The 288358-nt window shown below is 41.5% G+C and overlaps 5 protein-coding genes, 1 non-coding gene and 2 pseudogenes across 7 annotated transcripts; 2 read left to right on the plus strand and 6 right to left on the minus strand.

The window, feature by feature from the left end:
- The first annotated feature begins 221 nt into the window (after positions 1-221).
- On the plus strand, positions 222-303 carry TRNAL-UAG (transfer RNA leucine (anticodon UAG)). Its single transcript has one exon. It is a non-coding gene; the product is annotated as a tRNA-Leu (tRNA).
- Positions 304-4330: 4027 nt separating this feature from the next.
- Positions 4331-22418, minus strand: SDR42E2 (short chain dehydrogenase/reductase family 42E, member 2). The gene is made up of 14 exons (XM_054580935.1): positions 22379-22418; positions 20576-20763; positions 19886-20239; positions 19236-19561; positions 18662-18757; positions 17357-17414; positions 16630-16748; positions 15861-15936; positions 13091-13173; positions 11496-11633; positions 10880-10945; positions 8978-9041; positions 7374-7447; positions 4331-4570 (listed from the first exon to the last, which is right to left on the minus strand). Exons 2-14 carry the CDS (start codon positions 20733-20735, stop codon positions 4331-4333), a joined length of 1854 nt encoding a protein of 617 aa, XP_054436910.1. The 5' UTR covers positions 20736-20763; positions 22379-22418.
- A 3933-nt stretch (positions 22419-26351) lies between these two features.
- On the minus strand, positions 26352-85130 carry VWA3A (von Willebrand factor A domain containing 3A). The gene is given in 35 exon segments (XM_054580960.1): positions 26352-26382; positions 26545-26642; positions 28076-28200; positions 29029-29194; positions 29604-29748; positions 30491-30638; positions 32233-32337; position 33041; positions 33297-33434; positions 34495-34592; positions 35106-35232; positions 35725-35799; positions 37307-37450; positions 39935-40005; positions 41031-41226; positions 43430-43574; positions 43766-43840; positions 45456-45575; positions 47034-47128; positions 47579-47659; positions 49040-49143; positions 49253-49388; positions 51201-51326; positions 53329-53394; positions 53632-53740; positions 54053-54178; positions 56665-56771; positions 58387-58485; positions 74125-74179; positions 75793-75885; positions 75965-76089; positions 80660-80783; positions 81087-81174; positions 85074-85089; positions 85092-85130. Coding segments are annotated over 35 exon segments (3597 nt in total).
- Positions 85131-94525: 9395 nt separating this feature from the next.
- MOSMO (modulator of smoothened) lies at positions 94526-181336 on the minus strand. Its single transcript, XM_054580913.1, has 3 exons — positions 181229-181336; positions 105698-105910; positions 94526-98376 (listed from the first exon to the last, which is right to left on the minus strand). The coding sequence occupies exons 1-3, from the start codon at positions 181332-181334 to the stop codon at positions 98192-98194; spliced, it is 504 nt and encodes a 167-aa protein (XP_054436888.1). The 5' UTR covers positions 181335-181336; the 3' UTR covers positions 94526-98191.
- On the minus strand, positions 170943-172704 carry LOC129076749 (RNA-binding protein FUS-like; annotated as a pseudogene).
- A 6251-nt stretch (positions 181337-187587) lies between the features above and the next one.
- PDZD9 (PDZ domain containing 9) lies at positions 187588-201286 on the plus strand. Of its 2 annotated transcripts, XM_054580961.1 has the most exons (4): positions 187588-187618; positions 189762-189941; positions 196684-196873; positions 200878-201286. In XM_054580961.1, the coding sequence occupies exons 1-4, from the start codon at positions 187588-187590 to the stop codon at positions 201263-201265; spliced, it is 789 nt and encodes a 262-aa protein (XP_054436936.1). In that variant the 3' UTR covers positions 201266-201286. The 2 variants fall into 2 exon arrangements, with proteins under 2 accessions (XP_054436936.1, XP_054436937.1); XM_054580962.1 differs by lacking the exon at positions 189762-189941.
- A 3440-nt stretch (positions 201287-204726) lies between these two features.
- Positions 204727-231708, minus strand: LOC129076751 (cytochrome b-c1 complex subunit 2, mitochondrial). The gene is made up of 14 exons (XM_054580914.1): positions 231581-231708; positions 228892-228975; positions 228647-228796; positions 227433-227497; positions 225920-225976; positions 225369-225493; positions 218741-218838; positions 216605-216662; positions 214442-214537; positions 213925-214124; positions 210539-210619; positions 208659-208735; positions 206322-206475; positions 204727-204993 (listed from the first exon to the last, which is right to left on the minus strand). The coding sequence occupies exons 1-14, from the start codon at positions 231611-231613 to the stop codon at positions 204910-204912; spliced, it is 1362 nt and encodes a 453-aa protein (XP_054436889.1). The 5' UTR covers positions 231614-231708; the 3' UTR covers positions 204727-204909.
- Positions 231709-247851: 16143 nt separating this feature from the next.
- Positions 247852-248878, minus strand: LOC129076780 (galactose-1-phosphate uridylyltransferase-like; annotated as a pseudogene).
- Positions 248879-288358: the final 39480 nt, after the last annotated feature.

A 288358-nucleotide genomic window follows, 5' to 3' on the forward strand; every position in this document is an offset into this window, starting at 1 on the left:
ACTCCCCTTTCTTTTGTAACGCTGTGTTCCGATAGTATTTACTGTTGTGGACCTAGAAAGCACTATGACTCCGAGACCCAGAAGGAAGCGAAGGCTGTAGGAGGTATGGGAAAGGCCGGCTGATTACAGACATGCGCACATCCACAGGGGCGGGTCTGTAGAGCGCATACTGCCACGTCAGTAGACTAATATAGTCTCAATGAAAGCAGTGGTAAGCGGGAGGTAGCGTGGCCGAGTGGTCTAAGGCGCTGGATTTAGGCTCCAGTCATTTCGATGGCGTGGGTTCGAATCCCACCGCTGCCATACCATTCTGGGTTTCCGTTTTTGGCACCCTTCGACTCATACATATCCTGATTTCTCTTCCCCTACTTTCTAATGCTAATTTTGTTGTTGTTCTTGTTCCTTAATGGAATTGGGAGCTGGGAACGGGGAATGAAGAAACTGTAGCACAAGCCAAACGCCCTCTCACTCCCTAGCCAAGTACAACAAACCCACCAACCCATGCTACCTGAAAAACTGGAAAGAAAACACTATTTCCAGGAGAAAGCATCTGAGATACTTTGAAAATTTCCAAACAGTTATTTAATCCTTCAAGTCCTAAAGCCACAGGGAGTGGGGCTCTTAACCCAATAAGTACAAAAGTTAGGTGGGGGTGATTTTAATCATGACCTGAGTTAAGGTGGGTTCCTTTCTAGCCAGCTCTGTGTACTCTGAAGAGCTACCGCTGACTCCAGAAACTTCCTTGGCAGAAACCTGTCAGGTGTCCATGGGGAGGGGCTAAGGTATCAGGGGGTCTGTCCCACGTGGGAGTAATCAACCTTAAGGTCCCAGCTTCACAGATCCACCTCCGACTTGGTCTTCAGTGTTGGTTTAGGGCCCCTCATTTATTTATTCATTCAAAACCAAGTTCTTCATGAGGCTATAGAACAAACAAGGCAGATGTAGCTTCCCACTCATAGAGTTTACAGACATTGTAATCTCATTAATTATACCTCTGAGAAGTGTTATGCAGTGCATTCTGCTAATCTTGCCCAGGGTCAATGGAAGAAGTGACACTTAGTTGGGACTTGAAACTGAAAAATTAGCCAATTGAAGGGGGGAGAGAGGGGTTCCTGGTGAGTCTGAGATGCTGTGAAAAGCAACTCGTGGAACTGGACAGAGCAGCAGTGGACAAAGAGCAAAACATGAGGTGGACGTGTTAGGCAAGGAGGGCCATGAATGCCAAGGTAAGGCTTTGAACTTGATCCTGAACTCATTGAAAGGTTTTAAGCCAGAGGCTGGCATGTTCCAGTTTTGGATTTAGAAAGTTCCCTTTGGCAGCAATAGCAAGAGGCTCCCTTCAAAACCCACAGCAGTTGTCTAGGAAAAAGGAGAGCAGCTTGTACCATGGTTGTGGCAGTGTGTGGGACTGAAGGCGTGGGACAGAGAGACATTTTGGAGGTGGATCTGACAGAACTCACTGATGAAAGACATGAAGAAGAGGAACGTGTTAAAAGTGAAACCAGGTTTTGAGTTTGGCCCACTGGGTGGCTGGTGGTGCCTACTCTCTCCACAAGTGGGAACACAGGATGAAGAGGCAGTTTGTAAGGTAGATGATTTGTTTGATTGATACTGATTTTGAGATGCCTGTGGAACATGGAGTTGAGTATGAGGTTGGACATAGAAGTCTGGAGGTCTAGAGAACACTTCACACAAATGATACAGATTTAGGAGGCATTGGATACAGAAGCCATGGAAATGGATGGACTCGCTCAGAAAGAGTGCATACAGGAAGTAGGGTGGCCAAGACAGAGTCCTGAGGAACATAATCTTAAAGGGAGGATAATGGAAGAGAAGCCAGTGAAGAAGATGGAAGGCTGGCCAGAGACATAGGTGGGAAACGTATGTATTGTCATATAGACTAAGAAGACTATTTCAGGAAGGAAGGAGTAGCCAACTATTTTCAATTCTCCTAAGAGACTTGGCAAAATACAGACTAAAAAATATCTATTGGATTTGTGATTTATGGATAAGGTCATCCTTATTAAAGGATTGATGCTCCTATCCTTATCAAGGATATTAACCTTGATTAAAACCATTTTGGAATGGGTTTAAGAGAAAAAATGAAAACGTTAGTGTAATTGATTGATCACAAAATTTGGTTTTGGGAAGGGGTGGAGTGATAGCAGTTGTGGAAGGAGGAATGAGGAGCCCAGGGATGAGATGGAAGGATGTTAAAACAGTAGAGAAGAGCTTCAGCACATACAGTGATAGGCTATGTCACCTTGGGCTGTCCATGGTGACAACTCTGTTTCTGTATTCATGATGTTTCTGCTTAGTGTCTACAAGTAAGTTTGGACCTCCTATTTGCCCTCTTACAACCTCATGGAAGGCTAGTTATCTGGGCAGCCTCTAAAATGCTAATGGGGACTCAGTTTTTGGGGTGGAGGTGTTGCCTCCTTTTCTGCTGGGTAAAGATACTCGAGAAAGGAAGCTTTCTTGGCAGTGACCCATACTGCTCCCATGACCAGGTTTTAGACATCATACCTTCAGAGTATTAGGGAAGAGGTGATTTAGAGAAACCCAAAAAACAAAGAAATTGATTTTGCTTTTGGGTTTCAAAAGCTGAGGTTTGCCAGTAGACAAAAAACCTAGAAGGTTAAGTGCACAGGAAAAGCCTGTTTTCTCTGTCCTAAGAACATATTTCTCATGGTTAACAGAGAGAGGAAGGTGAGAGCAGGAGAGTTTAGATGCAAGTGTGTTATCGAGAAGGGAGCCCAAGGACTTCCAGCCCCAGCTGGAGCTGAGAATGAGGTGGATTCGAGAGCTCTACCGAAGACTGGCATGGCCCAGGTGTGGAACGGCCAGAGTGACCATGTATCTTGTTTAGGCCAGTGGGTTTGGGGCAGCTCCTCCAAATTACAGCAACTGCAGAGATGTAATCCCTACCCCCTTTTTGACGTTAGACACAACCCCAGTTTCCTCACCTGCAAAATGAGAATAATAGACTCCACTGTAAGGGCGGCCCTAGGAATTAAATAAAAGCATATAGATGAAAGACCTTTCAAACTGTCAAGCATTAAACAGATATAACAGATTATTACTGAGCTTTTAAAAATTATATGCACACATACAGTGCAACCTAGCAAAGAAGAGCATACACTTTGTAACTACTTCACAAACTTTCTTCATTGTTCAGCAGAGAGGGACACACAAGCTGTGGATATCCAGCCCCCACGATGTCAACGTTGGCTCTAACACTTTCCCTCCCCTCTACCACAGGTTTTTTAGGTTCATGATGGTTTTTGTCTTTACCAGGATCCTTAGTTTGACGGGCCAGTTCCATGTGCATGTTTTATGATATATGCATGAATGTATTTACACACTGATCTTGGTAGCCATAATCACCAAAATGATAGGGAGGCATTGCTTCTGTGGAAAGCAGGGCGGGTTAAGAAATTTTGTGGGTTTAAACATCAAAGATTATGGTGATCACCACTGCCCCCTCATTAACAAATAGAAGCAATACTAAATTATAAAATATGACCAACTAAGTTCTAGTTCTTTTTATCATAACTACACTGGTACTTTTTTGAGACATTTAATTCTTTTAAAAAGTTTTTGTTGGTGATGGTATTGTTGTTGTTGTTGTTTTACGTCGCTGCTGGTACGGTGCTTACTATGCTGAGTGACCTCTAGACTCATAAACCAAAACCCGAAACAGCCAGGTTGGGCTGGGCAGAAGCGTGGGTTTCCAATCCTAGCCACCAACACACAGGGAGACCTGCGTAGTGAGCGAACCCAGAACAGGGCAGGAGCAATCAAACGCAACGCTCCTAGAATGGTTCTAATCCAAGATTCTGAGAGGATCTCAGGATAAGCCTAGAGATGCTCGGGCAGCGAGGAGGGTCCAGTGTCCGTATGGAGGCTACAGCACACAAGAAAATTCTGCAAACGCCCCAGCTTGCACTAGCCACTAGACGGAACAAAGGGCCAGGCCCCAGCAGCTCCCCTAGGCAGCTTGGCTGGAGGGGTGGAGACAGCGGAAGGGGCGGGGCCAGGATATGCCACGCGAGGGGGAGGGGACCGAACCTAAAGGCAGGAGCAATCGAGGTGTGCGCTCGCTCGCACGCACCGGTAGGTCCCGTAAAAGGAGGAACCAGAGCAGGGACAATCCGGGGGCGGCCCAGAACTGGACGGAGGTGGAGAGAAGGCCTGTTGGACGGAGCAGGCCTAAGGCTAGGACCTCATCGCTAACTGGACCAGGCCAGAGGGAGAAGCAGGACCAAGACCCAGAGGGCCGGAAGGCGGAAGGGGCGGCTCCGCGGCCGGACCCCCTGGGGGCGGACTGTCAGACCCCGGACGACCGCCCGCCAAGGAACCACAGGACCAGGGCGAGCAGGCCAAGGAGCAGCAGCAGCCCGAGCAGCAGCCGCAGGAGCGTCCGCGCCGTGGAGCCGCGGGCCCTCCGGGTCGTAGACTGTACGTATCGCTCCACAGCGTCCGCGAAGTTGAACTTGTCCGGCGCGTAGCCGAGCTGCGCGCGGGCCTTTGCGATCTGGAAGGTGTGCGTCACGGCCACGCTGTGCACCTGCGAAGAGAGGCCAGGCAGCTGAGGGGCGGGGCTAGTGGGGGTGGGAATCAACTTATGTGGCAATTTAAAAGGACCGGTGTGCTGGTTCTTGCTCCTGCGAAGCCCTCCTCAGGAAGGATTTCCTTTCTTCCATTTCCCTTTCCCTCCGGGGCTCCACCTTCAGGAAGGCTTTTCTGCATTTCTCCACCGTACTACTGAATACACTCGCCAGAAAGCAGAAGTACCGTCTCTGCACTTCCCCTTCCGAGGCCTAGCACGGTACTGTTACACAGGAGGCCCTTGAAACTTCACTGCCTGGGTGTGATTATTCGGAAAAATGCCTCCGGGAAACGCTCTTGGCTTCCGGGCCCTCAGCCCTAGACTGAGGCGGAGCCCAGGGTGCAGCCTTCAGCCCTCATTGATTGATTAAGCTTCCCCAAAAGAGGAATTCAATTCTGCAGAGGTGATTTTCCGTGACGGTTCGAGCTGCGTTTCTCTGCGGCCAGGTGAGCCACCTGGAGCCCACAAGCTTCAAGGACAATAGTGCAGTTATCAGTTTCAGAACTCACACTGTGTATTTGACCTAACTCTCATTTAATCCTCTGAGGTAGTACAGTGATACTACCCCCACCTCAACATATTTGAAAAATTGAAGATCAGGGAGATTAAGTGGCTTGCCCAGAGTCACACACACCAGATTCCAGCTCCTGCGTTTCTGTACTATACTGGAACTGAGAGGATGCCAGCCCGTGTGGACCCGTGTGGAAGGATCCACTGGCTGTTTGATTCTCCCATGGCTCTGAAACAGCCGCAGTGGTCAAGCCCCCGGTCTCAGAAGCTTGTGGGAAGAGTGGGAGAAATCAGATGTTGTCCCTTTTTGCCCCAGCTACTTCAATTCAGGGCTTTGGGGCGATGGATACAGCTATGAACTGGATGAACAGGGTTCTGGAACACAGTATTCTTAGATCTCAGGCTTAGATGTCACTTCCAATGGGAAGCCTCCCTAACTTCCTCAGAACTGGCTTAGGTGGCCTGTGTGTGACCTGAAGTTCTTCCTAACTTCCCCCTTATCACAGTGTGTTGAATTGCCTGTTTATTGGGCTCTCTTCCTCTCGATCATGACACCATTTGCCATGCAGGCCTTTGACCCTGTTAAACATGACTGCCATTTTACTCTCCTGAGTTTAGGTCCCCAAGACTGGAAAACCACTAGAAAAGCAAGAACAGAATGTGAGTAACGCCCCTCACAGATGCAGGCAAAAGATAACATTGAAGCAAACTGCAGCTTATGCAAAACCAACTGAAACCTCCTGTGTAGCAACACCCCTAAAGGCCCAGCTGCCACACAATAGCAAGCCATCCCCCTCCACCCTTTTATAATCCAATAAAAATTCAAAGCCCCTCATTGCTAGTGTATGCTCCACACTTAAGCCCCTTTCCTCTCTTAGAAAGTGAATAAATCTTTGCTCTCTGCATTTTCTTCTTTTTGTGAATTCTTTTACAACCTGCACCACCGGCCACCTTAACACGTCCTGCCTCCATTGCTCAGCACAGTGCCTGGCACACAGTACATGTTAAATGAATGAAAGGCTATCAAGTCAAACTAGAGGGCTGGTTGTTGTGTCACAGACTGACAAGCAGAGGGTGCCAGAGCCACATTGCCCAGAAACTTGCCTTTGAGCTGCCAACAAGTGAAAGGAGAGGGAGGGGAGCCAGGTCCCTGCCTAACCACAAAGCAGCATCTTCACAGCTATTTTACATGGATGTGATCCCTAATTTCACAAGCTAGTGGCTAAGCTTGAAATCATTTAGGTCTGGTCCTGGTTCAAATATCAGCTCTGCTACTTTAGTGAGTCATCATAGGCAGGTTATTTCACCAATGTGTCTCATTTCCTTCCCTGTAAATGGAGATGATAATATAATACATTGTATACATCTAGAGTAGAAGTGATTAAATGAGATAAACACAGCCTGGTATATCACTGACACTCAAAAGATGGTCACTAATTTCATTTTTCTCTTTCCTCTAATAGTGTGGATGGTTCAAAGGAGAAACAGTAGGAAATTGCTTATTTCTGTGGTCCAGTCTCCATTCCCCTAGTCAGAGAGGACTAAACAGTGTGAAGCCAATTCCAGAATGGTATGGTCTTGGACAAGTCACTATATTTTCTAGCCCTCAGTTTATCATCAGAAAAGATAATTTTTTGGCAGGGGGAGGGGGGGTCCTTCCTAATTTACCAGGATATCAGAGAAAATCAAAGGAGAGAGTGGACTGGACAGATTTCGCAAATAACATCAAACACCTGTAAAGTTTACAATCTATAATAAGACATCCTCTTTTAAACTATAAATGCAAATAGAAACTACATCATCATTATTTGAAAACAATATTCTGTACAGAGTGAGTACTTAATATATACTTATTATTCAGTAAGCATGGATAGTAAGGCTAGAACCACAAGGCTGTATGTGTGTGCACTGAGTGGGAAGTGGTGGCATTCTGAAAAGTAAATGTCCTGGAGCCTGGTTTTTGGAGCCTCCAGTTTGGCTGGGAAGATAAGCCTCACGAAATGGTAGTGATGAGGGTTGGGCTTGGAGCTGTGACGTTTCAGATCAAGAGAGCACAACTGAAGCAGAAGCCCAGAGGCTAGATGATTATGAAGGAACTAGCACTAGATTTGGGCCCACATGAAAGGTTCTGAGACCTCAGACAAGCATCCAGCTATGGTGTCAAAGGGGTAAGTGGAGAGTGGAGAAGGGGCAGGAAGGCAAGTGAGGATTCCCAGGGACACAGCGGCTCCCCCAGCAGCGGCTGGCTTACCTCACTCCGGGTGAGCAGTGGTGGGATGCTACAGATGGGCCTCATGGCCAGGTGCAGGTACTCCATCACTGTGGCTGTGTGGGGAGAGAGGGGCCAATGACCAGGATGCTTTAGGCCAGCTCCAGGGGGACCCTCAGGAACCCATCAGTTGAGGCATTATTTTCCTTGCTACGGGGAGTCTTCACTTTGCAAAAATGTTGTGTCCTTGGATTCCTTTAAATCAGCAGTTCTCAGCACCTGCTGGGGTGCCTTGTTTGCTGAGAAATGTGTTGCAAGTAAGTTGTTATTACATTTTAAGGGCAGACTGAGCAGATTCAAAGCTACCTCACAGTAATGTCTGCCTCGCTCACTTCTGTTCCAATCTGCTTTCTTGAGTAGGAGAAGGAAGCTGGGACAGTAGTTCTCCACTGGACTGCACTCTGGACCACTTTAAAAAATGCTGACGTTTCCTCTGCCCCCTTGTTTCCTGCTGATTCTGATGTCATTGTTCTGGGGTGTGGCTAAGGCATTTTTATATTTTAAAAGCTCCCAAGTGATTCTAATGTGCAGCCAGGGCTAAGAACCTCTCAGTTATAGTTAGCTCCTCAGGAACTATGGATTTCTATACAGCCTCTAGAACTGCCAGAACACATGACTCATGGGTCAAGAAGTGTCAATCACTTCGGCGATGCTGTGCTTGAGAAGCTACTCCACCTGTGTGCCCTGGTGGGAAAATAGTGGGCAAGCATCCAGTGCAATTAGAATACAAGTCCAGTCAATGTTTTTCAGGAATACATCCATGTGTGTCTTGACGGCCACCCATCCCCTGGGCAGAATACTGCATGTCTGGTACTGGCTCTGCACTCCAGCCAGAGGAAGGCCAGTGGAGGGATGCTGGGAGTATGAGTACAGACTGATCTTCAGGGTGAGAAGAATCTAGAGTCAAAATAGGGCCTCCACATGTCCAAAAACAGCCTGACCTTGGGGGACAGGACAGTTGCAGGGCTCCCTTTCCTCCTAACTTGCAATGCCTCCCAGCACAGGCCACAGGGCTGTGGAGTCAGCCACCTAGGTGTGAATTCTGCCTCTCGTGCTTCTCACTGTGGCAGGCCACTAATATAGTTGCCTCACCTTTACAGTGGACCCAACATTACCCTCTTTGCAGTGGAATAGGTTTTGATTTTGTTTTTGTTTTTTTTTAAAGGTTTTATTTATTTTTAGAGAGGCTAAGGGAGGGAGAAAAACATCAGTGTGTGGTTGCCTCTTGCAGACCACACCCCCCACTGCAGACCTGGCCTGCAACCCAGGCATGTGCCCTGACTGGGAGTCAAACCAGTGACCCTTCAGTTCGCAGGCTGACACTTGATCCACTGAGCCATACCAGCCAGGGCATGGAATAGGGTTTAAACACGGCCAGAACTAGGGTGAGGGGAATGACATGTTGGGGCCAGGCAAGTGCAGATCAGGCTTGGAGCACTTGGACCCTGGGAATGAGGGTCTCCTTAAACTTTGTGCCTTCAGTGACTCATTCACCTCCACCTAGTCCTGGCCCTGGGTTTAAAATGTGGTAATGCATGTTTACCTGGCAAATGGAGGTCTTTTAATACACATATTCTTTTCTTTACCTGTCAGGTAAACCCAGGAAGTAGGCACCTGGATCCATGGCTGGCTGTACCCCAGCTTCTCAAACTGCAAGGAAACATGGCCTGAGATTAAAACAGTCTTGCAGGTGCTAGTGTGGAAAGGCCACATGTTCCCTTTACCCCAGGCCAACAGAGTACCTCCTGGTCCTTTGCCCACCCACCCCATGCCAGTCCCAAGACTATCTTGAAATGATATCCATACCTTGACTTGGAAAACTCAAGTAGGAATTGAATGCATGAGGGAAGAGGTTAATTTGGGATCATTCAAATCATTTTTTAAAAATCCTCACCTGAGGACATGTTCATTGATTTTAGAGTTAGAGGAAGGGAGGGAGGAAGAGAGGGAGGGAAGAAGAGAAACATCGATGTGAGAGAAACATCTGTTGGCTGCCTCCCACCCCAATTGGGGACTAAACCCTCAACCTAGGTATTCTGCAATGTGCACTGACCAGGAATTAAACCCATAACCTTGGATGCATAGGATGACACTCCAACTGACTGAGTCACCCAGCCAGGGCTCATAATGTTTTTATTTACATCTGCTACGCCCAAAGACACTCCAAGGCACTTGCATAGAACCTGATTTTTCTAAAATTGCTATTAAAGGGAAAAAAACAGTATATGTCTGGAGGGTGGTAGAAGATGCATGAAGAAATGGGCTGGCACAGCATAAATTGAGGTCTTCACTATAAAACTAATAGTAACAAATGTTGCCAAGGATGTGGAGAAAGTGGAAACTCTTACTCTGCTGGTGGGAATGTAAAATGGTACAGCCACTAGGAAAAACAGCCTAGCTATCAGTTCCTCAAAAGGTTAAATGTATAGATACTATATGACACAGCAATTCCACTCCTATATATCCTATGGGGGTGTAACCAAGAAAAATGAAAACATATTTTCACACAAAAACTTCCACATGAATGTTTATAGGAGCATCACTGATAATAGCCCCAAAATGGAACAACCCAAAATTCTACCAACTGATGAAGACAAACAAAAGGTATACTATCTATAAAATGGAATATTTTGGGCAATAAAAAATGATTACTGATATGATCCATGCTATAATATGGATGAGCCTTGAAGACATTATGCTAAATAAAAGAAGCCAGTCACAAAAAAACCACATATTGAATGATTCTGTTTATACAAAATGCCCAGAACGGGCAAATCTATAGAGACAGAAACTAGATTAGCAGTAGTCTAGGGCTGGGGGGAAAAAGTGACCATTAAAGGGTACAGTTTTTTACTGTACCCATGAAATGTTCTAAAATGTACTATGGAGATGGTTGCACAATTCTGAGTGTACTAAAAACCATTGAATTGTATGTTTTAAGCAGGTGAATCATACGGTATATGAGTTATATCTCAATAAAGCTGTTAAGAGTTGCCATGCAAGGGCCTGAATGCCCTGAGGGTGTGTCCTTCAGCACAAGGTTCTGTGGCCCCTTCATCTGGGCCCGAGGAGGGGTCTGTGGGCTGCCAGGAAAGGTGGCCAGGGTTCTGGGAGGGGCTGCCGTCCATAGACCCCAGGGCCAACACTTCCCTTCATGTGTTGGGCCACCTTCCACTTACCTCTTTGAGAGTCTCACCACACAGTAGGATGGATCACAAGCAAAATTCCACAGGGTGAGCAGTCAACATAAATCAGGAAGCAGGTGGGAGGGACTACTACAAACTGGTGGAGCACAAGGCCCCCCCAAAGGGGAAGCTACAACCCAGGTCCAGTCCTTTCCAATGTCATCCAGTGGACACTGTTTCCAGAACTGGTTTTGAATGTGAAATCTTCTGATTTTTTAGAAGTAGGAAAGGATGACAGCATGAGAAGAGGTGGGGATCTCTGAATTATCACTCAAAGTGGGGGTGGGGCATATGAGCACCTACCAGCGGGGCCATCCACTCAAAGAGGTTGACGCTCTCCCCGTCGTTGATGTAGTACGCCTGCCCGCTCTGGGTTGGGGGAGACGCCAGGAAAGGGGAATAGTCAGGCATCTGCTTGCCACCTGACTCTACCTCTCAGATGGCTCAGAAGCTGCCCAACCCCTGAGTTCTGCTAAGCAGCCACTAAGGAGTCAAAGCCAGTCCCCAGCCCTGGAGAGACCTACGCAATCAATTCCCTTTCAGTTCTGGAACTGACTAGTGATATGTCCCCAATGGAATCACTTAACCTCTCTGTACCTTAGTTTCTTTATCTGAGAAATGCAAGGACGGTAATGGGATCTCTTGGGCTATTATAAAGATTAAAGGCGACAATGTATATTAAATGCTTAGCATTTGATGACCGACATCTGGGATCAACAACACCTACTTCACAAGGTCACTGCTATAAACTAATGATGCTCTATGAAGACCCCCTTCCCCTCTGCCCCCCACCCCAAGCTTCCCTGGCCAACAGTCCTACCAGCCATCTTGGGTTGGGGAGAAAGGTATGTCAGCCAGGAATCCCTTAGGACTGGTGGGGGGTGGGGAGTAGGAGTAGGGAGCATTGCAGGGAACTCACAGCTATGTAGCCCTTGGCTGCGGTGAGGGCCTCAGCCGCCAGCAAGTGTGCCTGCACCAGATTGTGCACGTGCACCCAGTTCATCCTCGTCCTGCGGTCCCCAAATCGGAACATGAACAGTCTCTTCTTGATGTGGCTCTGGCAGGGGCAGGGGGTGGGGAGGAGCAGTGAACACAGATGCAAGCCTGGGTGGCTTTAAATTTCATCTCTTTGCTGATGGGTCCCAAATTTCTAGCGCCAGACCAGAGCCCTCTGCCCCAACCCCATGTACCAGGAGCTTTCGGTTGTCCAGCAGGCAATGCAAACTTGGCCAGTTCCAGAGTGAGCACCTGATCTTTCCTCTCCCTTAACATGCTTCTCTCTCCCATCTGAATTGACAGCACTCCAGGTTCAGGTTAAAGTCCTGGGGACACATTGCTCGCTCTTCTCTCACACCCCCATCCAACTCACCTGCAAGTCCTGCTGGCTCAACTGTTAGAATCTGTCCAGAATTGACTGCTTCTCATCACCCTGCTTGTCACCCTCTTCTCTCACTTGGATCCCCAAAAAGCCTTCTAACAAGTGCCCTGCGGCTGGTCTCCACAAGGCCAGGGGATCCTTTTAAACCCTAAATCAGTGTACTTGTCTTCCCTGCTCAGAACCTTCTGGCATGCCCATCTCGCCAGACTGAAGGCCTTGGTTCTGACAAGGGCAATTCCGATTTGGCCCCAGCTTCTCTCTGACTACAAACCCCCTTTGCTGGTCAGGCTCCAGCCCAGCCTCCTCCCGGGAACATGCTGGCAGGTTCCCATCTCAGGGCTTTGGACTTGCTGTTCCCTCTGCCTGGAGGGCTCTTCCTCCAGATCCCTGTGTGATGCACTCTCATCCCCTTAAACTGATGTTCAGATGTCCCTGTTTAACAATACTCCTGACTGCCAGCCCTCCCAGTTTCCTCATCCTTTAACATCGTTCATTTTTCTCCGTAGTACCTGGTACCTTTGAACATTCCTTGTCATTTATCATGTTTATTATATATCACCTTGTGTGAGATTATAAGCCCCACAAGGGAAGGAACTGTGGTCTGTTTTGTTTACTGATCTGTCCCCAAACCTAAAACACTAATCTTTCTCACGTCCAGGTTTGTGCCCAAGCTTTGTCCGCTGCTTGGACCACCTTCTCTCTACTACCCCATTTCCTTGGTTAGTTCCTGTTTCTTTCCAAACAGCTCAGATATCTCTTCCTCCAGGAAGTCCTCCTGGGCTTTCTCTCTCTAGTGCACTCCCATCTTCTTGTTCTTCCCTCTATACAGTCCTTACCACACTGAATCTGTGACCATGGCATCTGTCTCCTGACCAGGCTGTGAGAAATCTAAGGACAGGGCCTACCAAAGCCCCCTTGTACCCAGCTTTGGAGCCATCCTCCGTGTCTGTCCACCCATGCCCAGACCTGACTGGCAGACACTGAGAGCTGTTCCTGGTGGGTCTGATGGGGCTCAGGGCCCCAGGCTAGGGACACTGTCCCACAACTGATGTAGTGACCATGGGCTGGGGCGACCCTATCCATGAGAATGAGCCAGGCTCCTCTTGTGTCTCAAACCCAAGGTTGGAAGGACATACCGCCACACGGGGAAGGTGCCTCTGCTCTTCAGGGCCATAGATCCCTGGGGGTCGGAGCACACATGTGCGCAGAGTGCCTCCTCCTAGGACACAGGGGAGGGCAGTCAGGGGAGGGACAGACCAGCAGGGAGAGGGACAGAATGGCTGTACTCATCTCCTGATCCTTACCTGGACAGCTTAACAGGGAAGACAGGCCCTTAGGATTTCCTCATTCAATTAATTATTCTCTCAATCAGTTAGTCATTCAACCAACACTATTCAGAGATTTCCCATTCTCCCCCTGCTTTCTGCACTGGGCCTTGGGTTGGATGCTCTGGAGAATCTAAAGGTGACCAAGAATGGTTCCTGCCCTCACGATGTTCACAGGCCAGTAATGGATAAGACCTAGAGCAGGTGTGTGCATGGCCCTTGAGAGATGTGATCTCCTTTGACTCCCTACTGTGCCCATTTACAGATGCACACAGACCCACACTCCCTCATGCCAAGAGCTGTAGTTTTTTCATTTTTCTGATCATCAGTTAAATAAGGACTATGATGACCCTTAGGGAGGCCCTACTTTGTGCCTAGTGCTCTGGTAAGCCACAATTTTCCTGTCAAGTGTCTTTATGAGACTCAGAGAGAAGAGACAGATGGAGAAGGGAAGGCCGTGTGAAAACAGAGGCAGAGACGGGAGTGATGCACCCACATACCAAGGAATGAACAGGGGAGACAAGGAAGGACCCTCCCCTAGAGTCTCAGAGGGAGTGCAGCCCAACTGACACTTTGATTTCAGATATTTGGCTGTGACCTGTGAGAGCAGTGAAAGCAGAAATTACAGTTGTTTTAAGCCACCAGGCGTGTGGCAATTGGTCCTGGTAGCCCCAGGACACTAACGTACCCAGAGGCAGGAGGACACAGCCAGGTTCACACTGAGCTGGGGTCTGCACATCTCAGGACTCTGCCTCAGGGACCACGGCCCTCCATGCCAGGTTAATGGCAGAACCTCAGAGATCAGCTTGGGCAGTAAAGACTGGAAATCACCCAGAGTGACGGTAGCTAGACTCCTGGAAGGTAGGTATCAGGTGAGCTTTTCTGTAAACAGCCCGCAGCTAATTTTAAACTCTGGGTCACCTGGACATGGAGGAAGGAGGTCAGGTTGCAGCGACATTGGCTGATAGGGCACTGGGCAGCCACATCACAGAGGGGCCGGGCCCAGGGTATCCATGACTCTCTTGACCATGGAAAGCTGGGGATGCTATTATAAATACTTCTTGGCCAGAGGATTAGGTGTCTGGCTTATATGCTGCTGGTCCAGTAGGGGATGCCCTAAATAGAGAAGAGAATTCAACCTCACAGGGTCAAACCTCTGAGGGAACACAGCTGGAAGTTCCTGTCGGCCCAGGGTGATAGGGTGAGGTGGAAAGGATGTTAGGGGAAAGGGCTCATTCTTGGAGAGACTACCTCAACTGTGGCTATAGTGTACCATGACAGTTAGTCCCTAGGCTCTGGAGTTAGATCCCTTAAATAGAAAAGGGGTTCATTTCCCATCTCTGCCATCTAATTGCTGTGACTGTAGTTAAGCCAGGTAACTTCTAAGCCTGTTTTCTTCTCTGTAAATTTCAGAGGTTTATAATTGCAAGCATACTTCACTTTCCAAATCCAACTGGCCCCTGAGTTTAGGTAGTGGGGGTAGCCGAGTCTTTTTTTCTTTTTCTTTTTTTTTAGTTTCTGAATTGTGGAAAGCAAATAATGAATACATTTGGTTCCTGAGTTTGGAAAGCAAGAGAAACCTAGAGGTTCTATGAAGAGTTATTATGACTTTTGCCCTGGCTGGTATGGATCAGTGGATTGAGCCTTCAAACCAAAGTGTGGCAGGTTCAATTCCCAGTCAGGGCACACGCCTGGGTTGTGGGCCAGGTCCCCAGTAGGGGGAGTATGAGAGGCAAACACATATTGATCTTTCTCTTTATCTCTCCCTTCAGCTCTCTCTAAAAATAAATAAATAAAATCTTTTTAAAAAAGTTATTACGACTTTTGCCTATAGAATTAGCATGTAAAATAGGGCCTGGCATGTAGAAGCACTTGATAAATGCGGACTGTCTATATTCTACTTTTTAATAATGCCCATCATTATTTTACCCTCATATAAGAATCTTTGAGGTAGATTTCACTATCATCCACGTTTTTTATAGATGAGGAAACTGAGGCAGAGGGTAAGTACACTGCCAAGACCGTGTAGCTAAGAATTGGTGGAGCTTGGATCTGAACTTGGTTCAACCTGATGTCAGTTTGTGGGTGCATAGCGACAGTGCCATACTGCCACTTGTCTATGTCCTATTATCACTTCTCTATAGCCAGAAAAGGTGATGCTGGGAGGCACAAGGCCGGTTTTTGGGGGAGTTATCAAGAGTTAAGCTTTAGGGCCCCTCACTTGCACCACCCTTCCAAAGTGTTATACCTCATTCCATATTTATAATTGTGTGCTCTTTTATCTAAATTGGTCCTTAAACTGGATCCATTCCGATTTGGACTTTTCCCCATCAGATCATGGGCAATGTAAGGGCAGAGATTGGGCCTGACTTTTTCTGGGGTGTATCCCTGGTCGGGGGTGGCCACATAGCAGGTGCTCAGATCTCTTGAATGATGAATGACCGAGGCCTGGGGAAGTGTCTTTTGGAAAGAAGGCGGACCTCAGAAACATGTCGGCTAAAAGCTAGAACCACCCATATCTTTCAGGGAAAGCAGCAGGGGGCACACACATTTGCTGTAAGCAGGGCCCCACAGTACTTACCTGGGAGAGGCGTTCCATTGGCCATGAGGGTCAACTGGTCAGCGATGGCTTTGGTTCGGGAGTAGTGGTCCATGTGCTGTCAGAGGACGGGGAGAACAGAGCCCCCAAAGAGGCCAGTGACATTGCTGACAAGGTCTGCACAGTCCAGCTGGGCCCAGCCCAACCCCAGGGCTGACCTTGGCTTCAGACCACATGAGGGTTGGATTCTGGGGACTCTCAGTGGGAAATGGCCAATTCCTGAGCCCCACTGCCTCTCTTCTCCCTCTGGGTGGAAGCCACAGGAGCAATTCAGGAGAGAGGAGTCGAGTTCAGGGCAATAACACGACCAAGGGCTCCTTGACTCGGGGAGGTCCTGCCAGCCCCGGACACCTGCTCTGGAATACTGATGCTGGATGTGCCACACGGAGCACTTGAGGGTTCACAGGGTATTTTTGAATACACCACCTCACTTCCTGCTCTCCATAACCTCACAAACCTCCTGAATGTATCACGCCAAAAAGAAGAAAAGAGAGGCTCAGAATAAAGTGACTTGCTCAGGGTCAAAAAGATGGAAAGTGGCCTGGGTGGCTTAAGGCCAGGCCTGTCTGATTTTAAAGTTCCTTTAGCATGACCAGCTGAAATAGAAGAGGGCTTGTGCCACAGTGTTGGGACCCCTTCTTCCTAGGACTCACCCCACATCGTGGAATGACTCTGGCTCCACCCATCCCTTCCCTGTGGGTTGTGGTCCCAAGCACATTGGCCCAGCCCACTTCTCCTGGAAGCCAGGTACCTTCTCCAGAGGGAAATACGGCACGGAGTCCTCATCGCCCTGTTCTATGGGCTTCCCGCCGAAAGCTACATTGACGGTGCTGGTGTAGACAAGCCTTGGAACCCGCCGGCGGACACAAACTACGGTGACAGGTGCACAAAGTCATACACACACACACACACACACACACACACACACACACACGTACAATGTGTGCAGGCAGTTGACTGAGGAGGTGCTGGGCCCTGGAGCCCTCCCTCAATGTACAGCTGCTCAAGAGGGAAGGATGTCCTTTGCTTAACTTGGGATGTAGGTCTAGTCCCTGTTCTGTGGGCCCCTGGATGCCATGCCAGCTCACTCCTCCTCCTCATTGTGGCTGTGGTCCCTGATCTACCTTGCTAGGGACAGGTCAGAAGAAAGTCTCACTCAATGGGGTCACAGAAAAAAACACACTCTAGAATCAGGGAGAAAAGCAAGATGCAGGACGTGCCCAGAAAGCCCAGATGAGGATCTTCTATTTTGGTACTTTAGTGACTTTTCTCACTCCCGATCCTTAAGCCCTGAGTGCAAACTCTGCTCCCGTGTTCCCAGACATGTAAGGCCTTGCTGACCCACCCCCCTGCAGCAGTCTGGGCAAGTCTGCAGCACAGAAAGGATGTGCTGCCCACAGGCCCTCTGCTGGGGCCTGTGGCAGGAGGGGGAGAAGCAGCAAACAAATGGCAGGCCACACTCGGCTCCAAGCGCCTACCATCGATCACCAGTTTGGTGCCACCGACATTTATAGACTCAATCTGCTCTTTTTGAAGCTAAAAGACAAGATGAGGTGGGAAAGTCGCAGAGCTGCCTCCCACCTTGCTTCCAAGGCTGTGAGGGTGGAGAACTGTAGAATGTCCAGCTCAGAGGAAGGGCTCTCAGGAGGCCCAAGAGCAGACCCCTGGGCTCCGGCCCAGCCCTGCCACTGTCTCCCTGATCAGGGAGGCTCTGTCCCTGCCTGGTCCTCAGCTCCTTCATCTGGAAAATGAGGGCAAACCTCTTTCCATGGCTGATAGCAGGAAATAAGTCCCATGGGAGGAATTGGTACAGTGCTTGGCACAGAAAAGGGACTCAAAATGTGTTGGATTGTTTCCTCACCCCAGAAGTCTGTTTCCTTATCTGTACAATGGACACAGTGATACTGTTCATGCCTTAGCGAGGGGGCTGAAATGTAAGACATAAAAACAGCTGGTTTTCAGTGAGACCTCCTTGTGTGCCAGGGACAAGGCGAAGCTTTACATGTCATTTAATCCTTACAACCACACTAGGAGCTGGGTTCTACATTGCCTTTTAAACTATATTTATTTTTGCTGCAGTTGTCTTAAACAGGTAATTCGATCACAAGGTTAAAAATCATTCAAATAGTTAAAAGGGTTTACAGTGAAAAGGAAACTAACTTCCCTCCCACTCCTGATTCCACCTCCTTTTGCCCTCCCCAGAGGCAACCATGCTTCCAGTCTTGTATAGTTCTGGAGATAATCTACACTTATTAACGTTGGCACATATGGATGCGTGAATATATAAATACTGATCCTAGCTGGGTTTTTTTTTTTTTTTGAGCAAACAGTAGGATATCGAGCACTTTCTGCAACTTGGAAATTGTTCAGTTATCAGCACATGTTGAGTTACCTCATTCTTTTGAATTTCACAATTTACATAAATAGTCCCCCACTGATGGGCATTTTTTATTTCCTTGTTTTGTTATCAAAAACAGTGCTGCAAATATGCAAATAAGTGTGCTTTCTGAGTCAGAGAGTATGAGTATGTTTTGATAGACACTGCTAATGTAATGAAGAAAGGGAGGCTCAGAGACATTACATTAACTTGCTCTAGGTCACACACATAACTAGAAGTGGCAGAACCAGCATTTGGTCCCATGACACAAAATGCAGGCTGGGTGTAGCCCAAACCCTTCGTGGTGAAGAGCATTAATGAACACACAGGCCCAAAGGGTAAGGAGGGCAGAGCCAGGATCTGACCCCGGTCTGTTAAATCCACGTACTGCATGTGAGGTACTCACCTTCTCAGCACCAGACATTCCATGGGAGGCCACGTGGAAGACACAGTCCACTCCTTCGAAGGCATGAAGCAGGGCTTCCTCATCTCGGACGTCAGCCTGAAACAGAAAAAGAAGAAATGAGGTAGGAGGTCTGAGTCCAAGGCAGAAATATCAACTGTGCTCCTTACTGGGTCCTAGACCTGACCCTCTGACCCCACTCAGGCCGAGCATCTGTAGGGCCAGGAAGGCTGTGGGGCAGGATTTATATGATACCACAGGATATCATCACCATCCTTGGCCCCGTTTATCAAGCTGAGTCACAGGGGTTGTGCTCGGTGTTTCCTGTGCACTCTCTCATCAAGTTCCCGTGAGACCCTTGTGAGGCAAATATTGTAGTGTCCCCTTTCTTAGGATAATGACATGAGATTCAGAGACGTGGAACCTTGTGGTCATGGCTGTCCATCTGGACTGGCTAGAGCTGGAGCCTAACAACCTGTGTTCTTCTTCAAAATGCCACTGGTTTCATATCAGATACTGTCTCTGGACCTCTAGAGCCAGGGTCCCTACCAGTCCCCAAAGACCCTCATTACTGTACCTGGATGAACTCAGTCCCTGGGGACAGCTCCCACTGAGGTCTGCGGAGGTCAAGCAGGATGACAGAAGTGCCACTCTTGGCCAGGCTGGAACCCAGGCTAAAACCCAGGTAGCCTCCGCCTCCAGTTACCAGAACTTTCTGCCTAGGGGTCTGCACAGGTGTGGCTTGAGTCTTCTCCTGTGGTGCTGGTGGTGAGGCTGTCATTGGCTCACTGGGTTTGGGACCAGTCCCAGACCCATATCTGAGCCCAGACCCTCCCCTTGGTCCAGGTAATGATGCAGCTCCTAGCCCAGGTGCTGACCCAGCTCCTGGCCCAGGGCCCAGACCTGAAGCAGCAGCAGGTCCGGGCCCAGGCCCAGGCCCCAGAATAGCACCAGGTCCCAGCCCAGGTCCTGAAGTAATACCAGGCCCTGGCTCAGGTCCTGAAGCAGCACCAGGTCCTGGCCTGGGTCCCAAAGCAGCATGAGGTCCCGAAGCAGCACCAGGTCCTGGCTTGAGTCCCGAAGCAGCACCAGGTCCAGGCCCAGGTCCTGAAGCAGCACCGGGTCCCAGCTTTGGTCCCGAAGCAGCACCAGGTCCCGGCCCAGGTACCGAGGCAGCACCAGGTCCCGAAGCAGCACCCGGGACTGGCCTAGGTCCCGAGGCAGCACCAGATCCTGGCCCAGGTCCTGAGGCAGCACCAGGTCCCGGCCCGGGTCCCGAAGCAGCACCAGGTCCCGGCCCGGGTCCCGAAGCAGCACCAGGTCCCGAAGCAGCACCAGGTCCCGGCCCGGGTCCCGAAGCAGCACCAGGTCCCGAAGCAGCACCAGGTCCCGGCCCGGGTCCCGAAGCAGCACCAGGTCCCGAAGCAGCACCAGGTCCCGGCCCGGGTCCCGAAGCAGCACCAGGTCCCGAAGCAGCACCAGGTCCCGGCCCGGGTCCCGAAGCAGCACCAGGTCCCGAAGCAGCACCAGGTCCCGGCCCGGGTCCCGAAGCAGCACCAGGTCCTGAAGCAGCAGCAGGTCCTGGCCCAGGTCCCGAAGCAGCACCAGGTCCCGAAGCAGCGCCAGGTCCCGAAGAAGCACCAGGTCCTGAAGCAGCAGCAGGTCCCGGCCCGGGTCCCGAAGCAGCACCAGGTCCCGAAGCAGCACCAGGTCCTGAAGCAGCAGCAGGTCCTGGCACAGGTCCCGGCCCAGGTCCCGAAGCAGCACCAGGTCCCGAAGCAGCGCCGGGTCCCGAAGCAGCACCAGGTCCTGAAGCAGCAGCAGGTCCTGGCCCAGGTCCCGAAGCAGCACCAGGTCCTGAAGCAGCACCAGGTCCTGAAGCAGCACCAGGTCCTGGCCCAGGTCCCGAAGCAGCACCAGGTCCAGGCCCTGAAAATGTACCAGGCCCCCGCCCAGGCTCCGACTCAGGCCCTGAGCCTGAGACCCCTCCCCAGGCCTGGCAGACAGGGCAGCTCTTCTCCCTTTGGCTTGTAGCTTTGCAGGCCTCTGGGGAGGAGCCTGCCATGTTGGGCTTCATTCTTTACTGAGCCATGTGGACCCAGGACCTGCAGGGAAAAATAGAAGAAGGTATGCTCTAGAGTCACATGGATGATCAGACGCCTAGGGTTCCAGGGAACTCTTGGGTTCACGGTGAACTTGTCCCTTCCAGAATCTTGAGAACTTCCTAGGTGGTTGTTACCTTACTCAGAGAGAGTCAGAGACAAGGCAGTCAGGTCTTGGATTTTATGGCTGGGGAAACTAAGGCCCAAAGTCGCACTGCATGGCTGAGATTTACACCGAGTATTTGTGACTTCTCTACCAGTTCCTTAAAATCCTAGTGCTCATATAGTACCAGAGAAAGACAGATCACATCATGTCAAACCTGACGAGACTGGGGGGTGACTGTTTTCTGACTGCGGAGCTATAGAGGGCTTCCTGGAGGAGTCGGGGAGGAGAGGGGGAGGAATCTACATGGGATCCAAAAGGGCTCTCTGTCTAGAAAAGTACACATGCTTCCGAATGCTGCAGCCACCTCCATTCTGATAACAGTTGCCTCTGGTTCTCCCAGGTTCTCTGGCAGTACCAGTGACTGGCACTGTACTGAAGCCCACCACAGGCTTCAGGGTTAGGTCTGTGGACCTCAGGGGCCAGCACTTGAGGAGCCTGTCCTCCCCACTCTAGCTAGGCTGTCAGTCACTGTCACCATCATTGTCCCTCCCTTCCCCACCTCCTGCTGCAGCTGAGGATGAGGCTGGACCTGGGGCCAGACACCATCATCCTCATTAATAACAGCAGGAACCATGTACTGTGGGCCTACTGTGTGCCAGGCCCAATGGATACAGAGATAGGTAGGTCCCCGCTCCGAATGGCACACAGTGGCTATAAAAAGGAACAGGTGCGACTGAATGAATGATGAGCCCCACGGTCGTTGCTGGTGGTTGGTGGCCATGGGGCAGGGGCCCTGACAGCTGTAGGGACTGGATCTTTCTGTTTCCTCTGTCACTACCCTATTCTCCAAAGCTCTGAGTGAGGACAAAAGTCATGCCCTGTACAAGCCCTGGCAGTCATGGTTTTCACAGGGGGAAGACACCCCCAAATCTATCTTTTGGGTGCACCCTTGGGCAAGATCCTTAAAACCTAACAGCACATCAGTATCCACAGCTGTAAATGGACACAAATAACCCTGGCCAGTCCATGAACCGCACAGGGAGGTCATGAGAGGGCCGATGTCAGTGCCCTGCGCACACCACTAGACACACCATCCAGGAGGACCCTGATGGGTGGTGTTCCCAGCACCTAGAACTGCAGCAGGCACCAAGCCAACTTTCAGTAACAGCTTTGGAGAAGGGGAAGCCCCTCAGGGCTGCATCTGGGAGAGAGTGCTGTGGCCCCTGAAGGCAGACACAGCTGCATTTTTAGTTCAGGGGAGTAGAGGTTACTGTTCCCAGGCTGCAGAGATGGAAACAGGCTCAGAGAACATTCGCAAACTTTGATGGAGTCACAGATGGTGACTCCAAAGAAGGGTTTGGTGAAAGGGGTTTGGGACCGACCACTGGCAGGTAGGTCTCTTGGGGAGGCAAAAGCGGGCGCCCCCCACGCCGAAACTGGCCTGGTGCCCAAAGCTCAAGGCCAGTCCTCCCTCCCGCCTCCCCCAGCCCCCTGCTCGCCAGCAGCGCTCACCTAGCCCTGCTCCCCACGATTGGGCTCCCGGCGCTTGTGCTAGCAAGCTGCAACCGCCGCGTCTCCCGCCAGCCGAGCCGGCAGCTTCAGGGCCTCCGCCTCCTCCCGGCGGCGGGCGCAGGGGGATGGAGGGCGGGGCCGGGCTCCCGGACTGCCCAGCGCCTCCTCCCAGTAGGCTCTCTACAGCAGAGACCCGCAGGCTCTCACCGAGGGAAAACTGAAGCCAGTCGAGGGGCGAAAGGGTCGTGGTGCTGGCGAGAAAACAGCAAAGTCACTGCATGCGCGGCCCTGTCCTGCCCACAGTCGTCCATCTAGTCTCCAAAATGTTCCTCTGTTCAGCCTGCTGGCACTGACTCCTCAGCTAGCCATCATCCCACACATTGTTCTGTCCATCTCTGTCTATTCATTCATGCTTCTCCCATTAAAAAAAAAAATTCTTTTGTTCATTCATGCATTCATGTATTTGTCTGTCTTTCCGCCTATCAATCGAACAGTCCATCTACAATTCACTCCATGTGTCTTCCATTGCTCCCTCCCACCTGTCTACCCTTCCTTTCTTGCTTTCTTCCATCCATCTCTGGGTTCACCCATTCTCCACTGTCTTCATTTCATGGTTAAGGAATGCTTTTTTCAGCGCTGCCTTTCTTTCCCTTGCAGGAGGACTCAGATGGATAACACCATCCCTGGAAAACTCTTTTGTAAGTGGCAGTAAACGGGGCCAGGGCAGGCACATGCCGGACCACTGGCATGGCCACTCTGATAGCACCGAGGGAGCTGTGCACCAAAGGCCAACTCAGCATGAGGGCTCATTATTTTGGTCTGAAGAGGGCCACTGGAAAGGTTTCACCTGTAAGAACACCCTGTGGGCACAGCTGAGTGTGGGGGAGAAAAAACTAAATCTTAGCCAGCACGTGCTATGTGCAGGGGGTAAGGTATCTTGCTTGGTCTTCATAACTCTGTTTCAGCTCAATTATAGAGACAGGGAAGCAGATTCAGAGAGATGAAAGGGGCTCAGAGTGTAGTGGGCAAGGCATGGGGACAGCCCTGGGTTCAAATCTGCCACTTTCTTCCTGTGTGTCTTTGGTCAGCTACAAGACTCAGTTTCCTCATCTGTAACGTAGAACTGGTGTGTACTTTACAGTTGTGACATTGTGAGGCTTGTGCCTAACAAGGTATATGCAGAATGCTGAGTATGGTGCCTGCCCAGTTGGTGCTCAACCAGTGGTAGCTGTTATTACTACGTGAGAGATTAAGATTCAAACCCTGGTCCTGTGCTTCACCACTTCACAAACCATATCTCTGGTCCATCCTTCCATTCACAAAGATCAGCCTCTCCTCTTCCACCAGCAGAGCCACAGAACTCATGTTCCCTCACCCAGCTAGCTGGCGCTGTCCTGCTAGAAAGCGTAGTTTATAACACAGCATCTATGGGTTGTCTTGTGCCCTGTCCCCAATTCATACGTTGAATTCCTAACTCCCAGTAACTCACCATGAGACCTTACTTAGAAAAGTGCCATTACCGATGTAACTATAGATGAGCTCATACTAGAGTAGGGCCCTAATCAGTATGAGTGGTGTGCTCATAAGGGGAAATTTGGACACAGACATGCACACAGGGAGTCCACCACATGAAGACTGCAGTGAGGCAGCCACAAGCCAAGGAACTACCAGAAGCTAGGAGAGAGCCCAGAACAGACCCTTTCTCAGCTACTTCAGAGGGAGTACAGCCCTGCTTGTCCCCTGACCTTGAACTTTCAGCCTCCAGAATGGGAGGCACTAGATTTCTGTGGTTTCAGTCACTTGGTTTGTGGTATTTTGTTATATACTCTAGCAAAGTATATACAACCACTACTAGCCATTTTCTCTGGGTGGAAATGACTCAGAAGGGCAGCTATCCAAGATAGTGACCAGACAAATCCACTGGGTCGGGGACTGTGGTCACCACTGTCACCCTTAGTCCCCAGTGGAGCTTGGCTAAAGCCAAGCCTTGTTAAGGATTAGTCAACTGTGTTTTTAAACAACTCGATGAAATTTTACCTACATATACATCAGTGTAACCTTGATCTCATTGACCATGCAGATCAAGACAGAGAACACTTCCAGCATACCAGATGCCCCGTGTGTAACCCCGGCGTGCCCTCCCCACACACTGGGTAACAGCTATTCTGACTTGGATTGCCAACAATAGTTTTGCCTGTTCTTGACTTCATGTAAGTGGAATTACACAGTATGTACTCCTTCATGTTCTTTTGTCCAATATTGTTCATTAAGATTGATCCATCTTGCTGAATACAGATGCCAATTCATTTTTTTTCAATTGACCAGTAGTATAGTATTCTGTTGTACAAATGTGTCACATGGATGAACATTTATACTGTTTACAATATTTGCCTTCTATGAGTAAAGTTGCTATAAAACATTCTTGAATATGCCTTTTGTCAAACATATGCACTCATTTCTCTTGGAGTAGAATTGCTGGAGTAGAGTATGCATATTTTTTTTTACCTTAGTGGAAACTGCTACACAGTTTTCAAAGTGGTTAAACCAATTTACATGCCCCTTCCCCCTGCCCCAGCTGTGTATGAGTTCCCATAGCCCTGCGTCTTAACCTTGTCAGTCTTTTTATTTTTAGCTACACTGGTAGGTGTGTAGTAGTACCTCACTGTGGTTTAAATTTGCATTTCACTGATGGGTAAGGTGTTGAGCACCTTTTCATATACCTATTGTCCATTTGAGTCTTTTGTCCATTAAAAAAAACTGAGATGTTTATCTTTTTCTTATTGATTTGGAGTTCCTCATATATTCTGAATTAGTCTTTTAATAAAATTTTATCTCACCAAAAATTTATGCACACACATGTATAAATGATCACTTCATTTTAAAAGTAATTTTGATCCTATTAAATAAAAGCAATTTTTCCTGTCTTAGAAAATGACCCCAGATCATATAATACATGACACATTTATTTCATATGTACATGGTGGAACTGGGCCAGCAGACCCTGCCCGATTTCCACATGCTTGAGTAGAGCACTCTCTCTGGACTGGGTTCTAGAGCTGACTCATTCAGTTTGTTTGAGGCGAAGTGGGGGGAGGAGGGGGAGTGACAATGACGCTCACATGTTTCTTCTTCCTCCAGGATGGGCTGACAGTGAATCTGCATACCCCCTTGGACCAGGGTGGTGGGAAGCACAGAATGAGAGGACCAGGATCTGTTCTCTGATTTCCGCAGCTGGGCTCCCACAACTAAGCTGCATGCTTAGTGTCTACTACGTGTCTACCACATGGCAGGCTCTGGGTACCCAGAAATGCTTAGGACACCAGCCTCTTGCTGAGAGAACTCATGGTCAAGAAGAAGAGTTGACAAAGGCAGCAAGGAAGCATGATATGGAATGCTAAGTGGAGCAAGTGGTGGCACCGCTATAAAGATGGATGTTTGGTCAGGATGCTTTGGGAGGAAGGCTGGAGGCTCCCAGCTCTGGATGGGTCCCAGGGACATCTTCAGAGTAGAGCTGATGCCATTTGACCTGTGCCTTGATAGATGAGCAAGAGTCACCAGGCAGAGGATGGCAAGACAGACATTCCTGGCAAGGATCTTGGTGCAGGGCTTCCCAGCAAGTGACAATCTTGTGACTGGAGTGCAGGTCATTTTGGGGAGACATGGCAGGAATGTTAGGGTAGATCCTGGGATGGCAGAGCCTTTCCTCCCTTAGCTTCCAGGGAGCCCTGGTGTTGGAACAGTATTTCCTGGGGTGTGGGCCACAGCTTGCCAGGGCACCTCGCCTCAGGGTCAATATGTGCTTAGGGGTGGTTCTTTGTAGGGTGGCCTTTCTGTTTAGAGCAGTCATTATTTTTGATCCTTTCCCACAAAACTGTCCACAAAACAGAGCATGCTTCCTGGTCCTTAGTGGTCAAAAGGTGGGAAGTCCATCCCCTTACCTGAAATGACTTATCTACAAAAGAATGACCTTTTGTTATGTATTGTTTTCCTTCTGCAACTGGGACCTAGTGGACAGGAATGAAAGAAGATGGTCCCCCCGGTGCTCAGATTTCTGGGCCCAGGGGAGAAAAGCATGGCAGGAGGAACTCTTGAAACAAGGGTGCCATGACCAGGGGGGAAGGACTGGAGCCATGTGGCAGGTGGGAGGGGCTGCTTGAAGGGCATACCTGAATGACTGGGCCTGCCAAAGGAAGCCTCTGGCCTTGGAGATCTCCTGGGCCAATCTCCTTAAATCATCTCCTTCAAATAATGGCAACACTGAGTCCTTGAGAAAGAGAAATAAGTGTTATGTTAGACCCATTAAGTGACTAGATGGGACCTGAAAATCCAAACTCTTAGAGGAATATTGTAGCTAATTAAGTGCAGCCTCCCACCCAACGCAGGAGATCTTGTAGGCCTCAGCTTGCATGTTTTCAGGGATAGGGAGCTCACTACCTGCTAAAGGAGTCATTCTTCAAACAGGACACTTTGAAAGATGTCTAAAAGTCAGTGTAGGAAGGGGATAATAAAAAAGCAAGATGGCCTCTGGCCTTCACTGAAGTCAGTAGGGCAAGTGGTATATGCTCCTTATCTCACTGTTACTCAGTAAAATCTATTCAGCCTTTTCTCTATTTCTTTTAGTAAAACAGAGCTTTTCAGACATGCTTTCTTCTTCTGTCACCCAATGAAATTCCAGAGCCTGACCTTAAAAGGAAAATTCTCACAGTTTTCAAGAGAAACTAAGAGAGATGTGAACTGTCCCTTCTCCCTGGCAGCATAGTGGGGATGATCCCATTCTGCCTCCAGAAACTATTCAGAGTCTGATTTTATAAGGCACTAATCTGAGAACCTTCACAATAGGGTTAATTTCTTTACCTGTGTAATAAGGACATGTATTACTTTTACTGGTTCTGTACTCTGTATTATTTGTAATATTTGGCCCTAATTAGTTACTTGAACAAAGAAACCATGCAAAGTACTTGACTTAAAAAATTAAGCCATGTCCTGGGACATAATATTTAGCCTCCAAAAAGAAATCTGGAATTCCTGTTAGTTCTGTTACTTGATAATTTGTGCTGAAAATGTTATATTGACAACAGAACACTCTGAAATGTGTTCTGTGAAATATGAAAAAGGTAGAAATATGTATGTAATTTTTCTAGTAGGTTGGAAGAAGATCACTGATGCCTTCCTCTTGTCCTACATGTGTGATAGAACACACGATTTATTACTTACTTACTTACTGTGATAGAAGCAGATTTATTACTTAACAGTTCATTTGAATATCTGTTTCAATGGATTTAACACAGGGAAACAGAAATATGTAGAAATTAAAGCAGAGAGCTTAGCAGTATGGGTTTCTGAGCTCTGGCTTTACCGTTTACCCTGACTTCAGGTATATTCCCAAGCCTGGCTAAACCTGTTTCTTCATCTGCTGGATGGGTAGAAGAATGGCTGGGAGGATTAACAGAGGTCATCTATATAAAGCAACAAACCTGTACATAGTAAGTGCTCAAAAATGCAAACCATCCTATCATTAAATAACACTCGAACTTCATCTTCTTTCCCAACCTTGCGGAGAGTTGGCCTAAGAGGTGAGCAGCAGGGAAGCACAGGCCTTTTAGTCAATACTTTGACAAGAGGACAGGGATCTTTTAGGAAGGAAAAAATCATGTCTGTTGACATTTTATTGAGCCATTTCACTGGCTCCACAACTACCATTTCAACCATGAGGCTCTTGGTCAGCAGGCGGAGAATTTGGAAGAGCAGGTTGTCACCAACAAGACAGTGATAGCGCCCCGCAGTGAGGGAGGCCAGATTTCTCAGAAGTTATAATCTCCACCCTGCAGCAAGGGACGGAGAGGGCTGGGGCCGGGATGACTGACCTGCCAGGCCAGTTCCCTGGGATCCCAGCCCATGGGGACCTCCTGGGGAAGTCTGTGGGGCAATGGGCCTAAGGGACCTCCTGGGGAAGTCTCTGGGGCTCTGCGCCATTGAGGCCCTGTCAGCATCACCAAGCCTACTCTCCCAGCCATTCTATGGGCAGTGGCAACTGCTGCCACCTCATGAGGCAGATTCTCCCTGCTGGTGTCACCACTTAGACTGGACTCCTCAAAGCACATGGCAAGCATACTCCAGCCCCTTCCCTAATTGGAAATCCATCCAGTGCCTACTATGGGTTAGGCCTACTAGTGACACAGTGTGATCTTTATAGAGTTCATGATTTAGACACAAATATGCACCTAAGTGATCATATATTAGATAATTACATTATTTGCCAATAACTATATTATTTGCCAATAATGTTAACTTTTTTCTGAAGCACTTAAATCTTTCTTGCCTTACACATATTCTTCTTTGGTGATTATTTATAAAAATAACTATAACAATGCTGCTTTAAACCTTTTCTCCTAAATATTCATAACTGTGCTCCCAGGGAAGATGGAGGGAAAGCATGACACGTGACTGTGGGAATAGGTTCAAATCTGTTTCCGTGCTGCAGAGTCAGGGGAACAGGCCCTACTGCTGGATAAGTTAAAGGTACGCCGAGTGGGGCTTTCACTCTGGTGTGTTCCTGCCAGGCCCTCCCAATTCCTGACTCACAGGGCTGGAGCCAGGAAGGACCAGTGTCTGATCGGAGTCCCTGGATTAGGTGAGCTGCTCAGGCTGACTCCCTGTGGCCCATCTGCCCATGTAGCTCAGGGAAATGGTGTGTATTTTCACATCCTGCTCCTCCTTGAGTCTTTGCACTTCACTTAGAATAAGGCTGCAGCTTGTGTCTGGCTTGCCATCGGTCAGGAGGTACAATCCTTCCACATCATGAAAACTGAAAGCGTTCTGAAGAAGCATGCAGTTTGTCTGATTCAGTGTGGGAGCTTACCAGGAAGAGAAAAAACAAATGGCCTGCTGTTCCCAAGGAAAAAGTGTTGGATTGGATCCTAGTGTCTTAGTCCATTAAGACTGAGAGGCTCCCCTTTCAGCCCACCACTGACAAGAAAGCTGCTGAGGTTTAGGAGAAAGAGTACAGTTCACTTCCAGGCTGGTTAACCCCACACAAGTCACTTAACCTCTCTGAGCCCTGTGTCTTCTATAAAGTGAGAACAATGAGCATCCCTTTTTCACTGGGTTGTTGGGAAAATACAATGATTTTACACTGAGGACATTCCAAAGCATTGTGCAATATCCATATATGGGGTGATGCTATTTCTTTTTTTGCTACAAGGTCAGGCTCCAGGCTGGAACTTACCAATAATGCTTGCAAGGCTGTGGTGCTGCCCTGAGCAGGGAGGTGGGTCACCCACTGCATGGCCTCATGACATGCTGTGTCTGAGGTCTCCACCAGAGAGTCCTGCCACAGTTGTAGGTCCTCAGAAGAGGTGATCAGGTTAAAGCTGGGGTGGGGGTGGGAGGGGGAAGAGACTGGTTAGAACATGTCAGTCTATATGGAATTCTGGTGAAGTAACCTCCGTGAGCACTGTTCATGCCTGCCAATGGAGACCCTCACAAGGAGCCCCAGGGACCCTCAGGGAGAGGGCTGTGGACTACAGGAGAATAAGTAGGTACACAGTCAAGATTCTGGATGCAGACAGAAGTAAATTTAAATACCACTTGCAGGTTATGTGATCTCCAACAAATTATGTAACCCAAAACTTAGTTTCTTTTTCTGAAAAATAGGGATGATAATAACAATAACTCTTGGGGTCTTTGTGAGAATTGAGTTAAACCATGCATGTAGGTGCACAATAAATGTTTGCTCTTTTTAATATTAAGGCAAGAATGAGTCCCAGCCTAGGACCAGTCTGTTGCTGTCCCCTTAGGATCAAACCTTCTCAGGAGAGAGAACAAACAACCTACTGCCTCCAATCCTTAAAAATCAAGTACAGCTGAAATCACAATTCAAAATGGTTTATTTCCTCTGTCTGCAATTGATTGTGGGCCTGAACAGGATTTCTAAAATCCACTCTACTTCTACAGGAGAATTCAGTGTTCTTTTGTGCTCAAGTAAGCTGATCATCAGAGCATTTCAGAAATGGCCTGGCCCTTTGGAACAGTGAGGAGGGAGTGGCCTTGGCCAGAGAAGCCCCAGGGACAACCCCTTTGATCTTCTTCCACCCCTACACCCCTGCCTCTTACCCGTCACAGTGTTTCCTCAGCTGCTCCCAAATCAGCAGAATCAGCTCTGTCTTCACCTGCTGCAGGTAGGGGCCCATGGACCCTGAGGTGTCCAGCAGGATGCACACTCTTTTCTCCAAAATGGCACCAAACAGTTGGTGGCTCCCTGCTCCAGGTGAGTTGGGGCAAAGGCAGGGAAGGAGTGAGGGGTCACCCCTCCTGGCTGTTTCTCCTCACTGTAGCTATCAAATACATAGTCTTGCAACAACAGTTGCTTGACTGATCATTGATCAGCTGTCAACCCACTTGGGGATGGCCTTTGCAGTGTTGTCAGAGGGGTTGATGGTCCTAGGGTAGATCTGGTTAGGGGTCTGGGCTTTGGGAGATGAAGATTTCAGCTGTGGCTTCACCTGTGATTACTTGTACAAGTGGCTATACCTACCCTGGGCTTAAGCTTCCTCATTCCTCAAGTTAAGTGATTGAACTAAGTAGCATCTCAGTATTGTCTGGGGCTAGAAAGATATAATAGAGCACAAAGCCTGTTGACTGACCAACAGGAATCAACTGAGCATCCACTATGTGGATGCCTGGTACTGTGCGAAGTGCAGTGGTGATCAACAGAGCTTGCGTTTGGGCAAGGAAGACAGAAGTTACAGCTGTGCCATGGGCTCTGACAACATTAATGAGGCACATAATGGAGAGAATCTGAGTTGGAAAGATGTGGGTGGGGAGCAGATAAACAATGACTGCAGGAGGCATAACAGTTAGCTGAAGGAAGAGGTGGGGTGTGGAAAGAACAGCTTGTGAAAAGCTGGTGGAGGGACAGAAGAGCATGGCCTGTTTGAGGGACAGTGAGAAGGTCAATGTGTGGAATAACAAAGGCTGAGAAGAGAGACCCAAGGGGAAGGGACAAGAAAGAAAGCTCGAGAGGTTGTTAATAGATTGGGAATTTATCTCAAGGTGAAACAGAGAGGGCCAGTGACTTGCCCAGGGTCACCCAGACTGGCAGTGACAGCCGAGATTCATACCCAGGTCCTTTGATCTATACTTAAAGCAACCGCCAACCACTGCCCTTCCAGAGGCTTTGACAAGTGGCAGTCATCACTATAACCCACTGCCCATGGACTGTGACTACCAGAGGAGTAGACCAGATGAATTTACACAGGACCCTGAGTGGCCCACACAGGCTCTCTATAAAAGGCTCCTGTTCTCTTTCCTCCTATTGTTCCAAGAACCCACCCAGCCCCAGAGCCTAAACTCCCTCCCATCTAGATATAGCTGTCTGCCTGGTCTCTTGGGTTTGATGCTCAGCCCACCTCCTACTCTCCAGCACACCCTCCTCTGCAATATGAGCTGGGCTCCACCCAGCCAGCATGTCCATTCACCTCTCCCAGAGGGGCCTTGATGCTCTTTGTAAAGAAGAATGGAGAACTTCTCTGTCAAGATACCCCCATCTCTACCTTCAGGGCAGTTCTGTGGGACCCAATCAAGACTAAATTGAGCTTCTCTAGGGCCAGTCCCTCTGTCATACCCAGAGAGGCAAGGTGGGGAAGTTGGCTCTGCAGAATATACCTGGACGACCTGGGTCCCCTCTGGTGCTCTTTGGCCCATGCTCAACCTCCCTGTCATCCAGCACCTTGCCTGACCTCCAAACCCAGAAGGCATGCTGTATCTGGATGACCTTCCTGGCCCAGTCCCAGACCTGACAGTTTGTGAGTGCCTGGCCTGGGGAGGACTGACCCTGGCATCCCTAAGCTCACCACACAGCAGCCTCTGCAGCCTCGGGACATAGTGTCTCATCACCTTCTTGAGGCACATGATGTATGTTTCAATTTCCCTGGGTGTCCACTGAATGCATCTCACCATCCCTTGTATTAACACAAATAAAGGCAAATTGCCCCATCACTATTTCTTCATGTCTCCATACCCCTTAAAAGAGTTTAGTCCACTGTGGCTCATAATTTCCCAAACATTATTAAACATACATTTTTGTTTGTTTGTTTTAAAGCTTTTCTTTTATTATGTTACTAGGCGTATGGTTCTAGGATGGAATCAGGAATTGGAATGATGGTTTTGTGGCAAATGTGGTCACTGTCTTAATGAAAAATGTAGTATCTCTAAATTTTAAAGCAGAAAAGCCTTTATGGTAGGATGGGAGACCCATACATTTCAAAGCAAAGGGTGACCTTGGGTGGAGAGGGGACAGTATGATTGAACTCTCTTAAAAATTTTCTGGTGGGTAATTTTGAACTTGGTGGCTATATTTTAGCTTTATAGTTTCCCGTCATCTTGATAATGTCATGAAAAAAAAGGGGGGGGCAAGGAAATAAAATGAAACTTTTAAAAAAGCATGGCTAGATGTTCATTTTGTACTAAATATACCTGGTCCAGTGTCAAAGCAATGAGAAAACAGGAGTCCAAAAGTAGAAAATAGAGAAGAGAACCCCCTTACCTCCTGTGATAAGCCCTGTTCTCGCCATCCTACCAGGAGCATCATCAGTGTTCAGGGACAGAGTCCTTGTTGGTGAGTATGTCAGCCGTTGCCCTGTGTTCTCAGCTACTGTCTTTGACCCTGCATCCAGTGAGCCTGTCTAACCTGAGTATGGCCCCAGGCTCCCTGAGGGGCTCACTTTTCTTCCAGAAGGATTCTGCATTACCTGTTCCCCAAGAGCAACCCCACTTTGAGGGGAGGGGTTTGGCAGGAAGAACAGAAGCCACTGTGCATACATTCACTGGAAATTCTCCGCAACACACACTGCCACTTGGGGCTGAGAAGAGGTGGGAGTTGGGAGAGAAGAACACCACCAACAATAGAATCCTGACGTACAGTGACCCCTGCACCGGGGGAGATGCTGCAGTATGTGGCTGCCGCCAGCCTCTGTGCTGACTTCTGATGAGTGCAATTGGGACCAATGCATCTGGAGATCTCCATCTTCAGTTTTTTTAGCCCGTAATTTGCCACCCACTTTAGAATAAAGAAAAGAACTATTATCTTGGGTGATTCGGGCTGAAGTTAATTATTGTCTGACTCATATGTTAAAATGTCCTCTTTGAAAACTGTCTCATGTTTGAAATGTGGGGTTCCTTGGTCCTCACTGAGAGAATCCATTGTATGTAGATTCCCCAGTTGGGAAGAGCTGCACAAAGAATAGGGACAACAGGGAACAAAATTTATTGAGTACCTGCCTCTTCCTAGTCTGGTGGACGTTGTTGCTTCCCCAACATCATTTCAACCTTCCCCCCAAAAATTTGGATGGAATCCCTGACTGGTCTAAAGTTCACACTGTAAGCTACTGAGCATAATTTCAGTCTCGTTGTCACAAGAAGAGTCACAAGAATGAGCAGGTTCCACGCAGTCAGAGCACAGCATCCAGTATTGACCAGTCAGAACCAAGCTCAGATTTCATTGAATGGTTGAGGGAAGAAAGGTGTTCTATCTTCTGGATGAACAAGAAAAGGTATTTCTGTTACTTGCAACAGAAAGGATCTGACACCACTAAGAACTTTATGCAAAATATACTTCAATTAGTCATTGATCTTATGTGATAGGTACAATTGTCTTCATCTTACAAATGAGGACATTGAGCCCCAGCCAGTATGGCTCAGTTGGGCAGCATCCCGCGGACCAAGGGGTCATTGGTTCAATTTCCTGTCAGGGCGCATGCCTGGGTTGCAGATTTAGTCCTTGGCTGGGGCATGTAGGAAGGTCAGCCCATCACTGTTTCTCTCTTACAATGATGCTTCTCTCCCTCTTCGTCTCCCTCCCCTCCCCTCTCTCTAAAATCAAAAATAAAAGTAAAATAAAATGAGGACATTGAGATTGAATGTAGCTAAGGGACTTGCCCACGGTCACCCAACCAGGAGATGGCAGACTCAGGTTTCAAACCTTGTAGTATTTAATCCCTAGCAAGTCATTTTAAGCAAGTTTCTTCTCACTTCCATGTATGCCCACCCTTGTAGAGGTAATGACTTGTAGGAGGAATTATTGCCTAGGGAAACATGTGCTGGTGCAGACAATTGTATACTTCTTGGCTTGAGCAGATTATATCCTCTCTGGGCAATTCAATAGAAGAGCTAATCCTTCTTATGCTTCTTCCTCAAGAGTACTTCCTGTTCACTGAGCCTGGGAGAAACAGAGTAAGGTTACCCTTTGCACCTCTTCCCTTTCCTTCCCTCCCTACACCACTCCTTTTTACATAAATTTCTCTGTCAATGGAGTCAGATGTAAAATCTTAGGTGCAATTTGCTGGGGTCGAAAAGGAGGATGTAAAGTGGATCAGGGCAAGCCTGCTGGGCTCTCTCTTCTTCACACCTCAGTGAGTGGTTCCTGGGACCTGTGCCATTTCACAGCAATGAAGCTAGCCTAGAGACTTCCTCCCCTGTCAGCCTAGGAGCCGAGGACACTGTCCCTCGTAGACGGAGTGGGAGCACTGCACCTGGGGACCTCTGGAGACCTTCAGTATTGACTTACCTCGTTTTCTGCTAGTGTCAAGACTGCATGTCCATTTTCCTGGTCTCAGAGATCTGAGTGGTGTGAGGATAGGCCTGGTCCAGAGGCAGTGTTGCCCATGTCCTGGGACTGTGGAGAGTCTCCTCCCTACGGGGCCTGCTGGGCTTACAGTATCCTCCAACTTACCCGTGTTATTCCTAGTTGCTGTATAAAACAGTAAGAGAGACATCTCTGCTTCCCTCGCCTGGGTCTTCCTCTTCCATTCTGCAGTGTCCTTTCTGCCTGACTGGGCTGCAGCCGGAGGGCATGTGGCCTGTGGGCTAGAGTGAGTGTTTTCCATACCCCATCTCACTTCATCCTCTCTGTTCCCCAGTTTACAAGTGAGACAAGTGGAACTCCACATCAATAAGACATAGAGCAAAGATTCCACACAGGTTCTATGGATTCCAGGGCTCTGCTTTGAGCACTGTGCTGTCTCTGATGTTGGAAGTAAGATACATGGTCTTAGATTTTAGGAGCTGAGTCTTCTCATGAAACTACCTATGCCTGTCACAAACAGCTGGCACTGGTCATTATTCTTAGCCCCTCAGCCTGAATTTCTTCATCAGTAAAATGGGGAGATAATAGATTACCTGCCACATAGAATTGCTTGTTAGAAGCTTTAAATGGGACAGTCTTAGCAGAAGGGCTGATGCATGGTCAAGACTTGTGATCTTCAATCATTTTGGTTACTATCATCATTAGCACATCTCAGCCATGCCCGTGCCCCCACCCCAAGGCCAGCCTCACCTAGTGGGGTGCCCACTTTACCACTGAGTGGCCACCACACCATAGCTTTCAATAAGGGACTTCTCTCTCCATCAGGGTCATCTTTAATACTCTAGAAAACAGGCAGTCTTCTCCATCAGTGGCCTATTTTCTGTGTCAGGCACAGCCCACTCATCCTAGCCTCAATCTGTCAATTACAAACCTTTGCAGGGAGGGACCTAAGTGACTAGATTCCTGAGACATTTTTCCTCATCTCCTGCTGCAGATTCAGAGGAGACTCTGGCTTTTTTTTTAAAGTACAGTGCACTTTATTATTTTTTATAGTTTTTAAAATGTTTCTTTCCATTATCATATTCTCCTTATACTCTCTTCCACTTCCTCCTACACCCTCCCCACCAAGCCTCTGGCTTTTGAAGTAAAAAAAAAAAAAAAAGAGTATGTATGTGATGTATGTGTGTGTGTGTATGTGCCAGCACTTTCTTCACTAATCACCCACTCCTCTTCCCACTGGACTAGGACTTCTGGGCCTCCAGCATGACAGGAAGCCATTCAGGTAGCTGTGCCCTATTGAGTACTTCCATTTTAAGGGAAGGGTCCCTTGGTCACTGGGCACAGCTGGAACGTGGTGACAGTTAAACAAAGTCACCCAGGGCCCTAGACCATCTGAGGTCTTCTGGGTGAGATGCTGTGAAAGAGGCTTGGAGATGCCACTCTGGGGGCCCCCCTCCCTGGTTTCAGGAGGCCCATTAAAGGCTTTGGCATGGCCTAAGCCCCTCACACTGAGTCAGCTCAGGCAATACTGAAGGCTCAAGAGGCAGACCCTGGAATTACAGGGTTTCACCTCAGAATTTGGGGAGGCTCCTGAAACCTGGTGGAGTTCCCTGAAGGAGGACAGTGCCTGTGTGGACAGCATCTTCCATAAACAAAGTTCCCCTGGGACGGAAGTGGGTCACACACTGTCTGGGATGCGTGTTCTCACTCTGAAATGTGCTGGTTCATGAGGTCTATGAGTTAGTGAAATGCTGAAGAGCTGAGGGATTTCTTTGCTCCTTCTGCTCACAAGTACCAGGGAGTGTGGAATCTCCCCCAGTCATAGCTCTAGAGGCCCCTTCTGGTTGCTGAAGTGGCTATTTTATGCTGGGCCTATCTGACAGGCTGTGACTGGAGATAAATACCCCAGGGCTCAGGATCCTCTCAGGCCCCTGCTAAGCCTCGGGAAGCTGCAGCAAGAGCCCATTAGATACTCTAACATCCTCATTTCTTTGCCCCTGGGAGACCCTCCAGGATGAGCCCTTCTGCCGTATAGCCATGGTGGGTTTAAATTCTATGGGGTCCTTTGGACATAGATAGGGGTCAAACCTGGCAGAGCCAAAGGTGGTGGTGGTTGTGGGGAGGCAATAGGTGATCCCACAGCTGAGAAGCAGGTCCCCCAGTGAAGGTCCTCCCTCTAGAGGCCAGGGCTGGAGGCAGCCACAGGACCCTCACCACTGAGGACCCTGCCCTGATCCCGCTGGCCCTGGGGTCAGAATGTCTGGTCCAGGTCACTTCAGGATCTAGGAAAGACTAGGAGACGTGGTGGAAACAAAATCCTGTGTGTTATTAGGGAGGGAGAGTCAAACCATTTTGACCACCGAGGGAACTGTGGTTTTGCAAAATTTCTTGGGCTGACTTCTTTGCTTGAGCATCTTTGGCTGTTCTGGGCGGGCTGCACTTTCAAGGACTTTCCTGGACTCGTTCTTCAGGGAGGACACTAATAAGGCACACTGAAACAAGGGTTGGGAGGGTTAGCTGCACCGCAGCCACAGTGCACAGTCTTCAAGTGGGACACAAACACACACACACACGCACACACACACACACACGAGAAAGAGAGAGAGAGAGAGAAAGAGAGAGAGAGAGAGAGAGAGACTAGGTCTACTAGGATCCTTGGATTCCTCTTTCCATCTCTACCTGGGTAAGAGAGCCCTGTGCATCAATCCTATCAGTAATAAGTACCATGTATGCAGGGCCTGGGATGCACCAGTCACTGGACCAGTTAAAGCCTAGGCATCTCAAACCCTCAAACCCAGATGGACAAGTACTATCTTATCCCTACTTCACAGATGACAAAATCCAAGCTCCATGAGTGTAAGGGACTTTTCCAAAGCCACTCTACTAGTACATAGAGGACCTTCAATTCAAACCCAGGTGCGAATGACTCCAAAGCCAGTGCTCTTTCTACATGTGGACCCAGCATCCACATATGCTGGTCAGCTCACTGCGTGCCTGGAGCTAACTCCAGATGTTGGCAAGAATAGTGTGCAATACTTGGTTCCTTTGCCCACCCATTTCTCAGCTGTTGAAATATTCTCTAGTAATTATTCTCAACCAAAGTACTAGGAGGCATCATTAGAATGTAAAAAACATTATTGCCATGAATATCTTGTGAATGAGTTTTTCAGATGAGTGAACTGGACAGATGTGCACCTGAGGAGAAGGGGTTTAAAAAACCAGCAACAAAGAGGGTCCCTTTCAGGGAGGACAGTTAAGCACATTTAGGAGAGCCAATCCAATGGACAGGGAGGAAAAGAATGAAGAGGTGGCCCTGCCCTCCCAGGAGCTCACAGTGTGTTATTCTGCAAATGGCAGTCATTAAAGTATAAGTCAGGCTGAGTCTCCTCCTCAGGTTCCTCTGCCTCCCCACCTTGACCTTAGTCACCAACCTGCTCTTTGTCCACCCCCATGGCTTGAACTGCTCCAGCCCTCATCTCTTCTCACCTGTCTGAAGGATGCCCCCATTTGTTACCTCACAGGCCTCACAAACTCATCTTTGTCCCAGGCCCACCCTCCCAGCATCTATCACAATTCCTCTTTTGTTCTCTGTCTCTTGGTCAGTCATGTGTACCAGTGAGGAACTTGAGAGTACTCTTGGGTTTCTTCTTCTCCCTCACCCCGTACAGTCAGTCAACCACAAGTTCGGTCAATTTGTCCCTAAATATCCTCATGTCCATTCCCTTAGTTCCATTCTCATTGCTGCTGACATGATCTGACCCCTTTCTACCTCTCTAATCTTGCCTTCAACTGCTCAACCCCCTTCTCTGAAAAAGTTATATTTTAGTACGTCTTGAATAACAAGGAGAAATCCATGGACAATCTGGGAGGGGAATGGCAGGCTGAGAATATAGCAGGTGCAAAAGCCCTGAGTTTAAGAATGAGCTCAATGTATTCAAAGAACTCAAAAGAAGCCAGAATGTATAACTCACAGACCTAAAACCAATGACTTATAGGAATCCCTCGTGTTTCATCTGAAGCTTTGAGGGTCAGTTGATCAGGACACAAGGAGGAAAGCTGATGTGGGATGAGTTGTGTCACCCGAAAGATATGTTCAGGTCTGAACCCCTGGTACCTGTGACTATGACTTTACTTGGAAATAAGGTCTTTGTAGATGTAATTAAGATGTTAGTTAATGAGGTCATACTGGTGAAGGGTGGGCCCTTAATCTAGTGTGACTGGTATCACTACTAGAGGAGAAGGGACACAGACATACACAGAGGGAGGAGAGCCATGTGAAAACAGAGGTAGAGATGGAGTTGTGCTGCCATAAGCCAAGGACACAACTCTCCTTATGCCGCCAGTGACAAGGACACCCTCCTTGACAAAACTTCAGTCAGGCTCTTCTGAGCCCTTTTCTCAACTAGGCTTCAACTCTGGCTGCTAAATCCAGTTTTGGCAAAGAATCTTGCTAAGTAAATTTAGTGGGAATCTCCCACCCTTGATGTTTGATCACGTTCTTCATCCCCTGTCCTCATATCTAAGTCCTTGACCTGCCTTCAGCAAGAATCCTGCTAAGTCCATTTAGCAAGAATCCCCCTATCCTTGAAATCTAACCAAGTTTCTCTTAGTAATTTTCCATCCATGACCCTGTCACTCTGCTCCTTGGCTATAAATCTCCAGCTGTCTGCTGTGTTTGGAATTGAGTTCAATCTCTTTTGTTGCAATAATCTTGCATAAAGTCTTCCTAGCCATGTTTAACAAGCACCTAATGCAATATTTTTTCTCTAATACCAGCTGCCACTGAGGGATTGTAAACAGAGTTTTCAGAGGGAACATGGCCCTTCTGACACCATGATTTCAGACTTTTAGCCTCTGAAACTGTGAGAGAATACATGCCTGATGTTTTGACCCTCCTAGTTCTTGGTACTTTGTATGGCAGTCCCAGAAATAATATAAAAGCTGGTGCAGTCATTTGCCCCACCCCTAAAGCCTACCTTTTGGGAGTAGTTGAGAGCTTTTTCCATCTCAGACATGATGGCGTTGATGTCATCACTTTCGTAAATGCCTGGAAACAAAGCACATCGTGAGTGTGGGAAACAATGTAGATACCACAAGTATCTGTATCTGTACACAGAAGGGCTGTGTGGAGACAACCTGAGCTGAAGGGGCAAGGTGGGATCTTAATAGGTTGAGCTGACCAGCCCCCACCCCAACACAGTCTAGAGGTGGTCACAGTGAGGTTACCAGCAGTGGGGCTGGCCTTGGGACACAGTACCCTGGTACCCAGTCAAGAGCTTGCATCCATAGGGAAAGCAGGTTAGGAACAAAGATCCTGCTATTCCAGTGAATAAAATCACCCAATTTGGGATTATTTAAAGTGGCTAATGTCTGTAGTGAATATCGATGACAAGGTCGAGAGGAACTATAGAATAAAGGACTAAGAAGACAGACTCTGAAGTTGGCCTGCGTGGGTTCAGCTCCTGGTTCCACCACTTACTACCTGTGTCCTACTTTTAGTCCATGTAAGAGGGGATGGTGGGGAAGAGAGCTTCTTTGGCATCTGCTTTTTTTCAAATGTCTTCAGCTCAGAACAATTCTTATGCCCAAGTGGCATATTTTGGGATGGCATATTTTGACCCCCTATAACTATCACAAAAAATTCATTGCTCTGTGCTCCGTGTACAACTGTCTTGTCACCCACCTGTTATGAACATTCTTCCTTTGGGAAACACTTAACTAAGGAACCTTTAGGGCCACTTCCAGCTCTGACATTCTAAAGTATTTAAAATATAGTTTTAACTTTCTTTTTTTACTTAAATAATTGTGGTAAAATATGCACAACAAAATTTATCATTTTAACTATTTTTAAGTGCACAGGTCAGTGGCATTAGGTACATTCCCATTGCTGTGCGGCTGTTACTACCCTCCATCTCTAGTGAGTATGTATTGACTATGTGAAACACAGTTTTCCATTTTTTAATATGATTTTCACATGCTGCTTTTCTGGAATACATCTATGGCACAGGGAGTGATGCTGGCACTGAGATACCAGAAAGAAAGAGGTGGAAGAGCCAGCCAACACTTACGGACCTGTGTCTCCAAACCAGTGGAAGCGGCCACCAGCAGCCTGGGTGAGCTCTCTGTAGGCAGCGGCCGTGTCAGTGCAGCTGGCATAGCAGGCAGGGGGCATGGTGTTCATCTGTGGCTCACCCACGTAGAAGAGACACACATTCAGCTGGAGGTCGCAGCCCCCACAGGCCTCAGCCATGTAGGCACTGAGCACGGGCTGTGGGGGAAAGACGGCAGTGGGCTCTTGCAGCTGCTAGCCCTAGCCTGATCATCTTTCTTGAGGGCCTACTATGTGCCAGATTTAGCACTTGGCACTGAAGATAAAGAGCCAAATGAGCTGGGTGATAAGTTCTTTATCTTACTAGGGTAAAGCAGGGGAGCTGGATCAGAGAGCCTGCCGACACTAAGTGTTGCAACCTGGTTACAACCTGGGAACTTGTTAGAAATGCAGCTGCTCAGGCCCTGGGCCAGATCTTTGGAACAAGGATCTGCATTTTGACTTCTGGCCAAGATGAAGGCATAGGTAGATACATTTTGCCTCCTCACACAACCAAAAGGACAACAAGAAATTTAAAAATAAAAAATAACCAGGAATGCCAGAAAATTGAACTGTATGGAAGTCTGACAACCAAGGAACTAAAGAAGAAACATTCATCCAGACTGGTAGGAGGGGCAGAGATGGTACTTGGAGTAGAGAAGATTCGTGGCAATGCAGCAGCTGGTGGACCAGGCAGTTCCACATTTCCATGAGGATAAACTGGGAGGAACAGCTGGGAAGCAAGAGAGATCGCGCAATCCAGGGTTCCAGTGCGAGAAAAGACAGCCTCAAAACCTTTGGAGGTAAAAACCCGTGGGGGTTGCGGCAGCAGGAGAAACTCCCAGCCTCACAGGAGAGTCCACTGGAGAGACCCACAGGGTCCTAGAACATACACATACACAAACACACACACCTGGGCATCAGCACCAGAAGGGGTCAATTTGCTTGTGGGCAGTGGGGGAAGTGATTGAAAGCCGGCAGAGAGTCCAGCAAGCAGCATTGTTTCCTCTCAATAGCCCTCCTCCACAGACAGTGTTAGAATGCAGTGACCTGGGTTGCCCCACATTGGTGAATACCTAAGGATCCACCCCTTCCAATGATTTCCAAGGCCCAGCGAGACAAAGAAATATGGCCCAAATGAAAGAACAGATCAAAACTCCAAAAATAGAACTGAGCGACGAACAGAGAGCCAACCTATCAGATGCACAGTTCAAAACACTGGTAATCTGGATGCTCACAGAAGTGGTAGAGTATGGTCACAAAATGGAGGAAAAAGCAAAGGCTATGCAAAATGAAATAAAGAAAAATATACAGGGAACCAACAGTAAAGGGAAGGAAACCGGGACTCAGATCAACAATTGGAGCAGAAGGGAGATAAACATTCAACCTGAACAGAGTGAAGAAACAGGAATTCGAAAAATGAGGAGAGGCTTAAGAACCTCTGAGACAACTTTAAACGATCCGACACCTGAAACATAGGGATGCCAGAAGGAAAAGAGGAAGAGCAAGAAATTGTAAACTTATTTTAAAAGATAATGAAGGGGAACTTCCCCAGTCTGGCCAAGGAAATATACTTCCAGGAGACCCAGGAAGCTCGGAGAGTCCCAAAGAAATGGGTCCCAAGGAAGCACACACCAAGGCACATCATAATTAAGATACCCAAGATTAAAGATAAGGAGAGAATCTCAAAAGCAGCAAGAGAGAAGGGGACAGTTACCTACAAAGGAGTTCCCGTAAAACTATCAGCTGATTTTTCAGAAGAAACCTTGCAGGCAAGAAGGGGCTGGCAAGAAGTTTTCAAAGTCATGAAAAGCAAGGACCTACATCCAAGATTACTCTGTCCAGCACAGCTATCATTTAGAATGGAAAGGCAGAAAAAGTGCTTCCCGATAAGGTCAAGTTAAAGGAACTCATCATCACCAAGCCCTTATTATACGAAATGTTAAAGGGGCTTATCTAAGAAAAAGAAGATCAAAAATTCTGAACAGTAAGACAGAGGGAAGGGGTTGGGAGATGAATGGGGGAAAAGGTACAGGGAATAAGCTGCATAAATAGTAGGTACAAAATAGGCAGGGGGAAGTTAAGAATAGTATAGGAAATGGAGAAGCCAAAGAACTTATATGTACAACCCATGGACATGAACTAAGGCGGGGTGGAATGCTGGAGGGCGGAGTGATACAGGGTGGAGAGGAACAGAGAGGAGAAAAAAAAATGGGACAACTGTAATAGCATAATCAATAAAAAAAGAATCTGCGTTTGAACAACATCCCCACGTGATACTCCTGCACACTAAAGTCGAGTCTGGAAACATTTGCTAGGCATCCACCTAGAGGAAGATGTAGAGTCATGAAGAATGGGGATGCCCAACACAGGGAGCACCCACCATGTCCTGGTCAGGAATGCCCCCTGTGAAGAGGTAGATGCCCTGTGATTGCTGTTTGTCTCTGTCCTTGAAGTCCACTTCCACAGCTTTCCGCAGGGCACTGAGGATATTCCTGCTGCCCCAACACTGTAGGGTCAGGGCCCACCTAGAGGCAAGAAAGGCCATGCTGAGGGAGGTCAGGAGCGAGACCAGGAGCAGAAGGCAGACATTTTCAGATTCATGCCCATGTGTGTTGGAGGGCAGGGATTCTATTCCCAGTGGAGAGGGGGACAGAAAAAATAGCACCACCCAGGCTGCCCTCAGACACAGTAGGTGCAGGCCCTGCCCATCACCTACTGCCAAGCGCTTTGTAAATTGTCATGGCTCACGGAAACCATCTCGGGCCTCCAGCTTTCGATTGAGCTTCCAAACCTTGGAGGAAAGGAAAGAGGGCTTGTTCTTAGGCAGAAGATTGCTCCACTCCGTACCTCAGCTCTTTGAGCTCCCTAGGTTCTAAGGAGGCCAAAATCCTAATTACACGCCCAAAATGTTAGGATGCCGTTGGCCTGGGCCAGCCACGAGATTTCCTCACTGGTCATGACCTATCCCGGTACACTCAGGTGAGGCAGCGCTGGGGCTCTCACTGGAGACATAGAGACAGGCTCAGCTTTGGCCATCTGGCCAGACTTCCCTCCTGACGTGTTTTGGCAACTTGTGTTGTCAGTGTGAATTTCCTCATCCCCTAAGAAGGGAGACCTTTCTCCCTTTTTAATCTCCCCTAGCACACTGATTCATGCTTACAACATATTTTCATTCTCTATCTATACCATAGTTTTTAAAAAATATGCATCATTTCATCTTTCCCATGAGACACATTTAAATCCTTGGGAAGAAAATTTATCCCCTTCATCCAAGAAAAAGTGACTCCTCTCTGGTTCAAGACTGGTTCCTCTTTTTGGACTCTTGACTTGTCATGGCCAATCTCTTCGGAGACCTTGCACATGCCTGTCTCAACATGTCTGTCTCCCACTCCAAGGCCTTATGTTCCTTGGGGACTGGTTTTGTGTTTTAGACTAATGCCCAGCACAGTGACTGGTGCATGGCAGGCTTTCAAGAGAAGTCTGTTGAACAAATGAATGAATAGATGAATTAATGAATGAAAACATTGTCTAACATGTTTCCACAAGCACCTTTTCTATAGAATTTATTAGGAAAAGATTAGGCCCTGATACGGAATAATATACAATATAACTGCTGACTTACTAGGTTTAGAACACTCCCTATTACATGTGAAGTTGTGTAAAAATGTATACTTCAAGTGGGTTCCTTTTCTCTTCCTCTCCTAGTTAAAGTGGTATGCAATTAAAAATTTATATAAAACTATGTATATATTGAAATTTATGTAACTGTAGATATTTAAACTATATATAAATTTTATGTAATTTTAATACTAACATGTGATATATAGTTATGTATAATTTAAATATATAGTTATATATAATTAAAAATATATATTCAAATATATATAAAATATTTAAAATTTATTTTGTATTTTAAATTTAGATATACAGTTTTATATGTAAAAATATATATTTTAAATATACATTATATTGATATAACTTAATGTATATAACTTAATTATATAGAGCTACACATAAAATTAAAACTTAGAATTGAAATCCTAAATGAAATATTATGCCTTACTAGACCCAAGCTGGGAACTCAGACTGGAGCATACCTGGGGGCCTTTCTCTTTCTCTCTTGTGTTTATCAGCTTAGAAGCCAAATGGGGCAAGGGGTGGAGTTACTTTATCCTGGCTGATCAAGCAGTGTTTTGGGGCTGCTTTTTACCTTCGCCCCAATGGGACTGTTCTGCAACCATTTAATTATTCAATGCCCCAAACAAGATCATTCAAATCAGATAAACTGACGGCTGTCCCAGGATGCTGTGTGCTCAGAACGTCTGTCGTCCACTCCCTTCCAGAAGCCTCAGTCCAGCAGTGAAACCACGCAAACCGACCTCCCCCATCAAGAACTGGGAACTTACGCGATGACATTGAAGGCGTCCTTGTTGGACAGTTGCTCCTCCAGCAGAAGTCGCAGGGAATGCTGGATATGAATAATGTACATGGAATTGGTCGCAGAGATATCGAGCAGTATAACCACCCTAAACAGAAACACAAGCTTTAAGAGGAGAACTGAATCTCTCAGATAGTGTTCATTTTGTTCCATTTTACTATTTAAAGTGTTTTCCAGGGGAACTTTACTTGCCAGATTCACAGCTGGCCAAAATCTTTGTGGTTTGAGGTCAACAGATGTGGGTTTACAACAACAGACTTAGGGGGTCATGGAACCTTCTCTCTCAGGAGGTCCTAGCACAGAATAAAATCTCATGGTAGAGATGGTTTAAGGGGCAGAGACTACATATAATGATTTGTATGCTTTTCCTTGTTTAAAGTGCTAGGATTCAATATTAGAGGTTGGGGTTTCTGAAGGAAAAAACAGAAACAAGGTAAGCAAGTTAGATGTAGAATTCTGTGTATCTAGGCCTGTAGGGAAATGTTTGTATCTTCTCATTTCCTTTTTCTGTTTTAAGATCTCTAGCCCCATTCAGCCTTCTCCTTTTACTATTTCTAATCTTATATTCCCACCTCTTCCCTCTGTTCTCATTTTGAGACACGTATGCATAGCAAAAGAAAATCCACTGGATTTAGAATCAGAAGACCTTGGTTCAAGTTTCACTTTCTGTCCCACTTTAGGTAAGTCACAAAACCTCTCTGATTCTTGGTATGTTTCCCATAAACTATTTATAATAAGACTCCTCATAGGATTGTGTTAAGAATTAAAGGATATAATAGATATTACTACAAAGGTTACTATTTTGTAAGAGTAACACATCAAATAAGGTATGGATAATAACGATAATAATGGTCATAATGAACACCCATTGTTTCTCCTTACTCAGTATCCATTACCTCTTCTGGCAACAGCATCCTGATTTTCCTTTGGGAAACACCTCTGCCTCTGTCAGTCCATTTGTTGTGGGTAGGGGTGATCCTCCCCCAAGCTTTGAGAGTGGGTGTTTGACCCCAGGCAATATTTTATCATGCCACTCTGGCCAGGGTGAAGAGCTCACAGATGGGCCCATGCCCCAAGCTCTGGGAGTATTAAAACTGGTAGAAAGTAAGTTGGATGCTTAAGGTGGCTACCTTGCCACCTGGAGGGGAGAGTTGCCTGAAAACAAAGCCATCAGAGAAGAAAGCAGAGCTGAGAGATAGATTCCTGACATGCATGAACCTCTGGATCAAGCCATGCCTGAAGGTAGCTATCAAATCTATTCTGGAATTTTCAGCTACCTTAACAAGATTTCACTGTGTTGTTTCAGCCAATTTTCACTCAGTTTCTATTGCTTTTTAACTGAAAGAATCCTGAGCAACACAATGATATTATTGATGTTGATGATAACGGTGGCGACTTATCCTCCAGGGGTTCTATTGAGTGATTTGCTGATCCTTAATGTAAGCAATGGTTTCTGGTGCTACTAGTAGGGAACCCATGAGTTGGATAAGTGCTGTGTTACACACAAAACCCATGATGGATAAGAATAGTACTTGGGGGAAAGTACCTTTTTTCACAGACGGTGCCCCAGATTCTTCTGCTGGCCAGTGAGAGCCATTCAATCCGCCTCTCGTATATCCGCATAGCTCTGCTGAGCTGTTTCTGCAAACCCATGGACCACACAGAGTGAGCAATTGCACGAGGAGTGGCTTATTAAAGGGTCTGAGGGGAAAAGGGTATATCCCAGTTGGCTTCTGGGAATGGTGTGTCAAGGCCATGGGTACCCAGGGAGTAAAACATTCCACTAAATTATGGGCAAGTCTGCTGTAAGACCATGAAGAGAAAAATCAAAGTTTTTTATTGCTCCTCATGGGGGAGGAGGTAGATCTTGTCCCAAAGGATCAGAGCCTTTTTTTTTTCTTTTGTTAGATGCATCCAGGTCTCTGCCTGAGGATGGGGTGGAGAAAGCTCCAGAGGTGCCTGTTTAGGGAACACAGTCTCTGTTTATAAAAGAATTCAGTCAATGGCTTGGTGTCTCCACATTACTTGGCACCTTCCTCCCATTCCCCCTTCCCATACCCCATATCCTGACTGATTGAACCCATCACTCACCTGGTACTCATAGAGGAAGGGCAGGTCCACATGAACATTCCTGACTGTCCCATCATGCCATTGAAATTGTACCATTGCCTTCTGCACTCAGGTGTAGCCAGGAGGGGGTGCAGGTGAGTGGAAGCACACCGTGAGGAAGAATTTTAAGTTTAATTTGGGCACTGGGACTCTGACCACATGTGGGGTCAGATTATGATGCCCACCCCTGCCCCACAGATCACTGCCTTGTCTGGAGCTGGAGCAGAGGGCTGTCAGGACAGTGGCCCTTGAACGAACCATGCTGACAGCAGGCAGGCTGTCACCTTGGGAGGCTCTTCTGAACACTGGAGTCTTGATTACAAAATATGGCTGGACATTTTGGTAATAATGGAGTGAGAGACCTTAAAAACACACTGGCCATGGGTTCTTAGGTTTGGGAAGCCAGACAGGCCTTCACAGACACTTTGAAAATCAAATTTGTTCATCTTGTTCTCTCATCTTCCACCAAGTTGTCATATACATATCTTGAAGTATCACTACATCCACCTAGTCCTTCAGCCATCCATCCCCTTGACTTGTCCATCTCTCTTCCCTTTCATTCTTCCATCTTTTTTAAAAAATATTTTTATTTATTCATTATTTTTATAGAGAGTGAAGGGAGGGAGAAAGAGAAGGAGAGAAACATCGATGTGTGGTTGCCTCTCATGTGCCCCCCACCAGGGACCTGGCTCGCCACCGAGGCATGTGCCCTTGTGCCCTGACTGGGAATTGAACAGGCAACACTTTGATTTGCAGTCCGGTGCTCAGACCACTGAGCCACACCAGCCAGGGCCATTCTTCCATCTTTATATTCATCTTTCCACTCATTATTCCTTCCATCTCTCTACCTTTCCATCCTTACTTTAATTTTTACTTTCATCCTTTTATCTCTTTTATTCTTTCTTGTCATTCATCCTTCCATCTTTCCCCTCCATCTGTTCACATTTCCACACATACATATGTCTGCCTACGTTTCCATGTATTCATCAACACTTTCATGCATCTACCCATTCATCCTTTTGTTTCCTTCTTCTTTCCACCCACTCAGTCATCCAGTAAACATTCATTTACTGCTTTACTTGTACTACATATCGGGGACAGAGAGTTTTTTCTTTTAAAGGGATCATATTCTGGTGAGATTTAGACATGTAACAAATGCATGTATTAACACAGTATAGGAGCTAAAGTAGAAGTCTGTACAAGGTAAAGTGGGGTGTTCTGAGTGGGATAGAGGAAAACTTTCATACTGGAGGTAACTAAGGTACCCAATTCACTCCCCTGTGCCCATCTCCCAAGCATCATTTTCAGACAGGTGGAAAGCCTGAATTCCACTCTGGGCCCTCAGGCCCATGATCCTAAGGCTCTGCCTTATGACTGTATTTTCTGAACTCTTAAGAAGGAGCTGCCCTGCAGAGGACGGAGAGAACTCTGGATTTGAGTCACCTCATGGATAGTTGATGATACCGTTTTCTGGAGAATAGGCACAAATTCCTCAATGGGAGAGAATGCGTTGGGTGCCAGAACCTGATAAAGGCTGAGCTTCTTGGCTGTAAAAATAAACGGTGGGGTTTGAAGTGCCATTCATGGAGACCCAGAGGGTTCATGGTTTTTAGTCAGTGATGTGAGTCCTCAGTTCTGCCCTCTTCGGGGATTTACCTTTTAGGCCATTGTCCTTTAGCCATTCTGCAGAAGTCTTGTCCAAATTTGGGAACTCAATTGTGAGGGGAGCTTCATGCTTTGGGGGTTTAGGCAAGAGACTTCTGAGTGGCCCTTTTGCAATCTCCGTGGAAATCTAAATTAAAATTAAAAATCTTCATTACACAACCATAATTTAGAGCTGCAAAGTCCTCAGCCTCCCCTACCTACCCAGTTCACCCAAGGGAGAATCTTAAGACATTACCTGGTAAATTAAAGGCAGTTTGCTGCCCCATCTAACCATCCCCATCCCCTTTTCTGGAATTTCCAGGGGAAGAGGGAGATGTTTCCAGCAACTCTCTTTCTTTTCATTTGCTCATCCTCCTGGCCCCTTCCACACCCTTAGCATTAAGATCAGCATCTTGGCCTCCTGATGAGAGGTGACCCCTCAGCAGGCCCAGAACACAAGACTTCAGGGAACTGGAAAGTAACTCTATGCCAATATCACCTAGGGAGCTCTGATCTAGCCCAGCTTCCCTCGCCCACATTTATAAACTGAAAACCTGAGGTTCTGAGAGGTTAAATCAAGCAGCTCATGTAGGAGTAAAACACAGAACAGCAGTTCCCAAACTTTACATATCTGAGCACTGTTTTCATGAATTTTGCTGTATCTGAATACCATTGTACTGCTATGTACTCAGTTTATTTTTAATCAAACATGTGACATTAAAGTTTTTTAATATTCAATTTGATTTACTTTAAAAAACAGACCCCTTTTTTGTACTTAAGTAATTTTAGAAAGATGTATTACTGCCATAATGAGTTAGTTTTAAATATATAAGGTCAAAAAATATTAATCCACATTGGCTGGTGTGGCTCAGTGGACGGAGCACTGGCCTGCAAGCCAAAGGGTCACTGCTGCGGCTCTTGCTCAGGGCACAGGCCTGGGTTGCGGGCCAGCTCCCCAGTTGGGGGCACAACAAGAGGCAACCAGTCCATGTATCTCTTGCATATTGATGTTACTCTCCCTTTCTTTCTCTCTCCTTTCCCATTTTTCTAAAACTAAATAAATAAATAAATAAATAAATAAATAAATAAATCTTTTAAAAATATTAATCTATATATCACATTACAATCTTGCAAACCACATGTAGTACATGCATTTCATTTTGGGAAATTCCTAACAACCGTTTGACCATCTGACAGACCTAGGTTCAATTAAATTCAATCATTTTCTACCTCAATGATCCCAAGCACATTATCTAACCTCTTAACTTCAGTTTGTTAATTTGTAAGGTGGGGGTAATAATCACCTACAGCAGACTGTTGTTGCAAAGATAAAATAAAGCATTTAGAGAATTAAGCACTGTGCCCATTTTATATTGAGTGCTCAGCAAATGAGAACTATAATTAAAATACTAATGTCATCATGATTATGTATAATGAATAGAAGGGCTGGGACTACAGTTCAAGACCCCAGTGTAGGTGCTATGTTTTTCTCACTGTAACCAGCAAGTATAAATGGATCACATTGCTCTTCTGTCCACAGCTAAGTTTGCCGTGCCCATCTAAACAGCATAAAGCTTTTATGGTGCTTGTGCTACTGTGCTCATGTTAAATCTGTCACAGAGCAGGGACACTGGCCCTTTATAAAGGGCTGGAGGAAAAGGCCATCTTCTAGACAGCCTATACCATGTGGTTGAAGTTTTCCTTACCCTCCAGACTGGAAGACGGGGAAGGTGGAAAGGGTGTCAGGAGCCTGCTTACTTTTCCTTGAAATACAGTTTTTAATTAGGAGATCCACCAGGAACCTTTCTGGAATACTGAAAGGCCTGCTTGGCCTGCCAGCTCAGAGCTCTGAGGCTTTGCCTTGTTTCACTTTCAGGACACAGTGGGGCAACACAGGTGTAGAAGGAAAATGGAGTGAGGCCAGCTGTGAGAAGGTTCCAGAATCTTCACTCACACCTACCTCCTTCATGATGCCTGACAGCTCCTCACTGGGGGCACTGTGGCGCAGAACCTGGATGTGGCCCAGGAGGTGCTGGGCCTTCTGGATTTCTACCAGCAGCTGGTCAATGTCCGGGTTGGTGCAGATCTGAGGGTGGTAGGAGCAAGCAGCCATCCAGAAGTCACTTAGCTACTGGTTGTAGCCAAGGCAAGAGAGGGCAAGGAGTGATGCCAGTTCCTAAAGCTGAGTGGCAGACTGTTTAAACCTTACTTTATAAACTGGGGTCCCCCATGTAAGGGACAGAACTTGCAAACACATTGTGCAACTGAAGGGTTGTCTAACCTTAAAAATATGAAGAAACACTTTATACCATCTAGTAGGCTGCAACAATAGTAATAATTTTAAAAGGACTATAACACTGCTGGTGGGAATGTAAAGGGTACAGCTGTTGTGGAAAACAGTTAGGTGGCTCCTCAAAAAATTAAACAGGATTACTCTATGACCAAGCATTGACATTCCTAGGTATATACCCCAAAACTTGAAAACAGGGGCTCAGATACTTGTACACCAATAGTCACAGCAGTTCTCAATCACCAAGAGGTGAATACAACCCAAATGTCCAGCTACTGATGAATGGATAAACAAAATGTTAGAATATCCAGAAAATAGAATATTATCACCATAAAGCAGAATGAAGTACTGATACTTGCTACAACATAAATGAACCTTGAATACATTATACTAACTGAAAGAAGCTAGACACAAAAGGTATATGATTCCATTTACATGAAATATCCAAACTTAGTAAATCCATAGAGATAGAAAGCAGATTATTGGATGCCTGGAGCTGTGGGGAGGGGCAGCAGGGAGTGACTGCTTAATGATACAGGATTTCCATTTCGGAAGATGAAAATATTTTGAAAGTAGACAGAGGTGATGATTGTGTGACATTGCGACAGTATAAAATACCACCGATTGTACACTTTAAAGTGGTTAACTTTATGTTAGATGAATTTCATCTCATTTTTTGAAAAAAATGTAAAGCAATCACACACATAAAATAATCCAGATTTCTGGTTCTTTTTGAAAACTTGGAGGACCTGGCAACACACTGCGGTCACACTCCTGCAGACTTGGCTGGCAGGGGCTGGGCAGGGACACCTCGTCAGGAGGGGCAGGTGCTGTCTAGTTCACCGCAGTGCTCCCCACTCTTTGCTGCCTCCCACCAGAGTCAGTTGTCATCCTTGCACTCCTCTTTTGCTCATATTAAAGAAGACAATAAAATTTGTTGTACCCATATCTCCAACAATATTGGAAAAACAACAGATAAGACAAGAGGGCAACAGGTTTTAAGACAAAATACTTCTTAAACCAGCCAGTTTCATTTATTTACTGGACCTTTTGAGCCTCTGTGGTCCGTGACCCTTATCAACAGAATCTGGACAATGAGGTAACAAGAGGGTGTGTTGCTGAGAAAGGCATTTCCTGTCTCAGGTTCATGTGAAATGCTATGCCTTGTGACATCTAGAACATACTTGTGAGATGCAACTATTCATTTGCCTATGGTTATCAACAGTTAGCAGGCAAGAAACAACCTGTTGGCTGAACAGATGGTTGGATTCTCAATCTGCCAAACGGATTTACATACACATTTTCTAGCTGTTCCCTCCATGGTGAACATGTGGTATGTGATGTCATTATTAACTGGGATAAGGACACTAATGGAAGATTGGTACAGAATCGATTGCTCATTCAGAATTGACTGCTGTGAGTCCCTCGCAAGAGCAGAGGTCTACCTGGGAGAAAGAACTGAGGCAGCCGATTCAGATTCAGAGCTTTGACAGGAGCAGAGATGGGGTGGAGCCCATGTTGATGGCTACTGGAGAGATTCAGGATTCTACCCACCAGGCTTTAAAAGGCCTCTAGCCTCACAGGTGTGTAATCAGCTCATCAAAGATGTTGACCAAAGGATCTCTTGTGACTTCCTGTCCCAGTTCTTTCCACATATCCACTTTAACCTGATTATACCTGTAAAGCACACTGAGCTTGGGAGAGGGAGGGGAAGCAGTCACACAGCATGGTCTGTCCTGGCCCAGGTCCCTGGACACAGTGGGGCAGGCAGGGAGGAAAGCAGGGGTAGCAAGTGTACCTCTGTCCCTGGGGTGTAGCAGTGACAGTGGCCCCCAGCAGCTTCTGCAATGTTCTTCAGGACAGCCTGCGGGATGGCAGCAGGGTCAGCCCTTACTAGGGCAATGCCAACACTCCAAAACACTTTCTCCTTGACTGAACCTCCCAACTCTCCAGACTTCCCATTTACCAAAGGGAGAACTAGGTATGAGAGAGTTGTGCTCTGGTCCACAGCTTGGGGCCCGTCCATGCATAGAGCCTCACAGGCTGGCCCTGCTCACTATGGACAATCCAAAGGAAAACATGGAAAGTCTCGGGAACTTACCGGGGGCACCTGGTCGTTGCATTTGTAGGTGACAATGTGGACGTGGAGGTCTGTGCCCATGGTGGACTGTTGGATATAGTCAGACAGGATTTCAGCAGGCTGATCTGGGCTGAGGAGAACACAGAACAAGAGAAGGGGGCACCCCAGCATGAGGACATACCAGAGAAAAATGGTAATTTCTAGGGAACATCTACAGAGTCTAACCTACCACTTGTGTCCCAGGTTGCTCATATAAGATGTAGGGCAGAGTAAAGCACAGGCCTGGTCTGCTCTGGTGGCCCTGTGGAAGGATGACCCATGAACACAATCCTTCCATCAAGTGTGTGTCAGGAGTCATGTTTGATGATCTTTCTCCAAACACTGGTTTGGTTCTGTAGCCCCCTTCACATACTCTGTTACCTGCTTAGGAAAAGAGACCTACCAGCTTCCTAATATGGTCACCAGGGAATCCAGCCCCTTTAGAGAAAAGGTTTTCTTCAGGGCTTGCAGCAGATTGCTGCCTCCTTCGGGCTGCAGGTGCTTTACCCAAAGCTTGAATTCCTGCAGACTGGGAAGACAAGAATGGAGACAATAGCAGCCTAATCACAGCATTCTGCAGGGCTCCAGGCCCAGGACAATTTGATCTCATTTCAGCCTAACAATAGCTCTTTGAGGTGGACATGTTTGTTTCCATCTTACAGATGAGAAGACTGAGGTTCAGAGTTAGGAATTGCCAAAATGATACTGTAAGCAACTGGCAACACTGAGAATTCAAACCAGGTCTAGCTCTAGGACCTGAGCTTCTAGTGACTACTGTCAGAGGATCTGTAGCTAAGACCCTTCTTGCACCCACCCTGAACCCCCCAACTCTGCTGGGAGGCAGACTTCGGCCTGAAGCATGGAGTCAATGCTCCAGCACTCAGAAGGGTCGAAGAGAAGGCTGTAGCTGTGTAGCTACATCTCATGTGGATTGGGGTACACACTACTAGTAAAAGGGAAAATGACTTACCAGTGCTTTCTTGGCTAAATATTGAATACCTCACAGGGTACTAGTGAGAGAGTTCTGCTCCTCCCATTTCTTTTTCAGTCTAACCAAAAAACCCCCCAAATCCCAGCTTGCTGCTAGAAGTCTGTCTCTTGTTATTATAACTATTGAGTCTCCCTTTTAAATAGAGAGAACAAATTCAGGTATAGAGCCTTCTCAAGCCAGTAGGTTTCAAGGTGAAATTTAATATCATCGTTTTGTTTGCTATCTTTGTATTTATTTTTTGGCCACTCCCTAATTATGGCAAGGATTCTTGGCTTCTCAATTATGGTACTGATAGAGAGTTTCCTTCAACAATAAATAGGGTTGATATAAATAAAATCGGTAACAGTGCAAGTGGTACAGAGTAAATAACAGTACACAAAGCAGAGATATGATGAGAATCACTTAAGTCCAGGAGTGACCGAAGTTGAGAAACTCCTGGCTAGATGATCTCAAGGTCATTTCCAGGTCGGACAATGGAGATCAGGGGTCTAACTAAGGTGGGAATCACAGTAAAAAGAATGCTCTCATTCACTGAGTATCTGCCACATGCCAGGTATTTATTTTTCATTTCATCCTCACAGCAGCTCAGTGAAGAGCAGGTATCCTTGGCCTTATTCTGTTTATGAGAGAGGTGAAAGACTGGTCATGGTTACACAGTAACTATCAGAGCTGGGATTCAAAGCCAGAACTGCTGAAACTGAGCACTTCACTGCCTGGACAGGTTCCTCTTTACAGCCAGTACTGGGCAAGAGGATCTCCATTCCAGAAATCAAAGCTTGTAGATTTTCCTTGACTCTGCTCTGGAATCTAATCCTGGCTCAGCTGCTTTGGGCGTGTTCCTTAACCTGAGACCCAGTCTCCTCATCTACAAAATGGGGATAATAATCCTATTCCATGTATTGGCTACAAATATTAAATAGGTTAGTATATGCAAAGTGGCTACAATGGTACTTAACATATGGTGGGTGATCAAGGATATTCCCTTCATGGTACAAGTAGAGACTCTTACATACCTTCCCTCTCTCTGCTCCCCTAAACTAGAAACTTCCCAATAAAGGACTAGCTAAACTATAGTGTGTATGTCTGTGTGTGTATGTGTGTGTGTGTGTGTGTGTGTGTGTATACATATAAATGCAGTGGAATACTATACAGCCATTAAAAAGAATGAGGAGTTCCTGTATGCACAGAGAGTGATATTCAAGTTTCGGTGCAAAGCCAGTTGCAGGTCTGTGTGACATGCTCTCGCTTATGTCTATTTTTTAAAGGTTTTACTCATTTTAGAGAAACTGGAAGGGAAGGAAGGAGAGAGAAAAAGAAATATTTATGTGCAAGAGATGCATGGATTGGTTGCTGCTCACATGCCCCCCAGCTGGGGACCTGGCCCTCAACTCAGGCATTGTACCAGCTCAGTGGGTCGAGTGATGGTCTGCGAAACAAAAGGTTACCGGTTTGATCCCCGGTTGAGGCACAATACCTGGGTTGTGGGCCGGGTCCCCAGTTAGGGGCATGCAAGAGGCGACCACACATTGATGTTTCTCTTCCTCTCTTTCTCCCTCCCTTCCCTTCTCTCTAAAAAATAAATAAATAAATCTTAAAGAAAAAAAGAGAGGATGAACACATAGGTGCATGTGTGTGACAGACTATCTGTGGAAATAAACAGAAGAAACTGTTACTGGGAGGAGAGAGGAGGACTCGGGTGAGGGAGGCTCCTTTGCTATTATTTATCCTCTCATACTGTTTGAGTTTTTGAAGATGAGCATGTATTATTTTCACAATAATAAAACTACCTGCTAGTTTACTGGATACGAATGGTGTCTTGTCTTTTCATTTGATGGATTACTTGCGAGGGTAGCCTTTTTTCCCGAAAGTTACTGGCTCCTGGTGTTTCTGCTTTTGTGAATTGTCCCTTTGCATTTATCTGATGAGGTCTTGGGTTTGCACTTCAATCATGCAATAACGACACTAACTCTTGGGGAAGAAAATGACCATGTAAACATCCTAGGCAGGGCTGGATGGCTACTTACATGGAGGTGCTGACATCCACCAGGTCTGGCCAGAGGGTGCTGGTGGTGGCGCCAAAGGACAGGACGTACAGCTTCTCCTTGCCACTCAGCTGCTCATCGATGAGGCTCTGGTGGACAGAAATGTCAGGTAGGAAGTTAGTTATTTATTCACGAAAGAGAAGTGGGCCAGACATCTCGTTTGGCCTGATTAAGTCAGGGAACAGAAATTTCATAGTCACACCAAGGAGTAATGGCACCATTTGGACAGCATCCTACCTAATCAACTAGTCGGGAAAGGCAGACTTATAACCTCCCCAGAGGTAATGGGCATCATTCCTCTGGGCTAACAGGGGAGGAAGAAAATGGTGAGGGGAAATTCCTTTTACTGAGGCTATACAATAGAATCCAGATGAGAAAGCAGGACTTGAGACACATGCAGTAGGAGACAAAAATGGCGACCATACACAGGCAGGATCTAGCCTGGGAAAGTCTGGGAAAAGGATCAGATTGGAGGAGGGCATGGAACCAGAAGATACAGGAAAGTGATTGGAGAGGGGGAGGCACCAGCACAGGCCACAAAGAACCCAGCATGTGCCCTCCTTGGAGCATGCCCACTCGAGTCTCCTTTTTGAGAATACTTTTGCATCCTTTTTTCCTAAACTCTAAGGGTCTGCACAAGACTTGCAAACAGGGGAGCAGCAAGTGGCAGCAGAGGGCTCTCCTTTTGCCTCTGTAACGTCCTTTGCCTCTGAGTCCACACAGCTGCTACTATAGCCTGCTTGCTCCCTCGCTCTCTGAGAATATGCTCTCTTTTTGCTCTAATAAATCTTGCCTCTCTCACAACTCTTCCTAAGCAAGTGAAATTCTTTTCCCATGACACTGCAGAAGAGCCCATTTCCGGACTGCAGGGCATATCTGCCTAGGTCCTCATGCTTCCAGTAATGAAAGGACACCACTGACTCCCAGAGCAAGGGACCATGTAAAGCCTGGCTTTACCTCTCATGCTGTGGTTGGTCCCCTGGGCTGAAGTATGAGCTGTGCTAAAGCAGGGTCACTGGAGGTTCAGCTTAGTGGACTCATGCTGACATTTGCTTTCCACCCACTGGGGATGTGGGATGGAAGCTATAGCTGCCTATCCCAGCCTGTCCCATGGTCCTATGTGGTGGAGGCAGGACATGGGCCTTCAGCCTGTGGATTAATTGTGTGCTCTTGCCACCCTCCCACCCACACCCCACCAATGCAGGCTGCTGTTCTCTTCCGCAGCAGCTCTTTAGGGTTGCCATACACCAGGGTCAGAAGTGAGGGTGGGATGTGTGTCTTGGCTACACACCTCAGGCGTGTGCTATGGTTGAACTCTTAACTGTGGCACACAGGAAGGAGAACAGAGGAGGGGGACAGTAGCCTCTTTCCAAGACATGTGAGTCAGGGATGGAGCAAAGGACACAACCAGCCTATTTAATTGATGTTCTTAAGCTGGAGCTGGTGAATATCCAACAGGGGAGTCTTGAGACATAGTCAAGTTAATAGGGACTGCTGTGAAGAGCATACTAGAAGCTCACACTCTAAGGGAAAATTACTCTGAGGTTGGGTTTCTTCAACTGCAGATGCTAATTAAGCGTGGGCTGTTCCTTGTAAAGCACATCATTTTGCATTTGCTATAAACAAAGCCAGCTAGCCAGGCACAAACAAGAGGAAGGGGTGGGGGGAGCAGTTCTAGGTCCTTCTCTGTACCCAGAGACTTACCATGAGGTCATTTTGAAATTCTTCTTTCCGAGGGCCACTGCTGATGGCTGACACATCAATGAGAATGCCAACTCTGGCCCCCTCGATGAGGCCAAATGCCTAAAATCAAAAAGGGCGCCCAGAAATAACCAGCACAGCTCTGTGTTGCTCTGAAGCCTTTCACTGAGCAGCTCCATGGAGAGAACTTCTAACCCTTCCAGATCTCAACAAGCGGCAGCCAAGGAAGGACCATTTTACAGAGAAAGAAGCAAAACCTAGGTCTGGGCTGCTGCTCCTATTTTATGGCAACATGTTCTTTAAGTTTTTGTCATTGATATTTACTGTCTACTATTCTGAAGTAATACATGTTTACTATAGAAAATTTGGATCCTGTAGAAAAGCATCCTTTGTAAGAGATAAAATTTGATACCTCACTACTGTGGATGAAAAAATGGCTACACACTAAATCTGACAAGGTCAAGGGAGGCCTGGATGGTGGGACTTACAAACTCAGAGACCAAGTTAACCACATGGAATGGTCTGAAATTAAAACTTTCTAACTAAAGGTAGTTAATGGCTATAGTCTTGTCCTAGTGCAATGGGGTGCAAAGTAGAGGTTGCCAGAAAATAGGAGAAAAAACCCCCACAAACCTCAACTGGAGGATGGGGGAAGTGGACGATATGGCTTAAGATACATTGCATAGCAAAAAGGCAGGATAATAGCTGTGTTACTGTCCCAGGCAAAAGGTGTCTAGTAACCCAGAGAGCATTCAGGGACAAATGACATAGCCATGGGAGGTGAATGCCCTGCCCAGAAGCCCCTGTGTCATGGGAGCTCTTGGCCTAACTAATGTTGGCAGCTGAGAAAATGTAAATACGGGGAGATGGGAAATGTAGCACATTGTAGGAGGAGCCAGAGAGGTGGTCATGTAGGAAGCTCTGGGTCAGGATTTAAACTAAGGGTGGGCAGAGAGAGGGAGCCTAGGTTGGCCACAAGGGCTGAGAGAGTAGGTGGCAGCCATGCTTGTCTGTAGTGAAGAGGGCAGTCGTGTGCAAAAGATTCAGCCATGCTGCCTATCGTGAGGGGGGAGCTATGTCTGTTCCTCTGAGGATTTGGCCATGCAGTCTGGGCTAGTAAGAAAGGGGAGTAACCATGAAGAAGGAGCCATGAGCCAGGAGGGATTTGGCAGCAGCAGCCAAGAGGGAGAGAATGGCATGCTGCTGCTCTAATCGTGCCCACTCTAGCTGACTCCAAAGCCACCAAATACTCTGCCTTGCAAGACGCTGACCTGCTGCCTTGCAGACGTGGACTCTATCTGTACCCTTGGGACTTGGGACATACAGAGAAGTTGCTTTCTTGGGATTTGTGCCTTTCCTAGACTTCACCATAAGCCAGTGCAATGTGGCACATGTTCTCCAGGACTGTCACATGGAGGCTGAGGACAACATACCCCAGATCCTGAAGGAGAGAGCTGTTGTGAGAGGATGGTGACTCTGAAACCCACAAGTGCACAGTCCAGAGGGGCTGGAGACCTGTTTGTGCAGCTGGCTTAAGAACAGATAAGAATATGAGGAACTATTGGGCTTGGTTTTGGCTTATACCCTGGAGAGCAAAGAAATTGCTGGGTCTCCTGGAAGAACAGGGCTCTGAGCAGAAGTGCTCTCAGTCCCACCAAGGTTTCACCCCTCTAAATAAAAACCCGTTTCTTCCAACACTAATCGTTGGGTCATGCATCAAGTTGCCACATGCATGGGCCCCACTTTGCTCCGTTATACTGGGTAGTATATTTTTCTAACGAAGGTCAATCTTTACCTTAAGTGAGCCTGTCATTTTTTTTGCATCAATGATAACATACATGATAATATGTCTTTGGAATATTAAAGTAATTTCCTTTTGTCCAGGCCCCTCAAAGCACAACCACCAAACCAGAGCAGAGACCACAAATCCTCTCATTGTTATTATTATGATACTAATTGTTGAATGTTAACTATTCTACATCCACCAATGTAAAAGAAGTACAAGGGGGGACCCCCCAAAGCCCCCAGAATTATCTTCTGGAGGGTGGGCCCCTTGTAGCACAGGCTTCCCCTGCTAGGTGAGTGTTCTAGGAACCCCTCTGTATCAGTGCACCAGCTGGCATTGTTGTGAGAGGTGTGTTCAGCTTCAGTGAATTTCTTTCTGAAGACTCTTTCAGTGCGTTAGCCCATTTCATGATGGGTGATTTATGAGCACACCTGCCCACACTGCATTGAGTGTTCAGCAGTTTTTGACCAAAAAATGGCATGACCTCCATGCCCCATACCCTCTATTCACCCGATCTCGCCCTGAGCGACTTTCTTTTGTTCCCCAAATGAAAAAAGTCCTCAAAGGGAAATGTTATGCCAATGTGGAAGAGGTGAAACAAAAAACAGCAGTTTCACTAAAAGGTATCAAAATTGATGAGTTCAAAAACTGTTTTGAGCAGTGGAAAAAACATTTTGATAAATGTACAGCATCAAATGGAGAGTACTTTGAAGGTGACTGAAATTTAAACATGCAAGAATAAATATACAATTTTTTATAAATAAATTCCAGGATTCTTTTTTCGGGGGGTCTCCCCCTTATGCATCTATTTCTTTTACTTTTTATCTAACCCCAGAGATTTTCCTGCTTTGCTTTCTCCCACCTCCCTAATCTACAACCGATGAATTTCATGTAACCCCCTTATGCCTCCTCCCTTCGATTGTAATGTATAAAACAAAATTGCCATTCTCCGAGCATTTTCTCAATCCGTGGAGATTTTGCTTCCCAGGATTTGCCATCAGTTTGGCTCAAATAAACTCATACAAATTCTTTCAGGTTTAGAGGTTTCTTATGTTAACATTTCCTTGGCATAGTGCAGCAGGATTCCAAAGAAGCCCACCCAGGACCACCCTGCAGACCCAGACCTGTGCTTGGTACCAGCAGGGGCCCACTGTGCCTCACCAGCTCTTTGTTTTGCATAGGGTCAACTTAGATGAGTTTCCCTTGGGATTCCAGACCTCCCTGTTTTAAGGAAGGAGGCCCTGATTTTATTTGAGCTGATTTTTAAAATCCTCAAGGTTAAGGGTTGAGACAACCCAGGCTAAGGTGGGATAGCAGGAAAAGTGGGTTGCTGGGTTTTACCTTTGACTTTTCAAATGAATTTGCTTTCTGAGAGTCCGAACAAAAACAACAACAACAACAAAAAACCTTTGCTGGATAAATGGGAGCCTGAACTCACAGGGCTCCAAAAGGGGCACTTCCTCCTTTCAGCCTGAATATCAGGTATTCTTAGGAGACTACAAATCTTTGTGTAGGTGTCAAAAGCCATGCTTTATGGTATGCAGGAGCCCCATAGAGAGTTCTAACTCTATTGTAATTAAACAACTGACTCATCTGGGGACACACACACATAAAGTCTGGTTACGTAGTTCTCTGAGCCCTCACAGCTGCATTAGACAACCAGAGAGAGAAACCAAGACACATAAGATAAATGAATGCAACCCAGGATGTGACAGTGCCTTGGAACTCAATCCATAAGCAGCATATTTCAATCCACCACATACTATCCCTAGAAATTTGTTCAGACTCTGAAGAAAGTGGAAGAAAATTAAAACTTAAATGGGAAATTGTGCCTCCAGGACAGAAACTCCCAGCTCCCAGCCCCAATTAATACTCCTGCAGATACACAATAAATGGGAAGCCTGTACTTGTATGTACTTTACAGAAATGGGAAGATTTAACTAGAAATGATATCAGCTTAAGATGGCCACAATGCACTTTTCTTTGGATGCCTAAATTAATTTCTGCATGCAAAATTAGAAAATGCTGGCTCTAAAATTAAACTTAATGAATGAGAAGTGTATCTTGAAGTGGAAATTAGAAACTTCTATGAGGAGCACAGATAAATTCTTTTCAAAAAAATGTTAATAAGAAATTTTAGGACTTCTGTAAGTAGATACACTCTGCCTCCTTGCACGACCAAAAGAAGGACAACAACAAATTTAAAAACAAAAACCAAGCAGAACTGCCAGAAAATCTAACTGTATGGAAGTCCAACAACCAAGGAGTTAAAGAAGAAACATTCATCCAGACCAGTAGGGGAAGTGGAAATGAACAACCAGGGCAGAGAGGAGGAGAGGCAAGGCTGCAGCTGCAGCAGAGAGGGCAGGCGAGGTGAAAGCTGGCAGTACCACATTTGTGTGCAGATAAACAGGGAGGTACACCTGGGGAGTGAGACAGACCATGCAACCCAGGGTTCCAATGCAGGAAAAGAAAGCCTCAAAACCTCTGGCTATAAAAATCTGTGGAGGTTGCAGTGGCAGGAGAAACTCCCAGTCTCACAGGAAAGTTCACTGAAGAGACCCACAGGGTCCTAGAATATACACAAACCCACCAACCCAGGAACCAGCAATAGAAGGGCTCAATTTGCTTGTGGGTAGCAGGGAAAGTGGCTGAAAGCTAGCCAAGAGCCAAGCAAGCAGCATTGCTCCCTCTCTGACCCATTCCCCACATACAATGTCACAACACAGCAAAGTGGGTTGCCCCCACCTGTCAAATACCTAAGGCTCGACCCCTTACAATGTAACAGCTGCACTGAGACAAAGAAATATGGCTCAAATGAAAGAACAGATCAGAACTCCAGAAGAAATAAGCAATGAAGAGATAGCCAACCTATCAGATGAGGAGTTCGAAACACTGGTAATCAGGATGCTCACAGAATTGGTTGAGAATGGTTGCAAAATAGAGGAAAAAGTGAAGGCAATGCAAAGTGAAATAAAGAAAAATATACAGGGAACCAACAGTACAAGGAAGGAAACCAGGACTCAAATCAATGATTTGAGGCAGAAGGAAGAAATAAACATTCAGCCAGAACAGAATGAAGAAACAAGAATTTTTAAAAAAAGGTAAGAGGCTTAGGAACCTCTGGAACAACTTGAAACGTTTCAACATCTGAATCATAGGGGTGCCAGAGGAGAAGAGGAGGAGCAAGAAATTGAAAACTTATTTGAGAAAATAATAATGAAGGAGAACTTCCCTAATCTAGCAAAGGAAATAGACTTCGAGGAAGTCCAGGGAGCTCAGAGAGCCCCAGAGAAGTTGGACCCAAGAAACACACACTAAGGCACATCATTATTATATTACCCAAAATTAAAGACATGGAGAGAATCTTAAGAGCAGCAAAAGAAAAGGAGACAGTTACCTACAAATGCGTTCCCATAAGTCTGTCAGCTGATTTCTAAAAGAAGCCTTGCAGGCAAGAAGGGGCTGGCAAGAAGTATTCAAGGTCATGAAAAGCAAGAACCTACATCCAAGATTACTCTCTCCAGCACAGCTATCATTTATAATGGAAGGGCAGAAAAAGCGCTTCCCGATAAGGTCAAGTTAAAGGAGTTCATCATCACCAAGCCCTTATTATATACAATGTTAAAGGGACTTATTTAAGAAAAAGAAGACCCAAACTATGAACAGTAAAATGAGAAAAAACTCAGAACTATCAGTAACTGAAACTAAAAACAAAAATAAAAACAAACTAAGCAAACAACTAGAACAGGAACAGAATCACAGAAATGGAGATCACATAGAGGGTTATCAGTGGGGAAGGGGAGGGGAAGAAGGAGGAAAAGGTACAGGGAATAAGAAGCATAAATAAATAGTAGGTACAAAATAGACAGGGGGAGGTTAAGAACAGTGTAGGATATGGAGAAGCCTAAGAACTTATATGTATGACTCATGGACAAGAACTAAGAGGCCGGGGGCAGGGGGCGGTGGTGCAAGGCAGAGGGAAATAAAGGGGAGAAAAAAACGGAACAACTGTAATAGCATAACCAATAAAATATACTTTAAAAATGTTTTTTCATTTTTTTTAAAAAAGAAATTTTAGTAACTTTCTCTGAACTAAAGAAGGCTTCTGAAGCTAACAAATGCCATCACCCCATTCCTCTCCCTGGCTGTCAAATACAGACATGAGCTCCTCCACTATATTCTTTGCATTCTGAGCTCCCTTTGTCTAGATTTGCCTTCCCTCTCCCTTCTTCCTTCCCCTTCTATCTTCTCTGTGTCTCCTCCACTACCACTCTGTACTGACCTAGGGGCAAATGAGGATAGGAATTCAGACAAGGATAATCCCAGAATTCCAGTAGCTGCATTTGGAGAAAGGTTGGTCTCAGGCAAAGAGGAACAAGCAATTGTATAAACTCCTTGGACTGGAACAGAATTAAGTCATCTGCTTAAAGATTTCCCCAATTTTTGCCCTGGCCGGGTAGCTCAATAGGTTAGAGCCTCATCCCAATCACCAAGGTTGTGGGTTTGATGCCCTGTCAGGGCTATATAAGAATTAGCCAATGAATACCTAAATAAGTGGGATAAGAAATTGATGTTCCTTCTGTGTGTGTCAAATAAGTAAAAAAAGAAATTTAATTTATCTGTCACAACATGTGATGCTGGTTAGTCTGACCTATTCCAATAAATATAGTAATGGTTTCTGGGAGCAAAACAACAGAATTACTAAATAGGGTTTGCTGGGAAATTCTTGTAGAGGAGTCTGTTTTTATTGTAGAAAGCCAGGTTACCTTAAGAAGGATTATTGGAAACTGAAATGAGATTTAAAAAAAGAAAAGAAACAGAGCAAGCATAGGGCTGCTGTAAGGACTATGAAAGGGCATTTCCTCTTCTCCTTACTAATAGTTTAGAATAAATTAAAATTACCATTAAAAAGTTGGGGGGGATTACTAAGGCCCTTGTAAATACTGGGGCTACTCTCTCAGGGTAAAGCTTCTGTGCAAATGGTAAGGATATCTAATCAACCAATGTCTGTTTTAAAATCAGAAACTGTCCCCTTCCAACTAGGGAATGTTAAGGAAAATATATATATTTTGGTAAACAAATCTGCCCAACTCACCAGATAGGGTGAGATTTTCTTGAAACTAATGATGCCTACATAACCTTTTCCCAGAAGGGTAAAATGTATTTAGAAATGAGTAAGTCAGATATTGAACTAACTGGGAAAATAATGATTTGAAAGGAACCTTCACAAGAGGAAAATAATCTTGAGACTCGACATTTGTTGCAGGGTGGTCCACTGCAACCTTAGGCCTTTTCCAGTACAGATATTGGCAAGATCAAGTCAGACACTCCTATTAAAATAACTATTTATAATACTTTGCCTTTACCTGTTATTCACCAATATCTTTTAAGACTTGGTGTACTAGTTGGAATGAAGTGCATTATTCAAGGGTATTTAAAAAGGGAATTTATCATTCCTTGTACAAGCCCCTGTAATTCTCCTATCCTTCCAGTAAAGAAAGTCCATGCTAAAGAATAGATTTACACAGAATCTCACAGTATAAATAAAATAGTTATTCCCAAATATCCTGTGATTCCAAATACACATAATCTATTATCAGCTATTCCTGTGGACAGCCAGAATTTTTCAGTGATAGAGTTATGTAGTGTCTTTTTCAGCATTTCTGTGAAGAGAGAGAGAGAGAGCGAGAAAGAAAAAGAAATTTTTTAAAAAGAAAGAAATATCCCTTTGTTTTCACCTGGGGAGATTACAAGTTTACTCGGACAGTAATGCCCCAGGGGTACACTAAGAGTTTTACATATTTCTCTTATATACTAAATGCTGATTTAAATGATGTTAAATTTCCTAGGGACTCCACTCTAATTCACTACGTGGATGATTTACTTTTATGATCTAGACAGAAGTCTCCCGTCCCCTGGAACCAGGCCACGAGGGAAGGTCAGCAGAGCTCTGCCTCTTAACCCCCACCCAAGCCTCAGTTCTGCCTCTAGCTCCCTAACCACCCCCCACCCCCACCTCCATGGAACAAACAATCCCTGGTGCCAAAAAGGTTGGGGACAGCTGTCCTAGAACATTACTAGACTCCCAAAGGACACAATTTGTCTATTACAACAGTTAGCTAGCTATAAAATGACATAAGGTCTCAAAGGATAAGCTTCAATTTTGCTTACCTCAAGTAAAATACCGTGGCTGTTTTATATCTAAAATGGGCTACTGATTAACCCTGAAAGACTCAGAGGAATGATATCCTTTCCTCTTCTAAAAACAAACAAGGGCCTGGCTGGGCACCTCATTTGGTTAGAACATTATCCCAATACACCAACCCTGTGGGTTTGATCCCCAGTCACAGCATATATAAGAAGCAACTGATGAATATTTGAACAAGTGAAACAACAAATCAATGTTTCTCTCTATCTCTCTCTCTCTCTCTCAAATCAATAAAAATGTTTTTAAAAATAAAAATAAAAACAGCTTAGAGGGTCCCTGGGTTGGACTGAATACTGTCACAATTGGATTCTAAATTTTTTTTTAAACTAGTGGCTCAGCCTCTATAGGTCCTATTAAAATCAAAATGACCTAATCCAATTCAGTAGAACCTAAAAGGGAAACAAGCTGTAAAATCTCTAAAGAATTACCAAATCTCCTGCTCTGGACATCTTAATTATACACTTCCCTTCTTCCTTTTCACACATGAAAATAAATGAGATGGCTTCAGAGTTCTTACTCAGAAACATAGAGATCATCATAGACCTAAGGATATTATAGTCTCAGTAGCAAAGGAGCTCCTTCCCTGTATGAGGGCCTCCCTGCCCCAGCCATGCTATATAAACAGACAAGAAGAGATAGTTATGGGCTCTCTTTCAGCTACTTATGTTCCTCATTCTGTTGAACCTCCACTGAATTCTCATCACACTTAACACTTCTGTCAGTAGCCTGGCCCTTGCCTTCTGCACCTACTATTAGTTGAATTTAATGTTAACAATCTTAACCTAGCAGCTTTGCTACTTTCTTTGTGAAATGAAGACATCCAGGATCTGGGGTTTTTTCCCCCTTACTACCTTCCTGTTCCTGGGGATAGTTTACAGGAAATTCCTATTGATAATGCTGACTTAATTAGGCTTACAGATAGATCTTTGAAAGATAAACAGAAATATTACCGTGCTGGGTATGCAATAAGTTCCATGGTGGACATAATTAAAGGTTCCTATTTACCTGAATAGGATCTGCCCAAGAAGCCTAATTAATTGTTCTTACTTGGGTTTGTCAATTGGTCAAAGATCAAAGAGCCAATATTTACACTGATAGAAGCTATGCCCTGGGTGTAGCTCACAGCTCTAGAACATTAGTGAAGCAGCGAGGCCTTCTTAATTTTTTCAGGGAAGCCCATAAAGAATGGAAGGTAGGTTGCAGAATTATTAGATGTCATACAAAATTAAAACAATTGGCAGTTATTAAAATTCCAGGACATCCTAAAGCTGCCACCATGGAAGCAAAAGAAAGTCATTTAGCTGATGCTACAGCTTGACAGGTAACAATAAACAGCTAAATTATCCAGACCTGAGAATGCTCCTTGCTTCCTGTTAAATCAATAAAAGACTTTTTTATGGTACCAATGGACAGCTGCAGAAGAAAAGTTATGACAACAAATGGGGGAAACTTTGTCCCAGGCAAAGAGATATGACTTGGACCCAATCAGAAACCAATCTTACCTATATAGGGGCTTAATTACCTATACTTTAAAACGTCCTTGAGCTAAAACATTAGAGTCCTAAAAGATGTTTTCATGGAGTAAACAATCTTACTGCTACTATAGTTCACAAAGTGTGTAGCAGATGTTCTATCTGTCCAAATATAACCCTGGAAAATCATTCTACAGGTATCAAGGACATTTCCCACTCTCTTTAGATTCTTTGACATACGGTAATTGGATTTTATCAAAATGTTACCATCTCAAGAATACAAATGTGTATGTATTTGTATGGGTTGAGGTATTCCCTTGCAGGAGAGCAACAGTCTTAATGGTAGGTAAATGATTATTGGAAAAAATTAACTCCCAAATGAGGAATTCCCTTTAAGTTTCAGGGACTGAGGGACTCATTTCACTGGGCAAATAAAGCAATCCAGTTGTAATATTTTGGCTTATTCTATGGCATTTTTTTTGAGCTTATCACCCCAGTCCTCTGAATTGGTAGAACACACAAATGGTACAATTAAAAGTCAACTAGGTAAATTTTCAGCTTTTAATTTCCCTTGGCCAAAAGCTCTTCCTGTACTGCTCCTCAACCTGAAACTTACTTTTGGTAAACATAAACTTTCTCCTTATAAAATAGTCACCAGCCATTCTGTGAATCTGGATAAAGGGACCTATGAATCAACTTTACTGAAAGGAGATATTCATCATTATGATCAAGGGCTCATTAACCAGATTATAGGGACAGATAAATTAGTCACATTAATTTCACAGTACACTCCCAGAAACAAAGACTTCAATGACCATGACTTACAACCAGATTTTTGCCCATTGGATAAGACATTAATTAAAGACTCTTTCCACATTGTTGGAAGGAACTTATCAGGTGTGTAACTGTGAATGGACATCTGCCCCTGTCTCTGACATTTGCCTCCACTGATAGCAGAGATCAAAGCCTTCTCAAGGATGAGAAGCAGCAGACATCAGAGACAGACAGCCCAAAATGCTGACAAGCCTGTATACCTACAAACGGATGCTGAACTTTTTTTGATTGTCTTTACCTGTCTGCTAATATTAATAACAATGATAATTATACTTGTTCTTTGAGCTTTTCAAACCTTGTACACATAGCCCAACTCTTAATAATGGCTGACAGTGTATAAGATAACTTTGGCATTATCAATAATACTCTTTTTATGGTTTCTTTTCTGAAATTTAAAAGAACTGCTATTGCAAAAGGAAGAAAGGAAATATCGGGTCCGGCACAAATAATGTTCCTTTTTTATTACAAAATCATAAGCATGTAATTCTGTAACATAACAATATCACACTCGTGCACACCATATGACATTTTAGGTGAAATGTTTAAATGAAAACTGTAAATTATTACACCCATATTATTGCCCTACCAACCACATACAAGCAGGCGTTACTTCTGCTGGTGTCTGTGTCTGTGTATATACACACACATACACACACACATATGTAGGCGTGGACACATATATATGTCTATCCAGAAAGTATGCAGCCATGTAATATAAAAAATAGAGACATTTATTGAAGAAGATACAAGAAACATTGTACATAGGACAATGACGCCTCAGTCCCCTTCAAAGTAGGCAGCTTGCAATCTCACACAGTTCTCGTAATCACCATCAGCTGCCCCATCATTGTATTTTCAGAATCTCATTGATGGTCTGAAATCTCTTCCCCTTCAAAGGTGATTTTAGTTTTGGGAAAAGCCAGAAGTCACAGGCCACCAAATCTGGCCTGTAGGGAGGCTGAGTCACCTGGGTGATTTGATGTTTCACCAAATACTCTGCACGAGACATGATGCATTGCTGTGATGAAACTGCCATTTACCAGTTGCTCTGAGCTGCGGCCGTTTTTGTCATATTGCATCTCTCAACCAGTGAAGAATACTGAGGTAGTGCTCCTTATTAACGTTTGGCCTGGAGGGGTGTACTTGTGATGGACAACATCTTCCCAATCAAAAAACACAGTTAATATGGTCTTGATCTTGCTGTGACTTTGCTGTGCTTTCTTTGGGCACGGAGAACCAGGTGACTTCCATGAGGACGACTGGGCCTTCATTTCCAGATCACAGCCATAGACCCACAATTCATCTCTGGTTATGATCTTCTTGAGGAAATCTGGTTCATTGGTAGCAGTTTGAATCAAGTCATTAGCAACTGCAACATGATATTCCTTTGCTCTGGTAGCAAAAGCCGTGGAATGAATTTTGCCACAACACGTTTCATGCCATGATCCTACATCAAAATTTTGGACACGGTAGTTTTTGGAATCCCCAGATCAACTTCTAGCTCTCACACTGTCAGTTGCCAATCTTTGTTGATTGCAGACTATACAGGTTCAACATTCTCAGATGTTCTGCTTATTGCAGGCCTTCCAGAATGTGGATCACTTTCAACAGATTCTTGACCATCTTTGAAGCATTTGTGCCACACTTTTATTTGCACTGCACTCATTGCATTGTCCTCAGAAGCCTTCTAAATCATCTGAATAGTTTCCTCGGACGAATGTTCAAGCTTAACACGAAGTTTGATGTGGATTTGTTGCTCTGCTCGCTCAGTCATTTTGAACATGATGGCCACACGGTACACATGCTCACTCAATGATATCTACCACCCCCACTGACTTGTACAGTGAAGTTGTTGTTCACGCATGTGCATTCCAGTCCACTCTCCTTGGCTGCCAGCTTACAATGATATTGTGCAAACTGTCCTCGTTATATTAACAATGGCTAGAGTTTTTCCAGACAGATTACACACACACACATACACACACACACACATAAACATATATATTTATTCTCACCTGGGGACATGCTTATTGATTTTAGAGAGAAGGAGAGAAACATCAGTCAGTTGCATCTCCTATGACTGAACCCACAACCCAGGCATGTGTCGTGACTGGGAACTGAACACCCAACTTCTTTTTATTGTTGTTCAATTGCTGTTGTCCCACAGAACCCGCAAATTTTCAGTTTACGAGATGATGCTCCAACTAACTGAGCCACACTGGCCAGCATGGGATGTGTACATTTTTAAGAGAAGTTAAAAAGATGTAGTTTGTCTTAATAAGTTGGTTATTTCTGAGTGAGTAGAGACCCACTAAGAACAAGGGAAGTTGTAGAAAGTTAGTGGAAAAGGAATATTGAAAAAGGAATTTTATGCATAAATACTAGGACCCAATTATGAGAACATGCTTACTCCCTAACCCAGCAAGCACAACTAATTACATTAATTCAGATGGCAACTGAAATGTCTGCAAAAACCTGACCCTCTGTAACTGCTGCTAAGGCACAGGAAATTTGCAATCTTCACCTTAACTGAGCCTATCTATTGTCTTTTTGCATCTGTTGTAACATATCTGATAACATACCTTTGGAATATCAAAGTAATTTCCTTCTGTCTAGACCCTCAAAGAACAACCACCAAAATCAGAGCAGAGACCACAAATCCCCTCATTGTTATTATTATCATGTTAATTGTTAAATGTTAACTCTCCTCTATCCACTAATGTATGTGTCTATTCCTTTTACTTTTTATCCAATCCCAGAGATTTGCCTGCTTTGCTTTCTCTTGCCTCCCTAATCTACCACCAGTGGATTTCATGTAACCCCCTTATGTCTTGTCCTTTGATTCAGATTATAAAATAAGGTGCAAAACTGCCATTCTCTATTTCCTCAATCCGTTGAGATTTTGCTTCCCAGAAAGTGTCATCAATTTGGCTCAAATAAACTCATAAAAATTCCTACAGAGCTGGACATTTCTTATGTTGACATTACACCAGCGTATTTAATTTCATTTTTCTGGATCCTCATTTATTTTCTCCTTCTCTGCCATCACAAGCAGATGTGTGAAGCCCATTGGCTGCCCTGTTATTTCTGTGAGTTTCTAACACTATTGCCGTCTACCTGTTGATGCTGCTGGATGCTGCATGTAGCTACTCATCCTGTTATAGCTGCACTGTGAATTAGTATTTTCATTCACATGAAACTGATAGTTTTCCAGGGGCCATGGGTTCTATTTCATGCTTTTTGCCTTAAATCCTATGTTACTGTACACCCAGTTTTCCTGTTTATTCTTTTTCCTGCTTGCAGAGGTGTTTTATTCCTATCACACCTCCAACACTTCCTTTCTGCATTCTCTTGGCAAGTGATTTTGCCTCCAGTTTCACTGAGAAAACAGAAATGAACTAAAGAGTTGGGTTTTTAAAAATCTTTCCAGAAGAATCTATAAACCTCCTGGCCCTGTGCCCACATATTTTTGCCTTTTTCCTGTTCCTACAGATCTAAAGCTAACTCCCCAAGCCCTACAACCAACCCTCTGGCTTGTCGAATAGGTACTTTGCTCCTGTAATCACCCTTCTCCTGGGCTACCTTCTCCTCCCTCTCTACTGCCCATCTTACAAGGAAACACACATTTCAGGGCCCCATCTCTCCTGCTACTATTCCATTTTTCTGCTTCCCATTTCAGCAATGCTCCCTTACTTCCACTGCTGTGACTGCTCATTAGGCTCGCCCTTCTTCATTCCTCTACAGCTACACTTATCAAAGGGACCAATGACCTTGCTCTTGACAAATCTAAGCTGACCAGTGACCTTGCTCAAGGTGACCAATGACCTTGCTCTTGCCAAATCCAAGTTCTGGACTCTCAGGAACTCTGAGTAACTAGCATAGGACACAATTTGAAACAAGTTGAAACACTTCAATAGTACACTGGTCTTTCAGGATACCACATTTTCCTGCTCTTCCTTTCACTCACTGGTCAGTCCTTTCTCCTTTGCCAAACTTTCCTCTTCTTCCTGAAGACTAGATATTGGGACACCCCTGGGAATGTGTTCCTGCAGGTGTTGGCCATGGGCTGACAGTATTACCCTCACCTGAGAGCTTGTGAGATGCGGCATCTTAGGTCCTGCCCCAAACTTACCTAATTAGAGTCTGTATTTTAATAAGATTCCTCCCAACTCCAGGGAATTTGGCTGCACAATAACATTTGAGAAGCCCTGACTGGTGTGGCTCAGTTGATTGGGCATCATCTCACAAAGTGAAGGGTTGCCAGTTCAATTCTTGGTCAGGGCACATGCCTGGGGTGCAGGTTCAGTCTCTGGTCAGGGTGTGTACAACAGGCAACTGATTGATGTTTCTCTCTCACTTCGATGTTTCTCTCCCTCTCTTCCTCCCTTCCCCTCTCTCTAAAAATGAATAAAACCCTTAAAAGTAACATTTCAGAAGCATGGGTGACTGCTCAGCTCTTTCTCTACTGTGCCTACACCAGGGTTTCTAGACCCCATACTGTTGGCAGTTTGTGCCAGATAATTCCCCTTCACAAGAAGCCAGCTTGTGCACCACGGGGTATTTAGACATTTCCGTGTCACTGTCCCTTCCCAGTTGTGACAACCAAAAATTCTCCAGAAAATGCCTAAGGTGAAAGCAAATGGTGAACCAGAAATGCATCCATTGGAGGAAAACAGGCTAAAACAAATAAAAGAACAAATCAAAGGTTAATTGGCCCATAATCACTCTTCTACCCTACAGGGCTGAGAAAGACATTTAATCAAAGGTTCAGGAGAAGTTAGGTGCAGATGATCAATCTTAGTTCTTATAAACGGTCCATGCCACATCTATTCTCACCTACCCAGGATCTGCTCCCTCTTCTGATAACAGCACTCTGGCTTTCTACATGCAACCATCCACCTCCCTTTGAGGTTTGGTGGGTGGGGGGAGTCACCCACACTCCCACACTCCCCCACTCCCCCTCCCACTCCCTGGTTTGCCCCAGGAATAAGCACTAGCTCCAGTCCTAGCCAGTTAGCATATCTCATCCCCTTGGTGATGGTGATTGGTCTAAATGGGCCCAGCAGGAGTCAATCCCAGGACTTGGGAAGGCATACAGAGAAAGGCAGGTGAGGTCCCTATCAGCATGTCACTCTAGCTGGTGAAATGTGAGCTTAGAGCTGTTGATGACCATCTTCCCAAGCCTGGGAACAACCTTCCTGAGAATAAAACCAAGCCAAGGAAAGCAGAGCTCAGGGACAAAGAGGTGACATCATTCAAGCCCCTGGATACAGCTGTGTCTGGGTTTCTCATTTATGTAGGTCAAGAAATTTCTTTTTTATCTGAAGCCAAATCCACTGGGGGCGGGGGGCTCTATAATTTGCACCTGAAAGGGTTCTAACTAATACAGAAGGAATGAGTAAAGAATGCAGGCAAAGAATGAAATCCATATTTGTTACCTTTTTGCTGTTTTCTGTGAGCCACTGAATTCTCTGTTGATAAAGTTCAATAGCTCTGTCGAAACACCAGAAAGACTCATTACTCAAGGTCAGCTTCATCACTGAGCAACAGCCACTAACATAAAAGGAAAGTGTGGGTGGAATTATTTTTTTAATTATGTCTTAAGTTTTGGGGAGAGTATAAGGCAGATTTAGCAGAGAAAAATGAAGGTACTTGTTTGCTAGGGGTATGGGATGGAGGAGCTGTGAGAAGAGCACCGTTGGGTGCTGCTCCTTGGTGGTGCCCTGTACACTGCAGGGGGCTGTGGTTTGGTGGGACAAGAGTGAGGGACGAGAGTGAGCGCTGAGTGTGGCAGGGTGGTGGAGGGTGGGTATGTTCTCATGAGGAAGGTGGAAGAACACTCTTGCTCTTCACAAATCTGTCCTGTCAGGGGAGACTTTCAAGTCACCTGGATACGATCATCAAGGCACATGTGAGGCAGTTCAGCAGCACTCTTTCAGTGTATTGATGAACAAATGGAACTTAGTTTCCAAAAAATAAGTCCCAAACAATTCCAATGGCTGTTTGGAGACAAGCATGTAACAGATGCTCAACCTAAGGACTCGGTCACTGGAATATAACTGACTTGCCCTCATAGAAGGCTGTTGAGATTTGGGGGCCTAGGGAAAGGCAAGGAAGGCTTATGGAGTAATCATGGGGCAGGGGGTGGTGTATAGTTTTCAGGCATACAGGGGTATGTAAGGGCTAAGAGTATGAGCTTCATAATGAGATAAGCTTGTCCTGGAGTCCCAGCTCTGCCATTTACTAGCCCTTGGACAGGTGTGAGCCCCAGTTTCATCAACTCCAACATAAAGATAATACTGGGACTTTATCTGAGTCAATTTGCCAAAAGTCAATTTACTGAAAGCCAGTCCCTTGAAAATCAATTTGCCAAATGACCAGTTAACTGAATGGACTTGAACATTCCTTAAAATGCTGGATTCACGATTAAAACCAATCAACCAAAATATTGCAGAATTCTTTAAAACCTCTTTAAACCTTCCAACCCAATAAAAATTACCATAAAATTTACAGTCAATATGTTTTGATAAATTTGGCAAGTTGGTCATTTAGCAATTGAGATTTAGTTAACTTTAGAATACTGTATTTCAAGTTGTTCTGAGGATTGAATAAGATAATGCATGCAGCCCTTAGTAGAATTCTTGACATATTAACAAATGTTAGCTATTCATTATTATTATGTCTTTGTAGGAAAACTCAGGCACACAGTAATCGTGGGTCATAGACTGCATAGCCAGGATGGAATGTAGACATGTGCTACCAAAATCTGGTTTGGGGGTGGAAGCCTCCATTTTTTGACATTTACAAAAGTGTGAACCCAATCCATTGGTCGCTGAAAGTGGTCACTCTTAACAACTACACATCAAATGAGACTGGGAGGTTTTATGTGTTTATCCAAAGAAATCATTGATTTTAGAAAGCTGAGAAAAACTGATATGGTCCAACTTCTTTATGTGAGAAAAACAGAAATTGGGTCTATGAGTAGAAAAAGACCGGCTCAAAGTCCCACAGAAATTGCCACCTGAACAAAGTGACTTTCAAGCTGCTGAAAGGCAGTAATTCTTGAGTTCTGGGGTTGCTGGAAGGATCCTGAGAAACATACTTACTCAGAAAGCTTTGCTTCAAACTGGTGGATGATCTGGGGTGAGAAGTGCATTTTCTTCATGGCACTGCTGCCCTCCTCCCTGAAGAAGCAAAGCCTAAGAAGGGGTCTCTCAGGCCCATGGGGCTGGATGCGCCACTGCAGGCTTAAGGGTGAGAGGGTGGCTTCAGACTTACAGTACAGCTGTACCCTGGCAGATCAGGTCAGCCAAGGTGAGCTTCTTAAACTTTAAACTGTGAGTTGAAAGCCAGTCGTGTGAGTCATCCCACTCTGAGGGCTGGGTATCCTGTCCTCGCAGCCTCTGTGAGAGGAAGCCAGAGTCACACAAACAGCCATGGGAAGGGAGGGAGAGGCTGAGGATGCTCTAGGTTCCAGGCTCTCTTCAAACAGATGCTCAAGGGCTGCCAACTCTGATGATCAGACCCGAAAGCAGTCTGGTTAAGATCTCGCCTTGCTGAAGGAGCAGAGGAAGAACATGGGGCCCTGTGCTCTGGACCAGCTGCCCTGAAGTCCAGTTCCTGTCTCCCACCTTGTATCTAACAAGCAGCTGGACAATTCAAGGGCCATTCAGCATGGCCTGCCTGTGAGAGACTGAGTCTGCACACATACAGCAGTCAGACCATATGCGACAATGGAACGCCAACCTGCAACCTCCGCAGCAACTGGCCTGCAAGGGTCAGGACTCAGTCAAAGAAGCCCGCTTTCCCATTTTTACGCCTCTGCTTCCAGCTCAGGACCAACCAAAGAAAGTCATATATGCCCACAAACCAATCACAAGATGCCTGGCTTCTAGTGAGGTGCCTCCAGCTTGCCCCTGCCAACAGCTTCCTCCAGGGCACACCTGGAGCTTCCTTTTCTTCACTACAAAGCTTCCTCACTCCCCTGCGAGCCTTTGAGTCTCTGCCAAACACAAGTGATGATGGCTGACTCTTGCTAGAGCAAACTCTGAATAAATTCTCTGTTTGTTTTCATTTCGGTTGTCTCTGATTATTTCCACCTTTCCTTCTCTGTGTTATTTCAGGTAAGTAAGTTCTGCCTCCCTATCAGTCTGAGGGTCCCCAATAAACAGCTGCTAACTAACGGAGGAGAGAATAGGTTTATCCGGTCCATTCCAGAGGCTGGAGGCAGTAGCAGCAGATGACAGTTTCAGAGAAAGAATTTTTTAGCCACCACAGAAGTCTACCCACAAAATGGACCAGGCCCCCTTTCCTGTACCAAGTGACACCTGTGCCACTTACATAGTGCTAAGCTTGGAATGTGGGTGAAGCTGAAGTCACTCATGGTGAGCATTCAACATCGGTGATGCTTTCTGGGTGCCAGAGGTAGAGAAGGCTGACCTGGGGCTCCAAGTCCACTTTGGCTGTTCACCTCTTCTGGAGGCTGGCACTTCTTCCTCTCTCCAGTGAGCATTTCTGAGCCTTACTATGACCTACGCACTGCTCCGGGTGCTAGAGCTACAATGGAACAAGATGCTAGAACAAGGTGGAAATGTTCTTGCCTTCTTGGAGCTTACATTCTAGTGTTGGTGAATGGATAGTGAGGAAAAAAATGAAATCAATGTCCATAATTCCAGGAAAGAACAGTTCTATTAAGAACATGGAACAGGGAAATGTGATAGAAAATGACTAGGGCGGTGATGGGGAGGTCACTTTAGCCTCAAGACCTAGAGGTTATGAAGGAGACAGGCCTGTGCAGAGCTTGGAACACACATTCCAGTCAGAAGAATATGGGGTGTGTGTACCAGGGGGTTTGAAGAACAGAAAGGTGCCCACTGGGATTGGAGTGTAGAAAATATAGAATAATATGACATGAGAAGAGACTACAAAGGTGTGCAAGGCCTGGATTGGACAGGGATTTTACAAGAGCTTCCAGAACAGCCACTGCCTATGTGATACAAACGGACTTTAAATGTTGCCAAAGTTGGCCATGACTCAGGGTACAGAATGGCATCGTAACAGGAGGCCGGCCTGGGCCCATGGTGAGAGAAACTCCTTCCCAGGATCTGATAACTGTGGAATGGGCCTGGAGCACCATTTAACCCACTGGGACCCCAGTCTAGATTCAAAGATGGCTTCACCTGCTCCTGGGCACCTGCTTGAACCCTAAGTGGGTTCCGCTTGGGCTTGCATCCATCAGGACTTTTGTTGCAGTGGGTGAAGTAGTGGACAAGAGGCTGGACCTATCTGCTGTAGCTGACTGAGCTACACAGGATAGGACAGAGGATACAGGGAGAGGAAGAGGAAAAGGATGGAGGAAGAATAGGAGAGAAAAAAGGAGTGTGGTATTGTTTGGTGATTTTAAGTCCACTTCTTTATGACTCATATGAAGTTGTTTTTATCTAAGAGTGAAGCTGTTTACATTGCAGAACCTGCATCAAGATGTTGTCATGGCACTTGCTGTCCTCGATCAACAGTAGCTTAGCGGATGACAGGCACTACTGGGGGTTTAGCAATAAGAACATGTGGAGAAGTAGCTACAGCAATGGAACATTTAGCCTTTAAATTAAAGAGATTGTGAAGACTCACTGAGAGTGCACAGTCTGGGCAAGGGCACTCTGCTGACCTACCCAGCCCTCTGAAGACCTTGGGCATTAGCTCTTGCCTTGGTGAGATGACTTTTTACCAGGGGCGGTGAAAACCATGGAGCAGCTCCAGGAAGGAGATTATCTTGCCACCCACATATTGTCCTCATTCCCTAGCAACGTGCTTTAACAACAAGAAACTTTCCCTTTGTCCTGGCAGTGGACAGAAGCTCTTGGTTAGAAAAGCCGACTCTTCAGAGAACCAACTCACCAACTCGTAGAAAAGCATGCCTCCACTGAATTTGAACTCTATTGCCCTTAAATTCCATTTGCCTGAAATAACTGCAATTTCATTTGAAGTATGTTATTTCTTTATTGGCTTATTAAGAGACATTATCCTGTTGCTACTGGCTTGTGAAACTAGTATAATTCCCACAGTGAATCCATGTTAAATAAATTACTGGCAAAGACAACCTGTTTTTGAGCATAAATTTGCTGCTCAAACCAATGGGGTTCTAGCTTTCTGATGCTGAGCAATTCTTCCTTCACCTGTAAGATGGCATCTGAAGCTTTGGTACAGAACACAGCACTGAGTGTTTCCATATAAATAGTTCTCAACAATAGTGGAAGTTAACCACAAAACAAAGACAACAACAATTAAATACTGTTATTATGTTCCAGCAAGAGAGTATTGTGCCTTAAGTTTTGTGCCTGAGGCCTGCTTTCTCTGTTACAAAAGGAAATTGCAGGTGTTAAAAAAAATGTGAAAAATACTAGTAATTAAAGCAAACATTTAAATAGCACTTATTATGTATGAAGCACTTTCCATAAATTAACTCATTTAATTCTAAAATGCAGGATCTATCATTAACCCCATTTTACTGACAAGGAAGCTGAGGCATAGAGAATTTAAGTAGTTTGCCCGAAGTTACAAAGCTAGTAAGTGGTAATGCTGGGATTCAAACCCAAACAGAATAGCCCAAGTCATGCTTGTGATCACAACAATATATACTGCCTTTAAATTAGCACCAAACTGTGACTATCTTGATTAGGAATTGTGAGAGAAGGGACTGAAAACATCACTTTCTCATTATGGGATTCTCTGCTAATCAGTGTCCTGCCCTTGAACCTCCTAAAGCCATCATTCTGTCTCACACTTAGGGAAACACATTAAACACTGTCAACATATGAACGCTAGATGTCACCCTTCTCATCTTTCAGGATTCGCCCTGGTCGCTGGTACACTGAAGCAAAGCAGACATAACCCATCTTTCTCCCAGTTTACTTGCATTTGAAATGATCCATCATGTTTTGGAAAATTGATTTTGTGTTTTAAATATTTGAAGATTCACTACTAAATTCATTTTGGATTTTGAGTGTAGAGCATAGTGATTGCATTGCAAAGGATGAGCTTTTCAAAGAGAATATTAAGATCTTTGTGCTGGGGTGCTCCCTTCCTTCTTTCTCACTGCCACTACCCACTTGTGAGGCAAAGGAGGCCCTGACTGTGGCTGATGAATGTAGGACTGGTCCTTGTACACTTGGGAAGTCATGTATTTATATGAAATTATATGAAATAAAGATATATCGTCAATACCTGAGGTCACTGAAAGAATCCCCCAGAATCTCAACTCTATAGATGTTCCTCATTTTCTTTTAATTAAACTTGCTTTCCCATAAGTGCCAATACTCAAAAAAAGTAAGACATGACTATTTTCCTGGTTGTTTAATTGTCAGCATTAAAACTGTATTTTTTTTTGCATTAATATCATTTTACAGGTGTGATATTTAAACTCCAACATAGATTAGATGGTTATGGGTTACATGGGAAACATAGACAATCATTTCTGTGGTATAAAGAATTCTGAGTTTTAGAAAATCCACACATCATTTTGGGAAGATGGCCCACACATTGAGAGTCAGCCTGAAACACAGCCCTGGTTATTCTAGAGCTTAACTCTTCTTCCATAACTCTCTTGCTCCCACAGCAATTAGTGAAACAAATATTTTTATATCTAGATTTTAGGGAATCCTAAAAGAAAAACAAATCTCAGGAAAGGAAATTTTAGAATTCAATTTCTTAGACTTCAGGCTTTGGTAGCATGGACAGTCTTCTTCATATGCTCCTGAATATTTCATGATATGCCCAAGAGAACTACAAAATTTCTATGAACAGCATAGACATTCTTCAGTCATTTCTAAAGGCAGGGAATTAGCTATAAATGCTTAACTAATCTTTTTTGGTCCTCGGATCCTATGTGAGGAGAACACCCAGAGTTGGACACATTCTGTATTCCCTCACTATGATTTGCGAACACTGTGAGTAAGTTAAAGCACAAAGATTTTTTACCAGTAAATCTTGCGTCTGGTTAACATGTGTAACCAGTAATCCATCATCTGGATTTTGGCCACGTCCACTGACATCCTTCTGGCTCAACTGCTTCTTTGGGTCTCTGTCAGTGTTTCTCTTTGTGCTACAAAACAAAGTGATCTGATCAATGCCCCAGCACTGGACACGCTGACAGTGCCTCTAAAAACATTTTTATTTCTGTGCAGTAAGTGGGCAGGGTTCCTGTAGGATCCTAATAAAATGTGATCTCCAGATTCATGAGAAATTTTATTCTACTGTTCTGGTAGATAACTGAAGCCCTCAGGTATGAGATAATGCAATGACCACTTACCTGTCTCACCACAACACAGGTTTTTTCCCTCTCAGCTCCCCAGAGCAAAATATTATTGTCATTGTTTTTATTTGCAAAGTCAGAGAAGATGCTTACCAGTGATTTTCTACGTACTTATTATCTTGATCGTGGGAGACATGGCTAGTTTGTGTAGCCATTATAAAGACACTCAATGCTTGTTCTCCTAAGGAGGAAAAGAATTCCAGAGAAGGGTAAGTGCAGCACTGAGACAACAGCCTTGGGGGGGGGTCTCTATATTCAGCTCAACTCTCCTTTAATTCATCCAATAAGTACTTATCAAACACCTATGAGGTATCCGGCTTTGTGTTAGATGTTGAGGATATAATCCTTGGCGAACAAGATAACAACGGTTAATCATTCTTGGTCCTTTTGACACTCTTGGTTGTGAGGCTGTCCTATGAATTGTAAGACTCTTAGCAGCATCCCTGGACTCTGCCTATTAGATGCCAGTAGTACTCCTGCCCCCAAGTTGTGACAACCCAAAATGTCTCTAAACATGGCTTGACGTCTCCTGGGAGCACAATCATTCCCCAGTTGACAACCACTAAGCTAGACATTGCTCTTGTCCTTTGCAGATCTTGATTCTTGAGGGGGAGACTGATGTTCAAAAAATTAAATATAGTAATTACAAATTTGTGGAATGTGCTATAAAGGAAGTAAATAGGATGGCATAATAGTGATCAGGGAAGGGCTCTACTTTGCATAGGTGAGGTGGTCAGTGAAGGTGTCTTGAGCTTAGACCTTTTTGAAAGATGAAAAGGAGGTGGCTGAGTTAATAGTATGGTGAAGGCTGCATGAGGCACAGAGGACAGCAAGTGACTGTAGCAATTTTGAGGAGGGGAGAGGAAAAATACTGATTTTTTTTCCTCTGAGAACTATATCTGCACTTAAAGGGCTGAGTCCTACAGCCGCCCCTCATAGCGTGTTGCATCAGTGGTAGACACTTATCTAAGATGGATCAATGAAATTCTTTGGGAATTGGAATTGAGATGTGGGGCCACCATGTTCATTCAGAAGCAGGAAGAGACAGTCTTCAGAGAACAGTAGACTCAAGTGGTCATTGCCAGCTTTGGTTCCCGGGGCCACTCTCTCAGGCTTCCTTCTCACTCTATGCCTGCACCTTCTCAGTCTCTTACACAGGCTCCTCCTCATCTCCTGAGCATTTTAAGTCAGTGCTCCTCAAGGCTAAATTGTGAACATTTTCCTCTTTTCCTAGGGAATCTTATTCTTGTCCATGTCTTGAACTACCACCTATTTGCAACAATAACTCTCAATTATGTGTCAAAAGCCCAGACCTCTGACTCCAGAAGTGGGTGTTCATTGACACTGGACATTTCCATCTGGAGTGCCTCAAATTCAACATGACAACACTGAATTCATATTCTCTACAAATGTATTGTCTTTTTAGTCTCTAGCTGAGAAGAGTCACCACCATCCATATATGAATCAGAAGCCTAGGAATTATTCTTGACACCTGATTCCCCATATCAATCCATCTCTTGATCTTGTCTGTCTTTCCACTTATCTGTCTCCATTAACATTTCTCTTTTTCAGACCAGTCATTTCTGCCATAGATGTCACTAGACCCTAACTCGTCTCCCTATATGCGCCAGGTTCTCTCATTCAATCTGGTCTCCTTACTAAAGCCCCAATGATCTTGTAAAGACAGAAATCCGATGTCATGTCTCTTCTCCCTCCTACTTAACACTGTTCAGAGACTTCCCTTCACTTCTAGGATGAACAGTAAGATCCTTGTGATGGCATCTGAGGCCTTGTGTGGTCTAGCTGCTGCCAACCGACCCCTTCAGTTCCCCCCTTTCACCACTGTGCCTCTTTCTGCATCCACAACACCCTCCCCCTCACAGGAATGCTACACTTCCCTCAACCACAGGCCTTTTCATTTGCTACCTTTGCTCTGGAACATTCTTCTCCGAACCCACTGCTCCTTGAAACTGCAGCCCAAATGTCATTTCTTTGGGACATCTTCTCCAGCATCCCACTTTATTCAGGTTCCTTTGTGCTATATAAACTTTCAGAGAACTATGTTCCTTTCCTTCAGCACACTTTAGAATGATACATTCATTAACATGATTTTTAAAAATTGGTGTCTCTCTCCCATTAGGTTGTAATTGACATGAGAGGAGGGACTGGCAGATGATAAATATTTCGAGGTGGGAGGTGAAGGGAGAGAAGGAGGTTGAGAAATTGCCTTGTGTCTTGAATTTCTAATTTCTGATCCCAGGCACTTGTGAGAACTGAGTGCTGTCACTCAGTGCTGCTTCACTTTCTGCTGTCAAGCTAGCTCATTGAAGTTTTTGTTCTTTGCAACCAAAAAAAAAATATATATATACTGGCAAGATACAGCAGGCGAGAAACTCGAAACAGAGATACAGCTTGAACATGAGTGTGTATTCCTATGAAATCATGAAATAGCCTAATGATGGGGTAACTTGCTTTTCTCTTTTGGGCCTTCAATCCTTTATTCAGAGGAAGCTTTGATTTTGGGGAAGCACCAAGATAATGTGGCCATGTCTTAAAAAACAAACTGGCTTTACTTCAGTCAGTTTTGCTGGGAGACTCCAGTGGCAGAGACTGTTGAGAGAAACACCTCATAAACAGTGAACGCCCCACAGTGTCTCAGTTCCCTTTTCAGTGAGGGGTTAACACTTAGGGATGTCAGAGGCCTGTGGCCCATGTGGAGGAGCATTACAGAACAATGTGGTGTGCTTAGAAAGGGCACTGGACCTTTGGTTTATTTCTTCATCTACAGATATATAGCATACTGGTATTCTATCAGTGCTGTCTCTTCAAGCACGCTAGATAATGCTTAAGCAATCCTTCATCCCATGAACATTTACGGAGTGCCTACTGGGTGCTAGAGAGCACTGGGGGAGGCTGAGGTGAAGGGAATAAAGCTCTTATGCTCAAGCCTTTGTGTAGATAAAACCTCATCAGGCAGGTCTTCTTTGAGGACCCCATCTCCGTAGCCCCTCCCCTCTGCTTTCTTTTCTCCTCCTTGCCATGTTTCATCATCTGATGTTATTTATTTACTTATTATCTCTCTCCCTGCTCCTGCCCCCATAAACCCACTAGAAATAAGATCCACAAGGGAAGGAACTTAGTTATGTTTGCTACAAAAATGCTTTTGCATAAAACAGTGCCTAGAACATAGCAGCTCCCCTGAAAATATTTGTTGAATAAATGTACTCAGGACAGGTTCAGAGTTTTGACAAAGGTGGGTCAACTTACCCTGGGGAAGTGGTCACAGGAAGGGAACATACAAAATTGTCTTTGGTCAAGGGGAGAGAGGTAGCCCTGATTAGTGGATACAAGAAAATCTTCAGCTAACTTCCTGTTTTGCTAACAGCTGGATTTCAGATTCTCCTAAATATTGATCCAGAATAAAGCCGTCCTAGGGTTTGTATGTTTCAATTGCCAAATAACCTCCAGTCTTGATCCCATCCAATCCATTTCACCTTCTGCTGCTATAATGACTTTTCCAATATGTAGAACTTGTTCATCTTGCTACCTGTTTAGACCAGCCATGGATCCTCAGGGCCAAGGATAATCACATGGGACCTTCTTCGCAAGGCTTAGCATTGCTTCAGTATCTGTTCCCTGTTACCTTTCTATCTCATCTCTAATCCTTCTACAGTTCCTGGCAACACTTACACATATCTTGTTATTTCATGCCTTTCTTTGCTCAAGTTGGACCTACTTCTAGAAATGTCATTTCCATTTTGTGTTTGACAAGAAAACTCAGGAAGTCTCTCCTGAACCCAATTTGCTGACCCCCAAGTCCCAGAGAGAAAACAGTATTCTCCAATTGCCACCTCACTACGCCCTCTTCCCCCATTTCACATCAAGTTTTCACAGTCCTCCGCCAGACTGGCTCTATCCATAACTTGTCTACTGTTTAACTGTCAAAACCTGGCACAGTGCCTGGCATGGAGGGAACAGATGCTTAAGACCACAGCCTCCCTACATTTTTTCTTTCCATCCAGAGCTTAGCGTCTCCCATACCCTTTCTCTTACCACCTCTGTAAACCCTGTGATACTTACCCTCACCTGCATTTCTCCATTTATTTCTCCATCTTTGGGAGAAGGGATCCTGGTCATCCCAGGGACTCTGCTTTTCCTGGTTCCCACTTCCAGTCCTAAGCAACTAAACGGTGAAGCGGACCCTGCTAGGAAATGTTAGCTGGTCTCCAAGGCAACAGACTGCACCATTGCAGCTGTGAGGCAGGGACAGGCGGAAACCTTCCTCCCCCGCGGGGAAGAAATGGCCACTTTGTTAACACACCGCCTCCCGCCACCCCGCCCCGCACTCTGCTTTTCTCCACACCCACAAAAGCCTGGAAGCAGGCTTGGGACCTCTTTCCCATTTTTAGAACTCCTGGGACAGCGGAGAACTATGGTTTAGACCAGTAGAGCACTGCCACCTGCTACCTTCCTGTGGCAGGAACTGAAGAGACAGCAGAGAACCTGCTATGTGTTGCAGGCGGTAACTTTCTCTAGCTCCTCAGATTTCCCTGGGGACCCTGGGAGGGGTAACACAGTCCCCCATCCCCACCCAAACCTGGTTAATACAACAGCAGGCTTACTGACCTCTTAGCATCAGAAGAGAGCATCTACTGCAATGGTTCCCAAACCCAGGTGTCCTTCAGAGCGACCTGGGTTGCTGGTGAGAAAACACACACACAGCCCCATCTGGGAGACTGACACAGAACTGTGGTAAATTGTGGGAACATGAATCTTTGACAGTGGTCTCAGGTGATTATGATGTAACCAACCCTGGTCCCATAGTTGGGGATTTCTTCAACTCCTTTTATGGACATCAAGGGGAATGTGCCCATGTCAACTGGCCTGTGTGGCCTATAGATGACTGAGGGATCTGCACTTAGTTTTTCTTATCTGGGTCATTTCTCAAGTCATTGTCTTCACTTTCTGAACCTTGGGTTTTGTAATTTAGAACATATGCAACTGGTGATGGTCATCATATGGTAGAGACTCCCTCAGATGCTGACCCCAGCAGTGGCTTCCATAGTCCAGGTCAGAAACAAAGTCCTCACAACAGCAACTGCTGACCTCCCACTGCAATGGTTCCCAAACCCAGTCATCCTGGGCAGAAGTCAGGAGTAGAGAGCAGCATGTGTAAATCCAAGGCATTTGGTCAATACCACCAAGGCAGGAGAAGAGGGAGATCAGAGAGGTAAGGAATTCAGGAGAGGTAAGAATCACAAAAGGCTGAGAGCAACCAATCATCAATGGCTACTCTGTGAACAAGAAGTGAGGTCCGTGGGAGGGGCAGGGGAGGTGCGGATAGGTTGAAAGAAGGTGAAGGGATTAGACAAAACATATATGTAATACTCATGATCACAAACAACAGTTTGGGGACTGACTATAGGAATGAGGGGTGGCCTGCGGGGGGGGGATTGTGACAACTGTAAAGCATTAAAAAAAAACAGGTGAGGTCTTTGTGCCCACCTTCCTGGAAATCCTGTGTAGAAGGAGCTGGCCAGTTTTGAGACCATTTTTGGAGATGCAGAGGCCCAAAACACATAGTTTACCACCCTCACAAGTTCCTTTGCTCCTGGATACATAGGTTTTTAACATTTTACAAAAAGTAAAACCCAGCTTTGCAAAGGCACTGTTACTGTGTTTTTTCTGCTTGAGTTTACATGACACATATTCTGGAAATGAGCCAGATGGATGATAAAGCAGGGTAAGTTTTTCAAGCTGTATGACCAGCCAAGAAGAAAGCTATGTGCAGGTACTGTCTTGTTCAGCAATCCTCAGACCACATGTAGTTCATAATGGACCCCATGTAAGGGATTGAAGCACAGTAGGAATTTCTCTTATCTTGATCAGGTTCTTGGTATATGATCAAGGTCAAATCATCTCTGGTCTTTATTTAAGAGCTCTAATCTGGCCCTATTACACAAAATATAATTGCTGTGGTCTGAATGTTTGTGTCCCAACAAAATTCCTATGTTGGAAAACTAACCCCTAAGGTAATGGAATTAGGAGCTGGGGATTCATGATGCGGTCCTCATGATTAATCCTTCGTGAGTGGGATTAGTGCCTTCACAAAAACAAACAAACAAACAAACAAAATATGCAGGCAGAGCTCTGTAGCCCCCTTCTACCAGGTAAGGATACGAGATGTCTGCAACCCAGAAAAGAGAGGGCCCTTACCCAACCATGCTGGCAACTTGATCTCGGACTTCCAGCTTCCAGAACTGTGAGGAATAAACTTTTAAAAACGATGTTGCAATGAACATCGTAGTTTTACCTGTGTACTGAGGTTTATTTTTTGTAAGATTAAGACACAAAAGTAAAATGTATGACTAGAGACTATATTTTAAAAGTAAAAGACCCTAAAATTGAAAGTTTTAAGTTCACAGTAGGCTCACTTTTGGTGGCAAAATGAGTTGAACTGGAATGAGGTTAGTCAGTCTATTCTATTTAATGTGAATGTTTAGACATTTTGTGGTAAGGGAATGCTGCCTCAATCTCTGATGGGGATGTTACATAATGCATAGTACAAGCACCTCACTGATTTTTTTTTAATGTGAAATATTCCAAAACAATTAACCTTTTGATAAATACAGTAATGTGCAGCATTGAGTCCCTATAATCCTCATGTGTTGGAATGAGCAGATAGCGATGACTTTGATGATTTTATTTTTAGCAATCTAAAATTCCCTTTTGTTTTTAAAAAATTGATATAATTGACATATAACATTTTATTAGTTTCAGGTGTACAATGATTTGAAGTCTGTATATACTGTAAAATGATTACAATTTAGTTAACATGTAAAATGTTTTTCATAAGCCACCTAACCTGTGGTATTTTGTTACAGTAGCCCAAGCAGACTAAGACGTCATTATGTTGTAATGGGGGACACACCCCCAGAAGTAGGGGAGGGGTTTGAGCTGTGCATGTGTGACTGGAGACTGCCCCTTGCTAAACATGTGGCTGGAAGAGGGGCAATGGCAAACATGGCCGACACTGGCCCTCATTAGTTGGAAAGCTGGACACTCCCACTGGCTTCCAGCACACATGGGATTCTGGGAGAGGACTTTTGAAATGCAGCGTGCCAGAAAGGGAAAAGTTGGTTGGTTCTTTCCCCACCCCAGTGAGGGGGGTGCATGTCAATGGTCTCCGCAGGTCTGCCAATGATGGCCAGCGTGGGCCTGTGAGCAGAGGCCTGGCGCACAGACTCTGAAAGATGCCCCAAGCTTGGCAGTGACTGGAGACCAACCAATGCCACCTGTGGTTATGATACTTTTGGGTAGGAGAAGAGGTTCCTGGTGCAACCTTGAACTGAGCTGGCAGAGGGTGACAGGGTGATTTTCTTTGGGTACCTTAGAAGGAACAGGTTTTGAGGCAGACACTTGCCATTATTTCCAGAGACCTTGGTGATAAGTCAACACTGTGAATAGATTTTTGTTCTTGTGTTATTTTCAGTTCTTGAACCTATGCAGTAGTTGTAATGACAAATATTTAAATAGCTATTTTTGATGTCATACTGACTTTTCCTTTTCACTTACTTTCATTACCCAGATATTTTAGGTGGAAACTTGCCATTAAATAAAAGATTCTTTTCTTTTCCACCAAACTCCATCTTTGGAGATTTGCCTGGTATGCGGTGAGCAGTGGGACCCTCCCCTCCCCCCCACTACTGGTTGGGTTTGGTAACAATGTGGTATGTATTTTTGGACATTAATTTGTATTTTACTTTATTTCTTAACCTCTATTTCAAGCCAGTAGCAGGTGCTTTTTGTTGCGTTGAGAAGTACTAGCCTTAAGTGAACACTTTTCTTGGTCTTTTGAAAGAGCCTAACAAACTGAAATACTAAAGTAACATGTCAAAGCACAGGAAGTGAGGGGTGTGTATGCCAAGAGGAAAGTGGAAGTGCATCAAGAGTCCCTCCATCAGAAGAGACAGACGCCCAACTCAAACTGTCTTGAGGAAAAAAGGGAGTTTGCTCAAATGACAGAAAAACCCAGGAATAGTTCTGACCCAAAAGCTAACATAATGTTAACAGAAACCAGCCTCCACTTCTTATTTCCTTTCTTCTTCTTTTTAAGAGATTTTACTTACTTATTTTTAGAGGGGAAGGGAGGGAGAAAGAGGAGAGAAACATCAATGTGTGGTTGCCTCTTGAGCACCTCTGCTGGGGACCTGGCCTGCAACCCAGACATGTGACCTAACTGGGAATTGAACCAGTGACTCTTTGGTTCATAGGCTGGCAGTCAATCTGCTGAGCCACATCAGCCAGGGCTCAATCTTCCTTTTTTCTGTGATGGCTTTATTCTCAGGAAAGCTCTTTGTGAGTCGTTGACTTGGACCCCAGCAGCACTGCTCTTTTCCCCACATATCTTAGAAACACTGAAGGAAGAACACCTCTTTCCCAGAAGTTTCAGCGAAGTCCCAGTGTTGGATTTGGTTACATGACATGCTTGTTCCTGAACTTGACCAGGCTGGTCTCCGTGTCCAGTCCTGGAGCCAGAGAAGCCACACAGCCTGAGGGTAGGAAAGGGGCTGTTTTCCAAACAAAAGAGTTGAGTTTTGTTTGTATCTTTTTACTAAAGAAGGAGACACAGGTACCAGGTGAACATACCTGAGGGAAGCCAAAGGTAGGTAGGGTAATTCCCAAGACAGAGGTCAAGAAATTGAAGATCTGAAAATCGGAGGGAGTAGAGACCTGCTCAGTGTTTGGTAGCAACATTTCAGTGAGATGACAAAACCTAAGAGGAAACAGATCCTTGGTGTACTCAAAGGGAAAGTCCACAGGCATAGGGGTTTGAGCTCACCAAATGTGACCATGGCAGGTGTGGGCTGGACACAGAACTACTGCACCATTCAGCCTGGGACAGTTAATATCTCAGCAGTAATCAGTGCAGACAGACGAGAAACTACTCAAGGGACCTTCCTAATGTTTGAATTATGGACTTTTGAATAACCCCAGCGTAACCCAATAACCAAGAGATTTCCCATCAACAAGGTAGAAGGACCTAGTTGATAGCCTCTTTGGAAAAACTTCCCTGGGTGCTCAATCCTGAAAGGATCCCAATAAAATCAATGGATGACACCATGTAGTTCATCAACCAAGGAAGTTGGCACTGCAAAATGCCACTTAGCAACAACTGCAGAGACACAGTTTGGCAGAGAGGGAAATGATGAAAGATTAAACACAAACAACTTACATACTGTTTTTTCTCCTAATAAAATGTTACATTCACAGAATATTTCTAAGTAGGACTACCTTTTATGGTTGGTTGCATTCCATAGCCAAAAGAGGCAAACAATTGATTTAGCTGCTCATGCCTGAGCCAAGGAAATATAACTGGGACAAGCTATTTTTATTCCTTTCAACAAGCCAAACTGGCAATGTGGGAAAGCAGAAATTGTCCTAGATATGGAATCAGAGAATGTAGGTGTGAAACCCAATTCACCTTTAATGGGGATAAAAATTTGGGTAAATTATTTACCCTTATTTTAATTGTTAGAAATTTATTAAATATTGGTAAGCAAACAGGAGTGGTACACACTTTTGTTGAAGAGTCCAACTGTTCACCCTTCTGATCCTTAATTTTTGTAGTCTATAAAATATTTCCTTACTCCACAGGCAGGGAGGATACATTAAGATCGCATGAAAAAGCATGTAACATGAATTTAATGTTCATTTCTTTCTCCAAACTTTTATTGAATGCCATTATTTCTTAACCAGAGTGCTTAAAAAACATGAATTGCCTTAATGAGTAGTTGATATACTTCAGTTAGCATGTTGGTTACTATGATATTTGGAAAGTTTCTGTTATTTAAGGTCTAAGTTTACAGCAGCATTATTTTCAGTAACAAAAACTTGGAAAAAACCTAAATATACATCATGGAAAAAATTAGTATATATACAAACACACATACACATACATACTTACACTATACATCCATTTAAAGTGAGGAAGTCCTATATTTACTGACACAGAAAAATATAAATTAATACGAAAGTATTGGCAGATATGTATAATGATCTTGTTTTTATTAAAACTGTATGGGATATATACACCTAATAACAACAGTAAAGTCTGAAAAGTGGATTGAGGAGGAAGAAACTTTAATTTCCTATATTCACTAAAAATAATTACAGATGTGTTAACTGTTTAAAAAAAATCCTTTTGTCCTGTTTAGGGTCATGGTAATGTCCTTCTCCATAACAGCACTCAGGACAATAAACAGTTTTGATGACCCTGAAGGCAGAAATGAGGTATGTGAGTTGGGGTGAGGCTGCAATGCAAGTCCATCTTGCTGTACACTAATTTCACTAGTAAAATACATAAAGACGAGGCTTTCTTAGATAAGTGGGTTATTTTTTCCCCTAGAGCAATGTATTATGGATAACAGAAAGGATGATTCTTCAGCTGCATTTGTATTTTGCCATTGAGAACAAACCAATGTAAAGGAATGACTTTTTACTTTTCAATTTAGGAAAATACTAGAATTGCCTTAGACAACTAAATTATTTAGACAACACAAAAACTGCCAGAGTCAGGACACAGCATTAATTTTACTGACTTATCCTGACAAATAATAAATGGGGATTGACTTATTAGTGACGAAATACATTGTCAATATTTACTAGAGTGCCAAAAATGGCCAGTTGGGGATAACCACATCTAAAATGAGATCAAATTTTTTAGTCTATTCCTTTTAGGAGAAATAATTAAGACCATTTTGGCAGGACCAAGTCTTTATGTAATACTAACTGTATGGCTTCAAGAAAATGGGGAAGCCACAAGTTCTGAAGCCTCCAGAGTTCTCTCAGGATCAACAGAGCGCTTGCATCATTCTGGTCCTCTGTGTATCAGTATTAGAACACTGTGAGTTCAGTAGAAGTGTCTCCAGTCTACAGAAATAGCACAAGAAGTTTAATGAAACTGGCATATTATGCTCAAATACTTAACAAAATGTTCACACTTGCTTATCTAGGCAAGCTTCTGTTTTCAGGGAGAAGTTCGCTGAAGCAACCCTGGAAGATAGGTGACTGGGTCTTTCAACCTTCTAGAAAGTAGTTTCATAATTTTCCTTTATACCCAGCCCCAAATTTAGTTATGATAATTCAAGTGATGAGTAAAGCATTGGGCCAGGTCTCTAGAGAACACATGAAAGTCACATTCCTTGCATTTAAGAGTTTATAATCTAGTTAGAGAGAAATATTTAATAACAGCACTGACATTTGAATGCTTACTATGTACCAGACCCCTTTCATGCACTACCTCATTTAAACCAACAATAACCCCATGATGTAGGTACTACTAGCCCCATTCTATAGCTGAGCAAACCAAGGCTCATGGAGGCTAAGTGATTTATTAAGGGTCACAAAGTTAGAATAGTGGAACTGAGATTTGAATCCAGGCAGTTTACCCCCCTCTAGCAAGTTCTGTTACAGAGGTATAAGTGAAAGAAAAGCATAGCTCAAAGAGTTAAATATATTTCAAATACAGGGGCAGGGAGGCGTGGATTAAGGGACAATGCAAGGACGAAATGTATAGACACAACAAAGGCAGACAGCAGGTGCAGTGAAAAAATGAATAGGCTGGTTTGTCAGTGAGAGAGTGGTGGGAAATAAGACTGAAGAGACAACTTCAAACCATGCCGGGTTTTCCATGCTATGCTAAGAGCATGGGTTTCATCCTGTAGACAGTGGAAATCACAGGAACTTGAATAAGGAAATATGTTTTTACTTGTGAAGATTATTTTGGCAGAAATGATTTGGAAGGATTGAAGTAGATGATTAAAGACTGGTTCTGTCCTGTGCTGGTGCTCTGCTGAGACCTAGCTGTGTGACTTTGAGAAAGTCAATAAGCCTGAATACCTGATTTCTGCACCTGGACAGCAGACACAGGCCCTTGCAAATTTCATCCAGCTCTGAAATTTTTATGTCTTATGAAAAAATATCTTCTTGAAATTTAATCTTGGGTGGTTTTAGACTGTGGAACTGGGGCTGATTTGTAGAAACCTTGAATGTGCTTGAAATTATCTCAGTATTTTCTTTTGCTGGGAAAATAATCTAAATTCTAAAAATTAATACAGCATCATGCTTTCTTTCATACCATTTATAAATAACTGCTTTTATTTTGTTGCTGGGTAACTGTGACTTTGCATAAAACCCACAATCCTCTAGTCTTGGTGTTTTTTATATAATCTTCTCATATAGTGGCTGGAACAGAATTGATGGAAGACTAAGTCACGATAAGGTATTTCTGAATCCATGTTACTGTTTTTAGAGATGGTCTGTTGCTTTTTTATATAGTATTAGCAAAGAAAAAAAGTGCCCCCTGATTTAGTTCAGTATAAGTCTACCATTACAATTTCCAATTGATCTATTCTTTAATAGGTTCATAAAAAAGAATTCTTCAAATGTCTCTAATCCATGTTATAAATCAGGGTAAGGTTTGGATGGTGCAAAGATATGGTCAACAAATCATCCCTATTTACTTGGAACTTTCTGTTATAGCACAGAAAGTCTCATGTCCCATGTAACCATTCAGCCTTAGGCAAATCAGGACAGTTGGTTTTCCTAAGAAAATGCCCCTAAGCTCCGAAACTCAAGAATGTCCAAATCCACCATGGCTAGTGTGGCTCAGTGGATTAAGTGCCTGCCTACGAAGCAAGGGGTCACTGGTTTGATTCCCAGCGAGGGTACATGCCTGGGTTGTGGGCCAGGTCCCCACTAGGGGGTGCACGAGGGGCAACCACACACTGATGTTTCCCTCTTCCTCTCTTCCTTTCCCTCTAAAAATAAACAAAATCTTAAAAAAAAAAAAAAAAAAAAAAAGAATGTCCAAATCTTACCTTGTCTTAATCTAGTTCCCCATGAGGCTCCCAAAGAGGCCATACATACAAAGAAACAGCAGCAAAGGGTAAGTAAAATGTTTTATTTGATTCTCAATTATTATTAGACTGGGCTCATCTCAATACCTCCAGAGCTGCAAGAGAGCTGAGATGGAGCACATGGACAAGTCTAGACACCAAGGGTCTCCATTACTACTTTAACCCAAATTTTAAGTCTTAGAAGCTAAGATCCTTGGGTCCACAGTGAAACAGAAGACTGAAGCAAAGATGAATGGGCTTAGGCCTTTGTGCAAGGAAGAAAGAAAAGAAAGATGGCTGACTTTGAGCCTTGGCTCAATTTATTTCTCCTACTTCAGGAAACATGATAACAGAAGAGAGAGCCACATGTGTCTGGTCTCTCGCTAAGTGACTCTTCTAATTGATAAGCATGGCTTAGACCATATTCTGGACTATTTATAGCATCTCTTCCCTAGCAGGAGAGGTAGGAGTGGGAATGGAAGGAGAGGGGAGACCTTTTCCCCACACGATGTTAAAAACAAAACCAAACTAAGAGGCAAGGAAGTATCATTGTGTGAATATGTGAAACCTCTTTAAGGAATCAATTTTGAATTAATTTTTAAAATCAAAGCTTATTTAAAAGTAATAGAAGCCTTTTTAGTTTCTTTAGTAGACAATTTATTTTGATAAATTTGCTCAATAACAAAAATACAAGTGAAGAAAATTATGTTCATTTTATACAGTTGATATTAACAATTTGTTTTGAAACTATTAATTGAAAAATGTTAAAACCAATTAGAAAACAATTCTTAATAAAGTTTAGGGCAATATACAGACCTTGATCACAAACTTCAAAATAATAAACCCTGTGTAGGGAATTCAACCTACACAGGACACTTTCTTCCTTCATATCTTTTTATCCTTCAAAAATCAGCTCTAAAAGACAGCTTACTGTTTTGTATTGTGAATATAATTTCAATTTTTAGAAGATTAAAGTGGGTTGATAAACAGTTACTACAACCAGAGTAACTGTGGCTACTAGTCTTTTAATAAAGACAAAATAAATATAACATGTTCTTCCCATGAATCCCACAATGCAAAATAATAGCTGAGTATATCCAAAGTTAGTTTCCAATATTTTCTCAGGGCCTTTCCTCTAAATCAATAGATTGTATGTCACCAGGACTACTTATTATTATACTATAGAGACTAAACAGTGAATTCACAGAACATTAAGTGGGTATACCAAAGCTTTAGGCAGAGGGTAAAAATCAATGAAGTGTTTTGGTCATCTAGAACATTAAAAAAAAACACACAAATGGAACAGAAAATAAGTTTATAAGAAGAGTCAGAAAAATTACATACACACATCAACAACATAGAACATGGATTACCTTTGGAAAGGATCATACTGAAATGTTTGCTTTTAATGAACTGAAGATATTCCACGTTTACAGATGTTTAGGCATATGTAATAGGAGCTTCCAAAATTTTCAAACTAAGTCCTGTGCAAATAAAACCTATAACTAGTTTTCAGCAGATTTTACAGTGATGTTCTTAGGTATGAGAATAATGCACACTCTAAAAACAATTTAACAGATAAAAGTTTGACAAACTTTTTTGATTGCACCGTTAAACAGTGTTTTATATACAGTTTACAAGCTATGATTTCCTGCTATAAATTAATACTGTACTATATAGTACTTACTATAGTAACTTTTTAAAATCAACTGCTGACAGTTGTCTCTTTTCACTTACAGGATGTATAGAATTTTAAATGAACATGTCCATTTCAATGTTTGGTCTGGAAGAGTACAAAGATTTGACTTCACACATTACTTGATGGGATGGTTTTAACCCTGTGCTGACTGGTTAGAGAGAGTTTCCCCCATCAGTCCTTTATGCACTGGACCTCTAAGATGACAATGAAATTAAAGAAAATTTAATGGTTTGGGTAATAGATACAAATAAAACCTTAAGTTTTGTCATCTTGCAATACCACTGTAAGTGAAAGAAGTAAACAGTGGGGAAATTCTTAGCAGCTGAGAAACTCTCTCTCCCCATGCTCATGATCCAGTTAAAAATATTCTGAGAAACTATTTACAATAAAATTCATCTTTTGGAAGAGAAAAAGCTCCTGGTTATATAAATTAACTTGAAGCATACTTTGCTAACACTTTATGTCAGTGGTATAATGATGACAACGATAGCTTTCCTTCAAAGTGACCCATGTGACTGAGGACCAATCAAATCCCCCTGGGAACGGCAATCCCAAATGTCCAACTGACCAGACAACACTTGGGGAAAAAGAGTCTACTTTAAGCATCTTCTAAGGTGTTTCTTTGACCCAGGAAGAAAACGTGTGACATTCACTGGTAACACTCAAGGAATGCAATGCACTGGTGGCCCACCTCTTATCCCCACTCCTGAGTAAGCTGCAACACTGGGGTTTTCTTCCACAATAAAATACTGATGAATTAACAGTGAGATATATAAATGTTAAACAAGCCAGCATGGAAAGAAAATGTCGGGTTCCTCCATTTCATATTCTGAATATTTGAGGAGGCAGCCCCTTCTCTGAAGCAATCATTCTCTAATTTATAATCTAGGTTTTCAAAAAACAATGCATTCATTTGTTGGTGTGAAGCTGTACTATATAGTAGATGACTACCCAGGACTCTACTGAAGGACATTTGGGGTGCCGTTTCACTACAGGGGAAGAAACTTAGCTCCATTGCCATGAAAACTTACTTTCATTGCCATGAAAGACCCTTCCTGCCCCACATTTGAAACAGAAGATTATCTATAGTGTTCACCTGGAAAAACTAAGCACTGAGACACGAAGGCATGGAAACATGGAGAAAAGAAATACTGTATTTTAAAACTATCTGTGGGTTCAAGGGTTAGCTGCAGTGCTTCTTTTAGGAAAAAAAGATAAAGCTGTGGGTAGAGTATGGTCCTTTAAAATAAACGCAAAAATGTCAGCTTTTAGCAAACAAAGGTATATGGCATATAAAGAAAATAGTGTATCACTCAGGTTTTTGGTAAAGGAGATGTATAATAATGCTTATGAATAAAAAACATTAATTTTTATAGCAGAGTAATATTAGTAAATAGACAAAATATTGTAAATTGATATTATTAGTGGACTTTGTATTTATGTAAAGTTGTGTGCTTGAATACAAAAAATGCATTATTAATGTAACAGACAGACTCAGCTGGTAGAAAAAGAACCTCTGTACAACAGACAGTTGCCAATAATTTAAATAGTGTCAAATTCCCCAAATTACATGATCTTACCTTCTACTATCATATACAAATAAATTAACCCTACAAAAAATTTTAGCTTAACTTAAAATTGCACCTATAAAGATATGGAATTATTTGTACCTATTACAAAAACCTGTTAAAATCAAGGGCTGTTACAAAGAATGAGGTAAACTGAAGACTCTCTCCACTATGCAGCCTTCAGATAAATGGCTTTTTTTTATTGAGTTCTAGGTTTGCACACCACAGTGTTTTGCTAGCAAAGCATTCAGAGTTCTCTTCCAGAAACTGATTGCATGTGTGTATACAAATTTACACACACATACACACATATATACACATTGTATACTGCATCACAAAATATATATTATATATATTTATATAAATATAACGAACATTTCCTCCACCCAACCACCCCCAGCAACATGTTTCTTAGTGTTTGATTCCTTTTTTTTTTTGACACAGAAATAGGGAATTTCAGAATTTTTACATACATTTTAGCAAACAAGTTTTGATCTATTGGCTTCTTGTTGCAGTAACACAACAGCAATCCCTTCTGGTGCCAAAGGCTCATACTACTTACAAGGAAGCTGTGAACACTAATTTCTTAGAAGGTGAGGCCAGCCCCACAGAAATTTCTCTTGCATCCCTCCGGTCCACTTTGATTAATAAGTACTTAGAATTTTTCCCCCTCAAATCATTAGATGTTAACAACAGAACAAGAGTCACAAGGGCCCATGCTTTTCAGTAGAAAGTATTCTCCTTCACTAGGCTGCTATCACAGTGCAGATCTGACTGCCTGAATATGTGCTCAGGAGACTTAGTCAACATTGTATTTGGTTATGAAAAAGGCTCTCAATTTTTTTTTTAATCCAAAGTGCATAGTGAGAACTAATCAAAGCATTTTCTTTTCTTTTCAGCATCAGTTTCATCTAAGCATCTGCCTAAGCGAGGACTACTCAGATGCCTTGCCTTTGTCCTCCCCACCCTCCAAAAATAAAAAAATAAAATAAAATTTAAAATAATTAAAAAATCAAGCAATTTAGACATTCATCAGCCTGGTAAACAAACTTTGCCAGCAAATAGAAGTCCTACTATTGTAAAGAAAATTGATAAGACAAAAAGTACATATGATGACCCAACTACTGTGTTGTTGGGTAATTTATAAGGTTGACCTCCGACTTCATTGATGTAAAATCCTATTGGAAATATTAGGGCAGCCATACAGAAAAGGATCACTGTAAAACAAACCAAAACACAACATTAGTAACATGGTTTGGTGATTAGAGAAACAATGAAAATTGGTACAAAGGAAGTTCATAAGAAGGGTCATGGATTGGTAACATGGTCAAACCTGTTAAAATGTGAACCACTTGCCAAAAGATTTGCATATACTATAGATTATGTAATATCCCCAAAGCCTAACAAATTCAGTAAAAGCTGAGTTAGCCTTTCAAAAATCAGCATTAAGAAAGGTCCCCAAACAAAGTACTTGCTTGTATTATTTTTGACCATTTAAAGCCGTGATTAGGGTTAAGTTCTGGCTGTACTACTTACTAACTGTGTAATCTTAGGCTTCTGATTCCCTTCTGAAAATGGAATAAATGCTGGAAGTATTGGGTTGGCCAAAAAGTCCATTTAGTTTTTTTCTGTAAAATAAAAGACACATTTTTCATTTTCACCAATAACTTTATTGATTTGGATATTCTGAGTATGTTGGCTATTTCCTGCTATTGCCTTCTAATGGGTAGAGGCCAGTGGTGCTCTTAAACATCTTCCAATGCATAAGACAACCCCACAGCAAAGAATTACTTGGCTTCTACCAAAAAACTTTGCAAACCACTTTTGACACGCTTGATCAGTCAGAGAATCTTCTCCATACACTGCCCAAATTTTTTTCTGTGTTTCAGTAGTAGCATTTTTACTTTTCTTGAAATAATAAAGCATAATACACCAAAAATGTTGCATATCTTTGTCTTCAATATTAAAATGACTACACAAAATTTCACCAATTTTGATGTTTTTAAAAAATGCACACTGATATGACAGCTTTCACAATACAATCTAAAAAAATTGTTTCAAATGAAATTAAAGACAACTAAGCACTACTAGAGTCATAGGAGGGAGAAAAACTAAATGAACTTTTTGGCCAACCCAATATACACAAATCATTATTGAGTCCCTGGCACAGTGCCACATTGACAAGTGTTGAATAAATGTTGCATATTATCATCTTAGTTATTATTTTGCCAATTCTCTGCTCCTGTAAGTTAATATCATTTAGAAGGAATTGGGGAAAAGGTGCTTGCAAGTACCATTTACCTTACTTTGATATAAAGTCAGCTAGTGGAAAGAAACTTAGATTTCTGGGATGATTAGCAAATTGTGAGAGTGGCTATCTCTATCATGGACAAAGTTAAAAAAACCAAACAAAATCCTGAAAAACCAACAAGAGTAAAAACCACCCCCACCCCCAATCTCTGTCAGGTTTTAAAAAATATATATATATATATTTTATTGATTATGCTATTACAGTTGTCCCATTTTTTTCTCCCCTTTATGCCCCACCACCCTATACCACCCCTCCCCCCAGCATTCCCCCTATCCCAACCTTAGTTCTTGTCCATGGGTCAGGCATAAAAGTTCTTTGGCTTCTCCATTTCCTACACTATTCTTAACCTCTCCCTGCCTATTTTGTACCTACCATTTATGCTGCTTGTTTCCTGTACCTTTTCCCCCATTCTTCCCTCATCCCTTCCCTCTTATCTTCTATGATTCTGTTCCTGTTCTAGTTGTTTGCTTAGTTTGTTTTTGTTTTTTAGGTTCAGCTGTTTATAGTTTTTAGTTTATTGTCATTTTACTGTTCAGAGTTTTCGATCTTCTTTTTCTTAGATAAGTCCCTTTAACATTTCATATAATAAGGGCTTGGTGATGATGAACTCCTTTAACTTGATCTTATCTGGGGAGCACTTTATCTGCCCTTCCATTCTGAATGATAGCTTTGCTGGGTAGAGTAATCTTGGATGTAGGTCCTTGCTTTTTATGACTTTGAAAACTTCTTGCCAGCCCCTTCTTGCCTGCAAGGTTTCTTCTGAAAAATCAGCTGACAGTCTTACAGAACTCCTTTGTAAGTAACTGTCTCCTTTTCTCTTGCTACTTTTGAGATTCTCTCATTATCTTTAGTCTTGGGTAATGTAATTATGATGTGCCTTGGTGTGTGCTTCCTTGGGTCCAACTTCTTTGGGACTCTCTGAGCTTCCTGGATCTCCTGGAAGTCTATTTCCTTGGCCAGATTGGGGAAATTCTCCTTCATTATTTTCTCAAATAAGGTTTTAATTTCTTGCTCTTCCCCATCTCCTTCTGACACCCCTATGATTCAGATGTTGAAATGTTTCAAGTTGTCCCAGAGGTTCCTAAGTCTCTCCTCATTTTTTTGAATTCTTGTTTCTTCATTCTGTTCTGGTTGAATGTTTATTTCTTCCTTCTGCTCCAAATCATTGATCTGAGTCCCAGTTTCCTTCCCTTTACTGTTGGTCCCCTGTATATTTTTCTTTATTTCACTTTGCATAACCTTCACTTTTTCCTCCATTTTGTGACCATACTCTACAAATTCCGTGAGCATCCAGATTACCAGTGTTTTGAACTATGCATCTGATAGGCTGGCTATCTGTTCATCGTTCAGTTTGGATCTTTGATCTGTTCTTTCATTTGGGCCATTTTTCTTTGTCTCTATGTGCCTGTTACTTTGGAAGGGGCAGAGTCTTTGGTATTCGCCAGGGTGGGGCAACCAAGGTTGCTGTGTTGTGATGCTGTCTGTGGGGAAGGGGTCCAAAAGGGAACAATGCCACTTGCTCGGCTCTCAACCAGCTTTCAGTCACTTACCTTGGTACCCACAAGCAAATTGGGCCCTTCTAGTACTAACTCCCTGGTGGGTGGGTTTGCGTATGTTCTAGGGCTCCATGGGTCTCTCCAACAGACTCTCCTGTGAGGCTGGGAGTTTCTCCTGCCACCGCAAGGAGAGGTTTTTATCTCTAGAGGTTTTGAGATGTTTTTTTCTCACACTAGAACCCTTGATTGTGCAGTCTGTCTCACTCTCCAGCTGTTCCTCATGGTTTATCCACATGCAAATATGGGACCGCCTGGTCTGTCAGCCACCCCCTTGCCACACATCTTCTCCACCCCTCCTACTGGTCTGGATGAATGTTTCTTTTTTAACTCCTTGGTTGTTGGACTTCCATACAGTTATATTTTCTGGCAGCTCTGGTTATATTTTTTGTTTTTAAATTTGCTGTTCTTCTTTTGGTTTGACAGGAGGCAAAGTGTATCTACCTATGGCTCCATCTTAGCTGGACATCCCTCTACTGAATACAAATAGGTTCAAGTGGGGGAGGATGGGAAAAGCTTTGAGTTTTGAATACAAACACAATGAAATCTAGTATTTGCTAAAATGTTTCTAGGAAAATATCAGAAAAACCACTGTCTGGGTAGAAGTAATTTCATAGGCCACTGTATTAGCAAACAGCATACTCCCTTGTGCTACCAAAGAAATGTCCTTCTTAGTGACTGCAAGTTACCTACAGATAGGTTAGTTTTTCCAAGAAAATAGTTTATGCCCTTTGAGAGCACATTGGTCAAGAGTGAAAAATCATTCAAATTTCTCCACAGGCAGAAACATTTCTTCAGGATAATGTGAAGACAGATTACTATACTCAATGTATATGAAGAGTTGAAGCTTTCCATTATTATCTGAATGAGAAACCTTTCCAAGTTGGACCTCTCCCCAGGAATACTGATAGAGCCCTGGGTAATATATTAGTTGACACTTGTCCTAAATTACTTTTGTGTTAGCCAGTCAACAAAATTTAATAAGAGTCCTTAATAAGTCAACAGAAGTCTTTTCTTGGAATAGCTCTAGAAATGCATTAAAAAGTAACATTTTCTCAAATAATACACTAACTTAAGAGATACACCAGCACCCTCATTTGCTTTGCACAATTTAAGTGGATTATTTACTATTATACACAGTCTACTTCATTGTGGGCAAATGATCACACCAAATAATTTTATATAAGCAAATTAGAATCTTTTGGATACCTATAATAGAACAAAAGAAAAATCCAGTAATTAAGTATTAGATCTTTTGGTCCTTCTGTTATACAGCCAGTAAATAAATAACTTTACCAGTGATGCCAATACCCACTTATTAGAATTATCTGTTACCACTTTCTAATAGTTCTTATGCCTTAATATAATTTAAGTAAAAATAAACCACAATCTAAGTAGCTATACATAATCTATAAAAACAATGGGATACAATTAGTTTTAAAAACAATTTGTTTCTTAATTACTAATCTCAAAAACTAACTGATTTAGAAATACGCAGATGTTACATTTTATTGTTACCTAATATGCTGACTTTATGCCTATCCTTCCTATTTTTATTGTAAAATAAAAACCTGTCCGTTATAATGGAGTAATCTTTTAGCATTTTACAAGACTTAATTATTTTCCAAATTGGTTAGGAAAAGCTTAATCAAATTTATAGGAAGCAATGGACTCTTACTCAATCTAATTTTGGTTTTTAATCCAAAAAATTAGGTTCTCTATACTTCCTGGGGATATTTAATATGGGTAGATGATTTTTATTTTAATCTTTTGAGACCTGTAAAGTTACTTTAGACCTTAAAATATTTTTTTCTCTTTTTAAAATTGAATTTATTGGGGTGACACTTGTTAACAAAACCATACAGGTTTCAAGTGTACAACTCAATAAAACATCATCTAACGCTGACAGTATCTTCCAATTTTTGACAGTTAAGTTCTGGGTCATAAACAAGCCTATAAAGACATAACTTCATATCCTCCATGGTAATTAGAGTCAGATATCAGGTATATAGATGAGGTAGATGAGGATGTAAATTAGGGTGCAAAGGAATGGACACATCTTTGTTACCCCTTTTCTCCATAGGCAAAACCCATCATGTGTGGCTCTCCTCTGAGAGATTTCTCCACTGTGTAAACCCCAGAGAAAATGTTACCCTTACATTCTTACCAAAACTACAATTTAACTGGAGCAAAAATGCATAAAATAGAGTTGATGATATACAGAAGTGGAACACTAGGGGGAGCCCAATCCCTCTCAGGAGAGCCAGAGCCAACCCAGTGGACCAGCTCTAGAACAAAACCTAGTGTATTTAAGGAAGTTAAGAGTAAACACAGTTCTATGCTTACCTAGATGCCATTAACTTCAAGATATATTCTTGAACTAAAAACCAAGGTACAGAACAGTATAAACAGAATAAATATATATATTTATAGAACACTCACATATATACAAACATGTTTTGATACATGGAACACCTTTGGTAGGAAACCCTAGAAACTAGAAATGATGGTTGGCTCAAGGAAAGGAGTATTGGATATCTGGGTTGCAGAGCCACACATAAGACTTATTTTTCACTTGGTGATCCTTTCATAGACTTTGAATTATGTATTTTATGCATATTACTTTTAAAAACTTAAATTATTTAAAAAAATAAAGGAAAAACACACTGCATATGGGGGTAGCTACATATACTTAAATATTCTCTATTGAAGGGGAACAAAAAACAAGATAATCCATTCTTTACATTTATTGGATCACAAAAACAATGGCTCAGTGAACACCTTAATACTTTCACTCATACTACTTTTCTAAATTATATTTGAGATTTTTTTCATATACATAGCATATGTATTCCCAAATTTCAACTAAATCCAGAAACTACATCCTTCCTTGATTTTATAAAAATAATGAATTCTATCTGGACAAGTGATTGTACCTAGGAGTAAAGATTCTCTTTAAATTCCTCACCAATACCCTTTAGTTTAGCAACACTGTCTTTGGACCCCACTATCTAGAACTTTCTTGGGAGGTCTGTCTGACCTCAAACAAGATCATCACCTTGTTTACTTTTTGCGACAGCATGGATGGAACTGGAGACTATTATGCTAAGTGAAATAAGCCAGGCGGTGAAAGACAAATACCATATGATCTCACTCATAGCTGGAATCTAAGGAACAAAATAAAGTTATGAGCAAAACAGCGACACAGAAATAAGGAACAGACTGATAACTGTACGAGGGGAGGGGAGAAGTTGGGACTAGTTAAAAGAAGGTGAAGGAACTAGACAACATATATGCATCATCCATAGATATAAACAACAGTGTGGGGACTGACTGTAGGAAGGGGGAGTAGGGGCCGGGGGGCAAAGGAGAAAAAATTGGGAGAACTGTAATTAGCATAAATAATTAAAAAATTTAAAAATAAAATTAAAAGATCATCACCTTGTCTCCCATTTCTTAACAAGAATGGAGATTTTCCTGTCAAAAGCAACTTGACTTAAATTTTAAAATTAAGGTAGATATAGACACAAAAATAAAACAACAGAACCAGTAACATACATTAAGAGAAAGATACTCTTGAACAAATACCCCATCTTAGGGTCTTTAAAAATACGCTGAGTTTTAACATCAATAGGGATATGTGGGATTCTGCCTCACCCCTATCCTATGAGTTCTAAAGGAAAATATCAAGTTGAAAGTAAGCTAAGTTGTAATATTCGTTTTTTAAAACTTATGCAAACCTGAGATGATTTTAAGGCACTGAATTAAAAGTTATATCCTGTAGTATCTGTCATAAGTTTCATCATTCTTTACCTTAGAGCAAGGTTTCTCAACACAGCCCTATTGCCATTTTGAGCTAAATAAGTCTTTGTTGTGGGACAGTTCTGTGCACTTGTAGGATGTTTTATAGCATCCTTGGCCTCTACTCACTAAGTGTCAGCAGCATCGCCCTGCTTATGACAATCAAAAATGTTTCCAGACATTGATGAATGTCCCCTAGGGACAAACTGCTTTAGAGAGAAAGAAGCAAGAAAGCAGAATTACAGAAATAACTTTTCTTTGTGCATTTTTGTTTCCTTTAACTTTGGATAAACCTCTGACGTGTTTTGAAATTAAACCAATTCGCCAAAGTACAAGAGAATGTGTAATATATAAATATATCAAACCCTTGGGCATCGATTAATGGAGTAAGAAATGTTGAGAAATAATTATCAAATAACCAAATGTTGATTTTTCAATGGTCACATACAACTGACAGCATAAAGTAAAAATCAGTGGTATTAAAAAGCACATCAACAACTTAGTCTAATTTACATTTGTTATATTTTTGTCTAGATTTATCTTTATTTGATAGAAGATACCAATACCTTCAGGAAGAGCAAAGACTCAGGTTGGTGATAGCTCTGAGTCACAAACCTGGAACACACATGTCACAATGTGAGCAAAAATAAAATTCATTAAAATAGCATTTCATACAAAGCAATTAAGGTTTTGGATGTCCTGGTCTTGGAGAATTCTGAAGAACCGTTTGGACTGCGCAGTTTATCTGACGGCCATATGCAAGTGGTGTTCTTTGATGGATTATAGAGTTCTTATTACTGATCCTTGATTATCTTCATAAAAATACCAGTGTGTGCATGCCTTTTAGACAAATTACTAGCACAAGTTACTTACTTCCAGTGAATGCTATCCATCGAGCATATTTTGTAGCTTCTCTTCGCCAGTGGGAAGCTACCAGCAAACCACATGTGACAGTCAATGAAATGATTCCCATGATGATAAAAAACAGGGTGGTGACCCACTCTGGGGGAAGCCGAGGTGGGATGCACGTTCGGTCTCGTCCATGGATTGTTTGACACTGTCGCACAAGGCCCACAGTGAGTGCTCCTGGGGAGATGCAGAAGGTGGGAATGTTATAGTGGTTTGGCATATCCAGGGGATATTACCTACTAATACCCCTTTAGTTCTTAAGTCATAATCCTCTCTACGTGGGTCATTCAAGCACTTAGATTCCACTGAGTCCCACTCTCCAGCATTCTGCTACAATTTGTAAGGTAATAATACTTGGCATAACATATGAAGTGAACTTAAAAAAAAATTAAAAGGGAGTTCATTTAATCATTCATTAAACAAATACTTTTTTGAGTACCTGTGTCAGGTGCTGTTTCTAGGCTCCAGGAAAATAACAGTAAATAAGCAATGAGGCTCCTATCCTTACTAGCAAAAAGAACTGGAACTTTTGTATTCCCAGATCCATGGCTCGTGGAATATTACTTTATTTTGGCTGAGGAAACCACTTTTCAGGAAATTGAAGGCTAACATAAAATATGTTTAAAGCATACTATACAAGTATAATTAAATACTGAATTAAATACTAGAACCAATATATTTTATTAAAGTTAAAAGGTCTAAGATATTACAATACTTTTCCATTATATTCAAGAAAATGGTGGGAAAACTACTAAATTGCCCCCATTTGGAAAGTTCAACAATTTTTGTACAATGAACAAGTGTTCACAGTTGCCAAATCATTACTTGCATGCTTCTGCAATAAAGCATGAAGGCATTAGTGGTAATTTTTTAAGTGGCCCTTCTCCTGTTCATTAGAGTAAGAGGAAAGTGAAGATGGCGGAGGTGTGAGTGGAAGTCACACTGACCTCCTCCCAGGACCAATCTGAATTACAACTAAACTGTGGAGAAATCACTTGGAACAAACAACTGAACAATAGCGAGAGAGGAGCCTTGTAACCTCAGACAGACAGAAGAATCAGCTCTAGCACAATCTAACTGGTAAGGAGTGCGGTAGAGACTCGAGAAGGTGGGTGTGGTGCCCACCAGTGGCAGCATCAGAAGGATACTGAAATGGATAATTGGATCCCACTGAGATGAGCAAGGTCTAAACCATAGCGGGGATCTCCAGCCTACAGCACCAAAGTCAAAAAGAGTACACAGGTAACAGCCAGCTGCAAAAACCAGCAAGGTTGTTCTTTGCCATAGATGGGCAGCTGGAGATGCAAAGTGGCGTTTAAAGGGCCAGTGCATAACTTTTGGTATGCAGCCACTTACCCTGGGCTCCAGCAAAGGCAGGGGCAGAGTGGGCTGGAGACACCTGAGGAGAGACGGGGGAAGGAGGCTTTGGGGAGAGAACTGAGAGAGTGGCTGGCGGGATCCCAGTGCTGACTCATCCCCCATGCGGCAGCAGCCATCTTGCTCAGGCACAGACCACTCCCCTGAGCGGGTACAGTGTGAGAGGACTGAATAACCCAGCCCCCAGGAGAAACTTTTGCCTGCCCAGTGGTGTCTCTAAGCCAGCCTGCTGAGTGCTGAGTGACTAGATTAACAGCTGAAGGAAATAGCCACAGGCAGTATATTTCCTGGAAGTCTCAGCTTGTGCACATTGAGTAGGGGGAGGGGGGGGGGCAGCGCGGCGGCGCTACGTGCAGACAAGCTGGAAGAAATAGAGGACCCCTGGCCAAAGGGGTCACAGAGCTGCATAGAGAGCCTTGAGGAGAGACTGGAGACGGAGGCGTTGGGGAAAGAACAGGAGGAGGAACCGGGGAGTCCCGACTTTCTCCCCATTCCGTAGTCTCCATTTTGCATAGGCAGGACGCAACCCCAAAGAGGCAGAAGCAGGCGCACGGGAGCCAGACAGCCTGTGAATACAACGCGGTCAGCAGGAATAGTGGATCCCTGGCCGAAGGGGTCACAGAACTGCCCAGAGTCCCTGGAGGAGAGACAGGATGAACCGGAGAGTCCTGGAGCTGACCTCCTCCCATTTCCGTAGTCTCCATTTTGCGTGGGCAGGCAATGCCCTCAAAGAGCCAAAAGCGGGGAAACCACACAATAGAAGACTCTAAACTGACCAGTACTGGGGTGCCCGCCGGGCAGGGGGGCCAGATGAGTGCGTGAGGTCATGAATAAGCGCCCCTCGGCTGGGGCAAGCACACGTGAGCCAGGGCTGGCGGGGGATCCTGCTGGGCCAGGGAGCGCGCTCAAGGAGCCGGTGTGAGAGGAGAGAGAGATCCACAGAAATAGTGGTAGGGGTCACAGAGCTGCGCAAAGCAGAAGTCAGACACAGACAGCAGACTCTTGGAAAGGGTCAAACAAATGACCCAAGGTCAGATAGGGTCAACAACTGACATCATCAGAGGCAGGCCCAGAAAGAAAAGTAAAGAAAAAACAAACAAACAAACAAATAGAAAGACCCGCCTACTACCATAGAAGTTTAATCCACAAAGTCAGGAAATCTAGATGGATCAATTGAAGCAGAAGCAAAAATAACTAACTAACAAACTAACTTAACAGACTCTCACAAAAATGGGAAGAAAAAGAAGTTCCCCCCAAATGAGGGGAAAAGGGGAATCCCCCCAGAGAGAGCTAAATGAAATAGAGGCAAGGGAACTATCAGATACTGAATTCAAAACAATGGTTCTAAGGAAGCTCAATGAGCTCAGCCAGCTCAAAGATGACTACGAGAAACTGCAGAGAAACTATCAGGATTGTACAGCAAACTAGATCAACCGGGAAAAGGACATAGAAACTATCAAGAAGACACAAGAGGATATGAAGAATACCATTTCTGAATTGAAGAACACAGTAGAAGGAATCCAAAGCAGGCTGGATGAAGCTGAGGATCGAATCAGTGAGATGGAGGACAATGTAGAAAGGAGCTCCCAGAAAGAACAAGAAATGGAAAAAAAGACTCAAAAAAACAAAGAGGCATTTAGGGAAATGCAGGACAGCCTGAAACGCAGTAATATCCGCATAATAGGGATACCAGAAGGGGAAGAGGAGCAAGGGATAGAGAACCGCTCTGAAAAAGTAATGATGGAAAATTTACCCAATTTGAGGAGAGAAAAGGTCTCATGGATCCAGGAGGCACAGAGGGCCCCACTCAAGAGGGACCCAAGGAGGTCCACTCCAAGACACATCATCATTAAAATGGCAACTATCAAAGACAAAGAGAGAATCCTCAAAGCAGCAAGGGAGAAGGAGAAAGTAACATACAAGGGGGCCCCGATATGCCTAGGAGCTGACTTCTCAACAGAAACACTACAAGCCAGAAGGGAATGGCAACAAATATTCCAAGTAATGAAAAGCAAGGGCCTACAACCAAGGCTGCTCTACTGAGTAAGACTCTCAATTAAAATAGAAGGGGAAATAAGAAGTTTCCCAGACAAAAGAAGGCTAAAAGAATACATCTCTACCAGACCAGCACTACAAGATATGCTAAAGGGACTGGTTTAAGAAGATGAAGGAAAAGAATGAGAAAGAGAAAAACACAGGTACAAAGAGAAAAAATTAATAGGTTTCTATCAGTAATAACTCTCAATGTAAATAGACTAAATGCCCCAATGAAAAAACACAGGATAGCTGAATGGATAAGAAAACATGACCCACATATATGCTGCCTACAAAAGACCCACCTCAGAGCAAAAGACCTACACAAATTGAAAGTAAAGAGATGGAAAAAAATATTCCAAGCAAATGGGCAGGAGAAGAAAGCACGGGCTGCAATACTTTTATCAGACAAAATAGATTTCAAAACAAAGGACATAAAGAGAGACCCAGAGGGGCACTTTATAATACTTAAAGGAAGAATCTATCAAGAAGACATCAACATTGTAAACTTATGTGCACCCAACATAGGGGCACCCAAGTATATAAGGAAAATCTTGGACGACTTCAGAAAAGATATAGACAGCAACACCCTGATAGCAGGGGATTTTGACACCCCACTGTCAAAAGTGGACAGATCTTCCAAACAAAACATCAACAAGGATATTGTAGAGCTGAATGACGCACTGAATCATATAGACTTAATTGACATATATAGAACCTTACATCCCAAAGAAGAAAAATACACATTCTTTTCAAATGCTCATGGGAGTTTTTCAAAGATAGACCACATGACAGGACACAAAGCAAACCTCAGCAAATTCAGGAAAATTGAAATAATACCAAACTTTTTCTTGGACCACAAGGGACTGAAACTGGAAATCAACCTCAAAGAGAAACTTCAAAAACGTGCAAACTCATGGAGACTGAACAGCAGACAATTAAACAATGAATGGGTCAATAATGAGATAAGAGAAGATCTTATCAAAAAATTTCTGGAAACAAATGAAAATGAACAGACAACAGTCCAAAACCTATGGGACAGAGCAAGGACGGTCCTGAGAGGGAAGTTCATAGCAATACAGGCTTACCTAAAACGGATAAAAGATCTAACACTACAACTTCAAGAATTGGAGAAAGAACAACAAATAAATCCCAGAGCAAGTAGAAGGAAGGAAATAGTCAAGATTAGAGCAGAAGTGAATGACATAGAGACGAAAAGAACAATTCAAAGGATCAACCAATCCAGGAGCTGGTTCTTTGAAAAGATAAATAAAATTGACAAGCCTTTAAGCAGACTCACCAAGGAAATAAGGGAGAGGACCCAAATTAATAATATCAGACACGAAAGAAGAGAAATAACAACTGATACCACAGAAATACAAAGGATTGTCAGAAACTACTATGAACAATTATATGCCAAGTAATTTGAAAACCTTGATGAAATGGACAATTTCTAGAAAAGTATAACCTTCCAACACTGAAGGAGGAAGAAACAGAAAGCTTGAACAGACTGATAACAGCTGGGAAAATTGAAGCAGTCATCAAGAAACTCCCAGCACACACAAGTCCTTGGCTGGACGGTTTCACAGGAGAATTTTATAAAACATTTAAGGAAGAGCTAACCCCTGTCCTTCCAGGCTATTCCAAAAAATCCAAGAGGAGGGAAGACTCTCAGATTCTTTTTATGAGGCCAGCATCACCCTAATCCCAAAACCAGATAAAGACCCTACAAAGAAGGAAAACAACAAGCCAATTTCGCTGATGAACATAGATGCTAAAATCCTCAACCAAATATTACCAAACCGCATCCAGCAATACATTAAAAATATTATCCACCACGATCAAGTGGGATTCATCCCAGGGATGCAGGGATGGTTCAATATACGCAAGTCAATAAACGTAATACATCACATCAATAAAAGAAAAGACAAAACCACATGATCATCTCGATAGACGCGGAAAAAGCATTCGATAAGGTACAGCACCCATTTATGATCAAAACACTCAGCAAAATGGGAATAAATGGGGCATTCCTCAACGTAATAAAGGCCATATATGAAAAACCTACAGCCAACATCATACTCAACGGGCAAAAACTAAAAGTTTTCCACTAAGATCGGTAACACAACAAGGATGTCTGCTTTCACCGCTTCTTTTCAACATGGTATTGGAAGTCCTAGTCACAGCGGTCAGACAAGAAAAAGAAATAAAAGGCATCCAAATAGGAAAGGAGGAAGTAAAACTATCATTGTTTCCAGATGACATAATAGTATACATAGAAAATCCTGTAGACTCTACCAAAAAACTACTCAACCTAATAAGTGAATTTGCAGAACAGCAGGGTACCAGGTCAATATTCAGAAATCAAAGGCATTTTTGTACACCAGCAATGAAATAGAAGAAGAAGAAATCAGAAAAAAAAAATACCATTCGATATAGCAACAAGAAAAATAAAGTACCTAGGCATAAATTTAACCAAAGACGTAAAACACCTGTACGCAGAAAACTATACAACATTGAAGAAAGAAATTCAGGAAGACACAAATAAATGGAAGCATATACCGTGCTCATGGATTGGAAGAAGTAATATCTTCAAAATGTCCATATTATCCAAAGCAATTTATAGATTCCACGCAATCCCTATTAAGATACCAATGACGTATTTCACAGAAATAAAACAGACATTTCAAAAATTTATATGGAACCATAAACGACCCCGAATAGCCGCAGCAATTTTGAGAAAGAAACACAAAGGAGGAGAGATCACAATACCGAACATCAAACTCTACTACAAAGCCACTATACTCAAAACAATCTGATATTGGCACAAGAACGGACCCATAGACCAGTGGAAGAGAATAGAAAACCCAGAAATAAACCCAGATCTATATGGGCAACTAATATTTGACAAAGGGGGCAGAAGCATAAACGGGAGCAATAATAGCCTCTTCAACAAATGGTGTTTGGAGAGATGGATGGATACATGAAAAAAACTGAAACTGGATCATCAGTTGACACCATACACAAAAATGAACTCAAGATGGATAAAAGACTTAAATATAAGTCGCAACACCATAAGAGTCTGAAAGGAGAACATTGGCAGGAAACTCTCAGATATCCCACGCAGCAATATTTTCACCGATATGTCTCCTAAAGCAAGGGACATAAAGGAAAGAATAAACAAGTGGGACCTCATCAAAATAAGAAGCTTCTGCACGGCTAAAGAAAACATCAGCAAAATGAAAAGGGAGCCAACCGTATGGGAAAATATATTTGCTAATGATACATCAGATAGAGGTTTGATCTCCAAAATATATAAAGAACTCACTCGACTCCACTCCAAGAAGACAAATGATCCCATCAAAAAATGAGCTAAGGACCTGGGCAGACGCTTTTCCAAGGAAGAGATACAGAGGGCCCAGAGGCATTTGAAAGGATGCTCAGCATCACTAGCCATCAGAGAAATGCAGATCAAAACCACAATGAGGTACCACCTCACACTGGTCAGAATGGCCATCATAAACAGATCAACAAACAACAGGTGCTGGCGAGGCTGTGGAGAAAAGGGAACACTAGTACACTGTTGGTGGGAATGCAGACCGGTACAGCCATTGTGGAAAGCAGTGTGGAATTTCCTCAAAAAGCTAAAAATGGAACTGCCTTTCGATCCAGCAATTCCCCTGCTCGGACTGTACCCTAAGATTCCCAAAATGACAATTCAAAAGAACCTATGCACCTCAATGTTCATAGCAGCACAATTTACAATAGCCAAGTGTTGAAAGCAACCTAAATGCCCATCAGTAGATGATTGGATCAAAAAACTCTGGTACATTTACACAATGGAATACTACGCAGCAGAAAGAAAAAAAGTACTACTAAACTTTGTGACACCATGAATGGAACTGGAGAGCATTAAGCTAAGTGAAATAAGCCAGGGGGCGAAAGACAAATACCATATGATCTCACCTATAAGCGGAACCTAACCAACAAAACAAAGATGGAAGGAAAATAAGACCAGCAACACTGAAAGAAAAAGAAAACGAACAGAGACAAGAGGGATGCGGGGGTGGGGGGGTGTTGGGGAACGTGTAGCAAGGTCTCATGGACAAAACCAAAGGGGAAGGATTGGGGTGGAGGGAGCTGGGGAAAGTGGCGGGGGGAAGGCAGAGACAAATATATTTGGAAAAAATAAAATAAAATCTTATTTAAAAAGAAAAAAAAGCTTTAAATGACTTTTTCGTATTCTTTCCCATTTTTTAATTAGATGTTTGTAGAATTTTTCCCCCCAAAAACAAACAGAAAACCCCAAAACAACTATTAACCCTTTTATAGATGTATTGCAAATACTTTCCTATTCTATTACTTGGCCTTTAACTTTTCTTACGTGAATATTACTGTATAGTCTTATTGTCAATATTTTACTCTATAGCTTCTGGGTTTGAATGTTACTTCAGGGTAAGAAACAAGAAAATAAACAAGAAACCACAAAAATAAACTCAAGATGGATAAAAGACTTAAATATAAGTCGCAACACCATAAGAGTCCTAGACGAGAACATTGTATTTTGTATTTTCTCTTAAAACTCCTTAGATTCTACATACTGATTTTTAACTCACCTGAATATCTGTTGTATAATGTGTGATTTGGGGCTCTATATTTATTTGAAGTAATAGTGATCCATGCACCTTATTTGTTTAATAAGCCTTATTTTCCCCGTGGATTTGAAATACCAGTTGAATCATATATCACATTGTTAGACAGATATATACATTTGTTTCTAGAAAGCTCATTTTATTTCATTGATCTACTTGACTATTGCTGTGCTGGTGTCACATTGATGGATAAAACAAGAAACAAGAAAAACAAGATGGATAAAACAAGAAACAAGAAAATAAACAAGAAACCACAAAGATAAACTCAAGATGGATAAAAGCTCATTTTATTTCATTGATCTACTTGATTATTGCTGTGCTGGTGTCATGCTGATTTAATTGCTGAAACTTTATAATGGATTTAAAATTTTTAATATTTTATAATGGATATCAACATTAAAAAATAAATATACAAATAAAATCTGCATTAAAAAAGAAAGGAAGAAAGGAAGAAAGGAAGAAAGGAAGAAAGAAAGAAAGAAAGAAAGAAAGAAAGAAAGAAAGAAAGAAAGAAAGAAAGAAAGAAAGAAAGAAACTCCTACATTTTGCAGTAACATGGGTAGAACTGGAGAATATTATGCTAAGTGAAATAAGCCAGTCAGTGAAAGACAAATTCCATATGATCTCACCTGTAAGTGAAATCTTTTCTCACCTGTAAGTGAAATCTATTCAACAAAATAAACTAATGAACAAAATGAACCACAGGCAAGGAAACATGGGGCAGACTGAAAGTGACCAGAGGGGACGGGGAAGGAGAACAATGGTGGAAAGAAGCAACTAAACAGAGTATGTATTAATGACCTATGATATGGAAAACAGAGTGGGAATTGAATGGGAGAGGGGGTGGGGTGGAATGGGTGGAGGAGGGCAAAGAGGGAAAAATTGAGACAACTGTAATAGAATAAAAATGACTTAAAAATTGAAAAATATTTAAAGAAAGAATAACAGGAAAGTGATTTCTATAAAACATCAAGTGTTATTTTTATATAAACATGTTCTTATGTAAGGCCAAAGGAAACTCTCTATCAAATATGAATGAATTAATGTGTAGATATCTAGATAAGGAAGGTGAAAGAATAATTATTTTATCTTCTTCTCCACTAAGAACAATTAAAATGTTACTTTTGAGTAAAAACTGCTTTCCCCCTTCTAGGGGCTACTGCGAATGGGAAAATTTCCATGAAAAGTACAGTAAAGCACATTTCTGGAGCCACTGAAAACACAACAGATCTTTGCCTCTTTTTTGGATCTTCATTATTTTCTCAGTGTGAACACCACAGCAATTGCTTCTAACAAGGGCCTTTTTAGAGGACCACAGTAAAACTCCTAGAGGCATTCTGGCCTTGGAGAAGACAAACGGAGTGGGGGTATGTGCCTGCAGATGTGTGTGGGTGTAATGGGCCTGAAGGAAGGAAGGGCTTTTCTGCAACTTGCTTTTGACATTGACACATTTTTAAAGATAAAACAATGTATTCAAAAAACATGAAAAAAAATCAATTCTGGTCTCAAACTTGGGTTGTACTCTTTTCCCCTTCTAATGAACTCTTTCAGAAGAATGAAAGAAGATACCTCAACTTCAAGTTGTACTTTTTTCTCTTAAATCACCTAAAATTAGGCCCATCTTGTGCCGTCCAGAGGTGCAACAGCATGATAGTTAGGGGATCGTCTCTGGCAGATGGAGGGGTGAAGTAGTATGTGCACTAAACCTTCACATTAATGTCACACACTATTCCTCCTTTTAGCTGCTGCTTGGAGCTGAGTGACTTCATAGACCAAAGGGAAGTAAGTCAATTCAAAGTTTTGGACAATTGCTAACCTTTAAAGTGTCATGATAATTGCTTGAAACCAGAAAAGGGAAAAGGACTGGCGTAAGCACCAGGGAGTTGCATAATTATTCTTAAATTGAAACAAAAAAAAAATTTCCTTGAAAAGAAAACTTGGAAAGGGAGTGTCTTATATGGTGAAGCATTTTACTCTAATTTTGGAAATAAAGAAGGCTTTCAGAGCAGTGCTCAAGAACTCATAAGAGGAAAACCACTCCTGACTATTCAGCAAAGATCTCTAACAAATTACCCTCTGTAGTCACTATCCCGTTCATAAAGGCTGTGATTGCTCTAAGAGTAGGCAACAAAAGACCCTCTGACAAAATGCCATATTGTGGATTCTGACGATAGCTGCAACTTTCTTCACTACTTAAAATACAAAGAAAATATAAATGGTAACTATACACTAGTGGACTTCAATTTATATTCGAGAATTATTCTTGCTGACAAATACTTAAAATTGTAGTTTAGTAAATTATAACTAAAACATCTCTCCTTCAAAAATATTTCTCAGTATCTTTATGTTGCTTTTCTAACTTCCTATTTATGGACATGGCAAGGAGCATTAGGGCTCACATTTAACTTAAATCTTCTGGGTCTATGGATTGTGAAGCTTTCCGAGTAGGACTGTTTCTTCCTCTCCTAACTGGCGTACCATACTACGTGAACACAAAAAGAACAAGTCTGAAAAATGAAAATTAGAGCTATGCCTTCTACAAACCAAATGGAAATAAATAACCTGACAGATGGTCAGCTTTAAAAAAATTTATGCTTCTGTAGTGACACAAGTCCTTATCACCACAAATCAAGACCAAATATTCAGCACTACATTCTGAGAGAAAATAAAGCTAATGCTAACAATCACAAAGTACACTGTATATAAGAAAATCAATTTACAAATATTTCTGAGTGTTTTTCATGTGCTCAAAATTGTTGTAGTGGTCAAGTATTCCAAAACTAATACTGTCATTTTCAATGAAAATAGACTTTCTTTAAATACATTATACAAGGGCTATTACAAATAGTGCTCAGCCCGTACTGGTGACAGGACTCATTTTTTTGAGTAAGACTTTATCTAAGTCAACATAATTTATATCATATTCACATATTTTCCATAAGCTGTCTGGAGAATGGGATCTGCAAAGCTAATTGTGCTCCTACTATTAATCTAAATTCTAGTCCTGTTAGTACCCAATCTTTCGCCAGCTCTTTAAATTTCCTCTTTTACCACAAAGAATTATCTCCTGCTTGTAGCTTCAAATCCATTTCTTAACAATGATTTTTTTTTTACATCCTCCAAATTCTCTGAACACATTCAGTTTGTATCACACAACTGTGCACTTAAATTTAAGGTAGCTTCCTTTTGCCCCCACACAGAATATGAGTTTTTCAGGAGAGAACTGAACTTTCTGCTTCATTGGAAACCCCCAGAAAAGCCTGCAGCAATGGGCACGAAGCAGGACATTAGTAAACATTTGGTGAACCTAGACAAGAAACAAGCTAAATTTAAAATCCTGCTGTATTAACTACATTCTCTTCTAGAACTTAGTGTGATTTCCTGAGGTACACTAGTTTTTTGTTTTAGCCAACAAATCTTTTTGCTTCTTCAAGAGCCACTAATTCCATTCTCCAAACAATCAGTCCATCTTTACCCTACAACTGTGTCCTAGGTAACCAATCCAACCAAGTAAGACTTGCACACAACAGAAAAAGGAAACCAAACTAGGAACCTGTGTACTATAACATACAGTAGGTAGTCATAATGAGTCTTGCCCTGTTATGCGGGGTATCTTAAGTAAAGAGGCTTTTGAGAGTCATCTTTTATAGATCCACACTGTTGAAATCATTTAGCATGGTCAGTCTGAGCACATCTCTTGTCACAATGAGAATGAGTGATGATTATAAGGCATGTATGTCATCACTACATGTAAAAGCCATGTCACAGGAAATCTAAAATACAGGATTGTAAAGCAGAGAGGCACATACACCACCAGAGTTTGTAAGCAGATCATATGTAGTAAGTGCTTGATAGCCTGGCCAGAGAGCACAGGCAGGATAGCATGGTTTCTGATAAGCTGTCAATTCTTAATAGTATTGAGGGTCCCTTGCACATGAGAATTCATTTTTTTCCTGCTGTTTTCAAGATTTTCTTCATGTCTTTGACTTTTGACTATTTGACTATGATGTGTCTAGGTGTGGACTGAGTCTATCCTACTTGGAATTTACTGAGATTCTTCAATATGCAGATTAAACTTTTCATCAAACTTGGAGAGATTTGGCCCACTATTTATTTAAATATTATTTCTGCCCCTTTTGCTCTCTTCTCCTTCTGGGACTCCCATCATGTGCATGCTGGAATACCTGATCATGCTGTTTTGAAATTTCTTTCTATTCTTCAGATAATTTTGATTGACCTGTCCTCAGATTTGCTGGTTCCTTCTTCTGCCAATTTCCATTGCCATTATTGTACTTTTCAACTCCAGAATTTCTATTTCCTTTTTTTAAATTCCCACCTCTTTATTAGATATTCTCTATGTAGTGAGACATTGTTTTCTTATGTCCCTTTAATTCTTTACACATGGTTTCCTTTATTTTTTGGAACATATTTCTCACAGCTGACTTAAATTCTGTGTCTAGCAGGCCCAATGTCTGGATTTCCTCAGATGCAGTTTCTACTGACTGGTTTTATTGTGTGTGTGTGTGTGTGTGTGTGTGTGTGTGTGTGTGTGTGTCAGCCATACTTCCCTGTTTCTTTATGTGCCCTGAAATTTTTAGTTGATAATTGGAAATTTGAAATAATATAACGTGATAACTATCAACATCATATTCCTCCCTTTCCCAGAGTTTATTGTTGTTATTGTTTGTTTATTGAATTTTCTAGAATAGCTCTGTAAAGTTGTATTATTCATTGATGTGTGTGGTCTCTGAAGTCCCTGTTCCATTAAGTGAGTCACCAGCTAATGGCTGGAATAAGATTTCTTTAAATGCTTTGAATCAGTATGTCTCTCAGCCTGTGCTGTCTGTGTCTGCTCTGGTGTATTTTCAATGCTTCAGCAGGCAATTTACAACTCTGCCTTTGCACTCACTTCCTGGCTTGTTCAGAACTACAAGACCAACTAGAAGTAAGAGAGAAGGGCCTTCATAGATCTTCCCTGTTTATCTGACCATTCCTGCTAGTCTTTGTATTACATTTACAGAGGAGCAGATTTTCAGAAGTCCATACTCTACTATCCCAGAAGTTAAACCCGTCGGATCACAACTTAAATTTCAGCTTTTCCACACTTGGTAAAATAACTTAATCCTTCTAAGCCTGCTTCAGCAGGAAAATAATATGACTTACCATTTAGGTTTCTGTGAGAATGAAATAAGATAATACTTGTAAAGGAACTGGAAGTATTAAGTACTGAATAACTATTACATGCTTTCAGGGAAAGAAACTATATATTTTTGTTTTAGTTCAAAAATATGTATAAACACACAGGACAGTAGTAGATACAATAATTTAATAACTACTAAAGTAGTTTAGTCATGAAATTCACATTCCAAAATAAAAAGGATGACATGTGATGGTTGCTAAGGCTGCTGGTCATAACAAATACTCAGGACATCACTCCCCTGCCCAACTGCTTTAGTATATCATTCAGACTGAACACTAATCACAAGGCAAGTGCACACTTGCTGAAATAAAAGCTCTGAGGACAGATTTTATAGGAACAACAATACTGAAAACATTGAAATTGAGAATGATTTGTTAATAGCATGAAATCACAAAATGTTAGAGAGTAAATAAAAACTGATCATTAAGCTTCTCTTTATTTATATTTTTTCAATTACAGTTTACATTTAACACTATTCAGTATTAGCTCCAGATGCATAGAAAAGCAGCCAGAAAATCGTGTACCCTACAGAGTTCCACCTGCTGCCTCAAGTACCCACCCAGTCCTATACATAGTCTTTTTTAGTTTGATTTTCTTTTCCCTTAAGCCCTACTAGCTGTTCTATTCCTATTTCAAATACAGATACTACCTGCTGTTTGTAAGTAGGACTGTAGTTCAGAGGTCATATCTCATTTTACTGTTGATAAATCATATCCAACACTGACCTACTCTATTACACTTTATTATATTAGTCCTTGCTCCATAGAGTTGGCCTTAGGTCTAATCCTATAAAGACACTAAACATAAACAGTAAATCTTTATTTTAAATTCTGCTTTATGGTATGAGAATATCATAAATACGGTATGAGAATCTGTTCTAGCACTCTCCCAATCACTGAAGCTCTTAACCTATACTGCACAAAAAAGTCATTACAGAAAAGCTCACCATTACTTTTAAACTGTATACACAACATATGAAAAATAGGCAGAAGCATATTTGTCATACTGCTAAGAGTGGGCTGCTCTGGTTCAATAGGATTGGAGGTGGAGTCGGGAGAGAGGCCAAGAACACTTGTACTTTTTCCTCTGTCCTATCTGAGTGTAGGTAAATTCATTCAATTTTGTCCTTTAAAAAAAGAACATGCATTTGCTTTATATTTTTATTATTTTTTAATAGAATTCTTTTTTAAAAGATTTTATTTATTTATTTTTAGAGAGAGGAAGAGAGGTAGAAAGGGAAAGAAACATCAATGTGTGGTTGCCTCTAATGCGCCCCCTACTGGGGACCTGGCCTGCAACCCAGGTATATACACTGACTGGGAATCGAACCAGCGACCCTTTGTTTCGCAGGCCAGCACTAAATCCACTGAGCCACATCAGCCAGGGCTGCTGAATATTTGTAAACGTTTATGGAGTATTACACATTAAATTTAAATAATACGTACTAACCACATTTATATTACACACTGTGAAATCTTTCAACCATGCATGAATTTAAGTGCATACTACTATCTAAAAGAAAATAGACAACGCCAAAGAAAGTAAGAGTAAACTACAGTAAATCAGTTGGAGAACTAATATGGAATTAAGTTACTATGTCTACGTTTTTTTCTTTCTCTTTTTTTAAGATTTATTTTTAGAGAGAGGGGAAGGGAAGGAAAAAGAGGGAGAGAAACACGGATGTGTGAAACATCCACAGGTTGCCTCTCACATGCGCCCAACCGGGGACCAGGTCTGCAATCCAGGCATGTGCCCTGCCCAAGAATCAAACCAGTGACCCTTCAGTCCATGGGACAATGCCCAACCCACTTAGCCACATTTGTCAGGCGACTATGTTTACATTTTCTATTCCATTTCAATTTGTCTCTCACGAGAATCCTGCAAAGGAACTCAGTATATCATATTGGAATACTTAGCTATTTCTTCCCTGATTGATTTGGCAGAAGAAACCCAAAATAAGTTTAATAGTTATTTTACCTAAGTGAAATAATAGTTCCCATTCTTTACATGTGGAAGTGGCTTAAGAGAGGTGATACTAGTAAGAGAATATATCAAACAAATTTAGTAGGTCAAATTGTTTCTGTGAACAGAAAAGTACTGTGGAATCATCTGCAAAAGTATTTTAACAAAAATACTGAACATTAGTAATTCCATAGCTTTCAACCAAACAGATTCACCTATGGGCAAAGATCAAGAAGCAAGCAGTATAGCAGACAAGAATGGCTCTCAATCATGCAAATCTCCTTGCCAAAAAGCAGTCCTAAGCATTTAGAGACAGAAGGAATCTCAAAGATCATCTGCCTTAATCTCTCCTTTAGGGCTGGGAGAATACTGAGGCAAAGAAAGGGTCCATGATAAATCAAGGATACAAAGTAACTAACAGTGTTGGGACCAAAACTCAGGTTTTCAATTAACTATTCCTAAAGTACTCCTACCACATGATGCTGACTTCCTGAACACCGTTCATTGAATAAGGAAAATGATTAGTATTCCTAAAAATACCTTCAAGACATTCAGCTCTGTATCAGAGCATACTTAATTACAACTTTCTAAGCACAGGACAGTTAGTCTAAGAGGAACTTTCACGGGAGGCCAAAAAACATACAAAGAGCCCTGGCTGGTGCAGCTCAGTTGGTTGGGTGTCATTCCGCAAACAGAAAGGTTGTGGGTTTGATTCTCAGTCAGGACACATGCCTGGGTTGTGGGTTCAGTCCCCAATTGGGCTGCATACAAGAGACAGCTAATTGATGTTTCTTTTTTTCTCCCTTCCTTCCCCTATCTTTAGAATCAATAAAAGAAAAAAATTTAAAAGACGAAGTCTGTTCAGAGAAAGTCCAGCCATTGTTAGTATAACTGTTTGCGTGACATTGATGCAACCTGAGAGCCAAGGAGAGTGGACTGGAATGCACATGTATGAACAATGATGACTCCACTTTACTAGTCATTGGGGGTAGTAGATGCTGTTGAGTGAGCATGTGCAGTGTGTGGCCGTAGCATTCAAATTGACTGAGTGAGTAGAGCAAGAAATCTGCATCAAAATTTGTATTAAGCTTGAACATTCCTTTGTGGAAACTATTCAGATGATTCAGAAGGCCACAGCTATGGGCAACTGGTGATTGGCAGCTTCATCAAGACAACATGCCCACTCATGCATCACATCTCATGCAGAGTCTTTTGTCAAAACATCAAATCACCCAGGTGACTCAACTCCACTACAGTCCAGATTTGGTACCCTGCAACTTCTGACTTTTCCCAAAACTAAAATCTCCTTTGAAAGGGAGGAGATTTCAGGCCATTGATGAGATTCAGGAAAATACAACAGGCTGCTGATGGCAACTGGAGAACTGTGTGTGGTCCCAAGCTGCCTACTTTGAAGGAGACTGAGGCATCATTGTCCTTTTTACAATGTTTCTTGTATCTCATATCTTCTTCAATAAATGTCTCTATTTTTCATACTGCATGGCTGGACACCTTCTGGACAGACGTTGTGCACACGCACACACACAAAAAGGAGGGAAGGAGGGAAGGAGGTGGGTGGAGATGGAAAAATGTATAGGAGAATAAATGCTAATGGAAAAAAATACAACAAAAAAAATTAAATTAAAAAAACCTGACTATTAAAGAAAAAAAGAGGGAGACCATGTTTTTGGGTCTCTCCTGTCAGTTCATAGGACTGACTCCTTTTGGTTCTACACTCTAAAATATAGCCTCCTCCCACACCAGCCACTCTTTCTCATAATGTTCAAGAAATAACCCACTGCCAGCTCGCCCTCCTTAAAGAAATATCCCAATTTCTTTCTCTCAACAAAAGGATTCTCTAATCTGGGATCTAATTTGATCTCCAAGGAGCATTTGTTGTTTATGGTCTACTGGCAAACACCATAATAAGCATTAACATTTGTCTTATTTATTTGTATAGTCCAGAAAATGTGCACCTTCTCAGCAAGGAAATTTGCAGGGTAAGTCACAATAAATAAATAATTTTCCTGAGGGTATGGCAAAGGTTCCATTGTATGACCTTTAAGTCTGTCAAAATAACTTCTCTTTCAACTATCTGATATCTCATTAAATAATTCTAAATTACTTTTCCAATAAAATTTATCTCCTTAATTTACACAAGCATAGTAATTCTCTGATAATCAATTCTAAACTGTGTAGTTACATGTCCATTGACCTCACTGGGTGACAGCATATCATAGTGGTTAGAATTCAGGCTCTGAATTGAGTTTCAGATTCCAGGTCCACCATTCACTAGCAGTGAGTTTTTAGGCAAGTTATTTAACCTCTGCATGCCTCAGTTTCCTCAATTATAAATGAAGATAACAACAAAATGATCACATAGTGTTGTGTGGATTGAGAGACGAGAGTATGTGTAAAGCACTTAGAACAAATGCCTGGAACAGAGTAAGAACATGATAATTGTCAAATATTATTAATGATATATTGCTGTTTTACTAGAAGTACATACTTTTACTTTAAGAAAAGAAACAATCTGTGGGATTCCATATTCCTTTTAAGTGTTTTGTTCTCTTATAGTACTCTTCAGTTCCTGGCTTTCTTGGCCTTAGATGAAAAAAATTATAAATTTGTGTTCAATTTATGTAGATGTAGATCTATTGAATTAATTAAAAATGAATCAGGTCCTGACCAGTGTGGCTCAGCTGGTTGGGCACTGTCCCACAAAGCGAAAGGTCACTGGTTCAATTCCCAGTCAGGGCACATGCCTGGGTTGCAGGTTTGGTCCCTAGTTGGGGCCCTTACGAGAGACAACCTATCAACGTTTCTCTCTCACATCAATGTTTCTTACGCTCTCTTTCTTCCTCTCCCCGCTCTCTAAAAACAAATAAATCCTTAAAAAAAAAATCAGAATTTTAAAAGTTTAGGGTCTCACTAACACAAGGAAAAGCAAGTTTAACACAGACAAGTGTTCGTACTGTGCCACTACTTTGGTCCATCAATTACAGAAGAAGATGGATTTAAGAGTGGAGAGCTTTGGAAAAAGACAGAAGTTTTTATTCTGATAGCTGCTATTCCATTTAATCTTTAACAAGAGCCGATATTCTCACTATAGTTATATTGGCTTCAGATTGAAAGTGTAAGGTGATACCTCCCTCAACTTTCAACATCAGAAAATACTATCTGATCTTTCACAGAAATATAAAACCTCAATCCCCCATTAATTTGCTTACATTTGTGGTATCTGTGATATCCTAAGCAAAGAGGAGGTGGTCTGGGGCAGTAGTTCCCAACATTTTTGGCACCAGGGATGGGTTTCATGGAAGACAATTTTTTCACAGACAGGGTTGAGGGGGATGGTTTCTTTCAGGATGATTCAAGTGCATTGCATTCAAGCTGACCTCTTGCTATGTGGCCCAGTTCCTAACAGGCCTGGACCAGTACCAGTCTGTAGCCTGGAGGTTGGGGACCCCTGGTCTAGGGAAACTATACATTAGAGAAAGTCTCTGCTGAATTTGAGAAGCCTGGCACTACACCATGAGATATTTCTGATATTTCTATCCAAGTCTAGTAGGCACAGCGTGGTATACCAAGCTTTTCTCCATTACGCAAATATTGAGCACACATTCAGTGTAATACATAATGTGGGGAGTATGAAGAGAAACAGAGACATGATTCCCTGTATTTCTAGAGCTCACACTATATACAAAGAGCTAAATCGCACTCACAGAAGATTAACAGCATATTACATAGCAGATGTGATTTAAGCCAAGAGAATTGTGCAACCTAGAGAGACTAAGAAGCTCGAGAGATGCACTCTATCCACACAGTATTCATGCAATGTTGAGTAAGAAACTTCATTTTTTAAGGTCTACTACCCCATTTTACAAATAAAGTATCCCCCATATGGTTCCTGATAACTTCACAAATGTTTAAATTAGCTTTACTGAGGCATAATTTGGATACAATAAAAATCACCATTTTTATGTGTACAATTCAATGAGTTCTGACAAATGTATATACAGCTATCTCAGTCATGATACAGAATCACCACCAAAAGTCCCTTCATACTCTTTTGCAATTAATCTCCTCCCCCAAACTCCCAAGACAGATCTATTGCTATTACTATAGTTTTGCCTCTTGTAGAATTTCATATATATAGAACCATATACTGTTAACTATTACAAATAAAGCTGCTGTAAACATTTGTGTACTAGTCTTTGTACAGACACACATAATGGTGTGAGGGGGCACCATCTACTCACAAAAAATAAAGAAGGAATTGCCCACTTTTTCCCATCTTATCTTTTCCTGCCCTTGGACTGGGGTTTACATCAGCTCCCTGATTCCCAGGCCCTTAGACTCAGACTTAATTACATGACTGGCTTTTCTGGTTCTCCAGCTTGCAGGCAGATCACAGGGTTTCTCAGCCTCCATAATCTAGAGAACTCTAATACATTTTCATTTTTTTCTGTGCTCATGTCTATGAGTGAAAATGCTGGGTCATATCTATAAGAAACTGCTAAACTGTTTTCTAAAGTGGTTGTACCACTTTTCAGTTCCACCTGCAATATATGGAAATTCCAGCTGCTCCCCATGCTCACTAACACATACGCAGTATAACCAGTCTCTGAGTTTTACCCTAACTGAATCAGAGGTAAGTATATAGAGATGGTTTTATTTACTTACTTATTTAAATTGTTTTCATATTTTAAATATATTTTATTCATTATGCTATCACAGTTCTCCCAATTTTTCCCTTTGACCCCCACTGCCTAGTACCTCCATTCCCTACAGCAATCCCCTCATTTAGTTCATGTCCATGGGCTGTGGATATACATTCTTTGGCTTCTCCATTTCCTATACTATTCTTAATGTACCCTTGTCTATATTGTACCTACCAATTATGCTTCTTATTCCCGGTACCTTTTCCACATTCTCCTGCTTCTACCTCCCAGCTGATAACCGTCCAAATGATCTCCATATCAATGATTCTGCTCTGGTTGTTTGCTTAGTTTGTTTGTTTTTTTTCAGATTCAGTTGTTGATAATTGTGAATTTGTTGCCACTTCAATGTAAATCATTTTGATCTTCTTCTTTTTCTTAAATGAGTTCCTTTAACATTTCATGTAATAATGGCTTGGTGATGATGAACTCCTTTAGCTTTACCTTGTCTGGGAAGTACTTTATCTGCCCTTCTATTGTAAACGATAGCTTTGTTGGATAGACTAATCTAGGTTGTAGATCCTTGCTTTTCATGACTGAATACTTCTTGTCAGTCCCCATTTCTTGCCTGCAAAGTTTCTTTTGAGCAATCAGCCAACAGTCTTATGGGAACTCCTTGGTAGGTAACTCTCTGCTTTTCTCTTGCTGCTTGTAAGATTCTCTCTTTATCTTTAACTTTTGGCATTTTAATTATGATGTGTCTTGGTGTGGTCCTCTTTGGGTTCAACTTGTTTGAGACTCTCTGTGCTTCCTGAACCTGTACATCTATTTCCTTTGTCAAATTAGGGAAGTTTTTTCCCCCCCACTATTTCTTCAAGTAAGTTTCCAATTTTTTGCTCTTCCTCTTCTCCTTCTGGCACCCTTATGATTCAAATGTTGGTACATTTGGAGATGTTACAGTGGCTTCTTGTACTATCATTATTTTTAAAAAAATTTTTTTCTTCTTGCTGTTCTGGTTGAATGCTTATTTCTTCCTTACATTCCAAATCATTGATTTGAATCCCAGCTTCCTTCCCTCCACTGTTGATTCCTTGTATATTTTTCTTTATTTCATTTTTTTATAACCTTCACTTTTTCCTTTATTTTGTGGCCCTACTCAATCATTTCTCTGAGCATCCTGATCAACAGTCTTTTGAACTCAGCATCTGATAGGCTGGCCATCTCCGTTTCATTAAGTTCTTTTACTGGGGTTTTGTTCTATTCTTTCATTTGGGCCATATTTCTTTGTCTTCTCATTTTGGCAGCCTCCCTGTGTTTGTTTCTGTGTATCAGGTAGAGTTGCTTTGACTCACTGTCTTTGTAGCATGGCCTATTGTAGACAAGACACCTTTAAATTGTGTGGGGCAGAGACTTAAGGGATCACCAGGGCGGGGCAACCTGCTTCACCACTTTGTGGCTCTTTGTGGGGAGAGGGCTTGGAGAGAGGACAGTGTCGCTGCCTGGCTTCTGGAGGTTTGCTTGGCACTCACCCTTTTTCCAGTCACTTCAATTACTCCCTGTATGCTACTGGTACCCTTCCAGTAGTTGTCCTGGTGCTGAATCCCAGAGTGGGCAGGTCTGCATACATTCTAATTCTGAGCAGGCCCTTTAAGCAGAGTCTCCTGAAAATGTGGCTGTTTCTTTTGCCACCCTATCCCCCAGTAGTTTTTACAGCCAGAAGCTATGGAGATTTATTTTCCTGACACTGGAACCCTTGGCTGTGCAGTCTGGCCTGCGGCTGGGATTGCTCTGTCCAGAGGTATCCCTCCTGATTTTTATCCACCACATGTGAATGTGGGATCACCCATTCCCTACTGCCACTGCCTCTCTGCCCATCTCCACATCTCTATCCCTCCTATCTCTCTGCATGAATGTGGCTTCTTTAAATCCTTGTTTGTTGGACTTCCATACAGCTCGTTTTTCTGACGGTTCTGGTTATTTTTTGTTCTGAGGTTTAGTTGTAATTCTATTGTTGTGCGAGGAGGCAAAGGGTGTTTACCTAGGCCTCCATCTTCACCGGAAGTCCCAAGATGTTTGTATTACTATTGAATTATAAGAGTTCTTTATGTTCTGACAAGTCCATTATCTGACATGTGTTTTATAGGTATTTTCCCCTTCCTCCGCTCTTGCCTTTAAATTTTTCTTAACAATGGCTTTCCAAGGGCCAATTTTTTACATTTTTAAGGAGTCAATTACGTATCCCTACCTCTTGTGACTCCTTAGTAGCATAGGTGGCATACCCCATCATCCTAAACCCAAACTGAGACTTAGGCAATCAGACACTACATCAGATAGGACATCAGAGTAATAAATGTTTAATATTTTTAAAGCTGTTTTTTAAACAGCTTTAAGGGAAAGATTCCGAATGGCTCAAGGAAAAGACTGCCAAGGAGTATTCAATTTTCCTTATTATGTCTGGACAGACAGCTAAAAAGCATATCACCTCAACCATTTAATGGACAAATATATAGTAAGAATATTTCTTCATTCCTTATTTAGACAAAGCTCATGGTCTAAATCCACTTAGAAAATATCAATTGTATTACAATTGGAAGATCAATTAATTGTAAAGCCTAGTCACTGCTAAATGAATAATAGAAAATATACAAAAAAATAATAAAGAGATGACAAATATACTGGGCAAGAGCAAGAGGGTTACTCTGGCATGACAGAAAGCCTCAGTTAAAACCACCAAGCATATTACAAAGTACAATTCTTATAAACCAATGCTTGCCAATAACAAAAATGAGAACATCACCAATGAATGAGTTCTTCAAAGTTATTCCAAGTCATTTTTTTCTTCTCACTCCAAATTCTTTCTAGGTCATCTAAATTAGGTTCACAAATTCGTTTATTACCTATAAGTAATGACTCACAAATGTCCCTCTAGCTAGGACATCTCCTAAGCTCCAGATTACATATTAATGCTTACTTAGTATTTCCCCTTTAATGCCTCACAGGCATCCTGAGCTCATCAAATACAAAATAAAATCAGCTTTCTTCTCAAACCTGGCTCTTTCCAGTGTCCTACTGAATATTACCACTATTTATACAGCTACTCAAACCAGTCCTTCCTCTTCTGAACCCCAGAATTCTCTATCTCAAAATACTAAGTGGAATCTATCTCCTAAACATAAAAAACTATCCTCTTCTCACCATCTCCAACCTCCAACATTTGAATCATCACCGATTCTTATAATGAAATTCTTGTCCCTTCCAATCCTTTTCTTCACATTGCAGAGTACTGTTTCTAAAATGCAAATCCGATTTTTGTCACACTGCTTTAAATTCTTAAATGGCTTCTCATCATTCTTAGGATGAAGACCAAAAAAAGATCCCCATCACAGCCTACCAGGACCTCTAGGACCTGGACTATGCATTTCTTCATCTTACCCCTCACTCTGTTTCCCTTGTTTGATACATTGGCCCCATTGATTTTCTTTAGTTCCTAAAAGTACCAGATTCTTCTCACTCCAAGGCCTTTGTACATGTTACTCCCTCTGCCTGCAGTAGCATGCCCTGCTCATTTTCTTGCTAATCCCTGCAACTATGTTTATTTTCATGTTTTGTTGTTTATTATCCCTTTTACCTGCTGACTCTAAGCTTGGTGTGGGATCTGTGTCTATCATGTACTAATATATATCCAATGCTCAGTACAGTGCCTGACATACAATATACCCTCAAAAAATGTATTTTTCTGGCTTTATTGAAGTATAATTGATAAATAACACTGTATATTTTGAAGTGTACAATGTCATGATGTGATATATATTCTGAAATGATTACCACAGTCAAGTTAATTAACACTGATCACTTCGCATAGTGTGTGTATAAAATAGTATTTTAAAATACAAGTATAAAATGCAGTATTATAAACTACAGCCACCATGCTGTACATTACTCAGAACTTATTCATCTTATGAATGAAAGTTCTTACCCTTTAATCAACATCTCCCTATTGCCCCCACCCCCAAGCAATCTGCTGTTTCTGTAAGTTCAAGATTTAAAAATTTTTTAAACATATTTTGTTCTCACATGTAGGTGACACCATACAATATTTATCTTCCTCTGTCTGGCTTATTTAACTTAGTATAATGCCATCCATGTTCATCTGTGTTGTCCCAAATGCCAGGATTTCCTTTTTTTTTAATGGCTAAATAATATTGTATTGTACATATCTGCCATGTTTTCTTTATCCATTTATTTGTCAACAGACACTTAAGTTGTTTCTATATTTTGGTTATTATAAATAATGCTGCAATTAACATGGGAGTGCAGATATTTCTTCAAAATTCTGATTTTATTTCCTTTGGCTACTAACCAAGTGGAATTGCTGGATCATATGGTAGTTCTATATTTAATTTCTTGAGGAACCTCCATACTGCTTTCTATAATGGCTGTATCAATTTACATTCTCACTAAGAGAATACTAGTTGGGGGCGGGAGAGTTCTTTTTATCTACATCCTTACCAACACTTGTCATCTCTTGTCTTTTTCATAAAAGCTATCCTAACAGGTATGAGGTAAAATCTCATTGTAGTTTTGATTTTCATTTCTCTGATGATTAGGAAAAATATTGTTAAAACGTCCACACTACCTAAAGTGATCTACAGATTCAATGCAATTCCTACCAAACTACCAATGGTACTCTTCCTAGACATAACAAAAAAAAAACCTAACTAAAATTTATTTGAAAGCACAAAAAACCCCAAATAGCCAAAGCAATCTTGAGGAAAAACAAAGCTGGAGTAATAACAATTTGTGAATTCAAATCATATTGCAAAGTGATAGTTACCAAAACAGTAGAGTGCTGCCATAAAAACTGACAGGTAGACCAATGGAACAGAATCAGAGCCCAGGAATAAACTCACATATATATGGTCAACTAATCTTTGACAAGGGCACTAAGAACATACAACAAAGAAAGGATAGTCACTTCAATAAATGGTGCTAGGAAAACCAGGTGGCCACATGCCAAAGAATGAAACTGGACCTTACCTTATACCACTCACCAATTAATTCAAAATGGGTTAAGAACGTAAATGTAAGACCTGAAACTATAAAGCTACAAGAAGAAAACATAGGGGAAAAAGCTCCTGGACAGTGCTCTTGGTAATGATTTTTTAGATATGACACCAAAAGCGCAGGCAACAACTGCAAAAATAAACAAATGAGGCTACATCAAACTAAAAAGTTTCTGCATAGCAAAGGAAACAACTGACAGAATGAAACTGACAACCTATAAGATGGGAGAAAATATTTGTAAACCATGTATTTGAGGGTTAATATCTAAAGCATATCAGGAACTCGTACAACTCTGTAGCAAAAAATCACAACTAATCCAATTTAAAAATGGGCAAAGTCATAAAGAGGATGTTACTGAAAAAAAGGGGGAAAGGGCAAAGGACCTAAATAAGTATCTTCCCAGAAAAGATACACAAATGGCTAACTGGCACATGAAAAGGTGCTCAACATTAATGATCATGAGAGAAATGCCCTCAACAAATATTAATTAAATGAACAGTGAATTTGTTGCATTTCATTTTTGTGCCTATTATTGGGCTGGCCAAAAAGTTTGTTTAGTTTTTTAAGTACGATGGCTCCAGTAGTGGTTAGTTGTCTTTAATTTCATTTGAAACACTTTTTTGTTAGACTGTATTGTGACAGCTGTCATATCAGCATGCACTTAAAAAAAAAAAAAAAAAACTTATCTAGCCCTAGCTGGTGTGGCTCAGTGGACTGGACACCAGCCTACAAACTGAGAGCTCGCAGCTTAAATTCCTGGTCAGGAAACATGCCTAGGATACAGGCAAAGTTGCTGGTTGAGGGTGTACAACAGGCAACCGATCAATGTATCTCTCGTACATCAATGTTTCTCTCCCTTTCTCCCTCCCTTCTTCTCTTTAGAAATAATAAATAAAAAATTTCAAAAGCTTATCAAATGTGGTGATCTTTGAGCAGCCATTTTAATACAGAAGATGGAAGATACGCAACATTTCCAGCGTATTATGTTTTATTATTTCAAGAAAGATAAAAATGCAACTGAAACAGAAAAAAGATTTGTGCAGCACGTGGAGAAGGTGCTGTGATTGATCGAATGTGTCAAAAGTGGTTTGCAAAGTTTCTTGGTGCTGCTGACATTGTGTCTAAATAATTCTTAGCTGTGGGGATATCTTATGCATTGGATGGGGTTTAGCAGCAACCCTGGTCTCTACCAATAGCAGGAGATAGCAAACTAACTCAAAACATCCAAATCAATAAAGTTATTGACGAAAATGAAAAAAATGTATCTTTTATTTTATGGAAGAAACTAAACAGACTTTTTGGCTAACCCAATATTTAATAACCCATATTTTATCACAGTATTCTCTCCCTCCAAAATAAAAGATAAATTAGGGAGTAGTCAATTATTTGTCATCTGAGGCAGAGAGCATTTAAATAGTAGTTTTTCTAGGCCACTAACACTGGCTAATTCTCTAACTTTTTGAGAGGAGGCAAATTAGGAAAATAAAGAGAAATGAACATTTGTTTCAATACACCAGCAAAACATGTTACATTTTAGTGACATATCTGAATAATAATTAGAAATCCTGAATAAAATTGAATCCAGCAATCCATTAAAAAAATCATATAGCGTGATCAAGTGGAATTTATTTTAGGGTACAAGGTTGGTACAGTATCCACAAATCAATTAACATGATGCACCATATAAACAAAATGAAGGATGAAAATTATATGATCATATCAGTAGATGCAGAAATAGCATTTGATAAAATTGAGCACCCATTTATGATACAAACTCTCTGCAAAGTGGGGATAGAGGGAACATATGTCAACATAAAAAAGGACATATATAACAAACCCACAACCAACATCATACTCAATGAACCAAAACTAAAAGCATTTCCCTTAAAATCAGGAAGAAGACAGGGATATCTGCTTTCGCCACTCTTATTCAACGTACCTTTAGAAGTCCTAGCCACAGCAATTAGACAAGAAGGAGAAATAAAAGCCATCCAAACTGGAAAGGAAGAAGTGAAACCATCACTATTTGCAGATGACTTGATACTATAAACAAAGAAATCTAAAGGATTCCATGAAAAAACTAATAGAACTGATAAACTGGTTGCATTTTTATACACCCATAATGAGCTAACAGAAAGGGAAATTAAGAAAACAATCTCATTTAAAATTGCATTAAAAAACCCTTAGGAAATAAATTTCACCAAGTAGTTAAAAGACCTGTACTTGGAAAATTATAAGACAATGAAGAAAGAAACTGAAGAAGATACAAATAAATAAAAACATGTACTGTGCTCATGAAGAGAAAGAATTAACGTCATTAAAATGTCCAAAATACCCAAAGCAATTTATAGATTCAATGCAATCTCTATCAAAATACTAATGGCATACTTCACAAAACTAGAACAAATATTCCAAAAATTTTTATGTAACCACAAAAGATCCCAAATAGCAACACAACCTCGAGAAAGAAGAAAAAAGTGGGAGGAATCACACTACCTGATATCAAACTATACTACAAAGCCCTAGTAATGAAAATAGTATGGTACTGGCATAAAAATGGACACAAAGATCAATGGAACAGAATACAGAGCACAGAAATAAACCCACAACTCGATGGTCAATTAATTTTTTACAAAGGAGGCAAGAACATACAATGGGGTAAAGACAGTCTATTCAACAAATGGTGTTGGGAAAATGGGACAAAAATGTGCAAAAAAAGTCGAAACGAGCTCATCGTTTTATACTATACACAAGAATAAGCTCAAAATTGATTAAAGACTTAAATGTAAGACTCAAAACCATAAAAATCCTAGAAGAAAACATAAATAGTAAGACCTTGGATGTTGCTCATAGCAATATTTTTTCTGATATATCTCCTCAGGCAAGAGAAACAAGAAATTGGAACTACATCAAACTAAAAACTTTTTGCACAGCAAAGGAAACCATCAACAAAATGAAAAGACAACCCACTGAATGGGAGAACATATTTGCCAATGATACATCTGATAAGAGGTTAATACCCAAAATTTAAAAAGAACTTAGAAAACTCAACACCAAAATAACAAACAATCCAAGTAAAAAATGGGCAAAGAACCTGAATAGATACTTCTCCAAAGAGGACACACAGCTGGCCAATAGTCATGAAAAGATGCTTTGTCACCAATCATCAGAGAAGTGCAAATTAAAGCCACAATGAGATACCACCTCACACATGTCAGAATGGCTACCATCAATAAATCAACAAACAAGTGTTAGCGAGGATGTGGGGAAAGGGAATCCTGTGCACTACTGGTAGGGATGCAGACTGGTGGTGCAACCACTGTGGAAAACAGTATGGAATTTTCTCAAAAGATTACAAATGGAACTGCCTTATGATCTAGCAATTCCACTTCTGAGGAACATATGGGAAGAAACCTGAAACACTGATTCAAAAGAATATACGCACCCCTATGTTCACTGCAATGTTATTTACAATAGCCAAGATTTGGATGCAGCCCAAATGCGCATCGGTAAGATGAGTGGATAAAAAAGTTGTGGTACATTTACACAATGGTATACTACTCGTCTGTAAAATAGAAGGAAATCTTTCTTACCTTTTGCAACAGCATGAAGGGACCTGGACAGTATTATGCTAAGTAAAATAAGCTAGTCAGAGAATGACAAATTCATGTTTTCACTTATATGTGTAATCTAATGAACAAAACAAACAAAATAGAAACAGACTCACGGATACAGAAAACAAACTGACCGCTATCAGAGGGGAGGCGAGTTGGGGAGCTGATAAAAAAGGTGAACGGATTAAGCAAACAACAACAACAACAACAACAAAAACCCACCACATACAACCACCACCCTCCTAAACACAAACAACAGTACAATGATTGCAAGAGGGAAAGAGGGGTAGGAGAAGGTAGAAGAGGATAAAGGGGGGTAAATGGTAATGAAAAGAAACTTGACTTTGGATGGTGAACACACAATACACTATACAGATGATGTATTATATAACAGAATTATACACTTGAAACCAATATAATTTTATCAACCAATGTCACCCCAATAAATTCAATAAAAATTTTAAAAATAAAGAAAGAAAAGAAATCCTGTTCTCATTTACTTTATGGACTAAAGGCATCCGTAGAATAGAATCTGAAATGCATCTTTAGCATGTCCAGCCAACTGTCAGCTGAGAGGTGTCTGGGGAAATATACTGATTCTTGGGACATTTATAGTGAAATGTGAATACAGAGAGAACCTCAAAATTCCTTCTGTTTGTCTAACTTAAAAGGAGGAGGAGAAGGAAGCTGCAATAGAGACTTGAAAAAAAATAAAAAGATTAGAATTGACAATGTCTCAACTCAGGGCCTCAGTGGCAGAGGCTAATATAATGCAGATAATGTCCCCTCCCCCCGAAAAAGGGTACATTTGTGAATCTGAAGTCTTCAGAAATAAAACTAGACAAGCCTACTCCTCAAGAGGAGAGGACTACTAAGCAGAGCTACAAGGTTTACCATGGGGTATACAGCCTTAATTTTGTTACCTCTGTGAAAGGAATACTATCCCTAATTCCAAAAGAACAAAACTAGTTCCTTTAGGTTTACTGCTCTTTTTGCACTACAGTGTGGAGAATATTGGCAAACGTCAGGATTTTGGCATGATGCAATGCCATAGTTTGTAATGTTCAATTCAATAAAGCAGCCTAACTCAGACTAAGATTAGTGAAAGCTTCAGGCACATTAAGAAAGTCATGAAAGAAAGTCATGTCTTTTCCACCCTGAAGTGTTGGTTAAGTGCTGTAGTTTTAGAATTTTTGATTTCTTTTAGGATCAATACCTATTGGCTCATTTTCCATTATAAGACCTGATATAGGACAGAAATTTTGTGATTTCAGTTCCAAGGATCACTCTTCTTCAAAAAGCTTATTTGCCACCTAATTTTCCAAGATAAAGCCGCATTCTTCCCAGGTAATAACTGAACACAAGGGAGTTCTAGGGCCTAGTTATTTCTGCTCAACATGGTACTACTCCCCTAAGAGGCAATCTTTCCTCCAGAGCGTGAGCTGGCTAAGACTCTGATGGGTCTGTATCAGGATCTAACCACTTCCCTCTCCTTTAGCTTCTGTCCTCCTGTCTTTCACAGGCACTAACCCTCAAACACCACTTGCAGTTCTAACAGATCATCCAACTGACACAAATTCCTTTCTAACAAAAGTTAAAGCACATTTACCCTACTGCCCAGTAATGTCATTTTTATGTATGTAAACCAAAGAAAATCCTATATATATGTCTAAAAACAGTACAAAGATCTTTACTACAGTCTAATAGTGAAAAAAACCTAAACACTTATCAATAGAGGAATGGTTAAGTAAATTATGGCATTTTAATTAATGCCATAATTAATTAGGTAAATTATGGCATATATACCATAGAATACTAAAAATAAGATAATTCTGTGCATAATGCTATAGAAAGATCTCTCAGACATTATGAGAAAAAAGCAAACCGCCGAACAATGTGTATCATGAGATTAACTTATTTAAAAATACACAGGGTCTGGCAGAAGTAACACATGTTTGAGTGTGGTTGGTAGGGTAATAATATGAGTGTAATAATTTATAGTTTTAACTTAAATGTTTCACCTAAAATGTCATATGGTGTGCTTGAGTGTGATTTTGTTATGTTACAGAATTACATGCTTACGATTTTGTAATAACAGATTTTGTAATAAAAGGGGGTGTAATCTGTGCCAGACTCTGTATATATTTATGTACGTATACATATATGTAAATGCACAGGGAACTAAGAGTAGGTACTTCTGGAAAGGACAAAGTTGGGGGTGGGAAAGGTATAGATGGGCAAGAAGTCCTATATTTTTACTTTTCATTTGAAAACTTAGAATGCATTCATATGTAGTTGATTCTCATTATTTGCAGATTCCATACCTGCAAATATAACCAATCACTATAGATTAAGTGTAACACTAGTTGGGGCACTCTGGTGATCATTCATGGACATATTACATATGCATGTAGAGTGACAAAAAATTTGAGTATGACACACACCTTTTCTGGCTGAAGTCAAACCAGGTGAACTCTGCCTTGTTTCAACTTTCATAGAGTAAATAACTATCCTTTCTATGGACTGTTTATGCTTTACTTTTTGCATTTTTGTGCTTTTTGCTGGTGATGTCCCTGTTTCAAATGGCCTCCAAGTGTAGTGCTGAAGTGCTGTCTAGTGTCCTGAGTGCAAGGAGGCTGTGATGTGCCTCCCAGAGAAAGTTATGAGTGGGAGGTAAGCTTCGGTCAGGCATGAGTTATAATGCTATTGGCATTATATTATTATGTTATTAATATATAACGATATATTATTGATTCACTATTAAATAAGGTGTCTTTAAACAGAAAAGCATAAAACCAAGTTATGTATTCACTGGCTGACAAAACGTAACCAGAGGCTGGTAGGAACCTAACCCCCATATTTTCCCTTGGGCAATGATATAGTCAGTATTTACCAGCATTCATAAAGACCTTACAGAACTTAACTACCACATAAGAATCAAGTGTATTACTGGAGTTTAAAAAAAAAAAAAAAAAAAAAAGAGCAAGAGCTATGTTAGCCAGAGTCTTTAAAAAAACAGAGCAGTAAGCCCTAGCCAGTGTGCATCGGTTGGCTGGAGTGTCATCCCATGCAATGTAAGGTCGTGGGTTCCATCTCTGGTCAGGAAACTGCTTAGGTTGTGCTTCTGGTTCCTGGTCAGGATGCAAATGAGAGCCAATCAATCAATGTTTCTCTCTTGCAGGGTGTTTTTCTCTCTCTATCTCCCGCCTCTCCCTTCCTCTCTTTAAAAATCAATAAATGTATACTTGGGCAAGGATTAAAAAAAATGTTTTTTAAATAGAGGAATAAAGTCATCAACAGGGGTTAAAGTGTCCTTTTAGCTCTCATGTGCACTCAAATCCCACATCCTTCTGCTGCCTACTTTTCATGGTGATGATACAGCTGTTTGAACTTTTCTTAACTCAAATTTTTCTTCACAAGCCCCCCTCCCCCAAAGGAACTAAAGAAGTCAGAATAAGTTACTACTGGCACCCAGGTTCATCCAAAAAGATTTAAGATTTCCATAAATGATTCCTGGGGATGATAGCTACTAGCCACATGGGGCTACTAGTACTTGAAACAGATCTGTTATTTAAAAAAATTTTTTTAGAAACATTAATTAAAATTTTAAATTTACTGTCACTCTTTTGCATAGGCAATTTCTTAAACAAATGCACAGAGCAGAAACATTTTTATTTTCAGGATCCAGTAATTAATAATTTTTATCAGCTTCCAAATATTTTTACTACCCATCAAGGCCCATAGACAACATTTGACAACACAGTACATATTATTCATAAGAGCTCTAGCCCAAATACGCCCTTCTTAGGCCTCTCTCACTCTGGTAAAGTGACAGCAGAAACCACGTTGCATTTTTTCTACAACACCCAAAGTTCACACTACAAATTAACTACAAACACATCAGAACCTTTACTGTGTATGAGAGCCTTTAGAGAAGAGCTGATTCTTTCCATTCACTTAGTTACGTTACTGCTATCAAACATAAGCTCATCAGATGATGCAGAATAACTTGCAAGCTGCTTGGAAAGTTATCCTTAACATGAGGACCAGTCAAAGGCAGCACAGAATAGTGGTTAAGAGCACAGTAAATGACAGAGCAGGTCTGCCTGGGGTTCTGTAGCTTTGGGGAAATGTGCCTCACTTCCTTTATGTGTAAAATGAGGATAATAAATAGGACCTAGCTCATAGGGCTGTTGGTAAGATTAAGTGAGTTTAGTCTTGCTAAAAGTCTTGCCTGGCTTAATAAAATAGTTACTGTCACTATTAATATTGAGGAGGTGGGACAACAATACAAAGACACTCTGGCTATCTACCATGGGGCATAGGTAATTAAACTCTCACGTATTCTTTCAATGGGTTGTAGTCTTTAGGACTATTTTCTATACTATTTTTATACAATTGACATGTCAGAATTTCTCAAACTTACCTACATAGACCTTACATTTGAAACAATTTCCCTTATAAGTTCAACTGTCAGTACAAATAAATTCCTACTAGGCATACTTTATTTGTCCTCATAAAATAAGTGCACTTCTATAGTGTTATGTTATCCCAAGAACCTAAAGGACTCAAGGTCAAAGAGAATTAGAAGAAAGGGCCATAGAAACAAATGCAAAACTTTCCACTTAATAAGTTCCCAGGGCTGAGAATCAAGATGGTAGAGGAGTTAAGTGGAAGTCACACTGACCTCCTCCCAGGACCAATCAGGGATTAAAACTAAATTGTGGAGAAATCACCTGGAACAAACAACTGAACAATAGTGAGAAAGAAGCCTTATAACCTTGGATAGACAGAATCTTTAACACAACCTAACTCGTAAGGAGTGCTGTAGAGACTCAAGAAGGCGGTTGGGGCGCCCATGGGCAGTAGCACCAGAAGGATATTCAAATGGCCAGTTAGATCACCTTGAGATTAGTGGGCTCTAAACCATAAGTGGGGATCTCCAGCCTACAGCACCAGAGCACAAAAAGTACACAGAAAACAGCCAGCTGCAAAAACCAGCACCACTGCTCTCTGCTGGAGGCAGGCGGCTGAAGACACAAAGAGCTGCATAAATTTTTAATAGAAGCCACTTACTTACCTGGTCTCCAGCAAAGGTGGGGTTAGAGTGGGCTAGAGATGCCTGAGAGGAGAGTGGAGATGGAGGTTTTGGGGAGAGAGCAGAGAGAGTAGCAGAGGAATCCCAGTGCTGACCCCTCCCCCATACAGCAGCAGCCATGTGGCTCAGGCAGACTGCTCCCCTGAGTGGCTGCAGCATGAGAGGACCCAATAACACAGCCTCGAGGAGGGACTCTGCCCTGCCCTGTGGTGTCTCTAAGCAGGCCTGTTGAGTACTGAGTGACTAGATTAACAGCTGAAGGAAACAACCTCAGGCAGTAGATTCCTGGGTCTCCAACAGACTGCCTAAGGTCAGACAAGGACAACATCTGACATCATGAGAGGCAGATCCAGAAAGAAAAAAAACAAAACATTGGTCTCCTACCATAGAAGTTCACACCACAAAGTCAGGAAGCCAAGATCGATCAATTTAAGAAGCAGAAGCAAAAAGGAAGAGTCTCACAAATAATGGGAAGACAAAGAAACACCCCCGACTTGAAGGGAAAGGAGAAATCCCCAGAAAGAGAACTAAATGAAACAGAGGTAAGTAAACTATCAGATACTGAGTTCCAAACAATGGTTCTAAGGAAGCTCAATGAGCTCAGTGAGCTCAGAGAGAATTACAAAAAACTACAGGGAAACTATGAGGAACTTATTGCGGAACTTATTGCAAACTATATCAGCATGAAAATACAATTTCAGAATTGAACACAGTAGGAGGAATCAAAAGCAGGCTAGATGAAGCCAAGGATTGAATCAGCAAGCTGGAGGACAAGGTAGAAAAAATTCTCCCAGAAAGAGCAAGAAAATGAAATAAGACTCAAAAAGAATGAAGAGGCGTTGAGGGAAATGCAGGACAACCTAAAATGTAATACTATCCATATAATAGAGATACCAGAAGGAGAAGAGGATGAGGAAGGGATAGAGAACCTGTTTGAAAAAGTAATGATGAGTAACTTCCCTAATTGTAAGAGAGAGAAAGTCATACAAGTCCAGGAAGCACAGAGGGTCCCATTCAAGAGGAACCCAATGAGGCCCACTCCAAGACATATCATAAGAAAAACGGCAAATATCAAAGATAAACTGAATCGTAAAGGCAGCAAGGGAGAAAGAGGTAGTGACATAGAAGGAAGCCCCCATACGGCTAGCAGCTCACTTCGCAACAGAAATACTGAAAGCCAGAAGGGAGTGGCAAGACGTATTCCAAGTCATGAAAAGCAAGGACCTGCAACCAAGACTGCTCTACCCAGCAAGACTCTCAATTAAAATGGAAGGTGAAATGAGGAGTTTCCCAGACAAAAGAAGGCTAAAAGACTACACCTCCACCAAACCAGCACTGCAAAATATGCTAAAGGGACTGCTTTAAGATGAAGAAAAAGTCTGTGAATACCCAGTTCCTTTCACAGTTGCCAATGTTTGGTATTACCAATATTTAATACATATTAATCTGTGACAATGAGGTGTTATTTTTTTTTAATTTATTTTTTCACATACATTTGTCTCCGCCTTCCCCATACCACTTTTGCCTACCCTCCTCCCCCCTCCCTCTCCCTCAATCTTTCCCCACTTTGGCTTTGTCCATGAGTCCATGCTATATGTTCCTTGACCTCTTGACTTGCCCCTTCCATTCCTTTTCCCCAGCCCACCCCTCCCTCCTTCCCTCTTGTCTCTGTTGGTTCTTTGTTATTTTAATTGTTCCTTTATTATTTGTTGAAACTAAACCTGTTTTTGTATATTTCTTGCCTATTATCTATTATTTTAAAAAAGCTTTAAATGATTTTTTGGTATTCTTTATCCATTTATTGACTAAAGGTTTGTAGAATTTTTCCCCTAAAAAATAAAAAACTATTAACCCTTTTTTAAATGTGTGGCAAATATTTTCCTATTCTATTACTTGTCCTTTAACTTTATTTATATGTATATTACTATATAGTCTTAAATGTTTAATATAGTCATAATGTCAATATTTTACTTTACAGCTTCTGGGTTTGCATATTTTACTTCAGGGTAAGAAAAATGTTAATCTGTATTTTCTCCTAAAACTCCTTAGATTTTACATATTGATTTTTAACTCATCTGAATCCATTTTTTGTATAATGTGTGAAATAGGGCTCTATATTTGTTTACTTCAAGTAATAGTGAACCATGCACCTTATTTGTTGAGTAAGTCTTATTTTCCCAATTGATTTGAAATTATCAATGTAATCATATATTACATTGTTAGAAAGACATATCCTAGAATGCTCACTTTACTTCATTGATCTACTTGATTATTTCTGTGGTGTCATGTTGTTTTAATTGCTTAGAATTTATAATGGATTTAAATTTTTAAATATTTTACAATGGATCTTGACATTTAAAAAAATAAATAAAATCAATCTGCGTTTAAAAAAAATTAAAGGAACTCCTATCTTTTGCAACAACATGGAACTAGAGAATATTATGCTAAGTGAAATAAGCCAGTTGGTGAAAGACAAATACCACATGATCTCACCTGTAAGTGGAGTCTATTCAACAAAATAACCTAATGAACTAAATAAACCACAGGCATGGAAACATGGAGCAGACTGAAAGCGACTAGAGGGGATGGGGAAGGAGGACAATGGTGGAAAGAAGGGGAAGGGACTAGACAAAGAACATGTATGAATGACCCATGGACATGGACAACAGAGTGGGAACTGACTGTGGGAGAGGAGGTCAGGGTCAGGTGGGTTGAAGGAGGCAAAGGGGGAAACCTGAGATAACTGTGATAGAATAAACATGACTCAAAATTAATTAAGTTAATTAATAGAATAAACAAGAATTAATTGATAGAATAAACATGATTTAAAAATTAATTAATTAGTTACCAAGGCTGCATTTCTTGAATCATTTCTCTATACTGGGCAATACATTGTTTTCAATTAGATATTACTGATTAATCAGTAGTCCTACTGTAATTCTATTTTATCCATGAGGAAGCTAATTGGCCGGACCATACCCTAACCCAGGCAGCATGGTGTCAGAAGGAACAGGAGTGTGAAACAACAGAGGTGAGTTTCACTTCCAGCCCTCCAGGTTCCCTGCACTATGACTTGGGCAATCAGGGAAATTGAGGAATTGAGCCTTAGTTTCCTAATTTGTAGACAGAGCTGTTCTATTATGTATCTGAGAGTTATTGAAAGTATTAAGATACATGTAGGATAAATAGCACAGTGTTAGGTATTCCTCCCCACTTAGTTTTAACTGACTCCCACTTAACCAAAACTGGAGAAAACTAAACAGGTTGGTTTCCCTTACCCTACTGCAGGTCCTGAATTCACTTGGTGGTACGTTCTGGTGCCAGATGAAAGTAAATGCCCTCCACAGGGTTGGGCTTAGAAACACCAATCTGTAAAATGATGGCAAGCATCATGTGAATTGTGATGAAAATCCCTAAGAACTTGAAAAGTATGAAGAGAATAAATGTAAATATCTTCTAGCTAATCATAGGAAGTATTCTTTTGAGTTGAGTCAGGTAGATTTTAAGTACTTCATACATGTAAACATATAAAGTTCATTATTCCATGAAGTGGGACAGGCTAAAAGCACCAGAAAGGGTTTAAGTAAATGTATAGATAATATAACTATGATGAATCACCATGAAAACATACATGTTTTCAGGACTATTCCTCACATTGAAAAATGTCAGGGAACTGCTCACTGAGTCTGCCAGTCACATTATGTAATGTAACAGAAGTCCAAGACGCTCAGCACTGTATCTGCAGCAATCCCCACAGCAACTGTTTCAGGACTTTCCACACTCTAAATTCTCTGTCAGCTCAGAGCGGATAACCTTTCTTCCCACTGAAAGGGAAAAATCAAGGTCTTGCAAATGAAACGACCTCATCCACAATCCTTTCCACGTGAAAACCTCTCTAAGGCTCAGTTCATCACCTCAAAATTTCTCTGTACCATCCATCCCATTTGTTTATAAAAAGATGGCCTCCTTCTAAAGCATAATTCTTACTTTTCATTTTAAAAAATCTTATTCCCTTCCCACCGTTTTCAATTACTCCCTGGACCAGTGTTGGAGTGTGGTCTTATATTGACCATACTTTGCCATGTATACTGCACACATTTGTGTCCAAATATTTTAGGGAAAAATAAGAGTGCACAATATACATGGATATAATGATTACATACCATGGGTATTCCATGTATAATGTGTACAAAAAACATAGGTTTGCATTATACATGGCAAAATATGATAACCTCTGTACCTCAGATTCTCCTGGATGTGTGTATTGGTAAAGTGGGGATTACTTGATTAAAAATGCAGATATCTATGCCCTGGCCAGGTATCTCTGTTGGTTAAAGCATTGTCCCCATTGCTTCTTTTCCATTAGCTCTTTATCTCATTATCCACTTAGTCTTCACACCTTTGTAATCTGACTTTCCATTGCTCTGTGTAAATTGCCCTTCCAGGATCATTCTTGTCCTCTCAGTCTCTAAATCCCAACATCTTTTCAGTCCTCATTTTCTTCAGCTTTTCTGACACATGTAACATTGGTAGCTATTTACTTCTTCCTGGAACTAGCTCTGTCTTCACTATCCTAAAATCACTCCTGCTCTCCTATCTCTGGAGCTGCCTCTTCTGTTTAGTGGGTGTTTTCCCCTTAAATGTTGTTAAGTCTGAAGTCTCTTTATTCTTTCCAGAATTTTAACCTCATTTTCCACCTGCCAGGGGTCCTACTGTTACTGTAAATACACAAAAAAATCTAAGATGGTGACATTATTGATAAAAAGGAAAGAAATTTACCTAAGAGCACTCAGCCAGTAAGTGAGGGATTGGGTCACAAATAAAAAAAAAAAAAGCTGCTATTTATAAACATTTATTAGGTGCTAAACTATGTGTTAAGGGACTGATTTGTTTGTCTCATTTAATCCTTATCACTGAAAGAGATAGCTATAATTATAATTAGGAAACATACGATTAGGTGTGATTATGATTAGGAAACTGAAGCTTAGAGAAGGTTAAGTAATCTGTCTAAATCACTAAGTGGTCCAATACAGGATTAAAACTGAGATCTGTCTAACTTCAAAATCTGTTAGACTGCTATGTTTAATTCCTTCATGGCTGTTTTCTTCTATGTCACATGAGACAAACTGCAGTCCTGGACCAACACGATGGTCCACTTTTCCTACATCTCCATCCAGGCTACTGAACTGAGCTAGAAGAAATACATAAACATAAACTGGGATTATTAAAAAAAAAAAAAAAAAAAAAAAAGGATGCCCAGCAGGCCAAACTAGGTCCTCATTACAACCTAGAAATTATTTTCCTAGCCAGCTTTCTCTACCATTCTCAATAGCAGCTATCTCAACTTTTCCAGTCTCCTCAAACTTCCTACTTTATCACACCTTTTTTCACTCCTGACAAATGACTCCATCTGTTATCTCCCTGAGAAAATATAAGCCATTAGGAGTAAGTTCTCTCAACTTTCTATCATCATATCTACAAACCAACTTGACCTGCTTCATCCTTAATTCCTTTCTTGCCACAAAGGACAATATATCTTGCTTGCTGAAGTCTATCCCTCTCCTATGCTCTGTCTATTGTTTGGTATCAGCAGGGTCCATGCTGAATCAAGAATTCCTTCTCTTTGGTGCATTATCAACCCCTCCCTCTCTACTGACTCATTACCAACTCTTTTCTATCTGTTGTACAACAGACCCACCATAGACCCCACATTCTTCTCTAGTTAACTAACCTCCCTCTCCCTTCCACAGGCAAAATTCTACCTCCATTGCTGTTACTTCACCTGCTAGTCATTTCTCAGCCCACTGAGAATGAGGCTCCCACCTACACACTCCACTAAATCTTCTCTTACTGAAATTATTAACAGTCTCTTTAAAACCAATGTACTTTTTTCATTTTCATCTTACTTCCTCTTTGATAGCACTGCTGACTACTTTTTCCTTCTTGAAAACACTTTCTCCCCATGTCTTCCACAGTATCAAGTTTTCTTTTAAGTCTAGCTCTTTCTCAGGCTCCTAAAAATGGTGATCTTCAGGATTCTGCCCCAGGCTCCACTATTTCTGCCTCCCCTCCCCCCACCCACTCCTTGTACACTTCCTGGGAAATGCTATCCCTACCCACAGCTTCTAAGATCAATGATATGCTGATGACTATTCTGTATTTTCAGTACCAGTCTGATTTATGAGTTTCAGATTTATATATTCACCTGCATAGTAGGCATAATCTCTGGTTTGACAACCTCTTCAAATTCACAATATTAAAATTGGGATTAATATTAAAATGGCCTCTTAATGAATGTCCTCACAATCAAATTGAAGTTATTCACATACCTTAAAAGGTTCTTCAGAACAGAATCTGGCAGTTTTTAAAAATTTTTTTAACTTTTTGATTTGAGAGAGAGAGAAAGAGGGGGAGGGAGTGAGGGAGAAAGAGAAACAGAGACTTCCATTCTACCTACTTATGCATTCATTGATTGATTCTTGTATGTGCCGTGACCAAGGAATGAATCTGCAACCTTTGCATATCAGAATGATACTCTTAACAACCTGAGCTACCTGGCCAGGGCAAGTTTGGCAGTTTCTTAAAGAACTAAACATGCTACTATACAACACAGCAACTGCATTCCTGGGTGTTCACCCCAGAAAAATGAAAATTTAGGTTCATATAAAACCTGTACATGAACGTTCACAACAGCTTTATTTGTAACAGCCAAAAATTGGGATTGGCCCAAATGGACCTTGGCAGGTGGATGGTTAAACAAATTCTGGTACATTTATACCATAGACTGTTACTCAGCATAGACCTGCTGACACACGTAAGTTGGATATCTGACACTGACTGTGGTGGTGTTCATGTGAAACAACTAAAGGCATAGCTTGAAGATACTGTGGGCTCAGTTCCAGATCATCACCATAAAGCTAGTGTTGCAATAAAGCAAGTTTTAATCATTTTGCTGGTGAAGGGTCTTACCTTCAATTTGTAAAATACGTATCATCTGTGAATCACAACAAAACGAGGCATGCCTATACACAGGTGTTAGAATGGTAGAACTTAGTAATACATAAACACAAATGAGTACAAGTAAGGAAATTTGAGTAAGACCTGTGGAATGCATCAATATCAATACCCTGGGCGTGATACTACACTACAGTTTTGCAAAAATGTTACCTTTGGGCTAGGACTAGAAATAAACTTCCTCAACCTGATAAACAGTATGTACAAAGAACCCGCAGCTAATATAACTTAATGGATAAAGACTGAATGTTTTCTCTTGAAGATCAGGAATAAGACAAGGATGCTTGTTCTTGCCACTTATATTTCATACTGTCCTGGAGGTTCTAGCCAAGGCAATTAGGCAACAAAAAGAAATACACTAAAACACTATTAGATAATAAGTGACTTTAAAAGGTTGTAGAATATAAGATCAGTATACAAAAGTTAATCGTATTTCCATACACTAGTACTAACGCTCTGAAAGTTAAGAAGGTAATGCGTTTACAATAGCAGCAAAAAGAATAAAACACTCAGGAATAAATTTAACAAAATAAGTGGTCCAGCACATGAGGCACTTAGAAGTTGGCATTATTGTCCAAAGAACAAGAAAGATGCTGAACAAAATGAGTATCAACAACTCTTCTTAGATCCATCAGAGAACTGAGTTTTTACAGGGCCAATGCTGCTTCCAAACTGGTGATACAAAGAATCACAATTTATAGAAACAGAAACCTAGAAACCTCTGTGGGATTGATACTAGGGTAGTAAAACCTAACCTAGCTGATGAATTCTCAGAAGCTCAGTGTGGTCAAATTTAAAAGTTAAAAATTCCAGGGAATGGGGTCCAGTCTTCGGTTTCACACACTTCTGTGAGTTTTACACCCAGGAGTCCTACTAGGTTCTCACAGTGAATACACATTGGAGATAAATGTCCCCTTTCTTCCAGCAGGGGAACAGGAAAACAGCTATTTTGAAATAAGCCCAGAGCCTTCTGTTCTTAAAGAGGCTTGGCCTCAAAACTGTGTCACCAGAGCCTAAAGGAGCTGAAGAAAGGGAAATAACCAACTCCAGCCTTCTTTAGCCTTTCTGTCTCATCTAAGCAGATGAGGGGAACTGAGAAACACTTGTGGAGGTAATAGCCCTGGGACACATGCTCATTAAAAGGCTGAGAACTAATCTGAACTGTAGAATGCTATACACTTTACCAACACATATGTGGGGCTCCTATTTAACAAGGGAATACAACTCATAGAATTGCATGTATCAGATGCAATCAGATCTTGTTTAAAAAGTCTCTGGACAACCACAAATACAAGGGAGACAACAGAAAAAAAGTCACTAGAGAAAATTTTAGCCATTGACAGTACAGTCATAGCAAACAGTAAACAGAGCCTAGTCAGATAAACATAAAGGCCTATTTATGTCAGTTCCTTTTACCCACTACATCATGTCTAGCTTTCAACAAAAAAAATTTAAAATATACTAAAATTGCCCTACCTGAGTGGCTCAGTTGGTTGGAGCATCATCTTGTTCACCAAGAACCTGCAGGTTTGATCCCCTTCCTCTCTCTCTAAAATCATATCCTTAGGTGAGGGTTAAAAAATACACACACACACACACACACACACACACACACACACACACACAGAAGGTATGCAGCCATGTAATATGAAAAATAGAGACATTTATTGGAGAAGATACAAGATACAAAAAAAAAACCCTGTACATAGGACAATGATACCTTAGTCCCCTTCAAAGTAAGTACCTTGGGACCTCACGCAGTTCTCCCAATTGCCATCAGCCGCCCCGTCGTACTTTTCTGAATCTCATCGATGGTCTGAAATCTCTTCCCTTTCAAAGGTCATTTTAATTTTTTGGGAAAAGCTGGAAGTTGTAAGGCACCAAATGTGGGCTATAGAGGGACCGTCGCCTGGGTGATTTGATGTTTTGCTGAAACACTACACAAGACATGATGTGTGAGCAGGCACAATGTCGTGATGAAGCTGCCAATAACAGACTGCCCATAGCTCCAGCCTTCTAAATCATCTGAATAGTTTCTGTGGAGGACCATTCAAGCATAACGCATAATTTGATACATGTTTGTTGCTCTACTTGCTCTGTCATTTTGAATGCGACAGCCACAAAGTACACAGGCTTACTCAACAGTGTCTACTACCCCCAGTGACTAGTACAGTGAAGTTGTCATTGTTCATGCATGCATGCATGTTCCAGTCCACTCTCCTTGGCTGCTGGGTTACATCAATGTCACACAAACCATTCTTGTTATGTTAACAATGGCTGGGTTTTTTTCTGGACAGACTATATATATAAATATATGTACTAAAAAGATAAAAAATATACTTTAAAAACAAAACATCAGTATAAATATATTTAGTATATATAACATAAATATATATTTAGTATATATAATATATATTTAATGTGTGTATACATACACACTAAAAAAATAGAAAATACACTTTAAAAAGAGAACAAACATCAGAAGCACACTTCGATATAGCAGAGACACTGGAATTGTTAGACTGGAAATTTAAAACAACTATGATTAATATGAATAAAGAGCTCTAATGGAAAAAGTGGACAACATGCAAAAACAGAGGAGCAATGTAAGCAGAGAGACAGAAACTCTAAGAATCAAAGGAAATGCTAGAAATCAAAGACATTTTAACAGAAATGAAGAATGTCTTCAAGTGGCTCATCAACGAACTAGGCACAGCTGAAGAAAGAATCAGTGAATTTGAAGGAATGTCAGCAGACACTTCCAAAACTGAAATGTAAAGAGAAAAACGAATGAAAAAGAACAGTTTATCCAAGGACTGGAGGACAATTACAGAAGGTGTAACACAGTGTAATTGCAATACCAAAAGGGGAAGAAAGAGAAAAAAGGAACAGAAGGCCTATTTGAAGCAATAATGACTGAAAGCTTTCCAAAATTAATGACAGGCATAAACCACAGATCCAAGAGGTTAAGAACACCAAGTAGGATAAATACCAAAAAAAAATATGTAGGTATATCATATCATATTCAAATTGAAGAAAATCAAAGACAAAGAAAAAAATCTTAAAAGAAGCCAGAAGGGGGGAGGAGGAAGGAAGGAAGGATGGAAGGAGGGAGGGAAAAGAAAAGAAAAAAGAAAGGAAAAGAAAGCAAAAGGGAGGGAGGAAGAGAAGGAAGGACAAGAAAAACTTTACAGAGGAGGCAAGGATAAGAATCACATCAGACACCATGCAAAAGAGAATGGAGTGAAATATTTAAAGTGTTGAAAGAAAGAACTATACCAGGTTTCTGTCTCCAGTAAAATTATTCTGTAAAGGTGAAGAAAAAAATAAAGACTTTTTCAAACAAAAAAAAATTTAGGGAATTTTTCACCAGTAGACTTGACTTGTAAGAAATGTTAAAATTATCTCTTCAGAAAGAAGGAAATGTTATAGAGCAGAAATTTGGATCTACATAAAGAAAGGAAGAGCATTAGGGAAGGACTAAATGAAGGTAAAATAAAATCTTTTGTTCTTTTTTATTCATAGTTAACCCAAGAGGCAATAATTTGTTGAAAATAGCAACCATGCATTCAGTAATCTCAGTTTATGCGGCAACACCATTATAAGGAATGGTTGGGAGTAACTAAAAATTAAACAATACACTGTAATAAGGTAGCTGCACTACCTATGAAGTAGCACAGTGTAATCTGAAAGAGGACCTGGATTAATTGTAAAAGTATACTGCAAACTCAATGTCAACCACTAAAAATATTTTAAGGACAACACTTATACACTGAACATTAACGAACTGAAATTAATGAAGATTTAACTGAATAGTAAGACATTCCATACTCATGGATTGGAAGACTTAGACAATACTTCCCAAATTGATCTACGGATTGTTTGTGATCCTATCAAAAACCCAGCTATGTTTTTCTCCCTTGGTGGTTTTGTTGCAGAAATTGACAAGCTGATCCTGAAGTTCATATGGGAATACAAGGAACTCAAATAGCCATAAAAACGTTGAAAATGAAGGACAAAGTTGGAGGACTTTCACTTCTTGACTTCAAAATCTACTATAAAGCTACAGCGATCAAAATGGTATAGCAACAGCAAAGGACAGGCATATAGATCACATTTATGATTAGTTTATTTTCAATAAGGGTGACCAGACTTTTCTTTGGAAAATAGTTTTTTCAACAAGTCGTGATGGAACAATTGGATATTCACACATGAAAGAATGAATTTGGACCCTTACTTCAAGCTTATACAGAGATTACCTCAAAATGATCAAAAGACCTAAACGTAAGAGCTAAAATTCCTAAAAGAAAACTTAGAAAAAAATCTTTGTGACATTGGATTAGGAAACAGTTTCTTAGATATGACACCAAAAACACTTAGCCACAAAAGAAACAATAGATAAACTGGACTTCAAATTTAAAAACTTCTGTACATCAAAGGACCCATAATGACACTAAAAGACAACCCACATGGTGAGAATATTTGCAAATCATATGTCTGACAATGACTCGTATCTAGAACATATAAAGAACCCATAAAACTCTAATAAAAAGACAAATAATGTGATTAAAAATGGGCAGAGGATCAGACAGTCATTTCTACAGAAAAAGTATAAAAATGGCTGAAAGCATATGAAAAGATGCTTTCAAAACCAAAATGAGAAAATACTCACATCCGCTAGGATGACTATTAAAAAAAACCCAAAACAATAACAAGTGCTGACAAGGCTGCAAAAAAACTGGAATCATCATGAATTGCTGGTGAGAATTTAAAATGGTGTAACCACTTTGGAAAACACTTCTTCAAAGTTAAAAATATGATCCAGCAACTTCATTCCTAGGTACATATGCAAGAGAAATGAAAACATACATCCATACAAAAATGTGTACATGAATGATCATAGTAGCATTATTCGTAATAGCTACAAAGGTAGAAAAACCTGAAATGTCCATTAATTAATGAAGATAGACAAAATTAAGTTTATCCTATACAATGGAATATTGGGCAATAAAAAGTACTCATATACATTACAACATAGATGAACCTTGAAAACATTTTGCTAAGTGAAAAAAAAAGTCACAGAAGACTTCATATTATGTGATTCCACTTATATGAAATGTACAGAATAGGTAAATATACAGAGACAGAAAGCAGATTAGTAGTGCCTTAGGGCTGGGATAGTTGGGAGATGGTAGCTAAAGGGTACAGAGTTTCTTTTAGAAATGATGAAATGTTATAAATTACTGTGGTGATGCTTGCACAACCCGCAACCCTGTGAATATACTAAAAACCACAGAATCACACACTTTAAAGTGACAAACTGTATGTATAGCATGTAAATTACATCTCAACACATCTGTCTGGTGGAGGGGGTATATAAAAAAAGAGGTCTTCATGATCTTTGTCTGTTTCCCTATTAACAGTCACCTGATGCCACTCTTCCCTTCAAACTACTGTTACCAAGCACACTGAGCTTTCAGGTTATCTACCTATAACTTCAATAAAAAATAAAAAACCTCTTAGACTTTAAATGTACTTTTCCTTCTACCTGGAACATCTTTATCTCTCCTTTCTTTGGCTAACTCCTATTTGTTCCTTAGATCACAGTTTAGATGTCATTCCTCCACGCAGCCATTTCTAACCTTCTGAGCCTGAGTCAGAGGCATTCCAATGCGCTACCACAGCAACATGTGTTTACTACTATTTTAGCAGTCCTCTACTGAGTTCAAATTAACTGTTTAATTGTCTGTAGCTCTCATTAAAACTGAGTCTTATTTATTGCATTCTGCTCCAGAGTAGGTAAGAAACAAGTACTTGTCAAAGAATAGGATAACCTAACCGTAAGTCAGAATCACTTCTGTAATCGTTTGTTGGCTCAAAGAATACTTTTTCAAAAATCCCAATGTTCAAATGTTTAATTATAAAGACAAAAGCACTGGTGCATAATTTTTCTAGAAATATGCATGAAGAAATTTATGTCCAGACTTTCTAAACAAATTTTGAAATGGAAAAATAATGACCTGCCTTATCTGGTTAAGCTTTGCACAGATACATGTATATTTAATCTGACTGGAAAATATAGTTTTGATTTTCAAATATTTTGACTGTATTTGAATGTTTCCCTTCTCTGATTCCAAGTGACTATCTACAGGCCAAGTCTGCAAAATAATAGACCCAAAAGAGTAGGACTCAGTGCATTCTTATCAATTCTGAATCAGCATGAAGGTAACTGATTCCATCCAGAGTCTAAAAATCACATGATGACACTCTCTGTATAGATTTCTTCCAACATAAGAATGGACTTAAGCAATTTGGCCAGGAAACTATCAGAATCTCTGCGGAGTGGAGTGGAGAAATATGGGTTTATGAAGGGAGAAATCTGAGAAAAGAGTCTTTTAGACTATCATTAATTTTTGTGTAAGGTTGTTTAGCAGCCTGGTAATGTAGAAGCATCTACAAGAGATCCAAATAACTGCTTAAAAACCTTTAAGAATGCAACAGCATTTTCTGTCTGGAACCTCTATGTGTCTAAAATTCCAAGTCAATTGATTGTCAAGCATTTCTGAGACATCATGAAAGAAGAGGCAGAAGCTTTAAAACAGGAAAGGATAATGAAGAAAAGGAAAAGAGAATGATAATGATTATGTTATATTTTTTCCACTACACAGATGTTATGGCCAGCAGACTATAAATGTCAACTCAAGAAAGAACAGGCAACCCTGTTTCATGTTATGAATCACAAATGTATCTAACAGCCTAAAGAGTACTTTCAAACTTAAAGGTATCTAAAATGCCAAGAATGTGGACTTTCAGTCAAGAAGGAGCCATACATACACACACCTCACCTCTGTGCACAACTATAGCAAAAAATATAACTAGACCACAAAAAGAAATATCACCCAGAATTGCCAGAAAATTGACCTGTGTGAAGTCCAACAACCAAGGATTTAAAGAAGCCATATTCATCCAGACAGGTAGGAGGGGCGGAAATGTGCAGACATCAGAGAGGCGTGGAGAGGTGCAGATATGGAAACAGGCAGTTCCACATACACATTAGGTGGATAAAAATCCTACGGGACACTTTGGAAACGAGGGATCCCAGCCCCAGACCAGACCACCCAGCCCAGGAAGAAACTGTGGGATTCTCAAAAGACTCCTCTTAAAGACCCGCAATAGATTTAGGACTCATGCAGAACCACCCCCTCTGGGATTCAGCACCAGGGCAACAGCTGGAAGGGCACCAGTGGCATATGGGGTGATGGTGAAGAGAATAGAAACAGGGTGAGTGCTGGGAACAGCTTCCTCCTGGGCAAAACTCCAGTGGCCAGGCAGAGGCACTGTTCCCTCTCAGAGCCTTCCTCCACACAGAGCAACAAAGCTGTGACATGGGTTGCCCAGCCCTGGCAATTACCCAAGGCTTCACCCCATGCAAATTAACAGGTGCGCTTTTCTACAATAGGCCACAGGGAGTCAAAGCAGCTCTACCTAGTACACAGAAACAAAAACAGGGAGGCTGACAAAATGAGAAAAAAGAAAAAGTGTCCCAAATGAAAAAAACAGGAAAAAAACTCCAGAAAAAAGAACTAAATGAAATGGAGATATGAAACCTATCAGATGCTCAGTTCAAAACACTGGTTATCAGGATGCTCCAGGAACTCATTGGATACTTCAACAGCATAAAAATGACCCAGGCAGAAATGAAGGTTACATTAAGTGAAATAAAGAAAAATTCTACAGGAAACCAACAGTGGAGTGGATGACACTGAGAATCAAATCAATAGAAAGACAAGTAAGGAAAAGCAACCACACAGAACAGCAGGAAGAAAAAAGGAATTCAAAAAAAGGAGGAGAGGCTTAAGAAGCTCTGAGACATCTCCAAACATACCAACATCTGAATCATAGGGGTGCCAGAAAGAGAAGAGGAAGAGCAAGAAAATGAAAACTTATTTGAAAAAATAATGAAAGGAAGCCTCCCTAATTTGGTAAAAGAAATAGACATACAAGTCCAAGAAGCACAGAGAGTCCCAAACAAGTTGGACCGAAAGAGGCCCACACCAAGACACATCATAATTACATTACCCGAGATTAAAGATAAGGAGAGACTCAAGAGCAGCAAGAGAAAAGCAGACAGTTACCTACAAAGGAGTTCCCGTAAGACTGTCAGCTGATTTCTCAAAAGAAACTTTGCAGGCAAGAGGGGACTGGCAAGAAGTATTCACAGTGATGAAAAGCAAGGACCCACAACCAAGATTACTCTATCCAGCAAAGCTATCATTTAGAACTGAAGGGCAGATAAAGTGCCTCCCAGACAAGGTAAAGCTAAAGGAGTTCATCATCACTAAGCCATTATTATATGAAATGGTAAAGGGAATTATATAAGAAAAAGATTAAAATGAACAATGAAATGGCAATAAATTCACAACTATCAATAACAATCCATATAACCAATAGCTAACAAGCAGAACAGGAACAGAGTAATAGATATGGAGATCACTTAGAGGGTTATCAGTTGGTGGGGGGAAGGGAAAAAATTAGGGAAAGGTGCAGGGATTGAAAAATAGACAGGGGGATGTTAATAAGAGTATAGGTAATAGAATAGCCAAAGAATTTACAGGCATGACCCTTAGATGTGAACTGCGGGGGAGGAGGGGAGATGCTGGACAGAACTGGGGAACTGGGTGGAGGGGAACAAAGGAGAAGAAACTAGGACAACTGTAACATCATAATCAATGAAATATATTAAAAAAAAATAAAGTGTCTGGAACGTACATTAGACAATCTGCCTTATATGGCTTTAGAAAACATATGTTGCAGAAAGGGAAAAGAAAATAATGCTCTGATGATATGCACCTATCATCATGAGGGAATGCTGAGTAGAGTGTATTACAGCATGAAATATATAATCTATATCACCTTTGGGAAAGGGTTTAAAACTTTAAAAAAAATTAGGGAGCATATGAGATCTTGATACCTGGCATATGTTGTCAGTTTGACTCAAATACACTCTTAAAAAAGATAAAATAATTAAGGGAAATGTGACTGAGTAGATTAGATGATTAGATATATATAACTATCTCTAAAAGAGGGAGGTTAAGTATAGTTAAAGGTCAATTTAAAAAGGAGACAGTTGTTTTAGAAATAAGTTTAAAACACCCATCAGATACTTCTTAAGCATTAATTATGTGCTTCTGATGTTAAGATCCTCTCTTCAAATTCCAGGGTCCAGCAGACTATCAACAATATTGCTGAAATGATTACAATCAAACAAGTATCATAACTCCTATTACTTAATGCAAATGTGTAGTCACTAAAAAGGAAAATTACATTTGTATGTGTGTGTGTGGTATAATGATTGTATTCTGAAAACTTTAAGAAGGAAAATTTCCAGTAGCTTAATTGATAATGTTTTATTAATTGTTAACTACATATTTTATTTGTCTGAATAAAACACATTAGCTCTTAAAATGGATGGGCACAGCCTAGGAAAAGAAATGGAACCAATAATTTATAACTATAGAAATTTAATGACCTAAAAAGTACAGACTTAAAAAAGAAAACTGCATCCAGATGTTCTTCCAAAAGTTTCTGGTTAGTGAGCCACAGTAAAACTCCTGGAGATTGTTCTTTTATTTCAGATAGGCTAGAATCTTCAAAGGAATATAGAAAATTTCACACTGAACCAACCCTGTTCCATAGTGAAGACAAGGGCTATGTGCAGGAAACAAATTAGAAATTCAAACATCTTTCAACTGCACAAGTACAGTATATATTTGGCAGCTTTCTTATCCACTTCTCAAACAGAATGTCAATTGTTTTGGTTCAGAAAAATCTAGTTTTGTCCTAAGCTCTACTTCAAAAATTTGACATTAAAATAAAGGGCACTCTTGGACAAGGAAAACAATATGGGGATTTACTGAGGGAGGAGAGAGGATAGGGCAGGGTTGAGGTAGGAAAAAGGGTGGGGGGAGCAGGAACAGCTGTAATAGCATAAACAGTAAAGAAAAAAAGATAAAGGGCATGCATAATAAGTTTTCTTCCCTATCAATGATCAATCTGGAGGTGAAAGGTTAGATATTAATAGCGGGCACTACTTAGTGCCAGTCATTGTGTTAAGTGCTACACATATACTCATTTAATTTTCAAAACAATCCAATGAGGAAACTAAATAACAGGCTAAAGAACTATGCACCAACTTGAAAAAGCTGAAGTTAGGGATGAAACAGATCTGATTTGACAGCTATGCTCAAAGTTCATTATTTTTATAGAACAGTTTACTTTTTCTTGAATATTTGCCCAGAAAGTTAAAACCTTAGAAATATCAACAAACAGGTCTCATATTCACTGACTTCCAGACAAGTGGCACACTCTCCATAAACATGTACTTTAGACAATAAACTAAAATAATTTCCCCCAGATGCTTAGAAACTCAGTCAATCTAATAAAGGACTATAACACTATTTTACATTCTTAATTCTAATAAAAAAAATCTTTCAAATTGTTCTGATTGTCAACCTTCTTTCCTTTTAAAATTTTATTGAAATACTGGGCCTAGATCTTCTGGCCAATTTCTCTGGTATATTACATAAAATTACATTTTAAAGACACAACCTTTAAAGATTTAGAGGGATCTGGCAAGATGGTGGCGTAGACAGATATGGCTCACCTTGTTGCACAACCATATCAAAATTACAACTAAAATATAGAACCACCATCACTCAGAACCATCAGAAATAGAGCTGAATGGCAGTTTGACAACTATGGAATTAAAGAAATCACATCCATCCAGACTGGTAGGAGGAGCACAGATGCGGAATAGGCTGGTCTCTCACTTACATGTGGTGAATAAAATTTCAAGAGGACTATCTTAGGAGTGGAGTCCCAGCCCAGGACCAGGCCCCCTAGCCCAGGGTTCCAGTGCTAGGAAGATAAGTCCCCACGACTTCTGGCTGCAAAAACCAGCGGGGATTAAGTTGGTGGAAGAAACTTCTAGAGCCCCAAGAAGGTCCTCTTGAAGAACCCACACATAGACTCACCTACTCAGATTCACTTCCCTCTGAGCTCCAGCACCAGGACAACAGGTTGAAAGCACCAGTGGTATATAGGGAGAAACTGGCATCTGGCATCAAGGTGAGCAGAGGCCACTGTCCCTTTTCTAAACCCTCCTCCACAAAGCCAGCAAGTTGGTGCCATATATGAGACTCCCTCAAGGTGGGTAATACTGTTTGACCCTCCTTGGAGATCCCCAGAGACTCCGCCCCACCCAACTTACGGGCCCACCCAAGCTGCTTTTCCATTTGAATGCCTGGTTTTGGCTCATGCTTCACAACTTATAGGTCCTCTCAAAAATGCAAGAGTTGCCCTCAGTGAGCTCCAGGACTGGCACTAGCAGCTGCCAGCCTACTCTCACAGCTTGGCTTCACCTGGCAATCTCCAAGCCGAGCAAAAGTAGCAGGCATCTCAGAGTGCTTTATAGCTCAGGAAGAGCAGCCCCAGGCAAAACACAGGTGGGAGCTGACCTTGACATGTGCCACCTGGGAAACCTCAGGGCCTGCACACCCAGTGGACAGATACAGACCAAGTTGAAACACCACTACCCTGCCCCTGCACAGTTGATCCTCCACAGAAGGTGAAGATTGATGGTAAGTGGTCACAGCCAATCCTTACAGCTGACTGGCCTGGGTAAATCCCTCCCATTGATCTGCCAACAGTAAACAAGTCTAAACTACAAGAGGAGGGTGTACTCAACACACAAAGTGTGCACCTCGAGTGTCCCGCATGGGTGATAGGGGAGGCTGTGCCACTGGACCCTACAAGTGCAGTGATTAAAATTAAAACTACTACATTAGACCATACTACCATGACACGGAGTCAAAGCAGCTCTAGCTAATACACAGAAACAAACACAGGGAGGCTGCCAAATTGAGGAGGCAAAGAAATATGGCACAAAGGAAAGAAGAGAACAAAACCCCAGTAAAAGAACTAAACAAAACAGATGGCCAACCGTTCAGATGCAGAGTTCAAAACACTGTTGATCAGGATGCTCAGAGAAATGATTGAGTATGGTCATAAAATAAAGGAAGAAATGAAAGTTACACATAGTGAAATAAAAAAAAAAAAATACAGGGAACCAACAGTTAAGGGCAGGAAGCCGGGATTCAAATCAACAATTTGGAACAAAAGGAAGAAAAAAACATTCATCCCAAACACAAAGAAACAAGAATTCAAAAAAAACGAGGAGAGGCTTAGGAAGCTCTGAGACATCTCCAAACATACCAACATCTGAATCATAGGGGTGCCAGAAAGAGAAGAGGAAGAGCAAGAAAATGAAAACTTATTTGAAAAAATAATGAAAGGAAGCCTCCCTAATTTGGTAAAAGAAATAGACATACAAGTCCAAGAAGCACAGAGAGTCCCAAACAAGTTGGACCGAAAGAGGCCCACACCAAGACACATCATAATTACATTACCCGAGATTAAAGATAAGGAGAGACTCAAGAGCAGCAAGAGAAAAGCAGACAGTTACCTACAAAGGAGTTCCCGTAAGACTGTCAGCTGATTTCTCAAAAGAAACTTTGCAGGCAAGAGGGGACTGGCAAGAAGTATTCACAGTGATGAAAAGCAAGGACCCACAACCAAGATTACTCTATCCAGCAAAGCTATCATTTAGAACTGAAGGGCAGATAAAGTGCCTCCCAGACAAGGTAAAGCTAAAGGAGTTCATCATCACTAAGCCCTTATTATATGAAATGTTAAAGGTACTTATCTAAGAAAAAGAATATAAAAAACTATGAACATTAAAACGACAACAAACTCACAACTATCAACTGAATCTAAAAAATAAAAACAAAATAAACTAAGCAAACAACCAGACCAGGAAAAGAATAATCGGTATGGGGATCATTTGAAGGGTTATCAGCTGGGAAGAGGGAAGGGAGAGAAGGGGGCATAATTCAGGGATCAAGGAGCATAACTGGTAGGAACGAAATAGACAGGGGGTGTTAAGAATAGCATAGGAAAAGGAGAAGCCAAAGAACTTACTAGCTTGACCCATGAACATGAACTAAGCAGGGAGGACTGCTGGAGGAATGGGGGGTACCAGGCGGAGCAGGGCAGAGAGTCAAAAATTGAGACAACTGTAACAGCATAATCAATAAAATATACTTATAAAATAAACCTGTAAAGATTTAAAAAAATAGAATTCCACTTTGATTATGCTAATTCAAGAAGAAGTTCTTCAAATGCTGTAATTTTAAAAGTCTGGAGATTTACTATACAAAGTACTTTAGGCAAGATACAACTAAATTCTTGTACAGTTTATTTCCTTCCATCATTTTTATCAGCAAAATCTCAAACAGCAGCTTGTGTACTCAAAGTTATTTACATATTTCCTCCATTATTCTTGCCCTTTGCAAAGGACATAAAGTTCATTTAACAACCACTTCTTATGCCTTTGTTTCACTGCTATTTTTATTTGCCTTATTTAATGAATGAATCATTTCAAAATCACAGTTTATAAAGTAATTCTTGTTTCTAGCATCTCTCGTAAAAAAGTGCAGGTCCAACAATTGCCTTCTTTCTCAACTCTTCCCCTAAATATCTCCACACCAAATCACATGATATCTTAAATTACAAATAGATGCATGTCTTTAAGAATAAAACTCTCTTGTGTGCCACTTTTAGGCTCAGTTATCAATACAGACAGTTTCCTTAAGTAATCATGGCTTTGACACTCACTATAACTCAGGAAACTAGTTATTGGTGAAGTAGGAAGAATGAGGATGAAGAGAAAAATCTGTCAGGTCATCTTAGAATTTGTAAAGAAAAGGGTGGGATGAATCACAAACCCTTTGATTTAGGAAGGTAGAGTTCAAAAAGGTAGGCATGATTGCCTGGAACGAAATTCTTGAGGGAAAGGAGATCCAAGAGGTTAGGAAGCTCTTGAAAATGTGGTTCTGACTAATAATGAGATGATGCCAATAAAAAGAAAGCAGGGTGGTAGCACAGGGGCACATCTGAACAGCACACTATATTAAAAAACAAAACAAAAAGCAGTGTGGTATGATAAAAAAGAGCATGGGCTTTTGAATCTAGCTCTATCACCTAATTAAATAATACCAGAAAAGGCATTCCATCTCTGAATATGTTTCTTCATCAGCAAAATGAGAATTACATTTCTTGTGAATACCTACTATAGGGGGTTTGTTACCTAGTAATAAGTTTAATATTTCTTTGCTCTTCTTTTAAGTCTTAGACTATATCCTATTAATGGAGCACAGAGTACCATGTTTAAGTTGCTTGCTTTAATTGCCCTTTCCTTGGTAGTTACACTATCAATTTGATATAGTTAGGCTCATGGGCTTCAATTTATATTCAGTATTAGAATTTGCTTTCTTCCCATTTTTAATTTTTTGAATATGTAAAATATAGGCATGGTTCAAGCAAAGACTGCTCTTCCAACTTCATTTCAGTAGGAATACTATTCTTCATATAAGGTTATAATTTTGGCTATTAATCCATGGATTGGAATCATGTATTCCAATATGGTGACATTTACATCTAAAATGTAAAACTGTACATTATTTATGATCAACTTTAAGATATCTACCTATGGCTACTTATGAAAAGATTATAGCTAAGAATCTCCAAAAGTCTGTCCCATTAATTTTAGTTTACACTTACGTAGAGCTATGGAACTGTTTTACACACATGAATGTTTTGTTTTTTAAATAGTTCTCTGAGGTATGTTGGCCAAGATCATGCTGCTAGTAAGTGGCATAGGCAGAATTTGAATCTAGTCTCCAGGATCTGTGTTGTTAGCCACTTAACTATGTTTCCTGCATTCTAACTGGTCACACATGTCCCTGCCATATGGGGACCATAGAATTTAAACCTTTTCTAGCATACCTAAAAAGAGTGTGACCTTAGGGAAATTACTGTACCATAACTTCCCTGTTATTAATAAAAATTTAAAAGAGAATTGGAAAATATGGACTAAATCTCATAAATATTTAGACCAAATCAATTGCACTATCTATTTAGTAATTTCTCTCATTCAAGTAACGTTTATCAAACATCTTTGGTAGGTAAAATTACTCCTCCAATTCCCACCAAAATGGTCAAAGCTATATATGCGGGGTGGGCAAAAGTAGGTCTGCAGTTGCTCATATGGAAAATAATACAGTAACTAATAAATAATAATGTAAGAATAATCCATTTCATGTACTCACAACTGTAAACCAACTTTTGCCCACCCCACATATATATTTAAAAACATATATCTTAAAAATGGAAAATGACAAGGATTACCAACAAGGCAGAATCACTAAAGAATTTCTGAAATTTGTAAAAGAGAAAATATTCACAAAAAAGGAGTAAGTGCCTCCGTAGCCTATAACGATACAGTCGAAGACAGTCCGAGTCTTCTAAAAAGTTCAGTAAAACCCCAAGCTGAGAGAACTAGGAGCTAAGCATAGCAGAGGGCTACAGGTGTGATCTATGAGGACAAAAGAAATGTCAGTGGGAACTGCACCAGTGTCCCTGACCATCTGGAAGAGCTGATTACATTTACACCTAAGGCTTTTTCATCTGGGTATGAACTATCTGAATGGTCAAGTTTAGGATTTGTCACAACAGCCTCCTAAAGAAGGAGGGCAGAGGGCAGTAAGGGGCGTTTGTATAAGAGACACAATATTTTGGCTAACTCCAGGCTAACAGAGAATAAAAGCACTGGCCAATAACTTACAAAGGCAAAAATTAAAAAACAAAAGAAATAGCACAGTAGGGAAAATCTATAAGGTACCCAACTTCACTGACAACTATGAAGATATTCACAATAAAGCATGATTAAATCTTAAAATACAGGATAAGCCTCTTAAAGCAGACTTCTTACTAGCTACTGGTGTGATTCCAAATGGTTACTGAATGATAGCTACCTACCAGAGGTTAGGTAGGCAGATACTAGAAATAATTCTCTAAAGTTCCTAAGATTAGTCCTGTATCAGCAATATTTCAACATATAAGAGTTTGTCTCCTGATCCTAACTCACTAAATCTTATCTAGAATAAGAGTTCTAAAGGTGATTTAACATGCTGATATACAACTGTTTACATCTGTTTTAAATAAGAGTCATTGCTATTTTTCAAGCAATTCAATTAATAATTTTAAAAATTTAAACACAAAGTATATTTACCTACAAGATGACAAAATATAAAGAGTTTCTCATTTTGTTACACAATAAACAAAGAATAGAACTGTAACAAATTATCTTATAGGCTACTTGTAGAACCCTTTATCTACACTTGATTATTTATTTCAACTAATGAGGTCAGGGTCATAGTTTATATAGTTGGCCAGTTCAGGGGAAATCTACCCTAGGGCCACAGAATACATCCATAATTCACTTAGCAAATGTTAGCTAGAGTTAAAGTGTTGACAGAATGTTAATGGTTAGTATAATCTGTCATTATTACTGGAAAACCCCCAGATACATGTTATCTTTGATACACAAAACAGCACTTGCATATCAACAGTTGGACTGGCTGCCCAGTAATCTTTTCTCTTAGTGCACCAAGGTGGAAGAAGGCAGCCATCCAGGTAAGTATCAGGGGCACAGTCAAGTGTTCATGTAAAAATGGGCAACCAGGTCTAGCACAGTGGTCCTAGTTTTAAAAAATCAGATTGCTTTTGATGACTACATGATGGGTAAGTAAGCAATCAACTGCAGTATATTTATCCAATGTGGTTGGTTAACAACAGCTCCCATAGATGTCTATACTACGTGTTTCAGATATACTAACTTTAATTCTCACAGCCACCTTGCAAGGTGAGAGGTATTATCCCCATTTATAGATGAGGACATGTCCTAAGTAACATGTTGGAAGCCCCACAGCTGGTGAATGGTAGAGCCATAATATGAACTGACTTCTGACTTCAGCCCCCATACTCTTTTCACTATAACTTTCTTAATAAAATAACTTTCTAAGAATTCAATATATACCCACTTTTATTTTAAATCCAGAGATGGAATTCCTGAGGATGAAGGAAGAACACAGAACTATTTTTCAGTTGGGGAAAATAAAGAATGAGCATTCAGGTACTTTTTCAAGTACAAACAAAACATCTAGAGCAAAGCCTGAATTAGAAACCAAGTTTCAATATAGGTATTCTTCAATGTTTTTAACTTGCACACTTAATTTGCACCTTTTCATACCCTAACTAGTACACAAAATACTGCCTTTCTCCTTACTCCATCCATCCACAGAGACGCATCCATCCACAGAGATACTTCATACTAGTCAGGACTAATGGCCCCTACCATGGACTTGAATGAGAAGCACTGGATCCAACCTCATTTGAATCACCTTAGGAGTGATCATGTATTCACTCACAAGTTCTTCATCTTGCCCATGCCCATTTCGCACCATAACACACCACACATATCACATGCACATTCATGCACTCATACACCTTCCTCTACTAAGTTAACTCTAGCTCAGGTTATTTCACTTCAGGAAATCTCTTATTAAACATGTTTTCTGTAAATTTTCTCTTTTCTTCCTCTGATAGGGCAAAATGTAAGTCAAAAATGACCCAAAATGCTGTTAACAAACCTAAGAAGAATCTCAAGTGAAGCACATATATCACATAGAAGGAAACTCATCAGCTTTGAAGTCAAATTAAAGGATAGAAAGTATAAGCTACCCTTTATAATTTCTTTTTATCTTTTAAAAATGCTTTTTAGTAATGCAACTGCACTGCTTTCTATTTTACTTTTTGTTATTGTTGCAGCAGTAAATATCTCAGCTACAGCATGATCTTATGGGCTAGCCTAGGAATCCAACTCCTGTGCTGACCCACAGAATCATCCAATCAATCTACAAATTAACTTTCATCTTATGTTTTCAAAGTTGGGAATGACCAGATGGTATCTGGACCTTACTTTCCAAAATGAAAACCAACTGATAATGTATAAAAATAATTAAGACTGAATTCTGTGGATATACAGCTCCTGAACAATAGTTTGATATATGGTAAAATCTAAGTTTCATGCTTGTGAAAATAAGATAGGAAGACAATGAAAGCCAAATATTCCTCTCTCCTAGTCACCTTCTGCTTGGATAGTCTACTCTCACTTCAAACATAACATGCCTAAAGCATAAATCATCTCACTCTCGAAAATTTCCAATTCTATTCTCTACTGCAGATTAAAAATCTTAGTGTCAACCAAAACACTTCCCTTTCCCGCCACATGCAAACTTAGACTGAGGACTACTTAAGGCATAGAGATTAATAAATCATATCCCCTGTTCTTAAGAAACTTTAAAAATCTATGCTAGAAAATAGGGTAAGTAACACCAAATAACCATGATACAGATTTGCTACTATGAAAAATGTGCAAGGTGTTACTAAGGGGGAAAATTACTTTAGGTAGCAGATCAAGAAAAGGTTTTTATGAAGATGGCTGTTGAAATATGCTTGAAAGATGGGTATCTTTCTAATAAGACAAGGACCTGGGAGAGTAAAAGGTCATTTCAGGATGAGAATAAACACATAAGCAAAAATTCAGAGGTGAGGATAAAGACTGTATTTAGGAAACAGAGTAGTACAGAGTAATAATAATAGTAATACGGAGGGACTAGAATGTAGATCCAGACAAGAAAAAAGTAGGATCTAAAGTTGGAAAGGTAAGCTAGAGCCACATTGATCCTTTAGTGTCACTTTTTCTGTAAAAGATGAATTGTAGTTTCTGGTACTAGCACACACAGTGGGTTAAGAGCTGGGACTCTGAATCCACTTATTGTATGTGCGACCTTGGGCAAGTTACTTAACTTCTCTGTACCTCTGTGGGGCTAATAACAGCAACCTCTCTTATACAGGGATGTTGTGAGGATTAAATTAGTTAATACATGTAAAGTGTCTAGGAAAGTATCGTAAAAGCAAATGCTATATAAGTATTTGCTGTTATTAGTACATTTATCCTTTAGAAAGATAAATTTAACAGCAATGTATACATATAGATTGGAATGGGAATGTCCCTGTCTTCTCTCTACCTTTATTTATGCCACTCCACCTTGTTCAAGCACAACTCTTCCTAATCATTTAAAACTCATTATTAAGTGTAACAACTGTTAAACTCAAATTCTACCTACCTCCTCCTCAACCACCTGAGCAGAAAGTAGTTCCACCACATATTTGACTTATTTTATAGGTATATAATTTTACCTTCCCAAACACAGTACAGGTTCCTCAGGGAAAAAAAAGTTTTTTACTTGCTAAATGCAATCTCTTAGAATATTTCATACAATTCTTTAAAGGCCACACATACTTCAATAAGCATTTGTTGTGAGAGTGCCTGGAACAATGTCCAGAGGTATAGGGAATTCCTATGGGAAGATTTAAGGAATACTCATAGTAAATTAAAGATTTATCAAAATGAATAGTACTCCATAAAGGAAGTGGTCATAAATGAAATGGCCTTAGAGATCTCTGACTTTGAAGATAGCGGTCTAATCAGTAGACCACTAATTGAACACAGCCTATTTTATTTATTTCCCTTTTTGTTTTTTGAGAGTATGTTTATTAAAGCTGGGGACAGTGAAACAAGGAAGGGCCTAGGATAGAAGAAGCAGCAGGGAAGCTTAGGCAGGGCTGCTTTGATTCTCTAGAAACGTTAGAGGAAAAAAAGTGATCCAAGGAGCAGTTACTATAAGCTCACTGGAAAGTCAGAGAAAAGAGGGCCTTGGGGATAGGTTCAGGGGGTTAGCCCATGACAAGCTGCCGCTGCCACTACTCCCCTGGTTACAAGTCTTGTAGGGTCTCTTAGAGTTTAGGAGACACATGCCTCAGAGGGAAGAAGATGGAGAAGGAAAAGGTTAAAGGCATGCTCCCAAGAGGGAGTGTGCACCTACAGCCTACTTTTTAAAAAAAGAACCTCTATTCTTTTAGCTGAAAGTAGACCCAACTGTTCTAGGTGAATCACTTATACCACAAATGGAAAGACAAGTGAAATTTTGCTCTCTCGTTTTCTTACTTGACTGAAGCAACTACATTTTTCTTTACTCCTGTTTAATCTCTAATGATAGCACTATAAGGCCTATAGTTGGATAGATCTACATTAGAAGTCAACAGTTGCCTTTGTGCTCAATATACACAACAGCAAGTGTCAAAATGCCAAATGTGGCCTTTTATTTATAGCCAAGCTAGTATAAAGAGACACACACAAAGTGCGGCATTTTCCTAATTAAAAAAACAAAAAACAGAGCACTCACTATGAGGTACACCTGAAATTAATGCAAAATAATAACAAATGTTGAATGTAATTAAAATTAAAATAAAAAGAAAAATCAGTGATTCAAAAAATTTGTTTCCTTCAAAACTGAACTGGAGTCAAACATGGAAACTTTATGTAAACAAACTATACATATTTGTTAGTATATACTCACAAACACACTTCAGAATCATTGATAGCAACTCCCAAGTCCATATTTCTTTATTTTGTCAACCCTAAAGCAATAAGTCCCAAAGGAACATCACAGTCTACCTGGTCATTTAGCAAGCATTCTCCTCCCTGTAACTTATAGCTAATGAGACACAGTAAAGTTTACAGAAATACATTATTGAAAAGTGATTTTCATCCGGATACTTCATTTTAGAGATCTTGATATTCAGAGATCCTTAGTTTCCCTCATGGCTCTTATCTAGCCTCTCTAGTATTTCAAAAATAGCTTTTTTCAATATTACTTCTTCATTAGTCTGTGAATGAAATACAGTAGCCACTACACTCATTCCCTTGCTAGCAACTGGATCAGCTTTTGTTTAGTGTTAAACTTTTCAGCATTAACTTTTAGTTGCTAGTTGGGCAGAGAATTCTAGGAAGTACAGTACTCAGGGAAAAAAATGTGTAGATCCAGAGCCTGAAAATAAAACATTCTGACAACTAAAAAGATATGTCAAGTTTATATAAATTTTCATAAACATGTAAAGCTGTAAATATGAAATTTATACCTATATATTGTCACTGCTGTTACAACACAACTTAATCTCCTTAGAGGATATAAAAAAGGTCACTATTAGGGGGAATCAAGATGGCGGAGGAGTGAGTGGAAGTCACACTGACCTTCTCCTAGGACCAATCTGGAATTACAACTAAATTATGGAGAAATCACCTGGAACAAACAACTAGACAACAGCAAGAGAGGAGCCTTTTAACCTGGGAGACAGAAGAATCAGCTTTAGCATAATCTAACTGGTAAGAAGTGCAGTAGAGACTCAAGATGGCAGGCGGGGCACCCACAGGTAAAAGCACCAGAAGGATATTGAAAGGGCCAGTTGGATTCCCCTGAGAAGAGTGGGGTTTACCAAAAGCAGGGGTCTCCAGCCTCCAGCACCAGAGCCAAAAAAGTACACAGAAAACAGCCCCCTGCAAAAAGCAGCAGTGTTGCTCTCTGCCAGAGACAGGCGGCTAGAGACACAAAGAACCGTTTAAAGGGCCAATGCATACATTTTTATTTGCAGCCACTTATTCTGGTCTCTGGCAAAGGTGGGGGCAGAGTGGGCTGGAGATGCTTGAGGAGAGACTGGGGAAGGAGGCCTTGAGGAAAGAACTGGGAGAGTAGCCGGCGGGATCTTGGTGCTGACTCATCCCCCATGCAGCAGCAGCCATCTTGCTCTGGCACAGACCACTCCCCTGAGCAACGCAGCATCAGAGGACCCAATAGCCCCATCCACTGGAGGGACTCTGCCCTGCCCTGAGCTGTCTAAGGCGGCCTGCTGAGTGCAGAGTGAATAGATTAACAGCTGAAGGAGACAGCCACAGACAGTAGATTCCTGGAAGTCTCCAACAGACTGCCTAAGGTCAGACAGGGGCAACATCTGACATCATCAAGGCAGATCCAGAAAGAAAGGAAAAAAAAAAAACACTGGTCTCCTACCCTAGAAGTTCACACCACAAAGTAGTCAGGAAATCAAGACAGATCGATTTAAGAAGAAGCAAAGCAAAAAAGAAGAGTCTCACAAATAATGGGAAGACATAGAAATGCCCCCCACTCAAAGGGAAAGGAGGAATCCCCAGAAAGAGAATTAAATGAAAGAGAGGCAAGTAAACTATCAGATATTGAGTTCCAAACAATGGTTCTAAGGAAGCTCAATGACTCAGCGAGCTCAGAGAGAATTACAAAAAAATAGAGGAAAACTACAAGGATCTTACTGCAAACTATATCAGCATGAAAAAGGACATAGAAACTATTAATACATGAGCAACAAGAGGAAATGAAGAACACAGTTTCTGAATTGAAGAACACAGAAGGAATCAAAAGCAGGCGAGATGAAGCCAAGGATCGAATCAGCAAGCTGGAGGACAAGATAGAAAAAAGTTCCCAGAAAGAGCAAGAAAATGAAATAAAACTCAAAAAGAATGAAGAGGCGTTGAGGGAAATGCAGGACAACCTGAAACATAATAATATCCGTATAATAGGGATACCAGAAGGAGAAGAGGATGAGGAAGGGATAGAGAACCAGTTTGAAAAAGTAATGATGGAAAACTTCCCTAATTGGAAGAGAGAAAAAGTCACACAAGTCCAAGAAGCACAGAGGGTCAAGAGGAACCCAATGAGGCCCACTCCAAGACACATCATCATTAAAATGGCAAAAATCAAACACAGAGAATCCTAAAGCAAGCAAGGGAGAAAGAGGTAGTAACACACAAGGGAACTCCAATATGGCCTCTCAACAGAAACATTGCAAACCAGACGGCATGGCAAGAAATATTCCACGTCATGAAAAGCAAAGGCCTGCAGCCAAGACTGCTCTACCCAGAAAGGCTCTTAACTAAAATGGAAGGCAAAATAAGGAGTTTCCCAGACAAAAGAAGGCTAAAAGAATGTACCTCCACCAAACTAGCACTGCAAAATATGCTAAAGGGACTGCTTTAAGATGAAGAAAAAGAGTCTATGAATACCCAGTTCCTTTCACAGTCACTGATACTTAATATTACCAATATTTTTAATACTTATTAATCTGATTGTGACGATGTGTTAATTGTTCCTTTATTATTTGTTGAAACTAAACCTGTTTTTGTCTATTTCTTGCCTATTTCTGTTATTTTATTTAAAAAGCTTTAAATGACTTTTTGGTATTCTTTATCCATTTTTTGATTAAATGTTTGTAGAATTTTTTTCTCTAAAAAAAACAACTATTTACCCTTTTTTTGATGTGCGGCAAATACTTTCCTATTCTATTACTTGTCCTTTAACTTTTTTTATATGTATATTACTATATAGTCTTAAATGTTTAATATACTTATATTGTCAATATTTTACTTTACAGCTTCTGGGTTTGAATATTTTACTTCAGGGTAAGAAAAATATTATTTTGTATTACTTCCTAAAACTCCTTAGATCCTACATACTGACTTTTAACTCACCTGAATATTTCTTGTGTAATGTGTGAAATAGGGCTCTATATTTGTCTTATTTCAAATAATAGTGATCCATGTACCTTATTTGTTGAATAAGCCTTATTTTACCCATTGACTTGAAATATCAATGTAATCATGTATTACATTGTTAGACAGATATCTATGTTTGTTTCTAGAATTCTCATTGTATTTCATTGATCTACTTGATTATTTCCGTGCTGGTGCCATGTTGGTTTAATTGCTGAGAATTTATAATGGTTTTAAATTTTTTAATATTTTATAATAGATCTTGACATTTAAAAACATAAATAAAATCAATTTGCATTTAAAAAAGGAAAGAAAGAAAGAAAGAAAGGAAGGAAGGAAGGAAGGAAGGAAGGAAGGAAGGAAGGAAGGAAGGAAGAAAGAAAGAAAAAGAAAGAAAGAAAGAAAGACCTATCTTTTGCCACAACATGGATGGAACTGGAGAATATTATGCTAAGTGAAATAAGCCAGTTGGTGAAAGACAAATACCATATGATCTCACTTATAAGTGGAATCTATTCAACAATAACCTATCAAATGAAATAAACCACAGGCATGGAAACATGGAGCAGACTGAAAGTGACCAGAGGGGATGGGGAAAGAGGACAATGGTGGAAAGAAAGAGAAAGGGACTAGACAAAGAACATGTATGAATGACCCATGGACATGGACAACAGAGTGGGAATTGATTGTGGGAGTGGGGGGTAGTGTTGGGATGGGTGGAGGGGGATATAGGGGGAAAAATTGAGACAATTGTAATAGAATAAACATGATTTAATTTTCAAAAAGAAAAAACGTGTTGAATGCAAACTGTAAAAAAATAAAAAATAAAAAAGAAGTATTTCTCTTGCTTTTTTTTTGGTGTATTTAAGAAACCCTAAATACACCAAAACATACATAAATAAAAATTAAAAAAATAAAACAAGGTCACTATTAAAATAATTGCCCATTCAAGTTGCATGATTAAGCTTACTTATAATTCAATAACAACATTTTTTCTAAATGATGGTTTTAATGGGAACCAGAGATATGGTTACAATTACATAGTCTGACACAAAAAACCCACGGGTGATCAGGAGTTGGAAGGTTACAAAATAATGAGGGTAACACTGGGTAGAGAAGAAAAGCTGTTCCAGAACCTCAGCAGACAGGTTAATATGGCCTTTCCCTGCGATCCTGTCTGTGGTCACCCCTGGAGTCCATCTTTCCAGGGTCAAAGCCACCTCTACCCCAACCACCCCGGCCCCCTCAGAAGCCCCCACAGTCCCCGCCTCGGCCTCCGTAGCCACCTGGACCGTAGCTTCCTCTGCCACCACAATGATCGTCTCCATAGCTATGCCCCATATGAGAGCCCCCTGCTCTCCATCCTGGGTCATCTGGTTTAGGGGCCTTACACTGGTTGCATTATTCCTCCAAGTTCATGTTCTCACATATAGGATTAGGACACTTCCACTCCCCAGCTCACTGCTGTCCTCCACCACCATCACCATCACCTCCACTGGGGAATCCACCACCTCCATAGCCTCCACAGCCCATGAGTCCTCCTCGCCCTAGGCCTCCACAACTGTTGCCACCACCCCAATTGAAATCTGCTTGCCGAGTAGCAAAGGAGACCTTAATAGGATTCCCAAAGAATTCTTTACCATCAAAACAGTCAATAGCTGCTTTAGCAGAAGGTGGGTCATCAAATGATACTGTTGCCTCTCCCTTCAGCTTGCCCGTTTCTCTGTGTACAGATCATGGGCTATCCTGTTTTCTTATTTGTCTTAATAATACCAATCTGCTTGAAGTAATCAGCCACAGACTCAACTGTAACATTCTCGCCCAGGCCTTGCACGAAGATGGTGGTGTTGTCTGAATTATCCTGTTCAGAGTCATGACATGATCCTTGGACCAGAGGGCCACCAAATGTATTGAAGCCACCACGGTCACTTCCACTCATGCTGCCTCTACCTTCACAGCCACCTCCATGACCTCTGGGTTCATAGCCACCACTGCTGCAGCTGTAGTCACTGCCCCCGCCCCGGCCTTGTCCCCCCACGGTCTTGTTGGCCTCCCCCATAGCCACTGCCACCACCACCACTCGTGCTGATTGCCATAACTGCCACTACTGCCGCCACCACTCATGGAGGACTGTTCTTGACAATAAGTACCTCCACCACCCCTCTTTTTGGAGACTGGGAAGTCTCCCCTCTGGTCCAGGTGGCTATGGAGGCCGAGGCGGGGACTGTGGGGGCTTCTGAGGGGGCCGGGGTGGTTGGGGCAGAGGTGGCTTTGACCCTGGAAAGATGGACCCCTCTGCCACTTCCACTGCTATTGTTGTACTGGTTCTGCTGTCCATAGCCCTGAGGAGGATTTTAGGAGCTTTGCTGCTGTCCATAGCCAGGCTGCTGTCCACCATAGCCAGACTGCTGACAATAGCCGCCACTCTGGGCTGCCCATAATTGCTGCTCTGAGAACTGCTACCATAACTTCCCGAGTCGTTGCTAGGAGTTGACTGCTGGCCATAGCCAGGGTAGGACTGCTATCCGTAAGACAACTGAGAACTCTGGCTACCGCCATAGCCACCAGCTGAGCCATATCCCTGGGGAGCTGACTGAGTGCCATAGCTGTTCTGGGTCTGTCCATAAGAACTATAGGTGCTCTGGCCATAGCCTGAAGTGTCCCCTGACTGGCTGCAGCCACCATAACCCTGCTGACCATAGGGCTGATTGCTCTGCTGGAAATAACTCTGCCCAGGCTGAGTGGGGCAGGCTGGCCCCATAGCTTTGGGTTGCTTCGGGATAGTCGTTTGAGGCCATGCTGGCGCATGCACAACTGGCCGACACCCAATAAGATTCAAGTACTGCAGTGCACCGATGCCTTGAGCACTTCAATAATAACAATTTTATAAACAGTAATACTTCATTATGTGTCTAAAGTTCCCCCGTATGATTAAACAAGCACTGAAATAGGAAAAAAAAGTGTCACAATTGCATTACAGAAGCTAATGACAACTAGAAGAAATTGTATTCGATAAACAAAACCGAATTTAGTTGTACTATTTGCCAGGTTTCTACAAAGAAACAACTGCTATATGTATTTCAAACTTATTTTCAGTCTTAAAGGTAAGACTGACTCTTGATACTGTAAAGCTTTATAGACTATTCGCTCTTAAGTGTCTTCCTTTAGAACTAATTTCTAAACTAAATGATTTTCACAATTCACCATTGTTATTACGCTTTCACTTATAGGTGATGAGAAAGCTGGGGCCTGAACCTTCAGGACAATTGCAAGTATGAAAGAGGTATTAATCAAGTCTGATGAGGTAACTTTTATTACTATTAATAATAATAAACCTCAACTATAACTTGTCCAAGGTCAATTACATACATGGCTAGTACATAGCAGGACTGGGATTTGACTATGTGTTGGTTTTACCTCAAAACCTGGGTGCCCTTTCCAATCAGCTAGGCTGCCTCTCACTTAGGAAACCTCTTCAATCTGTTCCAGAAACACATAAACCCAATGCATTCCTGGGTTTTGGTACTTATATGTGTCCCACTGAGTTTATATTACCACTACAACTGACTTTTCAGTCTCTCTTCCCAGAATGGACCAACTAGGTTTCAGAAGTATTCAAATACAGACACACCATGTTGCCTTAAATCTCTTTTTAGAGCAAGGCAAGACATATATATATATATATAAGTAAACATAACAAATAATACAAAAGGAAAGTATTTAAATTCAGATGTTTTGATCTTTTTGATATTGATCTTTTAGATAATAAATAATTATGTCTAACATTTGAGCATGGACTATGTATCAGACCATGTGTTAATTCCTTACAGTCAAACCTTGGTTCTTGAGTGTCTCCCATCTCAAAAAATTTGATTCTCAACCAAGTTGTTCAGAGAAAAAACATCTCACGCGTTGAACAAAACTTTGGTTCTTGGCCCAACAAACCTTCCATGCTGATATGTATAGTATTTCTAATGGGGAAAAAATGATTTGCTTTTTGAAAAAAAATTGCTCCTCAAATATCCTTCCGGAACGAATTAAATTCGAGAACTGAGGTTCCTCAGCATGCCATTTTTATTTCCTCACAACCTTTTTATGAGATAAATCAAACTGCATGCCCCAAATTATAAAACTCATAAAAAGGAAATTCAAGAAATCAAATCTAGGTATGTCTGATTTCAGATCCTATAGGAACATTTTATTGCATTGCAACTCCAACACAAACCCAGTATTTATCAGGAGAGGAGCTAAACAACATTATTTTAGGTCACACTAAGCTCAATAATGGAGGACAGATGAAATATATGTCTAGTACTATGACAGCTTTAAAAAGGGCTCTGGCAGCCAAGTGACAATTCAGCAAGCCTAATCAGACTAATGAATGCAACAGCAATCATCACTCTGTAATCTTTCTCTGCATTTCCTTCCTTTTAGTGATTTCCATTTTTCACGGCTTCTTTCCATGGTCTTGGTCCCAACTTCCCAGTCTCCAAAAATTTTAGGCCTACTAGCTTACACCCTTCATTCTGAAGTGTCTATGTCTCTGTTGATAACAGTAAAACAGAAGACTTTTGGAACTAAAGTTGCAAAGGGAAAAAAAATGCGTTGCTCAGGAAATCTAATCTTGTATTGAACTCTGATCTACACTGTGAAATTCACAGTATCACAACTGACTTCAAAGTTTAAATAAGTCCTGTCAATACTGTAAGAAGACTGGTTTTGAATTTTTGGTCCGAGTTCTTATTATTTGATATGCTGCAATAAATAATACTAATAACGTCACTTAAAAAGTAAATAAAACAAATTTTTATACCACCTTACCATTATAGAGAAGCGTTATTCTTGAAAGCAAAAAATTCTTGGCTCAAATGTCCATCAATTGATGACTGGATAAATAAAATATAGTGTTTCCTTATATACCGTGTCATTTGGCAACATTTGGCAATAAAAAGAAATGAAGTACTGATACCTGCTATAATAGGGATAAACCTTGAAAACCTTACACTAATTGAATGAAGAGAGTCAAAAAGGACCACATATTGTATAACTCCATTTGTAAGAAATGTCTAGAATAGGCAAATTCACAAAGACAGAAAGTAGATTGGTTGACTAGGAGGTTGAAGGCATGGCAAGAGGACATAGGGTTTCGTTCTGGCATATTGAAATGCTCTAAAATTGAGTGTGGTAATGGTGGCACAACTCCATGAATATACTGAAAGCCAGTGAATTGTACACTTTTATGGATTTTATGATTATGTGAATTATATCTCAATAAAGCTGTTTTTAAAAAAGAAAATTCATTTAAAAAGACTCAAAAGGCCATTGAAGAAATTGCTAAATGCTTTTCAAATTAAAGAACACTGTGTCAAGATTTTGCCCTCATAGGTAACCAAATTGTGTCCTTTTCTACAAGTATGTCCAAAGTGATTAACAAAACAAAGTTCTAAATGGGCTGGTTTGTTTAACTGATGTTACACAGCTCCTTCACGCTATAGCTCTTTTGTGATCATGAAAGTTGTCCCAGTTCAGGAGAAAAAGATTATTAATAATTTTCTAGTATTTAATAAATAGGTTTGCTTGGGCAGCTTATAATTTACATGTTTTGAAACAACCACCCTCAATTTGTAGGCCAGGATCTACTTGTAGATCTTGAGTTCACGTGATAGATGTCAAGCACCACAGTATGCTATCTGTGGTTTAACAGGATATCCTGTGGAGATGGCAATAGGTAACAAAATGGGAAATGACCTCCTCCCCAGCTCTTTCACATCCCCAAGCACACACCTCTCCCCTTCGGCCCCCCAGTATTTATACCCGGGGAAAAAGAAAACACTTCCTCACAAAATGTCAGCCATCTCCTGGTTTCAAGTAGGTAAATCTTTCTCCCTATTTCTGATGCATGTGTGTGCGTGCATGCTGTGCTCCCCTCACTCAATCCTTCACAGGTCAGCAGGAATGACTTTATATAACTGGCAGTTTAGGACAAGGAAAAAAGAAAAAGAAAAAGAAATTGGGCATATGTAGTTCAACTTTTTGCCCTTGGGAGCAAGTTGCCCACAAAGAGCACTCAGATATCTAAATTCTTTTACACTGAAAATCTTATAAGACAGGTCCCCCAGTCCTACCTGGAATTGGATGGTTAAGTTTGTTCACTTTTGAGGCCCAGTAAGAGGAAATTGCTTGTCCACAGATACAAGCCACATTCTCCAATATCCTCTTTATCAATAATAAAGTAACATCTTAGCTCCTAATTATCTTATTCTTCTCCGCTCCCAATTAGTTCAGAATACAAGCAGGGAAGAGGTTTTGAGTTATTGAGACCCCTTAAATTCTATAGCAATTTTAGAACCAGTCTAACCAGTCTAAGCAATTTTAAAAATAACAAGAACAAAAATATTTTCAGGAAAAAAAAATACTATGACAGACAATAATGTGGATATGATAACCAATTCTAGAGAGAAAAATTTTGATTAGATATAAGAGAGACATTCCTTCACGTGCTGGACAAGACTGTAGGGAAACATTTGGAAATCATAAAGAACACTAAGCAAATCCATCTAAGTGGTAACTGAAATCCTTGCTGCAAAGGGTTGGTGCCTAAAAATAAAGGTCTCTCTAGATCATTTCCATTACCAGGAGCAGCTTTGCTTGTCAATCTTGTTAAAATTATTTCAATAAAACTAAAAATAATTCTTTTTCACAAAACATTTATCTCTTTACTGATGAGAAACCAGTGACAGTGAGGTTACTGGACTTACACAAAGCAAAGGACATCATATTAAGACTGAAATCTAAATCACCTTCTTTGTCAATGCTGTAATATGGCAAAAATTTCAGCCAGATCACTTAAATTTTAACCTCATTTAAGTAAATAAAAGGTGTGCATAAATAAGATACAGGTAATACTTCAATGAAGAGTTGTTGTGAAGGAAGTTTTTGCAACACAAACTCAAACCTCATGTGTAAAGCATTGATATGTGAGGAAAATGTAGAAATGACTTTTTACAATGGCCAAAAATAGTAAGCCTAAGGAATCAAATCAAATCATTGGTATAAAAGAGCTTCAAAAACTATAAAGCAATCTATAAACGAAAGACATTGTCATTGATGTCAAGATCCAACAACCAGAAGGAATTTGACCTAAGCACAGCAGAATTATGTAACTGTCGTTATATTCACCTACCACTTTTTATTTTTGATTACATTAATAGAAACTGTTGAGTCCTTACTAAAGTGACCCCCACCATGTACTTTCTTTCCCCAAACATATAGGTAATATCTATTTCCGTCTCAATATATCTTCAAAAGTTTGTGCTTTATCTACAAACTGTTAGAACAAGCTCAGGAAATGTTACCACATGCACATGAAAATAAAAGGAATGTACTTTCTCTGTATCTGAAGCAATAGAGTAAAAACAAAATAAAAACTCTGCCAGCAGAAGCATGGTCCATAATCTTATGGAAATACAGCTTATTAGTTGGGATTTTAGAAAGTTATTTTCAGTTTTCTGTTTTTGAATATTTCATTCCCCTTTGTAGTAGTTCAAAAAGAACCTGAGGAGTATAGAAAACAGAGTAAGAAGCTAAGAGACTGAAAGAGGAACAGTGTGGAAGTAAAGTCCAAAGCCAGGAGGGAAGACAATTTATGTGACTTTTGCCAAGTCTAGCCATATTATTCTTGATGTTTCCTTTATTTCTAATAAAGGAAATGTCAGTTCTCCCAGTAACAAGTCCTGAGCTTTAATTTCAAAACTGGGATTCTGACACCTGTTAATTATAAAGTATAAGAACAATACAACAATACCTAACTTTTATTGAGCACTTACGATGTGTCTGGCACTGTTTTAAATGTTTTACATTGATTAACTCAATCATAACAATAACCCAATCACATGGGTACTATTATTATCCCTACTTTATAAAGGAAGAACTGGAAAGAGAGAGGCTAAATAACTTGCTCAAAGTCAGAGGTAAGAAGTGATGAAGTTTGGGTCTGAACCGTGATACTTTGCCTTAGTAGTTCACTGCAATGGTTTTCCACCTACAAGTTGCAGAACCTTTTGGCTCCAGGAATCATACTTTCAATATATATTGTCCACTTAAAAGTCACAGTAAAAACATCACAATCAAAACTTTTATACTGGCTCTGGCCTGTGTGGCTCAGTTCATTGGGTGACAAACCACAAACCCAAAGGTTGCTAATTGGATTCCCAGTCAGCACACATGCCTGAGTTGCAGGTTCACTCTGGGTCAGAAGGCAGCAGATCCCGATTGATGTTTCTCTCCCTCTCTTTCTCCCTCCTCTCCCTTCCCCTCTTTCTAAAATCAAAACTAATAGCCCTGGCTGGTGTGGCTCAGTGGATAGAGCATTGGCCTATGAACCAAAAGGTGGCAGGTCAGTTCCTTTCCCTGACAGAGCACACGCCTGGGTTGCCTTCCAGGTCCCCAGCTGGGGGCTTCATCAGTTGCCTCTCGCACATCGATGTTTCTCTCCCTCTCTTTCTCTCTTCCATCACCTCTCTCTAAAAATAAATAAAATCTTTAAAAAATAAAATCAAAACAAACAAAAATACAAAAACTTTATGCTGTATATAATGCACCAAAGAAACCAACACAACTTTTTACTGCCTTTTATGCAGACCTTAGAATAAACTTAGTCCTGTCACTTCTGAGGTCTTATTTGAACTTCCTGTAAATAGTTCAATGATTTTGGAGGTGATGGGAAATTCTGCACCAACTTTTTTTCAACTAAAAACCAGATCTGTCAGCTCAGTTAAAAGGAGCATACAGGCTCAATCAAACACCAGGTAAATTTCAGGTGCATCTTATCACAATGCGAGATCACGAAAGAGTGAACAAAGAAACATATCCCATTCATTTTAAATTCTGAGGGCTTATTGTCTGACATAGTTAAGATAGGAAGTATGGGTTAGTTACGATTTTGAAAAGCTTCCTACTGTTCCTACTATCTCCAATTATTCATTCCTCCTTCTAGCTACAGAACATTTAACTAAAAGGTATTCTGAGATGCCAAAGGAAACTGTTAGGGAAAAAAATTACCTCCTTCACCCCACTTCAGCCATCCCTCCCCACTGTTGCACTCTGGACCTTGTGTTCATAGTCCTCTGCACTCCCACTTTGCTGTATCGACCAATCCCAGTCAGGTCTTTGATTCCATTTGGTCTACTGTTACGTTGACCATATACTGTCTGCTATTCACTGACAAATCAATTATTCTTTCCTTTATTCAGTTTTACTCTTTATCCAGCTATCATGATGGTCCATGAGCCATCATTATAATGATATTCTGACCAAGACCTCTGCTCCACTGTCATTTGGTTCCATGTAGCTGGCAAACCTCAACCCTGAATGAAGCCTTCTATTGGCTTTCACCACACAAAGTAGCTGAGCATTCCTAGAAAAGGTCGACAAGCAAATGGGTTATTATATCCATACCACCAACTTCTATGAGGCTTGTGTGCTGCTAGAGTCCTACTATGTCACCAGTTAGCATGCTTCCTCTGCAACTATTTATTTCAAATATTTTCAACTTACTTCAAACCTTTAACTCTGTCTCTCCCATCTCTATGGCAACTCACAGCACAAGACTTAGCCTACTAATCTGAAGGAGCTGTACTCATCCAATCCTTGCTTTCTTTCCAATGTAACAGAGGAGCTATATTCCTTCCCAGTGCTTTGAATACTGCCCTTTTTCATCTTCCCAGGAATGTTACACTATTACTTAGCTCTTTCTTCTCTTGTACTGGTAACAGTTCCCTCTCTCAACTATAGCTTCCCAGGGATTATTTATTTTATACATTGGAATTCCACCTGAAACTTCTTTGCAAAAAGGATCTTTTCTGCTAAAACAGTGAAACCTCTTTGTCCTTAAGTATGCACAGTTCCAAAGAAAGTCTCATAAAAGGAGTCACTGCACATACAGTTAGGATAAAATCAAGAACAGGTCACGAACTGGGTATCACACATATAACTATACAAACTAGTAATACTGAATACCAGTATTCAGCATTGAAAATATCAGCATTTTCAGAAATAAAGCCCACTGTTTCACCAAATTCTAAACCACTGTGACACTTTTTATGCTTCGCAATTTTAAAAAGTTGAGATGTAATTGACATATAACATTGTGTGTGTAAGGTGTATAATGGTTGACTTCATACACTTATCTACTACAATAGGATTTCCCACCACAGCATTAGCCAGCACCTCTGTCACCTCACATAATATATACTATGCTTTACAATTAAGAGCTCTGCTAAAACTGTATAGCAAGAAGGGGAGCAGAATTTTTAGTGTTATTTTAATAACCAGCAAATTTGACCGCATGATTTTATGTTACTAGGTCTAGATGAGGGAGAGAAGGGAGGGAAGAGGAAGCAACAAATGTCCGAGCTACAGCCCTTTTTAAGCTCTAAAAAAATATTGCAGGATATACAGAACCATGAGCAATACTTTAAAAGTAGTTTGACAGCTTAGCGATACATTTTTATAATAATTCACGGAGGGAGGTTGACATTCCCAACCCCCAATATTCCTTTCATCTGCACTGAGCAAGCAATTAGAAAACAAGCTCAGGCATTCATCTGCGATATCCTTTCTTCAGAAAGATGCCACCTCTGTCCTACCAACATCCCCTTGCCCTGCTGCTGACAGCTCCGTGGTGTTATAGCAGGCACTGCTACTGCTGCTAGGCTGCCTGTGACTCTGCTGTTATTTAATTTTGTAACTACTATTAAGATCTTTAAAACATTTTGTGATGTGCTAGAATGAAAGATGCTCCATAAAATGAAGTTTATTATTAGTAGGCTTATAGCTCCCGAGCCTAAAATAAAGCCAAATTATAAACACAGAGACTTCAAAAGGGAAAATCCGGAAGCCAATGCGTCTCCAACGCGGCCAAAAGGGAAGGGGCTGGGCCGGGGAGCGGGGACGAGTGTCCTACCCCGCGCCCACCCTCCACCCTCCACCCTCCAGCACCAGCGACCCTGCCTCTTCCACCACCTCCCCGCGTCACAGCTCCTGAGGGTCGAGGTCGGCCCTGGCGCCTCTGGGCCTTTCCTCGCCCACAGGCAGCCTCGCTCCAGCCCCAGCCTCCGCGCCAGCTTTCGAATTCCTTCACCGGCGCTTCAGTTTCCTCCAAATCACTTCCTTCCCGTTTCCCACCTGGACCTTTTTTAAAAATCCAGGATGAAGCAGGTTCCCTCATGGTCCCTGAGGTCTGACTGCCGTCTCCCCTCATCCGGCTTCCCGGTCCGGGACTTGACAGCCCAGTCCAAGTCTACTCGCCCCTCGGCCACTTTTCTTCAGCTGGGTACCCTCTCTTCACCACCCTCCCCCGGCCTCCGCGTGTCCGCCGCTCACCCGCGGACTCCCCGGTGTTGATCCAGTCGGGGTTGGCGATGCTGGCGATGGCGAAGATATCGGCGGCGAGAAAGAGACATCCTGAGATGATGGTCAGTTTATCCATTTCCCCGCCCCTCTCCCCCCACCCCCCGAGCCCCGGGCAGGCCGCGGCCTCACGCCTTGCGCCCCATGGGCCGCCGCCGGGGCCCGGAGTCCCCGCGCCGCCGCCTTGAGCCCCCTCGGCCCCACGCCGCTCGCGCCCTTCCCGCTCCCGGGACCAGCAGCCGCGGTGCGGCCCGCACAGCCGGATCCGCTGCCCGCCCCGGAAGTGTTCGTTGTGCCCGCCCCTCACCCGGAAGCGAAGCCGCGCCGCCGGGCCTGCATAGTTCTCGGTTTTATGCGGCCCGCTTGTTGTTGCGGGTTCGCACTCCTCCAGCGCGACCTGTTTTTGGCCGCCTGGCTCCTGCCTCTGCCCCGTTCCCGATGTCTTCCGGCAGGCCACAGTTTCTTGCCACTAGTAATAGTATTGTTCTCGTCGTTGACCGTTTGGTCACAAAATGCCCCTTAGTCCTTAGCCTGAGACTGGATGGGGGCTGGGGAAGGGAAGCGCCGGTTTTCCAGATGGAGGACCCACACAACCTTTGTCACCTTGTATCATTGCCCAGTCAGTGCCCGTCAGCTCGGAACTGCCCCGGGTAGTACAAAACCATCGACACCGTGCTCAAGGGACTGGGATACACATGTGAGACCAGGTGCCCGTTCTTTTGAAGATGACATCTTGCTGGGGAAGAGACAGAAACATGTTAGACCTTGTCTTTAATGATAATTTACGGTGTTGATCTAAGAATTAGGTCAACTGGGGATGGGACAGGAAGGATTACACTGAGACGAACGCGCTCCTGAAGCCCTGACCTATGAAGATCTGGGTAGGACAGAGGAAGAAGCAAGTGCGCGCAAAGCACTGGGGAGCGGGAGCAAGACGTCTGCCTGTCCTGGGGACTGCGGCGGGGGTAGGGGTGGGTGGCCTGTGGCTGGAGAACGCTGTGTGCGTGACCGAGAGGTGGACAGAAGGCAGATATAGCGCTTGGGGAGCCACGATGAAGTTTGGATTTTATTCTAAGTGCAACGGAAGGCACTGGAGGGTTTTCAGCAGAAGAGTGAGATTTCTTTTAATTTGTAGGCTGTCGAGATGAGGGGCAAGAATGAAAGCAGGGATAGCAGTTAACAGGCCAAGAGGTCCAGGAAAAAGAAATGTTCCTTTGGCTGGGATGAGAGTGGTGAAGATGGAGAAAAACGGAAAATCTGGCTGTTTTGTAGGCAGAGAGAACGACTGGCTGAAATTGGAGTTGGAAGAGAGGACTTAGGAATGACTCCTGAAATTGTGTTCGGTGATACTTTTTACTACTTGGGGCCTAAAGAGAGGCTTAGGATGGATGGATAACCAGAAAAGAAAACAAGACTTTGGCATAATTTGTTAGCAATATAGTTGGTCTAGCTACAGTTTTGCCATCTAGTGGAGGTTTCCTTTCTTTCGTGGCTCTTGAACCAAATCACCATTAACCCTGACTTTGGATCCAGATAGTCCCTCATGCAGCGTCCAGATGAGACACTCATTTTCTTCCTGATTGCCATCAGCTTATCTCTAGAAAGACCTAAAAGAGTGACACCTGTCTCTACTTTTGGAATGGCTACATGTCCACAAAACTCAAAAATTTCAAATTTCACCAAATCCAACAGCCTTGCAGAAATGTGCAGTTATCAATGTCACCACATAGATTGGGTGAGGAGCAATTTGATTGCTAGTCTATAGACATCCCTGTTCAAACATTGGTCTCTTGAGGGGAAGGATTTTTTAAAAAATATTATGCCATTTATTTTTCTTCTGCCACAGAAACTGGCACAAGCTAACATATTCCAGGAATCCAGATAAGCATATCGCATTACTGCAGGAGGTCTTCACTATTTTTTTTTTTTTTTGAAGTACTGGAGAATTTTTATGGAATTATGTGCTTGGCTGATTGTCTGGTATTTCCATTGCCTAGTAATAGAAGAAACTCCAGCTATAACGTTCTGAATTCTCAAAAAATGTCCACAGATGTTCACCACTGGGCAGTTGGTGAACATCCCAGAGTAAAATTTTGGAACAGTTTACCTATTTGAACTCAAACTGAGTGGAATGATGATGACTTGATTCTTATGTTTAAAAATCACAAACATAAATTCCTTCTACCCAAAAGCACTTCCCAATCCCTCCTGCCTTTGCCCCTCCACAAAAGTTTCTGGATTTAAGATTAAAGTATAAAAACAACCAGTATGGAGTTAAAAAATTTAGAACATTTTTTACCAAATAAATGGCTGCACACTACTACAGAAAGTGGGAGTAGGGGGCAGAGAGATGGTCAAGGACCAAATACTATGTTTACAGATTTCCCGTTAATCCTATTTTCAGCCCCACATCTCTTACTTACCTCACAGTATCTGATGTTTCAAAGTCCCAGGTTTCTCTGAGGTCTATGGGACAGATCAGTTCCCTTCTCTAGGTCTCAGTCTAGGTCTTAGTAGAGGTGAACCCTAGGGGATTAGAAGCGGTATGACACAGTAAAAAGAATATAGAACTATATCCTAGTCCCACCTCTACTACTGACTTGAACTTGGGAAAGTCATGTCACCTCTCTGGGTCTTTCTCCCCCACATAACCTAACAGAGTCAGGCACTCTTGCTCAATGATAGAATCTCCTCATCCTCTCACCCCTAAGCAAAGCAGCCGAAACTTAGAGAGGATGAGCCACGAGGATCCTTGAGGCAGAAAGTCCTTAGGGACCCAAAATAACATAGAATGCCTCATGAGAGAGCTGTGCTGGCAGCCTGAAGTCATAAATAGCCATGCTGTACTGTTTAAGAGCTGTGAACACATAGTCCTTTACCATGATGGATGGTAGGCCTCAGCCCAGTAGAAGCTGAATCCAGATGAGACCCCTGGAAAAGCTGGGGAGGGGACTGTGCAATCACTCTTCTCTTTAAGGAGTCTCCTTGGCCTGCAGGATAAAGAACCCACTCCACCCTGGGCTTCAATTTAACCATGCAGGCCAAGAGTATGTTGGATGTACCACTTGTGCACACCTGGGGTTTTTGGGATTAGATACAACAAAAGAGCCACATCCAGAAGTTAACAGCGTGTGCCTTGGGCTCAAATCTCAGTTGCACGGATTGGCTTTCATTGGAGCTGATTCTGAGACAAAACATTATCAATTACTGTGCAGGAAGTTTCTGAGGGAGTACTTTCAAGATCAACTCCTGCGGAGGAAGGGAAGCAAGGAAGATTGAGCAGAGGAAGCATTCTGCAGTCACAGGGGCCTCTGGCAGACCCTACAGGGAGCTCTGAAGCTCGATGGCTTTTTGGAGTTGTTAGCTGGGGTACAGAGACCAATCCTCTGTACGCCTGCATGGACTAGCCACTGGATTCAAGCTACCCCAGGAATGGGGCATGCATGACCTTGAGGTAAGGTGGCTCTCAGCCAAAGACAATTCCCTGAGAATGTTGGCAGCTGTGATCTGTCAGATTACCTACTACCATTTCAGTAACTGGAATAGATGCTTCAGCTCTGAAGGGGGGCTAGGTAGCACACTAGCATTTGCAATAGTGCACCCATGGTGCAGCACTTCTTTTCAATTAGGAGAGCAGCACCTTCAGGATCTTGGTGGGCATCTTTTCCCGTGGGAAACTTATAAGAGGAAGATGAGTGGAACACCAGCTGCAGCTGCAGAACTGACATTGATGTCATTTCCTTCCTCTCCTAGCATCTTTGATTCTTCAAACCTGCCAACGCATCTGATGTCCTAGGTGACTTATGTGCTGGAAGGCCTAGGCCACCATCCCTAAGGAGTTTGAGCCCCTGGGTGCCATTTACTTCTCAGGCAGTGGCTGCTGTATTTGTCTATTTACTGTCAAAATAGGACAAGGGAGTACTAAGAGACACCCACATGGATCTTGTGGGTGTGAAACCATTCTATTTCATTACTGGTGAAAAACTGAATAATCTAAGTGCTTCTCTGTCTACTGTGGATGGGGTCCTCATTGTTACCTGGTCAGTGAATTATCCAGCTCCCAAATCCCATTGTAGCACCTGCTCTTTCAGACCATGCCAACTGCTGGTGCAAGTAGGTTCTCTAGGAAACACACTATGAGTTACAGAGAGTTTATTGGAGACTGTGCTTGGGACCCACAATGGTGAGGGGAGGGAAGAAGTAGGACCAGGCAGAAGGAGAAGTCAGGTTGCAGTGCAGCCACAGGTGGACCTCAGTGCCTCCTGTAAGGACTCCTGAAGCTGGGATGGCCCTCCAGAGTTTTTTGAGTTGGACAGACAGCAGGTTTTTACCCTGCATTGATCTGGCTTACTTGAGAAGGTGTGAACTTGGGCAAGAAACTATCTTTGGCTAGCAGCAGGGGTGAAGCAGAGGCAAAAAGAAAAATCCCTCAGTTTTGAAGGGGGATCTGAGTGGCACAGCACAGCATCCGTGACAGTTTGTATCCTGCAGTTCCAACAATCAGTATGATCTTGTCATCTGCTTAAAAGCACTTTCAGCCTGGGTTGGAGGAGAGGTGGGTGGAGCCCCTGTGCTAGGCCCCAAGATGCTTCCCTCACAGAACCTCAAATGCTGCCATGCCTCATTTCTTCTAACTTCACCATTCCCCTACTAATAGGAAAATGGAAGAAAGGATATGTTTTATGGTAGAATTAATTTGATATCTGGACAGATGCTTCACCAGATTATTCAGAGGAAGAACCAGGCCATCCGTCTCAAGGAGCCACCTGCCAGAGACTCCTTGAGGTTGGGAGTAGTAGGAAACAGAAGAACTTTGCTCATTTCCCTTTGTACCAGCCTTTGCAACACAGGATTTATCCAACAAGAAATCTTCCCTGGCCCTGACTAGTGTAGCTTGGTTGGTTGGCCAGTGTCCTCCAAAATGAAAAGTCACAAGTTTGATTCCTGGTCTGGGTACATGCCTGGGTTGTGGTTTGGTTCCAAGTCTGGATGCATGCAGGAGGCAACTGATCAATGAATCTCTGTCACATCAGTGTTTCTCTCCTTTTCTTTATTCCGCCCTTGCCCTCTCTCCAGAGATAAATAAATAAAATCTTAGAGAAAAAGAAAAGATTTTCTTTAAAAAAGATCTGTTAAGACGAGATTTATGAGAGAGAAATTATGTCACCCAAACCAGTGTGATCTTTGGATTTCGGAGGCATACTCACTTGCAACAATAGAAGACATATTTTTTTGAATAAGAAATATTTTGTAACTTATCTAGGTTGCTTAAAGAGTTTCTGAAGTTAAAATTGATGTGTGAGTTATTGAAGCCCAGAAAGTACAAAGAAGTGGAGGGGGGGTGGGGAAAGAAATATGCCCTGGTATGTTATCTGGGTAGAGTCACAGAAACAGCTGAATAAGCTGGGAGCTGCCCAGGTTTGGACATCTTTGCACAGTGCCTGACACCTAGTAGGTGCTTGCTTACTATTTGTTGAAGGCAGGAATGCAAGGCGCTTAGCCTTTCAGTCTAATCAGAGTAGGGAGGACACAGGACCTACCTCATTCTGTTATTTTCTATTTCTTCTAAAATTTATTTTTGGTAATTTATATTGACCTAAAACTTCCCACTCCGTTTTTAAAAATCTCAGTTCCAAGAGGTGGAGCCCTTATTTGTCTTGTCTTATGCATCAGCACAAACTGTAGAGCAGGCTTCTAGTATGAGTAAATGTGTGTAAGAGGAAGGGTTATTTTGGAAAAATAGGAAGAATTAATTCTTCTCTGAATCATAACTCATTTTTTTTTCAGGTCACCCTTGGCCATTTCTCATTCAAAATATCCATGAAAAAAGTGTAGTTCCAAACAGTTGGAACTGTTGATGTAACGATATTTAGAAACGTTATTGGGAGGTAGCAGGGGAGTCTGTGCTTGCTGTGGTGGTCCTCTGTGGACCATTTCACATCTTTGAGACCCTCCCCTGTGCTTCCTCCACTCTCCCCACTTCAGTGGTTTCCCAGGAATGGATGTGAACTCCCTATCAGCGGCGCTGTACTAGTCCCTGCAGAACTTTTGTTTTTCTCCAGCAAAACATTCACACTCCATTTTCCAGGTTCACTGAGGCCTTCTGATGACAGCACGGCGGCCCAACTTCTGGGCATCATGGTCCTGCAGCCCCCGGGGGCAACCCACGGCGCCGGCCCTCGGTCTCTCGGCACGGCACCCGTGATCGGACCGCATACAGCACAGCACGCTGACCCCTCGCTCCGCTCTTCCAGAGTTCGAAACTGTTGGGAGTTGGACCAGCTTGGACTCAGCTCGGGGAGGCGCTCCTGACGGCCTGCCCACCAGGGGCCATGGAGAAGGACACCTACAAAAGCAGAGAAGGTGAGTGGGGAGAGAGTGGACAAGCCTTCCTCAGTTTTTTTCTCTGTAAAATGGGAAAAACACCCTCTTGGCCTCTCGCCATCATTTGTTTACCAGACTGTCATTTACTAGAGTAAGGGCCTCCCATCTCAGTGCACAGGTCTCTGACTTTTGGCAATCGCATACCTGCATTTAACCACTACCACAGTCAAAAGCCTTCACCGTGGCCACCAGCCCTCTCCCCAGCCCCAGCTCCTGATGTGTTCCTATAGTTTTGCCCTTTCCACAGAGAATGTCATAAAAATGAGATCATATAGTATGGAGTCTTTTGAGTCTGGCTTCTTTCATTTAACCCTGTTGTCCTTTGAGACATAGTAGAGTGAAACCCTGCCTAACAGGCCACTTCTCTATAGGCTCAAGGAGAGGATGGGGACTACTATAATCTTCCCCCCCTCCCCACAATATTTTATTTATTTATTCCTAGAGAGAGGGGAAGGGAGAAAGAAAGAGAGTGAGAGAAACATCGATCAGTTCTTTCTTGTATGTGCCCTGACCTGGCATTGAATCCCCAACCCAGGCATGTGCCCTACCAGGAATCAGATGATGCCCAACCAACTGCATCACACTGCTCAGTGTATGCCCCTATAATCTTGAAAAGTCTGTGAAGTCAGTTCCTCCTTGACACTAGGTTTTTTGCACACAGAGAAGATGAAGATGGGCAAAGACACCTGCTTGGCAGAAATAGTTGTGAACCCTGCCAGCTGGGGTGGGAGAGCAGGGGAAGCCCTTCCTTAATAGTGGGCGGTCTCCTAGGCCTCCAAAACACCAGTCACATGAATTTGGCAAAGGCTTAGTGAGTAGCAGTTTGTCATTTGTCCTTAAAGAAAAGTTATGTGTGTGTGTGAAATTCTGGGAAAATGTGCAAAACACAAATCTCCCCAGAAGTTCCTGTGTACTGGAAATGAGTTTCCCCAAAGCTTCCTGTTGGGAAGAATAACTTGTTTTAAATCATTCCTCAATCTTTGAAACTTTTCTTGTGATGTTTAGTTCTGTAGAAAACATATTTCAACCCCTCCCACCACCCATTGTCCCATCCCAGATTCTCCTCCCAAATGCTTTTTTCCTACTGTGCATTTCCACTGTAATTGCCATGACATGCTTGGGCAATTGTAGTAACCCCTTAATTTCCCACATCCACTCTGGACTCCACAATCTAATCTCCACACAGTAGCCAGAGTTTTCTTTTTCTTTCTTTCTTTCCCTGTTCTTTTCCTTCCTTCCTTCTTTCTTTAAATGTAAATCTTATCATGTCCCACATAAATTGCTTCTAACTTTTCCAGTTAGGTAAACCTGCAAGGCAGGTCTGCTCTGTCTTTGCTCCTCCTGCCTGCCCCTACTGGTCTCTATGCTCTTCTATCTCTGAATACTTTTTTAAATTTTCTTTATTTATTTTTAGAGAGACTGGAAGAAAGGGAGAGAAACATCAACGTGTGGTTGCCTCTCGTGCTCCCACAACTGGGGACCTGGCCCACAACCCGGGCATGTGCCCTGACCAGAAATCAAACCAGCAACTCTTTGATTCACAGGCGGGCACTCAATCCACTGAGCCACACGAGCCAAGGCCTATCTCTGAATCTTGATCCAATTTTCTCCATTCAACCTCCTTTGCCTAAATATTTTTTATTAGTCCTTTGGACCCCAATTCAGTTTTACCTCCTTTGTGAAGCCTGGCCTCCCTTCCCCACAGGGGACCTTGACCTCCTGTTGGTCATCCTGAGTCTTCTGTACTTCCCCTTCATAGCATGTGTTACAGCTGTATTCAACATGTATTTACATGACTAATGGATATCTGTCTCCTCGACTAGGTGGGAAGATCCGTGAGTACAAGAAACATCTCCTGAATCCCTAATATTTGTTAAGTAAATGGATAATAATAACTAATGTTAATGAAACATTTACAATGTGCTAAGCACTGTACAAAAGCCTTTTACTGTCTTATTTAATTCTCATAACAACCTTCTTGGGTGGACACTTTTCTTTACTGAGGAGGAAGCTGAGAATTGGAGAGGTTAACTGCCCAGAGGTCTGGCTTTAGGGCCCCAGTGACAACTGTCATGCTTCTGTCTATGTGAAGGTCCAAAACATATCTCCCTTTTTTTATTAGAAAAACAAATCAGCTTCAAGGTCAAGTCATCTGTGCACAACCTGAGCAAAACTCAGCAGACCAAACTCACTGTTGGCAGCCTGGGATTAGGCTTGATCATCATCCAGCATGGGCCCTACCTCCAGATTACTCATGTCATCAAGAAGGGGGCTGCAGCCAGCGATGGAAAACTCCAGCCAGGTGACTGCGTTTCCCCCACCTCCTACCACCCAACCCTGCTCCGCGCCCCACCCCCCGCAACTGCCTTCAGGGAGACTTAGGTTATTAGGTTTCAGTGTAACCATCATGATGATGATGACATCACCTGAGAACTTTCTATGGGCCAGCCAGTTGCTATCGCTTATGTGACCCTCCTTGATGCATTTTATTTATTCATTGAATTCTTATAACAACCCTCTAGGTACAAAATAGTATCGCCATTCCTTTACAGGTGAGGAAACTCCATAGTCTAATCTCAGGATCAGTGAGAATGAGTCCCTCTTCTTGTTCCACCCCCATCTAACAAGTAGAATTCAAACACAGGGAGTGTCACTGCAGAGCCCACGGCTCTCTGTGGATGAAGATTTCCTCTCTGGCAGGTAGTATTAATCATTATTAACATTTAGATGCATGACCTCATTTTAGGCTTCTGACAAACCTGGAGGAATATTCTGCTTTAAGGGACCTTATAGAGCCCTGGCTGGTGTGGTTCAGTTGGTTGGAGCTTCATCCCATAACTGAAAGTTTGCGCTTTTGATCCCTGGTCCAGGTTCATATGATCCCTGGTCTGGGAATGTATGGGAGAGAGGCAACCAATTGATGTTTCTTTCCCTTCCTCTCTCTCTAAAAGCAATGAAAAAATGTCCTCAGGAGAGGATAAGAAAAAAAAAAAAAAAAAAAAAAGGACCTTACAGATAAAGAATCAGATATTTAGAAACCTTCTTATGGTCACACCAAGGAGCAGGGATTTGAACCCTCTCTGTTACTCTCCACAGTGCAAGGGCTTTATCAGTACCACCCTGTTTCTCTTGTCTTTGGGTGAATTAATTTTTTATCCAATGCAAGATGTGTTTTCCCATTGCCTGCTCTGGGCCTAGCGCTGTGCTCAGGAGTCAGGGAGGCACAGTGGGATTATAATGTGGTGAAAAGAAAAACCATTCAGCATTAGCTGGACTGTAACTTTCTAGTACTATGACCTTGGACAAAGTCACTTAACTTTCCAGGCCTCAGTCACCTTGTCTCTAAGTTGGGATAATACCACCTCAGAGGTTGCTGAGATTTGATAATTTTAATGAAAGTGCTTTGAAAACTACAATGCTATAGAAATACTGGCAACAATTTCCCTTAGGTGGGTCTTACTTAGAGAGTCTCTAGGCTCATGTCTTTTTTAAAATAAAAAATGATTGTGGTACAGGAACATCAGTGAATTAAAACACTGATTTGAAACCCTGGTTACCTATGAGAATCACCCAGAGAACTCTTGAAACTAAGATGCCTGGGCCATATCTCCCCAGAGGTTCTGATTCAACTGGTTTGGACTTTAGGATAGGGCACTTAATGGTTTAAAGTCTCCTCTGGATATTCTATTGTAATTACAGTTTGGATTAGAAACAGTGTATTAAAGAAGAAAGTAGATAAATGATCTTATTATGAAACAGTTCACCTCACCTTAAAATCTAAAGCATTTCCTCCATGCATCACTACTTGGGGCTAGGGAACAAAGCACCAGAAAGTTCTGGATTTTCCAGACCGAAGGAATTCCAGAACAGATCCCATAGACTCTGCTTGTCCTCCTTGGCTTCTCTGGGGTGAGGTGTGTGGCAGCTGCATCTTGATAACCAGAGTTGTACACTCCCTGGAGTAGGACTAGGAGTGTTTTCATGCACACAAAACAGAATCTCATTTGAGGGCTGCAATTAGTAGGCTCCTTGAAGTCCTTGAAGCCAGAGGCAGTCTTTTTTTTTTTTTAAAGAGGAATAGAGGGAAAAAATTGATTTGTTGTTCCTCTTACTTATGCATTCATTGGTTGATTCTTGTATGTGCCCTGACACTGGGGATGGAACCTGCCACCTTGGCGTATTGGGACAACACACTAAACAGTTGGGCTACCCAGCCAGGGCCAGAGGTAATCTTGCATTCATTTTTGAAATTCAGGACTTACCTATAGCACTGGCACATTTATTATGTCTGTGCTTAATAAATTAATAATAATTGAGTATTTGACCTAGGTATTGTGCAAAGTGTTTCCATATTATCTAATTTAATTTTGCAACACTTCTGAAAGGTAGACAATGAAATATAGAGGCTTAGTTAGATAAAGACACTTGCTCAATACAGAGATCTGAGTGGCTGGAGCTGGGATTTGATCCATGTTTGCCTAAAAATTCCCTACCTTTGATTAGAAGTGAGATTTTTTTTTTCTATCGATTTAGAGAGAAAGGAAGAGAAAGGGAGAGAGAGAGTGAGTTGTTGCTCCACTTGTTTATGCATTCATCGGTTGTCTCTCGTATGTGTCCTGGCCAGGGATTGAACCTGCAACCTTGGCATACAGGGATGACACTCCACCCAATGGAGCTATTTGGCCAGGGCAGAAATGAGATTTTAATACAGAGAAAATCCGGAGTTCCAAGCCTCTTCATGGCAACTCCGCCACTTCTCTTCAGGGTCTAGGCTTTATAGGTTGAAATTCCTTCCTTTTGACAATAGTTGAAATTTTGAGATGGTGATAGTCCTTGAAACCTGCAATTTCTTTGACCTCATTACTTCCCAGCCCCATTCTCATCCATGTGCTTCAAATTTCTCTCCTTTGGTGTTTCATACAGGGTTTCATCTTGATTTCCTAATTTAGTTTATTTAGTGTTAGCTTATTCTGGCTAAACTTTATTTTTTAAATTTTTATTTATTGTTTTTAGAAAGAGAGTAGGAAGGAGAGAGAAACACCAATTTGTTGTTGTTCCACTTATTTATGCATTCATTTGTTGATTCTTGCATGTGCCCTGACCCAGGGATCAAACCACTGCCTTGGCATATTGGGACCATGCTCTAACTGACTGAGCTACCTGCCCAGGACTTCTGGCTAACCTTTAAATTCCTTTTAGCCAGCGTTGATTTAACAGACTCTGTTATATTAAGAAATTAAAGTAGCTTTGGAAGTGAATACAAGTCCTGTACTGGCTACTATTGTCACCAGGGCACAGTCATTAAGCATTTCCTGAATACCGACTGTATGCAGGCATCTTGCTAGGCACTGGGTCTCACACCACTTGGAGCTTATAGAACTTAAGCCTAGTTGGGAGAGATGGAGAAAAATAAATAAATCTATTTCTTAGTAGTGGCTTGGCTGCTACGGAGTTGATTTAAATAAGTTATTGAAACAAAGTTTATATGATGTGGTTCCTACAGCCCATTAAAACAAAAAAAAATGTGTAATGAGGTTGGTATTTATAAATACTAGATTGGTGTTTCTTTATGAAGGGCAATGTGAATATCCACTGCCACAGTAATCACATTTATACAATGACATGTTTGGTTTACAGTCAAGCTGTTTATTTTTCTGCCCTCTTGATAAAAGTCACCCTTTAACAATATAATTAAGCTGAATGCCAAGCCATAGCTTTCAGCTATAAACTTTCCTTTTACCATTAAGCAAGTGAGCTCACCCAGTGAGTTTTTGCCATTGTAATTTACCTCTGTTGGACCACACAATATGCAGGTAGCTGGGAGAAAGAAGACTTGCTCCATTCTGAAGTTAGCTTTGTTAGGTTTACTTAGCTACTTTTTAAGGCCAAAGTAAAGTTTCCTCTACCCTTCTAAGCATTCATTTTCTTTAATACTGGAAACTTTTTTTTATTCGGTTGTCAAGTGATCTTACACTGAAATATTTTCCTTTGTAGTTCTTAACTAGCCAGGCATTACAATACACCACTGCTGATGTCATCTATGATGTCATGAGAGTGTCGGCCATCAACATCACAGACCACAGACTGGGCAGTCCCCAGGATCTCTGTAATGGTTCCACAGAGTTCTCTAGCTAAACATCAGGGCTGCATCTCTCAAGCAATGTGGACAATCTCACCAAAAGAGATATTTCCACTGTACTTAGTTGTTTTTTTTCTTCTTTCTGTCTTGTGGTGATTTTTTGAGGGCTTTGATGATCAGAGCAGAGGAAGAAGGTACTGCCTCAATCTGGGCCAGTCTGTTCTGAATGATCAGTTTCACTGCACTCCTCGGACTCTTCCAGTCTAGTCACGGATTGCTCGCTTTGGTGATGTCATCACCAAACTTTTTTTTTTATCCTCACCCAAGGACATTTTTTCATTACTTTTTAGAGAGAGAGAGAGAGGAAGAAGGAGAGAGAGTGAGAGAGAGAGAGCGATCTGAGAAACATCTATTTGGTTGTCTTCTTAGAGATGCCCTGACTCGGGGATCAAACCTGTATGAGGGAGACCCCAACCCATGGAGTTCTTCCAGTTGCAGATGAAGAAATGAGTTGTCCCAGACACAATTGGTTTGGTGGGAAAGGGAGTGGCAATTCCCTCTAGTGGAGAATGCCCTGAATCCTTCCCTGAATTGGCTTTTATTGGAATCAGTATGTGCAGGGATATACATTATGCATGCAAAGCGTATCAACCAATGCCTAAAGGCTATATTTGTAGACAACAGCTATGGTTCATAGATAACAATTAAAGTAACACAGGGATTTGCCTCAGGTCAGGGTCTGGTAGACATGCTGACACCAGATGGTCATTAAGGCATGGCTCCTGAATTCAGGAATTCACTCCTTTTGTTTGGAGCTTAAACACCTAGTTTATATTAAAACAGCTATACAAAGCACAGCAAGCTTCAAAGGGTATAATGAATTCTTCAGGCCTGATTTCCCACGGGAACCCTCGGTGTTAGCATTGGATCATGCCTGCTGCCAGCATTCCCGGTGTTCCGGTCAAGACTTACAGGCCTCTTTCAAGGCCTTGCTTGGGTGGGGCTACAGTTTCTGATACCACACAAAGTAGTCCCCAACACCTGTAACCTTGACTTGTGCCCTCAATGGGAATTGAACCCTCAACCTTTCCATCTATGAGATGATACTCCAACCAACTGAGCCCATACCAGTCAGGGCTCATCACCAAACTTTTTTGTAGACAGACCGTGGGGCCAATCTTGGGGGCCAGGGAAGACATGACACCAACTTCCCCACCAATGCACTTCAGAAATAGGACTTTGATCTCATTGGGGTGGAACTTCGATGGCATGTTGTCAGGTGAACCTGGCTTCAGAAGGACTGAAGAAAGTTGCACCTAAGTCTCCTCTGACCCAAAGGCCAAAAGAATACTGGGAGTTTTTATTTCTGATAGGGAATACCACTACGGAAGTTTGTCCTTGGCATTCCTTGGAGGCTGCTTTTGGGATCAGCATACTTCCCAATGAGCACATGTGGTGTAGATTCAGAGAAGGTACTTCATCTTGAGTCTTGTCTTGGAAGGAGGGTGATTGAGGGTTCATCAGCTTCCCACACACAGGGAGGTAAACATATCCTTTGGGACTTGATTGGAGTCACTTCATCTGATGTTCATTATAACGTCTCCATTACCATTTGGCAGAATGTTAGTACTAGTTAGACCTGAAGAATAAGATTTTACTCAATGTGAGTCTTCCCTTAAAAAGCAGATTCTCTGTATTCCTTCTTCTCTTGCTGAATAATACCCTTGTAGCAGCCAGGGTTGTTTATTGCAAGCAAAAGAACTGTTCTGTTAAGGCACTGAATTTAGAACATTGAGTCTGACAGAATTGCCAGAAAGGCTGGAGAGCCAGGCTTGGAAAATGGTGAAAACACGGAGACATGTACAACTACCCCTGGAAACTGGGTGTGCTCCTTCTGCCTCTGCCTCTCCTGCTCCAGGTTCAGTGACCCAGGTGGGAGTGTCCAGTGGCTGAATCTAGTTTACATGTCCATGCCCTAGTTGCTAGTGGTAGGGAGGTGAGTGCAAATGAATAATTGGTCTTTTTTAGCATCCCATTTTGAGGTCCAGGAGCTTACTGTCAAGTCGTGGTTCTTTTCCCATCTGCTGTGGACTCAGGAGCTCCATGCTTTACCATCACATTTCCCTCCCTGCCCTAAGTAAGAGACCTAGCTGTCAAATCCCTTTGAACCAACATATTTTTCTGTATACACATCTTAAGCTTAATTAAAACATACTAATTGTCTGAGGTTTCATGCAAAATTATTTGCTCAACCAATACTCTACAAGGGCCAAAACTTAAATGAAAGACTTGATATTTAATATGGTCAACTTACTGTGGAGGGCACGGAAAAAGCCAGGCCAGTGTAATGGAAAAAGTAGGCCATTTATTCATCATTTAGTGTAAGTGGATTATTCTTTAAGAGTAATAGCCATTCTTTTTATTTGAAACACATCATTAGAATTCTAAAGAAGTCTTCAGTCATAGATGGTATAACTTCTGTCACACCAAAGACTTCAGAAAGGCTATGAAAACATGACATATCTATCATTGCACTGTTATAAGAAACATCTTGCATGCGTTCATTATTATGCAAAGGTCATTTATATCACTGAGGTGGTCATTTTTTTTAAAAAAAGATGTTATTTATATATATTTTAGAGAGTGTAAGGGAGAGAGAGCTACATCAATTGATTGCTTCTCGTACGCATTCCAACCAGGACTGAACCTGCAACACAGGGATGTGCCCTGACTGGGAATTGAACCTGTGACTTTTCACTTTGTGGGATGATGCCCAACCAACTGAGCCACACTGGTCAGGGTGAGGTGGTCATTTTTATTAAATAAAGACTGACTCTTGGTTTTGGTTCAAAATGAAGCAACAATGTGAACCCATGAAATGAAACATCTCACAATAAAGCCCAAAATGGTATGTTCCCTTTAAACCATTATCTTATTTTTGCTGCTATTTTTTTTCCTTTTTTAGGTGATGTTCTGATTAGTGTTGGCCATGCCAATGTGTTAGGATATACTCTTCGAGAATTTTTAAAGCTTTTGCAACATATCGCCATAGGAACAGTGTTGCAAATAAAGGTGTATCGAGATTTTATTGACATACCCCAAGAATGGCAAGAAATATATGATTTAATCCCTGAGACCAAATTCCCAATAACATGGTAAGTAGTTTTAGAAATCTTTGTTATACTACAGAATTCTCTAGGGTTTATGAAGCCTGGCATCTTGGTTTAATGTGAATATTATCAAATGGACCACGGTATAAGGGATTGGTGACACTGCCAGAATGATGTCCTGGGTTTCTAAATCCTTTTTAAAAGAATAATCTGCAGGAAAGAACATCAGGAAGAATGTTAAAGACAAGAGCCTTGAACCTGGAGTTAATAAAAGGAATAACTATCCCACAGGAACTCTGTCCATGCAACATGTCCCCCTTTCCAAAGTCAGCCCTTAAACATGTGCTGGGGATCCCATTCCCTCAGTTGTCTCCTGTATATTCAGCTGCTCTCTCCGGATCCTTCCCAGTAACATTTAAGCCTGTGAAAGCTTCTATCTATCATCTTAGCAAAACCCACCTGAACTCCACTCTCCTTTCTCTGTCCCTCTGGCACTGCCCTGTGCCTGACTCCAAACTTGTTGGAAGAGCTGTGCAGTATTAGACATCACCATTTCCCAGGCACTCCTGAGCCCGTGTTAATCTGGGCCTTGTTCTCATAACTTGGCTGAAGTCTTTCCCAGGTCCTTCAGAACCTTCATACTGCTTATTCTGTGGCTCTTCTCATCTTTATTTTGCTTGGCTTCTAAGAATTAGACACTTCACAAATTTCCAACCTCACTGTTGTTGAAACAGCACCTTCCCCTGGCTTTTGTGATACCCATTCCCCTAATTTTCCTATGACTTCTAGTCACTTCCTCTTGGCGTTTTAGCCAGACTTGGAGTTTCTCAAGGTTTATTCTTTGGCTCTCTCCTCTCAATCTCCTGGGCAATCTCAATAATGCCTTTTGTCTCTATTACTATCCATACATTAAAAATTTTCAAATTGTTTTTCATCTTCTAACTTGTGTATTTAAACACTCCCTTGGTAGCTCCCTTTGGATATATCATTAACTCTCAAACTCATTATGTCTAAAATCAAAAGCCAGATCACCTCTAATCTTCAAGTGGCCCTGTCTTCCTGCGGCAATGTCTGCCTAGTCGAACAAGTCAGGAATTTTGGTGCTGTACTTGATTTTTCTATTTCCCTTGTCTTCCCTCTTCCCCCTCAGCCACTATGACTTGTCATTTACCTTCCAACCACCTCCCACATTTGTCCACCTCCCTGGCCACTACCATCACCCCAGTCAAAGCCACCCTTTTGTTTCCCTGCATCTACTCTTATTCCCTATTCATTATCTAAACATCCCTATTCATTATCTAAACAGAATGATTCTTTTACAATGCAAATCAGATTGTGTCTTGCCTTCCAATCTTTAGGACCTTCTTTTGTTCTCAGGATAAATGCCCAAATTCTTACACTGGTTTGTGCTCCCATGACTTGGCTGGTATCTCTACACTGCTCCAGCCTCACCTCACATGGCTCCCCTTGCCTCTAGTCCACTTTGGCTTTCAGTTCTTTTACCTGATGTTGCTCTTTGTCTTGGGGCCTTTGCATGTGCTTTTTGTCTGTCACATGCTTAGGACCCTGTCATGACTCTTCCTTGAAGGTTCCTAGTCCCCAGTAACCCCAGTAACTAAATCAATTATGATCTGATTAAAAATCATTAATGATAACAGCATACACTTATTCACTGCTTACAATGTGATGGGTACTATTTATAAGATTATACCACTTAATCGTCATGCAAATTCTTTTTTATAAATTCTCACCAAAGTTATATATTTTTAAAAAAATTATTTTAGAGAAAGAGGAAATGAGGGAAGGAAAATGGAAGGGATGGAGTGTGTGTGTGTGTGTGTGTGTGTGTGTGTGTGTGTGTGTAGGGGAGAGAGAGAGAGAGAGAGAAAGAGAGAGAGAAAGAAACATGGACATACGAGAGAAACATGAATCAGTTGCCTCCTGTACACTCCCTGACCAGGAATCAAATCTGCAACCTTTTTGGTTCATGGGATGATGCTCCAACAAATTGAGTTACCTGGCCAGGGCCATGCCAATTTTTTAAAATTACCATTTTATAGATAAGAGAACTGAGGCCACGAGAAGCATATATAAACTTGCCAGAGATCACAGGGGTAAGTGGCAGTGGTTTGTCTCCAGAGCAGCCATGTCCAGTAAGAACTTTCTGCCGTGGTAGAAATGTTCTGTATCTGTGTTGGCCTGTATGGTAGCCACCAGCCACATGTGGCTATTAAGCACTTGAAATATGAGGATTTGCAAATGAACAATTGTAAATTTTATTCATATTTAATCAGTTTAAATTTATCAGCCACACAGTGTTGGCGGACCTTGTACTCGGGAGTGTCACTCAAGCCTGAGCTCTTAACTGCTTGCTTATAAAAATCTATGTTCTAACTAAGCATTTCAATTACAGAGTTTGAGATTCAGAATATTCAAATCTAAGGATGACAGATTTACTGTTCAAAAACAAAGAAAAGATAAACACAGAATATCACAACTTAAGTACGAGGCTGAAACTCACAAACTTAAGCAAAAGGCCAGGCATGGTCTGACTCCCTTTCTTAAGCAAAGGGCTTGTATCTAAGGTGTCATGGTAATTTCTGTGAAGAGGACAGTGAAGGAGGCCAGGAAGGGGCAGAAAAGGGAAGAAAAGACTTCTTTCATAAAAGTTGGTATGACCTTTTTCAGGAGCATATGGCATTGTGTGAATACTGGAGATAGTATGCCATATGAAGCTCTGGGCTGGCCTTCTGGTATAAAAATTGTTTCCAGCTAACCCCGACCTCTGCAGGCTTGTGGTTTTGTTATCTAATGCCAGTTTAATAGGAACCTGGCCCTACCGCCTGTCCCTTATGGTAACCTGATACAGAGTTATAAGGGATACCCTTTGCAGCCTGAAAAAGTAGTACCTTTTCCCCCCCTCCCCCACATCAGTGTGCTATTTAGGAAGCCCTAGGCATGATGAAGGCATATTATTCTAGTTCTTAGATCTTTTGGATTTCCTTGCACAACACTAAATCAGGGCTCAAAGAAAACTACACAATTTAAGACCAGTGGCTCTCAGTAAAAATGACTCAGCATTAATTGTATATCACCAGGAGAGAGAAAGTTTAGGGCACAGATAGAGCAGTATTCAAAAGTTCAAGAGGCCTGGACCTGACTGGTGTGGCTCACCTGGTGGGGCATCATCCTGCAGGGCAAAGGATTGCCATTTTGGTTCCTGGTTGGGCACATCCCTGGGTTGAGGGGCAGTACCTGGTTGCGGTGTGTGCAAGAGGCAACCAATCGATGTTTCTCTCGCACATCGATGTTTCTCTCCCTCTCTTTCTCCCTCTCCTCCCCTATCTAAAAAATAAATACAATCTTTTTTTTTTTCTTTTTAAAAAAAGAGGCCTGTAACTGCTAGCTGGCAAGCATTACCCAAGTTTCAACAATCATGAAAGTCAATAGTTGAGGCAAGTTACAAAAAAATCTTTAAAAATTTTTGGACAGCAACAGAGAGGTGCAATAGTGAATGACAAAACACATCTGGGTAGAAGAGTATTCTATAAATCCACGTTTGTAAACCCGAAAGAGAAGCAAAGAATGATGGTCAGGAGAAAAAAGTAAGACTCACAGTTTCCCATGACTAGCATGTTAAAGGTCTTTGAAGCCCACTATTTCCCAACTCCTCTGGAAATTGGTGATATTCTGTTATTTCTGATACCTGGGGACCCATGAATACAGATTTTATGGAGGAGGTGGCCAGGTTTTGGCCTGTCATTCTGGGTAGAGTGAAGTTAACTCTCCCTTTAAGGCCTGCTAATAAATCAGATCAGGTGTCAGACTTAAGTCTGTGCAAAGGTTTTTAAAAGTAACATGGAATAATTTCTGTCAGTTTATTTACACTTAGGAATGGAAAAAAATTTACAGATACTTTTAGAAAAGAGAAAAATGTCAACAACCTATAAAAGGCAGCACTAAAGTTAAATTGTATCCTTTCTTATATGTGCCAAAACCAATGATAAGAAATTAAGAATCCTTTTCATTTACTATTCTTTTATTTTCAGTGCAACAAAGAAAACTGAGCAGGCAAAAGATGACTCTCTCACAAGCACTGATGACAAGGAAGATGTAGTTTTCAATAAAAAATTTAAGTATTATAAATCCTCACAGTCCATTGGACATCGTCCTGCAAGGAGACCCATGTCAATCTCCAGAGAATGGCACGAATATAAAAAGAAGAACCAGATTATCAGCGTAGGAACAGACATTAACTGTGATGTCATGATTCATAGGGACCACAAGAAAGAAGTGAGAGCCCCTTCCCCATACTGGACAATGGTGAAGCAAGACAAAGACAGCTCTTCCTCCTCCTCAGCCTCAGATGCATTCTGGCTGGAAGACTATGCCCAAGTTGAAAAGGGCGAGGGTCAAACTGCATCAAAAGTTGGTTAGTAGTTTGCAAATCTGTGATCACAGGAGCATTTCTCGGGAAAATATCCAATTTTTTGTGCACTGCCTCATACAGCTTTGCTATATTTACAGGAATATGTGCAGACTTAACCAATTTTTACACAGTTGTTATGAAGCCTTTAGGCCTTCTTCAACATGATATCCAAGACTTCCCTGAGTGGCACAAGAGCTCTCACAAATTTTATTCTTAAAACAGCAGCCATCACTCAGTCATTAAGACCCATCTGAGAAAAATGTCTCATCTTTTAGAAGATACAGCAGAGCAGCTTAATATCAGAATATAAGGACATAGTATAGAATTTCACTTTTTAAGGTAAGTACCATATTGTTATTTAGATATTTAGTTTCCCTTCTTTTGCAAACTTCAAGTGCCCTACTTAAAAGAAATAATAGATATTTTTGGCTAGTTCATATTAGAAATTTTTTTCCTTTTCTGCTCCACTTTCACCCTGAATGTTGGATTCATAGGTAATTACCATATTTTGCCATATAGTTTACTCCCGTGTATAATGTGCACCTACGTTTTTGGCCCAAATTGTCAGGGAAAAAAATCTTTCATAAAATATTTTTGAAAATTATTTATTTATATTTACTTACTTGTGTAAGTAAATAAACTATTTATATTTAGATACTTTTTTTTGTATTATAAAGGAATTTTAGCATTTATTTTTGAACATATTATGGTACAAGAAATTTTATGTAACAAATAATTACAAAACACAAGAATAGATATGTTATTTCAGGTACTACCCATGTATAATGCACATCCTTATTTTCCCTCAAAAATTTGGGTACAAAAAGTGTGTGTTATACTTGGCAAAATACAGTACTTGAAAGAGACAGGATAGAAACAGATGAGGGAGAGGGAGAAGGTAGGAGAAAACAAAGCTCTATCACAGAGAAGATAAAGCAGATATACAAAATGAAGCAGTGCAAATACAGAAAACAACTGATAGGGAATTTATGTTTTTCAGAAATAACTCTATTGCAAGAGGGAGATAAACCCCAGACCATTTAATTGTTCTTATCCAAAATGAGATTTTTAACTGCTTTTATCTTTCTTTTTTGTTGTTGGTCTTTTGTCATCATGTTGAACAATTTCTTTTTTTAAATTATATTTTATTGATTATGCTATTATACTTGTCCCAACTTATTCCCCTTTGCCCCCCACCACCCAGCACTCCCTACTCCCTCAGGCAATCCCCACAGCATGGTTCCTGTCCACAAGTCATGTGAATAAGTTCTTTGGCTACTCCATTTCCTATACTGTACTTTACATCCCCATGGCTATTCTGTAATTACCTATTTGTACTTAATCCCCTGACCTCTTTATCCATTCTCCTCCTCCCCACCCTTTCATCTGGCAACCATCTGGTAACTACCTTCTTTTCTCTTGCCGCTTTGACTGAGTCTCTGTTTACCTTTGGCCTTTGGTCTTTTAATTATGATGTGTCTTGGAATGGGCCACCTTGCATCCACCTTGTTTGGGACTCTGTGCTTCCTGGGCTTGCATGTCTATTTCCTTCACCAAATTTAGGGAAGTTTTCTTTCACTATTTTTTCAGGTAAGTTTTCCAATTTCTCACTTTTTCTTCACCTTCTGGCACCCCTATTATGTGAATGCTGGAATGCTTGAAGTTGTTGCAGACTGCTTACACTATCCTCATTTTTTTGGATTCTTTTCTCTTCTTGTTCTGATTTTTGGCATCCTTTATGTTCCAAATCATTGATTGGATTGTCGGCTTCATCCACTCTACTGTTGTTTCCCTGTAAAGTGCTTTTTTAATGAGTGTACCCTTCATTTCTAACTGGATCTTTTTTATGCTGCTGAGGCCGTTACTAAGTTCCTTGAGCATCCTTATAACCAGGGTTTTGAACTCTGCATCTAATGGATTGCTTATCTCCATTGTGTTTATGTTCTTTTTCTGGAGTTTTGATCTTTCATTTGGACCATGTTTCTTTGTCTCTTCCTGTTGGCAGCCTCCGTGTTTGTTTCATAGAAATAATGCATTAGGTAGAGCTGCTATGACACCCTGTCTTGGTAGTGTGGCCTAATGTAGTAGGTGTCCTGTAAGGTCGAGGCACAGCCTCCCCTCTCACTCAAGCTGGGTACTCATGGTGTGCCATTTGTGTAGGCTGTACACCTTCTTGTAGTTGAAATTTGGTTGCTGTTGGCATGTCAATGAAGGGTTTACCCAGACCAGTCAGCTCCAAGGAGTGGCTGTGACTACTTACCACCACCCTTTGCCCTCCATGGAGAACCAGATGTGCAGGGGCTGGGTGGCAGTGCTCCAATGTGGTCTGTAGCTGCCCACTGGGTGCACAGGTTCTGCGGTTTCCCAGGTGGTACAGGCCAAGGTCAGCCCCTACTTGTTTTGCCTGGGGCCACCCTGCCTGAGGTACAAAGCAATCTGAAATGCTGCTACTTAGGCAGGGCTTGGAAATTCCCAGGTAAAGCAAACCCAGGGCCACTAAGCAAGAGGTGTGGGGGAAGGGAGCTCACTAAAGGGGGCTGTTGCTTGAGCGCACTTAGGAAGTTGTGAAGCATGAATCAAGACCTGCCATTCATACAAAATAGCTAATGTTAAGAGCTTTAAGTTGGGTGGGACAGAGCCTGAGGGTATCCCCAGGGCAGGGCAGTGTTAGCCAGGTTGTTGGGAGTCTCCGATATGGAATCTGCCTGCCAGCTCTGTGTGGAGAGGGGTACGTTTAGGTAAGTGACAATGGCTGCTGCCTGTGTTGAAGAAAGTTGACCCCTAGCTCTCACCTTCAGTTCTAGAAACTTCAGTTCATCTGTGTATGCCACTGGTGCCTCTCACTTGCTACCTCAGTGCTAGAGCTGAGGGAGTGAATCTGAGTAGATGAGAATGTGTGTGGGTTTTTAAGGGGAACTGCTTGGCACTCCAGAAGCTTCTTCCACCCACTCAGTCCCTGCTAGTTTTTGCACAGAAGTAATGGGAACTTACATTTCTGGCACTGGAACCCTGGGCTGGCAGTCTAGTATGGGGCTGTGACTCTACTCCTGAGATATCCCTTCTGAATTTCTATCCACCTTACATGAATGCAGGACCAGCCCGTTCTACATCTCCACCCTTCCTACCAGTCTGGATGGATGTGGACTCTTTAATTCCGTAGTTGTCAGACTTCCATTCAGCTTGATGTGACAGTTCTCAGTGATGGTTGTTCTATACTTTAGTTGTAATTTTGATGTTATTGTGTGAGGGGAGCCATGATTACCTATGCTGCCATACTGACCATAAGTCTCTGCTTTTACCTCAAAGAGCTACCAACAACAATAGCCTGGAAATATTTACTAATAGCTACTCAGATTTAATTTAAAAGTGTCTCATGTTATATCCTGTTCTCCTTCACTGCATCTAAAAGAAAGATGTCTGCAGATAATACATATTTGTTGATTATCTGACTAGAAAAAAATGCAAGAAAACGCTTACAAGTATTTTATTGACGTTAGGTTGGCTGGAAACAATGACCTGCATTTATATTTTTTAGGATTATCTCATCTCATTGAAAAAAAAAAGATAAATTTTACATTATAGACTTGTGACTTTCATGTAGTTGCTGCTCTGGGTTTAGAAAACATCCAGCTCTTTCTGCCATGTTTCAGTATTACAGCTCATCAACAAAAGGTGTATGCCCCAAATTTCCACTTGCTGCCATTGACTTCTTGCCAGAAACAAATTTCTTTGCAGCCTTTAAGTAAACAAACAAAAGGTAGAAAGTTAAAAGAAATAAGAACATGTATTATCAAGTAATTTAACTTAATTTATTGTTATTTCATGAGTTTATGGACAGGCTACTCTAAGCCAGCAATTCTGTAACAGCCTCTTGTAAAAATTAACTACAGGAGAGGGCTAGTGTTATTTTAATTTGATGAAAAGTTCAGCTCTTCCTTTGAGTATCCCATCATATGTGTGACTGAGCAAGTGCGGTGCTGGGTATGAGGGTAGCTGTTACAGAGGGGGAGAAGGAAAACCTCACTGACATTGCAAAATAGGGTGAAGTTGGCCTCCTGCAGGGCTGTTACTTTCCGATTTCTGTATTCCCATAGCATATAGTCCGAGTTAATAAAAATACACTGACTGTTAACTTAAAAGTCAAATTTTCTTAGTATTCTTTATGCCACAACTTCAAGTTCAAAGGCTGGTTGGTTAAGGGTAATACTGTAAGTATGGGCCCCCACATTATCTCGGGCCACCTTTTTTCAGTGCATGGTGGCGGTAGCAGCTTGGTTGGGACTCACATGGTAGTATACAAGATGAGGACACACATTTGGAAGAGTGTAATAAACTTTGGGCCAAGTGAAATTATGTCAGGGTTACTCCTTAAATTATACTGTCTTTTTTCTGTCCTCATTGTTCCTATACAAGATAGACATGTTGTCAAGATGGTTGAGACCTCTACAATAGAAGGGCAGCTGGCATTTTTAATATAGAAAGGGCTAGAAAAACCTACTGATTTTGGATTTCTCTGTAATTCATGTACTTGTTAGGAACGGTATGGAATACACAGAGGAAGTACAACATATATTACTTGCCCTCAAAACAACTCATCTTGTAGGAAACAATAATATATGTGAAAAAATAGAGCAAGAGCAGGAGAATGTCTTAGGCTGAGAAGACAAGAAAATCTTGAGATGCTGGATTATGAGGGACTGGCAAAATAGACTTTATTTCTTGGGAGTGAAAAGGAAAACACCCAAACTTGACTATTAGTTTGAATCACAAAATTGCCAATATTCAATTCTTCTTGACCTGTAAGAATTTACAGTGGTTTAACTTAATCATAATTTAGTTGAATGAGGAAGATACACAAACCCTTAGTTGATAAGGAAGCTATTTGCAGATCTGATGGTAATCAGATCTGATGGTAATCAGCTCACCTGCCTCCACACCAGATAGATAGGCACCAAACAGCACAAGAATAACATATACAGCCAAGGAAGCTTATGCATTCCTTCTGAAATTGGATCATTAAGGTCAAGTTATTTGATGTTAAATCATAAGTTTTCATTTGCTTACATTTATGACATCAGCATCAGCTACTGAATCAATCTGCTGAAGGACTGTGGATGGTGGTATGTACGAACCAGCAACGAGGGCCTGAGACCCGACTTCATCCAGGAAACCCTCAGAAGACTCCACTGACATTAGATACCCAGCCTTCAGCTTGTTCCTGTCCAATTCAAAGTGCATAACTAAGAAGCCAGTTTTACAGAGTAAGGCAATTTATTAATATGTTCCCAAACTCTCAAATATGTATTGGTAAATATGCAAATTAACTGCTTTGAAATCTTATACTGTTAAAGGCTTCCCTTCTACTTCTTCAGCTCACCAAGTATTTTATTATTTACATTAATTTAGTAGTTAATACAAGAAAAAACAAAAACACCAACAGGTTACCTTTTGATTTTGGACTGGAACTGAGATCTAGTTAAACCTATTTTAGTGTAAATATTTGATTAGTGAAATAATTCCTGTCTCTTGATACTTTCTTGGTGTTAATTTTAGGTACTTCTATAAAAGAAAAATAACTATATGAGCTCTTAAAGCATTGTCCACTTAGAATGTTGTGTGCTAATTTTATAGCTATTCCTCTAACCCCAGCCCCATTTCTGTGCTGGGATTTGTCTCACTGAGGGTAGAAAGTGATGGAGAAGCAGGTGGGTAAGCCCCAGTAGCTTTAACATGGACATAAAAGCATCAGTTTCAAATAAAATAATACCCAATTCTAATTCTCCCAGAAAGAAACTGGTGTCTAATACGGCATCTGAGTTACTTAACTCTTAAATTATCCTCTTTTGGTAGTAGGCTGTAGCAAGACTTCCATTTACACATAATTAAAATTGTATGTAGCAATTTTACCGAATTGTCAGCTTAATTAACGCAAGATTTTACCTGCAATAAACTTTATTAAAAGATTATTGGTTTGTCCCTTCAGCACTGACACCTTAGTTTCTCTCTTTCACTACAAGACTAAGAATTCTATAGGAAAAAGTATCAACTCCATCCAAATGGCAAAAAAACAAAAACAAAAAACATACTTGACATTAATAACTGAAACTCCATTTTCTACATGTTGCTGTACCTTATAAAAACTGTCACACTTATTAAAATACATTTTCTTAAATAAATTAGCCTTGAAACAGAATTTCCTTAAATAAATCCAGTGTTTCAATTTGTTCTCACCATGTTTTGTTTCTGGTACAATCACAGAGTTATACCCTATTAACCCTTGGATCCATGGATACAATATTTAATAAACTGTGCTGTCAATATTCAAGAGAGGCAATTTCTCAGTGTGTTCAGTATTTAACCAAAGTAATAAAACAAATGGGAATAGGAATGACCAATTGGTTATTCCCTCCTGGCTTATACTTCAGTCATACTTGCCATGTGGGCAACACTTAATTATCATGAAGACCAAGTTTCAGGATTCACATTGTGAACTGTCATCAGTGGATGGAACCAGAGTTAAATGTTTTAAACTGCTGTATGAAAATTAAGCTGATTTCCAACTCTGACCAAAGTCTCTCCCTTTTAGTTAAGAGAAAATCCCAGAACTACTGAGTTAGAAGTGTTGTTAGTACTTTCAATGAGGACAGTGGGAATTTAAAAGTCACTACATAGGTGATGAGTATTTAAATATTTTAATTAGGTATCTTTTTTTGGTCTATCACATTAGTGAAAAGAAAAATAAATTGCTAATGATTATGGTAGAACAGGCACTTATATACTGGTGGTATGATTATAAACTGGTATAAACTTCTTACAGTGTGATTTTGAATTATAAAAATAAGAATATTATATAAACAAACACATATATTTTAAAGTGGAGCCTTTCATTATAATGTTTAAAAGTCTTAACCTAGCTGAGAATCCATACCAAGAAATTAATATGAAATACAAATGTTTTAAATGCAAAGATATCTTTTAGTTTATAATTTCTGATTGCATGAAGTATCCACTAAGTATATTTTGATACACCAATTAATATTGTATAGGACAAATTTTTAGTAATCTGAATAAACAGAAACAATGTTACAAACAGGAATCACTGGGAATGATTTTTTTTAATTTTCAAATTTCTACAATAAACATGACATTAAATAGGATATAAGTTTATATACAATATTAACAATTATGTTTAAAAATGCATGAAAATGGTCAAGCAAACAAGCAAAATGTTAACAGCTATATCTCTACATGGTAGGATATGGGTATGTTTCCCTTTCTTTTTATATACTTTTCTGTATCTTTCAATCCTTTTGTACATATATTACAATAATGTTGTAACTACAAAAAATATAACTTTCAAATAACTGAAACACAAAACACACAGCTAATACTGAAACTTACTTGGCAGCCTGGACATCTGTATTGGAAAGGTTTCCCTGAGCAATTGTTTTTACTTGGTTGTAGGCAGCCTTGATAACCTAGGACAGACAATGAAAAGCTGGTCATCTCTGATCAGTGCCAGAGTCTTCTGCAGCAATTAAATGGTGCTCTAAGGCAAAAACACAAGATGGAAGGTTAGTTCCAGAGAAAGAGGAGAGTGTCCATTTGGATGGAGTTATCAAGTCAGTATGTGTTCCTTATTCTTCTAATATTCCATCGTGCAATTGTTTGTACAACTTACAGTATCTGAGTAGCAAGGATTCTTACAAAAATAAGTGGCACATGATGGCAGGGAGGTTTAGGAAAAGGCAACATGGATTTATGATCACCTATAATGAATAAGCACCTCTAAAATTTTTCCAGCCTTTCAAAGCATCATGCAATTAATATTGCTAGTTCTTACTATTCACTGAGAAGTAAGCAGTAATTCATTCAGCCAATTTAAATCTTGTCAATACTGGGGACTGGAGTCAAGAAGGAATCAAGTTCCAGTAATGTGGGTGAGCACTTGGTAAATATTTGTTGACTAAGAAATTAATAAACCTGGCCCATGATTTTCTCCACCCCAACCTTGGCATCATTCTGGGTCTGCTACCTAATGTTTCTCCTAATCACCTAAATTCTAGGACCTTCATTTTCCCTCCATTTCAGCTACTCAGATCCATAGCCGTACCCCAGACTTGGCCATAACCTAGATTTGCCCTACCCCTGAAATCCTTAATTCTAAGATCCCTGGCCTAAATCTTAAATCATGCTGTCCTTATTTTTCCACTTTATCAAGATCACTAGTTCCTTGGTTTGTTTCAATTTGAGGTCCCTCTGGCTTCACTTCTCTGTCTAGCCTAGATCCAAAAATATTCACTCTATCACTCTTGTCAGTGTTCCCAACTCCCTTGCTATCTCCTCATACGTCTTGACCTTCCTACTTAGCAGGACTTCAACCTGGGATCAACCCTGCTACCTGCCTCCTCAGTTAGGCTAGTGAATACTATTGAAGAAAAATTGCAAACCAGACCTGTCTGTACTGTGAATTTGTGGTGTAGATGTGTCTACACCACTGCTAATTGCTATTCTGTGTGTACCTAGCCATTTATTTGTCCCAAACCTCTCTTTTATGGTTTCTTATCTCCAATGTCTTCTCCAATTTTTCTTTTCACTATGAATGTTTCTTCCAACTTCATCCCAGTGTAAACCCTCCTAAAAATCACCACCCACCTCCCTGCATCTAAGATCCACTTGCCTATACCAACCTTGCATTTCTTTCATTTCATTCATTCCTTAACACTTTGTCATTTACTTCTAACATTCTGGTGAAAATTGGTAATATCACCGATGATGTCCTAGTTTGCTAAAACCATCAGACCTCTCATGTCAATCCAAAGTATATCAAAATGGTGTTAACATCCTCCAAATATATCAGTTTCTCTTCTTTTTCTTCCTGTTTTCTTGGTCATTTTCCTGAGTCTCTTAAAGCATACAGCATAAGGAACTTCAGTTTTCTCCTATGGTCTTTCATACAAAACACGGACTTCAACACACTCTGTATTTTGAGGATGCCCAAATACATGTATTGGCTTTGACCTCACCTGAGCTCTCAATTTAGATGTCCCAGAGAAAACTCAATGCCACTTCTCTAAACAGAACAAAAATACCAAGGCAGCATTTCCTCCCTCTTTCTGGGAAGTATTAGTATACATGTTTCAGTTTCATCCACAGCAGATATACTTCAATGATGTTACAGAGCTCTGACAGGTCATGGCATTGAAACATTTCCATATTTTAACTAAAAACATGTTAATAAGGAAAAAAGCCTTGTGAGCATTGGTGAATTTGCAACTTACATCTCCGGCAGCTGCAGCCTGTGAGATAGTGTAAATCCCAAAGAGTCCGGAATCTGAGTAACTGGCATTAAAAGCGGAAACCTGAAAAATAATGAAACTTGACTGTACATTATTCTACCAGGTAGAATGGGGCACAGTTTCCTTAACACGGTCTAGACAAAAGCTTGTATGTTCATAATATAAGCAAAATAGACTAAGATTTTGTTAACTTTCATTTTTGCTAACCTGTTTTGATGATTAAAGGTTACTGTAAACATGAATTTGTGAACACTGTCATTATAGACACAATGACTGAGTGTCATGCATTGTGGGCTTTGGCACTAGACAAACCTAAGTTCTTCCCTCTTGTTGTTGGTGACTTCCTTTTTACCAACCCACTTTCACGTCTAAAGACTAAAGTCAGAGTTAGGGGAAAATTTCTGTTTGGTGGCCATCATTCACATTCTGAAGTAGCAAAATGTTTAGCCCTGGATAACAGGGTTATTATTGTCTGAACAGTGCTAAGCTCCTTAAAGTAATGTGACTGCCCAGGATAACATTTCCCAGTATTTACATAAGGATCACCTGATTGTTATTAAGAATAGACTTTTCATTTCCTGCAACAGATTACTTAGATCTCTGTAGATACAGTCTGGGGCCCACACTTTAAACTAATATTCCAGGTGATTCTCATGTACTTTAAAATCTGAGAACCACTGGTTCAGCCCATATAAAGCCTAGAGCATTAAAAAAATGCATTTAAATTACCTGAATTATAATTCTGAGACTATCCTATTCACACTCCAAATTTCTGGCCAAATTCTGAAGTAGGAATTCCTATAATATTATGTCATTGGATTAGTATTAAACTCCAGCCACCCCAAAGTCATCATTACCATTTGATGGTAAAGAACACAGAACATGAACCAGGAGAAAGAAAATCTGGAGGAAATTTTAAAAAGCAGCAGCTGAATTTAAAAATCATTTAAAATACTGATTTTCTAACTGTGTTGCAGGGACTCCCCCAACACTCTGATGAGGATTCCAAGGGTTTCACTGTCAAGTAAACTTTCAAAACTTCTTTAAAAGAAAAAACTTTTGTGCAGGCATTATAGGTGGGAAATAGTATTGGCTAAACAAGGCTACTGTGCTAAAAAAAGTTTGAAAACTAGCACTCAGTTAACAGAGGAGTAAAAAGAGAAGGTTGATTTTAATTTCCACTTGTAAGTGTCAAATAGCCAAAGACTTACTGAAGCATAAACCTACCTGTGCCATGCACTACTGCTGAAGTTATGAATATTTAATTCTACAATTTATAGTATGTGTTACTTTTTAAAGGCATATCATTGAATGTCATGTAAGGTATAGTACACTGGGAAAACAATGGTCACTCATTAAATAATACTTTGTTGACATTTTACATTCTCTTGATTTGCATATCCTTATTTTGAAAGCTTTAGCACTTTCCTGTCATGAAAAGGTGTCTTCTCAAGTAGTATGGACTTTTTGTTATGACTAAATGTCATCACTTGTCTTCTCCTTCTATTTTTATATTCTCACCTGAGTACATGCTTATTGATTTTAGACAGGGGGAAGAGTAAGTGAGAAGCAGAGAAACATCGATGGGAGGGACATTCATTGACTGGCTGCCTGCTCGTATGCACCCTGGCTGGGAACTGAACACACAACCTAAGCATGTGCCCTGAATGGGGATTGAACCCACAACCTTTTGGTTTACAGGGCGATGCCCAACCAACTGAGCCACACTGGCGAGAGTTCACTTTCCTTTTTTAACTTAATCTCAAGCTGTAGGAATATCCTGGCGTGTATTTTGTACACCTGATTGAAATACATAAAGAACAGCCCCAGATGGTGTGGCTCAGTGGATTGAGTGCCGGCCTGCAAACCAAAGGGTTGCCTGTTGGTTCTCAGTCAGGGCACATGCCTGGGCTATGGACCAAGTCCCCAGCAGGGGGCGCATGAGAGGCAGCCACACATTGATGTTTCTCTCCCTTTCTCCCTCCCTTCCTCTCTCTAATAAATAAATAAAATCTTAAAAAAAAAAAAAAAAAGAAAAACATAAAGAACAGTTAAAAACAATCAGGAGTGGCAATAAGAATGGAAGAGGACAGAAGAAAATCTAGAAAAAAGACTAACTAGAATTTAGGGGAATATTTAATATTTAAAACTTTATTTTAAAGGGAACTTAAGTGTGAATTTCTGACTTTTTAAAAGTATTCTTTCTACAGGGGTGGGCAAAAGTAGGTTTACAGTTCTCAGTATGCAAAAGTTTATTACTATATTATTATTTATTAATTGTTGTATTATTATTTTTTGTTTTGTTTTGAACTTAGCATTGTGTAATGCAGAAGTTTGTAAATGCAGCATTAGCTCACTGCTTTGGGCATCCCCTGTGGACTCCCAAACAATGTAGCTGTGGCCATGAAGGTCCTTACTGACTTGCAAGCACCCCTACAATTCTCAATGCTCTTCAGATTCCTATTTTCCTAAAAAAGGGGCCTGCCTAGGAGTTCTGTTCCAGGACACTTAGACTCATCACAGGTTGTCAAAAGCAGACCCTCCTCATTGGACAGGCACTGTGTTTGAGTCCAGCTGAGCCTCTCTGTCCAGAGACTAGATGAAGCCCTTGTGGGGCATGGGTGATTGCTTAAACTACTGAAATAATTATGAAAAGGGGTCTTCACATTACAATTAATATTCAAATGCACTGGGACATCTAGCATTTTGCAGTGAAACTTTCATAACCATTTATTGTAGATTCCACTTATTTCATTAAAACAATTCCTTGTCATCCTTTGCTTGAGTAGAGGGTTAGCTTGGAACCTGGCATCTGTGGAGCTTTGACTATGAGTTAACTAATAGGCATGGGGGTGCAGACCTGTAACTGGAATCCACAGGGGCAGATTATTTTCTTTTTCAACCTCTTGATGGCTGAAGGTGCTAAACATGACACACTCTGTAACAGTCTGGTCTTCAGCAAAGGCGGGGGCAGAATGGGCTAGAGACCCAAGGAGAGACTGGGGAAGGAGGCTTCAGGGAGAGAACCGAGAGAGCAGCCGGAGGGATCCTGGAGCTGACTCACCCCCCATATGGTAGCAGCCATCCTGCTCAGGCAGACCCAAATTATTGTATTATTTCCATATGAACAACTATAAACCTACTTTTGCCTACCCCTGTACATTAGAATAATTGAAAAGACGGTAAGTTTTTGGTAGGCCCACTGAAGTACTAAAATCAAGCCTGGCTGTCTCTTCAACTTTACAAAGATTTTCTTTGCATTCATTTTAAATTTTCAGAGCAGATTAACATTAAGAGCACACTATCTGTACCACATTGTAAACACTGAGCCTCCAAGAAAAAACGCGAGATATCAACTGCTTGCTTACGTCAAATGGATGGTGAATCCCCTTGGCGACAGCTTGGTACAGAGGGCTGGTGGCATTGCTGCCCCTTTTAACATGTGGCCCAGCACCAAGGACATGCTGGAGAACACTAAATGCATTTGCTTCTGCACTTCCTGCGGCAGCACTTTCTGCTACAAAAGCAGCATGGACGAGACTGTCTCCGTTCTGTTCTCGAATTTCACCTGGGGCCATGTAAGGAGAGGGTGAAGAAGAAAGTGGCCTGGTCACCATGGTTTTATTCTTCAGTATTCTATACCACACACTATGAACCCACTAAGATTAAGCTTTCCTGAGGCCCAGTGCTCTTTCCCTGCGACCCTGCCCTCCCCACAAAACATGTTTAATAGACAAGACCCAAGTGAGCCAATTCTTTCCTTTCACATTGAGACTGTGTGGTAATAAAGAAACAGGCTTATTCTACTCTAATACAGTATTTGGTGGGGTTGGGGCAGGGGGATTTCCTTCTGAAAAATTAACCTTAATAGAAGAAAACACTCACCTCCACGGTATCTGGCCTTTGCACCAGATAAACCAAGTCCACCCCTCATGTTCAGAAACCGTTCAGCAACTTGCTTCAGAACAGAATGACTCACACCTATTTCACCAGAAAGAAAACAAGCTAGAACCAGAGTTTCTAAAAGACAATTATAAAACATCTGTTTAAAAAATGATTATATAATTCAAATATTACAAAAATAAACAGTAATGAAAACAATAGTCACCCCCAAATGCCATTCTCCCAGAGATATCCATTTATAGTTTATTATATATTCATCTACAGCTTTTTTATATGCATATATTAACATTATCTTCATTTTTTTATTTTTCAAAATGGTGTTATTCTATTGATATTGTTTTTAACTTGTCTTTTGTAATTTGCATCTGAGTGAATGGTCTACATCAAACGTTTAATGGTTATAAAGAGTTCCATTACATGAATATACCATCATTTATTTAATCCCTTCTTTATGGACATTCAGATTTCCAATAGTTGACTATTAAAACAGTACTCATTGTGTATCAAAGAACCCTTTTGAGAGGTAAAGACAACCGACAGAATGTATCTGATAAGGATTTAGTATCTACAATATATAAAGAAGTCTTACAACTTGAAAATAAAAAAAGCAAACAACCCAATTAAAAAATGGACAAAGGAATGGAATAGACATTTCTCTAAAGAAAATATAAAAATGGCCAATAAGCACAAAAAAAGATGTTCAACACCAACAGTCATTAGGGAAATAGAAATCAAAACAACGAGATACCACTTCACACCCACTTGGACGGCCATAATCAAAAAGGCAGAAAATAACAAGTGCTGGTGAGGATGTTGAGAAATTGGAACCTTGTGCACTGTTGACAGGAATGTAAAATTCCGGTTCAATTGCTTTAGAAAACAGTCTGGCAGTTCTTCAAATGGTTACACAGTTACCAAATATCCTGGCAATCCTACTTCTAGGCATATACCCAGAAGATTTAAAAACAGATGTTCTAATCTAACAAAAACCTTATTATACACAAATGTTTATATTCACAATAGCCAAAAGATGCAAACAACCCATATGAACATCTGATGAATGGATAAATAAAATATGGTGATGGAATATTTTTTAGCTAGAAAAGGGAACACTGGTACATGACGTAACATAAATGGACTTGGAAAACATTATGCTAAGTGAAACAAGCCAGTTACAAAAGGTGACATAATGTATGAATTCCATTTAAGTAAGATGGCCAGAACAGTCAATTATGTATAGACAGAAAATAAATTAGTAAGGTTGCCAGACAGACAAGGAGGAGGTGGAATGAGGAATCACTGCTAATGAGTATGGGATTTTTTGGGGGGGATGATGAAAATGTTCTGAAATTACAAAGTGGCAAGAGTTGCACAACTCTATATTAAATACCATGAACTGTATGTACATTTTAAAAGGGTGAATTTCATGATATATGAATTATACCTCAATTAAGCTATTACTTATAAAACAATGAATGAAAAAACAATATTGCAAATAATATTCTCAAACAACTATTTTGTAAACTTAACCAAGTGTTTCTGCAGGTTATATTCTGAAAAGCAAAACTGCTAGTTTTAAGAGCATAAACATTTAGAATCTTGATATACTCAAACAGGTCTCCAAAAATGTTCTATCAGTTTACATTCCCACCAACAATTTTTGAGAGTGCCTACTACTTCCATACCCTGGGTAATACTGGGCAATGTCAGTCTTTTATTTTTTTTGCCAATCTTACAGATAAAAATTTTCTTAATTATTAGTGAGTCTGACCATCTTTTACAATGGTAACTGACCCCCCCTCAACACACACATACACACACACACAGAGTTTTCCCATGAATTGTCCGTTCATGCCCTTTGCCTAATTGTCTATTAAACTGCTTCTTTAAAAAACAAATAAACAAACCAAAAAAACCCCAAAACCTGTAATAAATTTAAAACTAGTAGGTTATACAGTTAAATGTTGGATTCAGTTTTTTTAAGGAAAAAACCCCACTAGCACCTGAAATCTCACTACATACTGCCTATGAGACAGAAACAGAGGACTGAGTTTTCAAGTTTTGTTCAATCTGTATTGACCTAATTACAGTTTAAAAGACAACTTTTAAGAAAGCAAACTGATATGTAGGCAACTCCCAACTTACCAAGTCCAATCAAAGCCATTCTTGCACTTGTAAAATGGTTCTGAACATAGTTATGTAACTGAGGAAGTTAAAAACATTTGTTAGATTATATTGGTATAAATACAGAAAAAGCTGGGAGGTGTTGGGTGGATGTAGAAGTGGGTATAAGGGGGATAAATGGTTAATGGGAAAACAACAGTAAAAACCAAAAACAAAAAAAATCACACTATATGAAAAATTAAAAAAAAAACAACAAAAAAACAAGCTGTTAAAAACTCCAAACTGCAGTTCAGCAGAGAAATGATCTCTTAAAAGTTGTTATAACAAATAATAAGGGACTACCTAGATTTTATTTAAAAACTACTGCTTAAAAGAATTAGAACTTTTGATGTGATGATGGTTACATTAACTGTGAATATAATGAAAACTACTAAATTGTGGACTTTAAATAGGTAAACTGTATGGTATGTGACTTACATCTTAATAAAGCTATTACTAAAAAAAAAATAAAAAAGGGAATGAAAAATTAGAGCACACACTAGCTTGAACTTGAAAAAAATCTGAACCTAGTTTACTACTTATATGATGTGACTTAAGCAGCACACCAGGCTTCTTTTGTCTTTATGTAGGCAGTACTAAAGCGCAATTAACATTCTACAAGAGAGCTAACAATGCACTGTGCCTCTCTCCCATCTTGCTATGAGGTTACTGACTATACCAGGCTGTTCAACCTAGATGAAAATAGTATCTGGGGAACTTAGAAAACATAAACACTGTCACTGTCTCCCAACCCCCACCCCATTCCTAGGCTCACTATACAAACTGATATATAGTAGAACTCAATGTAGAATCTTGGAATCTTTGTTTAAAATTACCCCCGATCCCTGTGATCTAAGCATCAGTGAGATTTGAGAATCACTGGTTTATACTATTATTTTAGCCCTAGTATACAAAGGTCAGGTTTACACATGCACTCTCAATAGGAGAACTATTGCTCCAGGGAAGGAAAATTGGTTCTTAAGGGTAAAAAAATTCTTTTTTTTTAAAATATACAGAGTACAAATATACAGTATATTAACAGATATTCAGTATATCTGTGGTATTAGAAATTCAAGCGGGGGGTTTAGAAAAATTTGACTACAAAGTCTCTTTGGGAATGAGTCATAATGTTGAGAATCACTAGTGTAGGGTAATGAAACTGAAATTCTAATCAAGTTATCAAATATTTGTGCCCTAAAATGAATGGTTCCTACAAATATGGAGTCACTGTGGATACCCGTATTTTTTTTTTTTCCTGTTGCATGACGCCATTGCTCAAAGTATTCTGGCACCAACTTCTTTAGAATTTCCTTTAGCCTAGAGACACATTTAAAAAATGCTAATAATTTGAAATAATCTTGGTACACATTTTGGTATTTATCTATCATACACATACTTTATTACTATTTTTTAAATTACAACATAGTTGATATACAACGTGTACCTTTTTTTTTAAAAGTGAGACTCTGGTATGTCCTATTCATAAACTGCCTTTTCTTCACTTGACAATACACTAAAATTTTTCCATATCAATTAATAACTTGAATGGTTGAATAGTGTTCCACTCTATAGATATTTAATAACATTTAACTATTTCTGCAATGTTGGATATTTAACTTGTTTCTAATTTTTCAAAATTATATACAAAACCATAATAGATAAATGTTTTACTTTGTGTTGTCTTTTAGCTACCTTAGTAATTTATCTTCACAAAGGTAAATGTTTTTAGTCACAAGATTATGATATTTAAAGATTTAATACTGTTTTAAAAAATTATGTACACACAGAAAAGGATCTAGAAGACAATAAACCTACATCTTAACACTGAGTGCCTTTAAGTATATGATGTGTTTTCCTTCATTTTGCTTTTCTTTGTTTCTGAATTTTCTGTAATGAGTACGTCCCCCTTAGAATACAAAGTTTTTAATTTTAAGCTAAAACATACAAAAATTGTTCTGATAGAATTTTACTTATTAAAAAGTTGATTAAAAAAGCAAATAAGTAATTTTTAAACTAGAAGATAAAAAGAAAAATTAGTAAACAAACCCAACATGGTAGGTGAACATTCAATTTAACATGAAACAAGCACATTTTAAAATGAGATGTGTTGTGCAGTACCTCATCTGATGTGACCCTTCCAATCCTATAGTCTGGACAATACAAGGAATTAGCCAAGGCATTTCGGTAAGCTGCAGCATGCAAACTTTCAATGATACCTGTAAAATAGAGTCACAGAAATGTAATTTAAATAAAGACAACATTTTTACAACTTAGAAAGCTTTGGTCGTCTTATGGCAACTTTTAAAATTCTGCCAGTTGAAAAGTGCTGAGAAAACAAGAGGTCACATGTTAGAGTCCACCTAAACACTTCTCTATGCACTTGATATTATCTGGAAGCTATAATGGTCTGGGCTTCAGGAAGTCTGACTTGCTGTGTGACCTTGGACAAGTCATTTAATCAGAATTTTACTTATTTCTAAGTTCCCTCTCTGGGTAATGAGGGAGTTATCAGTGTAAGAGGAGGTAGGAGAATGTCAGGCTTAGGTCGTATTATTAGTTTTCAGGAGTCAAATGCTACTACCATCAAATTGTACCCCTCACTGGTGTCCTGGCACTGTCCTTGCGTTCCTGCTTCAGGGGCTTTGCTTGGGATATGTCCCTTTCACTTGTTCGTTACTGGGCAATCTTCCTATGCCAGCCCCTGTGCTAAGTGCTGGTAACACAGAGATGAGTAAGACACAATGCCCTCAAAATGTTGAGGAAACTTTGGACAAGTCATTTAATATGAATTTTACTTACTTCTAGGTTGCCTCTCTAGGCCAACAGTACATCAAAAATGCAGAGGGGCACAAGGGAAGGCACTGGAGCTAGACAGGAGTTAACACAAGTAAAATCTGGGATGAGTCTTACAGAATGAGTAGATATGTTTGTCAGGTGAGTGATTTGGGAGTGGCACTTCAAGCAGCAGAAACAGATGAAGGTATAAAACACGACAACAATTTGATTCAAAGGGGAACTGCAGTTAGAAGGAGGAGAGGCTAGAGCAAGAAAAAAGGAAGGCAGACAGGGCCAGATGAATTTGGGCTTTATCCCATATGTAATTAGAAAATTGTAAAGGATTTTTGCTGGATTTTCATGTCAGAGGAATCATTGTAATGACAATATGGAAGATGGGTTGAGGATGTAAACCTGCGGACAGACACCTGCCAGTAAACTATAGTAACTGTTCGGGCAAAAAGGAGGAGGGCTGGAGTCTCACTGCTACCGGTGGGTAAGAATTCACTCTGGACATATAAATCATTTTTCTAATATTTTACCATTCTGCCCTGATCAGTGCTGCTCAGTGGCTTAGGCATTGTCCCGCAAAGTAAAAGGTTGCCAGTTTGATTCCCATTCAGGGTACATGCCTGGGTTGCGGGCCAGGTTCCTGGTTAAGGGAGTGCAGAAGGCATCCAATCGATGTTTCTCTCGTATCTGCTTCTTTCCCTCTCTTTCTCCTTCCCCTCCCCGTAAAAATAAATAAATAAAATATCTAAAAAAAAATAAAATAAAATTTACCATTCTATTTCTTCCATAGAGATCAAGAGTAACAAAGATCATACTTCTCTGTGACACAAAGTATCATCTGAAATGTCAGCTAACATGAACCGAGCACTCATTATGTTATAGGGAAGAGACCCTCTCTCAACAGGATTGTGTTCTTTTTGTGTTTGTTTCAGTATATTAGGTAGATCTGCTATGACTCTCAAACATGTTATGATGGCTTTATAATGAAGGCGTCCTAAGGGGCCCAAGTGGTGTAATCTTCCAGAACACCTGAGCTCAGTGTTCCAGGAAATGTCTCTTGTATGTTATGTGCGTTCCCCTGTTGTATTTGAGTCTTGAAAGTTGTAGGCCTGTTCTTGGGTGGAGTTAACCCTCAGGCTGGGTGACAATAAGGATATACCTTGATCACAGTTAATAAGTCGCTATATAGGGGCTGTCCTCCCCAGGTGAAGTTGTTCCCAGCACTGCCTGGTACATGCCAGAATTCCCCCTTTGGGTGTTCTGCTAGTGTGGCTAGTTGGGTTGAGCTCTGATGTGATCTGAAGCCCACCACTGGTTGTGTTGGTCCTAGGTCCCAATCAGGTGGGGTGCTGGTGCAAGTCAACGACAGACTCTGCATGTAACCAACCTTGGGCTACCTGTCTGGAGCTACCATGATATTCCCTGTTTATGGCTTTCTCTATTGGGCCTGGGCGTTTTTGGGAGGGGCCAAGTTATGTACAAGTGTGGGCTTTCTCCAGCTCTGAGCCAGAGACAGATCAATAAAAGGTCCAAGGCACCCTGAGGTCCACTTCCACCTCTTGGCCACTCTGCCAACTTCTGAGGTCACCTGGTCTTCCTTCAGAGCCTTGCTGAAGAACGACCATAGAGTGGGCCCAGCCTGTCCACAACCCACTGGCCTGTGCAAAAGGCATGAGTTCAATGGGGTGACTGAGGTCGGGAGGACCAACTTAGTGAGTGGGCTCCTGCAAAAGGCCTGCATTTTGAGCAAAGCCCATCCCACACAGAGCCCCTGAAGCTGGTTACCTGTTTAGACCTGAGGGGCCTACCTACACATCAGCTCCTACCAAAAATTGAGTTACTTCCAAGAGTTGCTGCTGTTTGTTTACCTATTTGCTTTGCCAGTTGTATGTGGCAAAATTATATAGTTAAACATTATATAAATACAAAATATGAATACAATAATAGATCTTATTTAAAAAAATTAAATCAGAGAATCAATATAGTGGACGAGTGAACGGAAGCCACACCGACCTCCTCCCAGGACCAATCTGGAATAACAACTAAATTATGGAGAAATCACCTGGAACAAACAACTGCACAACAGCAAGCAAAGGAGCCTTATAACCCAGAAACAGAAGAGTCAGCTTTAGCGGAATCTAACTGGTAAAGAGTGTGGTAGAGACTCAAGAAGGTGGGAGGGGCGCCCACAGGTAGCAGCACCAGAAGGATATTGAAAGGACCAGTTAGATGCCCCTGAGAAGAATGGGGTCTAAACGAAAAGCAGTGATCTGGGATCTCCAGCCTACAGCACCAGAGCCCAAAAAGTACACGGAAAACAGCCAGCTACGAAAAGCGGCAGGGTTGGTCTCTGCCAGAGACAGGCTGCTGGAGACACAAAGAGCCGTTTAAAGTGCCAATGCATACATTTTTATTTGCAGCCACTTACCCTGGTCTCTGGCAAAGGTGGGGGCAGAGTGGACTAGAGACGCCAGAGGAGGCACCAGAGAAGGAGACTTTGGGGAGAAAACTGAGAGACTAACTGGCAGGATCTCAGTCCTGACTCATCCCCCACATGGCAGCAGCCATCTTATTCAGGCAGAGACCACTCCTCTTGAGCGGCAGCAACGTCAGAGGACCCAATAGCCCCACCCCCAGGTGGGATTCCAACCTGCCCTGTGCTGTCTAAGCTGCCTGCTGAGTGCAGAGTGGCAGCCACCGACAGTCGATCCTTGGCTAAAAGGAGTGCAGAGTGGCCTGGAGGCACTTGAGGAGATTGGGGACAGAGGCTTTGGGGAGAGAACAGAGTAGTCGGCAGGATCCCAGTGCTGACTCCTCTCCCTATGCAGCAATATTGCTCAGGCACAGACCACTCCCCCGAGTGGCAGCAGCATGACAGGACCTACTAACCCTGCCCTAGGAGGGACTCTACCCTGCCCTGAGCTGTCTAAGTTGGCCTGCTAAGTGCGGAGTGATTAGATTAACAGCTGAAGGAGACAGCCAGACAGCAGATTCCTGGAAGTCTCCAACAGACTGCCTAAGGTCAGAGAGGGACAACATCTGACATCATCAGAGGCAGATCCAGAAAGTAAAAACAGTGGTCTCCTACCGTAGACATTCTTACCACAAAGTCAGGAAATCAAGACAGATCAATTCAAGAAGCAGAAGTAAAAAAAGAGAAGAGTCTCGCAAATAATGGGAAGACAAAGAAATACCCCCCACTTGAAGGGAAAGGAGGAATCCCCAGAAAGAGGACTAAATGAAACAGAGGCAGGTAAACTATCAGATATTGAGTTCCAAACAATGGCTCTAAGGAAGCTCAGTGAGCTCAGTGAGCTCAGAGACAATTACAAAAAACTACAGAGAAACTAGGAGGAACTTACTACAAACTATATCAGCATGAAAAAGGACATAGAAACTCTCAATAGGCAATCGACAAAAGGAAATGAAGAATGCAATTTCTGAATTGAAGAACACAGTAGAAGGAATCAAAAGCAGGCTAGATGAAGCCAAGGATCGAATCAGTGAGCTGGAGGACAAGGTACAAAAAAGCTCCCAGAAAGAGCAAGAAAATGAAAAAAGACTCAAAAAGAATGAAGAGGCATTGAGGGAAATGCAGGAAAACATGAAATGTAATAATATCCTTATAACAGGGATACCAGAAAGAGAAGAGGATAAGGAAGGGGGGTAGAGAACCTGTTTGAAAAAGTAATGATGGAAAACTTCTCCAACTGGAGGAGAGAAAAAGTCACGCAAGTCCAGGAAGCACAGAGGGTCCCATTCAAGAAGAGCCCAATGAGGCCCATTCCAAGACACATCATCATTCAAATGGCAAATATCAAAGACAAACAGAGAATCCTAAAGCAAGCAAGGGAGAAAGAGGTAGTAACATATAAGGGAGCCCCGATACGGCCAGCAGCTCACTTCTCAACAGAAACACTGCTAGCCAGAAGGGAGTGGCAAGAAATATTCCAAGTCATGAAAAGCAAGGGCCTGCAACCAAGACCATTCTACCCTGCAAAACTCTCAATTAAAATGGAAGGTGAAATGAGTTTCCCAGACAAAAAGAAGGGCTAAAAGAATATACCTCCACCAAACTAGCACTGCAAAATATGCTAAGGGACCGCTTTAAGAAGAAGGAAAAGTCTATGAATACCCAGTTCCTTTCACAGTTGCCAATACTTGATATTACCAATATTTTTTAATACGTATTTATCTGATTGTGACAATGATGTTATTTTAATTTTTCCTTTTTATTTGTTGAAACTAAACCTGTTTTTGTATATTTCTTGCCTATATCTATTATTTTAAAAAAGCTTTAAATGACTTTTTGCTATTCTTTATCCATTTATTGACTAAAGGTTTGTAGAATTTTGTCCCCTAAAAAATAAAAAACCATTAACTCTTTTTTAGATGTGTGGCAAATATTTTCTGATTCTTTGTCATTTATCTTTTTTATATGTACATTACTATAGTCTTAAATGTTTAATATAGTCATATTGTCAATATTTTACTTTATAGCTTCTGAGTTTGAATATTTGACTTCAGGTAAGAAAAATATTATTTTGTATTTTCTCCTAAAACTCTTTAGATTTTACATACTGATTTTTAACTCACCTGAATATTTATTGTATAATGTGTGAAATAGGGCTCTATATTTGTTTTATTTCAAGTAATAGTGGTGTATGTACTTTATTTGTTGAGTAAGCCTTATTTTCCCCATGAATTTGAAACATCAATTTAATCATATATTACATTGTTAGATATATATGTTTATTTCTTGGATGCTCATTATATTTCATTGATCTACTTGATTATTTCTGTGCTGGTGTCATGTTGTTTTAATTGCTGAGACTTTATAATGGATTTCAATTTTTTAGTATTTTATAATTGACTTTGAGATTTAAAAAAATAAAAATCAATCTGCATTTAAAAAAGAAAGAGAGAGAGAAAGAAAGAAAGAAAGAACGAACTCCTACCCTTTGCGACAACATGGATGGAACTGGAGAATATTATGCTAAGTGAAATAAGCCAGTTGGTGAAAGACAAATACCATATGATCTCACCTGTAAGTGGAATCTATTCAACAAAGTAAACTAATTAACAAAATAAACCACAGGCATGGAAACATGGAGCAGATTGGAAGTGACCAGAGAGGATGGGGAAAGAGGACAGTGGTGGAAAGAAGGGGAAGGGACCAGATAATGAACATGTATGAATGACCCATGGACATGGACAACAGAGTGGAATTGACTGTGGGAACGGGGGTGGGGTGGGAGGGGTGGAGAGGGCAACAGGGGAAAAATTGAGACAACAGTAATAGAATAAACAGGACTTAAAAATTTAAAAAAAAAAAAAAAGAAAGAAAAAAGAAAAGAAAATCAAGGAACATGTATAAAGGACCCATGGACAAAGCCAAAATGGGGAAGGATTGAGGGTAGGAGTGGGTGGGGCAGGGGAAAGTGGTAGAAAATGGAGACAAAAGTATTTGAATACTAAAAAAAAAAAACCAACAGGAAAAAATTTAAAAAATAAAAAAATTAAAAAAATTAGGCAGAATGTTTTGGAAAGACCCAATAAAGGTGGATTGGCTAAACAGTAATGGCTATTATGTAACAATAAAGAATAATGTCAGTGGCAGCAATACACTGACATTGGATTCGGTGGAAGCAAAACCAAAAAAACAAACTAGAACACACACACACAGACACAAAAATTAACCCAAAATCCCACAGACGGGGTAGCAGGAAAAATACCTAGGATTTCATAATCAATATATAGTATAAAAGCTGAAAAATAATCAACAATATAAAAATTCAGGAACAAAAAAACACAATATATTTTAAAAATTGGACAAATTTTTGGAAAAGGCATTTTCAAACCCAAGTAGAAAAAAACTTCATTTTCTCCTTCTCTATAAATTGGTATCTCGAAAACGCAGGATCTTAGAAACAACTGATGCAATCTGAAAATCACTTACGAGCCTGTGGATTTTGATAAGCCACAGCTTTGTCAATCCTTAGCTGAGACTGAAGAGCTGCTACCTCCCAACGACGAAATTCAGGTGCTGAGGTGACATTGAGCAGGAACTCCATTAGAATTTCGCTGCAGAAGACATCAAGATACAAGTCAGGAGTCAAAAATGTAAAACTAGCATCTATTCTATGTAACTGTAAGACTCTCAAAATAAAAGTTTAACCTTGTGGCGAGCACAGTGTTTTAAGCGCTTGGCAAATCATAATCCAGAACCAAAGTCAGAGGTCATAATGCTACATTTAGAACTGAGCAGCTTAGTATTTCTTTAAAAGCAGATGTCCTAGCCCTGGCTGGGTAGCTCAGTTGGTTAGAGCATTGTCCCTGTACACCAAGGTCATGGGTTTGGTCTCAGTCAGGACACATATAAGAAGCAACAAAGAATGCATAAATCAGTGGAACAATGTATCAATATGTCTCTCTCCCCCCTCCTTCCTCTGAAATCAATAAATTAAAAAAAAAAAAAAGCAGATGTCCTAAATACATGCAAGTACTTACACGTCATCCCGTAGGCATTCCACAGTGTAGGCCATGTTTTCCCTTGTTGAAGTCACACTGCATCAGAAATAAATTACTGTACAGTGAAATTATCTGAATCAGAAGTTTTCATTTATATCTGTTAACCAGCTCCTTTGAAAAAAATTATTTTGAAGCATAAAAAAATATAAATAATGTAACAAAAATACACATACCCATCAACTTAAATTTAAAAACATTAAAAAAAATTATGCTGCACACCTGAAACTAGTATAATATTGTATGGCAACTATTATTGAGAAACAAAAATGGTTAAAAGGATATTTTTAGTAATACAAATAATTTTAACTTTAAAAAGGAAAGAAACCCTGACACACTGCACATGGATGAATCTTGAAGACATTACGCTAAGTGAAATAAGTCATTCACAAAAGGATAAATGTTGTATCATTCCACTTATATGAAGTATCTAGGGTAGTCAAAACCAGAGACAGAACATAAAATGGTGGTTGGCAGGAGAGGAGGAGGGTAGAGTTAAAGTTTAGTAACTACAGAGTTTCAACATGGAAGATGAAAATGCTCTGAAGATGGATGGTGGTGATGATTGTTTCATGCCACATAATACTGTAGAACTACAAACTTTAAAGAAATTTTGTGTTATGTATATTTTACCACAACTTGAAAAAAAAGACAACTGAAGTTGAAGATCCCTTTGTATTCTTCCCAGGCTAATTCCCTCACTCTCTCCCATTCTAGGGACAAACATATTCATAAACATTACATATTGTTTTAAAAAATTATAAACTCGCATCTTTAAAAAATCTTGAAACTTGTTTTTCCATAAAACATTTTGTTTTTTTAGTCTATTATGCTGATATACAGATCTAGGTCATTCCTTAACTGCTATGTAGTAGTCCCACCATATGACTATATTATACTTTATTTATCTGTATCTTTAAAGATGGCCACTTAAATTGTTTCCAGGCTCTACAAAAACATTTTTGTGACTGTAGATTAAAAAATGCTAGGTTGTAGGATATGCTCATTTTCAATATTACTAGATATTCCTTGATTCTTTTCTAGGTAGTTCAATCAATTTATACTCCAACCGGCAGTATAAAATATTCTCCATCTCCCATAACACTGCTAACATAAGAGATAAAAACTCTGATGGGTGAGGAATGGTTAGCACACTACCGATTACAAGATTGCTGTTTCTGGCTTCCTTTTCTGGGAATAACTTGTTCCTGTCCTCTGTCCATTCATCTTCTCTTTGTTTTTCTTTTCCCTAATATGAAATTCTTTATTTTTCAAAATAATCCTCTCTACATTATGTTGCAAATATCCACTCCCAGTTAATTACATTTTTACTTTAAAGCATAAAGATGTTTACATTTTGATGTAGTCAAATCATTAGTCTTTTCCTTCTTTAAGAAATCTTTAACCACCTTGATAAACAGAGAAAAGTTCTCTGAGAATAGAATATTTTCTGGTATTTTCACTATTTATTTCCTAATACTTATTTTAAACAAACCTTAATTTGCCACCAACTGCTTCAATTCCACGAGTTATCTTGAAAGATGATGCTCCTTTTGTAGTCTTAAAAGAGAAAAAAACAAATAGTTTTAGTAGTTTTTTAATTCTAAGTTTGCCAAACAGGACACTACATTATAATCTAGTATCTGTCATTAAATTCAAAGGGAACTTTATCTAAATAGTGGGTCCTTTCTAGTTTAAGAATTATAAAACATCCCTGGCTGGTGTGGCTCAGTGGACTGAGTGCCGGCCTGCGAACCAAAAGGTCGCTGGTTTGATTAAAGTCAGGGAACATGCCTGGTTTGTGCGCCACGTTCCCCAGCTGGGGGCATGTGAGAGACAACAGATCAATTTCTCTCTCCCATATTGATGTTTCTCTCTCTCTCTTTCTCCCTCTCTTCCCCCCCCCAAAAAGTAAATACTTTTTTTTAAAGAGTTTATAAAACAAAATTCACCAAAAAGTGCAAGTATAGATTTTTATATAAAGTATATTTAGGAAAGAATTCCATTATCAAATATAAGCTTACTAGGTTCATCAGTCTCTTCTAAAAAAGATTTCTGTATGGGAAAGAACAATTTTCTTTCAACTCTTCATACTTTCTTAAAATTTAATTTTTTAAAACTGATTTTTTATACTCTAGCACAAACATAAAATAGACACTAATTTAATGCTTCTCTGTGATTTTTCATGTTATATAAAGAAACTGTACAGGGTTGAATACTGTTCCCTCAAAATTTATGTCCAACAGAACGTGTGACTGTGACCTTATTTGAAAATAGAATTTTTGCAAACGTATTTAAAATGTGGTCACACGAGATTAGAGTAGGCTCTAAATTTAATGGGAATGGAATAATCAAGAGGGACATTTGGACACAGAGATAGAGAGAAGGCTGTGTGACAAGAGACAGAAGTTAGAGTGATGCAGCTGCAAGCCAATGAACACCAAAAATTGCTGGCCACCACCACAAGCCAGGAAGGGGCAAGGAAAGGCTCCTCCTGGAGCCATCAGAGGGAGCATGGTTCAACTGATACCCCGAGTCTGAATGCTAGCCTAAGAGGATAGATTTCTGTTGTTTGAGCCACTCAGTTTGCAGCAATTCGTTATGGCAGCCCTAGCAAACTAATACAGGAACACTGCTTTTAGTTTTTCTTTTCTGTAGGACCAAGAGATCACAGTATTCTAAATATATTGAGGGAGTAAAGATGCTTACCAGACTGGATGCAAGACGAAGCAAATGAGAGGTTCCTAAGTTGTTAGAGTCCTCATACCTACTGCCTGCTTTAATGAACAAACCAATTCTTGATGCAGGAGCATAGTTTTCCAGAGAGGCAATCACTAAACCATTTGGTAATTTGGTAAACTGTATTTAAAATAAAGTAGAGATGTGAATAATCTTTTTATTACCAAGCTAGTAAGGCATGTACAAGTTCCGGGGAACAACTCAGTAGGACTAACCTCAAGGTCCTGAGGATGTGGAGGCACTCCCGCAGGGGCAGCTGTGGCTTTCACTTTGGGAGCAACTTTGAGGGAATAAAATCTCTAAACATATAAAAAAGACAAGTTACACACATTTCTCAGAAAAATGGTGCACTGTATCCTTGCATGCCCAAGCAAACAGGTGTTCAGTGGTAAAAGAACTCCATGGGAAGATTTAACTGATTGACTTATTATGGACTTACTAACCCACCATTCACACAAGCCTCTCTTAAACCTCTTATTTATTTGTGATTTGTAGAGCCTGAAGGCATACCAAGTTCTACATGTTTATTTTTACTATGTAAATAATTACTGTATTTTTTTTTTTTTTTTACCTTTCAACTATCTTATTAAAGCTTCAAGCGGCTCTTTCTAGCTCTAATTCTTGAGGTTATTTGAAAAAGTGTGGAACTGTCACATCCACACTTTTACAGATTTTAGCATTACTGCTTCCCTTATCTGCCCAAAGAGTCTCATCTTTTTAGTCTATTTCCCAACTGAAATGACAATCTCCTTAATCATTTTATTACCTTTAAAAAAGACACAATGTACCAAGGAAAACTTCTATCAAGCCCCAAATGGTTCCCATATCTTCATTCTCTTGTCTGCTACACTGAGACTACACAACAAAGGGTTATAGCTTTTTTGACTAATACAAATCTGTATCATCCTGAAATTAACAATAGCCTCATGCACAGCAGAATCTTAATGTGTAATATGCAGCCACTGATAAGGAAAAGGGTCCTTTTAAATGCTGGATTATGAATCTAAACTGCATAACTTTTTTTCTTTTTGGAAAATGGTATCAATGGCACAAAATTTGTTTTATTATGCCTAAGGTTTGAAGTTACAGTGGATATGTTAGGAAATAATAAACTTGGTACTCCCAAGACCAAAGGATCAAACGTGAAGGACAGAGGGCACTTTGTTGTGCTTTCAGCAGCAGTGCACTAGTTGATTCCTAGTTTTCACTTGCTTTTAGTACTTTTAATTATAGATTACAATTAGCTTTGTTTTATCACCAATTTTGTTTGCTGGGTGTGGCATAGTTAACACTACTTGTGATTTTGGCTATTAATTTCCCAAAAGTTAAAATTTAAGACATGTAGGCATAAATTTCAAATATGAATAATCCATACAGCTACTGCCAAGAGAGATTTATTTTCCCCTCAAATGTGCCTGAACAGTGACACTTTGTTGGTTATGTGCTTCCTATAATTTGTCCCATTCAAATAAGTTGCAAAGAATTATCCAGTGCCCTGGCTGGGTAGCTCAGCTGATTAGAGTGTAGTCCTGATACACCAGGGTTGCAGATTCAATCCCTGGTCAAGGCACTACAAAAATCAACCAATGAATGTATAAATAGGTGGTGCCACAAACTGATGTTTCTTTCTCTCTCTCTCTCAAATAATCAATTAAAAATTATAATTTTAGTGACAATACATATGAATTTATTCTTATGCAAAGTGTTATAATTTAACATTAATAATTACTTTCAAGTTTACTGTAATTTGTTTACATTGGTACTCTCCAACTGTTACTTTTGAGTTTTTTTCCCCTCCCTGGGAGGTGGGTATGGATGGAATGGAGATTTTGGAATCTTTTGCCAGTCTAACTGGGCTTCCCTCAAAGGGTTGTTAATCTTTGGTTTGTCTAGGTGTGCTAGGAAGTGTAAAACAATCGCAGTCTAAATTATGGCCGTTTGTATAATCCATAGAATATCTATTTAAACATTAACCGCAGGAAAACTCCATTCCCTGGTCTTTTGCACCTCCCTCTACCAGGTTCCTAGGTTACCTAATAAATATGCTGGGTACTACTGGCATTTTGGGCTGGATAATTTTTTCGTTGTGGAGGGCTGTCTTTGTGCACTGTACAATGTTTTGGCCCCACCCTAGACCTCTAGATGCCAGAAGCACTTCACTGGTTGTTACAAACAAAAATGTTTCCAGATATTGCCAACTATTCCCTGGGGGCAAAATTAGCCAAGCTGAGCTTTTAAAGGGCGTTCTCGATCTCCCCTCTTAACCACCGCTCCACAGTGGCATAATACTAACACCTGAATTTATCCCAAGTGACAGCTATGTTTCATTTGGGCTTGAAGGAGGAGCCTTAAGCAGCTCTTGGGGGCACACAAAACAGCCCTCCTAGAGGAACTCTCTAACGAGATCAAGAAAAGCACACGCCATACAGCTTGAACACCGCAATAATCAAGTTCCAGGCAGTGATGACTTAAAAGGCATTAGCTCACTTATTACGATTTTACTCATAAGCTCACTTCACCGATCGGGAAACTGATGCTCCATGATACCCCAAGAAGTAAAGGCTGTGGCTGCCAGGGCAAAGGTGACAGCTAGGTCCACGCCGGCCTCCTGCCTCCAGGTCTCAAGATCTCGGCATACAATTGCAGCAGTGACCTTCAGAGGTCTCGCCACCAGGTCGCTCTCAAGCCCTCGCGCCCCCTCAAGTTTTCCCTCATTAGGTCTCTTCTTACAGCACGCACCTCGCATGCAACGCCAGACCCACCCAACCTGCAGGCCAGCTGCAGGGTTCAGTTCAAGGGCAGACCAGTCCAAGCCCTGGGACCCCTAACCAGGCACCTCCGGTTCGTATCACCTTCTTGACAAACTGCTCCCCAACTCTCCCTAAACCCGCCCGCTATGCTCACCGCGAGGGAGCTGGTTCTGGTTAGCAGCTTCATGGTCCAAAATTGCTCCCCACGGTCACCGCCGGTCTATAGGAAACAAGATGGTGGCTGACCGCTTGAGTTTCCCAGCTTTCCCCGCGTGCCCTTCGTGCGGGGCCTATCAAGGACCGCGGTCTATGCGGACCTCTCTACTGCTCCTTGGGGGAGGTTGGGTCAGTTTAATTCCTGCACTTCGTAGGGTAGGGAGACGCTGTTTTCTTAAGTAAGCATTCAGTACATAACTTCGGTTCGAACTTTCTGGATTCTCCTCCTGGCCAGGATATCCACTCTGCAATCCTCTCCTGATAAATTTACAGCTGTTACGCCCCTCCACCACTTTGGATTCTCCTGACCGGATTACCCAATAGGAAAGCGTCTTCCGGACCTCTTGGCTGTTGCTGTCTTGAGTTTGAGGTATGCGGCTCACTGGGAACCGTGCTGTTTGTCATTTTGTGGAGACCTGGGCTTCGAAGCAGGGTGTGACTGCGTGTGGGTTGGTTTAAGTCCTTGCCAGGTCATTCGGCCCAGGAGAGAGGCAGTCCAAGTAATTCACTGGCTTTACCCTCGAAGCAGGTCGGGGACAGAGTGCTCCCAACTAATGGCTCGATTGGAACATATATTCTAGGCAGGGGTAGTTACGTAGGAAATGAAAACTGTAGTTTTTGTTTGAGAAAATGACAATGTTTTAAATAGTAGGGGTTAGTGAGATTTCAGAGCCGAAACGTGCCTTTCGAGTCACGTGACACCGGGAAAGCACGCTCACCCCTCTCTTAAAGGAGCGGTAGCGAGCAGCTGCGGTGAGCCCGCGGCAAGTGGAAGACGGAGGCGCGGCGCTGCCCTTCAGGGACTGTCTGCGCTTTGCGACGTCGCGCGGCTCGGGAACCAAGAGCATTTGTATCACTTAGGGGTTTGTTAGGAATGTGGACTCTGCAGGTTACATGCTGGATCAATACATGGATTTTCACAGGGTCTCCGGGTGATTCACGTGTACATTAAAGTTCTGAAGGGCTGCTGTTCCACCCGTTAGAAAGCAGAGACAAACATCTTTGGCCTGTGGCTGAATTGCTCCGTGCCCACAACTGCCTAATGGGGTTCCGGTCTTTTAGAATCTAGCGCCAACCCAATTTCTGTGCTTTCAAAGTCACCCCTAACTCGGTCTGCACCACACATAAGAGTTACCCAAAGTGTGGTAGACTTACCTAGGGCGCGTGAGATGAATGAATGTTGTTCTACTTTAATAGTCATATTTATTTCGGACATTATGGGAAGCTATGCTGGGAGTGCGTGTCCTCTTTACATTTATGAGAGAAAAGTTGGTTTAAACATTAAGCAAATTGACTATAGGTGATAGGAAGATACGGCAAAAACCATGAAGGTTTTTACCTTCGTGTTATACCAATGAGTGAAGTGTGGGAAACTGCTGTGATAAAGTCACCCTCCTGCTTAAAAGTTTTTCAAGGATTCCCCATTTTTTCCAGAATAAGATTCAAATTAACAAGGCGTGCAGTACTTTCTTTGTTACCTCCAAATTAGCTGCACCTGAGAGTCCAACCACTGGAACGTCTTTACCCAATAGTTCACGTTAGGACACACGCGCGCGCACACACACAAACGCCTATTTAGAATGTTCCCTTCAGTTATAACACCACCCACGTGTGAAAACGTAACTATGACTCTGATAAAAAATTCTGTTCAAAATGAGATAGGATCTGAAACATAATTCATGATACCAGTTTCGTAAAATCCTTAAGTTATAAAGTATTTTACAACATTACAAAATTGTTCATTAAGCTTTAAACTACAAAGTAGGACTGCCATCTTGTGGACAGGTCTTGCACACCACATCGTATCACACCCTACCTAACTTCTTGACTACTGCTTATGTGTGGAGGTAGGCTGTGTGTAGTTGAGATTAAGTGCCATTATTAACATACATGTTAATATGTTATGTGGCATTTTCTACCTCTTCTGCACCCAGCCGTCCTACAGCTAATTATAGAATTATAATAGTAGAGGAACCTGGACCTCTATGAATTCCAGTTAATTCTCTTTTTGTGTTCTCATTCCCTATACCACTTAAATAGTTAATGCTGGGAGTAGTAAGGCCCATAATGGAGCGATGTAGTCAAAGCGATGAGAATGGAGGACCCAGAAGGAGAAAGCGGGTGACCAAGAGGGTAAAAAATAAAGCAGACAAAGGAGAGAAGAAGAGGGTTCTAAATACCAGGCTCCAGATTGCTTATATCTTCTTGCTATTACTGTTGCTAATTAAATGTTAAAATCTCTTTTCCTCTCTTATAATATCCTTAGTCCAGTCCAGCATGAAAGCAAAGGAGTAGGCAACAGAAAACCCTGAAGTTTCTCCAGGTTGCATGACCACCTCATGTCAGGTTTCTGTCACACTCTACATTTTATTGTAGAAAAAAGTGAAGTTCTTGAAATTGCTTCTACATAGGAGACATTGAAAAGCCTGGGAGGAGAAATGAGCAGACAGGAAGAGAATAGACATGGAAGACCACATGACTACATTTCCAGAAAGCTCAAATTGTTAGTTTTTTTTAATTAAAGATTATTTATTTTTAAAGAGAGGGAGAGAAACATCAATTCCTGGCCAGTGATCCAGGCACATGTCCTGGCCAGGAACTGAACCAGCAACGCTTCAGTTTTCGGGACAATGTCCAATGCACTGAGCCACACCAGTCAGGGCTGTTAGTTTTAATGTGGAGTCAAATCTGACTCCATGGGGTCCAACTCCCTGCCCTGAGCTGAAATTGGGTGGGTGGAGTATGTGTTGGGGTGGGGAGTGTCAAAGGGAAAGAAGCTATAGCAGGGGCAAAATAGACCTCAGGAAAGTGGTTTGATCTTACATTTGGGAACATCACCTTCCCATGTTAGGGCCAGAGGTATTAATCCTCCTCACCCATTATTTTGATGACTGGCATTTTCCTCCCCAGCCCTCTCAGAATCTTACCCAGGCAAATATCACCCTAACCTGGAGTTTCTTCCCCTTTCTCTGAATTTTGCTGCCTTGTGTTGATAATTCATTTTGTATTCACATTTTATCTTCCTTAACTACATTAAAGAAACATTATTTGCAGTTTCAGACATTAAATAGAAGTTAAAAAGGCAGTATAATTAACTTCCATTTTCCTATTATTACCCATTTTCAACCATAATCGGCATTTAACTTGTCTTTCTTTGATTTTAAGCTCCTTAATGGAGAGAAGTATTACTCATACATGTTTAAGATGACTTCAGTCATAATTGAGGGGGCTTGGTTATTTTCAACACCTCACTTGAGTGGTCGAGATATTTGTCTTCTCCATTTTTCCTGGATCTGTGCTTTTCCTATTAAACAGAAACATATCCCTTTTGTCTTAAAATCTCAGCTTTCACTTTCCTCTTAGTTGTATGTGGGCTCTAGTAACTTTGACATGCATCTCACTGGTTTATTTCAGATAGGAAGGAGAGAACACAAGTGAGCTCACTTGAGTCATAAGATTCCAAAGACAAGAAAGAAAGGGAACTGAGGATTAAGATTTTATTTAGAATGACTATTTTGGAGCCAGTCTAGATATACATGCTCTAGTTTTATGATGTTCAGTTAGATCTACATGATACCAATAAAATAAAAAAATTTGCAAGAAAGGCTGATTTGTGTTCTTGCAAATTATTCTAAGACTCAAGTAGCCAAACGTACTTTGGGAGTGGTGAATGTGGGAAATAAAGGAAGGAACAGGTTTGTCATCTGTTCATGGCTCTCAGTCTTATTTGAATGGTGATATGACGGAAGATAAGCTATCACCTGGTGATATTTTGTACTAATGTCAGGAAAAGTTCTTAAGAGAAAAATGACTTTAAAAAGTAACTTTATTTTTCAATTACATTTGACAAACAACATTATATTAGTTTTAGGTATAGAACAGTGGTTACACATTTATATAACTTACATAGTGATCACCCTGATAAATCTTGTTCCCATCTGACACCATACATAGTTATTACTTTTTTTTCACTATATTCCTTATGCTGTGCTTTATATTCTCATGACTACTTTGTAAAGATCAATTTGTACTCTTTAATCCCTTCACCTTTTTCACCCATACCACAATATCCCTCCTATCTGGCAATCATCACAATGTTCTCTGTATTTATGATTTTGTTTTTTTAAGATTCTACATATAAGTGAAATCATATGACAGTACCCTCTCAAAGAAGTACTCTGGAGAGAAAAGGTACTTCTCTGAGAGGGTATTTCACTCAGCACAGTTCCCTCTGTATCCATCCATATTTTTGCAAATGGCAAGGTTTCATTCTTTTTTATGCCTGAGTCATATTCCATTTTTATATATGCACCACTTCTTTACTCATCTATTGATGGACGCTCAGGTTGCTTTCATATCTTGGCTATTGAAAATAAGGCTGGAATGAATATGAATGCATATGTCTTTTTGAATTAGTGTTTTGAATTTCTCCAGATAAATTCCCAGAAGTAGAATTGCTGGGTCCTTCTTTGTCTCTTTGTCTTCTTGTGTTAAAGTCTCTTTTGTCTTCTTTCAATATTGATATCCTTGCTTTCTTTTGGTTTCCATTTTCATGAAATATCTTTTTCCATCCCTTTACTTTCAGTCTGTGTGTGTCTTTTTTAAAAAAATTTTTTGGTCTTTTTAAAATTTTAATTTTATTTTTTTAAATTTATAAATCAAGTTTATTCTATTACAGTTGTCTGTTTTTACCCCTTTACCCCCTCCACCCACCCTACCGCACTCCCCATTCCCACAGTCAATTCCCACTGTGTTGTCCATGTCCATGGGTCATTCATACATGTTCTTTGTCTAGTTCCTTCCCCTTCTTTCCACCATTGTCTTCTTTCCCCATCCCCACTGGTCACTTTCAGTCTGCTCCATGTTTCCTTGCCTGTGGTCTATTTTATTCATTAGTTTATTTTGTTGAATAGAGTTCACTTATAGGTGAGATCATATGTTATTTGTCTTTCACCAACTGGATTATTTCACTTAGCTTAATATTCTCCAGTTCCATCCATGTTGTCGCAAAAAGTAGGAGTTCCATCTCTCTCTCTTTCTTTCTTTCTTAAATGCAGATTGATTTTATTTATTTTTTAAATGTCAAAGTTAATTATAAAATATTATAAATATTAAAACCATTATAAAATCTCAGCAATTAAACCAAAATGACACCTGCACAGAACTAATCAAATAGATCAATGAAATATGAGCATTCTAGAGACAAATGTATATATCTGTCTGACAATGTAATTAATACATGATTAAGTTGATATTTCAAATCAATGGGTAAAATAAGGCTTATTCAACAAATAAGGTGCATGGACCACCATTACTTGAAATAAAACAAATATAGAGCCCTATTTCACACATTACACAAGAAATATTCAGGTGAGTTGAAAATCAATATATAGCACCTAAGGAGTTTTAGAAGAAAATAGAACTAATATTTTTCATGACCTGAAGTAAAATGTTCAAACCCAGAAGCAATAAAGTAAATATTGACAATATGACTATATTAAACATTTAACTATATAGTAATATACATATAAAAAAAGTTAAAGGACAAGGAATAGAATATAAAAGTACTTGCAACACATCTAAAACATGGTTCATTGGTTTTTTCTTTTTTGCTTTTTTTTTGGGGGGGGGGAATAGTTCTACAAACCTTTAATCAATAAATGGATAAAGAATACCAAAAGGTCATTAAAAGCTTTTTTTTTAAATAATAGAAATAGGCAAGAAATATACAAAAACAGGTTTAGTTTCAATAAATAGTAAAGGAACAATTAAAATAACATCATTGTCACAATCAGATTAATGAGAATTAAAAATACTGGTAATATTAAGTATTGGCAACTGTGAAAGGAAGTGGGTATTCATAGAAACTTTTTCTTCATCTTAAAGCAGTCCCTTTAGCATATTTTGCAGTGCTTGTTTGGTGGAGGTGTATTCTTTCTGCCTTCTTTTGTCTGGGAAACTCCTTATTTCACCTTTCATTTTAACTGAGAGCCTTGCTGGGTAGAGCAGTCTTTGTTGAAGGTCCTTGCTTTCATGACTTGGAATATTTCTTGCCACTCCCTTCTGGCTAGCAGCGTTTCTGCTGAGAAGTCAGCTACTAGCCATATTGGGGCTTCCTTCTATGTTACTACCCCTTTCTCTCTTGCTTGCTTTAGGATTCTCTGTCTGTCTTTGATATTTGCCATTTGAATGATGATGTGTCTTGGAGTGGGCCTCATTGGGTTCCTCTTGAATGGGACCCTCTGTGCTTCCTGGACTTGCGTGACTTTTTCTCTCCTCCAGTTGGAGAAGTTTTCCATCATTACTTTTTCAAACAGGTTCTGTATCTCTTCCTCATCCTCTTTGCCTTCTGGTATCCCTATAATCCGGATATTATTACTTTTTAGGTTGTCCTCCATTTCCCTCAAAGCCTCTTCATTCTTTGTGAGTCTTTTTTCATTTTCTTGCTCTTTCTGGGAGCTTTTTTCTACCTTGTCTTCCAGCTCGCTGATTCAGTCTTTAGCTTCATCTAGCCTGCTTTGGATTCCTTCTACTGTGTTCTTCAATTAAGAAACTGTAATCTTCATTTCCTCTTGTCTCTTATTGATAGTTTCTAGTCCTTTTTCATGCTGATAGAGTTTGCAGTAAGTTCATCATAGTTTCCCTGAAGTTTTTGGTAATTGTCTCTGAGCTCACTGAGCTCATTGAGCTTCCTTAGAACCATTGTTTGGAACTCAGTATCTAATAGTTTACTCACCTCTATTTCATTTAGTTGTCTTTGTGGGGATTCCTCCTTTCCCTTCGAGTGGGGTGTATTTCTTTGTCTTCCCATTGTTTGTGAAACTCTTCTCTTTTGCTTCTGATTCTTAAGTTGATCTGTCTTGATTTCCTGACGTTGTGGTGTGAACTTCTATGGTTGGAGACCACTGTTTTTATTTTCTGGATCTGCCTCTGATAATGTCAGATGTTGTCCCTGTCTGATCTTAGGCAGTCTGTTTGAAACCTCCAGGAATCTACTGTTTGTTAAGCTGTTAATCTATTCCCTCTGCACTCAGCAGGGTGCCCTAGGCAGCTCAGGGCAGGGCAGAGTCCCTCCTGGGGGTGGGGTTATTGGGTCCTCTCTAGCTGCAGCCATATGGGGGGAGGAGTCAGCACTGGGATCCCACCAGCTATTCTCTCCGTTCTCTCCTCAAAGCCTTTGTCCCCAGTCTCTCCTCAAGTGTCTCCAGACCTCTCTGTGCCCCGTTTAGTGAAGGATCTAGGATCTGTGGTTGCCACTCTGCATTCAGCAGGCAGCTTAGACAGCACAGGGCGTGGTGGAATCCCACCAGGGGGTGGGGCTATTGGGTCCTTTGATGCTGGTGCCACTCAGGGGGAGTGGTCTCTGCCAGACCAAGATGGCTGCTGCCACATGGGGGATGAGTCAGCATCGAGATCCCACCGGCTACTCTCTCAGTTCTCTCCCCAAAGCCCCTTACCCACTCTGTCCTCAGGCGTCTCTAGCCCACTCTGCCCCTGCCTTTGCCAGAGACCAGGGTAAGTGGCTTCAAATAAAAATGTATGCATTGGCCCTTTAAACAGTTCTTTGCGTCTCCAGCCACCTGTCTCTGACAGAGAGCAACCCTGTCGCTTTTCACAGCTGGCTGTTTTCTGTGTACTTTTTGGGCTCTGGTGCTGTGGGCTAGAGATCTCCGTTTTTGGTTAAGACTCCACTCTTCTCAGGGGGATCCGACTGGCTGTTTCAATATCCTTCTGGTGCTGCTGCCCGTGGGCGCCCCGCCTGCCTTCTCAGGTCTGTACTGCACTCCTTACCAGTTAGGTTGCACTAAAGCCGATTCTTCTGTCTCTGAGGTTACAAGGCTCCCCTCTCGCTATTGTTCAGTTGTTTGTTCCAGGTGATTTCTCCACAATTTAGTTGTAATTGCGGGTTGGTCCTGGGAGGAGGTCATTGTGACTTCCACTCCACCATCTTCATTCTGTCTGTTTGCGCTTTTGACTATTAAAATTAATGCTTCTATGAACATTCACATGCAAGTCTTTGTGTGAATGTGTTTCCATTTCTCCTGAGTAGGAATCTAAGAGGGGAATTGCTGGGTCATATGGTTCATTTATTTTTTCCTGATTTAATTACTAATAGTTCCTCCTTTAGTCTCATAATTGTCTTCGTCGGGGTAAGAAATTGTATGGTCACCTTAATTATAGTAGCTTATAGACCAGAAGGCATATCAATCAATGTAGTCCCACCTCCCACCCCCAAAATGTCTATAGGTGGAATTAGTAACACTAATTATAAACTTGATATAGAAGCATGGGGAGTAATGCCAGTTCTTAGTGCAGAAAACTTTCCAAAACTAGAAATATTTTTAGACTAAATGATAACAAAACACACACACACACACACACACACACACACACACACACAGATACACCCACACACACACACACACACACACACACACAGATACACCCACACAAACAAAACTGTTGAAGGATGGAAGTCAGGAAAGAAAAAGAAAGCTACCAGTTCTAAGTTTAGTGCTTGAATATTTCTTATTAAATCCTCACATCAAAAGACCACACAGGGAGCAAAATGTATGTATAAGTAAGCAAGGAGAGTCTAAAATCTAGGAAGAATTTAGTAAAAACAGGTGAGAAGGGTTATAAATTCTGAACTTAAAAATCACTACAGGACTGTGAAGCGCCAACTATCCCCCACCCCTGCCCACCACATAGGACCCTTCCCCATCTGCCATGGTTACCCGCCTCCCCAGTGATCTCTCTGTGTGACCCCAACCATGCATTTTTCTCCAGCCCATGCGTTCTTGCTTTACTCAGCTACAAGACTTCCACTGCACCATCTTCCTAAGACCAACCCCTTTGTGACCTGGGACTGCAGCAAAAACCACAAATACTACATCAATGCCACCTTGCATGTGTGCAGGAAGATCACATTGTTTCTGCTCTCTAGGAAGCAGTGGCAGAAGTACAACGTCCGCTCCATGCCTATCCACCAGGAGGAGGAGATCCAGGTGTTTTGAAGACACTACAAAGTCCAGCAAATTGGCAAGGTAGTACAAGCGTAAAGAAGACTATGCCTTCTATATCAAGCAGGTGCAGCATGAGAAGGCTAACTGTACGACTGTCCTTGTGGGCCTTCACCTGAGCAAGGCTGTTACCACCAGGCTAAAACTAGACAAAGATTGGGAAAAAAATTCTCAAGTACAAAGCCAAATCTCGATAAGCTGGACAAGAGAAAGGCAAATACAAGTAAGAACTTATTGAGAAAATGCAGGAATAAATATAACTTGTTGCACAAACCACAGTTTAGCTGTAGATTTTAAGACTAATGTGTATTTCTTTGAAACTTTTCAAGATGTCTCTGGAATATTTTGTTTCCTTCCTGTTTTGTTATTGCTATGTGGCTCTGTAAATCTGTTGTTGCTTTTTTGATTAATTTTATGACTAAAAGTAGAATGTGTTTCTTAATTCCAAATACAAAAATAAAAATGGGTATAGCTCTGGCTGATGTGGCTCAGTAGGTTGGAGTGTTGTCCTGTAACAAAAAAAGGTCTCAGGTTCCATTCCTGGTCAGGGCACTGACAGGTCAAAGGGACATTGAGAATCCTCCCTATTTATGCCCGAGCTGTGACCTTTATTATAATGAAATATAGGCGTGCTCTCTACTAGGGAGAACTGGCTCTACTCCCTGTGAGAATAGTACTTTTAATATTTAACTGTTCCTTCAAGGAGAACTGGCCCTTCTCCCAGAAGGAACTGTTGGTTAGCTAAGTCATGCAAGGCCCTTGGCGCATAGCTACTTTTGTCTAATACATATTTAAGCATAGACCCCAAAGTGAGACTTTGGAATGCCACCTGAGAGGAAGGCGCATCACTCAGAACTTCCCAGTCAGATCCAGAATGCTGCCTCTGGAATTCCCCAGCATCTATGTTCTGGTGCTGGTGAATTCCCATCTGGTGATGCATGCTCTTGATTCTTGCTTTTGCTTTTCTCTCGCTTAATAAAGTGATTGTTATCCATGTCTGACTTGGGGTTTTTATTGTCTGAGAATCCGAACCACCAAATTAAGTGGACATGATCTCATACATGCCCCTTAACAGCATAGATGCATAGCTAGGTTGCAGGTTCTGTCCCCAGTCTGAGCCCTTATGGCAATCAATATTTTTCTCTCACATCAGTGTGTCTCTTTCTTTTTCCTTCCCCCTTCCTCCCTCTCCCTCTCTAAAAAGCAATGAAAAAATGTCCTTGGGTGAGGATTAAAAAAATGACTGCATGTTTTCTGTCCTTTGTTTTCTTTGTGTGTGAACAGGTGAGAACGTAAAGGCTATGTTTATACATCTTAGCTACTATATAGGGGAAGAGGCCAGGCTAGCAAGTCCCAAAGTTTAATGTGTAGTAGAATCACCTGGGGCATTTGTTTAAAATGCACATTCCTCAATTCCAAACCATGGAGACTGTGATTCAGTTGGAGTGCTGGGGAAGCCAGGAATCTGCATTTTAATTGGTATCCACATAATTCTGATGTGTGTTTGGCTCTATGAGAAAAAATGGGCTAGAACTTTGAGGGGATTCTCAAATTAAGGTCTGAAATCTTAACACTTCAGAAGTCATTTTAGGACTTCCGGTCAAGATAGAGCCTAGGGAAATGGTCTTCTACTCTCATCCTTCCATGACTACTTTAAAATGACAACTAAACTATAGAACAACAATCATTCAGAAGCACCTGAAGGCTAACTAAACAGATGTCTTATAACTAAGGATATAAAGAAGAAGTCACATTCAGATAGGTAGGAGGATAGAGACATGGAACAGGCTGGTCCCATACCACTCGTGATGAATAAAAATTGAGAGGGATATCTTGGCTACAGGAGCAAGGGGTCCCCAAGATCAGGGCTCCAGTGCCAGGAAGAGAAGTCCCTATAACTTCGGACTATGAAAACCAGTGGAGGTTAAGGTTGAGTGAGAGAGAGGGCTGCTGGAGCCCCAGGAGTTCCTTTTTTTGGGAAATTTTATTTATTTTTTTTGTTTTTGTTTTTATAATTTTTTTAAATTTTACTTTTTAAATCATGTTTATTCTTTACAGTTGTCTCAATTTTTTCCCCCTTTACCCCTCTCCATCCATCCCACACCCACCCCCTCTCCCACAGTGTAATCCCACTCTGTTGTTCATGTCCATGGGTCATTCATACATGTTCTTTTTCTAATCCCTTTCTCCTTCTTTCCTGTTCCCCATTCCCTCTTGTCACTTTCAGTCTGCTCCATGTTTCCATGCCTGTTTATTTTGTTTGTTAGTTTATTTTGTTGAATAGATTCCACGTATAGGTGAGATCACATGGTATTTATCTTTCACCGACTGGCTTATTTCACTTAGTGTCATATTCTCCAGTTCCATCCATGTTGTGGCAAAAGGTAGGAGTGAGTTCTTTTTTTTTCCTTCTTTTTTTAAAAAAATGTAGATTGATTTTATTTATTTATTTTTTAAATGTCAAGATCCATTGTAAAATATTACAAAATTTAAATTCATTATGAAGTCTCAGCAATCATGACACTAGAACAGATAAAATAAAGTAGATCAATAAAATGAGCATTCTAGAAACATGTATATATCTGTCTAACAATGTAATATATGATTAAATTGATATTCCAAAACCACGGGAAAAATAAGGCTTATTCAACAAATAAGTTCAATGGAACACCATTACTTGAAATAAATACAGAGTCCTATTTCACACATTATACAACAAATATTCAGATGAGTTAAAAATCAATATGTAAAATCAAGAGTTTTAGGAGAAAATACAAAATAATATTAATCTTACCTTGAATTAAAATATTCAAACCCAGAAGCTGTAAGTAAAATATTGACAATATGACTATATTAAACATTTAAGACTATACAGTAATATTCATGTAAAAAAAGTTAAAGGACAACTAATAGAATAGAAATGTATTTGCAACACACCTCTAAAAAGGTTAATAGTTATTTTTTTAGGGAAAAAATTCTACAAACACTTAATCAAGAAATGGATATAGAATACCAAAAAAATCATTTAAAGCTTTCTAAAAATAATAGAAATAGGCAAAAAATAGACAAAAAAAGGTTCAGTTTCAACAAATAATCAAGTAACAAACAGCACGTCATTGTCACAATCAGATTAATAAGTATTAAAAATATTGGTAATATCAAGGATTGGTGACTGTGAAAGGAACTGGGTATTCATAGACTCCTTTTCTTCATCTTAAAACAGTCCCTTTAGCATATCTTGCAGCACTGGTTTGGTGGAGGTGTATTCTTTTAGCCTTCTGTTGTCTGGGAAACTCCTATTTTCACCTCCTATTTTAATTGAGAGCCTTGCCAGGTAGAGCAGTCTTGGTTGTATGCCCTTGCTTTTCATGACTTGGATTATTTGTTCCCTTTCCCTTCTGGCTTGTAGTGTGTCTGTTGAGAAGTCAGCTCCTAGGCGTATCAGGGCTCCCTTGTATGTTACTACCTGTTTCTCCCTTGCTGGTTAGGATTCTCTGTCTTTGATATTGGCCATTTTAATGATGATGTGTCTTGGAGTGGGCCTCATTGGGTTCCTCTGAATGGGGCCCTCTGTGCTTCCTGGACTTGTGTGACTTTTTCTTTCTTCCAATTGGGGAAGTTTTCCATCATTACTTTTTCAAACAGGTTCTCTATCTCTTCCTCATCCTCTTCTCCTTCTGGTATCCCTACTATAGGATATTACTACATTTCAGGTTGTCCTGCATTTCCCTCAATGCCTCTTCTTTTTGAGTCTTTTTTCATTTTCTTGGTCCTTCTGGGAGCTTTTTTCTACCTTGTTCTGCAGTTCACTGATTCATTCCTCTGCTTAATCTAGCCTGCTTTTGATTCCTTCTTCTGTGTTCTTCAATTCAGAAGTTGTATTCTTCATTTCCTCTTGTCTCTTATTGATACTCTCTTTGTCCTTTTTCATGATGATGTAGTTTGCAGTAAGTTCCTCATAGTTTCCTGTAGTTTTTGGTAATTCTCTTTGAGCTCACTGAGCTCATTGAGCTTCCTTAGAAGCATTGTTTGGAACTCAGTATCTAATAGTTTACTTGCCTCTATTTCATTTAATTGTCTTTGTGGGGATTCCTCCTTTCCCTTTGACTGGGGTGTGTTTCTTTTCCTTCCCATTACTTGTGAGACTCTCTCCCTCTCTCTCTTTTTTTTACTTTTGCTTCTTAAATTGATCTGTCTGTGTTCCTGACTTTGTGTGGGAACTTTTATGATAGGAGAGCACTGTTTTTTTTTTTTTCTTTTCTTTCTTTCTGGATCTGCCTCTGATGATGTCAGATGTTGATCCTGACTGAACTTAGGTAGTCTTTTAGAGACTTCCAGGAATCTATTGTCTGTGGCTGTCTCCTTCAGTAGTTAATCCTGTCATTCTGCACTCAGCAGTCAGGCCTGGGCACCACAGAGTGAGGTAGAATCCCTCCCTTGTGCTGGGTTATTGTGTCTTCTCATGCTCCTGCTGCTCAAGGGAATGGGCTGCCTGATCAAGATGGCATCTGCCAAATGGGGGATGAGTTAGCACTGGGACCCTGCCAACTACTTTCTCAGTGCTCTCTCCATAGCCTCCTTCCCCAGTCTCTCATCAAGCAGCTCCAGCTTACTCTGCCCCTGCCTTTGCCAGAGACCAGGGTAAGAGGCTTCTAATACAAATTTATGCATTGGCCCTTTAAATGGCTCTTTGTGTCTCCAGCCACTCATCTCTGGTAGAGAGCAACCCTGCCACTTTTTGCAGCTATCTGTTATCTGTGTACTTTTTGCCCTCTGGTGCTGTAGGCTTGAGATCCCTGCCTATGGTTCCGACCCCACTCTTCTCAGGGGATCCCATTGGCTGTTTAAATATCTCTCTGGTGCTGCTGCCCATGAGCACCCAGCCTGCCTTCTCGAGTCTCTACCACACTCCTACCAGTTATGTTGTGCTAAAGCTGACTTCTCAGTCTGTCTGAGCTTCTAAGACTCCTCTCTCACTACTCTTCAGTTGTTTTCTAGGTGATTTCTCCACAATTTAGTTGTAATACAAGATTGTTCCTGGAAGGAGGTCACTGTGACTTCCATTCACCCTTCCACCATCTTGAATTATTCTCCATGAAAAAACTTCTTGATCTAAAAAGTGAATTTGGCAAAACAGCAGGATACAAAGTCAATATTCAGAAATCAAAGGCACTTTTGTACACCAACAATGAATTTTCAGAAACAGAAATCAGGAAAATAAATCCCATTTGCTATAGCAACAAGAAAAATAAAGTACCTAAGTATAAACTTAACCAAGGAGGTAACAGACCTGTACTCAGAAAACTACACAACACTGAAGAAAGAAATTGAGGAAGATACAAATAAATGGAAACATATACTGTGTTCAGGGCTTGGAAGAATTAACATCATCAAAATGTCCATACTACCCAAAGCAATTTATAGATTCAACATAATTCCTACTAAAATACCAATGATGTATTTCACAGACGTAGAACAAACATTTAAAAAATTTATATGGAACCATAAATAACTCTGAATAGCCACAGCATTTTTGAGAAGGAACAAAGTAGGAGGGATAACAATACCTGACATCAAACTATATTACAAGGTCACTGTAATCAAGACAATCTGGTACTGGCATAAGAACAAACACATAGATCAATGGAACAGAATAGAGAATCCAGAAATAAATTCATGTCTCTATGGTCAATTAATATTTGACAAAGGGGACGGAAGCATAAAATGGAGTAAAAATAGCCTCTTCAACAGATGGTGTTGGGAGATTTTGACAGCTATGTGCAAAAAAATGAAACTTGACTACCAAGTTGTGCCATACACAAAAATAAACTCAAGATGGGTAAATGACATATATAAGTTGTGACACCATAAAAGTCCTAGAGGAGAATATACGAAGGAAAATTTCAGGTATTCCACACAGCAACATTTTCACTGATATGTCCCCTAGAGTAAGGGACATAAAGGAAAGAATAAACAAATGGGACTTCATCAAAATAAGAAGCTTCTGCACAGCTAAAGAAAATGCCAGCAAAATGAAAAGGGAACCAACCACATGGGAAAATATATTTGCTAATGATTCCTTGGACAAGGATTTGATCTCTAAAATATATAAAGAACTCACATGACTCCACTCCAGGAAGGCAGAGAATCTAATTAGAAAATGGGCAAAGGAGCTGAACAGATACTACTCCAAGGAGGACATACAAAGGGCCCAGAGACATAGGAAAGGATGCTCTGCATCACTAGCCATCAGAGAGATGCAAATTAAAACCAAAATAAGATATCACTTCATGTTCTTCAGAATGGTCATCATAAACAATTGAGCAAACAATAAGTGCTGGAGAGGTTGTGGAAAAAAGGGAACCCTAGTACATTGTTGGTGGGACTGTTGGTTGGTGGTACAGCCACCGTGGAAAAGAGTATGGAATTTATTCAGAAAACTAAAAATGGAACTACCTTTTGATCCAGGGGTTCCATTGCTGTGATTATGCCCTAACAGTCCTGAAACACCAATACAAAAGAACCCATGCACCCCAGCGTTCATAGCAGCAAAATTTACCGTAGCTAAATGCTGGAAGCAACCTAAGTGCCCATCAGTAAATGAGTGGATCAAAAAACTTTGGTACATTTACACAATGGAATACTGAAGAGCACAAAGGAAGAAGGAACTCCTACCCTTTGTGAGCGCAGGCATGGAACTGGAGAGCATTTACGCTAAGTGAAATAAGTTAGGCAGTGAAAGACAAATATCATATGATTTCACCTGTAAGTGAAGCCATATCAACAAAACAAACAAGCAAGCAAAATATAACCAGAGACATTGAAATAAAGAACAACCTGACAGTAACCAGTTGGAGGTTGGAGGGGGGGTAATGGGGGAAAGAAGGATTAGAGTCATCAAGGAACATGTATAAAGGACCCATGTACAAAGCCAAATGGGGTAGGATTGAGGATGGGTGCTGCTGATTGGTAGGCAGGCATTGTGGTGGGGGAAAAATGGAGACAACTGTACTTAAACAACAATAAAAGAGCCCCCAAACACTGGAATAACCAGAAGATGAAGGACTTGAGTAGCTCATGAGTCATTGGGAATGCCCAGATTATAGGGCTTCTCAGGATCATGATTGTTGGGATCTTTTGAGACAATGGGAGAAAAAAAGGAACCTAGAGTGCTCCAAGTTCTGACCTACTCTGGGGTGAGTTCCCTCTTAGCCTGGGCAAGCATTTCATAGCCAACCATCAATTTCCAAACAGTGACAGAGCACAGGAATGAGGGTAGTAGTTGGCATGCAGCTGCCAGTGGTCCCTGTTGGCTCTGGCCTCTGATCCTGTGGGAGCCCCATGTCAGCCCACGGTGCAGGGAAAGGATGTCTCAACTATGTTGTCATACTTGGTCAAGAGCTTCTCCATGATGGATAGATCATGCTTAGCAGGGGCCAGCTTAGGCACCCACAGTATATGTCAACAGTGCAACAGCAGTGTTTGGAAGGGCCACACTGCCAAGAAGGGGACCAGCACTGGGTAGGACAAGATGTTCCTTCCTGAGCAGCTCCTGGCAGCTATATTCCATTAGCAGGGGCTCTCTATGCTGACTCTGATAGGCTTGCTGAGATTGCCCCTCACGCTGGGCAAAATCTGACAGGAAACTTCTGGCCTGCACCTTGCAGTGGAGATGGGGGGTTGGGACATCCCATCATGGCTCCTTTGTTTTCAAAGATCTGCACCCAAGGGTACTGGGCATGCAGGTCCTCTGTGACAGAGGTCCGCACATTGATGACAGTGTGGATCTCAGGGATTGACATGAGTGGCTACGTCATATTTGACCAGGGGTGGAAGCACAAGACCTTACAAACACTTGGAGAAGCCTCTGCTTGGAAAAGAGGGTGATCGCTTGGTTCTGGATTGGGAACATCAGGCTGCAGAGCTGGGAGGTAGGTCCCTGTCAAACAGGAAAATGCCATTGTAGTGTGGATTCACCTCTTTATCGGCCCCTGTGGCCCCAGGACACAGAGGGTTGTGGGGGACATGGTGGGGCGCTATTTCCAGCATGGAGGGTTCTACTTGCCTCTGCCAGGGCTGCTTCATGCAGTGAGCTGAACTAGTACCCACTCATCCTGTAGTGGGTTGTAGTGGATATGCTGCTGCTTGCTAGCTAGGAAGGTTGTGGCAGTGGTGTCTGCCTCTAACTCCTGTTGGCGCTTCTCAGGACCCATTCAACCTGATGCTGCCCTGTTGGCATGCTGCCCTTCTGTCTCCTGACTTTGTGAGTGGACTGGTACCAAGAGTGGCTTAAGATAATCTTGTGAGTTGAACATTAGTTGAACTTAAGATCACTCCTGGTAGTCTTGAGGAGGATCTCAGAGCCACAGAGAAATATGTTCTAAAAATGGGAGGAGACTGCAGAGGAGACTGAATGGGTTAGAGGAGTTCTCCTGAAGTTGTATTGGTTTGAGTGAATAATCAAAGCTTCTTTTGCTGAGAAGCACTCTCCTTGCCTGGACAGGCTCTTCTTCAAATTAGAGTGGCTGAGGGGTGGGCTGTGCTGGCTGGCAGTCTCACCTGAGGTTCCATTTTTTAAAAAATATTTTATTTATTTATTTTTAGAGAGAGGGGAAGGGAGGGGGGAGAGAGAGAGAGGAAGAGAAACATTGATGTAGTAGAGAAACATCCATTGGTTGCCTCTTGCAGGCCCCCAAATGGAGACCTGGCCTGCAACCCAGGCATGTGCTCTGACTGGGAATCAAACTGGAGACATTTTGGTTTGTGGGATAATGTCCAAACCACTGAATCACACCAGTCAGAGCTCACCTGAGGTTCTTGATGAATTTATCTGTTATGGCACTCTGAAGAAGTGCACATAGTGTGTTTTTAATTAAGCAGGAATATGCATGCTTCCCCATAGATGAGCATGCAAGGCCAGCATTTCATACCATGCTGTGTTCCAGCAAGGCAGTAGCTGATTCATTGACAAATCTAGAACAAGAGAACATCTGGAAGTTATGGATCCAAAGCAAGAGGTTAAAATGGAAAAGGAAATTCTACCCATTGTTTATCTGCGGGACATTTGAGATTGAGAGGACTTGGATGGAGTACCTCTTCATTTTAGCAAGATTTGCTCTACACAGCTTTCTTTTGCCGTTATGGATCAAGTGCAGCTGCTGTCTGTTCGTGGGGGGTGCTGTGGTAAATGTCCAATTGGAACACAGTTCAACTACAGTGGTCCCCCCCACTGTAGTGAACATGCTATGGATTACATGCTGTGTGAAGTATTTTATAATCTTATTGGGAAGAGCATATCTGTCTGAGACACATACTGTGCACCCCACCCCCCGCAAGAAAGTAATAAGATAATAAACTGAGATAGTGTGTATCAAAGTGTCTCCACATGAATAGTATAAATAGTAAGTCTGATGGAAAATAAAATTTTGGGGACATGAGAGACACTTTGAAATATCTGAAGCTGTAATGAAAGCTTGTCATGAGGTAGAATTACTATGATGGCATATTTACAGCTTCAAGTAAGGGGAGACACATTTAAAATGAATATTAAAAATAACTTTGTATAGCTATTCAAAGTTGAAGTGCCTTGCTTTTCTGAAACTGGCCTACTTTCTGGTGATATATGGGGTGGTCTAGGGCACAGCAAAACTCAAAAGCCTGCCATACCCAAGCAGGTAAAGGATGAATTGTCCAGGTACAAAATGAGTGGTAGAGTCTGTAAATGAAAAAAGATGATCTGTTCAGGAAATGGAGCTACTACTTAGACCTAGAAAATTGCTGCTATGCAGGAATTCAGATCTAGTAATGCCAGGTCTTATATTTTAAGAGAGGCCAGAAATCCTTCTTATGTGTAATAAGTTTATTTAAAGTATTACCAACCAATTTGCTTTAAAACCCACCTGTACACTGGTTTTGGCTATGTTTTGGCCTCTAGGCTAACCAAACTCTATTGGAAGAGATTAAAATGTTGCTGGATGATTTGACTATGTGACCTTTAAGGGTAATCTCATCTTCAGGTTTATATTATTATAACCATAATCAGTGATAAAAATATTATCCAACCAAATGAGTGCTTTAATAAAAAGAGAAGAAGAGAGTAACTCAAGTAAGTCTGGGAACTGATCCAAGAGACAAGTAATATTATAGAGTTATCTGAAGACAAATTACTGTTAGAATAAGTAACTAAAAATTAATCAATGAAAAAACAGCTGGTGAAAAATGGTTATATGTAGAAATTCCTATATATATTTAAACAAAGGGGAGAGTCCCCTAATAAGTGAAAATAGAAGTCTCATTGTTAGGCATAGCAATAATCCCTCCTCTTTTTTCTTTGTAACCATGTAGGAAATCTCTTATTCTGACTGTGGGGAGGTACATCATTCGTGCATCCCACAGGTACCATACTTATCCAAAGAAAACTTGAGCCACACTTAGAAAGAGATCAATGTATTTGCTTAGAGAGGTAAACCAGCCCTTCAACCCTGGTCCAATTATATTTCAGAAATAAAGAACCCATTGGAGTGTCAGAGTGGAAGAGGGACTGTGCTATATTAGAGACTCTTACTCTAAACTTTAGGCTTCCCATTATTGCTTTTAACACTTCTTATGAGGTTAAAACAAAATAACAGCAAAAACATTTCCTTTTTGAAGTTATTTTTTATTTCTTCATTCTCTAATTCTCCTTGTCATGATCATTTATTAATCTCACATTTGACTTCAATGCTTCAGTTACCCTTCTCTCCACAAATTCTTCCATTTTGGCCTATTTCTAAGCCTATATGGATGAACCCCTCCTTATACTAGTCAACAAAATTGTTATCTCAAGTCTTGTACCTTTATGTCTTCTTCACCTTAGCTCCCTTCAGTTCCCTTCTCTTTATATAATTTGGGATCACTTCAACATTGAATATACCCTTGGGTTCTGTTATACCTAATTACTTGCATTTCTTTGAATATGTCAAGTATACTCACCTCTTCCCTTTGCACATGTATTCATTTCCACTAAGAAGACCTGGGCCCTTCCCTTTCCCACCAGCCATTGTTTCAATGTTTACTTACTAAATGCCTGCTTACTTACAAAACCCTAGCCTAGCCTTTCTTCAAAAAACTTTTCCTGATTTCTGTCCATAACAGACTAGGTACATGTGTTACCTCTGTGCTATGTAGCATGCCCACTCTGTTATATTAAGCCACATTATATTAAGCTTGTTTCCTCATCTCTTTCAAAAGACTAAGGTCATTGAATGTAAGAACCATGATTCTCGTTTCTAATCCCAGCACCTAGCATATGGCCAGAAACATAATAAACACTTAAAAGTATATTGAACAAACTAAGGATAAGGAAACAGTTATCTTGATGAAAATGAGGATTTATACTACCTTATTCATCCAGGCACATGTGATAAAAGTGGCCTAGCAAGCACCTAACAGACTGATATTATAAATCTTCAACTTAATACTATTTTGGTAAAGTTTATTGTTAGCAGAAATGGACAGCTCATTGTTCTGTTTTTCCCACTTATCTTAGCATCTGGTAGAAGCTTTACCTGTGTTTACTCAAGATGCTAGATTGAAATGTTGTTAAAGTGAATTCATATCCATGAGCTGCATGAAAACCAGAGAATAAAAGTACACAAACAAAGCAACAGAACAACACAAAACACACTAATGGGGATTGGGGAGAGGGTTCATTCTCCTTGAAAGTGATTGCAGATAATCTTCTATAAGAGGAGAATTCTGGGAAGAAAGAAAAATAGAAAGCACAAGGAATCTGTCTCTTTACCTAGACTCTACTGCAAACATCTGCCTGATATAACTATTTTGAAACTCTGGAGCCTATTACAGGCATGCAACTTCCAGGGAAAGACCTCAGCTGTAAGCTGCAGTTAATTTTGGTCAATTTCAGCTCTTATCACGGTAGCAGCTACCCCTTTACACCCTTAGCCACATAGCATTCAGCGGTACATGTTCCTAAAGCCGAGAGCTAGAGTGAGCTAAAAGAATCCTGTCGCCCAGGGATAAAGATCACAAAAGCAGGACATTAGAATTTACAACTGAGTACTTGATCTGCATCTACCAGGCTTGCATGTGGGTATCTGACACAATAGGGTTAATAAGATTCTCTCTACTGGAACTGTCTCTGGATGGCTGGAAGCCTAACTTGTAAGCTGTGGAGTTATGAGCAGTCATGATGGTTAGGAAAAGTATTTACCCGAGAGAAAAAGAACTATGTAGATATGTGGAAGAGGCTCAGATGTAGGGGGAGAATTACAATTTGTTTTTCTTAAGATTAGGCTGTATTCTTCTTACTCTTGGGCTTCATGAGATACCCCTTTATCTCTATAATAATTTCCTGTTTTTGCTTAAACTCACCAGAAGAAACTCACCAGTTGAGACTGGTAGGAAGGGTGGAGACCTGAAATGGGCTGGCCCTATACCCACATGTTGCTGTTTAGAATCTAGAGGGATACCTCAGCTGTAAAAGTCCCCACTGAAAACGAGGGTCTCAGCTCCATGCTGGTCTCCCCAGCTTGGATCACCAGTGGTGGGAAAAGGTACCCACATAAAACCTGGCTGTGAAAATCAGCAGGGATTCCATCCAGCTGGGGGAGATGGAAGGCACCTGGGAAAGTAGATGTCCTTTTGAAGTTACAGGACATATAATTTTTCATGTTGGCACTCACCCTGGGCTCTGGTGGAGGGACATTGCACTTGGTGGTGCCAGTGTCGAATAGGGAGAGACTGAACTGTGTGCCTTACAGTTGAAGACTGGAGGGAAAGCCTCCAAAGGCTTTTTGTTCAGCCCTCCTACTGCAAGGCTGACAGGTGCCATCTTTCCTGGGTTAAGCACTACCCCACCACTGCATTAGCCTGGTGAGCTACCCTAGTTCTATTCTCATGGCTCCCCAAGGCCCTATCCTAACCAACTTTATGTGGCCAGAGGCTCTGTCAGTGGCAGTGACGAGCCTAGGTCTGAATTGCAATCTTTCATAAAAAAACTCTTGAGGAATTCTGGTCAAGCTCAGGGTGTTGGTTGTGGTGCCAGAGACACACAGTGAGAAAGTGAATTGTCTGTCTTAAGGATGAGGGTTGTCTTCCTGCACTGCTGGCAGGGGATATCATACTGTGTTAAGCCCTCCCACTACATGACCATCTTTTAAAAAATTTTTTTGGAGAGAGAAAAAAGATGGCGGAGGAGTGAAAGGGAGTCACGCTGACCTCCTCCCAAAACCAAACTGGAATTGCAACTAAATAATGGAGTAATCACCTGGAAAGCAGTGGAGCGATAGTGGGAGAGGAGCCTTGGTGCCGCGGACAGCGGATTCGACTCTCACACATCCCAACGGGTGAGAATTGCGGTGGAGGCTCGAGAGGGTGGGCTGGGTGCGCACGGGCACTGGCACCAGAGGGACATTGAAACGGCCAGTTAGCGTCCCCCCGGGAAGAACGGGGTCTGAATCATAAACAGGAACCCCTAAACTACAGCCGCTAAAGCCGAGAAAATACAGACAAAACACAACCCCAAAAAGCTTAGGGGCACTCACTGCCAGAGACAAGTGGCTGGGGATGCAAAAAGACATTTAAAGGGCAAACGCAAAAGTTGCAGCGGCAGCCACCCTCCTTGATCGCTGGCTAGAGGCGGCCGCAGGGTGGGCTGGTGCCTGGGAAAAGACTGGTGAGGAAAACTTTGTGAAGAGAACTGACACAGCGGCCGGTGGAGCCCCGTGATAAAGCACCTCCCACTCTGCAGCTACCATCTCGCTCAGGCATAAGGGAATCAATTAACCTGCCTTTTGTGCGCTCCGCACACAGCTTGTGCGCGTGTGACCTGCGGGGCTGAGTGCAGACTGTCTGGGAGAGCCTTGAGGAGAGACTGGAGACAGTGGCGTTGGGGAAAGAACGGGAGGAGGAACCGGGGAGTCCCGACTCCCTCCCCGTTCGGTAGTCTCCATTGTGGGCTGGAAAGGCGCGACCCCAAAGAGGCAGAAGCGGGGCGCGCATGAACCAGACTGCCTGCGATTGAAACGCAGTCCGCACAGGGGTTGGATCCTCAGCCGAAGGGGTCACAGAACTGCCCAGAGGCCCCTGAGGGGAGACTAGAAACGGAGGCATTGGGGAAAGAACGGGAGGAGGAACCGGGGAGTCCTGACTCCTTCTCCTTGCCAAAGTCTCCATTGCGCGGGAAGAGGCCACACCCCCAAAGAGCCAAAAGCCGAAAAGCAAACATAGACACCCCCAAAACACCCAGAGCAGGCGCGCACACTTGCGCCGAAGACTGGCGAGCGGTTGGCGAGCGTGTGTGTGACCCACGCGGGCTGGCGAACGCTTGCACCTGCCGGCAAGGCCTCACACAGACTGGCACCCATACGGCCTGCGAGGGATTGCACAGAGGGGCAAGGGTAGGCATAAATTGACCTACCCGCCGCGATTGCGGAGCAGCCCACAAAATAAGTAGAGCTGCCCAGAGTCCCTGGAGGAGAGACCAGAAACAGGATTAACCGGAGAGCTGATTTCCTCCCATTTCCGTAGTCCCCATTTGGCGAGGGCAAGCAACGCACCCAAAGAGCCAAAAGCAGGGAAAACACACAATAGAAGACCCTAAACTGACCAGTGCCGCGAAGCTCGCCTGCCAGGGAGGTCAGATGAGCACGGGAGGTCCCGAATAAGCCCCCTGGTCTGAGGCAAACACATGCGAGCCCAGGCAGGTGGGGGACCCTGCCGCGCTGGGAACGCGCTCAAGGAGCTCTCGTGAGAGCGCAGAGAGATCCCAAAAAATAGCCCAGCCCTGACCGAAAGGGGTCACAGAGCTGCTCCAAGCAGGAGTCAGACACAGGCATTAGACTCCTGAAAGGCTCAAACAAACAACCCAAGGCCCTATAGGGTCAACAACTGACATCATCAGAGGCAGGCCCAGAAAGAAAAGTAAAGGACAAAAATACTTAACAGACTCTCACAAAAATGGGAAGAAAAAGAAGTTCCCCCCAAATGAGTGGAAAAGGGGACTCTCAACAGAGAGAGCTCAATGAAATAGAGGCAAGGGAACTATCAGATACTGCAATTCAAAACAATGGTTCTAAGGAAGCTCAATGAGCTCAGCCAGCTCAAAGAGAACTATGAGAAACTGCAGAGAAACTATCAGGATGTTACAGCAAACTATATCAGCCTGGAAAAGGACATAGAAACTATCAAGAAGACACAAGAGGATATGAAGAATACCATTTCTGAATTGAAGAACACAGTAGAAGGAATCCAAAGCAGGCTGGATGAAGCTGAGGATCGAATCAGTGAGATGGAGGATAAGGTAGAAAAAAGCTCCCAGAAAGAGCAAGAAATGGAAAAACGGCTCAAAAAGAATGAAGAAGCATTTAGGGAAATGCAGGACAACCTGAAACGCAATAATATCCGTATAATAGGGATACCAGAAGGAGAAGAAGAGGAGCAAGGAATAGAGAACCTCCTCGAAAAAGTAATGATGGAAAATTTCCCTAATTTGAGGAGAGAAAGGCTCTCATGGATCCAGGAGGCACAGAGGACCCCACTCAAGAAGGACCCAAGGAGGTCCACTCCAAGACACATCATCATTAAAATGGCAAATGTCAAAGACAAAGAGAGAATCCTGAAGGCAGCAAGGGAGAAGGAGAAAGTAACATACAAGGGGGCCCCGATACGCCTAGGAGCTGACTTCTCAACAGAAACACTCCAAGCCAGAAGGGAATGGCAACAAATATTCCAAGCCATGAAAAGCAAGGGCCTACAGCCAAGGCTGCTCTACCCAGCTAGGCTCTCCATTAAAATAGAAGGGGAAATACGGAGTTTCCCAGACAAAAGAAAGCTCAAAGAATACATCTCTACCAAACCAGCACTCCAAGATATGCTAAGGGGACTGGTTTAAGCAGATGAAGGAAAAGAATGAGACAGAGAGGAACACAAGTACAAAGAGAAAAGATGAGTAAGTTTCTATCAGTAATATCTCTCAATGTGAATGGACTAAATGCCCCAATCAAAAGACACAGGGTAGCTGAATGGATAAGAAAACATGACCCACACATATGCTGCCTACAAGAGACCCACCTCAGAGCAAGAGACCTACACAGATTGAAAGTAAAGGGATGGAAAATAATATTCCAAGCAAATGGACATGAGAAAAAGGCTGGCGTTGCCATACGTGTATCAGACAAAGTAGATTTCAAAGCAAAGGCCATAAAGAGAGACCCAGAGGGGCACTTTATCATACTTAAAGGAAGAATCTATCAAGAAGACATAAACATTGTAAACTTATATGCTCCCAATATAGGAGCCCCCAAGTTTATAAGGAAATTGTTGGATGACTTCAAAAAAGATATAGATAGCAACACACTGATAGTAGGGGATTTCAACACCCCACTGTCCAAAATGGACAGATCTTCCAAACAAAACATTAATAAACATATCGTGGCGCTGAATGAAACACTGAATCAAAGTGACTTAACTGACATATATAGAATCTTACATCCCAAAGAAGAGAAATACACATTCTTTTCAAATGCTCACGGCAGTTTTTCAAAGATAGACCACATGATAGGACACAAAGCAAGCCTCAGTAAATTCAGGAAAATTGAAATAATACCAAACTTTTTCTCAGACCACAAGGCCTTGAAACTCGAAATCAAACTCAAAGAGAAACTTCAAAAACTTGGAAACTCATGGAGACTGAAGAGTACACTTTTAAACAATGAATGGGTCAATAATGAGATAAGAGAAGAAATCAGAAAATTTCTGGAAACAAATGAAAATGAACAGACAACAGTCCAAAACCTATGGGACACAGCAAAGGCGGTCCTGAGAGGGAAGTTCATAGCAATACAGGCTTACCTTAAAAAGATAGAAACATTTCAAATAAAAGACCTAACACTACAACTTGAAGAACTGGAGAAACAACAACAAATAAATCCCAGGGCAAGTAGAAGGAAGGAAATAGTCAAGATTAGAGCAGAACTGAATGACATAGAGACAAAAAGAACAATTCAAAGGATCAACCAATCCAGAAGCTGGTTCTTTGAAAAGATTCATAAAGTGGACAAACCTTTAAGCAGACTCATCAAGAAAAAAAGGGAGAGGACCCAAATTAATAATATCAGAAATGAAAGAGGAGAAATAACAACTGATACCACAGAAATACAAATGATCATCAGAAACTATTATGAACAATTATATGCCAAGAAATTTGAAAATCTTGATGAAATGGACAAATTTTTAGAAAAGTATAATCTTCCAACACTGAAGGAGGAAGAAACAGAAAGCTTGAACAGACCGATAACAGTTGGGGAAATTGAAGCAGTAATCAAGAAACTCCCAGCACACAAAAGCCCAGGGCCAGACGGTTTCCCAGGAGAATTTTACAAAACATTTAAGGAAGAGCTAACCCCTGTCCTTCTCAGACTATTCCAAAAAATCCAAGAGGAGGGAAGACTGCCAGACTCCTTCTATGAGGCCAGCATCACCCTGATCCCAAAACCAGATAAAGACCCTACAAAGAAAGAAAACTACAGGCCAATTTCGCTGATGAACATAGATGCTAAAATCCTCAACAAAATATTGGCAAACCGCATCCAGCAATACATTCAAAAGATTATCCATCACGATCAAGTGGGATTCATCCCAGGGATGCAGGGATGGTTCAATATACGCAAATCAGTAAACGTGATACACCACATAAATCAAAGAAAAGACAAAAACCACATGATCATCTCGATAGATGCAGAAAAAGCATTTGACAAGGTACAGCACCCATTTATGATCAAAACACTCAGCAAAATGGGAATCAATGGGGCATTCCTCAACGTAATAAAGGCCATATATGAAAAACCTACAGCCAATATCATACTCAACGGGCAAAAACTGAAAGCTTTCCCACTAAGATCGGGAACACGACAAGGATGTCCGCTCTCACCGCTTCTTTTCAACATCGTATTGGAAGTCCTAGCCACAGCGGTCAGACAAGAGAAAGAGATAAAAGGCATCCAAATAGGAAAGGAGGAAGTAAAACTATCATTGTTTGCAGATGACATGATAGTGTACATAGAGAACCCTGTAGACTCTACCAAAAAACTCCTCACCCTAATAAGTGAATTTGGCAAAACAGCAGGATACAAAGTCAACATTCAGAAATCAAAGGCGTTTTTGTACACCAGCAATGCAATAGAAGAAGAAGAAATCAGGAAAAATATACCATTCGATATAGCACGAAAAAAGATAAAGTACCTAGGGATAAATTTAACCAAAGACACAAAAGACCTGTATGCAGAAAACTATACAACATTGAAAAAAGAAATTAAGGAAGACACAAATAAATGGAAGCATATACCGTGCACATGGATTGGAAGAATTAATATCCTTAAAATGTCCATACTACCAAAAGCAATTTATAGATTCAACGCAATCCCTATTAAGATACCAATGACGTATTTCACAGAAATAGAACAGACATTTCAAAAATTTATATGGAACCATAAACGACCTCGAATAGCCGCAGCAATTTTGAGAAAGAAACACAAAGTAGGAGGGATCACAATACCGGACATCAAACTCTACTACAAAGCCACTATACTCAAAACAATCTGGTACTGGCACAAGAACAGACCCATAGACCAGTGGAACAGAATAGAAAGCCCAGAAATAAGCCCAGGTCTCTATGGACATCTAATATTCGACAAAGGGGGCAGAAGCATAAAATGGGGCAATAACAGCCTCTTCAACAAATGGTGTTGGGAGAGCTGGTTGGCTACATGCAAAAAAATTGAAATTGGATCATCAGCTGACACCATACACAAAAATAAACTCAAGATGGATAAAAGAGTTAAATATAAGTCGCAACACCATCAAAGTCCTAGAGGAGAACATTGGCAGGAAACTCTCAGATATCCCACGCAGCAATTTTTTCACTGATATGTCTCCTAAAGCAAGGGACATAAAGGAAAGAATAAACAAGTGGGACCTCATCAAAATAAGAAGCTTCTGCACGGCTAAAGAAAACATCAGCAAAATGAAAAGGGAGCCAACCATTTGGGAAAATATATTTGCTAATGATACATCAGATAGAGGTTTGATCTCCAAGATATACAAAGAACTCACTCGACTTGACTCCAAGAAGACAAACGATCCAATCAAAAAATGGGCAAAGGACCTGGGCAGATGCTTTTCTAAGGAGGAGATACAGAGGGCCCAGAGGCATTTGAAAGGATGCTCTGCATCACTAGCCATTAGAGAAATGCAGATCAAAACCACCATGAGGTACCACCTCACACCGGTCAGAATGGCCATCATAAACAGATCCACAAACAACAGGTGCTGGCGAGGCTGTGGAGAAAAGGGAACTCTAGTCCACTGTTGGTGGGAATGCAGACTGGTGCAGCCACTATGGAAAGCAGTGTGGAATTTCCTCAGAAAGCTGGAAATGGAACTGCCTTATGATCCAGCGATTCCCCTGCTGGGACTATACCCTGAGAACACCAAAACGCCAATACAAAAGAACCTCTGCACCCCAATGTTCATAGCAGCATGATTTACAATAGCCAAGTGTTGGAAGCAACCTAAATGCCCATCAGTAGATGATTGGATCAAAAAATTATGGTACATATACACAATGGAATACTACGCAGCAGAAAGAAAAAAAGAAGTACTAAACTTTGCGACAGCATGGATGGAACTGGAGAGCATCATGCTAAGCGAAATAAGCCAGGGTGCGAAAGACAAATACCATATGATCTCACCTATAAGCGGAACCTAACCAACAATGCAAAGAAGCAAGGCAAATATGACCAGCAACACTGAAAGGAAAAGAAATCAACAGAGACAAGAGGGAAGGGGGGGCAGGGAAAGGGAAGGGAAGGGGCAAGTCAAGGAACATATAGCAAGGACTCATGGACAAAACCAAAGGGGAAGAGCTGAGGGAGGGAAGGTGGGAGGGGGCAAGGGAAAGAGGGGGGGGAAGGCAGAGACAAATGTAATTAAAAAGTAAATAAATTAATTAAAAAAATAAAAAAAAATTTTTTGTTATTTACTGAGCTTTTTAAAAAAATTATTTATTTATTTATTTATTTTTAGAGAGAGGGGAAGGGAGGAAGAAAGAGAAAGAAACATCAATGTGTGGCTGCCCCTCACATCCCCCCCTCACTGGGGACCTGGCCCACAATCCAGGTATGTGCCCTGACTGGGAAATGAACTGGTGACCCTTTGGTTCGCAGGCTGGCTCTCAATCCACTGAGCCACACCAGCCAAAGCTTCATACTCATATCTTAATCTGCTTTAGCCTGATGAACTCTACTAGCTCTACCCTGATGAATCCCTGAGACCCTGCCTCACTACAGAGGTCCACAGACCCCAGGTAAGGGGTGGCTGGCCTTGGCGTACCCTGAGAATTTTACTGAGTGACCTCAGATCCAGCACTGGTGGTGAGTTTAAAACTGTATTAATCTGGTGAATACCACTTGCCCTTAACTAGTGACTCCCTGAGAACCTGTCTTAAGCAACTCATCTACTGTTCAAGGTTCTTTGAGTGGCAGAGCCGAACAGATAGATAGTAGATAGCAGTGAGCCTTGGGGTGCCAAGGGCCTTTTGCCTGTCCCAGGTACGGTAATGGTGGAAGCCAAACCTGGACTGCAGCTTGGCTCCTTGCACAAACACCAGGCCAGGCAGAGGCAGCTACCAACCATGGAGTGCCTTGTAACTTATAACAGGTAACCTAGGGCAGTCATAGGCAGTGTCTGGCATTGACCTGCACTGGAGTTACTCCCTACAGGTGCCAGAACCAACACATCTAAGGTCTTGCTTCAGACAATAACAGAGTACCACCCAATTAACTCCACAAGTGGCACACCCAGAAAGGTCTTGGCAGACACCAAACCCTGTAGGGGCACATTACATTTCATGGGGTAAGTAAGCCCTTGCACAGAAGCTTGTACACTGTGGTGGTGGCCAATCCTCATGGCCAGGAAGCTTGAGGGTCAACACAGCCCATGACATAGCAACAGCAATCAAGGCTTAACTACAACAAGGGGGCACACATAACCCGTTCAAGGGACAAACCTGGAGCTCCTGGCTAAGGTGATTGGGGAGAGTGCACCAGTGGGCCCCACCTACTACATAAGGCCACTGTGCCAAGACTGGGAGACATAACAGATACACATAATACACAGAAACAAAAATAGAGACACAGCCAAAATGGGGAGACAAAGAAACATGCCCTAAATGAAAGAACAGGAGAAACTTTCAGTAAAATGAAGGCAAGCAATGTACCAGATACAGATTTTAAAACAATGGTTATGAGGATGCTCAAGAAACTTAGTGAAAACTTGTTTTCTGATTTTGGCTGCATCTTAACAAGGGAATGTAACCTTTATAAACATTTATGCACCAAACATAGGAACACCTAAATATGTAAAACAAATATTGACTGAGATAAACAATTTCTATTGTTCAGTTACAGTTGTCCCTATTCCCCCTATACTCTCCCCTGCCCTACGCACCCCCACCTCCCAAATTCAATCCTCTCCCCTACCTTGTTGTCCCTGTTGATGAGTTCCCCAAACTTTCTCCTTGATGACCCTTCCCCTTTTTCCCTCTTTGTTCCCTTCCCTTCTGATTACTATCAGTTTGTTCTTTATTCCCATGTCTCTGGTTATACTTTGCCTGCTTGTTTGTTTTGTTGATTACATTCCACTTATAGGTGAGATCATAAGGTATTTGTGTTTCAATGCCTAACTTATTTTACTAAGCCTAATGCTCTTCATTCCATCCATGCTGTCATGTAAGGTAGGAGTTCCTTCTTTCTTCTGTGTAGTATTCCATGGTGTCAATGTACCACAGTTTTTTGATACACCCACTTACTGATGGCACCTAGGTTGCATCCAGCACTTGGCTATTGTAAATTGTGCTACTATGAACATTGGGGTGCAAAGGTTCTTTTGAATTTGTGTTTCAGGATTCTTAGTGTATAATCCCAGCAATGGAATTGCCGGGTCAAAAGGCAGTTCCATTTTTAGTTTTCTGAGGAAATTCCGAATTGTTTCCACAGTGACAGCACCAGTCTGCATTCCCACCAACAGTGTACTATGGTTCCCTTTTCTCCACAACCTCGCCAGCACTTACGGTTTGTTGATTTGCTTATGATAGTCATTCTGACTGGTGTGAATTGGTATCTCATTGTGGTTTTAATTTGCATTTCTCTGATGGCTAGTGATGCTGACCACCCTTTCATATGTCTCTGGGCCCTCTGTATGTCCTCCTTAGAGAAGTGTCTGTTCAGCTCTTTTACCCATTTTTTTAATTGGATTATTTGTCTTCCTAGTGTGGAGTCATGTGAGTTCTTTATATATTTTGGAGATCAAGCCTTTGTCCAAGGTATCATTGGCAAATATATTTTCCCATGTGTTTGGTTCTGAGATAAAGGGAGAGATTGACAGCAATACAGTTGCAATAGGAAAATTTACCACACCATTGACATTAATGGATAGATCTTCCAGATAGAATATCAACCAGGAAACAGTGACCTTAAAAGATACATGGCTGCTGTCCTACCTCCTCCTGGGTCTGTGGGTCTCTGAAAGTGTGGGGGTAGCATAGAGGGTGGCCTTCCCATGAGGGAAGAGTCTAGGTCAGTTGGCTTTTACCAGGGAGTGGCAGGCTTGATGTCCTAAGGCTGGCATTACTGGACAGTTGGCATCTTTGTCGTATTTGGGAGGTGACAGATTTGGCAAGATGGTTAAAAGGCACAATTAAACCATAAAAACTAAATGACAAAGGTAGGGACCAATTCTTCAGCATCCCACATTAGGGAAAAGAATAGCTTATCTGTAGGAAGCTGTGCAAGGCATGCTACACCTGTCCAAAACCCTTTTTCCCACCATACTTAACTCAGACTGAGGGGACTACTTTAGGATTTCCCCTTTCAGATTTCTGGGCCCTTTCTGTCCAAGCCATTAGGGCAGAAAAGGGAAAACCAGTTTTAAAGTGAAGCCCACAGACTGTCCCAACCGTTCACCAACTCAACCACTTAGTTCAGCTGAACCATTGAGTCTCAGGGGGCAATGATGAAGATGGGCTCCTTGCAACACATCTACATTGCCACTTGTGGAGCAATTACTCAGGTAATGAGGTCATAGGTATACACCCTATGAAACAGGAGGAAGACCGCACATGTTAATTCACACAGAAACCCACAAGCCAGACTCTCTGTCTGCAAGACTGTCTTTTGGGGGGACATCCAGTTGCAAGGCTTTTGCTGAAATGTCATTTAACAGTGGCAATTTGACAGGTCCTTTGTGCCTGTAAATTAAACATCTTTGGTGATATTATAAACCCAGTTTCAACTTCCAAATGAAAACATCCTATCAAGACAGTTAGCTATGCTATTCTGATGTCCAATACTGAGCATTGTGATTGTCCTTGAATCATGATTTCCCTCCTTAAGGTCACCCTCACTGTCATTAAAGGGACTACATTGAGTCCAGTTTTAAATTTTGCCTGTTTATTTACATAAATACACCAAGAGCAGCCATAGATCATCCATGATCTTTAAGTCTGCTTTGCTTGAACTCATACAGGGAACCTTTAGATTGATCTTTTAGTTTGCCCTTCAGGGCACAGAAGCTGAGCCACACACCTGCCACCTGGCTTTGCCTGTACCAGTTGTTTCACTAAAGTCCTCGAGGCCTCCATTGTGCCTGCAGGTTACTCTTAGCCATCTTTCAGGAAAGCAACCTTCATTCCTTCCCTGGAAGACTGCCACAAACCACAAAACCAACCAAGGTACCAGGCCTTTTCTTTTCTCATGGGCTTTTGTCAGCTTTGCAAGTCAATCCCAGTTCCTCAGGGCTTTCTGGTGACATCTGGAACTTAGATATGCCTCCTACAGTCATGACATTCCAGTCAAAATCTTACTTAACAAAACAACCATTAATGACTGGTCTTATTGGTTTTATGCAAAGAAACCTTATGTCGTCACTCATTCCTTCAGAATGCTAAATTCTGGAGGGTTCAGGTAGGGAGAAAAAATACAAAGTGTGAAAGAAAATTCTTGTCCTTTGGATATTCACTAAGATTTCGTTTCCATGCCTTATATTTTCCCTTGCTTAATTTCCTAGATAGTGTGAAATTTTAACCTTCCCTAGGAAACCTCAAATTCCTTTTAAGAGCAGATACAGAGCAAAATTCAAAACACAGAGTTCCAGAAGAACAATACACAGGTAGAGGCATTCTCTTGCACCAGTGTGTCCCCTGGTCTCCTGGCAGAGACATGCCCTTTCAGGCCCAGTCTCTTGGCAGAGACGATGTTCCTTTGCCTCAGGCTGAAATACTCATCAGCCCTGAATGACCCTTTCTGGGTCCTGGGTCGCAAAAGCATTCTCCCCAACCTGTTACAGGTGACTTTTCCTAGGTCTTCAGATACAGAACATTTCTGATTGGAAACAGAGCAAAATTCAGGCCATATTCCCATAAAACTCAGAAAACTAGTTGAGGTTTCCTTTCCTTCAGGTTTAAAATTTTCGCCACCTTCATGCATATCTTCACCTATTCAGATCTGACCATAATTCACTTTTAACAGCTGTTCCTTTCCACAATGGGAAGAGGGACTATACTTAAACTCAGTACTTAAACTCAGTATCTGGCAGCCAAAAGTCCCTAGCTTTATAAACACATGCATGAAGTAACAGAAACATTGTCACCTGGTATTGGGGTTCACTGTCTTTCTCCAGAAGAGAAATTTCAAACCCTCCTCTGGCGTGCAGGTCCAGCTAATGAGTGTCCTAGTCCTGCCTCTTCTTTTGGCCTCCCAGGGCTGTATCTAAAAACACTGTGGCCCTTTTTACCTTCCCAGTTTCTCAGGCATTGTAAACTTTAAGTGCTATGTCCACCAGCTGGGAGGGGCTCATTCCCAGTACCCCATCTACACGCTGAAGTCTGTCTCTGATATCCAAGGCACCTGTCCAATTAAAGTCACATTTATCATTCTCACACTTTCTGGTGCCTCTAGGTCAGCACGAGTGCACTTCCCAAAAGCCTGGTAGATCCTCTCCAAAAATTCAAAAGGATCCTCATCTGGCTTCTGCTGAAGAGTCTGTATCAAATTCAGGCTCCTCTGCCTGGGTACTCCTTTTCCAAGCCTTTCCAGTACACGCCTTCTGCAAATGTTCCAAAGAGGATAGGCCCCCATTATTAGTTGGGTCCCAGTTAGAGTCCACCTGAGGAATTACCCAGGCAGGGTCAAGGGTGCCCTGGCGATCCTACTCATGGAGGCTCTGGGCCTCTTCTTCAGCCCTACTTAGAACCAGCTGTCTCTCATTTGGCAGTTAGCAAAATACCTAGGAGGGCTGGTACATCTGCCCAGTTTGGATGGTGAGTGGCAAAAAAATGTAGGCGATGAGACCTGCCATTTTCGGAGGATCATCCCCATAGGAGGGGTTGGAACTCCTCCAATTCAATGAGTCTGAAGTGGAGAACGGGGTATGAGCCCAGTAGTAGCCAGCGGGTTGGCCTTCATCATTTACTCTGCCTATAGGATATTGCCTCAAAGGGCATTGGCTTGCTACAACTTTGGAGGCCCCTTTGCTTATAGGCTGTGCCCTGGTGAGTTGCGGGGTGGGGGGTGAGACACATTCCTCTGCATGTGGAGCTGGAGCAGTTGGCTTTGCAGTCTCCACTTTAGGGGTAGCTCTCAGAGGAGGTGGTGCTGAGGAGGCCCCTCCCATCTGCACAGGGAGTGGTACCATGGCAGTCACTACCACCTGAGGGGACAGTGGGCTCATAAAGACTCCCGCCTCCTGTGGAGGTGGTGGGGCCATAGAAACTCTTCCTGCCTGGAGGGCTGTATCCCCTGGACTGAAAGCATTAATGAGGTTCATCTCATCATCCCTCTCTTCCTGTGTTCTACTATCAGGGAGAGGTTTCAACCACCTTTTTTTCCTGGACCATCACATGATTCTCTGTCTCAGGTAAAATATTATTATGTATTATGCAGTGATATAAACACATTAAGATAGTGGCGTTCCTCCCTGTTTTCCCACTGTCTGCAATACTGTTTCAACTGTTTAATGATGAAGTAACTCAGGGAACCATTCACAGGCCACCTTTTCTCACTGCTTAGAACATACATAGGCCAAACCATGTTATAACAATACATCCATGTCTGCTTAGACAGGGGATCCTTAGTCATGGAATTACAGCAGTAAGTCTCCCAATTCTCTAGAATTCTGCCCAGTGGCCTCCCCTCAGGGGCCAGCTCAGAACTGCTCCTACTGTCCCAACAGAACATGCAAAGACCCTTAACGAGGAGAATACAGACCACGTAAAAACTGTGTATAACCCAAGTTATCACCCACAACTCCATTTCCATTATTCCAAAACAGTGCTCAGAAACAAATTTTCTACCAGTTCTACTTCTCCAATCCCCTCCCTCCCTGTTTCGTTTCCTTTTCACCTTTCTGAGTGTGATTAGGCAACTGCTGCTCTAATGAGGGGTGCAGAGTAATTCTAAGAGACTGGGGAAATCCCGCAATCTCACTTTCCCACACCTGAGGGGGTCTGTCTGCCACAGGCAATTCTCAGCCGTGTGTTAGGAGCCAAAAACTGTTACTGAACAATAGACCTGTGGGGGTGTGTGCCCAGATGCCATTACTGAAACAATGCCCCACACCCCCTTCCCCAGGGTCCCTCAGTTGTAGGTCCTTGGCCTGTTGCCCTTGGAATTATGCCTCTCAATGGCAGAGTTTGGTGCAAAAGAAAGCAACTATTTATTCAAAAGTCATACAGGTTTTGATTAATGGCTAAATGTCTCCCTTAAATCTCAAAATCTCTTTAAAACACCCACCATTTAAAATACCCACCAACACACACAGTCCTGCTTTACCCCCTTTTCCCAGTCAGGCCAGTCAGGGGTACTGTCCTTCAGAAGAAAAAAAGAACAGAAGTCCGGAGCTCAGATAAGCAGGCCTCTCACTGTTCCCAGCACCATCCACTGCGTTGCTGTGATCTCCAGCTCTTAAATCAGAACCACGTGGCACCTTCTCATGGCCCACTAGCAAGAGTCCTTTCTCCTCTTTCATTCCTGCATGGTATTCACATTGTTCCCTCAGGGCAGGAAGCAAACCATCTCTGAACTCTCATGCACAAACGCTGTAACCAAGGAGATATGGTGGGAAGCCGCCTGCATGGCTGCTACATCTTGCTTTCCTGCTTCCTAAGCCACATGGTCAAGGGAGTCCCTACTCTGCTCCCAAAAATGCGTGGTCAAAAGCCTCTAGCATGGCTGCCGCACCTGGGTCCCAACCCTGGCAGGGATCCTTCCCTTCAACCCCATCTCTGACTCCTTCTGCAGGTGCTGCAACCAAGGGCGCTCCTCTGCCCAGTTATACCCTGGGTTAACGTTATGCAAACCTTCCAGGTTAGCCTTGTTGATATGCAAAATAACCACCTTTGCATATGAGGTATGAAGCTATTCTCTTGTTATTGACATGCAAAATGACTCAGTGGCTCTGCTTCAGGCCTGGTTTGAAGCTGGCCTGTTATTGATACTCAGAGTAACTCACAATGGTCCTTGGCCTGTTATTGATGTGCAAAATGACTCTCAATGGCCCTACTCCCTGTCTCCCATCATCCTTGGCAGCCTGCCTTGGAGAGGGGATGAAAATATACTATATTTTTCTTGGACACCCCAATTTCTGGACCCCATTACAAATCCTCTTTAAGGGGTTTTGCTATACCTTGTTACATTACTTCCCCCTTTCCAATTTAGATGCCTTTTATTTCTTCTTGTCTGATTGCTGTGGCCAGGACTTCCAGCACTACATAGAATAAGAGAGGTGAAAGTGGACATCCCTGTCTTATTTCTGATCTTAAGGGAAATGTTTTTAGTTTTTGCTCATTGAGAATGATATCTGTAGGTTTTTCTTACATGGCTATCATTATGTAGAGGTATGATCTTCTATTTCATTTCTGGGAATACATCCTAAGACATGAAACTCCAATACAAAAAAAATATGCATCCCTATGTTCATAGCAGCATTATTTATAATAGCCTAGATCTGGAAATAGCCTAAGTGCCCATAAGAAGATGAGTGGATAAAAAAAATCTGTGATACATTTACAAAATGGAATACTATGCAGCAGTAAAAAAAGAAACTGTTAACTTTTGGGACAACATGGATGGACCTGGAGAATATTATACTAAGTGAAATAAGCCAGTCATGAAAGACAAAATGCAACATGATCTCACTTATATGTGGACTCTAATGGACACAGTAAACTAACAAACAAAATAGAAACATAGGCATAGATTCATGTAGCAGATTCACAGCTGCTGAAAGAGGGGACTGTATGAAAGATATTGAAGGGATTAACCAAAGGACGTTTGTGAACGACCCATGGACAGAACAATAACGATATCAGTAACTGGACTGACTGAGGTAGGAGAGAGGGTGGGGCTGGGTGGGGCTGGCTGCAGGTGGGGAAAAGGAGAAAAAGCAGGTACTGTAATAGCATAAACAATTAAAAAAAACAAAAACAAACTTGTGCTTCAGTACTACCTACTGGAAAACAAAAATAACAACAAAAAAGATTTCTTATTAACTTACTAAATAGAGAAGTGCTCCTCTTAAAAAGTAGAATTTTATTCCCATATGCCTAGGCAGAGAAAAGCACCCATCAAATAACATGAATAACCAAGGAATGAGAAAGCTCAGAAAGACAAAAGTAGGATATTGCAAAACCTTTCCAGAATTGAGTATTACACACTTAAATATGAAGTTTAAAGGAAGTAAAAAAAATTTAAAAAAGGGAAGATAATGGCAACTGAAATTTGAAGATAAACTCACAAAATGAATAGGGATAATTTGTGATAACAAAAACATAGAAGGGGAGGGTGTAAAGTACTAAATTTGCAAAGAATGGAGATGAGATACATCTGAAGAACAAAGCTGGTGTTTTCATGAAACTTTCTTTTGCATAACCCTAATAGTAACCACACACAAAAATCCAGAATGTGATGCATAAAATAAAAAAGAAGAAACAAGGGGGAAAAGTAATCATAGAATACCAACAAGCTAACATAATGGAGAGAAATACAAGGGAAAAGAAACAATGGAGACATAGAGCTACCAGAAAAAGAAAGATAAAATGGGTTTAAGAAATCCTCATACATAATAATTACCCTGAAAGTAAATGGATTGAACTTACTAATACAAAGTCAGTGATTATTAAAAATATAATCAGAAGATTTCTTTATAATGCAAAGTCCCCAAAAATGTTAAACTAATTTTATAATTTCTTATTAAAAATAAAATGTTTTCTTTTTTCCTTATTTTTATTGTAGACACTATTACAGATGTACTCATTGTACACCCTTTGCCCACTTCCCCTAGCCCCTGTCCACCTGATCTTCTGGCCATTACCACACTGTTGTCTGTGTCTATGGGTTATGCATTTATGTTCTTTGGTAAATCCCTTCACTTTCTTTCATCCAGTCTCCCTACCTCTTCCCCTCTGATAACTGTCAGTCTGTTTCGTGAAACCATGCTTCTGTTTCTATTTTGTTCATTAGATTCCACATATGAGTGAGACCATATGAGATTTGTGTTTCCCTGGCTAGCTTATTTTACTTAGCATAATAATTTTCAGGTTCATGCATGATATCACAAAAGATAAGTTTCTTGGCCAGTTAGCTTCTCCCGAGAAGACCGGGGTCTGAATCATAAACAGGGACCTCTAAACTACAGCAGCTAAAACCAAGAAAATACAGACAAAACGCAACCCTGAAAAGCTTAGGGGCACTCTCTGCCAGAGACAGGTGGCTGGGGATGCAAAGAGACATTTAAAGGGCCAACGCAAAAATTGCAGTGGCAGCTACTCTCCTTGATCTCTGGGTAGAGCCGGCAGCAGGGTGGGCTGGTGCCTGGGAAAAGACTGGTGAGGAAAACTTTGTGAAGAGAACTGACAGGGCGGCCCGTGGAGCCCTGGTGATAACGCATCTCCCACTTTGCAGCTACCATCTCGCTCAGGCATAAGGGAATTAATTAACCTGCCTTTTGTGCGCTCCGCACACAGCTTGTGCATGTGAGCTGGGGGACTGAGTGCAGACTGGTTGGGAGAGCCTTGAGGAGAGACTAGAGACGCAGGCGTTGGGGAAAGAACCGGAGGAGGAGCCGGGGAGTCCCGACTCCCTCCCCGTTCTGTAGTCTCCATTGTGGGCTGGAAAGGCACGCCCCCAAAGAGGCAGAAGCAAGGGCGCATGAACCAGACTGCCTGCGATTGAAACGCAGTCCCCACAGGGGGTGGATCCTTGGTGGAAAGGGTCACAGAACTGCCCAGAGACCCCTGAGGAGAGACTGGAAACGGAGGCGTTTGAGAAAGAACAGGAGGAGGAACCAGGGAGTCCCGACTCCTTCTCCTTGCCATAGTCTCCATTGTGCGGAAAGAGGTAACACCCCCAAAGAGCCAAAAGCTGAAAAGCACACATAGACACCGCAAAACCACCCAGTGCAGGCGTGCACACTTGCGCCGAGTGACTGGCGAGGGTTGGCAAGCCTGTGTGTGACCCGCGCGGGCTGGTGAATGCTTGCACCAGCCAGCAAGGCCTCCCACAGATTGGCACCAATATGGCCTGCGAGGGAGTGCACAGAGCAGTGAGGGCAGGCATAAATTGACCCTCCCGGCCCGTGATTGTGAGCGGCTCACAAAATTAGTAGAACCCGGGCTGAAGGGGTCACAGAGCTGCCCAGAGTCCCTGGAGGAGACCCGGAGACAGGATTAACCAGAGAGTCCTGAAGCTGATTCCTCCCATTTCCGTAGTTCCCATTTGCCAAGGGCAAGCAATGCACCCAAAGAGCCAAAAGCAGGGAAAATACACAATAGAAGACCCTAAACTGACCAGTGCTGGGGAGCTCGCCAGCCAGAGGAGCCAGACAAGTATGCGAGTTTGCGAATAAGGCCCATGGTCTGGGGCAAGGACGGGGAGCCCAGGCAGGCGGAGGATGCTGCCACACCGGGGAGTGTGCTCAACAACCTGAGCGTGAGAGTGCAGAGCGATCCCCAAAAATTGTCCAGCCCTGACTGAAGGGGTAACAGAGCTGCCACAAGCAGGAGTCAGACACAGGCATTAGACTCCTGAAAGGCTCAAACAAACAACCCAAGGCCATATAGAGTCTACAACTGACATCATCAGAAGCAGGCCCAGAAAGAAAAGTAAAGGACAAAAATACTTAACAGACTGTCACAAAACTGGGAAGAAAAAGAAGTTCCCCCCAAATGAGTGGAAAAGGGGACTCTCCACAGAGAGAGCTCAATGAAATAGAGGCAAGGGAACTATCAGATACTCAATTCAAAACAATGGTTCTAAGGAAGCTCAATGAGCTCAGCCAGCTCAAAGAGAACTATGAGAAACTGCAGAGAAACTATCAGGATGTTACAGCAAACTATATCAGCCTGGAAAAGGACATAGAAACTATCAAGAAGACACAAGAGGATATGAAGAATACCATTTCTGAATTGAAGAACACAGTAGAAGGAATCCAAAGCAGGCTGGATGAAGCTGAGGATCGAATCAGTGAGATGGAGGACAAGGTAGAAAGAAGCTCCCAGAAAGAGCAAGAAATGGAAAAAAGACTCAAAAAGAATGAAGAAGCATTTAGGGAAATGCAGGACAACCTGAAACACAATAATAACCCTATAATAGGGATACCAGAAGGAGAAGAAGAGGAGCAAGGGATAGAGATCCTCCTCGAAAAAGTAATGATGGAAAATTTCCCTAATTTGAGGAGAGAAAGGCTCTCATGGATCCAGGAGGCACAGAGGACCCCACTCAAGAGGGACTCAAGGAGGTCCACTCCAAGACACATCATCATTAAAATGGCAACTGTCAAAGGCAAAGAGAGAATCCTCAAGGCAGCAAGGGAGAAGGAGAAAGTAACATACAAGGGGGCCCCTATACGCCTAGGAGCTGACTTCTCAACAGAAACACTACAAGCCAGAAGGGAATGGCAACAAATATTCCAAGTCATGAAAAGAAAGGGCCTACAGCCAAGGCTGCTCTACCCAGCAAGACTCTGAATTAAAATAGAAGGGGAAATACGGAGTTTCCCAGACAAAAGAAGGCTAAAAGAATACATCTCTACCAAACCAGTACTCCAAGATATGCTAAAGGGATTGGTTTAAGAAGGTGAAGGAAAAGAATGAGACAGAGAAAAACACAGGTACAAAGAGAAAAGATGAGTAAGTTTCTATCAGTAATATCTCTCAATGTGAATGGACTAAATGCCCCAATCAAAAGACACAGGGTAGCTGAATGGATAAGAAAACATGACCCACACATATGCTGCCTACAAGAGACCCACCTCAGAGCAAGAGACCTACACAGATTGAAAGTAAAGGGATGGAAAAAAATATCCCAAGCAAATGGGCAAGAGAAAAAGGCCGGGGTTGCCATACTTGTATCAGACAAAGTAGATCTCAAAAACAAAGGCCATAAAGAGAGACCCAGAGGGGCACTTTATCATACTTAAAGAATCTATCAAGAAGACATCAACATTGTAAACTTATATGCTCCCAATAGAGGAGCCCCAAGTTTATAAGGAAATTGTTGGATGACTTCAAAAAAGGTATAGACAGCAACACACTGATAGTAGGGGATTTCAACACCCCACTGTCAAAAATGGACAGATCTTCCAAACAAAACATTAATAAACATATCGTGGCGTTGAATGACACACTGAATCAAAGAGACTTAACTGACATATATAGAACCTTACATCCCAAAGAAGAAAAATACATGTTCTATTCAAACGCTCATGGCAGTTTTTCAAAGATAGACCACATGACAGGACACAAAGCAAACCTCAGCAAATTCAGGAAAATTGAAATAATACCAAACTTTTTCTTGGACCACAAGGGATTGAAACTGGAAATCAACCTCAAAGAGAAACTTCAAAAACTTGCAAACTCATGGAGACTGAACAGTAGACAATTAAACAATGAATGGGTCAATAATGAGATAAGAGAAGAAATCAGAAAATTTCTGGAAACACATGAAAATGAACAGACAACAGTCCAAAACCCTTGGGACACAGCAAAGGCGGTCCTGAGAGGGAAGTTCATAGCAATACAGGCTTACCTAAAAAAGACAGAAACATTTCAAATAAAAGACCTAACACTACAACTTCAAGAACTGGAGAAACAACAACAAATAAATCCCAGAGCAAGGAGAAGGAAGGAAATAGTCAAGATAAGAGCAGAACTGAATGACATAGAGACAAAAAGAACAATTCAGAGGATCAACCAATCCAGGAGCTGGTTCTTTGAAAAGATAAATAAAATCGACAAGCCTTTAAGCAGACTCATCAAGAAAAAAAGGAAGAGGACCCAAATTAATAATATCAGACACGAAAGAGGAGAAATAACAACTGATACCACAGAAATACAAAGGATCGTCAGAAACTACTATGAACAATTATATGCCAAGAAATTTGAAAATCTTGATGAAATGGACAAATTTTTAGAAAAGTATAATCTTCCAACACTGAAGGAGGAAGAAACAAAAAGCTTGAACAGACCGATGACAGCTGGGGAAATTGAAGCAGTCATCAAGAAACTCCCAGCACACAAAAGCCCAGGGCCGGACGGTGCCACAGGAGAATTTTACAAAACATTTAAGGAAGAGCTAACCCCTGTCCTTCTCAGACTATTCCAAAAAATCCAAGAGGAGGGAAGACTCCCAGACTCTTTCTCTGAGGCCAGCATCACCCTGATCCCAAAACCAGATAAAGACCCTACAAAGAAAGGAAACTACAGGCCAATTTCGCTGATGAACATAGATGCTAAAATCCTCAACAAAATATTGGCAAACCGCATCCAGCAATACCTTCAAAAGATTATCCACCACGATCAAGTGGGATTCATCCCAGGCATGCAGGGATGGTTCAATATATGCAAATCAGTAAACGTGATGCATCACATAAATAAAGGACAAGCCAAAAACCACATGATCATCTCGACAGACACAGAAAAAGCATTCGATAAGGTACAGCACCCATTTATGACCAAAACACTCAGCAAAATGGGAATAAATGGGGCATCCCTCATCGTCATAAAGGCCATATATGAAAAACCTACAGCCAATATCATACTCAACGGGCAAAAACTGAAAGCTTTCCCACTAAGATCGGGAACACGACAAGGATGTCTGCCCTCACCGCTTCTTTTCAACATCGTATTGGAAGTCCTAGCCACAGCGGTCAGACAAGAGAAAGAGATAAAAGGCATCCAAACAGGAAAGGAGGAAGTAAAGCTATCATTCTTTGCAGATGACATGATAGTGTACATAGAGAACCCTGTAGACTCTACCAAAAAACTCCTCAACCCAATAAGTGAATTTGGCAAAACAGCAGGATACAAAGTCAACATTCAGGAATCAAAGGCATTTTTGTACACCAGCAATGAAATAGAAGAAGAAGAAATCAGAGAAAAAATACCATTTGATATAGCAACAAGAAAAATAAAGTACCTAGGAATAAATTTAACCAAAGAGGTAAAAGACCTGTACGCAGAAAACTATACGACATTGAAAAAAGAAATGAAGGAAGACACAAATAAATGGAAGCATATACCATGCTCATGGATTGGAAGACATAATATCATCCAAATGTCCATACTACCCAAAGTAATTTATAGATTCAATGCAATCCCTATTAAGAAACCAATGACATATTTCACAGACATAGAACAGACATTTCAAAAATTTATGTGGAGCCATAAACGACCCCGGATAGCCGCAGCAATTTTGAGAAAGAAAAACAAAGTAGGAGGGATCACAATACCAGACATCAAACTCTACTACAAAGCCACTATACTCAAAACAATCTGGTACTGGCACAAGAACAGACCCATAGACCAGTGGAACAGAATAGAAAACCCAGAAATAAGCCCAGGTCTCTATGGGCATCTAATATTAGAGAAAGGGGGCAGAAGCATAAAATGGAGCAATAATAGCCTCTTCAACAAATGGTGTTGGGATAGCTCGATGGGTACATGCAAAAAGTTGGAATTTGATCATCGGCTGACAGCATACACAAAAATGAACTCAAGCTGGATAAAAGACTTAAAAATAAGTCGCAACACCATAAAAGTCCTAAAGGAGAACATTGGCAGGAAACTCTCAGATATCCCACGCAGCAATTTTTTCACTCATATGTCTCCTAAAGCAAGGGACATAAAGGAAAGAATAAACAAGTGGGACCTCATCAAAATAAGAATCTTCTGCATGGCTAAAGAAAACTTCAGCAGATAGGGAAAAAGATGGCAGAGGAGTGAAAGGGAGTCACGCTGACCTCCTCCCAGAACCAAACTGGAATTGCAACTAAATAATGGAGTAATCACCTCGAAAGCAGTGGAGCGATAGTGGGAGAGGAGCCTTGGTGCTGCGGACAGTGGATTTGACTGTCACACATCCCAACGGGTGAGAATTGCGGTGGAGGCTCGAGAGGGTGGGCTGGGTGCGCACGGGCACTGGCACCAGAGGGACATTGAAACAGCCAGTTAGCGTCCCCCCGAGAAGAACGGGGTCTGAATCATAAACAGGAACCCCTAAACTACAGACGCTAAAGCCGAGAAAATACAGACAAAACACAACCCCAAAAAGCTTAGGGGCGCTCTCTGCCAGAGACAGGTGGCTGGGGATGCAAAAAGACATTTAAAGGGCAAACACAAAAGTTGCAGCGGCAGCCACCCTCCTTGATCGCTGGGTACAGGCGGCAGCAGGGTGGGCTGGTGTCTGGGAAAAGACTGGTGAGGAAAACTTTGTGAAGAGAACTGAGACTGCGGCCAGTGGAGCCCGGGTGATAACGCACTTCCCACTCTGCAGCTACCATCTCGCTCAGGCATAAGGGAATCAATTAACCTGCCTTTTGTGCGCTCCGCACACAGCTCGTATGCGTGTGAGCTATGGGGCTGAGTGCAGACTGGCTGGGAGAGCCTTGAGGAGAGACTGGAGACGGAGGCATTGGGGAAAGAACGGGAGGAGGAACCGGGGAGTCCCGACTCCCTCCCCGTTCGGTAGTCTCCGTTGTGGGCTGTAAAGGCGCGACCCCAAAGAGGCCGAAGCGGGGCGCGCATGAACCAGACTGCCTGCGATTGAAACGCAGTCCGCACAGGGGTTGGATCCTCGGCCGAAGGGGTCACAGAACTGCCCAGAGGCCCCTGAGGGGAGACTAGAAACGGAGGCATTGGGGAAAGAACGGGAGGAGGAACCGGGGAGTCCTGACTCCTTCTCCTTGCCAAAGTCTCCATTGCACGGGAAGAGGCCACACCCCCAAAGAGCCAAAAGCCGAAAAGCAAACATAGACACCCCCAAAACACCCAGAGCAGGCGCGCACACTTGCGCCGAAGACTGGCGAGGGTTGGCGAGCGAGGGTTGGCGAGCGTGTGTGTGACCCACGCGGGCTGGCGAACGCTAGCACCTGCCGGCAAGGCCTCACACAGACTGGCACCCATACGGCCTGCGAGGGATTGCACAGAGGGGCAAGGGCAGGCGTAAATTGACCAACCTGCCGCGATTGCGGAGCGGCCCACAAAATAAGTAGAGCTGCCCAGAGTCCCTGGAGGAGAGACCAGAAACAGGATTAACTGGAGAGCTGATTTCCTCCCATTTCCGTAGTCCCCATTTGGCGAGGGCGAGTAACGCACCCAAAGAGCCAAAACCGGGGAAAACACACAATAGAAGACCCTAAACTGACCAGTGCCGCGAAGCTCGCCTGCCAGGGAGGTCAGATGAGCACGGGAGGTCCCGAATAAGCCCCCTGGTCTGGGGCAAACACATGCGAGCCCAGGCAGGTGGGGGACCCTGCCCAGCTGGGAACGCGCTCAAGGAGCTCTCGTGAGAGCGCAGAGAGATCCCAAAAAATAGCCCAGCCCTGACCGAAAGGGGTCACAGAGCTGCTCCAAGCAGGAGTCAGACACAGGCATTAGACTCCTGAAAGGCTCAAACAAACAAACCAAGGCCCTATAGGGTCAACAACTGACATCATCAGAGGCAGGCCCAGAAAGAAAAGTAAAGGACAAAAATACTTAACAGACTCTCACAAAAATGGGAAGAAAAAGAAGTTCCCCCCAAATGAGTGGAAAAGGGGACTCTCCACAGAGAGAGCTCAATGAAATAGAGGCAAGGGAACTATCAGATACTCAATTCAAAACAATGGTTCTAAGGAAGCTCAATGAGCTCAGCCAGCTCAAAGAGAACTATGAGAAACTGCAGAGAAACTATCAGGATCTTACAGCAAACTATATCAGCCTGGAAAAGGACATAGAAACTATCAAGAAGACACAAGAGGATATGAAGAATACCATTTCTGAATTGAAGAACACAGTAGAAGGAATCCAAAGCAGGCTGGATGAAGCTGAGGATCGAATCAGTGAGATGGAGGACAAGGTAGAAAAAAGCTCCCAGAAAGAGCAAGAAATGGAAAAAAGACTCAAAAAGAATGAAGAAGCATTTAGGGAAATGCAGGACACCCTGAAAGGCAATAATATCCATATAATAGGGATACCAGAAGGAGAAGAAGAGGAGCAAGGAATAGAGAACCTCTTCGAAAAAGTAATGATGGAAAATTTCCCTAATTTGAGGAGAGAAAGGCTCTCATGGATCCAGGAGGCACAGAGGACCCCACTCAAGAAGGACCCAAGGAGGTCCACTCCAAGACTCATCATCATTAAAATGGCAAATGTCAAAGACAAAGAGAGAATCCTGAAGGCAGCAAGGGAGAAGGAGAAAGTAACATACAAGGGGGCCCCGATACACCTAGGAGCTGACTTCTCAACAGAAACACTCCAAGCCAGAAGGGAATGGCAACAAATATTCCAAGCCATGAAAAGCAAGGGCCTACAGCCAAGGCTGCTCTACCCAGCAAGACTCTGAATTAAAATAGAAGGGGAAATACGGAGTTTCCCAGACAAAAGAAAGCTAAAAGAATACATCTCTACCAAACCAGCACTCCAAGATCTGCTAAGGGGACTGGTTTAAGCAGATGAAGCAAAAGAATGAGACAGAGAGGAACACAAGTACAAAGAGAAAAGATGAGTAAGTTTCTATCAGTAATATCTCTCAATGTGAATGGACTAAATGCCCCAATCAAAAGACACAGGGTAGCTGAATGGATAAGAAAACATGACCCACACATATGCTGCCTACAAGAGACCCACCTCAGAGCAAGAGACCTACACAGATTGAAAGTAAAGGGATGGAAAATAATATTCCAAGCAAATGGACATGAGAAAAAGGCTGGCGTTGCCATACTTGTATCAGACAAAGTAGATTTCAAAGCAAAGGCCATAAAGAGAGACCCAGAGGGGCACTTTATCATACTTAAAGGAAGAATCTATCAAGAAGTCATAAACATTGTAAACTTATATGCTCCCAATATAGGAGCCCCCAAGTTTATGAAGAAATTGTTGGATGACTTCAAAAAAGATATAGATAGCAACACACTGACAGTAGGGGATTTCAACACCCCACTGTCAAAAATGGACAGATCTTCCAAACAAAACATTAATAAACATATCGTGGCGCTGAATGAAACACTGAATCAAAGTGACTTAACTGACATATATAGAATCTTACATCCCAAAGAAGAGAAATACACATTCTTTTCAAATGCTCATGACAGTTTTTCAAAGATAGACCACATGATAGGACACAAAGCAAGCCTCAGTAAATTCAGGAAAATTGAAATAATACCAAACTTTTTCTCAGAGCACAAGGCCTTGAAACTCGAAATCAACCTCAAAGAGAAACTTCAAAAACTTGGAAACTCATGGAGACTGAAGAGTACACTATTAAACAATGAATGGGTCAATAATGAGATAAGAGAAGAAATCAAAAAATTTCTGGAAACAAATGAAAATGAACAGACAACAGTCCAAAACCTATGGGACACAGCAAAGGCGGTCCTGAGAGGGAAGTTCATAGCAATACAGGCTTACCTTAAAAAGATAGAAACATTTCAAATAAAAGACCTAACACTACAACTTGAAGAACTGGAGAAACAACAACAAAAAAATCCCAGGGCAAGTAGAAGGAAGGAAATAGTCAAGATTAGAGCAGAACTGAATGACATAGAGACAAAAAGAACAATTCAAAGGATCAACCAATCCAGGAGCTGGTTCTTTGAAAAGATTCATAAAGTGGACAAGCCTTTAAGCAGACTCATCAAGAAAAAAAGGGAGAGGACCCAAATTAATAATATCAGAAATGAAAGAGGAGAAATAACAACTGATACCACAGAAATACAAATGATTATCAGAAACTATTATGAACAATTATATGCCAAGAAATTTGAAAATCTTGATGAAATGGACAAATTTTTAGAAAAGTATAATCTTCCAACACTGAAGGAGGAAGAAACAGAAAGTTTGAACAGACCGATAACAGTTGGGGAAATTGAAGCAGTCATCAAGAAACTCCCAGCACACAAAAGCCCAGGGCCGGACGGTTTCCCAGGAGAATTTTACAAAACATTTAAGGAAGAGCTAACCCCTGTCCTTCTCAGACTATTCCAAAAAATCCAAGAGGAGGGAAGACTGCCAGACTCCTTCTATGAGGCCAGCATCACCCTGATCCCAAAACCAGATAAAGACCCTACAAAGAAAGAAAACTACAGGCCAATTTCGCTGATGAACATAGATGCTAAAATCCTCAACAAAATATTGGCAAACCGCATCCAGCAATACATTCAAAAGATTATCCATCACGATCAAGTGGGATTCATCCCAGGGATGCAGGGATGGTTCAATATACGCAAATCAGTAAACGTGATACACCACATAAATCAAAGAAAAGACAAAAACCACATGATCATCTCGATAGATGCAGAAAAAGCATTTGACAAGGTACAGCACCCATTTATGATCAAAACACTCAGCAAAATGGGAATCAATGGGGCATTCCTCATCGTCATAAAGGCCATATATGAAAAACCTACAGCCAATATCATACTCAACGGGCAAAAACTGAAAGCTTTCCCACTAAGATCGGGAACACGACAAGGATGTCCGCTCTCACCGCTTCTTTTCAACATCGTATTGGAAGTCCTAGCCACAGCGGTCAGACAAGAGAAAGAGATAAAAGGCATCCAAATAGGAAAGGAGGAAGTAAAACTATCATTGTTTGCAGATGACATGATAGTGTACATAGAGAACCCTGTAGACTCTACCAAAAAACTCCTCACCCTAATAAGTGAATTTGGCAAAACAGCAGGATACAAAGTCAACATTCAGAAATCAAAGGAGTTTTTGTTCACCAGCAATGCAATAGAAGAAGAAGAAATCAGGAAAAATATACCATTCGATATAGCACGAAAAAAGATAAAGTACCTAGGGATAAATTTAACCAAAGACACAAAAGACCTGTATGCAGAAAACTATGCAACATTGAAAAAAGAAATGAAGGAAGACACAAATAAATGGAAGCATATACCGTGCACATGGATTGGAAGAATTAATATCCTTAAAATGTCCATACTACCAAAAGCAATTTATAGATTCAACGCAATCCCTATTAAGATACCAATGACGTATTTCACAGAAATAGAACAGACATTTCAAAAATTTATATGGAACCATAAACGACCTCGAATAGCCGCAGCAATTTTGAGAAAGAAACACAAAGTAGGAGGGATCATAATACCGGACATCAAACTCTACTACAAAGCCACTATACTCAAAACAATCTGGTACTGGCACAAGAACAGACCCATAGAGCAGTGGAACAGAATAGAAAGCCCAGAAATAAGCCCAGGTCTCTATGGACATCTAATATTCGACAAAGGGGGCAGAAGCATAAAATGGGGCAATAACAGCCTCTTCAACAAATGGTGTTGGGAGAACTGGATGGCTACAGGCAAAAAATTGAAATTGGATCATCAGCTGACACCATACACAAAAATAAACTCAAGATGGATAAAAAAGTTAAATATAAGTCGCAACACCATCAAAGTCCTAGAGGAGAACATTGGCAGGAAACTCTCAGATATCCCACGCAGCAATTTTTTCACTCATATGTCTCCTAAAGCAAGGGACATAAAGGAAAGAATAAACAAGTGGGACCTCATCAAAATAAGAAGCTTCTGCACGGCTAAAGAAAACATCAGCAAAATGAAAAGGGAGCCAACCATTTGGGAAAATATATTTGCTAATGATACATCAGATAGAGGTTTGATCTCCAAGATATACAAAGAACTCACTCAACTTTACTCCAAGAAGACAAACGATCCAACCAAAAAATGGGCAAAGGACCTGGGCAGATGCTTTTCTAAGGAGGAGATACAGAGGTCCCAGAGGCATTTGAAAGCATGCTCTGCATCACTAGCCATCAGAGAAATGCAGATCAAAACCACCATGAGGTACCACCTCACACCGGTCAGAATGGCCATCATAAACAGATCCACAAACAACAGGTGCTGGCGAGGCTGTGGAGAAAAGGGAACTGTAGTCCACTGTTGGTGGGAATGCAGACTGGTGCAGCCACTGTGGAAAGCAGTGTGGAATTTCCTCAAAAAGCTGAAAATGGAACTGCCTTTTGATCCAGCGATTCCCCTGCTGGGACTATACCCTAAGAACACCAAAACGCCAATACAAAAGAACCTCTGCACCCCAATGTTCATAGCAGCACGATTTACAATAGCCAAGTGTTGGAAGCAACCTGAATGCCCATCAGTAGATGACTGGATCAAAAAGTGATGGTACATATACACAATGGAATACTACGCAGCAGAAAGAAAAAAGAAGTACTAAACTTCGCGACAGCATGGATGGAACTGGAGAGCATCATGCTAAGCGAAAGAAGCCAGGGGGCGAAAGACAAATACCATATGATCTCACCAATAAGCAGAATCTAACCAACAATGCAAAGAAGCAAGGAAAATATGACCAGCAACACTGAAAGGAAAAGAAATCAACAGAGACAAGAGGGAAGGGGGCGCAGGGAAAGGGAAGGGAAGGGGAAAGTCAAGGAACATATAGCAAGGACTCATGGACAAAACCAAAGGGGAAGAGCTGAGAGAGGGGAGGTGGGAGGGGGCAAGGGAAAGAGGTGGGGGGAAGGTAGAGACAAATGTATTTAAAAAGTAAAGAAATTAATTTAAAAAAAAAAGAAAGTCAAAAAAAATAAAGAGAAGGATGTGTTAGATTTCACTAAAAAAAAAAAAAAGAAAAAAAAACAAAGAAAACATCAGCAAAATGAAAAGGGAGCCAACCGTATGGGAAAATATATTCACTAATGATACATCAGATAGAGGTTTGATCTCCAAGATATATCAAGAACTCACTCGACTCCACTCCAAGAAGACAAACGATCCAATCAAAAAATGGGCTAAGGACCTGGGCAGATGGTTTTCCAAGGAGGAGATACAGAGGGCCCAGAGGCATTTGAAAGGATGCTCAGCATCACTAGCCATCAGAGACATACAGATCAAAACCACCATGAGGTACCACCTCACACCGGTCAGAATGGCCATCATAAACAGATCCACAAACAACAGGTGCTGGCGAGGCTGTGGAGAAAAGGGAACTGTAGTCTACTGTTGGTGGGAATGCAGACTGGTGCAGCCACTGTGGAAAGCAGTGTGGAATTTCCTCAAAAAGCTGAAAATGGAACTGCCTTTTGATCCAGGGATTCCCCGGCTGGAACTATACCCTAAGAACACGAACACGCCAATACAAAAGAACCTCTGCACCCCAATGTTCATAGCAGCACGATTTACAATAGCCAAGTGTTGGAAGCAACCTGAATGCCCATCAGTAAATGATTGGATCAAAAAGTCATGGTACATATACACAATGGAATACTACGCAGCAGAAAGAAAAAAGAACTACTAAACTTCACGACAGCATGGATGGAACTGGAGAGCATTATGCCAAGCGAAAGAAGCCAAGGGGCAAAAGACAAATACCATATGATCTCACCTATAAGCAGAACCTAACCAACAATGCAAAGATGCAAGGAAAATAAGACCAGCAACACTGAAAGGAAAAGAAATCAACAGGGACAAGAGGGAAAGAGGGGGCGGCGGGGAAAAGGAAGGGAAGGGGCAAGTCAAGGAACATATAGCAAGGACTCATGGACAAAACCAAAGGGGAAGAGCTGAGGGAGGGAAGAAGGGAAGGGGCAAGGGAAAGCGGTGGGGGGAAGGCAGAGACAAATGTATTTGAAAAGTAAATAAATTAAAAAAAATAAATTACAACATAAGTAATAAATATTTTTATGAAAAAATTAAAGAATAAAAAATTGAATCCATTATAAAGTCTCAGTAATTAAAACATGACACCAGCACAGAAATAATCCAGTAGATCAATGAAATATAATGAGCATTCTAGAAACAAACATATATATCTGTCTAACAATGTAGTATATGATTAAATTGAAATTACGAAACCATGGGTAAAATAAGGCTTATTCAACAAATAAGGTGCATGGAACACTATTACTTGAAGTAAAATAAATATAAAGGCATATTTCACACATCATAATAGAAATATTCAGGTGAGTTAAAAATCGACATGTAGAGTCTAAGGAGTTTTAGAAGAAAATACAAACTAATATTTTTCTTACCCTGAAATAAAATATTCAAACCCAGAAGGTATAAAGTAAAATATTGACAACATGACTATATTAAATATTTAAGACTAGATAGCAATATACATATAAAAAAAGTGAAAGGACAAGTAAGAGAATTGGAAAGTTTTTGCAACACTAAAAAAGGGTTACTAGTTTTTTTTTGCAGGGGGAAAAATTCTATGAATATGTAATCAAAAACTGGATAAAGAATACCAAAAAGTCATTTAAAGCTTTCTAAAAATAATAGAAATATGCAAGAAATATACATAACAGGTTTAGTTTCAACAAATAATCAAGTAACAATGAAAATAACACATCATTGTCACAATCAGTTTACTAAGTATTGAAAATATTGGTAATATCAAGTATTGGTGACTGTGAAAGGAACTGGGGATTCATAGATTCTTTTTTTCTTCTTAAAGCAGTCCATTTAGCATATCTTGCAGCGCTGGTTTGGTGGAGGTGTATTATTTTAGCTTTCTTTTGTCTGGGAAACTCCTATTTTCACCTCCCATTGTAACTGAGAGCCTTGCTGAGTAGAGCAGTCTTGGTTGTAGGCCCTTGCTTTCATTACTTGGATTATTTGTTCCCATTCCCTTCTGGCTTGTAGTGTTTCTGTTGAGAAGTCAGCTACTAGCCGTATCGGGCTCCCTTGTGTGTTACTACCTGTTTCTCCCTTGCTGGTTAGGATTCTCTGTTTGTCCTTGATATTGGCCATTTTAATGATGATGTGTCTTGGAGTGGGCCCCATTGTGTTCCTCTTGAATGGGACCCTCTGTGCTTGTGCTTTCTAGACTTTTGTGACTTTTTCTGTCCTCGAATTAGGGAAGTTTTTCCTCATTACTTTTTCAAAAAGGTTCTCTATCCCTTGCTCCTCCTCTTCTCCTTCTGGTATCCCTATATATGGATATTATTACATTTCAGGTTATCCTGCATTTTCCTCAATGCCTCAATTTTGTGAGTCTTTTTTCATTTCCTTGCTCTTTCTGGGAGCTTTTTTCTACCTTGTCCTCCAGCTCACTTATTTGATCCTCTGCTTCATTAAGCGTGCTTTTGATTCCTTCTACTGTGTTCTTCAATTCTGAAATTGTATTCTTCATTTCTTCTTGTCTCTTATTGCTAATTTCTATGTCCTTTTTCATGATGATATAGTTTGCAGTAAGTTTCTTGTAGTTTCCCTGTAGTTTTTTTGTAATTCTCTCTGAGCTCACTGAGCTCATTGAGCTTCCTTAGAAGCATTGTTTGGAACTCAGTATCTGATAGTTTACTTGCCTCTGTTTCATTTAGTCCTCTTTCTGGGTATTCCTCCTTTCCTTTTGAATGGGGGTTATTCTTTGTCTTCCCATTTTATGTGAGACACTTCTTTTTTGCTTCTGCTTCTGGAATTCATCTGTCTTGATTTCCTGACTTTGTGGTATGAACTTCCATGGTTGGAGACCACTGTTTTTACTTTCTGGATCTGCGTCTGATGATGTCAGTTGTCCCTTTATTACCTTGGGCAGTCTGTTTGAGACTTCCAGGATTCTACTGTTGTGGCTGTCCTTCAGCTGTTAATCTAGCCAGTCTGCATTCAGCAGGCCAGTTTAGACAGCTCGGGGGGGGTGGAGTTCCTCCTGGGGGCCTGGCTATTGGGTCCTCTCATGCTGCTGCCACTCAGGAGAGTAGTCTGTGCCCAAGCAAGATGGATGCTTCTGTATAGGGGAGGAGTCAGCACTGGAATTCTGCCAGCTACTCCCTCCATTCTTTCCCTAAAGCCTCTGTCCCCAGTCTCAAGTTACTCCAGCCCACTCTGCCCCTACTTTTGCTGGAGACCAGGATAATTTGCTGCAAATAAAAATGTATGCGTTGGCCCTTAAATGGCTCTTTGTGTCTCCAGCCACCTGTCTCTGGCAGATAGCAACCCTGCCACTTTTCGCTGGTGGCTGTTATCTGTGTACTTATTGGGCTCTGGTGCTGTAGGCTGAACATCCCTACTTTTGGATTAGACCCCACTCTTCTTTGGGGGGATCCAACTGGACCTTTCAATATCCTTTTGGTGCTGTCACTCATGGATGCCCCACTCGCCTTCTTGAGTCTATTGCACTCATTACCAGTTAGATTGCACTAAAGCTGATTTTTCTGTCTTCGAGATTAGAAGGCTCCTCTCTTACTGTTGTTCAGTTGTTTGCTCTAGGTGATTTCTCCACAATTTAGTTGTAATTCCAGATTTGTCCTGGGAGGAGGTGAATGTGACTTCCACTCACTCCTCCGCCATCTTGATTCTCCCCAAAGTGGCTTTTATTGTGAACCATATGTGTAGGGGTGTATAGCATGGATATAAAGCTCACCAATCAATGTCAAAAGGCTATGTTTACAGAAAACAAATAGAGATTATAGATAACAGTTGAAGGAACACAAAAGATTTATCTCAGGTTAGGATCTGGTAGACAGAGTGGTGCCCATTCAGCCTTGAAACCCGGGAAACTGATCACATTCTATGCTCAACCCCAAACATCAGTACTCATTAACTTGAGGGCATTCTTAGCAAAGTAACTTTCATAGGATTTATTGTATTTCTTTTCCAGGCCCAATTGTCCCCAGGAACCACCTGGTCCAGTTTAGGGCTGTGCCTGCCTTTATTGCCCTTCCTCTGTGTCCCCCAAGTCCTTCCCTTGATGACCCTATGTGACTGCCTGTCTTAGGTTGCCTCTGCCATTCAGGAGTCTTACCCGTCATTGACTAACCAGTCATCCTTCGGGGCCAAGCAGGGTGATGTGAGGGAGGCAGGGGCTGTGCCCCTGTGAGGGGGACAGGTTTTGTCTCCTCAGTGGCCTATTTTTTCAAGGCCTCCTTGCTCAGCTCCATCCTTGGGACTCTATTGCCTGTCAGTGAAGTTACAGTTCCTGAAACCAGGCGGTATGGTTCCCAACAGGTTTCTGCACTGGTCATGTGTGCAAGGGAATAATGGTTCCTGGCCTATAGCCACACAACTCAGTCTGTTCCATTTTGTTCCAGGAGCTCAGTGTCAGCAGGGCAATACTGCTGGGAGTTGGAGGGTGGAGCCAGTGCATCTCGTGTGAGGATATGGTGATGGTCAGACTTGAGGGAAGTTGGGGGGAGTTGTGACTGCCCCAGTGTCCTATGAGTTGGTCTGTCCTGGATTTTTCCCAGACCTCTATAGGGCAGAGTAACCAGGATTCAGGAGAGTTGGGCTGCTGGAAGCCCAGAAAATGGGGCTAGGGGATGTCCCATGAGGGATAGGCACAAATCAGGTCACAGGAAAGTGAGGGGAATGGCCCATGCCTTAAAGCCACACAACTCAATCACTGATACCCCTTGAGCCTCCCTAGACCTCTACACCCTGGCCCAGGAAACTGGCTTTTCAGTAGGGCACCAGCTCCACAGGGCAGGGTGACAGAGAATCCAGGGGGTTGGGCTATTTCATTCCTCCAAGATGATGCATAAAGAGGAGAATACTCCATCCAAAAAAACATGGCAACTGCTGTGTGGGAGAGTAAATCAGCACAAATATCATGGCATCTGTCTCTTCAGCTCTCTTCCCAGATCTACAAACCCCAGTCTCTCTTCAAACAACTCCAGTCTGCTCTGCTCTCACTCCATTGGAGCCCAGTGTTAGTGGCTGCAAATGAGATGTGTATTGGCTCTTTAAGAGGGCACCTGTGTTTCTTAGAATACTCCTGTCTCCCTGGTGGACAGAATACCTGTTGATTTTCAGAGCCAGATGTTATGTGGGCGCTTCTTCTCAGCTCTAGTGTTCTGGGCTGGGATGTGCAGCTTGGAGTTTAGACCCCCTGCTTATTAGGGTGAACCCTCTACTACTGAGATACATCCCTCTGGAAGCTCAGCTGCTGCCCATAGGTGTGGGGTCAGACCTACTCATGCCTCTGTGCTTCCTACTAGTCTTGATGTGGCTTCTTCTGTAAATCCTTGGTTATAAGACTTCTCTTCAGCTAGTTGTCAGTTGGTTATTCAGGATTATTGCTCTATTTTTTAATTGTAATTACATTTCTGTTCTGTGAGGAGGTGGGTGTAGCTTCCACCAACTCTGTTGCCATCTTTAATCTGCCATTT

This window comes from Pteronotus mesoamericanus, unplaced genomic scaffold (assembly GCF_021234165.1).
Source record: "Pteronotus mesoamericanus isolate MK-2021 breed Mesoamerican mustached bat unplaced genomic scaffold, CSHL_Meso_final contig_64, whole genome shotgun sequence".
NCBI lineage: Eukaryota > Metazoa > Chordata > Mammalia > Chiroptera > Mormoopidae > Pteronotus > Pteronotus mesoamericanus.

What these genes read in the sequence shown, in the direction of transcription:
- SDR42E2 (XM_054580935.1), bottom strand. Translation starts at nt 20,735, where the DNA reads ATGAAGCCCAACATGGCAGGCTCCTCCCCAGAGGCCTGCAAAGCTACA. An exon ending in ATTTTCAGGGCCTGGACCTG is followed by an intron (nt 20,240 to 20,575) that starts GTGCTGCTTCGG and finishes GACCTGGGCCAG; the next exon opens with GACCTGCTGCTGCTTCAGGA. An exon ending in AGGACCTGGGCCAGGATCTG is followed by an intron (nt 19,562 to 19,885) that starts GTGCTGCCTCGG and finishes CTGCTGCTTCAG; the next exon opens with GTCTGGGCCCTGGGCCAGGA.
- LOC129076751 (XM_054580914.1), bottom strand. Translation starts at nt 231,613, where the DNA reads ATGAAGCTGCTAACCAGAACCAGCTCCCTCGCG. An exon ending in TTCGTCTTGCATCCAGTCTG is followed by an intron (nt 227,498 to 228,646) that starts GTAAGCATCTTT and finishes TTCTCTTTTAAG; the next exon opens with ACTACAAAAGGAGCATCATC. An exon ending in AATGGCTTTGATTGGACTTG is followed by an intron (nt 214,538 to 216,604) that starts GTAAGTTGGGAG and finishes CTGGTGAAATAG; the next exon opens with GTGTGAGTCATTCTGTTCTG.
- PDZD9 (XM_054580961.1), top strand. Translation starts at nt 187,588, where the DNA reads ATGGAGAAGGACACCTACAAAAGCAGAGAAG. An exon ending in CACCTACAAAAGCAGAGAAG is followed by an intron (nt 187,619 to 189,761) that starts GTGAGTGGGGAG and finishes TTTTTTTATTAG; the next exon opens with AAAAACAAATCAGCTTCAAG. An exon ending in ACCAAATTCCCAATAACATG is followed by an intron (nt 196,874 to 200,877) that starts GTAAGTAGTTTT and finishes TTTTATTTTCAG; the next exon opens with TGCAACAAAGAAAACTGAGC.
- MOSMO (XM_054580913.1), bottom strand. Translation starts at nt 181,334, where the DNA reads ATGGATAAACTGACCATCATCTCAGGATGTCTCTTTCTCGCCGCCGAT. An exon ending in CAACACCGGGGAGTCCGCGG is followed by an intron (nt 105,911 to 181,228) that starts GTGAGCGGCGGA and finishes GCATCTCCCCAG; the next exon opens with GAGCACTCACTGTGGGCCTT. An exon ending in ATGGATAGCATTCACTGGAA is followed by an intron (nt 98,377 to 105,697) that starts GTAAGTAACTTG and finishes TTTGTTTTACAG; the next exon opens with TGATCCTTTTCTGTATGGCT.